Raw genomic sequence first — 288,358 nt, 5'->3', positions numbered from 1 at the left:
TTACTGAATGGCAAGTAGTTTTCATTTAGACTTCAGAGATACAGCGTGGAAGCAGGCCCTTCGGCCCACCAAGTCCATGCCGACCAGCGATCACCCCGTACACTGACACTATCCTGCACACTAGGGACAATTTACAGAAGCCAATTAACCTACAAATCTGCACGTCTTTGGAGTGTGGGTGGAAACCGGAGCACCCGGAGAAAACCCACGCAGGTCACAGGGAGAACGTAGTCAGCACCCACAGTCAGGATCGAATCAGGGTCACGGGCGCAGTAAGGCAGCAACTCTACCGCTGCACCTCTGTGCCCTACAAAGTTGTGACCCCACCACCCCCCGCCCAATGTTCACTCTGTCCTAGCCACAGGCTCACAGCTTCACAACTCCTCTTAGATTCAGTGGAAGGCATCAAGAACATGGAAATATCTGTAGATTTCATGCTCAATGGACAGCAAGCACTGGATAGGAGGGACGTTTAATCTTATGAAATAACTGAACACTTTCTAAAGTCAAACTTTCATTCTTTCTGAAGATTTCATACCCTCATACCGACCATATTTCTTTTTGTACTTGAACATTGTTGACCCTGGTGCGGAGATTAGCAAAGCTGCAGTGTGTTAGGGTTATTTCAAAATTAAATCAAGATGTTGGCTATTGAGGAAAATTCCACAAACCATAGAGGTTTAAAAATAGAGTTTATACACCCTATCGTAATGTCATGCATCTGTTTCATATGTAGAAAATAGATTCTTAAGTTCAATCATCATGAACTTCTACCCATCTGGTTTCTGCATGAACTCCACATCCTTGGACATCAGAGAACAGGACACTGCATTGACTCATTAAAAAGCATTCACTTCATGAGCTGCCAATGTTACCTTCAAGCCCCACCCCAGCTGTTGAGCAATAAGCTACTTTGATGCAATACTAATTGGAAGACTAACATTATCTTGGATGAAATCCTTCAGAGCAAACCACGGCAAATTCCCATTGCTTTCGGAGTAACCCCAAGACATTACTCTAAATGGGTTTGAAAGTAATTCATCTTATCCTCATTCATGAAATCCTGACGTGCACAAAACTTTAATCCGTCTATAGAAACATTTCATAAGTTCAAAAGTTCCAGGAGCAGAATTAGGCCATTACGGCCAATCAAGCCTGCTCCACCATACAATCGTGGCTGATCGATCTTTCCCTCTCAACCGCATTCTCTCGCCTTCCCCCCCAAACAGACACCCTTACTAATACAGAATCTGTCAATCTCTGCCTTAAAAATATCCATTGACTTGGCCTTCACAGCTGGCTGTAGCAATGAATTCCTCAGATTCACCACCCTCTGGCTAAAGACATTCCTTCTCATCTCCTTTCTAAAGCCACGTCCTTTTATTCTGAGGCGATAGCCTCTGGTCCTCGACTCTCCCACTAGTGGAAGCATCCTCTATACATTCATTCTATCCAGGCCAATGTTTGTTGTGTAAAGTATATTGGATGAGAAAAACCCACATTTCCACTTTTTTCATAGGAGCACATGGCTGTCTACCAGATGTTTCTCTTTGGAGAGGCAAAAACATGCTTTGAGGTGGAGCTTATTAAATTGCTAGTCTAAAAAAAGTGAAACCGAACAATAAGCAGAACCATCAACACAACTAATAAGTACCATGTAATAGGTGGATAATAAATACTCATTAATCAGACATACTTGCAACAAATAGATTTTTTCCCAACCTTCAAAAGATTTATTTTAATGTAAGATCTCATAAAATTGGATTGAGAAAAATACAGATGCATGTATTTATTTTAAAACATTCTCTTGCTCTGAATAAAGTCTGCTTTGTTATATCAGCATCTAAAAGCTCTGAGACAGTTGTTGGAATAACATGGTGAAAAGTGAGAGGATGGTTCTGCAAGGGCTGTAGAAATCTGTTTGTACTTAGCACACATCATCAGTTCACTCAGGACGTTGTAAATCCTTTCACATCAAATTAACTAGTCATTACTTGATGAGGTACTGCGTCTGGTTTGAGGCTCATGATGCAGCCATTTTGAATTTGATCTCGATGTTTTATATGCACTGGAACATAAAGAAGAACACCCTTGGCCTCCTCCACATCAGTGTTACGACTCCCGAATGCAGGTACTTCAGAGCCGCGTAACGCAAGTCAAAAACCAGGTTCAAGTTCAAAAATCTTTTAATTAGTCAATGGAACACAAAACCCAAACCTGATTTAAACAACCCAGTCAGGGATATGGATGGACTAACAAACAATTAAACAGTGCTCCAGCCAGCCACGTAATGGACCGTCGAACCAGAGACTCTAAAACCTGCCTAAAGAGATATAACCCTGAAACAAAATACACAAAAACACTAAGGTCAGCCCTTATCCGTCCCAATTCAATATTTGTTAACAAGGAATGGTGAAAGTACACAAAGTTCTATGCCATGTGGCCAGGCCTTCTGCAGCTCACACCAGCAGACTGCTCACAAGTCAGGGTCGACGAAGAAGAGAAAGAATCCTGGGAGACTCTGGTATTTAAGCTTCAGATGAGTCACCCGTCACCTGACGCAGCTTGGCCAATCGGGTACAGGAGCCTTTAACCCCGTGATTCCTGACTCACAGCCACACCTGCACTCAGGAGAAAACAGAAACAGGTGAGTACCCTATAACACCAGCAGAGGGAGCGCATAACAATCAGTGAGACCAAGCGTAGGCAACTGCCTTCTTGAAGACATTGCTTTGTGCTCTAGGGCTGCTGGAGTTCCTGGTTGCCAGCCACTTCCATTCCTCTGCCCATTACCACACCGACCCTTTTGTCCTTGGCTATTTCCACTACCAAGTGAGGGCACATGCAAACTCGAAGAACAGCGTCTCATATTCTGTTTGACTAGCTTACACTTAACAACATGAGCATTGAATTCTCCAAATTCAGATTAAAAATCCCCTCTCAACCATTGAGCAACTCCCATCCTTGACACACGCCTTCCCTTTCATTCCTTCTGGACTCGTCACCCAGTTCCTTTCCCCTTTTCTACATCCTCTATCTGCTCATCACCCACCGCTCCCCACCGTCACCCATTTCTCATCCCCCACCACCTCCCGTCGCCTGCTGTCCACATTTCCCCCTCTAGTTCCACATTTCATTCCCCATCTTCATTTATTTGATTCCACCATTTGGACCCTTTAGACTTCTCTACTTACCATCTCCTGCGTCTCCCTTGATTGCCAAACAAACCCACCTCACCTGGATCCACCCATGATTTGCCCACTCTTGCCATGCGCACTTTCCTTCAACACCTTTGACCAATTTCCTGCCTCTCCTCTATCAGCCTGAAGACACATCTTGATATGAAGCTTCATCCACCATTTGTCCTTCAATGCGGCCTGGCTCCCTAAGCAGTCTGGTTTTTTTTCACTCAAGATTCCAGCATCCAGTCTTACAAATTTACCCGAGCCAATTAACCTACCAACCTATACGTATTGGAGTGTGGAATACCCAGAGCAAAAACCCACATGGTCACAGGGAGAACGTACAAACTCTGTACAGACAGCGCCTGTAATCAGGATCGATCATGGGTCTCTACCGCGGCGCTATGCAGCTGATCAAGCTTCAAGACTAAAATCAGATGGCACTACCCTCGACGTTACTCTCCTCTGCAATGCATTTTCATAATTTCCAAATAAAATGCTGCCAATTATCAGTACCATGAGTATAAACAAAAATCATATATTAATTTTCTTCTTCTGTTTACAATGTGTTGTGGATGAATGCCAGAGGATTCTCACCAACGTTGCAATAACTCTTTATTGGATAAAAATAATGTCAAAGTAATTTACTTGGTCATTATTGTTTGTAGGATCTCCAATGGATGTCCACACTTAAAATGTCCTTCATAGATAGTAAACTAACTGCCTCGGATGTTCTGAGAAATATGTTTTTCCAAATTCTTTCTTTCTTTGACCTTTTGTTAGTCTTAAAAGGCTTAATAAAAACAAGGCAACATCATAGGATCTATCCTTTAATGTTTTCATTCATCCACTGCAAAAGTCACAAACAACTTCAGGCAACAATTTGACTATGCCTGGAATCAAAGTCAGACTCTGTGCCAACATTCACTTCAGTGTTCAACGTCAGAGGATTTTATGCTTCAAATTAAGTTACTTAACATTTTATTTTGCATCTTCAAAATTTTAAATACCTAACTCTCTGCAATCCAACCTTGTTGCGGTTGCTCTGAATAGACAATAGAGCAATTCAGAGCAACCTCAACTGAATTGTTGATTCAGTTCAGGTTGAATCACTGCACCCGATAGGTGCAGGAGTAGGCCATTCAGCCCTTCGAGCCAGCACCGTCATTCACTGTGATCATGGTTGATCATCCACAATCAGTACCCCATTCCTGCCTTCGCCCCATATCCCTTGACTCCATTATCTTTAAGAGCTCTATCTAACTATCTCTTGAAAAAAAAACTTTAGTTTATTGTCACTTGCACCGAGGTACAGTGAAAAGCTTTTGTTGTGTGCTATCCAGTCAGCAGAAAGACAATATATGATACAATCGAGCCATCCAGTGTACGATATCCATACGATAAAGGGAATAACGTTAAGTGCAAGATAAAGTGCAGTAAAGTCCAATTAAAGATAGTCCAAGGGTCTCCAATGAGGTAGATAGCAGCTCACGAGCGCTCTCAAGCTGTTGGTAGGATGGTTCAGTTGCCTGATAACAGCTGGGAAGAAACTATCCCTGAATCTGGAGGTGTGCGTTTTCCAACTTCTATACCTCTTGTCCAATGGAGAAGAGGGAAGAAGAGGGAGTGACTGGGGTGAGACTCATCCTTGATTATGCTGGTAACCTTGCTTAGGTAGCGTGAGGTGTAAATGGAGTCAATGGAAGGGAGGTTGGCTTGTCTGGGATGTGTCCACAATTTGTAGATTGAATTGGTTTTGTACTTGGCTGCACAGTCGTGTGTGTAAACGGAGTTAAGAAGTTGTTAGCTCTTACACTGTTTAGTATTCCTAATGGCTTAATGGCAAAAACCCATCTTGTACTCTTGGCTTGAAAGTTCTCACCTCCATGCAAATGCCTTTCAATGGGAGGATTGGACAGATAATCCTTGAGGAGTTGATGGTAAATTAACATATTTAATAAATTATCCATGTGTATCCTTTCAAGACTGATCTTCCAGGCAAGAGCTTCTCAAGGTATTTTTGGGTCAAACATGCCATACTTGCGATGTGAAAATAAGTATTTAAGCCTGCGTTGTACAATCAGTGCTGTAATATTGTGTTCAATTCATAAAACTAGGCTCCAAAGTTATTCAGTAACAAATATGTTGGCAATGCCAACCTATGATAGAATTATGCAATGAATACAGGGAAAGGGAAAGAAAAAATCCAAGGGGAAGTGAGTCATCTGGACCATTAGGCGAAAGCTTTTGCAAAATTTTAAGAAAGGAAATTAATTAAGGTATAATATAATAGGTAGACACAAAAGGCTGGAGAAACTCAGTGGGTCAGGCAGCATCGCCTGAGAAAATGAATAGGTGATATTTTGGGTCGAGACCCTTCTTCAGAATGAAATAGGCAGTTTTTGCAGAATGTACATTTTATATGATTTGTCACAAATGTTAAGATATAGGGATGTGTTCTCTATTCCTTTTCATTCCAAAGTTGGTTTAAATCTATTAATATTGACCCCCAGCAAGGTTGATTAAAATTACATTAATTGTTCAACTGAATAATGCATAAAATAACTTCAAACAGAAATAGATTTTTATAATAAAATGTAGACACGGTAGATGCTGGAATCTTGAACAAAGTCAAAATGCTGGAGGAATAATGAAGTGTAAAAGAATATTAAAGTGGAGAAATAATAAAACATAATGAAGTGGATGAGCAACATGCCCTCTGGAAACTTTTCCTACATATCTATGTTCAAATAGATCAGTTTTTATGAGCTAGCCATAAGTACAATGTATTTCGGGCCTGCAGAGATATTTGAGGTGCAATGTAAAGCTTGTGAATATATGGACGTGCAATAAATTCTTATTTTCTAATTATGTACATTACAAAATCCCATTAAGATTGGAGTAAATAAGAGATGCGTGAAGCTAACAGCAAGTGGATGCTTTGAAATAACTGAGATGGGTCCCTGGAAAGTAATGCTCGGTGGTGGTGAAGGCAGATATGAAAGTGGCATTTAAGAGGCTTTCAGATATGCACGATGGAGGAATTTGGACCACGTGCAGGTCGAGCAGACTAGTCTAACTTGGCATCATGTTCAGAATGGACAATGTAGGTCAGAGCCATTCCTGTGCTGTACAGTTCGGCCTACCATGGAAAGGATTGAAACACTTCAGTTTCACTAAACAGAATAAGCATTTCCTTATTACAATGCTAAATGAGAGCTTTATCTTCTCACTAAGTGGAACCTGTGAAGACAGAACCCCACATTTCTCTCCAAGATATCTGAACAAGGCAAACATTAAAACATGAGGTGCAAGCACACCTCCAGCCCACCTACCTGGTCTTTAATTTGTTTGTTTTAAAGAGTTTTTTTTCTTTTGCAGTTTTATCTAATTGTTATTCCCGTAAGCAAGTGAGTTTATGTTTAGAAAGGATCTGCAGATGCTGGTTTATACCAAAGATCGACACAAAGTGTTGGAGTAACTCAGCAGGTCAGGCAGCATCTCTGGAGAAAATGGATAGGTGACATTTCAAATCAGGACCCTTCTGAGTACTTGACCCACTGAGTTTCTCTGCTTGGAGTCTTAATTTGACATTGTGTATAGTTTAAACCTAGTAGCATCAGATTTGGTTTAGAAAATGCTTATAATGATTGCTATATTTTCTAGATACATTTAAATTTTTTCTTACATCATTCTATGTATTTTGAGATCAGAATCATGGGCAACATCTTCCCAATGACTACAGTCTCAGTCTGGCGAAGGGTTAAACGTCACCCATCCTTTTTCTCCAGTGACGCTGCCTGACACGCTGAGTTACTCCAGCACTTTGTGTATCTTCAGCAAATGAGCTTAACTTGTTTGAAGTTATTGCTATCAGGATATGCAAACCACTGACCCCTAACTTCAAATGCTTCCTCTGCTTACAAGTAAGAAATTCTCACAGAACTCAAGCACTCATCTCAATTCTTGTAAAATCTTTCCTCACATTAAATTTTCCATCTCTGTGACAGCACAGCCCAGATTGTTTCGCAATATAATGTAAAAACTACATTGTGTCTTCTCACAGGTCTGAGCTAACATTGGGAAGTACAGAAGGAATTCCAATCAGCATTAGAGTGGAACTTGAGGCAGCCAAAATATCTAGAAGCAAATGTTGATGTATTTTAAACTACATTGCACTATTACGTCTGCCAGGGACACACCAACTGTTGTAAACCAGAGTAAACAATATATTTAGCCAGAAATCAAGTTATATTCATCATTCCACCCTAACTGGGGTGGATAATATGATATGCCCCACTTTAAATAGACTCAAAGATACAGAGTAACTCAACTAATCAGGCAGCATCTCGGAAATCTCAGCATCATGGATAGGTGACGTTTCAGGTCGGGGCCCTTCTTCAGACTTGGAAATTAAACAAAAACTTCCAGATTAGTGTATACGGTATAAGCGCTGAAGCTAGCAGACCAAACAGAAAATGTTGGGAATTGTTTTTATATTTGTTTACCAGAATGCTGCCTACATTAGAGGGTGTTAGCAATATGCAGAGGTGGACAAACATGGTTTGAGGTTTAGAGGAGAGCCAACAGAACTATATAAAATTAAAGAGGGGCATGAATAGAAAGTCACATTTTTTCTCCTGGGTGGAAATGGCAAAGACTAGAAGGCACATATTTATGGTCAGAGGGGGAAAGTTTAAAAGGAGATGCGCAAGGCAAAATTTAATGTATAAACAGAGTAATGGGTGCCTCGATCGCACTCTTAGGGTGGTGATAAAAGTAGATACAATAATGGCATTAAGCAGCTTTTAGATAGGCACATGGATATGCAGGGAAAGGAGGGATAGGGATCACATGCAGGCAAAGGAGAATAAGTTGGCATTATGTTCAGCACAAACATTGTGGGCTGGAGGGTGTGTTCGTGCAATACTGTTCTATGTTCACAGTTCAGAGAATAAATGAAATCAAGTGTTGGCACCGTTTTAAAAGAACTGCGGTCTCCTTAGTCAACCCATTTGTTAAAACAAAGCAAGCGGCGATGATCATTTATAAAGCCAGTCTTGGCAAATGAATCATACAAATATGTTTTACTCCTGTAATGATCCATCTGTACCAGTTTCTAATCCACATACTAATGACAAATGATGTTTGTAGTTCTTTTTTTAAACCTTTAATTACATCCCAACAATTCCTCAGGATATTTCCCCAACACGGAATAATAGTGGTAGTACAATAGTCAATTGGAGAAACGTTTAAATCCATATAATGTTTTGTACATTATATAATGTTTTGCCATCTATAAATAACTCCCCTCGATAGGCTCTAATCCACTGAATTACATTTAACTCCATACATATATTCAGATCAAGGTTCATTTGTTGAGAGGGGGAAAGATATTAATTAATAATGGATTTCAGGTTGACCTAACTTTTCATGCACACACTAAACAGATATTACCTCAGTGCCAAAATGTTAACATTCAATTCAACAGTTTTAAGACCATCAATGAGGTGATACTGTTTTCAAGGCTGTCGTGGATTAGCTAAATAAGTAACAGCTCTCAAGTGTTTAAATCCCTCCAAATAATTACTGCAGTCAGTCATTCATGGGTCTGTATCTTCAGTTGGCAATAATGTATCACCATCGACATTGGACATAGCAATAAGCAAAAATAAATTTGGAATTTTCCATGTTAAGTTTGCAGTGTGGAAAATTACGTGATTTTGACTGCTTTGGAATTTTTTAGTGAATCTAACATTTACCAGCTGACACCCCTCCAGGCCGGGGTTTAAGATTTAAGCTCCAAACTTCATGTAATGAACTTGACAAGTGTCTTTCATTTATCCATTTAAATATTTTTTTTTTGTACAAAGTGACAACTTCAGAAACCATTCAACGAAAACGCAGAAGAAAATAAGTGAAAGTTGTATTTAGCAATCATTTCCTTTTAATATCTATTAATGAAGTCCAGGCAGATCTCAAAAGTACAATTTCGCTTGTAGAGTTTCCTTGCTGGATCCAAAGTGTCCTGGCAGCCAGCTTGTTGTCTTACCATATTGGAAAAGGGTCAAATGGTAGGGCAAGATTAGGCTTTATTTGCTGCTGGTTAGATTCTGGGGAGGTTGCACATTTCACATTGATCAGTGCCTGGCTGGTTCATAAAGGTGCAGTGTCTACAGGACCACATAGCCGTGGGAGTAGACTGCTGGGATCCTCCCAATGCATCAAATTCAGAAGCACTGGGCGCTTGTACACCCACTGTACCTGCAAACAGAGAGAAAACCTATTAGCAAGTGGACCACAGAAGAGAAAAAGAACAATGCATATAAAATTGCAGGTACATAGTTCCTTGAAAGTGGTGTCACAGGAAGATAGGGTGGTCAAAAAGGCTTTTGGCACATTGGCCTTCATTATTCGCAGTATTGGGTATTGAAGATAGACACAAAATGTTGGAGTAACTCAGTGGGTCATGCAGCATCTCTGGAGAAAAGGAATAGGTGATGTTTCAGGTTGAGACAACTTCTTCAAACCAGCATCTGCAGTTCCTTCCTACACATATTGAGTATAGAAGTTGGGAGATCATGCTATAGTTAATCAAGACATTGGTAGGCCACATTTAGAGTATTGTGTTCAGTTCTGGTCACCATGTTATAGGAAAGATATTGCCAAGCTGGAAAGGGGGCAGAGAAGATATACGAGGATGTTGCCAGGACTAGAGGATCTGAAATATAGGGAGAGGTTGAGCAGGCAAGGATATTCTTCCTTGGAGCGCAGGAGGATGAGGAGTGATCGTTTCTTGGTGTACAGACTCATGAGAGGCATATATTGGGTAAATGTACAGAGGAATCAAGAACCAGAGGACTTGGTGAGGGGGATGGGGGGGGAAAGGATTTAATATGAACCTGAGGGAATACCTTCCCCCCCCCCCCCCCCACAAAGGGTGGTGGGTGTATGAAACGAGCTGCCGGTGGAGGAAGTTAAGGCAGAATTGTTCAACAGAATTGTTCAACAATTTACGCATTTCTGCAATTACTGTTTAATCTACCCATCCCCCTTATCTGTCTTACTGCAGAGCTGTTCAATAGTAGCCCACTGTTCTGATCTCTTCCAGGTCTGGGCAAGTTCCTCATTCCGTGTTTTCACTGCTTCCAACAGCAAATTGATACTATCCTGTTAAGGATACAAAACAGAGATTATGCAGGCCCAAAAATATTTGATGCATACTTTAGTAAATGCTGTTGGACACACGGTGAAACGGGACATTTATAATACCATCAATTGAATGCAGTTGGTTCATAAATAATTTAAAATAACCATTTGATGGCAAGTTTTACTTCCAAACTGACTTGCATTCAAATCTGCTGCTCTAAATGGTGGATTAAAAAAAACCCCAAAGTAGATGAGACTTTACAATAAACTCAAGTAGGAAATGGTGTGTTGGTGGGGGAGTAGTTGAAATAGTCAAGCTAAAGATGCAGAAGGACAATAAAGCAGAAAATAGCAGCTTTTGTAAGTGCAAATAGATTGTGAGCAATAATTGGTCATCTTTTCAGTGCTCGTCATTCTATAAGAGTTGGATAGATATATTTGGATAGGAAGGATTTAGAGGGTCAAATGCAACCAATCCATTCAGCAACTTGCTCGGCAAGGTCAAGGTGGGCCAAAGGGCCTATTTCTGTGGTGTACAAATCTGTGACTCAATGATGCATAAGTGAATATGCCAATGGCATCCATGGTGTTTTGCTTAACATACCTCACAGAATTCAGCTGCTCAGGATTTCATGAACCATTTAGGATATTTTGGCTCAGGTGGTGTTTTGTGGAATTATGCCAATGGTTTAAAAAAAAAAAAAAAAAAAAAAGGCATGTCACCTGTTGTGCCCCCAAAAGTTAATCCATTGGTTCTAAAGGAGCTAAATCTAAATCTACAACAGATAAGTTTAGAGAAACTTTTGCATAAAGCATGATTTTCTTTCTTCTTGGGATGGATGTTCAATGAGTTTATTACTTCCTTTCAGAAAACTGACTTGTGGCAGGCAGATGTACAGTATCAAATCATTCTGACCAGAGCCCTTGATTATATCAACACATAACTGAAGTCTATTCCACAATGAGCGAGTTTTACTTATTGTTTAAAGAATACACGTGCACTCAGTTATAAAATATCTGGAAATAATACATTTGGAATGTCTAACACCAATGATTACAAAATGTACTTAATCATAACATATTCTTCCACATTGTCTTCTTTCAAACAGAAAACTCACTTCACCTTCAACAAACCATTCGATGTGAAAACTGGCCTGCAAATAGACTTGAACATAATTTTTAATATTTAAAGGGCAGTATTCCAGGGTCATTCTATATAGGAACAGTTTGAATGGCAAATAAATACATGAACACATTATACTTGTGCAGAAATATTCTCTCAGTCTCACATCAATTACTTAATATGCCTTTTCCTTTATCTGGGTAATCTTGGTGGACCAGCACCATTTTACCAGATTTGAATGATTAATGCCCATCATACAAGAAGTGAATCTTAAAAATATCCAAAATCACTGGCATCTTTGCAAAAGCAGTATTACATTAGGTTCAGCAAATTATGACTTAAAATGGTTTAATTCCAAATGATTTTCCAATGAATTTGCTGATCTGATAACCATTTGCAGAGTAGTATTTATGAATATATTAGTACACATAAAAATAAATCAAATACATGTTAACAAGCGTAGATAAGTGGAATAATTATTGTTAATTGTAATGTTTTTAATTAAGCAGAAAGCAAGTGTGACTATTTACTTCAGCCAAATCCACAGCACGGATTTCACTGATGCAGAGCCACCACCTAGGTTCTCTCCCGAAACAAGCCTGATATAGAAAGCTTATCTTGCTGAGGCTGTAAGTGGCAGCGAGGCTGCCAGTGGTAGCAAGGTCTCCAGGAATACAATGGTATAATAAGCAGGCAAGCCAAAAGAAACCCTGTCTTGGGCGTCTTTGATTGATGACAAACCCCCATTCCTAGCTCTGCTGTCTGTGAAAGATTTTCAATGTCCCTGAACATCTGAAGCTCAAAGCATTCAAAAATTATTTATGATCATAGAGTAGAATCTCTGCCTTGAATGCCAGGGAATTTCAGCAAGTTTCATTATTGGTGACACTGCAGAAACCAGTTTCTTTGCTCAGCTAGTATGCTTGGGAACATCCACACACAAAGGGAACGGAGCTTGTACAGAAGAACATTGGCCTTGTCCTGCAGAAAAGCTGTCATGAGCACCAAAACTAATGCACAACACGCAAAAAAAAGCAGTTCAAAATTTGGATGATCCAGATCTCCAGTTGATCACCCAGGCTATCCCACAAACACACATATACTTGCCGCTCTGAATTAAAAAGGTAAGTGCTGGAAAAGATCTGGACACACTTGCTGGGAATATTCCAAGATAGATGACTACTTCGGTCTCTGAATAAACTCTGGGATTGGTGGCTTTCCAACAATATGTTTGCTCTCAATACTCTTTCTATATCGTTTCTCATCCAAGTGCAAACCATTCCAGTAATATAAAATTTAAATATGAACACAAAAAAAAACAACATATGAATGAATTGTTATTTATTGTTATAAAAAGTTATTTGACCGTTACTCGACCCACCCCTAATTATGAAAAATACTGCGTATTTACAATATTTATTTTTGATGTTTACTGGCATCAAATTTGCTTGTGGGTGTCTCTGTAAAATTATGCAAATATTTTATAAAAATCTACCTAATGTACCAGAATAAGCACAAATAATTGTTGTGCCCTTACCTTATCCTAAATATTTTGACATATTTGCTCATTGTTCATTTTCCTTATTAGAGGCCAGTTCCTCACAAAATATTAAAGTGAAAAATCAAAAACAGCAGAAAATCTGAAATAACAACAGAAAATGCTAGGGAAGCTGAATAGTTTTGACGAAGGGTCTGCAGATTAAAACATTAACTCAGTTTCTCTTTACACAGATGCTGCCTGTCTGATGTTTCCAGCATTTTTTGTTATTATTTCAAACTTTAAAAAAATGATTTGGTGTGGCCATTGGTACTCGATGCAAGGAACTTAAACAAATATCTGATGCTTTTAAACAGTGTAATTTTGTTGCTCTTATATCAATGCCTAATACAGCCCTCTTCAACGATACTCACCCTGAGTGGCATAACATCATTGGTAACCAGAAAGAGAAGCAGGTGGAAATCTGAGATGACATCAAGAAAAACAGATGATTGACTCTGTGCCAAGTAGGAGGCCAGGGTGTGAAAATCCTACCGAAAACAAATGAACATTTAGTGCAAGGCAATAAAAAGGATCAGAGAGAAACAGTTGCTGAAACATTCATTTTAACAATTGGAGGGAACATTTACCTGCGTCTCTCCGACAACATCTCTGTTCACAACAGGGAAAGGTTGTGGAGATGAAGCAAAAGTGTAAACAGGATCCTTTGGAAAAGTCGTGGGAATCTATGTTCAAAAGAATGGTTACACAATCAGTTAAAATGGTTTATAAAAGTAAAACATTCTGGAAAACAAACACGGTATTTAAATCATCTGTTAAGAGGAAAGGCATTAATATCTGAAATTATGGCCATTAGTCAGAATATTTTGTTTATTAGTTTCTATAATTGTTCATTCTATCCTTTTTCGTTACTGAATTTGATAGATGAATTATGAATTATATTTTAACATCAGAGTGCAGCACTTATAGTTATATATTTTTCCTTTGAGAACACTTCCGCTTATTAATCATCTTATGTGAACCTTTAAGTGGTTTGGATAAACTATACTTTGTATAAAATGGCGTGAATATAATGTTCATGACATTGAAAAATCTCCCAAGATACTTCAGAAAAACGAGACAACGTAAATATTAAAAAGCAACCAAAAGCCTTGACCAACGTTAGTTTTGAGAATAATTGGAAACATGTTAACGGAAGTGGTTTAGGAAGGAATTCTAGAGTTGTAGAGCAGTTCAGCTGAAGACATGATAGCTAACAATGGATGAAATGGAAGGCTATAGTTATTAAAGCCATCGTTGGCAGTGATGAAGATTTTTGAGAAATGATTACAGTACCAGTACAGTAGAGGAAAACATTAGTTCACTTGCACGAGACAGTTCCCCCAGACTGGTTGAATCAGGCAAAGCTTAGTAGAGGGATTATTTGGTCTTTTGGCAGATTTGGGGTCGGCAGTTAAATTCTTAGTTATGCAAAACAGCAGAATGCAAAGTATGAAATAAAAACAGATACTCAGCAAGTCAAACAGCATGTGCAGAGAAGGAGTTGACTTTTCAGATCCATAACTTTTTTATCAAAACTGTAAAATGTGACAAACTGGGATAGAGGCCTAAGAGAACGATCAGTCGTTCCAATAATTAAATGGAGAAAACTGAAGCTCTTGCACCACTGGATATCAAACAAGCAGTGTGACAACAAAACAATGGAGTGGTTAGGAGAGCAATAGATTTAGCTGCTGGAGGATAACACCAGAAGAGATGATTGAGTGACATTTGTCAGGATGTGATGTGGTATTCATCAAAATTCTGCCCTGAAGTTATTTTTTTCCAGACGACTACATTCTAAGCCATAACATTTCCCCTTTAAAGACACTTTTTAATTTCCCTCTGAGGATCAAGCAGTGGTTCCACCTGTCCCTTTGGAGTCACTTTTATTTAATAATGTTCTGGAGTAGAATCTAGCAATGGTCAAGTTATCATTTTCAGTAATTTGGATGGAGGAACACTTTTATAAATCAAAGTCTGCACTATTGGGGAGCAAGGATGGTGAGATTCGGCGCACACTAAAAAAAATGCACAAAATGGCAATGGCATTTCCTGCTACACACACTAACCAAGAAGTAAAACAATCAATTACTATAATTTAATTTATATAATTAAACATAATTAATGTCCAGTTTTACAACCAAATGTACTTAAAAAGGTGCCATGGTTTTAAAACATGATGCAGGAAATAGAACTATAACATCTATTGGGACAATTGTTGGTTATACAAAATAGCACTTTCTACACCTGAATGGTACACAGTCTTATAACCTAAACATTTCAATGTACTAGCAGATACTGGGCTGCCTCAAGTTTAATTCAGATTTCTATGTAGTTCCTTGCAATGGCTACTGTTTTAAATAACCCTGCTGTCATGCCATAACCCTTTTCATCTGCAACTTCAAGTGAAAGCACATCGACAGGGCACAATTCATGTTTATTGCAAATAAATGTGATAAATGAGCAACACAGGGAAGAGAAGCCTTTAAGAAGAGCGATGGAATGGTTACTACTTTGTAATGCAGCACCCAATATGTTAAATGGGAAATGATAATTTTCAATGAACAACAATGATTACCCACACCCAAACTGTGGCAACCTTTCTAAGGTTCATCTGCTATGACATTACATTTGCTTAACAAACATTATTTGTTAGGTACCAAGCTCAAAATTTATTAGAATGCAGAGTTAAAAACTAGACTAATTTTTCGATAATGGCTGAATAACTGGAGTTGATAAAACAGGATCGAAACAAGTGCTAAATCGAAGATGACAATACCTAGCTCTACCTCACTATGATATAACTTGAGCCTTCCATTATTTATTTACGTGCCCTTCCACCAGCGTCAAATGCACAGAAACCTCCTTCAAAAAAACTTTGGGAAGTTCAAAGCTACTGTCCATGGACCTGCCCTAACGACTTCCCCTAACCTTTCCCACCCTACGACTTCCCCTTGATGTTCAATGGTATTACCATCACCAAGTCCTCTCTTTCTGGAGGTTCACCACTAGCTTCTGCTGGACCAGCCAAATACTCCCCCACCCCTTTTTATTCTTTCCCAGAAGCATTGATGCACTTTTGGAACAAGAACACACAAATGGCAGTTACTCTGCAACCCATCTTTACCTTTTACCGTGGAGACTGTCAGGCTAATCAATCATAGAAAGCTCTTCTGTTAAGCTTAAACATGTCTTGCATTCACATGGCCACTGAAATGGCACCAGGCGTGGGTAAATTGACTAATTTTATTTTCCTTCCCTGATAAAAGTAATCCCAGAAAGCAATGTACATTGCAACAGTCCACCTCCAAAACATATCTAATCAAGCACCACGTGGAATTGAAAGTACTGTTGTCCTAGTCTTACGACTCAGTAACACACTAACTTAATCTCCCTTGTCACTAGGAATGCCAGAGTATATCTGCACTCTGAAACTCATGCCTGATATATTTAGCATTCTTTGAAGGAAAAACATATACCCATTTTTCAAATGGTTTGACAAGAGCATTTCAAAAGAAAAATACACCAGGTCGAATTAAAATAAATTTAGTCTTTTTTAATAATTACATGAACATACTTTCACGTGTGTAAAAAGATTTAGATAGATTACTTCCATGTATTTGGCCTGCATCCAGTTTGTATTGCAGCTACTGACATAAATGATGGGAAGAGGTGGGATGATGTTCAACATCTACACATCTTGTGCCAATTTAACCTTAACCATTACTGTTAAAAGAAATCATGTGTCTTTAATAGAATTAGATATATTTTTGGGACATGACTCATACATATAGGCCCATCAGATTTTAACTACTTTATGCAGTTGCAGTAGTGTAGACTGTAGAGGCAAAATGAACATTAGTAAACGTAAGCCATGTCTCTATATTTCTTGCTGAATCCCAGGCAAACAGATGTACCGCACCAAGCAAATTCAGTTAGAAATGTACCTTAGCTCGCACTTACATCTATGATGAGGTACTCAACTGGCAATGGCCGTGCCAACTGTGTAATTTCATTGCCAAACTTGTCTATGTCCTGTGAGAGAAAAAGAAATTCACCCCGTCAATTCATTTATTAGAACATGCAACAAATTATCGTTTACCTATACATTTACATATTGTTCAAACAATTCAAATCAATGCAGTTATCTGCAAAGTCAATCGTGTATTAATCTGACACGTTTTGCAGCAGCTTTGAGCAGGGCAGTGGTAAAATGGTTAGATATGTGGCAGATTACATTTAATGCAAAGTATGCAATGAGATACTTGGAAGGTATGATAAAGAAGCTTTTAAGTTTACACTTGAAGGAGATCTATGATTTCAGACTTACAAACCAATAATCAGGGTTGGAAAGTCAATAAAACTTTAAAGGAAAGCAAATATCTGGCTTCATCAAAAGAAGCAAAGTGTATGAGCAGAAGATAATGCTAAACATTTTTTTTAAATTACTGATTAGGTCACAGCTCAAGTCTTGCATAGAATTGTGTGACCAGGTTGGTGACGTAGTGACACATCATAGTGTATGTCACCAGAATGTGAAGCTAAGCCACTCAAGGAGACAATGGGACCAATAATGCTTGGACAGAGAAATATGCTTTAAAACATTCCTTAAAACCAAAACAATTGGCAGAGAAGCAAATTAAAGGAACTGCAGATGCTGGAATTTTGAGAAAAAACACAAAAGTCATGGAGGAACTCAGCAAGTCAGGTAGCATCTGTGGAGGGGGGGGAGATGGATAGGCAATGTCTCGAATCGGGACCTTCTTCACTAGACAAACAGAGCTGTTTAGGGAAGAGATTCTAAAGTTGCAGGCTTAGCAGCAGGAATAATTTGTTGTATATCTCTCTACATCACCGTCTATACCTCCTGTTTCCATTTCCCCAGACTCTGGTCTGAAGAAGGGTCTCGACCCGAAACATCACCCATTCCTTCTCTCCAGAGATGCTGTCTGCCCCGCTGAGTTACTCCAATTTATATTCGCTTTAAACCAGCATCTGCAGTTCTTTCCTACACATTACTGTTAAGAGTTCAACTATAGATAGCAGGCAGAAAGATGGGCAATGGATTCAAATATACCAGTAGTTATCAAAAAGGAATTAGATAGGTTCTTGGAGACACAAGAGACTGCAGATGCTGGAATCTTAAGCAAAATAAAGTGCTGGAGGAACACAGTGGGCAAGAACATCTGTGAAGGAAATACACACGACGATATTTCAGGTGGGTTAGTCTGAAGAATCCTAACTAGAAACATCATCTTTCCATTCCCCACTACCAATGCTGTCTGATCCCAGATTCCACAAATGCTTAGTTTTTTTGGATTGTTGGTTGTTTGTCTCCTTCAAGAAATGAATGCTCTCTTCCATAAAACAGATTTCCATATGTTGGTCTGGAAAGCATTGGAATAAATAGTCTAGAGATAATCAAACCAAGGATAAGGGTTTCAGCAGGGGCTGGGTGAACAACGGTGGATAAAGGCAACACTACGGAGGTACAAATATGCTTGAAGGAGAGGATATGTGATTGGTAGCTTATTGTCAACCAGAAAGCCTAAAAAAAAAGTCAAGGATATTTTGAGTGTAAAGTTTACACAGCTACATAGCCAGACAAATGTTTCCCACATTCCCTGAAACAGAACAATGAAATTCTTACTTGCAGAACAGATATGTAACATAGTAAAAACCATAGTAAACAAAAACAAACTATATACCTCTTACATGTATATATATACACACACACACACACACACACGTAAGAGGTAAATACAATAACTATGTCTGTTTAGTTTTATAACAGACAAACAATAATAGCCCCTTCCCAGCTCTCCCTCAGCCCACTGTCTCCAACTCTTCCTTCCTTCTTCTCGCACACCCCACCCTCACATCAGTCTGAAGAAGGGTCTCGACCCGAAACATCGCCTATTTCCTTCGCTCCACAGATGCTGCCTCACCCGCTGAGTTTCTCCAGCATTTTTGTCTACCTTCGATTTTCCAGCATCTGCAGTTCCTTCTTAAACAATAATAGCTAGTGTATTTACCCTGTATTTTATAATGCACAACAGCACAAAGAGTTGGTTAGGTACCTTATAGAAAACATCAGGAACATACTGTTCACTGGAAGACTCCTTTACGTATCCCAGTTCTGGTGCATCTCTACATGGCAGAAAGCAGTCATCACCCACTAAGGCCATACACTGATTGGAGACCTGGTAACCTTCAAAATGAACCTGATTATCTGGGCCACCTAAAGAGATGAAGAACACCAATTTGAAACGTTGAGCAAATGAGTGAAGTAATGATTGTGGAAAGGCAGAGATATTTGATTTGTTTGAAGATGCGCTCCCTTCTTCAAGTTCCACAGCTGACCCAAAATTATCAACTTTGCAAAAACATAGAAACATAGAAATTAGGTGCAGGAGTAGGCCATTCGGCCCTTCGAACCTGCACCGCCATTCAATATGATCATGGCTGATCATCCAACTCAGTATCCCGTACCTGCCTTCTCTCCATACCCTCTGATCCCCTTAGCCACAAGGGCCACATCTAACTCCCTCTTAAATATAGCCAATGAACTGGCCTCGACTACCCTCTGTGGCAGAGAGTTCCAGAGATTCACCACTCTCTGTGTGAAAAATGTTCTTCTCATCTCGGTTTTAAAGGATTTCCCCCTTATCCTTAAGCTGTGACCCCTTGTCCTGGACTTCCCCAACATCGGGAGCAATCTTCCTGCATCTAGCCTGTCCAACCCCTTAAGAATTTTATAAATTTCTATAAGATCCCCTCTCAATCTCCTAAATTCTAGAGAGTATAAACCAAGTCTATCCAGTCTTTCTTCATAAGACAGTCCTGGCATCCCAGGAATCAGTCTGGTGAACCTTCTCTGCACTCCCTCTAGGGCAATAATGTCCTTCCTCAGATTTGGAGACCAAAACTGTACGCAATACTCCAGGTGTGGTCTCACCAAGACCCTGTACAACTGCAGTAGAACCTCCCTGCTCCTATACTCAAATCCTTTTGCTATGAAAGCTAACATACCATTCGCTTTCTTCACTGCCTGTTGCACCTGCATGCCTACTTTCAATGACTGGTGTACCATGACACCCAGGTCTCGCTGCATCTCCCCTTTTCCTAGTCGGCCACCATTTAGATAATAGTCTGCTTTCCTGTTTTTGATAACATTTGATAACATGAGGTTGCCATTTTTACATTTTTTTCCCATCAGGACATATTCAGTCACTGCAGACACAAAGCTTTTGTATAACAACTGATCAGTTTCCACTGAACAGCATAAAAATTGCAGGTGGTTCATTACAGACACAGAAAATACAACTTTATTAGGAATTTCATGGGCGTTGTTTGCTGCGGCAAATTGAGTTTGTGTAAATAGCCCACTAAGTGGTGCAGACTCGATTTCTTATTTTGTAACACTTCACTGAGATCGTGATTAGACCTTGGTCAGAATCAACACATACCTGTTGCCAAGACGGTAACAAACTTGGATCCAAATTGACCATCAGGAGATAGTCGGCAAGCATTGGGGTGTTTGTTCTGGAAATCTCCTGCTGTGATGCACTCCTCTGCACTTAGAAAATGTGCATCCTGACAGAATAATAAAATAAAACAGAAGTATTTGAAATGACTAATTACAGACCACACACAGGTACTGGTCAGGCAGCTTTAAAGAAAAAACAGCCAATGTTTCAGGTCTGGGATCCTTCAACAGGACTAGAAAAGAGATATACAATTTAGTTATCAGTAGGAGGGAAGGTGGGAGAGGATGTGAAGAACACGGGGAATATCTGCAAAAGGCATGCCAAAATGACAATTCTGACATTTACCAGAATATGAAGCTTACAATCATAGAGGAAGCTTTATATAGCAGCATGGAAACAGGCCCCTCGGGGCAACTTGTCCATGCCGACCAAGATGCCCCATCTAAATTAGACCCACATGCCCTGTTTGGCCCATATCCCTCTAAACCTTTCCTATCAATGTACCTATAGAAATGTATTTTAGATGATGTTGCATTACCTGCTTCAACTACCTCCTCTGGCAGCTAGTTTCATTTCCTCACCAGAGTGACTAAGTTGCCGCTTATGTTCCTATTAAATCTTGCCCCTCTGTTCTACACCTTTGTCCTCTGGTTCTGAAGAAAGGTCCCAATCCAAAAAGTCACCTTCCACGATCTCCAGAGATACTACCTGACCCACCGAGTTACTTGTGCTTGGTATCTTTTTTTCGTTAACCAGCATCTGGCAGTTCCTCATGGCTCCTTTGATTCTTGATTCTCCTGCCCTGGGTGAAAGACTCTGCACATTCATCCTGCCTATTCATTTAACTATTTCATACTCCTCTGTAAGATCACCCCTCAGCCTCCTGTGGTCCAAGGAATAAAGTCCTAGCCCAATATTTCCCTGTACCGCAGGCCCTCGAATCCTGGCAACATCCTCATAAATCATCGCTGAACTTTTTCCATCCTAATAACATTCTTGGTCTATGTAATGTGTTGTTAATGGCAACGATGTGAGACCTCACCAGCAGGCCAGAATTATACAAGGACAAGAAAAAGCGAGTTAACATGAACACAATCCCCATCACAGACATTTATTTTGTTCAACACATTAAGTCCCGCATCTTCTCTCCTACTGAGAACCAACTCACATCTCTCTTTCCCAGTTCTGACAAAGGACACAGACCTAAAATGTTGATTGTTTCTCTCTCTTTGTTTTTTTGACATGTTTTGCAGCTTTTTCAGTTTTTATATTCCATTTCTGCAGTTTTTAATGCTGCTTTTCATTAATAGGAAATTGCTGGAATGTATTAGGAAGGAAGTGGTAACATGGCACTTAGAAAGTAACAATAAGATTGGACAGAGCCAAAATGAAAGGAAAAAATGTTTAACAAGTCTGTTGAAATTTATCCGTGACTGTTATTCATATAATGGGACAGGCAAACCACGTGGCACATCTAGACCTCTGGGAGATGCCATGCTGGGAGATTGTTACAGTATTAGGGGTGGGGCAACATACTGGTGTGAACTCAGGACCACTTAATGGATCAAAGCCCTAGAGTAGGAATAAGCAAGTCGTATTTAGGTTGAGAACCTGTGACTAATTGGATGTAGTAGAGATTGGGTCTGGGCACCATTTGTCTATAACCTATATTTAAAGATTTCAGTGAGGTAATCTAATGTAAAATATTCAACTCTGCTGATGATAAATAACATGTGCTGCAAGGAAGAAAGAGGTGCAAGGTACACAAAATTGCTGGGGAAACTCAGCGGGTGCAGCAGCATCTATGGAGCGAAGGAAATAGGCGACGTTTCGGGCCGAAACCCTTCTTCAGACTCCTTCGCTCCATAGATGCTGCTGCACCCGCTGAGTTTCCCCAGCAATTTTGTGTACCTTCGATATTCCAGCATCTGCAGTTCCCTTTTGAACAAGAAAGAGGTGCAACTGGGTTGTGGATGGGATGAAGATGCACATTTCCTTTTATGACTACATGGTTATTATTACAAACATGAAACTAAGATTTTGGAAAAGCAACAATTGTCAATATTGTACGTGGGGATGAAAACACCCAAAGATTACCAATATATCGTGTACAATTAAGGACTGCAATTTAAGGACTGTTTTTGTATATGAAAATAGTGCAAAATTCTTTGAGTAAGAAGAAATAATTCACTGTTTTATGTCATTGTGACCTTCACATTTGCTTTATATTTCATTTTTAATGCTACTGAGAAATTATTTTGGTTTTGTACTTCAAAATCAGGAAGTACCAAAGGTAAGCATGTATGATGAATAGGGAGGCATATATTTAAAAGACACTTGACATGTTAAACAGAGAAATGGTGCTTGCAATTATAGTTTAAGTGACACAATTTTTTTAATTATAGAAAAGAAAACTAAGAAAGAACAATACAAAATAATCTGAGATTAGAAATGATATGCCAACAATATGCACCTTTAACCCAAAGAAAACACAAAATCCCAGTACCAGAAGGAAAAATAAAACACATTAAAGTACAAAAATGAAACAAATGTTCAACATTCCCTAAAGGCAAGAAACATTATTTTAAACTGTGTTGCACCCGATCACGCTGCAGAATATTATGGTTCTAAATACGAATGTTTTCACAACCCCAAAGATCCTTTTCAGAAAGTATGAAGTAGCTTACTTTATTCCTGATGAACTTGACTGTGCCTTTCCTTGTGTCCTCGGATAGAAGGTCTGTGAATATCCAACCAACCTGAAACAAAATGGTGCAGAACGTCAATTGTACCTAAATCATTAGAGTGTTGTGTTTTGTTGTTTCCTTGACAATGCTTTTGGTTGAAGCCCAGGAAAGACTTATTTGAATTGCTTAGCGTTCTCTCCAATCCCCTTTGGTGCTCAGTCAACAGATGTTCTTGTAAACATAGGAAAGCTATTAGTGCCAGCTTTTACTTATTCATCTCCCAATTCCCAAGATCAGCGCTAAAAGCCAAACTGCTCAATCTTACAACAAATATTGCTTCTACGGTTTGCATATCCCGTGAAGACGACCTTTCGGCCTAAACTTCTGAAAATGTCAGAAACTGTTTTTCGTTCAATTTGATTGGCAGTTTCCAGTATTTCTAACCATCAATGAGACAGTATTTAATAATGCGTTGACACACTATGGAGTAATCAGAAATATAGAACCTATAATGAGGGCAAAGAAAATGGTAGCAACACTTTATCCTTTTGGCCTTTCTCCATCCATCTGCCAATCAAACCCCACTCATCTGTATCCACCTATCATTTGTCAAGTTTTGTCCCACCCCCCCTCTCTTCTGGCTCTCTCTTCAACTATAATCAGTCTGAAGGTTTCAGGCCCAAAGTGTCGCCTGTCCAGTGACGCTGCATGAGCTGCTGAGTTACTCTAGCACTGTGTCTTTTTTTGTAATCCAGCATCTACAGTTCTCTGTGACGAGTTGTTTATTAAGCAGCTTCAATATAGTAAAACTTCTCAAGATACTTAATTACAGCATTCAATCATTATTGAGTCACGTAGACCAGAACAGCTAAAGCTTGCCCAAAGTGAACAACAAAAGCAAGAACAGATTTGCCATATGTACCATTCTTTCGGATTGTTTATATTTTCTACTTAATTTTGCTTATTTTAATTGTTCAACCTCCTACTCAATAAGCTCACGCGGTCAACCAGATATTCTCCTTTGTCACATACCACATAAGAGTGTCATGTAACACTCCTATATTATTACACAATCTTATATACAGGTTAATATTTGATGCATCACTGAATGATTATTATTCAGAAATGTTTCTGCTTAAATTCAAGAACACAGCTGTGCCTAAACTTAAAGAGTATTTGTTCTATTCACAAAGGCCTGGAAGTTAAATAAACTTTATTTTCCAGTCATCCAAAAGTCTGACATTGTGCAGTCCAAAACAGCTGTGAAAGATTACTTCAATTTAGTGTAAAGCAGTGCTCCACATCTGCTGTGTGTTAATAAAAGTAAAACAATATAGACTTCAAACACTGGGAAAAAGCCCTCATTTAAAAATACTTCTTCAATGCCGAGGTGACATTTAAAAAAAAAGTGAAATTGTTTTAATTTAAGATCTCAAACCCACTTGTGTAGGCAGATGCTGGTTTAAACCAAAGATAGATACAAAAAGCTGGAGTAACTCAGCGGGCCAGACTGCATCTCTGGAGAAAAATAGGTGATGTTTCGGGTCAAGACCCTTCTTCAGACTGAAGAAACCCACTTGGCAGTTTATTGAATGGTGTAAGAGAAGACCCTTGGTATTATCAAGATATGTTATGCCTTTTTAGGTTAATTTAGACTTGGGGATAAATACATTTAATTTAAAGTTTTCCCTTACACATTTGATGGCCAGATTTGATTGTGGAATTTCTCAGTGAGGTGAGCAGCACGGTGATGCTGGAGGAGCAGCAGCAAAATTCTGAGGGCAACATCCACCCACTAACTCCTACAATTAACTGCTCACAAGTGGAGATCAGATGCCACGATTCGATTTTCTCCTCGCTAACGGCAAGCGATGACAGCTTCATTGGTAGCCCTGTAGCAGAGGTCAGACTTGACTCACCTTCCTCAATCCAAGTTTAGAAGCAATTTCCTCTACAACTTCAGCTTTGGGGTCCTCCAGAAGTTCTAGGCTGTTTGCTGTACCAATCTACATTAAAAAAAAAAAAAGCAAACTAAACTCAGACATAAGCTTGCGAGTTGTGGAAAATGGAAACATTAAACCGAGTTGAAGACAAGTACTTCCAGCACAGACAAAGGGCAGAGTAGCTGCCTTTCTATGATTCTATCAAATATTTATTCAAAAGAAAAATTTTAGCTAATATTCTACAATTTACATCAAAGAGTAAAGGCACAGTTCAAATGTCACTTTCATCTGCTTTCCTTAGTAAGAATGCAGGTCAGTCTAAGATTAGAGAGCCAGGATACCGAATCAACTGCAAACTAGCCTTTAAGAGCAGTAAAATCAAGGTCACCCTGCAGAGGGATGACCCAAAAATCATTGATAAACACCATCCTAAAAATAGAGAAAAGTCTTTTGAATATCAATATGCGGCAGCCAAGTCACGCTGTAAAGATTCTCTTTTAAATTAGAAAACAGATTTCAGGTTCCAGGTGTCAACTTCTCTACATCGGCAAGACCCAGCGCAGGCTTGGCGATCATTTCGCTGAACATCTCCGTTCAGTCTGTCTTAACCTGGCTGATCTCCCGGTTGCTCAGCACTTCAACTCCCGCTCCCATTCCCACACGGACCTTTCTGTCCTGGGCCTCCTCCATTGTCAGAGTGAGGCCCAGCACAAATTGGAGGAACAACACCTCATATTTCGCTTGGGTAGTTTACACCCCAGCGGCATGAACATTGACTTCTCTAACTTCAGATCGCCCTTGCTTTCTCTCTCCATCCCCTCCCTCTTCCCAGTTCTCCCACAGGTCACTGTCTACGCCTACATTCTATCTTTGTCCCGTCCCCTCCCCTGACTGATGAAGGGTCTCGACCCGAAATAGCACCCATTCCTTCTCTCCAGAGATGCTGCCTCACCCACCCACTGAGTTGCTCCAGCATTTTGTGTCTACATTTAATTTAAGCAAATAGATCTAAAACTTTTGAAAACTGCACGCTCCTTTCTGGTCAACTTGTGGCAAGCAAAATTTGTCCTTAACTTTAACACCAAGGTGCAAATTGTGCCGTTTCTACATGGAATAGCACAAGTTATATCCAATTTTTCCTGTTGACATGAGATTTTATCCCTATCCAGGAAGTACAATAGTTTACCCAGATAACCGAGAGGTTTTATTCCTCTTGATCTACAGCTAAACAGCAAGTGTGACACTGATATTATCGGTTGTAAGTGATAGACCGGTGCAAAACAAATATCTATTTTGTTCGAAGATTATATTCACAATCATTTTGTCAATGAATTAAAAAGCAGGTTCAGATTTTCTCGCTTATGTGATACGTTTAGCTCAGAAAAGCTTAATAACATCTTAATAGCATCTCCATAAACAAATATCTTGTTAAAAATAACATCTCACAAAAATATGCATATTAAATGTTCAATTGATTAAATAAACTGAATCAAATAAATAAGTGCACAACTAATAATGTAATTCTAGTGGATTAGAGTGCATAAATTAGCAGTGGGTATATGGAACGAGCTGCTAGTTGAGGCAGGTACTATCGCAACATTTGAAAGCTATTTGGACAGATACATGGATAAGAAAGGTTTAGAGATATGTTTCTGTGCACGCATATGTATATACGTATATAAAAAGAATCGCGTGTACGCTAAAATAGACTGAATTCCACGTGTTATGAACTTGCATGATAAAGTAATATTCAATATACTATCTACTGAGGAATACATTTACTGTTTGACATTAACATAAAAATCTTACAAATCAGAATTCAACAATTAGAAAAGATGATATGGGGCCATCTAGTGGATTTATTGAACAATTGGAAAGAATAATATATATTTTTTTTATTGGTAGCAGTAGTGCCATGAGGAAATTCGATTTTAGTTATGTTACTTAAAATACCAGGCTACAGGTCCGACGCAGTAGTCTGAACCAGATGATGAGAGGAGCAAGATTTGGTGCGAACCCGAGGGGCAACTTTTTCCACACAGAGGGTGGCGGGTATATGGAACGAGCTACCAGAGGCAGGTACTATGACAACACTTAAAAGAGATTTAGATAGGTACATTGTCAGGAAAAGTTTAGAGATCGTTATGGGGCAAAAACACAGACAGATGGAACAAGTGTAGATGGGGCATCTTGGTCAGCATGGGTAAATTGGGTTGAAGGGAACATTTTCATGGTGTATGACTTCATATAGTTGTTTTCAACATAAATTAACATTATAGCATTCTACAAAAAAATACATGCGTTCAAATCTTCTCAAGCTTCCCACCATAAAAGCTGAATGGAACTATACACAAATTAAATAATCAGACATATTATCTGGAAATGTGTGTGAGAAAGAACTGCAGATTCTGGTTTAAATCGAAGGCAGACACAAAATGCTGGAGTAACTCAGCGGGACAGGCAACATCTCTGGAGAAAAGGAATGGGTGGCATCACCTGTTCCTTCTCTCCAGAGATGCTGCCGAGCCTGCTGAGTTACTCCAGCATTTTGTGTCTATCAGGAAATGTGTGCCTGATTCTCAGACTCAGCCTATATAAAGTGGACAATCGACATTCTTATTAATTGATATTTTCCAAATTACAGGAATTTGCCATCTTTTTTCTGCATCCTTAATGATCATTCCACCAGAAAAGAGCATATTTTTTCCATTCCTTGTATGTATTACAACCTAGTGTGAGGGATAGTGCTGGTGCACGGGGATCGCGGGTCGGCATGGACTCCGTGGGCTGAAGGACCTAGTTCCACGCTGTACCTCTCTAAACTAAACTAAAAGTTGGTACAAAAAGTTCCAGCAAAAAGTTCCAAATACGTCACCTCTATTATTAAAGTGCAAAGATATATTTCTGACCTGTGGGGGTTCATAAATGGCAGCAACCTCGGCTCGGATACCTAGAGGAATGTCCGTGTGTTCAGTATATCGACCATAAAGGAATCCAAGCCGCTGGTTCCCTGTCTGACGCCAAAAGTTGAGGAATCGGTCAGCGATGGTATGGTTCTCAAACATGATGTTATCCACATGCCTGTATTTCTGTTCAAAAAAAAAAAAAACATTTTCTAATTGGTTATTAAGACTGTTAGCAATCAAAGTTGATGCTCATTTAAAAATGTACAAATATGCTTTAGAAATTGATAATAATTTGCTTCTATGACCTTCAATCATTTTAATTACAATTTTCCACAACAGCAAAGGTAATTTTTCACAAAAAATATTTTGATTATAGAATTATATTGCTTTGTGTAAGCCAATAGTGATCTGAATGTGGTATCAAAAGATTGAAAAAAGCAAGCTATCTGGGTTGGAAACTGACATGGATCTTAAGAGCAGATTTAGGTCAGGTAGTAATGAAATGAGAAAACACATACAAACTGTGGATGGATGAAACTCAACTCAGCAAAATTTGATCCAGGATCAGTTAAAATTCGAGCAAAGTGATGTTTTTTTAACTTTTGCAGCAAAGGCATTAAAGAACGTTGAGTTGAAAAAGGCGTTGTGTTATAATATCATGACCAAATTGAGTGATTGAGCAGGCTAGGATTTATTTGCCTTTTTCCAGTGCTTATGTTCATTCCAATTACAGCAAGTTTTATAGCAGATCTTCACTAGGGCTGCAATAAGCTAAGGGACCCCGAATGTAACTGGAGGTTACGGGGAGATCTAATTTATATTACTAAAAGTCCGATTTTGACCGCTTTTGGCCCACTGTGCTGCGATTTCCGAGAGAACGCCGTCACCTACGGCCGTCATTTTTGGCCCACTCGCTCAAAGCCCCCCACCGTCTTCCGGGACCAGAGGATTTTTCCCATCGATGAAAAATCAGAGATATATTAATGTTTTAAAAAAAATCCCCATTCTCTCTGCTGCTCCCGCTGGCGGGAGGGGGGAGGGACTATAAAACCCTGAAGTGTCGTGCCTCACTCACTCTCTGCCAGACCCAGGAAGCGAGAGGGTCACGGCTCTCTGAGCTGTGAATAACACTGAACGCACATCTACTCCACGGTGAGTCCCCTCGAAGTGGCTGCTGCCAAATTGTTTGCCTTTTTATTTAAAGTTTGTGTTCACAAAATGAATTTTGGTTGTCAGGTGGCTGCTGCCCAATTATTTGCCTCGCCTTTTTAAAAAGATATTTGTGTTCACAAAATGAATTTTGGTTGTCGGGTGGCTGCAGCTATAAAATTGATTGCCTTGGCTTGGCGTTTTAAATTGTTGCAACAGTTGGCTGCCAGCCCAAGAATCCATTCGGCCCACAGTCCATACTAGCCCTCTGGAAACCAGTACCTTCGGCCCGCAACTCTCATACTAGCGCAACAGAAAGCCCCCCTCCCCCCCCCCCACACTGGCGAGCAATATTGGAATTGGTGGAGAGGCGGAATATTGCGTTGGTGACCAGCCCTCCCGTGTGATGCTGGGACCCAACGGGTCCTGCTTAGTCTAGTAAGTATATAAAATTACAAGAAGCATAGATTGGGTCGTGTCAGAACATTTTTCCCAGGATGGCAAAAAAAAAATCAAATACTAGGGGCATAGCTGTGTTGAGAGGGGCAACGTTTCAAAGGAGATTTGTGGGGCAATTCATTTTACACTTTCCTACACAGAATTTGGTGAGGTGCCTAGATTATGCTATCTGGGTTAGTGATAGTGGCATCCAAGAGGCCTTTGGATACGCATATAGATATGCAGGGAATGGAGTTGTGGATGATGCGCAGGTAGATGAGAGGTGGTCTTGGCATCATGTTCGGCAGGGTCATTGTGGGCCAAAGGGCTTGTTCTTGTGCTGTACTGTTCTATGTAACAGTGCCACAAGGAGAAAAAAAACCCAATAGATATGGGCTCAGCTATGATTCCTCAGCAATAGTTTAATTCACCTCCATATCGATAAAATCATTGCCATATTCATATATTTGCTTTGGCTCCTGGTGGAGTACACTGTATCTTATCCCTATCACCTCCTCTGGCCCCTCAACCATGAAGTCTTGGCCTCCTCCCAATCTGCCTTGATTTTAACCACTGCAATAATGCTTTTATTTTCATAGTGCCCAACCTTTGGAATCTGCCTGTAATCACTGTTTCCATCTCGCGACATCATTTAGGGACATAACTTTACATATATCACTTCAACCAAACTATTTGTCCCAATATCCCCAGACTTTGATGGACTTAGGTTCCATTCACATGTTGAAGTTGGTGCATAATTCCCAGGTGTTATTTAAAGTATCGCAGATATCAAACACAATTTGACAAGCCATAGAACTACCAGATAAGTAATCTGCAATCAGAGATGGGTTTTAATGAGCATTCTGAAAGTGACTACAAGATAAGACAAATAGATGTGGGAGGGAATTCCATAAACTAGGATATAGATAACTGAAGGCAAGCCACCAAAAACAGAGGCCCAAGATAAATCTGCAACAAGAGGATTTGTTATTTTTTCTTGTGAACAAATAGAATGCCTTTAAAAAAAAAAAAAATTTTGAATTATCATTCAAACAAACAAAAGTTTGAACGAAATTTCGCTCAAAAAAAAATATAGTAAAGACTAAAGAGAATCAGAATAGATTGTACTCTTGTTAATTAATTTTAAATACATTTTACAAAAGACACAAAATGCTGGAGTCTCAGCGAGTCAGGAGGCATCCCTGAAGAAAATTTAGCGTCTTTCCTTGGTAAACAAGCATCTGCAGTTCCTTGTTTCTTCAATTAATCTTAGTTTGAAAATGCGAATTATCCAATTGTTTACCCAGTATTTTACTCTAATTGGAAACAGGCAACTGTATATGAAAAGTATTTAGACACTTCCTTTATAAACAAGCCACACAAGTGTTAAGCAGGATGGCAAAAGTCTTGTCGTACTTGGATTAAAATCAGTCAGAAGAATATTCTAAAAGTCTGGTACTTCCTCAGCATCATGCCATTTTAATTTTTAACACATCATTCATTATACACTTAACTATTCAACACACCCAAATCAACATGGTTTCTAAATGCGCTTTCAACCCACTCCAAAATCTATATTACTAAAACTCTGTTCTTGACCGGTTTCAGCTTTCTGTGCTGCGGTTTCCGAGAGTACGTCGCCACCTACGGCCGTCATTTTTGGCCACCTCGCTCAGAGCCCCCCTCCGCCGCGTGTGTGCCGAGGATATTTCCCGTCGATAAAAATTGACAGAGATATTAATGTTTTTACAACATTCCCCATTCTCTCTGCTGCCCCTGCTGGAGGGAGGGGGAGCGACTATAAAACCAGGAAGTGGTGTGCCTCAATCAGTCTCTGCAAGTGGTGTGCCTCAATCAGTCTCTGCAAGTGGTGTGCCTCAATCAGTCTCTGCAAGTGGTGTGCCTCAATCAGAGCTTTGAATGACACTGACAAATGTCTACAGCACTGTGAGTACCCTTAATTTGGTTTGAAAATGAAAATATGGTTAGAGGTAAAAAAGCACTGCCTGCAAATAGTTGCTTGGGTTGAAGTAAAAAGGCACTCTCTCTCTCCCCCCCCCCCCCCACCTCTCCTCCCCCCCCTCCCTCTCCCTCCTCTCCTCCTCCCCCCCCCTCTTCTCCCCCCCTCTCCTCTCCTCTCCTCCTCTCCCCCCCCCCCTCCTCTCACTCTCCCCCCCCCCTCCTCCCCTCCATTAGCTTGAGTGCGGGAGGGGGGGGGGTAGTTAGTGTGTGACGCTGCATGCCGCCCCCCCCCCCCCCCCCCCCCACAACCACACGTTGGGGGAACAGACCCAACGGGTCTGCACTTGGTCTAGTATTCAACATAATTATCAATCCATACTTGCCTGTCTGTTAAGTGTTATGGCACTTGGTTGGCACTTTGTACAAATTCCATCAGGCCATGGAGGATGCCCTTCACAACCAGATTTGATTTTGCAACTTATATTCTCCAAAGCAACAAACTTGCCTCTGGGTAGAAGAAGAAACCAAATTAAACCTTTCAATTTTTTTTGCAAGGCTGGGTAAATCCAGAAATGCAAACCCTGATGGAACATTGAATATTAATTGAAGCAGGACTATTAGCAATGCAAATCATACTTAGCTATGATTAAATATTTTTCTTTTTACATCAATCTTCAGAGGAGAATGATGCAAATACTAAAACAATGAGGCTCATTTCAAATTACAGAAGAAATAGTAATCCCGACCGCAAGGCACAACGTATTAAAGAAACTCAGAGCTAAAAGGTGAACAAATTGGCTTGCACACAAGTGATGCAAAGGAAATGGCTGCAAAGATAAGTGACCCCTTGATTCAATTTTTTCAGGACTTGCAAAATACAGGAACGGTATCAAAACAATTGGAAACCGACCAATGTGACTCAATAGCTCTAAATGGTAGGAAGATGGATGGCAGGATACTACAGGCCAGTTGGTTTAACATCTAATGTTGGCCAGATGCTAGAGTCAACAATCAAATAGGAAATAACTAATTATTTAGGAAAGCAGAATATAATGAAACCTGGTTAGCATGGATTGAATAAAGTTAAATAATGTTTGACAAATTGGCTCCAATCCTCTGAGGATGTAACAGGTAGAATTTATGGAGGGGAACATATTGATGTAGTGATTTAGATTTTCAAAAGGCTTTTGATTAGGTGCCTCATAGATTAATAACCCAGAGATACTGGAGGAATTGTGTAGGCATACATTGAAATTCTTCCCGCTGGATTGCAACCTTGTCGTGGTCAGGAGCTTGTGCGTTTCAGTGACCCCTGGAGCTATGCCAGCAGGAGATTCATCTCCTGTTAGGGTCTCCCATGCTGGACAGGTCGAAGGGTAGAGGCGAGATGAAGAGCGATCCACTGGTCCTCCAGTTTGGAGGTTGAGCACCAACCTCCCTTTTTTCTCAATGATGTTCCAAACAGTTGATTTTGGTAAGCCTAATGTTTGGCTGATATCTCCAACAGTTTTATTCTTGTTTCTCATTCTGATAAAGGTTTCTTAGACTTTCATTGGCACAACTTGGTCCTCATGTTCATAAACAGCAATAAAAGTTTCCAAAGGTGATGGAAAGACTGGAGGAAAGACTAGGTGCTGAGACCTCTCTTATACCTGCATTAAGGAGGCAATTAAACAAACCTGAGCAATTACAAACGCCTGTGTGTCCCAAACATTACGGTGCCCTGAAATGGGGGGGGGGGACTATGTATAAATTGACCTTTAGTAAAATCTGACAATGTGCACTTTAACCACATACGATTTTTTTCTATTACAAATCTTAAATTGTGGAGTACAGAGGTAAATAAAGAAATGATGGGTCTTTGTCCCAAACATTATGGAGGGCACTGTAGTTGTATTGGAAGCACTCCAAAATAGATTCACTGGGATTATTTCTGGAATGAGAGTGTTGTTTTATCAAGAGAGGTAAGGCAGTTTGGGTTTGTGATCATTGGAATTTAGAAGATTGAGGAGCAACTTAATTGAAACGTTTATGATCACAAGGGCGATTGATAGTGTAAACATTGGAAGGTTTCCACGAGTGGGAAAGTCACGAACAAGGGTACAAAATAAGGAGCCTATTATTTAAACCAATAGACAAATAGGTGCAGGAGTAGGCCATTCGAGCCAGCACCGCCATTCAATGTGATCATGTCTGATCATCCACAATCAGAACCCCGTTCCTGCCTTCTCCCCATATCCCCCGAGTCCGCTATCTTTAAGAGCCCTATCAAGCTCTCTCTTGAAAGTATCCAGAGAACTGGCCTCCACCACCCTCTGAGGCAGGGAATTCCACAGACTCACAACTCTCTGTGTGAAAAGTGTTTCCCAGTCTCCGTTCTAAATGGCTTACCCCTTATTCTTAAACTGTGGCCCTGGACTCCATCAGGAACATGTTTCCTGCCTCAAGCGTGTCCAAACCCTTAATAATCTTATATGTTTCAATAAGATACCCTCTCATCCTTCTAAATTCCAGAGTATACAAGCCCAGCCACTCCATTCTCTCAGCATATGACAGTCCCGCCATCCCAGGAATTAACCTTGTGAACCTACGCTGCACTCCCTCAATAGCAAACCAGGGGTGCATAATTTTTTTTTCTGAGGGTTGTGAGTCTTTGGAATTCCAAGGGTGGTGGAGACCAGATCGTCAGATGCATTGAAGGTGGAGATTGATATATATTTGAAAGGAAGATGGAGAATTTGAAGGTTATGGGGAACTGTAGAGGAATTGAAGCCATGATCATATTGAATGACAGGGGAGGCTTGAAAGGCTAGTGGCCTACTCCTACTATTTTCTAGTGTCCTGTGTTAACTCTATGGTGCTGCAAATAAGAAATTATTTTAAAGATTGGATTTTTTTTTAAATTATCTGAATATAAATCTTGTCAAGTCATCAGAAAATCCAATGTAATAAACAAAGAAACATGGGTGGCACAGTGGCACAGCAGTAGAGTTGCTGCCTTACAGAACCTGCAGCGCCAGAGACCTGGGTTTGATCCCGACTAGGCGTGCTGTGTGTATGGAATTTGTACATTCCCCCCATGACCGCATTGGTTTTCTCCTAGATTTTCTGTTTCCTCCCACACTCCAAAGATGTACAGGTTTGTAGGTTGATTGGCTTGGGTTTATATACTTAGTATGTGTAAAAATGTCACGTAGTGTGTGTCGGCTTTTATTAATGTGCGGGGATCGCTAGTCAGTGTGGACTCGGTGGCTGAAGGGTCCGTTTCTGTGCTGTATCTATAAACTAAAAAGTACCTGGTTACTTTAAAAATTGCTACAAATTAATCTTTTAGGACTTGGTTGTCAAGGTGCTTCTGGAGCTAGCACATATGATGGGCAAGCCCATGTATTCATTTTGTTCAGTGGCTTTACTGGGAATGTCTCGTGTTTGAGGATGCAAAGAAATGAAATACACTAAAATAAAATGTAAGTGTAAGATGGGGGTTTAACCAGGCAGCAGCTGATTCACACAAAGCAGTCTGTAGTGGATTTGCTAATCAAAGGGTGCGGTAGAGACACAATAAACTGTCTCAAATGAAACTACATTTTCAGAGGAAGAAAGAAGCAAACAGAAGTAAGTTTTTGGCTAGCGCCACAGTACGATTCAAATGTGAAAATGTGTGATATTACAATTTTAGAATCTTCTTTAAATATACACGGAAATTAGAGAATTTGTACAGTTTTTTACGGTTGCTTAAATGGTCATATAGACTAGAAGCAGAAGGCTACCCAGTTTCTCTTATCTGCTCCACCATTTAATATGACCACCATCTATCTGATCATAACCCAATTTGTACAAAAAGATTACTGTCAATTAATTACAGTATAGTAAGTAACAAAACCTTAACAGGTCCTATGAGGTGGTGCGGACCAAGTAAAATTGATAACTAGTCAGATTTCTAATAGACACTTCTCCAAAGAATACTTACTTATCAGCACCACCAGTCAGTTTCCGGATGTATGCATGAAATGACATGTGTTTAACTGGTGGGTCCAAGTGATTGAGATAGTCTTCATCAAAAGGCTAAAATAATATAAAATTGATAAGCATAACTACAGATTACCAAAATCTTTTGCATTATTTGTGTAAACATAATAAATCAGTACATGAACTCTAATAAAGTGATTAATACGTGGCGTGATGTTGAATGAACAGATTAATTACTAATATTGTTATTAATATTAGTTAACACTATTTCTTGTATTAGGTACTCACTAAATAGTAAGTGTGCAACTATTTACTGCTCATCCAGTAAAATACAACTTTTGGGTTTAATGGAATAATCCGGATTCTTAGCTTTCCAAATTCCCATTGCTTGCTATTTGGCATTTCAAAAGTAACCAATTCAAAGTTAATATAAAGAAAATATCGTAAGATATTCCTTGAATTATAATCCAGACCGATACCCCTCCATTAACCTATATTATTAAACCAAACCAGCAGAGTTGCTCGCTACGCAGATTACCTGGTAAATACAATCACAAACTTCTGGGGATGGCTTGTAAATTGGGAAAGTTGTCCCAAAGACTAGTATGCAACAGCTTGGCAAGATCATGCTCACAATTAAAACTTGCTGTCAATACAACCAACTCCATCAGCAGGATAGACCCACCAGAGATGACACCTCAGTAATACCAAGGCATAAAGCTGCCTCCTGTTACTATCTACCCTCCCACCAAAGCTGATCAATCAGTGCCCCTCCATGCTTGAATAACACCTGGAAGATGCACCGAAAGTAGAAAGGGCAGTGAATGTACATTGGGTGGAGGACTTCAATGTCCATTATCTAAACTGGGTTGGTAACTCCAGATACAAATGCCAGATGGGTGGCGAGTATAGTTAATTGATACGAGAGATAAATCTACTTGGCCTTGTCTTGCCACTCTACCATCTTTGGCACATTCATTTTTCTGAAAGCATTCGAAGTGCCTATTGTACAGTCCTCATGGATATAAAACTACTGCACACCAAGTACACCATCCGTTGTGCTAAGGGCACTACAATTGTACTAAGAAGGATATGGCACATATCAAGCCAAGAAGCACATGGGAAGTTTGCCCTCCACATTACCAAACAGGATTTTGTGCAACAAATTGATAATTGCTGGGTCTAGATCAACGTTTCTCAACCGGGGTTCCCCAGAACGCTAGGGATCCGCGAGAGGTCGCCAGGGGTTCAGAGAGAAATAGTGATAAATAGGCTCATCATATGTAAATGCATTTGAGTAATTTGTGTTTAATTTCATATTCGTAATTTTATTATACACGTAGGGCATATTCTTGGAAAATTCTTGGGTATTTAGCGACGTCTATACGGCGCCAGTGTGAAACGGCCTTTAGTGGTCAGTGGACAGGATCTGTACGTGACGGATGTGTGTATCATCAAGTGACTCACTCAAGTACAGACGCATGCACGGCCTCCATCAGTCCTGTCTGTGCTTCCTGGTGTGCAGGTACAGTCCCACGTTATTTAGTAATTTTTACCCATCATTTAGGGATGTTACATGAATTTTAAGAATTTAAGTATGTTTATGTTTATTTTTTTTGTTAGTTTATCAAAAGTTTATTTATGTATGTTTTTGTTAGTTTAGGAAAAGTTAGTGTGTTGTTTTCTCTCACTCTTTCTCTTTTTCAAGGTAAGTTCTGTTTGCCTTTATTTGTTTCATTTTGAACAAGCAGTTTGATTTCAGGTTTTTTTTGCATTGTCAATAAACTTGAGAAAAACGCAAGTTATTTTTTGCTTAAACCAGTTATCAGAAAAATATATTATGTTTGCCTTATGAACTTTAAGTATATAAAAGAGAAAGAAAGAGATTAATAAAGATATATAATAATTTTTATGTAGGGGTTCCCTGAGACATGAAAATTATTTCAAGGGTTCCGTAAAGGTAAAAAGGTTGAGAAACGATTATGAAACCCACTTCCCAAAAGCATTGAGAGCACCTTCATCAGAAGCTCAGATGTTCAAAGTGGTAGCTCACCAGCACCTACTCAAAGGTAATCAGGGATGCTCACCTTTTCAGCACTGCTCAGATCCAGGAAAAGATCTCCCAAAAAACAGCAGCTTCCTAATGGGGCCAAATCTGAGACATTGTGGAGTTTTTCAACGCCAATAGCATCACGTGGTAGAAACCATACAAGCTCATTCACAGAAAAGCTTTGATAGCCGATATGCCTATGAAAATCTAGTCTTTCTCCCTCAGGGTCAAGAATGATCTAACCACGCAGCTGTAAACAAACACAGCCATTCACATGTGCAGGGGGAACTTAATGGGGACTTTTGCAAAACAGTTACAAGCAATTTGTGCTCAAAACGTTCATCGTTTTTTGTGAACTTGCAATGATCTGCCTCACTTGTTTTACATGCAAAACAATGAATGGGACAGTATGTGACTGCATCAAAAAAAACATTTCATCTCATGACAATTTCAAATCACAATCTTTCAACAACCCCAAGAGAAAAAAAATATTTTCCAAGTTAATCCATCAACATCCTTTATAAATGGAAAACACTCCATTACAATTCCTTTTGGCCTTTCTGCCCCAATGAAAATAAAGAGACGCAGAAACATAACTATATTTCCCCATTGTTGGCAACGTCTTAGCAAATCTTCATGGTACTCTCTTTGGATTTATCTCCCTTCCTACAAATTGGCTAGCAAAGCTGCAAACATGCCCAAATAATTGCTTGTACATCTACTCATTTTAATTATGTCCTTTCCTACCTACCTTTTCAAAGGCATACGATTTGGAACAGCTAGATGCCTCTGCTTATGCACAATGACTACATTTGCAATGAATATATCCTCCCATTCCTTAGTTGCACCAACAAAATGATATTCCACACTGGCTGAAGTATGCCTCTGTTCAAGTTCACAATTGACACCTTCGCCAATTCAAAAAATCGAATTGCATTAGATCGCATGTTTAGTAAAATTTTAAAGTACTCTGTCATAACTATCGCTGACTCTAAAATGTATAAATGTTGATTGTAAATCTAAATATTTCAACGTATAATGCATTTTCTTTTTATTAAAAAATGCGACGTCAGCTTCCACTTCAATTTAAGTGCATGTTTTAATTCATGCTTTAGTCTCTAAAATGTTTACATATGGGATATATATCTCTGGAATAACTGAGCATCAATGGATCAGGTGCTTATGATGGAAGGTTTTTTTTTCCCTTTTCAACCCTGGGCCGACTGTGCTGCCAGTATTTCTTGTTACAACATTCGACACTTAGCATTTATCTTGCAAACCATTAGCCTGAATCTGCCCTCAGAATTCTTGTTTCTATTAAGCATTCTTCTGCCCATCCCATGACTTTTAATTATCTACAAGTTTTTGTATCAGTAGATACTTCTTCATCCATAACTGCCCTCCTCATCTTCTGGTATCTTCCCACAGAGCTTCTTTTGTTAATTTTTGGACTAGATACATTAAAGCCATTATTGAGTTTAGACAATTACATGATTTCTATTCAATTGTATCATTTTCTCATTTTCTTTCCCTTTACAGGGGTCTCTTTTGGTAAATGTCACCCATTTTCCCCTTTTCTGTCCTACTTTATTGTTGAAGCTTTCATTTTCAAAAAGATTGGTAGGGTCCACAGTAAAGATATTTAGAAGCAATTACAAACCATTTTCTGGTCGAAACCAGGCAGCATATTACATGGACTAAAGTTAAAGAATGGGTTAACAACTTATTATACATTGCTCTTATCTGCATTGAAAACAAATGGAAAGCTGAAATGTTACACCAGGAGATGTTAACAATACAAGCGGTAAATGGAATTTTGCTTAAAGTATCTTGGAAACAATGTAAATTGCAAGCTACATCATTGGCAGGCACAGTAGCAAAGACTGCATTAACAGCTTACTGAATTATACATCAAAATCAATTGTTCTCCAAATTCCATTATCACAAACTACAAGACTAATATGATGGCATCAACAACCTTAAGAGAGATTGATTTTTGTTCTAAACTGACAGCATTAGTCTGTCTGCTACTCTCCCAGAAACACAAGAAATCGATTGGAAAAGGAGACAGTTAAGTGTATGCTAACTGAGAACCAAAAGCACAAAACACACACCACTCAAAAGTGTTTTACAGTTGTTTAGCTAGCATAAAAATCACAGGATAAAAGGCAAGTCTGCAGAATAAAACTAATAAAATCCCCACTCTCCTTTCTAAAGGAAAACATAGACCTCAGTTAAATGTTCACCCAGGTCCCAGACAACCCAGGTCATAATATCAATTAATCTTTAAGCCACCACCGAAAATAGCTAAATCAAAATGCTAATTTTATTAGCAGAAAGTGTTCTACAAAATGCCACATTTAAAATGTTATAACTTCTGCTGTGGATTTCAATACCAATTCAGGACTAATTAAACTTCCTGCACAGTTGAAGAAGAATTAGTTAGGTTGTTAAGTAAAGTCTCTCAATGGTATTTATTGGAAAATGCTCAGAGAATGAACATTTAAGCATAATAGGGCAAAATTGAACTGAAAATGTTCAAATTTGTATCGCATAGATTAATTAATGTCCTTTTTGACCAAGAATTATTGAGGTAATCAACTTCAGAGGAATGATGGTCATAGCTTTCATGAGGATATTTCCCTCAATTGTTTGCTTAAAGATTTTTATACAAAAATTGAATTTCACAAACATTATTAGCAGTTAAAAGTACTATATGCAGCCTGAAATGCTCCTGCCGTGTAGCAATTGCAAAAGTCTTGATCAATATTTTAAGATGCTTAAATATTCTGAAAAAGATACACTGCTCCCCAAATAGAATTGCTGATAACTTTTCTTCTTACCTCTAATGGTACACAATGAACACATTTACCCAGTGCACCATGCCGACACCTAAAGAAGCATAAATTAGAAATTTAACAAAACTTATAAGGCACAATTTGATTTGTGCAAGAAACATAACATTACTGCTATCATTTTACAATTTGACTTTAGGATTTTAACAAAAGTACTGGCTTTCTTTCTTTTGCAGAGACTTAATTATCTGGGGTAAAACAGTAAATAAGGCAGATTAATTAAATTGGCTAACTTTTACAGAGTTAATCAATCAAGAAAATCCTTCTATAACTAAACAGGTGCAGGGGATAGAGTAGCAAAGTTCATATTACTGGACTCGCATTCACAGTCTTGGATCAAACAAAATGGTAAAATGTGAAAGATAAATTCAAGCAATTAAATCAGGAAATCATAAGTTAATTGTAATAACCAGACTGTCATTAAAGTCTTTAAAAGGATGCAAACCTGCCACCCTCATCTACTTTGAATATACGACTTCAAACTCAACAGGCTCCTCAATTCAGGAGCAATTATTGCTGGTCAAGAAATACTGACATTGTCTATAACATCCACATTCCATAAACAAATAAGTAAAAAAAGACAAAGATATTCAATTCCTCAAAAATTATAAGCTTTTAAACATGACAGATGCCAACATCCCCCTAATTGAATAAATTAATACCTCAGTCTTCAACTTATTTTGCCTTAGTCAATGGTTAGACGGAAAAAAACGTCTACTAAACCTAAACTAGGTGCTACTAAACCTAGTTTATATTTCATATCACACACCTTTGATGTTTTTCCAACAATGCAATTTAAACAAACCAATCTAATATTTTTTAAAGTTATGGGGTTGCAAGCAGAACATGGTGATCTCACAGAGCTTTCAACACATGTTTACCAAATGGATAGGAAATGATTAGAGGGATAAGGGCCAAATGGGATTAACTTAGATAGGGGATCTTGGTCAGCATGGACAAGTTGGGCCAAAAGTCCTGCTTCCATGCTGTTTGACATTTAACAAAAAACAAGCTTATGCTCTGTTATTGTGCCAAAACATTGAGTACTGATTAGTCAGTGGCAAAGAATAAGAAATGCAGGATGAAGCAAGAAGATTTGTGCAAAATCCTCGTTTCAAGAACGGATTTAAAACACTTGCAGAAGTTACCCAATTCTTCGTAGTGTGAATATTGTTCAAGGAGGAAAGGGAGAGAATAATTTAAAAAGAGAGCACATAAATCCCAGCTGCTTAAGTCTTGGGTACAGAAGCTATTCATTGTTGCTAGAGCACTTCCAGCTTATGAAATTTAAAAAGTTAAAATCAAAATTTATTATATCTTGTTAGCATTTTAAAATTAATGCTATTCAATAGATTGCTGTTCAAAAAATCTTACTGTTGATGGTCCCTGTTTCTATAAATCTTTCCATCTTGCTTGTTTAAATACTGGTCAATTTCATCCTCCACAATATTGATTGTAGATGGGGTTAAAACCCGTTGCCCTCCATGAGCCTGAGACAAAGTCTCCATGACCTGAGTAGAAGTCCCAGCATCATTTGATGGAAAAAGGTACAGCAAGTCACCATGTCTAAGGAAAAAATATTATAATAATTAATGAAATCAGGCACAGATATTCACATTACAACGGCACTTTTAAAAACATTCCTATTGACAAAGAAAAACTTTGATACTTTAGTAAACCCGAACTTCCTTTCAAAGAGAGTCATACAGCATGGAAACAGATTCTTCGGCTCAACTTGCTCAATGCGACCAAGATGCCTCATCTGCACTAGTCTTACCTGCCCGCGTTTGGCCTGTAACCCCCCAAGCCTTTCCTATCCATGTACCTGTCCAAATGTCTTTTAAATGCTGTTATAATATCTGGTTCAATCACCTCCTCTGGCAGCTCGTTCCATGTGAAAAAGTTGACCCACAGATTCCTATTAAATCTTTCCCCTCTCCTCTTAAACCTACATCCTCTGATTCTTGATTCACCTACGAGAGGCCCATGCACAGCATGCAATTTTTTATTTATTAGTAAAAGAAATATGGTTCAGAACACATGAACAAAAAACTTAATCAGGCTTATGCTTTGGGTCTACTTTTATTAGTATGCATAGTTAATTTGAAATGTTTGTGTTCATGTACTTTTAAAATACAGTTGATCAGGGTCACTTCATCTGATCATTATCCAGTGGCCCTCAATGGAATTGTTTATATCGGGGGTCAAACATCAAGCCAGCTTGATGTAATGGCTTCCCAAATGGTAAAGAGTCCTAACTAATGCAACAATGGTTTAAATGACAAATAATTGTTGCATAATGGATAGGAAAGGTTAATAGGGATACGGGCCAAATGGGACTAGGTTAATTGGGGCCTATTGGTCGGCATGGATGTGCTGGGCTGAAGAGCCTACTTCCGTGCTGTATGACTCCATAACCATAATAATTATTCACATGAAGTCAAAATATTTCAACCCTAATGTTCGATTTTCATTTCCCCACAAATGAAATGGATATTGATTTTATTGCATTCTCCCAGAAAATAGCAATAAATTTTGTACTAACTAAATATCAACTGCACTCACTATAAGTAATATAAGTAAATAAGTAGCCTACAATCAATTTCTTCATACTCAATAAAATAGTAGATATTTCCCATACGAGGATAGACATGGAAAAAACTATTCACCTATTCCACTAAGGCAACTTCAGTGAAGGAAAATCTGTGCAAGTGTAGACACAAAATGCTGATGTAACTCAGCGGGTCAGGCAGCATCCCTGGAGAACATGGATAGGTGATAATTTTTGGTTGGAGCCCTTCTTCAGAATTCTTGAATCAAGAATTCAAAATTCTTAATTCTGAAGAAGTGTTGCGACCCAAAACCTCGCCTTTCCATGTTCTCCAGGGATGGTGCCCGAGTTACTCCAGCATTTTAGATCTATCTTTGGTATAAACCAGCATCTGCAGTTCCTTGTTATTACAAACCCATGCAAATGTCTCTTCCCCAATGCCAAAGTAATTTAACTTCCATCAAATCAATAATGCAGGCACTTAAAAAAGAAAAAGAAAAAAAATTGATTTTACTGAAATTATGGAAACAATATACAGAATTATTTCCATTATCTGTAAAATTGCCAACAAATTACTTTTTGGACAATGTTTCCTGAATAAGCAACCCATTTGGAACACTTTCTCAAAATCATGCTTGTAAAGTGTTTGTAAATTGCAATAAATCTAAGGGATAAATTGATCAGGAGTAACATGTCCATTTTAACACTGCTGTATTTTCATCATTAGTAATAAATATGTTTTAAAGTGTCACTTAATCATACATTTCTTTCCATGATCTTGATTGTCTGAAAAGTGCTAGAGGAAAAATGAGCAAAAAACAATACGCACTTGATTTTAAGCAAGGACAGCGATTTATTCATTGTGGGGGAGATTTCTCCCGTTTTATTTCTGTTAAGATATACAGAAAAGCCATTGTTGGAACAGCCAAATTCCTTTGCAACCTGAAAACAAAATAACAAAATTAAATCACAATTCCAAAGCAAAAAATAAATAAATCATATTCTGATTAAATACTCAGCTACTGACCAACATTTATCTTTCTGCCACTTCGATAACAAAATAAGCAAATATCTTCAGCACTCTCTCAACCAATCTCACCCTTTTCTCCCCAGCGGAAACACTCAAACTTCATAGTAAGTAAATGCACACCTAGGCCAAAACTGCCTCCAACTCAGCTGACTAATTACAGCATTAGTAGTTTCCCCCTCCCACTCCCTCTCACCAGGGCCTACAGTTCAGGATTCAAAATATGGCAATTTCCATTATTTTAAAATGTGAAACACAAAACAGGATTGGTGGCAGGAAAGCTGCTATCAGATAGAGTACTTGCATCAAGGACAAAGTCATGGTCAATAAGGACTTGAAGATGATGACAAGTGCTGGAGTAACTTAGCAGGTCAGGCTGCATCTCTAGAAAACATGGATAGGTGACATTTCGGGTCGAGACCCTTCCTTAGAATGATTGTGGAGGGGGCAGGAAAGAGAAGAAAGCTGGAAGAGAGAAGGACAAAGCCTAGCAGGTAATATGATGATACGGGTGAAGAGGGCTTTCTGAAAGACTTTAAATGTTCCTTCTCGCAGTCACTGACTGGCTCTCTCCCTAGTTCATGGTCTGCCCTGGCACTCAAAGCTGAGCATTTTATGGGCTTTAGAAGTGACTATTTACCAGTTGAAGTTTTACTTAAATAAATTGGAGAAGACTGTCGGTTACCATTTTAAGCCTAATAAACTGCTGGTGTTACTCAGCGGGCCAGGTAACATCCAAGGTTACCATTTTTTGTGCAAGGCCAGATCTAGGTTTGATTACTGGTGGCTCCTCTCCCACAGAACTGTGGACATCAAGTAGAAGTTGATTTGCCATATTCCTTCATGCAAAAACTGAAGGTGCTTTTGATGGGAGCCAACATCCACTCTAACAAAAGGTAGATATTTAAGAGAATTCAGGTCACCGTATTAGTTTCGGGAAACTAGATGAGCAGGAAAAAATTCACCTACCTTCCCCCTAACCCACCAAATACAAATTGATTTTAAGTCTCTCTCCGAGATTACAGAGTTTTATGTTGGACAGACTGAAGAAACAGGATTCAGATCGATCGATCATTCATTCAATTGACAACATCAATAAATACTTGCATAAAGCAAATAAAAAACCTAACATTTTCATTAACTGATAATTATGAAAAGGCCAAAACAGCTGATTACCTTCTTCAATAATTGGGCTCCAGTTTCTCGTTTCCCCACATTAATCCGTTTCATGCCATGCGGTGACTGGATACGGACAACCTACAAAAAATAAATTAATACATTATGCATAATACATACAAAAATAACTAGACATTAAGATTTTTACTGGAATGACATGGGATCCTCCATGACATCTGTGATTAAACAGCAATTACAGCCATTCAATACAGAATTACAGATGACTTTATATAAAAATTATTTTCAGTTGAGATTTGATAGCTTAATAAAGGCCTGACAGTTAAAGTAACTACAGCTGAATTGACATCATACTGTTGGGTGTTTCCTATATATGACAACAGCAAGCATAGAGGGCGAAGGGGGGGGGGGTAGAAGAGATACACAGGTTCTTGCCGCAGGAGATTGCTGGTGGCTTCAACCCTTGTGGGCCCAGAAATTAATTTGCCGCAGCGTAGAGTCTAGTTTGCAGTGCTGCAAGATAAGCAGTATAACTACAACCAAAACTGTAGGTTAACTATTAATACCACAGAAACCACAAGCAGATGGATGCCATTTAGCAGAGTCTGTGAAATTCAGTTTTGTTTTAATAAAACGTAGGGCACATGAGCTTTATGACTTGCTGTTGTCTTATTCTTTTTCAGCATACAATTTTTAAAGACAAAGTGTAAAAGATATTCCCCGACTTACTAACTCAAAATCATCATAAAACAGCCACGTGTATTTGTGACACGTGTTTATCCTGCTACCTAATGTTTAAATTATAGGCTCCCTTATATAAAATTAATTATGTTTAAAGTATAGACTTCCTTGTACAAAAGGAAAAGTAGAATTAATGATGTTTAAAGTATAGGCTTCCTGATATAAAAGGAAAAAAAAAAAGAAGAAAAAAAATCACCTTCAATCTTAGGAATTCCAATTTGCTATAAAATCGACAAATATCATGTTGGTTCTTTTTGTTCCCCCGTCTTCAGTTATTCCCATGACAGTAGTAACAGTAGCAGGATCACGCCATGATGATATGTTCAATATTTAATTAGCTGAATTTCTTTGGTTCTACAGAAATTTACTTGGCCCCAGTTGTTTTCTAGTTGGAGCATGCTTACCAATTTGATGAGAAGTGATCGTCAGATTACTCCATAAATGGCGAGGAAAAACATTCACAAGATGCACATTACAGTTTATTTCAGCAGACATTACTTGTTACTTTTCACTCTACAGTTACTGTTCAGTTAATCTACCTCACAAGTATAGCTATGCTGTCACAATATTTTTTTGTTTTAGTTTAGGGTAGAGATACAGCGTAGAAACAGGCTTTTCGGCCCACCACCGACACTAACACTATCCTGCACACACTGGGACCATTTACACTTATACCAAGCCAATTAAGCTACAAACCTGTACATCTTTTGCTTTATTTCATTCTTTAATGGAATGGATCCCACTGATTTTTTGGTGGCAATTCAATTGGACTTTGCACATGCACTTTCAAGCACAGAAGCCTGGGATGCAAAGGCAGATAGCACCATAGTTTTTCATAAGCTTCATCCCCATGTCCAGCGTTATGGGAATTCCTAGGCATTGCACTGGAAATATAGTCTTGCAGATGCAGCACAGTCAGATATGCCAGATCATGAGCCTCAAATTATGTCATCATGTATTTGAGGTCTACAGATATGAAACCTGAAAGAAATGACATTGCTTATTTAAGATTTTTAAAATATGTGTAAAATGATGTGGGATGAGGACAGAATGGATAGTGAGGTGCATTTGGAATATTGTGAACAATCTTGGGCACCATATCTGAGGAAGGATGTGGTGGCTCTGGAGAGGATCCAGAGGAGGTTTACAAGAATGATCCCGGGAATGAGTAGGTTAGCCTATGATGAGCGTTTGTCAGCACTGGGCCTTTACCCGCTGGAATTTAGAAGAATGAGGAGGGACCTCATTGAAACATACAGAATATTGAAAGGCTTGGATAGAGTGGATGTAGAGATGATGTTTCCACTAGTGGGAGAGTCTAGGACAAGAGGGTGTAGCCTCAGAATTAAAGGACATTCTGATAGGAAGGAGATGAGGAGATTTCTTTAGTCAGAGGGTGGTGAATCTGTGGAATTCTTTGCCACAGAAAGCCGTGGCGGCCAAGTCAGTGGATATTTTTAAGGCAAAGATAGATTCTTGATTAGTACAGGCATCAGAGGTTATGGGGAGAAGGCAGGAAAATGGGGTTAGGAGGGAGAGGTAGATCAGCCATGATTGAATGGCAGAGTAGACTATACAAGCCAAATGGCCAAATCTACTCTTATTCCTTATCATCGGCAATCACTCGAAACGAGCATGACTGTCCTCTCCTCTCCATAGCATTGTGCTGATGCCTGTGCGTGACTTTGTTTATCGTGGGGAGACTGGTACAGACAGCCACCACACGGTCCTTGACAGATCTGGGTCAGGATCCAGTGGCATGGCGTCCAAGACGACCGGGGACCATTTTCTGCTGCAGCCTTCATCCGCCTTTCCAGCCGTTGTGACGCTCCACTAAAGTCAGCCATCATCCTCTGCCTGTTCCACCATTGAGGTCTTGGTTGGATTGCTCTTTGTCAGGGACCTCCCCCTCGACCTTACCGCCATGAGTGGCCCTACCAGGAGTAAAGCTCCACACGGCATCGCTCTCAGGATTTCAGGACCACACAAGCTACTCCACCACGACAAGGTGACAATCCATGGAGAATATGACCTCTCTTTGGAGGGGTCAAGGACACAAAGTCACAGGAAAAATAATTAAGAGTGATATTAGAGAAACCATTTAATGCTCCATGGGTTGGAATCTGGAGATGCCGTCTGAACGACTGGATGAAACTCATTTTACACATTTCCATCAAATCTCACAGCAGCCTCATTTCCAGAGTAAGCTGTCCCAGACTCTCTATTCTATTCCTGAAGTTCCTCATGGCAAGAACTATGCTCCAAAATTATTTTGTGAACCCACTCTGAATAATATTTCTACAATATACCAACTAGAATTGCACAAAACACTCCAGTTGACGCAGTACAAATGTTTTACAAAGATTCAGCACAACCTGCTTGTTGTAACACATTTTACCTCTATTGATTAAACTCGGAATAATGTCTGGCTTTTGACTGCGTTCTCAACCTCTTGTGTCACTTGCAACGTTTTATGCAGATATGTTCTCAGGTTCCTGTGTGATTGCACCTCTTTTGGAACAAAAGTCTTTATTCATGCTCCTTATTTTTCAGATCACAGTACAGCAATATATTTATCTGGGTAAGTAGCTGCGTCTTACTTAAGAACTTCATTTTCTAAATATATTTTAAAAAGAAAATAATTGAAATAATTATTACTTATGTTTAAATGCTCTGTATGTCAGAGATATTCGAAAGCTTTTGATGTTGCTTACAGCTTTCACGAATCACGACAGACAACGCTCTGGCCCCAGGTGCGGCAAAGGCAGGACCTATACAACATGTCACCCACAGCCCATCAGTTAGTCAGTCAGGCCCCTGGGCTCCACTGTAAAGATGGTTGGGGAAAAGGGCATTCTGCAACAGATCGAGATGCATGCAAGTGTATACAGGTAGTGGCAAATGTAGGCAGCTGGCTACTCTCTGAACTCAGGAAGCTCATAAAGACACATGAAGACTGTCAAATCAATAGAGGATTGCTTGTTCCATTTTTGAAATGTGGCTGATCCTAACCAGCCGTGTAACCAAGAACAGAAGTAGTAAAGGATAGTTTTGTGCATGAGGGATTGTGTTTCACAAATGTGATTATTTTTTTTAAGAAGCTAGTGTAGGACCACAGATATAATCTACATGGCATTTACCAAGGCCCTCGATAAAGTTCCACACGGTAGACTACTCTAAAGGTTAGATTGCATGTGATCCAAGGAGAGCTAGCTAACTGGATACAGAATTGGCTTAAACAGAGGAAACAGAGGGTGGTTGTGGCAGGCTGTTTCTCAGGCCGGAGGCCTGTGACTAATGGTGGGCCTGAGGGATTGGTGCTGGCCCAGTGCTGTTTGTCATCTAAATCAATTATTTGGTTAAGAATTCACAAGGCATAAATAGTAAGTTTGTAGATGACATTAAAATAGGTGGTATCGTAGACAGGGAATGTATTTATCAAAAACTACAGTGGGATCTTCATCAGCTGGGCAAGTAGGCTGAGGAATACAACATTTAGTTTAACTCAGATAAGTATAGGTGTTGCATTTTGGGAAGTCAAACCAGGGCAGAACCTTCAATGTGAATAGTAGGGCCCTGGCGAGTGTCAAAGAGCTGAGGCATCCATGAGTACTAGTACATAGTTCCCTGAAAGTAGCATTGCTGGGAAATAGGATGATAACGAAGGGCTTTGAACCTGCTGCCTTTCATTAGTCAGGGTATTATAAAAGTTGGGACATTATCATACATTTGTTCATGACATTGGTGAGGCTGCATTGGCAGATTGTGTTCAGTTTTAGTCACTCTGCTATAGGAAAGATGCCATGAAGCTGGAATGAAAGATTTGACAGGGTGCGAGCTACAGGGAGAGGTTGAGCAGCCTGGAGTTTTATTCCTTGCAGTGAAAGTGGCTGAGGCGTGATCTTATGCAGGTGTATAAAAAATAAGGGGAATAATGTGGTGAATGTACAGAATCTGGATAGAGACAACAAAAACTTGAGGGCATTTGGTTTAAAGTGAGAGGGGAAAGATTTAATAGAAACCCAAGGGGCAACTTTTTCCACAGAGGATGCCGTGTATATGGAACAAGCTGCCAAATGAAGTAGTTGAGGCAGGAACATTAACAACATTTAAAAGACATTTAAAGAGGGATATGGGTCAGGCGTGAGTACCTGGGACAAGCTTGGATGAAACACCTTGAATGACATGAACAAGTTGGACAGAAGGGCCTGTTTCTGTCTTGTATGTCGCAGTACTAAAATATATACTAAAACAAAACCCAATATTTTTTTTTTGATTTTTGGCCAACTTAAAGAGTCAATTTTCCCCAATGTCAGAATTTTTAATACTAAATGTCTGACAAAGCAGTTAAGAGCATCAGTGCAATTCAAATCACACATTGCACTATATTTCTATTAAAGGATACAATCTCCTCATCAATATTAAAGTGCAGATACATAGTATTTCTGAGACACTAATGGATGTGGGTGCATGCAAAAGGAAGATCCAAACAGATAAGCACAATCATAGTCATACAGCACGGAGACAGACCCTTCAGTCCAACTCATCCATGCCAACTAAGATGCCGCATCTAAGTTAGTCCCATTTGATCGCCACTCCGCCAAGCCTTTTCTATCCCCATGTACTTGTCCAAGTGTCTTTTAAATGTTGTTGTTATACATGCCTCAACTTCCTCCTCTGGCAACTTATTTAATATACCGACCACCCTCTGAGTAAAAATTTGCCTGTCAGGACCCTATTAAATCTTTCCTCGCAATCCAAAAAACTTTATATTTGGTTCGGAGGATCAGGAGGAAAACATTAGAGAATCGGTACATGCGATACATACAACAAGGAACAGAAAGTTCTATGGTAGTAAATTACAGGCATACTAAAGCAACTTGGTCTGTTGATAAGACCACAATCAAATAAAAATAAACTGTTACAAAGGTAAAACAATACGTGTGGAACTTAATTTTTTCTTAAGTAGGACACATTGGCAAAACGTTTGGAGGGACAGTCTGTTGAAGAATTCAGAAGTTTATAGAATTATCTGGTTAGGGGGTGCTTATTAAAATAAGAAGCAATCTTCGAAATGGAAAAAACATGTTCACAAGTTAACCTGTACAGATATTTTAAGGCTGTTAAAACCATCGGGTGTGGGGCATTCTGATCAATACCATTGAGGAAAATAGATGAATGTTTATGGCGATTTGATTGAAGCCTCCATAATGTGATCAGGGAAGACATTGAATGCCATCTCAGGTATTATCATATCATTAGAGGTCACTCAATGCAGTCAGTCATGTCACTGAATAACCTGTTGTTTGTGTATCCAGGGAGCCATCGCAAAACACTAACAGAAGATACATACTCTAGATGCCTGGGTATCTTCTTTTGTGACGGATAGTTGATAAACAGGTGAAAGAATCAACTAGGGAAGCAAATAATATGTTGGGCTTTATTGTTAGGTCGTGTTGGAAAAGATTAGTATGTAATTTTGAGCCTTGTATCCAAGTAAATTAGACATCCAGTTGTAGCACATCTCAAATAATGGGATGAGGGTTTTGGCCAATGAAGTTCAATAGGTCTATAGATTGGACATCATCTTTTGAAAGGAGATTGGCCAGTTGGTATCACTATGAGGAGAAAAGTAAAGACCTATGTAGTAGAATTATCATAATTCTCTATCTAAAATTGCTACGCATAGTTGCTAACTCAAAAACGACCTCAGATGGAGGAAGCTCAAACCTCCAAGCAAAACCATAAGAAAGTATTTCCACAGATCGGATGAAAGTGCTGGAGTAACTCAGCAGGTCAAGCAGCATCTCATGGATAGGTGATGTTTCAGGTCAGTATTCTTTTTCATGGTAATCTATTTCCACTGATAACTGGGTAAACCCATATCCATTAACAATAGAGAAGTTGGATCAAAACTGGTGTAGTCACTGCAAAGAGTGATCTACATGCAAGTCAGGAAATAATGTGCACTCCAACCTCTGTTGGGCAAATGGACCTGTAGTCCCTGTGGAGCAGTTTTCCACTTGTGCAATAAGGGCCTGCTTCTACATTACTGCCAAGCACAAATGGCTTGACTGATTCTTGTGACAATAGTTTTATTTCTCCCCTAGAGTACCTGACAGTGCAGATTAATGGAAACTACATTTGCTATTATACTAATTATGTCTGTCGTAGAGTTGGAATGCCCCAGTTTTACATTAGCCAGCTTCCCTTCTGAAACCTACAGTCCAATAAACACTTTTCTTTCATTGCTTTCTAAATTTCAGTTTGAACCAAAAAGTATAATTTTAAATAGGGAACCGATTTACATCCCAATGCAGAGTTCACACTTGAAACGTTAAATTTGTCTGTTGGTTTACAGATGTGAACCAATCTACTGAATGTTTACACCATCTCTTTTTTGAAGCCGACTTCCATCTAACTCCCTTGGTCTTACGACATCATCCAACTTCAACTACAAACCAGTTTTACTTAAAAATTTTAATTCCTTAAACCACTTTAACATCTGTTTGTCTTAGCCTGCAAGGATACACCGACAAAGATACAACAGCTTTTATACGCTAGGAGCATATTAGTCGATTTTTGCAAGTTCATATTTGCCCTTTTCTTTAAAAAAAATAATGATTTTTTAAACTTAATCTCTCAGATTAATAATTTATACAAAATTATATTCTTGGCTACAAATATGCTGTGAAGTATTTTATATGCTGGATAATTAATTTTATGTTCAAGTTGGTGAGCACAATTTTCTATACTTCCTCAACTTCTTTTCAGTCTGCGTTCCAAATGCATAGGATGCCATCAGACCATTGTTTCTAACTAAAACCCAGTTATCCTTCCTTTGGTTTACTTGTTCAAACTACAATGGCATATTAAACCTTTGTCCCTGCCCAAAATTACAAACTCATGCTGAATTTGACCCCACAGGAGATACTAGCAACGCCAACTAATTAATTCACACCATTCTTCACACTCACCTCCATTCAAGCTGTGAAAACTTGAATTATAAAAAGGGATCAATGAAAGCAGTTGAATATTATTAAGCCTTTTTAACAAAAAGAGCCTGAAGAATGAATCTGAAAGCTACAGAATTGGTTACAAATGACTAATCTGTGTGGTGGATCTGGAAATAACATCTAGCATACTTCTAGCAGTTTCACTGCATTTTGGGTCAAGTCCCCCAAAGAAATAACGTAGACAGAATGCACACAGACGTCCAATTCTTGCGTATCTCCAGTACTCCTTTCCACAGGAGAGTAAAAATAATGGTCAAAGGGCAGAAACAAAATAACTCGACAAGTAGGGTCCTTAGAGATTGGACTCTGACTAATCGAATGCTATTGGGGGATCTAGGTGATGTTCAGAGGAAGGTTGTGGGGTTTATTAGCAAAGGGTGGAGGTGATTCTCGCATCTTCTGGCCCGCGTCTGCTAGGTGTGTTTCAAGGCCCGTGGTTTATGCCTTTAAAGTGCTGCCTCACTGCTGTGGACGCAGTAGCCGGGCCGGGCCGGGCCTTTCCCCTCAGCCGGGCCCGGGCAGGCAGCCTGACAACCAAGAGTCAGTCAGGAGAGAACACCCTCCCCCAAAGTCGCAGTGTTTACTCACTATATTATCCGCCATGGCGCTTCTCCTCCTGGCCCTTTTCCTTTGGAAAAAAAATTAGCTTCAAATTTCACCGTCACTCCGAGTGTCACCAGAAAAAGCAACCGCCGCCGCGTCCAGTGCGTGGTAAACAGATCCGCCGCTCGTCTGGTCCTCTCCGCACCAGAACGCTGCAACTCATCGCAACGCACAATGCAAGTCGCGCTGAGCTCTCGGCACAGTGCAATGACAAACTACTTACTGCACGTTGCACCTACATAATATTAATGATGTTTATGCAGATTGTCCGGAACACTTCATGTTTATATTTGCATTGATTTACATGATTTAGATATAATTAATATTTGATTTTGATCGTCTCCACAATTCATTCACAGTTCCAAATAACACCAACGAGGAAGCTAACGTTTGACCTCTCTGTTTTCTGTGTGTCATATAGAGTTAGAGTAAACCTAGGGATATTGCAGCAATGAAAATGATAGATTTCTGCGAAATTGATGTGGTCAAAAAGTTATTTTAATCGAAAATATTTGGAGATAGGAATTGAAAAGCATAACAAAGCAGCAGGTCAAATACAGACAGAAAATTCTGGAACACTCCAGGTGATAATTGTTTTTTATCATAATAACAGAATAATAGAAAATAACAGGAAATGCTAGCAATATCCAACAGGCCAGGCAGCATCTGTGGAAAGTGAAACAAATTTCAGGGCGGCACAGTGGCGCCAGAGACCGGGTTCAATAAGCAAGTTTGGTATTCCGACTGTGCATGCCCAGGTCATAGGTCACTTGCTATAAACATTCTCGGCAACTGTGGTGCTGCGTTGTGTGCAGGCTTGCGTTTCGTCTGTGGTTAGAGTCGGGCCCGGGTCTCCGGCACTGCGGGTGCTGTTGAGTTGCTGCTGGGCCATCCCCGTCCCTGTCCCCTCCCAGGTGTCCTGTCCCTGTCCGGGGGTGGCCGGAGGTGTCGGGATGGCCCTGGTGTCCTCAGACTTGCAGCCGGCGCGAAGGGTGGGCGCTGGCTCCGGCTTGGGTCTGCTCTGGGGGGGACGGGGATGGTCTAGTGGCGGTTCGGCACCGCTTGCGGCGCCGGGGACACGGCTTCAATCCTGGCTGCGGATGAGGCGCTGGTCTGTGTGCGCGCAGCTGCCGAGAATATCTCTCTGCTGGTTCAGTCTCTCCCCCTGTCTCCCACTCGCATTTGCCCCCTCTCTCTCATTGTTACACCCTGCTCTCCCACTACCTGGCACCCCTGTTCCTCAGATTAAATATATTTTTACACATAAATCATGAATAAAGATAAAAATTTATACAGCCAGCGCTTTGTTCGCTTTTTTTTTATAACGAGTGACCTTTCACAAATCCCATGATTCCTTGCATTTTTCAGAATACCGAACTCGCATATCCTGACTACAAATGCTGTCTGTATGGAGTTTGCACGTTCTCCCTGTGACCGTATGGGTTTCCTCTGGGTGTTCCTGTGTCCTCCCACATTCGAAAGGTGTGTTGTTTAATTGGCTTTTGTAAATTGTCTCTAGTGTATAGAACAAGTCTACGGGTGATCATTGGTTGGCATGGACTAGCTGGGCCGAAGGGCCTGTTTCCACGCTGTATCTCTAAACTAACTAAACTAAAACCAAACTAAACTAAACAGAGTTAATGTTTCAGGTTGAACAATTTTCATTTTTGCTTCTTTCACCCTCAGCTGCTATTAACAAACATTAATTTCCCTCGCTTAGATGATATCAAAGGCCATTTTCTGAGCAACCTTTGTCTACTCACCGTTCAGACATTTCCTTTCCCTTGCCCTCCCTTTCCCAGCAACTCTAAACCTACTTGTTTTCCAATTTTTCAGTATTAATGAAAGCTCCTCGACTTGAAGCATTACTTCTACACTCTCCACAAATGTTATCCGATCCACTAAATAACCCAGGCACCTTCTCCAAAATAGAAATATCAGATCGAGTCTGAGAATTATCAGTACCTACCATCATTATAATCATTTAGAAATGATTATATGTATTTCTCCATATATAAATATCCAGAGAATTTGGAGTTGGAACACTTGATGATTTCGAAAAGTTCACTGGACCTAGATTTGATGGAGGAATGGACCCACATCTAACATTTGATGTGGTTGAATGTAATAAAAAAGGAACTGCAGATGGTGGTTTATACCTAAGATATTCACAAAATACTGGAGTAACTCAGTGGGTCAGGCAGCATTGCTGGGGAAAATGGGTAGGTGACCTTTCGGGTCAGAAACCTTCTTCAGACTGATTATAGTAAGGAGAGTGGGGGAAAAACTGGAAGTGGAAAAAAAACAGAACAATCGGTACCGGCACAGATGACCTCAGGCAAGGAGGTTCCCTTATAGGTTGTATGTTGGTTAGAGACAGGTGTGAGCCATACAGTACATAGTTGCAAGCTGTGGAACTAGTTAACCAACCTTAGGTGGAGGAATGAGGGAAAGGAGAGGGAAGAGGGGATGAGGGGGAGTTAAGTGTTTGTAGAAGTTACCTAAAATTCATACCACTAGGTTGTAAGCTACCCAAGCTACTCCTCCCATTCGTGTGCGGCCTCACTCTGGCAATCGAGGAAGCCCAGAACAGAAAGGCCAGTTTGGGAATGGGAAGGGGAGTTCGGAACCGAGAGATCCAGTAGAATTTTGATTCATTGTGGTTGAATGTAGTCCCATGTAAATGGTTAGGGCTAACTCCTAATGTGTGTATAACATACATGGTGGTCAACAAATTTAATTGAGACCAACAGATGTTTTTGTCTTTAAAGGTTATAAAGTGCTGAGGAAATTTAGTGACACCTAATAGAATGTTAAACAATGGAATGTTATATATACAAGGATATCAAAAATAACTCCTGAATTATTGGAAGAAGCAATGAATATTAAAGCTGACTCACAAAAATTAATATCATATTTATATAATAGTATTTTAAATATAGACCTACCATCGACAGAGGTACTTAGAGAAGAGTGGGAACGGGAACTAATGATAAAATTACGAAGGTTACATGGGAAAAGTACTTGACATATATTCACAAATGTTCGATTAATGTAAGACATAATCTAATTCAATTTAAAATTTTACATAGATTATATTATTCAAAAACAAATTTTATCCAAATATATCCCCCATTTGTGATAAATGTTTATCCCAAAACACAACTATAACACACTCCTTTGTTTCCTGCATAAAACGTCATAGATTTTGGAGTGATATCTTTGAAATATTTACAAAATTATTCAAGATAAGAATGGAACCTAATACTTAAATGATTATATTTGGAGTAATGGAAGATGGGAATAAATTGAACACATCTCAAAATTTATTTTTTAATTATGGTTTAATAATAGCAAAAACATCTGTACATCTCGAACCCAGTCAGCTCTCTCCCTGTGATTACGAATATTTTAGAACGGTTTGGCGCGTATTCTGGTTATAAACTTAACTACCAAAAGAGTGAGTTATTACCGATTAACTCATTGGCTAAGCAGCTCCCTCGCTCTTTAACCTCATTCAAATGGACAGAGGACGGGTTTCGCTACCTCGGCGTCTTTATCACAACACCCTTATCTGATATGTTCCGCACAAACTTTCTGCCTCTGGTTGAGAAAGCTGAAAGAGATTTTGACCGCTGGTCAGTTTTACAGCTATCCCTCGTGGGCCGGATAAATCTGGTCAAGATGGTCGTCCTACTCAAATTCCTGTATCTTTTCCAGCACGTCCCTATACTTATCACTAAATCTTTTTTTGATAAATTAGATAAACTATTGGGCAGCTAACTTGCAAAAACTCCTGCATTGGATGAATGATGATTGCGACCACCTACCGACCTGGGTACACATGGAAAAGGCGAGTTCACATCTCCCATTGCAGTCTGTCCTATGCTCCCAACTCCCCCTTCCTATAACATCTGTGGGTGCAGGCCCAATTGCGTCCCTCTCGCTCAAGATATGGAGTCAACTCAGGAAAAACTTCGGTTTACAAGGCCCTTCCATCTTGACCCCACTGCTTAAAAACCACATCTTTAAACCTTCAAGTACAGACCACGCATTCAAAACCTGGCATAGCAACGGTATCAGTAGTATCAAAAACCTATACAAGGATGGCATCTTTTCGTCTTTTGCGTAGCTCTCGTCCAACTCCCAAACTCCCACCTTTTTCGTTTTTTCCAGATTAGGGATTTTGTGAAGAAGACATTCCCCCATTTCCCAAATCGCCCCCCTGAAACCCTGACCGATATCATCTTAGCTCTAGATCCCAACCGGAAGAAATGCATCTCTGTTTTGTATAACTTGTTAGGGTCGGTTATATTGAAACCTCATACCTCAATAAAAGCTGCGTGGGAGGGTGAGCTGAATACGAAACTAACAGACCAGCAATGGGACTCTGCCTTGGATTTGATCCATTCTTCCTCCATATGTGCCCGTCATGGCCTAATCCAATGCAAAGTCCTTCACAAAGTCCACTACACAAATGAAAGATTATCTAGAATTTACCCCGCTGTTAGGGACACCTGCAACAGATGTAATCAATCTCCTGCCAACCATAGCCATATGTTTTGGTCTTGCCCTAAGCTAGCAGCCTTTTGGAGGAGTGCTTTCGACTTGATAAGCAGAGCCTACGGCCAGATTATTCCTCCAAACCCACTGTCAGCCATTTTCGGTACCCCTCCCAACACCAACCTCTCTGTTGCGGTGAAACGGGTTCTAGCTTTTACAACCTTGTTAGCCCGGAGACTGATCTTGCTTGAGGCTCACCTGTCCCTCGACACACACACGCTGGATTAAGGAGGTGCTTTACAATTTAAAGCTTGAAAAACTTAGGTTCTCTCTCAAAGGCTCTACCAAGACATTCCTAGATACATGGAACCCTTTCTTGGAACTTGTTAACTCTCTCAACTTGTCCCCGGACTCGGAAGAGGACTGAGTGCTCTCCACCATTGTTCTGCTCTACTGCAGCTGCTCTCCCCCCCCCCTCCCCACACTTATTTATTTAATTACTTACTTATTTACTGTTATTAGTGACCCCCTTTTTTTTAATTTTTTTAAAAAAATTTTTAGTACTTTTTGTTTCGTTTATCTTACCATATTTGTGTGGATGTGTATGTATGTGAGTGTTGTTTGTCCTCGTTTGGTTCCGACCTGATTCGGGTGGGTTGAAGGTGGGTAAGGGTAAGGGCTTTGAGGGTCGCTTACATACTGTTGCACAATTATGCCTTGACTGTCACTGTCTGTTATCATTGTATGCATGCAAATTGCTGTGAAATTCAAATAAAAAGATTTAAATCAATAATAGCAAAAAAATGAATACTTAAATTTTGGAAAAATACATCAATACCAACGATTAAAATGTGGATTGCAAGCATGTTGGACACCGCACATCTTGAGGAAATGCGATTCCACCTAATGGATAAATCAGACCAATTCATAACGAGTTGGTCTCCATTTGTCGTCTTTTTGGAATCATATGGTGCAACACAATTGTAAAAGCTAACTGTTTCAGGACTGGACGAGTGATGGTCAAGATTATAAACAATGATCTTCTTATTTTTTTTTTTTTTCCCTTTATGTCTTATTCTCTTTTTTCTATTTTCTTTTCCTCAACTTTCTGCACTCATTCGTCTTTTTTCTTTTTCTTCACACACTATATATCTCACGTCTTTCTATCCTTTACTATCTAATTTATTTTTCTTATTCTCATCTTTCTTTATTATAACAAAAAAAATAAAAAGCTGTACATAAAATGTATTATGAAAATATATATTAGGCACTTTGGTGCCATATGATTGTACTTACTTCTAATAAAATAAAATATTAAAAAACAAAAAAACAATGGAATGTTTATTCCAAAGATAGACACAAAGTGCTGGAGTAACTCAGCAGCATCCCTGGAGAAAATGGGTAGGTGACGATTCGGGTCTTGAGACCATTTTCCCCCCTATCAAAAGAGATGACACATTGAGGGTCAAGAAGATTTGATGGAATTTGAATCAAGCATAATGCTTGGTGAACCATCCAGACTTCTTACCGTCTTTCATATATATATTTGACATTTCTTTAGTTTGTCCTGGTAAAGGGCATGGTTTGATGTACTCCCATATTTAAGGAAGAATTTAAGAGAATCACCTGAAAAGTTGTGCAGTATACAATTGAAAAATATTTAAGAAAGAAACGTAAAAATAAAATATGCTAAAAAATTAACACCTAGAGCAAAGCAGAAACAGACTACAAATCTGAAAGGAATTAAGAATAACATGGAAAACCTTGCATGGATAAGGGGGAAGTGGTGCTGATGAACTTAGAGAGGGATGATGGCGGATTGCCATATTAAATACTTATGAGGAGCTCAAAGTGAGTTTGCATATTTTCTTGCTTTTCACAGACTATCACTCTGGAAGTTCCAGAAAATATTATTGTAACCCAGAGAGTAGTCACACGGCACAATCCCTAATGAAGTACCAGTCTTAAAGTAGCAATCACTGTTCATATCCACTTATTAGAAATCCAAGTCTAATTTGCGGTGTAACTTACTGGAAATGACATTGTTACTAGTGCAACTGGAACCTTAGTGAAAGACACCCTTCATACAGCAGATCAAGAGGCAACTGCTTGGCTAAAGGACTTTGCATTCGCTAAATAAATGAAAGACAGATTCAAATTATTTTCTTCCTAACTGATCTCATTTACAGATTGAGAAGGTGTGAGATTGCAAACTACATAAATATACCATCCAAACAAAACCAATCGATCCTTTTCTCCAAAGATGCTACCTGACTCTCTGAAGGGCCTGTCCCACTTTCACGACCTAATTCATGACCTCTGCCGAGTTTGCCATTGACTCATACTCACAGCATGGTCGTCGCGAGGTCGTAGGAGGTCGTAGGTAGGCCGTAGCAGGCCGTGATGCTAGTCGTAGGTACTCGTGGTATCAAGTAAGTCGGGGCGTTTTTCTAGCCTGATGAAACATCTCCACGAGTAAAAAAGGTCGTGAATTAGGTCGTGAAAGTGGGACAGGCCCTTGAGTGACTCCAGCACTTGGTAAGCAAGCTATTGGCTTGGCGGTGCCATTTGATAATAGCACTGATAACAATTTTTGATGATTGAGAGCAGAATGATTGGAAGTAATTAACCAAATTAGAATTTAAATCTTTTTTATGAATACTATATTTTAGGACAGTTTTCCAGGTTGCAGTCAGTGTTTAACTGAATTGGAACAGCTTGACCAGAGATGTAAATATTTCTAGAGCTCAGTCTTCAGTGTAGCTAGGATGTTGTCTGATCCCATTGTCTGTCTCAGTATCACTTGGAATAAACTGAATTGGCTAGAAATTGTTTTCTGTGATGACGGGGATCTCAGGATGAACTCAGGAAGAAGCAGAGAGGGGTCAACTATTTGACAATTCTGTCTGAAGCTGGCTGTACATGCACTTACACATGAGTTCTGCCATCCATTGAAAACAAGGATGTTCTTGAAGCCTCCTCCTCCTTTTAGCTGCTTGTTTATCCATAGCCATTTATGAGTGGTTGTGGTAGGACTGCAGAACTTCAGTCTGATCCGTTGCTACCGACATCAAATACATACTGAGACAACTAAACCTCATTATTTAAAGCAGGGGTAACACATCCATGGTATCCATGCTTACTAAGGTTCAAATATATCATCCCTTTTGGCACTTTAGCCATTGGAGTCATTTATTGAATCCTTCCACCACACTTTAAATGCACATATCATATCGCATATCACTCACATCTGGCATCTGCCTCTCAGAAAAGAAAACACCATTACTACCAGTATGACAGTAAACACTGGCATTTTGTGCATTCGGCCCATTATCCACTGTCACTTATCCACCCAATTTCCACAGTTGGTTTACCATCTTTATAATGGCCAATTCCAAAGATTTTGCCTTAAATCCACATAATAGCCTCACATTACATATTATGCCATTAGTCAATTTGTGAGCAAGTCTAGCAATTTCTCAAAAATAACATGGGGGTTGAGGGTGAGTTGCTGAAAATCTAATGTAAATAGAGAAGCAGAATAAACTGTTTAGTTTAGAGATACAGCTTAGAAATAGGCCCTTCAGCCCTCTGGGTCCATACTCCCACAGACACCAATATGGTAGAAAGATAAATGCTGGTTAGGGCAAATACCTCTTTTTTCCATTATGCTTTCTGTACAATTTGCACATTGCTACTGTCATTCATTTTGGCTTGCCAAAAGTGTTCTGGGAAGTCTTGGCTCCACATCTTATTGTCAACAATGAGTTATGAACTACAATATTTCCAGAAAGCTGGAAGGGGAATGAGAGAGGATAAAAATGGCCAAAAATGCTGCAAAGCTCTGGTTGTTGGAGGTCCTGTCAAACCTTACCTTAAACACGTCATGATTGTTTAAAATCATTCATCATAATAACTCCACAAACTTGCTGCACGAGCCCCACAGAGGATTATCCTATCCTAAATGCAGCTAAATCTGGAACAACATTCAAGTGTGGACTGATATGGCATGAAGCTTTCTTGACTTTAGACCTGAGACTTCAGAAATACAGTGTGGAAACAGGCCCTTCTGCCCACCAAGTCCGCGCCGACCAGCGAAAACCCCGTACACTAGCACTATCCTACGCACTAGGGACAATTTACAATTAACGGAAGCCAATTAACCTACGAGCCTGTATGTCTTTGTATTGTGGGAGGAAATCGGAGCACCCAGAGGAAACAGGGAGAACGTACAAACCCCATACAGACAGCAACTGTAATTAGGATTGAACCCGGGTCTCTGGCGCTGTAAGGCAGTACTGCCTCTGCACAACTGTGCTGCCCCTAATGAGAACTGAGAACACAGGCAGTGATGAACATTTCAATCAAGGAATTGCTGAATGCCTACCATTATTGATTCTGAAGAAGGATTCAAAGTGGCGCCTTTCCGTGTCTGCCCAACTGAGTTACTCCAGCTCTTTGTGTTTTTACTCAAGATTCCAGCATCTGCAGTTACTTGAACCTATCACCAATCTTCTGCCATGGAGTGGGAAGCAGGATTGGGAAGTAAGGGGTGGTCACCATTGACTAGGCATAGGTAGACCAACCACGTAAATGTAGTGATTACTAAGTGGGACCCGTTGGGTCCCAGAATCACACAGGAGGGCTGGTCACCAACGCAATATTCCACCTCTCCACCAATTCCAATATTGCTCGCCAGTTGTCTGTTGCGCTAGTATGGGTGTTGCGGGCTGAAGGTACTGGGTTCCAGAGGGCCAGTATAGACATTGTGGGCTGAATGGATTCTTAGGCTGGCATCCAACCGTTGCAATGATTTTAAAAGCCAAGCCAAGGGAAACAATTGGGCTGCAGCCACCTGACAACCAAAATTCATTTTGTGAACACAAACTTGTTAAAAAAGGCGAGGCAAACAATTGGGTTGCAGCCACCTGACACCTAAAATTCATTTTGTGAACACAAACTTTTTAAAAAGGCGAGGCAAACAACTGGGCTGCAGCCACCTGACAACCAAAATTCATTTTGTGAACACAAACTTTTTTAAAAAGCGAGGCAAACAATTGGGCTGCAGCCACCTGATAAACAAAATTCATTTTGTGACGAAAAACTTGTTAAAAAGGCGAGGCAAACAACTGGGCTGCAGCCACCCGACACCCAAAATTCATTTTGTGAACACAAACTTGTTAAAAAGGCGAGGCAAACAATTGGGCTGTAGCCACTTTAGAGCCACATCGAGGGGACTCATCGTGGAGTAGACGTGCATTCAGTGTTATTCGCAGCTCAGAGAGCCATAACCCTCTCGCTTCCTGGGTCTGGCAGAGACTGAGTGAGGCACTACACTTCCTGGTTTTATAGTCCCTCCCCCGTTTGCAAACTGTATAAAACTTAAACATTTCTGGACAGATATTTTTGAAATAACTTCAGAAGTTATTAATACAAAACTGGACCCAGACACAAAATTAATAATACTTGGAATATCAGAACAAAGCTTAACACTCACAACAAACCAAAGAAACTTCCTCAATTACAGTATAATAACCGGAAAAAAATTAATATTAAAATTTTGGAAAGGCCCTACAACCCCCACAATTAAAATGTGGATTACGGAAATGTCGGAGACCCTATACTTAGAAAGAATTAGACTTGTCTTAATGGACAAACAAGATCTTTTCCATAAAATTTGGGCTGCATTCATTAACTATCTGAAGGGATAGATTGGCACAGCACGAGGACCCAGCTGAAACTTGAACTCAGGAACAGATGAAAAACTATACTTTATAACCTACGAACCTATCTCCATTGATGTATTACAGGTAACCCATTCCACCTCCCTTGTTTTTCTGTTGTGTTGTTTTTTGTTTTTTGTTTGCTTTCTTTTTTATTTGTAACTTTCTACCCTCTCTTTTTCTCGCTTTCTATAAAAAATAAAAATACTAGAAGCAGAAGTAATTGATAATGGAAAATTTTAATAATGTATGACTGATGTATATGAAAAGTTTTTTTTTTACTATAATATGTAACTACATTTTATAATATGTCTACTTCCAATAAATAAATAAATAAAATTTTAAAAAAAAGATTCATTTTGTGAACACAAACTTGTTAAAAAGGCGAGGCAAACAATTGGGCTGTAACCACTTTAGAGCCACATCGAGGGGACTCACCGTGGAGTAGACGTGCATTCAGTGTTATTCGCAGCTCAGAGAGCCATAACCCTCTCGCTTCCTGGGTCTGGCAGAGACTGAGTGAGGCACTACACTTCCTGGTTTTATAGTCCCTCCCCTGCCGCCAGCAGGGGCAGCAGAGAGAATGGGGAATTTAAAAAAAACATTAATATCTCTCTGATTTTTCATCGATGGGAAAAATCCTCTGGTCCCGGAAGGCAGAGTGGGGCTCTGAGCGAGGTGGCCAAAAATGACGGCCGTTGGTGGCGGCGTTCTCTCGGAAATCGCAGCACAGTGGGCCAAAAGCGGTCAAGATCAGACTTTTAGTAATATAGATAGATAAGAGCAAGTCAAAGACTTACTATCTTATGGTGGGTAACACCCCAAGGCAACAGTCTGGACATGAAACATGTCCTGTCCACGTTCTCCAGAGATGCTGCCTGACTTGCTGAGTAACTCCAGGACTTTCTGCCCTTTTTTGTATTAACAGCATCTGTAGTTCTTTGTTTCTATAGTCTAACACCCCAAGACAGCTTTTCTTTCTCCTAAACCCCTTTAAACATCCTCAAGACACAAAGCAGGAGTGAGATGGAATACTATCAATTTGGCAAGTGGAGTGCAGCTCTAGTAACATCCAAGAAGTTCAACACCATCAAAAGCAATCCGCTTGATTGGGACTCCATCCATCTCCTTACCAAGACACACAAGGACTACAGTGCAAGCCATCTATAAAATATGCTGTAGCCATCGCCAATCCTTCTTCAATAGCACTTCCCAAGCTCTAAACCATTGCCATCCAGAAGTAAGAGGATAGCAAGTTGATGGGTACGCCACCGACCTTACCCAAGTTCCAAACACCTGATGGCCCTTTTGTCACACTTCATAAATCTGTGCTTGAAAAATTCTAACAGCCACACAGCAACCAGTAAAGAATCAACAATCTTTCAGATAATGACAGGACCAGTCATTTGGAAAAGTCTTCATAAAGTCACTGTTAGTGCACAAATCTATAGCTTCAAAATGAAATATGCAAATTTCTAGTGTCAGGTCTGTTCTCACTCTCAAAGCTTTTCACCGTACCCCGGTACACATAACAATACAATAAACCTAAATCTAAATGTCAAATTGAACTAAAAAAGAGTCAATAAAATCACAAAATGGTGGAAGTAGCTCCTCTCTGACCTGAAATGTCAACTTTCCACAGATCCTTCTTGACCTGTTGATCATTCCCAACATTTTCTGTTTATATTTCAGGTTTCCTGCATCTGCAGTTGTTTTTAATTTTTTTTAATTTACTAAGAAAGGGAACCAAGGTACTTGGGTTCCTAATGTCGAAAAAAATAAATGCAGATGCTGGTTTACACCAAAGATATACACAAAGTGCTGGAATAACTGAGTCAGGCAGCATATCTGGAGATGCCTAGACCTAATGACTGAAGAAAGGTCCAGCCCGAAATGTCACCTATCCTTTTTCTCCAGATTTGCTACCTGATTCACTTAAGGGCCTGTCCCACTTGGACCACCTAATCCACGAGTTTAGAAGACCCTGGACGAGTTGAAAAAAATGTCAAGGTTGTGTTGACGCGCCAAAGTAAAAGACCTCCTGCAACCTCCTATGACTATGTCTACGACCTCCTACGACTATGTCTATGACCTCCTACGACTGTGTCTACGACCTCCTATGATCCCCTCGACCTCAGTCTTCCACACCTAAGACCAACTACGACAAGCCACGAGTGGAAAATGATCACATGATAAAATGATGTCATGTTTGCATTTTTTTTCTCGGGCCAGTTACTGACCTACGACTATCTACGACTATCTACGACTACCATCAAGACCTACTACAACCTACCTACGACCTACCTACAAGTAAAAAGTATCATTTTTTTCCATGCCAAACTTTTTTTTACTCATGGACATTTTTTATCAGGCTGGAAAAAACGCCACGACCTACTTGAGGCCACGAGTACGCGGTGACCACTCACGAGCACGGGGATGAGTTACGAAGACCTCCTACGACCTCCTACAACCTTGTGGCAACCATGCTGCGAGTATGAGTCAAGGGCAAACTCGGCAGAGCTCGCCAATTAGGTCTTGAAAGTGGGACGGGGGCTTAAGTTTCTCCAGCACTTTGTGTTTATGCTTGGAGTTTTAATTTGACTGAGTATAGTTTAAATCTAGTAGTGTTAGATTAGGTTTAGAAAATGCTTAGCGTGACTGTTAGATTTCTTAGATTTTAATTTGTTCTTACCTCATTCTAAATATTTTGAGATTAGAATTCCCAATTACTACAGACATATGACATAGTCTCAGACTAGTAGTTACATTAGTATTACTGCACCATTATATTACTGTTCAGTGTTTATAGTAATAGATAACATCTTATACAAATCATTCTGCTTTTACTTGCAAACTAGAAACACAATCCACTAACTTGTTAGGGGTATTATATCAAATGGATTTTCAATTATTCTCTCAGGAGTTGCTTGAGTGTAGAATTAGTAATGTATATAAACATACAATTTTACATTGACAAAGGAAAGTCACAAATTAGTGATACAAATGATCTGTGCCTTTGATTGGAGAAGCTTGAATACAATTCTGGAAATGTTCACTAGTTCAAGCAAAAACTGGGAAAAGAAACAGAGTTTAAGGTTTCAGGGTGAAGACCATCAGATTTCAGAGAGAGAGGTTATTTTTAAACAGCAGAGATGCTGATGTAGGGAAGGATAAGCAAAATAAAATTACATAGATAGGGTGAAGCAAGGGCTAGTGATGATTTTGCTATTGCCAGTGATATCTAGTTGATAATGTGGGAAGTTGGAGATTGAGTAAACAAACAAAAGGAACATGTACAAGTAAGTGAAATGCAGGTAAGAGCTATGGCTAAGGTGTAAAAATCAAAAGATATTAAAGATTTCCACCATTTTGTTTCTTTGATTTTCGATTATAGAGAAGCTGTTTTTTTCCCCTTGGAGTCAAAGAAGGGAGTTGTGGCAAGGTGTGCAAGGTTATGCCAGGTTTAGATAGAAGTACTATGGTATGCAGATTTAAGTGTTTTAAGCAAGAGGTAGAGGGGATATGAGAAAGGACTTATATAAAAACAATGAATGGCAACAATCTAGAGAGTGTAGGAAGTGATAATGATTTCCAAAATAAATTTTAAAGACACCTGAGACAAATAAACTTGGAGGGCTGTGGGGACATAGTGGGGACATAGTGGGGACATAGTGGGGACATAGTGGGGACATAGTGGGGACATAGTGGGGACATAGTGGGGCAACAGACTTGGTTTCTCCACAGAGAGCTGGCATGAATTATTGGGGCAGTCTGGCCTCCATTTGTGCCGTATATCCATTTATTTACTTGTTTATAGTTTGCAGCATGTGGGGTTGCTGGTTTGATTGAGGCTGATCAACCCATTCCAGAATATTATTACGACCTTTGCACAGAAACAGAGTCAATGTTTCAGGACAGAGATCCTTCATCTGAACTGAAAAGAAGCTGCAGGAGAGAGTGAAGAAGGTGGGTGGGTGTTTCTGATACAATGAATCTGGGGAGATAAGGACTGGGCCTGTACTCGCTGGAGTTTAGAAGGATGAGGGGGCACCTCATTGAAACTTACCGAACAGTGAAAGGCCTGGATGTTTCCACGAGTGGGAGAGTCAGGGACCAGAGGCCATAGCTTCAGAATAAAAGGATGTACCTTTAGAAAGGAGATGGGGAGGAATTTCTTCAGTCAGAAGGTGGTGAATCTATGGAATTCGTTGTCACAGGCTACTGAGGAGTCAATTGATATTTTTAAGGTGGAGATTGACAGATTCTTGACTAGCAAGGCTGTCAGGGGTTATGGGATGAAGGCTGGAGAATGGGGTTGCAAGGGAAAGATAGATCAGCCATCATTGAACGGCAGAGTAGACATGATGGGCCAAATGGCCTAATACTGCTCTAATAACCTATGAAGGTGTAAGCAAGGTTACAGAACTTAGAACATAGCACGTAGAACATAACAGCAGAGGAACAGTCCCTTTGGCCTACAATGTCTTTGCCAAACACAATACCAAGACCAACACTTATATGTAAGTACATGACCCATATCTCTACACAGTAACGTGCCTCTCAAATTGTCTTTTAATGCCACTATCATATCTGCTTCAACCATCACCTCCAGCAGCTTGTTCCAGGCATATAAAACTTGCCCCGCACATCTCCTTTATATGCATCTATTCAATAAGTGAATAGCAGCAGTAAGAGTGGCGAGGACATGGGCAAAAGATTGTGGGAGTTATGAAATGCAGAACAGCAAGATAAGGAGAAACAGTGTTACTGGTTCGGGTTGAAAACCCTTCCTCAGGGTCCAAGACACTATTATCTGAAACATTAATTCTATTTCTCTGTCCACAGATGCTGCCTGATCTCCTGAATGTGTCCAGCATTTTCTGTTCTTATTTCAGATTTAGTTTTAGTTTAGAGATACAGCGTTGAAACAGGCCCTTCAGCCCATCAGTAATCACCCGTACACCAGTTCTATCCTACTCACTTGGGTCACCCATTCCTTCTCTCCAGAGATGCTGCCTGTCCTGCTGAGTTACTCCAGCATTTTGTGTCTACCTACAAATCTGCATGTCTTTGGGGTGTGGGAGGAAACCGGAGCACCCGTGGGAAACCCACGCGATCACAGGGAGAATGTGCAAACTCCACGCAGATAGCACACAAGGTCAGGATTGATCCTAGGTCTTTGGCACTGTGACCTAGCACTGTGCCTTTACAGCATTTGCAGTTTATTGTTATTTGGGTTTTATATGTGACAGGCAATCCACTCTGATAATTTATCATTAAGTCACAAAACAACTTAAGCCCTCATAAACAGGTGACCTCCCTCAAACACTGCCATTGTTTTTTGACCTCCTAAGCATAATTGTGAACATTCCTCAATTCTTCCCATTGAAAAGAGGCAGCACAGTGGCACAGCGGGAGAGTTGCTGCCTTACAGCATCAGAGACGTGGGTTCAATCCTGACTATGGGTGCTGTCTGTATGGAGTTTGCACTTTTCCGCTGTGACCTTGAGGGTTTTCTCTGGGTGCTCTGGTTCCCTTCCACACTTCAAAGGCGTACAGGTTGGCAGGTTAATTGGCTTCGATAAAATTGTAAAATTGTTCCCCAGTGTGTCGGATAATGTAAGTGCACGGGGTGTGCTGACTCAGTGGGACGAAGGGCCTGTGTCTGCACTGTATCTCTAAGGTCTAAAGTCTAAAATTGCATATCTTCCTTTTAATTCACACATCATTATTCTCTTGTAATATACCTTTTCAATCTTTAGTGATAAGATTCATTTTGCATGAGGCCAGATGAAGAAGTTGTAATATTGTTTGCATTTCTTAAATTAGAAAGCAAATGATCTTCCAAACCTTTGAGCCTGTGATGGAAAATTGCAGTTCCCCTTCCTTGCCACTCTGGGTCAGTATAATGCTACCTAAGTTTTGTGGACCAAGTCATTTCTATCTCAACAGCCTTCAGTGAATACTCCGTGCTAGATGCTGGATGCATCTTGAATATTTTTGGTGAAGTATGAATGCGACTGTATATATTCTTAATATTACAGCATATAATGGTAGATGCAATCACTCCTGGGTATATATTATAGTATTTTCCTGCTTGTCCATGTCTTAACATTGACTCTCGTTGTTCTACATTTGCATGAAATACTACCAGTTGAAGAACATAAACAGTTATTCATTAATTATATCTAATGGAATCCCATGGTGATTCAGAAAATCAGCTTTTTTAAAATGTATCACCAGTTTAAAATATCTATTCACAATGTAGAAAAAGTAGAACAGATTTTTTTTCTAAGACACAAGGCATAGCTTTAAGATGAGAGGGGCAAGGTTTAAAGGAGACTAGACCAAGTGCAGACCCATTGGGTCTGTATCCCCAACGGCGTTTGCGGGGGGGGGGGCAGCGGCATCACACTTACATTAACCACCCCCCAAACACACAGGTGGGGGGAGGGGGGGTGAGAAGAGGGGAGTGACGGGAGAGGAGGTGGAGGAAACGGGACAGATTTGGGAGGGAAAGGAGAGCGGGGTAGGGGGTGAGAGAGGGGGATGGGGAGAGAGATGTGGGGGAGGGGGGGATGGGGAGGGAGGGGAGGATGGAGGGAGGGGGAGAGGGGTGGGGGGAGAGAGGGGAAAGAGTGGGGAGGGAGAGTGGAGGGGGAAGGGGGGAGAAGTGGAAGAGTGGGGAGGGAGGAGGAGAGGGGTAGGGGGAGTGATGGAAGAGGGACAGAGGGATTGGGGGAAGGGGGCGGGGAGAGAGGGAAGGGGGTGGGGGAGAGAGGGGTGGGAGAGGGAGAGGGGTGAGGAGAGGGAGAGGGGGAGGAGAGAAGGGGGAGAGAAGTGGAAGAGTGGGGAGGGAGGGAGGGGTAGAGGGGTAGCGGGAGTGGTAGAAGAGGGATGGGGAAGTGGTGGAAGAGGGACAGAGGGGTAGGGGAAGGGGTGGGGGAGAGAGGGGAAGGGAGGGGAAGAGAGAGGGGTGGCGGAGGGAGAGGGGTGGGGTAAGGGGATAGAAGTGGAAGAGTGGGGAGGGAGGGGTAGGGGGAGTGGTGGAAGAGGGACAGAGGGTTGGGGGAAGGGGGTGGTGGTAGAGAGGGAAGGGGGGTGGGGGAGAGAAGGATGGGTGGGAGAGGGAGAGGGGTGAGGAGAGGGAGACATAGAAACATAGAAATTTAGTGCAGGAGTAGGCCATTCGGCCCTTCGAGCCTGCACCACCATTCAATATGATCATGGCTGATCATCCAACCCAGTATCCTGATTTACCCCTTATCCTTAAACTGTGACCCCTTGTTCTGGACTTCCCAAACATCTGGAACAATCTTACTGCATTTAGCCTGTCCAACCCCTTAAGAATTTTGTACGTTTCTATAAGATCCGCCCTCAATCTTCTAAATTCTAGCGTGTACAAGCCGAGTCTATCTATATATGAAAGTCCTGACATCCCAGGAATCAGTCTGGTGAACCTTCTCTGTACTCCCTATATGGCAACAATGTCTTTGAGCATTGGGCATTGTGACATCACACAATGGAACGTTCACCAGGGGCTGGGGCTGTGGCTGCTTCTATGGGTGAGAAGCCAGTTTTTTTTAAATATTGGGGGGGGGGGGGGGGGGGGGAGAAGGATTTGATTAAAAATGTGTACATAAACACGACGAAATGTAATCAGGAGTTTCTATAAGATCCTCCCTCAATCTTCTAAAATCTAGCGAGCACAAGCCGAGTCTATCCAGTCTTTCTTCATATGAAAGTCCTGACATCCCAGGAATCAGTATTGTGAACCTTCTCTGTACTCCCTCTATGGCAACAATGTCTTTGAGCATTGGGCATTGTGACATCACACGATGGAACGTTCACCAGGGGCTGGGGCTCCTGCAAAGGCATATGTAAATGGATCCATTCCGATTGGACATCTGTGAGCATCGGGCATTGTGACATCACACGATGGAACGTTCACCAGGGGCTGGGGCTGGGGCTGGGGCTGGGGCTGCTTCTATGGGTGAGAAGCCAGTTTATTTTTGAAATATTGGGGGGGGGGGGGGGGGGGGGGGGGGAAGGATTTGATGAAAAATGTGTACTTAAAATGACGAAATGTAATGAGGAGCAGATACTTTAAAAGAAAAGTGAAATCCCTACCGAAATGGAAAAGATGTCGGCGATTCTGCGTCTGGTTTCGGCGTAGCAAGGAATCAAAGGAAGAAAGGCAGCCGGCCATGTAAATGGATCCATTCCAATTGGCCATCTGCGAGCATTGGGCATTGTGACATCACACGATGGAACGAATCAAAAGGCAGAAAGGCAGCCGGACGGTTGGCAGGCGGCAGCCACAGACTTGTATATAATAACTAGACCAAATGCAGACCCGTTGGGTCTGTTTCCCCAACGGCGTTTGCGGGGGGGGGGGGGGGCGGGGGATGAGAAGAGGGGAGGGAGGGGAGAGGAGGAGGAGGAGGAGGAGGAAACGGGATAGATTTGGGAGGGAAAGGAAAGCGGGGTAGGGGGTGAGAGATGGGGAGAGAGATGTGGGGGAGGGGGGGGGGATGGGGAGGGAGGGAGGGGGAGAGGGGTGGGGGTAGAGAGGGGAAAGAGTGGGGAGGGAGAGTGGAGGGGGAAGGGGGAGAGGTGGAAGAGTGGGGAGGGAGGAGGAGAGGGGTAGGGGGAGTGATGGAAGAGGGACAGAGGGGTAGGAGGAAGGGGGCGGGTGGAGAGAGGTAAGGGGGTGGGGTAGAGAGGGAAGGGGGGTGGGGGAGAGGGATGGGTGGGAGAGGGAGAGGGGTGAGGATGAGGGAAACATAGAAACATAGAAATTAAGTGCAGGAGTAGGCCATTCGGCCCTTCGAGCCTGCACCACCATTCAATATGATCATGGCTGATCATCCAACTCAATCCTGTACCTGCCTTCTCTCCATACCCCCTGATCCCTTTAGCCACAAGGGCTACATCTAACTCCCTCTTAAATATAGCCAATGAACGGGCCTCAACTACCTTCTGTGGCAGAGAATTCCAGAGATTCTCCACTGTCTGTGTGAAAAATGTTTTTCTCATCTCTGTCCTAAAGGATTTCCCCCTTATCTTTAAACTGTGACCCCTTGTTCTGGACTTCCCCAACATCTGGAACAATCTTCCTGCATCTAGCCTGTCCAACCCCTTAAGAATTTTGTACGTTTCTATAAGATCCGCCCTCAATCTTCTAAATTCTAGCGTGTACAAGCCGAGTCTATCCAGTCTTTCTTCATATGAAAGTCCTGACATCACAGGAATCAGTCTGGTGAACCTTCTCTGTACTCCCTCTATGGCAACAATGTCTTTGAGCATTGGGCATTGTGACATCACACGATGGAACGTTCACCAAGTGCTTGAGCTCCTGCAAAGGCATATGTAAATGAATCCATTCCGATTGGACATATGTGAACATTGGGCATTGTGACATCACACGATGGAACGTTCACCATGGGCTGGGGCTCCTGCAAAGGCAGATGTAAATGATTCCATTCCGATTGGACATCTGTGAGCATCGGGCATTGTGACATCACACGATGGAACGTTCACCAGGGGCTGGGGCTGAGGCTGATTCTATGGGTGAGAAGCCAGTTTATTTTTGAAATATTAGGGGGGGGGGAGAAGGATTTGATTAAAAATGTGTACTTAATCACGACGAAATGTAATGAGGAGCGGATACTTTGAAAGAAAAGTGAAATCTCTACCGAAATGGAAAAGATGTCGGCGATTCTGCGTCTGGTTTCGGCGTAGCAAGGAATCAAAGGAAGAAAGGCGGCCGGCAGCCGTCCATGTAAATGGATCCATTCCGATTGGACATCTGCGAGTATTGGGCATTGTGACATCACACGATGGAACGAATCAAAAGGCAGAAAGGCAGTCGGACGGCAGGCGGCAGCCACAGACTTTTATATATTAACTAGACCAAGTGCAGACCCGTTGGGTCTGTTTCACAAACGGCGTTTGCGGGGGGGGGGGGGGCGGCGGCATTACACTCACATTAACCACCCCCCAAACACACAGGTGGGGGGAGGGGGGGTGAGAAGAGGGGAGGAGGGGAGGAGGAGGAGGAGGAAACGGGACAGATTTGGGAGGGAGAAGCAGAGTGGGGTAGGGGGTGAGAGAGGGGGATGGGAGAGAGATGTGGGGGAGGGGGGATGGGGAGGGGGGGATGGGGAGGGAGGGGAGGGGGAAGGGAGGGGAGAGGGGTGGGGGGAGAGAGGGGAAAGAGTGGGGAGGGAGAGTGGAGGGGGAAGGGCGGAGAGGTGGAAGAGTGGGGAGGGAGGAGGAGAGGGATAGGGGGAGTGATGGAAGAGGGACAGAGGGGTAGGAGGAAGGGTGGAGAGAGGGAAGGGGGTGGCGTAGAGAGGGAAGGGGGGTGGGGGAGAGAGGGATGGGTGGGAGAGGGAGAGGGTTGAGGAGAGGGAAACATAGAAACATAGAAATTAAGTGCAGGAGTAGGCCATTCGGCCCTTCGAGCCTGCTCCACCATTCAATATGATCATGGCTGATCATCCAACTCAGTATCCTGTACCTGCCTTATCTCCATACCCCCTGATCCCTTTAGCCACAAGGGCCACATCTAACGCCCTCTTAAATATAGCCAATGAACTGGCCTCAACTACCTTCTGTGGCAGAGAATTCCAGAGATTCACCAATCTCTGTGTGAAAAATGTTTTTCTCATCTCGGTCCTAAAAGATTTACCCCTTATCCTTAAACTGTGACCGCTTGTTCTGGTCTTCCCCAACATCCGGAACAATCTTCCTGCATCTAGCCTGTCCAACCCCTTAAGAATTTTGTACGTTTCTATAAGATCCGCCCTCAATCTTCTAAATTCTAGCGTGTACAAGCCAAGTCTATCCAGTCTTTCTTCATATGAAAGTCCTGACATCCCAGGAATCAGTCTGGTGAACCTTCTCTGTACTCCCTCTATGGCAACAATGTATTTGAGCATTGGGCATTGTGACATCACACGATGGAACGTTCACCAGGTGCTGGGGCTCCTGCAAAGGCATATGTAAATGAATCCATTCCGATTGGACATCTGTGAACATTGGGCATTGTGACATCACACAATGGAACGTTCACCAAGTGCTTGTGCTCCTGCAAAGGCATATGTAAATGATTCCATTCCGATTGGACATATGTGAACATTGGGCATTGTGACATCACACGATGGAACGTTCACCAGGGGCTGGGGCTGGTGCTGCTTCTATGGGTGAGAAGCCAGTTTATTTTTGAAATATTGGGGGGGGGGGGGGGGGAGAAGGATTTGATTAAAAACGTGTACTTAAACACGACGAAATGTAATCAGGAGCGGATACTTAGAAAGAAAAGTGAAATCTACCGAAATGGAAAAGATGTCGGCGATTCTGCGTCTGGTTTCGGAGTTGCAGGGAATCAAAGGAAAAAAGGCGGCCGGCAGCCGTCCATGTAAATGGATCCATTCCGATTGGACATCTGCGAGTATTGGGCATTGTGACATCACACGATGGAACGAATCAAAAGGCAGAAAGGCAGCCGGACGGCAGGCGGCAGCCACAGACATAGATAGATAGATAGATAGATAGATAGATAGATAGATAGATAGATAGATAGATAGATAGATAGATAGATAGATAGATAGATAGATAGATAGATAGATAGATAGATAGATAGATAGATAGATAGATAGATAGATAGATAGATAGATAGATAGATAGATAGATAGATGTGTGGCGTTTTTTATAGAGAGGGTGGTAAGTGCCTTGACCACGCTGTAGGGGTAGTGGTGGTGGAGGCAGGTACAGTAGTGGCATTTAAGGGGCTTTTAAATAGGCATGTGGATATGAAGGGAATAGAAGGATATGGATCATGTGAAGGCAGGTGAGATTAATTTACCTTGGCATCACATTCATCACACACATTGGGTTTGTTCCAGTACTGTACTGTTCCATGTTCTATATTTTATTTAATGACCCTTTTGTTCAAAGCCACAAGGATCAGTCACCTCAGTTTTATATCTTTGTTTTATTTCCATAATAAGACTGTGGCAAAACCAAAAAAAACAGTTTATACATTTCCTATGTAGTCTTATTTTGGATTAAAATGGAAAGTTGCAATTTCTTTTCCCCAACATCCAGACAGCATATCCCTCCATCCGATCTTGACTCTTGTGCTAAACAGCTTTCTGTTTTATAATGCAAAGTGCTGGGGCAACTTAATGGGTCAGGCAGCATCTGGAGTGGAGACGTGACATTTCGTGTCAGGTCCCGTCTTAAGACTGATCACCAGTTTTCCCTTTGTTATATTTCATGAATGCATAGGGAGCTCTCATCAGCTGATGTTCAATATTTAACGGGAGCATGTTACACTGCCAGCACTGTCTAAACATAATAGTTGACTCCAAATGAATTGAAAACCGTCCATAAAATCCAAAAAGCCCTCTAGGCAACTCTGAAACCATGTTGAAGTTTACTAGCCTTACACTGTTATATCTTGTTATAACTGGCAGAATCCAAATGTGCAGAAAACAGAACTTAAGTTTTTTTTCACAGTTTAGTGTTTAGAGATACAGGGCAGAATCAGGCACTTTGGCCCACCGAATCTGCACCGACCAGCAATCCCCATACACTAGCACTTTCCTACAGAATAGGGACAATTTACAATTTTGACCAAAGCCAAATTAATCTACAAACCTGCAAGTCTTTGGAGTGTGGGAGGAAACCAAAGCACCCGGGGAAAACCCGCGCGGTCACAGGGAGAACATTCAAACTCAGTACAGACAAGCGGCCGTTGTCAGGATCGAACCCGGGTCTCTGGCGCTGTAAGGCCGCAGCTCTACTGCTGCACCACTGTGCCGCTCGAAAAAATGCTTCTGGAAGAATGACAATTTCCAAAAGTACCAAGCAGGAAAATCCACTCTGTGATCTGAACACAACGGCAAGTGTCTTCATCACTCTATCCATCTTTCCTTTCCTATTGAAAGATATTTTTCCTTAATTTTCCACAATTGTGTTCCATTCATTGCTGACCGATGGTTAATTATTTAATTCAGCTTCAGCAAAGCCTGGTGGTTACATGGAATGACTGGTCTTTAACCGCTTAAGTAATGGCTCCATCCTGTTCTGAGTCCAAATCTGGCCACTGACTACATTAGCTATTCAGTGGTTTACAATGAAATCAGGGTAAATCTGTGGGACATGAATGTTGGCCCTAATCCAAATTCTTCTCCTCTGAGAGTTCAGAAAATAAATTTATACGCTACCTTTTTTTTAATAGTTTAAGAAACTCTCAGAACATTCATAGAACAGAGAAAATAGAACATAGTAATTAGAACATATAACAGTACAGCACAAGAACATGATTTTTGGCCCACAATGTTTGTGCTGAATATAATGTCAAGACCATCACCTATCTACCTGCACATAACACATAACCCATATCCCTCCATTCCCTTCATATTCATATGCCTACCCAAAAGGCTTTTTAAATGCCACTAACCACCATTCACGGCAGCACATCCCTACACATACCCACCACACTCTTGCCCCACACATCTTCTTTAAACTTTGCCCCTCTCACGTTAAAACTATGTCCTCCAGCATTTAAATTTTCCATCCTGAGATAACGATTCTGACTATTTATCCTATCTATGCCTCAAACCTAACAGGAAGATGGTGCAAATTTAACTGCAGCTGCAAGAAAACAATAGATGGTTTCATTCCATAAGGATAGTGCTGATGGTGTTAATGGGAAAGGAAACTCTTCATGAGTAACTTGTTGCAGTTTTGTAATGTGAAGGGTTTATTAAATTCATTGCCATAGCAACAATGTCAAAGACTATGCCTTCATGCAATAAAAGAGAAAATGGCATCAGGTGAAGAACTTTTAAGAGAAGCCATGACAAATGTTCTCTTCATTGGTCAGTCTGTAGTACATTGCTTTGGTAAAAGGAACATTTTAGATATATCGGGGAGACCAAACACAGTCTTGATTCGCTGAACACCTCTGCTCTGTCCGCCTAGGCCTATGGGATCTCCCGGTTGCTAAGCACTTTAACTCCCCCTCCCATTCCTATACCGATCTTTCTTTCCTGGGTCTCCTCCACTCTCAGAGTGAGGTCACACACAGATTGGAGGAACAGCACCTCATATTTTGCTTGGGCAGCTTACAAAACAGCGGTATGACTGTTGATTTCTCTAATTTCAAATAACCCTGGCTTTGCCTCTCTCTCTCCATCCCATCCCCACCCCACCCAAATTCTCTGACTAGTTTCAATGTCTTGATAAATGATAAATTTTACTGATTGTATGCCTCGTTGTCACCTTCCCCTCAGCCAACAATGAACCTTTCCACATTTCCTTGATCATGCCCCGTCTGTTTTGTTCTGTTATTTCCACACCTTATCCTTCCATATCTCTAGTCTGGACATGCTTTCAGTCTGAAGAAGGGTCTTGACCCAAAACGTCACCCATTCCTTCTCTCCAGGGATGCTGCCTGTCCTGCTGAGTTACTCCAGCATGTTGTGTCGATCTTCGGTGTAAAGCAGCATCTGCAGTTCCTTCCCACACATTTTTGATAGTGTTGCATTTCATGAATGCATAGATAATGTTGGTTCCATGGCAACTTGCTTTGCTGTTTCACCAGGGACAATGGAATTGGAACTGATGGGATACCTTTGATCCATGTCATAATGACAAAGTGTCAAAATAAATCTTTGCGTTTTTGTACTGCTTTTCAGCACCTCAATTCACCCAGAGCACTGTACAGCCAGCAAAGTAGTCAGCGTTATATTGTTCAAAAAGCAGGAGCTTATTTGTACACCACACACACACACTATAAGCAATGCATTAAAGCCAGACAATCCAATATTATGCTTTAAACTGTGGGATAAATGCTTGGCAGGATGCTGGGAATAAATCACCTGCTCTTTTTCAAGAGAGCACATAGGATCTTTTAGGTTCATCTGAGAGGACAGAAGGGTTTTCTATAACATCTCACCCGAAATACCACACTCCATTTACGTGGTACCTACCCCAGCTTATGTCACCGATAAATGGCAGGAGTAATTGTGTGCAGGAAGGACCTGCAGATGCTGGTTCATACTGAGGATAGACACAAAATGCTGGTGTAACTCAGCGGGTCAGGCAGCATCTCTGGAGAAAAAGAATTGGTGACGTTTTGGGTCGGAACCCTTCTTCAGACTGATAGTAGGTCGGGGCGGGGGAAACTGGAAGCTTGAAAAGGCCAAAATAAATCAGAGCCGGCAACAGATGACCTCAGGAAAGGTGGAGCCCATAATGACCCATTATTGGCCAGGGGAAAGTGTGAGAGGGATACAAGGATGCGAACAGTGGAACTGTTAAGATAATGGTGGGGGGGGGGGGGGGGGGGGGGGGGGGGGAGGAGAGGGAATGCAGGAGTTAGTTGAAAGTAGAGAAATCAACGTTCATACCACTGGGTTGTAAGCTGCCCAAGCGAGATATGATGTTCTGTTCCTCCAATTTGTGCCCTAATTGTGTCCTAATTTTGGAGAGAGAATTTGGGCCCCTTTCTTAGATGAATGGATACTGCTTCAATGTGAAGCTTTCATTTTAAAATGCGGCATGCAAGTATATGTTTGTTCGATGTGCCAGTGAACTGAGGAAGATAATTATCCCCAGCTTGTCTCTGCATCTGACAACAAGAAGCAATAAAACCAGAATGTAGTGGAAACATGCAGCAAGCCAGGGACTTAATGTGAACAGAAACTGACTTCATGTTTCAGGTTAGATTTAGCTCTTCGAGCTAAAGAGCTAAATGGAACCAATGGATATGGGGGAAAAGCAAGATTTTTCGATGTTTCTATGTTTCTATGTCATATATTTAGAATCCTGAAAGATTATTAATCTCCCTCGCCATCGGTGCTGCCTGACATGCTGAATATTTCAATTTCTGTATACTTTAACGCTGTAAATATAAATGTGATGGATGTCTTTCTTTCATCATGCACCAATCTTTGTGCAGCATTTCATGACAATAAGTGTCGAGTTCTACATTTTAATCATGTGAGGGAGTGTAATGTGAAATTAAGAATTTGTATCAGCGATACTTTTAATTCATTGATTCTGCACACCACATAAAAACAAACATAGATTTTCCCATCAATATTATTTAACACAAGGTTAAACCCACTTGTTCATGTGAGTTCATAGTATCGTTGCTATCAGTTAACATTTTGATACCAAGTTCCAAAACATAAATTTAAAATATTCAATATTTAAAAATATTAAAAATATAAAAATTGTCAGCACAGTGGCAGTGTGCTACAGTTGCTGCCTTACAGCGCAGTTCTCCCACATTCCAAAGACATACAGATTTGTAGGTTCATTGGTTTCTATAAATTGTCCCTAGCTTGTAGGATAGAACTAGTGCACTGGTGATCACTGATCGCCGTGGACTCGGTGAGCAGAAGGGCATGTTTCCACATTGTATCTAAAAAAGTGCTGTACATTTTACTATCTGCCTTCCTTCCACACTCTTCCTGTTGTTGAATCAAATTTACAAAATGCTTCTGGAAAAGAAGTATGTTTTTTTGAGAAGCATCTCACTTAGGAAATGAATGTCTTGCTGAGTTGCTAGGACAAGTAGAAAAGTCAGGCATAGGTTTCAGGACAAAAGATTCTTCTATAATCCTTGTGATGACTCTCATGTGATCCAGAAACACGTGGCCAAAGATTGAACTTTCTCTTTCTCTTGTCTGCGGGAGGAAAAATGGAACACTGAATACTCCCGTTGTGAATACTTTCTGCTAACATTCATTTAATTCATAATTTGAGGTCATCTTGGAAGAAGCAGACAATGAAAATGTCGCAATATTTCTCCTTCATCAAGAAAAGGAGAGAAGCAGATGAACTCAGTCCTTTGATATTCAAGGTAAATATTTAAGTTAGAATTACTATGTGAAAAAAATGGCTTTAATAAATGTATTTTTCTTCTGTGTGGTTCCACAGTATTGCTTTACACAAAGTTAATAACAAATTCTCATATAATAACCAGTTAAGTAAAGAGCAAGGACACAAAGCTTTCAGGGATAAAAATTACAGTACCTTATGTTCAAAATATTACCCATTTTTGCTCGGCAAAGGAAATATATGGTGACCAATACTTTTAGGTAAGTGGGACAAAGGAATAATCTCCTGAGGAAAGACATGTTACATTGAACGGACTCAGATAGGTATGCTCTGTTCATCCTTTCAATTGTCTGCGTACAGCTGAGTAGCAGACATCAAGAACTGAGATTAATACCTTGTAGTCTAACTTGACTTTGAATGAGCTGCTTATTAAGTATCAATGAACTAAACCGACCACTGTTCCAAAAATAGTTCTCGCAATGTGTCTTAGATTTTGTAATCAAAATTTGTTCTGGTAGCGGTATTGCCATTTTGTGATTTGAAATAAATATATTAAACATGGCCGATTGCAAAATCCAGTGTTGCTTGTCCATGTATGGTGTGCAGAATTTTTGAATTAATAATTAATGACATCAAGTTTTCAATTTAATATTAAATCTACTATATTTTAAGTATGAAATCTGTTATGAAAACAAAATATTGTAATCCATATAGTATGTTCATCTCGACAGCCACAAGTTGGGCTGCATGGTAGCGCAGTGGTACAGTTGCTGCCTTACAGCGCTTGCAACGCCGGAGACCTGGGTTCGATCCTGACTACAGGTGCTTAAAGTACGGAGTTCGTACGTTCTCCCCGTGACCACTTGGGTTTTCTCCGAGATCTTCGGTTTCCTCCCACACTCCAAAGCCATACAGGATTGTTGGTTAATTGTAAATTGTCCCTAGTGTGTTTAGGATAGTGTTGATAGAAACATAGAAACATAGAAATTAGGTGCAGGAGTAGGCCATTCGGCCCTTCGAGCCTGCACCGCCATTCAATATGATCATGGCTTGATGTGCGGGGATCGCTGGTCGTTGTAGACTCGGTGGGCTGAAGGGCCTGTTTCCGCTCTGTATCTATCAACTAAACTAAACGTAACTGAAAGTACACAAAAAAGCTGGAGAAACTCAGCGGGTGCAGCAGCATCTATGGAGCGAAGGAAATAGGCAACGGTTCGGCCCGAAACGTTGCCTATTTCCTTCGCTCCATAGATGCTGCTGCAACCGCTGAGTTTCTCCAGTTTTTTTTTGTACCTTCGATTTTCCAGCATCTGCAGTTCCTTCTTAAACGTAACTGAAATTGGATTACAATATTTTGCAAAACAACCCTTGTCTCCACACAGCAGTAACCACACAGTTGAAGATTAACTGCACAGAGGTCATTTCAGAACTTAAAATAGTTTTTTCTATAATTACATGAATTGAAGAAGAGGAGAATTTTGTTCAGTATATTTAAATGAAATGCAGATTTGACAAATAAATAGACTCAAGTGAAGTGAAAATATAATCTTAACCTTTTCTTCACCTGCTGTAAGTCAAATGAGTCAAAAGTCAGGGAATTTAAACTCTTTTAAATACTCAAAAACATTCACTGGACTGAGCTGCGGCACATCACAAAGAGAGTTCAATGGTGCAGGTGATAATTAATTCTAACATATGCCTCTGAAAATAGTCGCCATGCTTCAAAGTAATTAATTGACGTGGAAGAGTTTAGTATATTTTTGAGGTTTACAATGAAATTATATTTAAATTGTTTGATTTATTCTTTATGTTTGTAGCTTGTTGTCAATTTTTTTGCCGTATTATATTCAGATTTCAGATTCAGATTCAAATCTGAATATAATATATGAGAGGCATCAATATGGTAGGCCTTTTTGAACCAATATGCACTTAGATTTTATTCAAAATATATTTTATTCATAATATGAAGAGTAAATATATCATCTTTATCTGAGTGTCTAATGGTGAAATCGTAGTTCCTCCATCAAAGAACAGGACAGGGTGGGGGAGTGGGAGGAAAGTGATTGCAATCAGTCTGTGGTAGGGTCGAGACCCAAAATATCGCTTATCCATGTCCACCAGAGGTGCTGCCTGACCTGCTGCGTTACTCTAGCGCTAGGGTGGGAGATTGAAACCTTCACGTGGTCCACCCTGTTTCGACGAATGCAATCAACCTGTCGTGCACAAACAGAAGATCAAACAGAACAGGTTGTCTTACAACTTTAGGCTGTGCACGCCATACACAAGAAGAAGACTCTAGCGCTTTACATTCTATGAATGTTTGGCACAAATGCAAGTAATAGAGTAGATGTCAGACTTTATTCAAGAAAAAGTAAGAAGAGAGGAGTCTTGGAAGTTGCAAAAAACTAGAAAGAGGTGAAGCCATCAGGCAAATAATCAAAAGAAAATATTCAGTTTAGTTAGTTTGTCACCTGTAGCGAGGCACCGTGAAAAGCTTATGTTACATGCTATCCAGTCAGCAGAAAGACAAACATACAATAATATGTGGGATAAATCATACTTATCTACAGCTGCCTTTCCATTGGGAAGAAGAGGGGTTCCAACCTGAAACATCACTCACCTGTGTTCTCCAGGGATGCTGCCTGACCTTCTGAGTTTCTCCAGCACTTTGCGTCTATTTTTTTTGTAAACCAGCATCTGCAGTTTCTTGTTCCTCCCAGCTGTCAGCTCTTTGATGTTCAGGGTGTCTCAGAACTTCATGCATTCACATTGAAGCATTTTAGCCAGAACCATCCCGAAGATCAGATGCCAACAGACTTAATCTTTCTGCTCCATATCTGGACCGACTATTGGGCAAGGGGAGCGGAGGAGCTGGGGATGCATTCTGGATCTTGCCCCTCAGCTTTACACTGGGAGAACTGGCATTGTATCAATGAACCCATTGGTTTGCATAATTTCAGGTAAAACCTTGGCCTATGTAAAGACTGACACAAAGTGCTGTGGGCCAGGCAGCATCTCTGGACGACAAGGATAGATGACATAGATAGGTGGCCTATTTAACTTTCTTTGCATGTTTTTACTTATTTGTTATTATTTTGGAATGATTTAAATGTATTTTCTAAAGATTTTATTTGTTTTGACTTTTGCTATTAATTATCTTTATTTGAGTAAATGGAATCAATTAACTACAGTTCATGGCGGCAACCTCAGGGATTTCCAGGGCGAGCGTTTGTAGTACAAGTGAAACTTACCAAGGGAGGACACTCAGGTTGTCTATTCCAGATTTAGCTTAATTTAGTTTAGAGATATAGCACGGAAACAGGCCTTTCTGCCCACCAAGTCCACGTCGACCAGCGATCCCCACACACTGACGCTATCCTGCACACACAAGGGACAATTTGTGGAGTATGGGAGGCAACCCACACAGGTCACAGGTCTGTATGGAGTACACACTCCATACAGACAACTCCCGTAGTCAGGATCGAACTTGTGTCTCTGGCGCTGTAAGGCAGCAACTTTACCGCTGCGCCACCATGTGGCCCAAATCCAGAACATAAGTCCAGCTTGGAATGTAGGCTGGGTCCAAGATGATTGGGCCCACTAGAGATGAAATGTGACTGATGGAAAAATGTCCCAAGTTTCAATTGCTGATGGTGTTTACCACACACATTCACATCCATCAAGGCCAACATGTCAGAGTTGTTTGAGTACAAGCTGCAGCTGACACTTACAAATGTAATGTAATGCTGGCAACAACAGACAGGTTTTCCATGTTACGATTGGGCCTTGGTGGTAACAGTAGTGTTTTGAATATACCATCCTACAACAGATTTTCAGTTTATCATTATGCAAATGCCATTAAACATGAGAGTACTAAGAGATGCCATGAGATGAGATCCTGTAAATAAAAAGACACCAAGTGTTGAAGGAACTGAGCGTGTCAGGCAGCAATCCTAGAGAATATGAATCGGTGAATCTGGTTGGGACCCTTCTCTTATTTTCAACTGTCAGCACAACATCAACTGCCTTGACCTCTCTACTCTCCTCACCCACTCCAATCTCACACCCTCTGAATGGACAGCCCTCTTTTTTTTCTCCTCTTTTCTACAGATCAGATCATATGTTCTGCCTGCAAGGTATTTCATGGAAATAACTAGCACAGTATTTGTTTAGAACAGACATAACGATTGTACAATGGAACAATACAACACTATTCCATTCATCAACATGATCTAGTTTCAACGTACTACAATATTTGTTTTAAAGATAAATTATCAAAAGTGGAGAGAACTGTCATATGGCAATAGCTTTGCACACTGTCAGTGCAGCAGGGTTGTGTTCTGGGGAGATTCTGCAGTGCATTCTGCTGCACATTCAATCTACATCTTACTCTGACTCAACAATGAACAGGCCAACTGATAAATGCATTTCACATTGAACCTGATCGTGGAGTCTTGGAGTTCGATAGTGAAGAGATGTCAAATATATTCTTTTAAAATCACTTTGTGGAAACTAAATGACCTGCTGTAATAATGAATGTTACTGGCTGCTTTCCCAATGTGACAGTCAAGTAACTGGTTAAAGTGCAACACATGGTGCAAAGATTTCACATCATTGATGGTAAATGAATATGTCAGACTGCAAAATATACAGAATCCGGTAGCAGAGGAGAGATGGCCTAAATGATTAAAGATGAAATTACTTCAATGAAGAGAGAGATAAAATGAAAGTTAGAGAATATGAGATTATTTAAAACTGTTGTGGGAGCTGCCTCCTGATAGGGCATCAAAGTACATAAATACAGAGTGGAATTAATGAAGAATTTAAACTCATTCAAATTGGGAGAAGAAGAACAATCAGGATGAAGGCCCTGCAGCAGCCTGGGGCTTGCCTGGATTGGACGCCACTCCACAAGACCGAGGGCTATTACCGGTCCGGACTTTGAAAATGGTGCGAAAACCTGCCGACTCTTGCATGCGGTCCCAGTGGACTATTTCTATAAACTTTGTACTAATTGTGAATTTTGCTTAGGTATGGCGATACTTTACTGAACTGTATTTAAAAAAACAGTTTCACTGTACGTCTGTACATGTGATAATAGAGAACCATTGACCATTGACGTGTAGAAAGGAACTGCAGAGCGCTGGCTTATACCAAAGATAGACACAGTGCTAAAATAACTCAGCCGATCAGGCAGCATCTCTGGAGAAAAAGTATGGAGTGACATTTTGGGTCAGGACCCTTCTTCAGACTCCAGTCTCCAGTGTGAAGAAGGGTCCCGACCCGAAACGTCACCCATTCTTTTTCTCCAGAGATTGGGTTACTCTAGCACTTGATGTCTATCATCATTGATCATTGACCATTAATTGGATAATCAAACAAACTCATGCTAAAATGTTAACAAAATAAAATGCTAACAAAATTTCCAAGGCCCAATGCTGGGAAGTTCCTCAAAATATTACGACTTTGGGTTAGCAGATTATATATCCTCAGGATATAGGGCAGGTTGATTCGGTGCACTTTAGTGTCTGGTCCTGCCAGAAAGATGGAAGATTGCCATGAGAGGAAGTAACCCTGAAGGCACACACAGTAGCTCAGACAGGCTTGTATTTTTCATTAATAGGGATGGAATGAATCTCATGGAATCAAATTAATCCGTGCATGTCTGAGAATAAGCCAATCGAATATCCTTCCTCCACATTAATTGTTGTCCATCATTTCATTTGTATTGGGTACCATCTAAGCCTGAAGCCATTCATGCAGTCTGGAGACTATTGTCTTGCTTTGATCTTTCATGGAGAAGGCATTTTCAATGTTTCTGCAGCTGTTTTTAGATTTAACCCTTGACAAGGACAACACATAATTTTGAGATGTAGAAACAAGGAACGGCAGATGCTGGTTGATACAGAAAATGGATAGAAAGCGCTAAAGAAACAGCAGGTCAGGCAGCATCTCTGGAGAACATGGATATGTGACGTTTTGGGTCGAGATCAAGAAACGGAAGAAGATCTTGACCTGAAATGTCGACTATCCATGTTTTCCAGAGATGCTGCCTGACCTGCAGAGTTACTCCAGCACTTGTGTCCTTTTTCAGCGTAAGTGTTGAAGTAAACTGAATTGAATAAAGAAGGAAATTGGCAGCTGATGGAATCTGATTTTTGAGCATTTTAGTTGCATTTGAAGAGAAATTAGCAGTTTGAATGGGTTTATAGCGCTAACCTTAATTCCGCGTGGAAGTGATTTAACTTCCATTTGATTAATTGGATATTTTAGCCGAGTGGTATGTTAGTACGTTAAAGAGAATATTATTATTATTTTATCTTCACCCGAGGTGTACATATTTTAAATGTACGTTCTGGGGAGTAGCACCGACCTGCTGCGGTTGACTGACACAACTCATTCAACTTCATTTGGAATCTGTTGAGAGCCCCCAACCAGAACTCTTCAACACGTCGCAGGATGTTTTCCACAATCTAATGCCGGAAGATGAGGTTACCTGCGAGTCATCCATCTATGGAGGACATGGATAGGCGACGTTCCGAGCTTTAGACTCAGCGATAAAATACGAGTTGGCAGATAAACAGAAAGACCGGCAAAAAAGGGACCCACTTGCGTTTTGTTTTCCGGAGAATAAAAGCTCGAGTCCGATCCTTTAAAAAAAAAACAAATTTTCAGATTCAATTAGTCTAATTAGTTGATCTGCAAACCCAGCCCTCTAAGCTTTGAAGAACGCACATTAGACCGAAGTCACACAACGCCTAGTTGAATGTCTTTAATTCACACGGAGTAACTGTTGGAGTGAAATTAAGTTTCTCACTGAGGACGACGTATGATTCACTAGAGCGTGATACTCTGTTGTTCCTTTTCAGTGTGTGGTGGCGAGTATGTCTGTTTTGGATGAAGCCAAATGGAATGTATAACTGTACAAGTGCGTGAAGACAGGAATGTATTGTTGCCAAAGTAAGATTGCGTGCGTAAGCGCGGGACACAAGGAACTGCAAGTGTTGGTTTACCAAAAAAAAAGTCACAGAGTGCATTTTACTTGATTCAATGGGCACAGCAGTGTGGTCCGGCCGCTATCTCTCAAAACCCAGGATTGCTTCCAGATAATCAAATTCTGCAAAGCTTTTTTTAAATTAACTTAGTTTGTTGGATGTGATCAGCGATAGGTTCATCCCAATGATCGCCTGGATTGAATGGCTTTGGGACATTGCTTTCTGACGGCCTCCGACCCGACGACAAAACTAAATCCGAGTGTTGCCTCTTGGTGTGTCTGATCTTTCAATGTCCCACTTTTGACATTCCCCTCCTGTCTTCATTCACTCTTGCAGGAGGGTCGGCGAGACAATGGCGGGATGGAGCCCGCGAGTTGTGGTCGCTGTCCTCCGGCGGACGGTGCTGAAACGGGGAGCGGGTTGGGGACCGAGCGCCAGGAAGAATTGGCTCACCTCTACCATCGACACCATGCGGTCACCAAAGTCAACGTCTACATCAAGTACACAATGATAGTGTTCAACTTCATGTTCACCGTCCTGGGCTCTCTGATACTGGGGATCGGGATCTGGGGACTCATTGACAAGGAATCTCTAGACGTGGACAACATCAACAATCTCAGCACGGACCCCATGCTGGCCTTTGTCGTCGTGGGCCTTCTGGTCGGCAGCATGTCCTTCTCGGGGTGCGTGGGGGCGCTGAGAGAGAACCAATGCTTGCTGAAATTCTTCACTGCCGGGATCCTGATATTGTTGACAGTGCAGGTAGTCGGTGGGATCGCGGTTTATTTCCTGAGAGACCGTTTAGAACAATACGTGGAGAATGGAATGATCCTGGGTGTCAAGAGATATCAGGATGACCTAGACCTTCGTTTTATTATAAACGAAATCCAAAGAGGACTAGAGTGTTGCGGGGTGGAGTCCTACCACGATTGGGAGCTCAACCTGTAAGTGTCTGTTAAATATTCTGATGTACCTGTACATTATAAACCTTAAGCTAGTCTAGGCTTCCTGGTATTTGGATCCCACATCCCCAGTGTAACCTGCCAGAAAAACAATTACTTTGATTACTTTTATTAAGTGTCGAAACAACAAGTGTTGGTCCACCAGTATGTTGTGCCAAGTCTAAAAAAACCAAGAAGGGTCTCGACCTGAAACGTCTCCTATTCCTTCTCTCCAGAGATGCTGCCTGTCCCGCTGAGTTACTCCAGCATTTTTTGTCTACCTTAAAAAAAAACAATAGGTCTATTAAGGAAGAAACAAAGACCTGCAGATGATGGTTTATACCAAAGATAGACACACAGAGCCAGAGTGACTCAGTGGGTCAGGTAGCATCTCTGGAGAAAAAGGTTAGGTGATGTTTCGGGTCTGGACCCTTCTTAAGGTCATAGAGTCATAGTCATACTGCCCGGAAGCAGGTCCTTCGGCCTAACTCGTTCATGCCGACCTTTATAATCTATTCACATTTGCCTGCATTTTGCCCACATCCCTTGAAACCTTTCATATCCGATGGTCGATTGGTAACATAATAGATTTTTTAATGGATATGAGTAGACAGAATCAAAGAACCCCCATTACTATTTACATTATCCACCCTGTTTGGAGATATGCTTCGCTTATTTACTTAATGTTTAACAGTCCATTAACAATATAACTTTTGTATCCTTTTAAGTACATTTCCAAAGACACTTTGTTGTTCCCTTGGCATCAGTCTTAGGGTGGCAGTAACTCCATCAAGAGGTGGATAAGAATTCCCAGTAATTGACCTTATGATATTATGAGTTAGTGGTTAAGGTTCGGGCACTGAGTTTCGTCAATTTCTAATTTTATGCCTACAGCACTGTTGATTTTGAAATATATTTTGAAATTTGAATCCTGCCTCATTCATTGCCACAGAAGGCTGCGGAGGCCAAGTGAATGTATATCTTTAAGGTGGAGATTGATATTTGCTTAGTACTGGTGTCAGGGGTAATGGGGAGAAGGTAGGAGAATGGGGTTGAGAGGGAGAGATAGATCAGCAATGATTGAATGGTGGAGTAGACTTGATGGGCCGAATGACCTAATTCTGCTCCAATAACTTATGAACATATCTCCCTGCCCACTCTCTCACAAGCACACACACACACACACACACACACACACACACACACACACACACACACACACACACACACACACACACACACACACACACACACACACACACACACACACACACACACACACACACACACACACACACACACACACACACACACACACACACACACACACACACACACACACACACACACACACACACACACACCTCCTCCACCAGCACTGCAGATAATAGCAGAACATAAAGAGCTGGTGTAACTCACTAGGTCAGGCAGCATCTTTGGACCTGGTCAGAACATGGTTGAAGAGCAGGAGAACAGCAGGAATCAAAGAAGGGGAGTAGTGAGAGAGGAGTGAGGAGAACCTTTTCAAAGTACTCGTACATTGAGGAAATTTTGCAATGGAGCAGTAAAATGGAGACACAAGGAACTGTGGATGCTGGAATCTTGATTAAAACACACTTCAGTACAAAGTACTGCATTTTGCTCAATATTCCAACATCTGCAGTTCTCAATTTTGTCTGAATTGCGAGGAACTCTGGAGCAAGGGGAAGGAAACCAATAGGTGATAGAAGTGGCATTTGAGCGAGTGGTACAGGCAGACATTAGTCAGGGATCTGTAGCATTGTATTTGTTTCATGATTGTTTCTGGCTTAAATACATAATTATGTATATATAAATACCAGTTTGCAAGTTGATGGAGAGCAAATCCTTACAATACAAAATTAGATACTTATGCTAACTGCCTTCATGAATTTAAAATGAACAGATCAACTTGAAACTGGCAAGTTAAAATACACAATGTAACAATTCAAAAATGATGCATTGACTTAAAGCAGATACGATCACAGTGTTTAAGCAGGTACTATCACAGTGTTTAAGAAACATTTAGACAGGTACAATAGGATAGGTTTAGAGGGATATGTGCCAAACACAGGCTGGTGGGACCAGTGTAGATGGGGCATGGTTGTCAGCAAGGGCAAGTTGGGCCAAAGGGCCTGTTTCCATGATGTATAATTCAATGACTCTTAAAAGAATTTTTTAAGTTTGCAACACGTTGTGACAATACATTTCTCCGAATTCATGGTCATTCGTTTGATTCACTTTGATTGCCTGTTATTCACATCCACAGTGCTCGTGGTAATAGCTTCGACCATTTTCTATATCTGCAAGTCACTGGCATATTTCACAAGAACAGACAGTTCCATTGACGTAGATCGTCTCAAAGCACAGGAGGTTTACTGTTTGTTAATCTACTGCATATCACCATTGACAGCAGCTGCAGAGCAGTCTGACACATTGGGCCCATGTAGTGCTCCTTTGAAAGAGACAGATGGGGACAAATGATCTTTTGTTGAAATTGGAAAGGAATTCCATTTAGTTTAGTTTAGAGATACAGCGCTCTTGGGCCCACCGAATCCACACCAATCAGCAATCCCCGTAGACCAACTACACACTAGAGACAATTAACAATTTTACCGAAGCCAATTAACCTGCAAGCTTGTACGTCTTTGGAATGTGGGAGGAAACCGGAGCACCCGGAGAAAACCCACGGGGAGAACATGCAAACTCCATACAGACAGCACCCATAGTCAAGGTTTCGAACCCGGGTCTCTGGTGCTGCAAGGCAGCAACTCTACTGTTGCGCCACAGTGCCATTTGTTGTTGGATGGAATTAGCCATTTTTAGAAAAGTATTCACTTAAAAAGTGATTTATTAGGTGATACTTAATAAAAGCATTCAAAAGAATTGGGTTTTCTCGCCTGTTACACTGCGGATATGGGATTCAAATACCCAGAAGCCCAGACGTGGTCAGGATCGAACCCGGGCCTCTGGCGCTGTAAGGCAGCAACTCTACCACTGCGCCACTGTGCCTCCGTGACATTTCTTGGTTTAAAAAGACCTTGTAAAGTGTTTCTAAGCCACTGATGTTTTGCTTTGCAGGTATTTTAACTGCAGCTCTCCGGGCATCCATGCTTGTGGAGCTCCCGCCTCATGTTGCATCAATCCACAGGAGAATGGCACGGTGATGAACTCCCAGTGTGGCTTTGGCACATTGCATATGGAGGAAGTGACAGCCCAGAATTACATCTATCTCCGCGGGTGTATGCCTCATCTCACCAGCTGGCTTACTAAACACGCAGGCTCAATTACTGCTTTAGGTGTCATTCTCATGATTGTTCAAGTACTTGGGCTCATTTTTGCAAAAAAGATACTGAGTGACATTGAACTAATCAAAGCACATTGGAAGCGGAGAGATAGAAATGCTATCAGACTGCCAACAACAGAGGGAGAAACCAGATGAGAACATGGCCGACCTCTTCTATCTTTGTTAGCATGCACCGTAGATGGCACTCACATATATACTTGGGATATTATTGCCCTTGGCTGCACCTGTCTCTGAAATCCATTCTATGTTTGCTACGTTTTTGTCTAATTAATGATTGTTGTAAGTGGAATACTAGTGTGTTATGGAGAATTATGCACATTGAAAATTAAGAGAAATTACACATATTGAACATCTTCCCAATTATTATGCTTCTTCTTTGTGTATAAACAATAGTTTTACTCACGTTTTTTAATAAAAAGACCACGTTTCGTTACAAATTTGATTTACACAGCTTATTGTTTAGTTTAGACAGACAAAAAGCTGGAGTAACTCAGCAGGACTGGCAGCATTTCTGGAGAGAAGGAATGGGTGACGTTTCGGGTCAAGACCCTTCTTCAGACTGGTTTGGGATAAGAGAAACGAGAGATATTGACAATGATGTGGAGAGATAAAGCCAGTTTAGTTCAGTTTAGAGATACAGGGAGGAAACAGGATCTTCGGCCAACCGAGTCCGCGCCCATCAGCGATCCCCGTACACTAGCACTATCCTACACACTAGGGACAATTTGCAATTTTTACCAAAACCAATTAACCTACAAACCTGTACGTCTTTGGAGTGTGTGAGGAAACCAGAGCACCCAGGGAAAACCCGTGTGGTCATGGGAGAACGTACAAACTCCATACAGACAGCACCCATAGTCAGGATCGAGCCCGGGTCCCTGGCACTGTAAGGCAGCAACTACCACTGTGTCACCGTGGATGCTGACCAATTGCTTTAGAATAATATTGTGCTGCCCATGTCCAATAATAATGCCTATTAATAGGAGACCATTTTAAGAACAGCTACTGATACATGTGAAATGAAGGGGTGAAATGAACCTACTAATAATTGTAAAAAGTAATTTAAATTCAGTCTATATAAAATTCCACTAATCAGATTAAGACTAACGAACATCTGGTAAGATTTTCTCCAATCAGTCTTAATTAGCTGGTGACGTATATGTTGAAATGCATCAGAGCTAAATACAGTGGCCCTTCAAGCAGACAGAATGATTGTGCTATGTGATTTGTATGCGATCCTTTGTTGCCATTCCCATACCAGGCTGCTATGCTGCTGACAAGTTAGCACAACAACCTCAGCCTCTGGTCAGAGTGAATCATGTTGTTGATTAGCCAGACATAATTTGGAATAGTGTGAGCAGTTTTAGGCCCCATATCCGAGGAAGGATGTGCTGGCATTGGGGAGGATCCAGAGGAGGTTTACGAGAATGATCCCAGGAATGATTAGGTTAATGTGTGATAAGTCTTTGACGACACTGGGCCTGTACTCGTTGGAGTTTAGGACGATGAGGGGGGACCTCATTGAGACTTACTGAAAGGTCTGGATAGAGTGGAATGTGAAGAGGATGTTTCCACTAATGGGAGAGTCTAGGACCAGGGGCTATAGCCACAGAATAAAAGAACATACCTTTAGGAAGGAGATGAGGAATTTCTTTAGTCAGGGGGTGGTGAATCTGTGGCATTCGTTGGCGCAGAAGGCTGAGAAGGCCAAATCAATGGATATTTTTAAGGCAGAGATTGATAGATTTTTGATTAGTACAGATGTCAGGGGTTATGGGGAGAAGACAATAGAGTGGGGTTGGGAGGGAAAGATTTATCAGCCATGATTAAATGGCGGAGTAGACGATTGGCCGAATTCTGCTCTCATAATTTATGAAAATGTATAACAGCTGGCAGCCGCCATTGTTCATGACCAACTCGATTGGAAGGCATGTTTGAATAACTGCCAGCATGAACAAAGTTTGAGATATGAATATTAAATTTCCAGCAGGGGGCGGTATAGTGGCACAGCAGTAGAGTTGCTGCCTCACAGCGCCAGAGACCCGGGTTCCATCCTACAACTTCTTGTCTGGATGGAGTTTGTACGTTCTCCCCTTGATCTGCGTGGGTTTTCTCAGGAATCTCCGGTTTCCTCCCACATTCCAAAGATGTACAGGTTTGTAAGTTAATTGCCTTTGGTAAAATTGTAAATTGTCTTGTGTGTGTGTGTAGGATAATGTTAGTGTGCGGGGATCACTGGTCGGCGTGGACTTGGCGGGCTGAAGGGCCTGTTTTTGTGCTGTATCTCTAAACTAAACTAAACTACATAACAGTTCTTGCAATGTCAAGACATCCCAAAGGCACAATTAATTATTTCAGCGATCGGTATTGGAATCTAGATAATGTAAACAACATGATGGGCAATTTGTTTCTTGTGAGATGCCACAAACACCAGTTTTAGATCAATAACCAGGTAAATTGGAGATAAACATTATCCCGGTTGAAGATTACAGTGAAGCAGAGATTTTTTATATGTTAGATAGTGGTTCCCTGCCTGGCAAGGTGATGAGACCCTCGGGAGTCAGTGCAAATCTGGCTGAACAAGAGCACTGGCTTTTTCCAGTCTGTTTCATTCGGTTTTTGTTGGAGTTTCAGCCAAATCCTGGAGAACATTCAAGGCCTGATAATTTACAGCATCACATTGATTCTTTTTAAGCAATGTTCTCTTTGGACAATGACAACATTACAGTCGGATAGTTAAACTTGGCAGAAAACTCTGACTTTTTAATAAGCTTGTTTATGAGCACACTGAATGAGATGTTTTAAAGCACATCTGGAGCAGCACAGATGTTGTCCTTCTATGAAAGCATTGAACTAAGCAACAGCAACCTCACTGCTGGAATGTGCTGCTTTCAGTCGGAGTTGTCCCAAGTGATGAATTAAAATGTCTGACCAAAGATTTTGTTTGTGAGTAAATGATCAGACATAAGGAGAAATCCCTGATGTACATAAACAATCTTTGGAGTTCTCCCTGGTGCTTTTGACACTATTTATCCCTCAAATAGCATTACTGAGAAACACAGATCGGTCATTAACTCATTGATGTTTATAGGAGTTCACCATGCATAAATCTGTTTTCCATATCTCTGGAATACACTCTAAAAGTACTTAGTTCCTTGTGGTCTGCTTTGGAATGTCTTTAAGGACTGCAAGTCACTGCATAAATGCAAATGTTTGACTCGAGTAGATTTTTTTTTTTTAGTTATATTAGAGAGACAGCTGGGAAACAGGCCCTTTGGCCCATAGAGTCCACACCGACCAGCGATCCCCATATACTAGCACAATCCTACACACTAGGGACAATTTATAATTTTTACCGAAGCCAATTGATCTACAAACCTCTACGTCTCTGGAATGTGGGAGGAAACCGGAGAAAACCCACACAGTCACGGGGTGAACGTGCAAACTCTGTGCAGACAGCACCCATAGTCAGGATCAAACCCGGAGCTCTGGTGCTGTAAGGCAGCAACTCTACCGCTGCGCCAATGTGCAGCCCTTCTGCAATTCAGATGCTGCTGATAGTGTATTTACTCTAGTCATTCATAGGATGTGGATGGCATTTGCAAGTTTTAAACCAAACTGGAGAGTATTGATAATTAGTGATGCTTCATGGCCCTGAAATCAAATGTAAGCAATGGAGCAACTTCATGGTTGACAACAGAATGTCAGTTTTTCTGGTAACACTGATCATGTGCAGTCAGAAAATGAGAATTTTTCAGTGACTGAATCTCTGCCATCTCAAGTCAAGCTGGGATAAGTATAGCTTCAATAACAAAACTGAATGCAGTACAAAGGAAATGCTCGAATCACATCCATTCAATACATTAATTTAGTCTAGTTTAGTTTAGAGATACACTGTGGAAAAAGGCCCTTCGGCCACTGAGTCTGCGCCAACCAGCGATCCCCACAAACTTACACTATCCTACACACTAGGGACGATTTACAATGTTACCAAACCCAATTTACCTACCAACCTGCACGTCTCAATTTCCTCCCTCCCTCCCATTCACCTCTTCTCTCAGCTTCCTACTCACTCAGACCAACTGAGTTATTCCAGCACTTTGTGTCCTTTAGAGGATCATCTTATTTACCTTGGCTTGATTACAGCATGCAAGGCCCAATCAGAAGATCCAAGCCTGGATTAACACATCGGGTGTGTTTCCCAAGGCAGAGAAATAAATTGCTTCCAAATGTTAACAGCTGGCATGTCCACTGGTCAGAGATTTACAGGAGTTACCAGAACTATACTAGTGCATCTACACTAATAACTTTTTTTCAATCAGCTTCATGCAGCAGAACGCATTGTTTAAAATGTTCAGTGGTGTTGGACATCTACAGAACATCTGCAGAACACCTGTTGCTGGACCTGTTTTGTTTGGGCCATTACTTACCACCTGATCCCATCCCTCTACTTTCAGTCTGAAGAAGGGTTCCGATCCGAAGCATCACCGATCCTTTTTCTCCAGGGATGCTGCCTGACCCGCTGAATTACTCCTGCACTTGTGCATATATTTTCAGTATAAACCAGCATCTGCAGTTCTTTCTATACACTGTTATCTTGTTCATAAGTTCATGTTCATAGGTTATAGGAGCAGAATTAGGCCATTCGGCCCATCAAGTCTACGCCACCATTCAATCATGGCTGATATATCTTTCCCTCTCAACCCCATTCTCCTGCCTTCTCCCCATAAACCCTGACACCCTTACTAATCAAGAGTTATGTTAATCTCTGTCTTAAAAATATACATTAACTTAACCTCCACAGCCTTCTGTGGCAATGAATTGCACAGAATCACCAAACTCTGACTAAAGAAATCTCTCCTCAATTCCTTTCTAAAGTACCTCCTTTTATTCTGCGACTTTGGCCTCTGGACCCAGACTCTCCCACTAGTGGAAACATCCTCGTCACATCCACTCTATCCAGGACTTTCATTATTCGGTAAGTTTCAAAGAAGTGTCAGGAGTTAGGGGGAGAAGGCAGGAAAATGGAGTTAGGATGGAGAGATAGATCAACCACGATTGAATGGTGGAGTAGACTTGATGGACCAAATGGCCTAATTCTGCTCCCATCACTTATGAGGTTCTCCTTCATCCTTCTAAATTCCAGTGAATACAGGCCCAGTGCTGTCAAATGCTCATCATATGTTAACCTAATCATTCCTAGGATAATTCTTGTAAAACTCCTCTGGACCCTCTCTAACGCCAGCACATCCTTCCTCAACAGTTTACAAATAGAACTGGGAAATCCATATCTGTACACATTCCATTCGAATGATAAGTATACTTCTCTCCCCAGGGAGCATCCTCTCCAATTAACTCAGCACAGGAAGGTTGACAGTGATTTAGCAAGGCACATCTTGCTAAAGGTCTCGGAAGGAGATTTCTAACTCATTAAAGCAGGCTTACTAACCGGAGATCTCTTTTGCCAGAATTAGGCCATTCGGCCCATCAAGTCTACTCCGAATTTGTTAACATTTAACAACACTTCTAATGACTTTAAAATCAGATATCAAGTTAGCAGTAAACTGATTCAGGCTCATTGATGGTAGATTCACATGAAAGGTTGCAGCAGGAAAAGTGGCCATTCAGCCCATCACACTACTGTTGGTATCTCACAGCCAACACGATGCCAAACTGACAATACCTATCCCTCATAGTTAACTAATAAGCCAGAATATTTACACATGGGAGACTTTGTTGGATAAATAACAGCTCTCTTGTAGGCACATACAGCTTATATTCTGCTTCCGTTGCAGGAAAATAGCAAGTCTGTGAGATAAATTTGGTTTACTTTATTACTGTCAAGTGTACCGAGGTATAGTGAAAAAGATTGAAAATACAGTGCATGCTATCCAGTCAAAGAAAAGACCATACATGAACAGTCAAGTCATCCACAGGTTACAGATAAAGAATAAAGAATACCACATTTTACAGCGCTAGAGACCAGGGTTCGATCCCGCCTACAGGTGCTATCTGAACAGAGTCATGGGGAGAACGTACAAACTCTGTACTGACAGCATCTGTAGCCAGGTTCGAATCCGGGCCTCTTTTGGTCCATCAAGTCTACTCTGCCATTCAATCATGGTTGATCTATCTCTCCCTCCTAACTCCATTCTCCTGTCTTCTCCCCATAACCCCTGACATTTCTTTGAAACTTTCTCAGAGAACTACGGTTTCCTCCCACACTCCAAAGACGTAAATGTTTGTAGGTTAATTGGCTTGGTATGAATGTAAAATGGTCCCTGGTGTGTGTAGGATGGCCTTAATGCACAGGGATCGCTGGTCAGCGTGAACTCAATGGGCCGAAAGGCCTGTTTCCGTGCTGTATCTTTAAACTAAACTAAACATCAAATCAGATCTAGATGAACCACGTCATGAAGCAGGTCATCCCATTTCCTGTCAAGAGGGAGAAATCAAACTGAAGGCAAGACTGGCGGGAGGTTGGCATCACATCCCTTGTGGCCAACTGAACCCTTTGGAAGAAGGTTAGTTTGCCAAACCATCAACAAAGAGAGCTAGCAGTAAATTAAAGGAACAGGCGGCAAAAGCAGATGGCAAAAAGTCGCAACATTTTTGTCACTTCCTATAAACATTACTCAAAATACATTGCGGGTCATTATTGTTGGGAATCGATAGGATTGAGTCTGCAGGTTAAATGCACCTCCATGCACACAGTAAAATGTGTCTCTTCACCTCCCAGTGAACTCAGTCCCTTTTATCCTTAGATGGACATAAAGTGCTGGAGTAACTCAGTGGGTCAGGCAGCATCTCTGGAGAAAAGGATGCTGGGTGTCATTTTGGATTGGAACCCATCTTCAGACCCTTCTTATCCTTACCTGTTTGCAAAAGCTCTCGCAAACCTTCTTTTATTCTCCCTCTCAGCATTCCCAGTGTCTCAGTTACTGTATCTCCCTCTCTTGTAAAGAGGGAAATAAAAGGGTAACAGCTAAAGATGAAGAAAAGAACCATGGCGTATTTTCTATGATTCAGGCTGATCTTCAATGCCCCTACACAGCCAGTTTCAAAAGTAGTTATCAGGGACAAAGAGCAGCCACCCACACATCCTGAGGATAGTTTTGCCGGGTAAAGAATCAAAGCTAAAAAATCTTCAGTGGAAGGATTCTTTTGTTCTTTTTGTTCAGATTGATAAATGTTGCTTCATGCATCCATGTGGTAATTATACTCCTTTAAACCTCCACTACAGTGACTTTTACTCTCAAAGAGTGAATGGGTTTACTTCTTAACATTCTAGCCATGTTTAGTTTAGTTTCACGTTTGGTTTAGTTTAGAGACACAGTGTGGAAATTGGTCCTCCATGCTGACTATCGATCACCCACTCACACTAGATCTATGTTATCCCACATTCACATCCGTTCCCCACGCACTAGGGGTCATTGTTTTCTTTGGAGAGGCCAATTAACCTAAAAATAAAGCATATCTTTGGGCTGTGGGAGGAAACGGGAGCACCTGGAAGAAAGCCCTGCGGTCACAGGTAGAATGAGCAAACTCCACACAGACAGTTCAGGATCAAACCAGGGTTGCTGGGTTCCTGACACGCAGAGTTCCTCCAGCACTTTCTGTTTTGCTCACGACTCCATCTTCATCGGCATTTCTTTTTAATGTTACTGTTTTTCAGTCATCTGAATATTCTTATTTCTTTCCCTCTCTGACCTCCCAATCTGAACTGTGAATTTGCCCTTGCTGGTCCAAACCCCTTCTCTATTCTTGCTCTTTCACTCTCTCTGTCCCTCCTCTCCGAGGAGCTTCACAATTCAATCCTGTCTGGCTGGCCCATATAATCTTTCACTCCTCAGCCCTGCACCCACTGAAGGCTAAGATGACTACTTTGATTATTCTCTGTCTCCATACTCATATCTCCTCCTGCCCTGATGATGAACTACTGAATCGGCTTTAGGTAATTACAACAAAGAAAGTACATTTATGGGAGATTGACAGATTCTTGATTAGTAAGGGTATCAGTGTTGATGAGGAGAAGGCAGGAGAATGGGATTGAAAGGGAAAGATAGATTAGCCATTATTGAATGGCGGAGTAGACGCGATGGGCCGAATGGCCTAATTCTGCTCCGAGTACATCTGACCTTATGAAACCATTTGCACAATGAAATTGGGTAAAATGAAAAACAAGACAATCAGCTTTTTTAAAATTCTGCACCGAGTAACATGAACTTAAACTACAAAAAAGAATGAAGTATTAAAGCAAGTGAGGCTATTAGTTTACATATTCCCTTTACCTATCGAAATCACGGCTGGGGTCATATGGTGCTTTTAAAATCAATTTAATCAGGTCAGTAATCATTTCTGGGTAGAATTGTGCTGATTGTGAAAGTGAACAAGACACTTCCAGTCGGCATCCATCCGAGCGCTGCTGACATCTTGCCAACATAAGATTCTGTAATGATGTAGATATTTGTAGACTGCATGTTTCAACCTGTAACAACATGAGGCAGAGCTTCAAACTCCAGCTTACAAGCCAGCGGTAATAGGGATGTTAATGGAAGGGAGAAATATCATAAGGAGCAGTTAATAGATTGACTTTTGGAGAGTTGAGTTAATCTTTAGACTTTAGAGATACAGCATGGAAACAAGCCCTACGGCCCACTGTATCCACGCCAACCAGCCATCCCCGTACACTAGCGCTATCCTACACACCAGAAACAATTTACAATTTTACCGAAGACAATTAACATACAAACCTGTACGTCTTTGGCGTGTGGGAGGAAACTGGAGCACTTGGAGAAAACCCACGCAGTCGCAGGGAGAATGTGCAAACTCCGTACAGAGAGCATCCGTATTCAGGATCGAACCCGGGTCTCTGGCACTGTGAGGCAGCAACTCTAGCACTGCACCACTGTGCCGCCCAGCTATAAAGTGTGTCACCTAGCTTTCATGGAAAATGTACCTCTAAGGGCCATTGCTTGTTATTTTTGCTCAACAATGTGTGGGCTGCTAGACTGAATAGATTTCAGTTGATATATAGGTGGCATTTTATTCCATCAATGTGCAAAACAACCTCTTGGATTTGACCAGTTTCAACATTTTCTCGGGGCAACTGATCCAGCCCACGTATTAAACACAATGATATTTTACTCCTGCACAATAATAAATCTTTCTGCTCCAAAATATTCAGATACAGGCAGATACAGAGAAATAATGTGTGAGAGACACTCGCATTTGGACATAATGTCAAGGGTAGAGTGGATGGAATGAAATAATGATTTGTATTAAAGGCACTGACATTCAGTCAAGGCACAGGCAACATTGAAGAAGTCCCCACTGACCTACAACAGATGGAAAAAGAATTGAAACACTACAGGTAATGAGGAAATTTGTAGTGCAGGGGGATCTTTTCAATTTACCAAATCATAGCCAAATATCAAAGGCCTCAAGCCTCCTTAACCTGGTTTAAGCAAAACACCATTTTGAACTGAACGTAATGATGCTGCATTGAAATTTATCAAGCTCTTAAAATCGCATTCAACCAAATGAAGAATCCAATACAAAGACCATTGACATCCCTTAAAAAATTGCTTCCCATATCTCGACTGAAACTTTCATTACTTCTTTTGATAATCCATCAATAAAAAGAAAGTTGCCCAAGATTTTGAAAATCAGTGAAGAGTCAAAGCATTACTCCAGGGTTTCGGGAACAAACTTTAAAGAAACATTGAAATTCTTTTCTTCAGAATGAGCGCTTCACTGGCCGTGAATGAGAATATAGAACCAACAATTTTGGAAATACTTTATTTCTGGGCACCGTGTTACAGGAAAGATATTGTCAAGCTGGAGAGGGTACAAAGAGGATTTACGAGGATGTTGCCAGGACTAGAGGGTCTGAGCTTTAGGGAGAGGTTGAGTAGGCTGGGACTCTATTCTTTGTAGTGCAGGAGGATGAGGGGAGGTCATAAAATCATGAGAGGAATAGATCAGGTAGATGCACATAGTCTCTTGCCCAGAGCAGGTGAATCGAGGACCAGAGGACATAGGTTTAAGATGAAGGGGAAAAGATTTAATAGGAATCTGAGGGGTAACTTTTTCACACAAAAGGGTGGTGGGTGTATGGAATAAGCTGCCAGAGGAGGTAGTTGAAGCAGGGACTGTCCCAATGTTTAAGAAACAATTAGACAGATATGCCCCTGTCCCACTTAGGAAACCTGAACGGAAACCTCTGGAGACTTTGCGCCCCACCCAAGGTTTCTGTGCGGTTTCCGGAGGTTTTTGCCAGTCTCCCAACCTGCTTCCACTACCTGCAACCTCTGGCAACCACCTGCAACCTCCGGGAACCGCATGGAAACCTTTGGTGGGGCGCAAAGTCTCCAGAGGTTTCCGTTCAGGTTTCCTAAGTGGGACAGGGGCATACATGATAGGACAGGTTTGGAGGGATATGGGCCAAACGCAGGCAGGTGAGATTAGTGTAGCTGGGACATGTTGGCCGGTTTGGGCAAGTTGGGCCGAAGGGGCAGTTTCCTCACTGTGACTCTATGACCCACCCGGTCAGGCGGCATCAGGGAATATCTGTCCTGATCGCTGATGATTTGCAGCATTTTTCCAATTTTAAAATTCACTTTTAGTTCAACAGAATTGAACCCAAGAACCTTTGTTTTATTTTGGAAAGAGTTAATTGATCAGTGAATCAGTGCTACTTATTCAGGAAATTGGCAATGATGATTCGCTCTGCTCTAGTCAGCTCTGGTACACATCACCCAACACTGATATCATTTAATAACCTAGCAATTAATTTACCTAACTGTCTGACTAAGAATCGTTACACATCGTCTGGCAGATGCCTTATGCTGATATACAAAGGTGAACGCAATGGGTTTCTACTTAGCAGATAATGACTCTCCTTTGAGCTTGATGTTTAGTGTATTTTATTACTGTTACATGTGACAAGATACAGTGAAAAGATTTTTGTTGCATGCTCTCCAGCCAGTGGAAAGACTATACATGATTACAATCAAGCCGCCCTTAGTGAACAAATACAAGATAAAGGGAATAACATTTAGTGCAAGATAAAGTCCAGAAAATTGTGATTAAAGATAGTCTGAGGGTCTCCGATGAGGTAGACGGTAGCTCAGGACTGCTCCCTAGTTGGTGACAGGATGGTTCCGTTGTCTGTTAACAGCTGGGAAAAAAACTGTCTCTGAATCTGGAGGTGTGCGTTTTCACACTTCTGTACCTCTTGCCTGATGGGAGAGGGGAGAAGAGGGAGTGACTGGGTTCATCCTTGGTTATGCTGGAGGACTTGCCGAGGCTGCGTGATGTGTAGACGGAGGTCGGTTCACGTGACTTTCCTGGTCCGAGAACACTAACGCAATTATCAAAAAAGCTCATCAGCGCCTCTGCTTCCTGAGAAGATTACGGAGAGTCGGTTTGTCAAGGAAGACTCTCTCTAACTTCTACAGGTGCACAGTAGAGAGCATGCTGACCGGTTGCATCGTGGCTTGGTTCGGCAATTTGAGCGCCCTGGAGAGGAAAAGACTACAAAAAGTAGTAAACACTGCCCAGTCCATCATCGGCTCTGACCTTCCTTCCATCGAGGGGATTTATTGCAGTCGCTGCCTCAAAAAGGCTGGCAGTATCATCAAAGACCCACACCATCCTGGCCACACACTCATCTCCCTGCTACCTTCAGGTAGAAGGTACAGGAGCCTGAAGACTGCAACAATCAGGTTCAGGAATACTACTTCCCCACAGCCATCAGGTTATTTTACTTCGGAGTCACGTGAGTGACTACGTGAAGAACCCCACCAGGACGCATGCGTGTCATATCGCTACATGCATTGCAACGAGTCACAGCAAGGGGGAACGACGTTCCCTTAGCGGCAAAATTTGGAAGCCGGGAACAGCAGGTAAGAAGACTCTGCGTTCCTTCCACTTACCTTTTAGGTGGTGACATGGACCGGATCCACGAAGGCTGCAGGAAAGCTGGCGGGGGAGAACCGCGGAGTTGCGGGCAGCCGGCAGCAGCAGCCAAAGGCACGCTAATCTCCCGTAATGGGAACAGCTGTGCCCGACTTCGTGGTAAGCAAAAACTAACAGGGTCGTTGACTCCGAGGAGTCCGACTCTGAATAGCCGCGAGCGGCCAGAGCCCGTGCGCATTGGGGCCGGTTGGAGCGGCTTTAGGAGCAGCCGCGAGTGGCCAGTGCCCGTGCGCGTTGGAGCGGCTGGGAGCGGGGAACAAAGCAGCCGCGACGGCCAGTGCCCGAGAGCATTGGAGCCGGTTGGAGCGGCTGCAGGATCAGCAGCAGCCGGGAGTGGCCTATGCCCGAGAGCATAAGAGCCAGTTGGAACGGCTGCTGGAGGAAAAGTAAGCCCACAGCAGTACCTCGTGTAGGGCTGCACAGTGTTTCTCCCTTATCAGAGGAGAACACCGAGGGTCAATCCTGGGCTGACTGCAGGAGCTGCAGCAGGAGCGGCTTCAGGAGCAGCCGCAACGGCCAGTGCCCGTGAGCATTGGAGCCGGGTGGAGTGGCTGCAGGAACTGGAGCAGGAGCGACCTCAGGAGCAGCGGCTTCAGGAGCAGCCGCGACGGCCAGTGACCATGTGCATTGGAACCGGTTGGGTGCCCGAGAGCATAAGAGCCAGTTGGAACGGCTGCTGGAAGAAAAGTAAGCCCACAGCAGTACCTCGTGTAGGGCTGCACAGTGTTTCTCCCTCATCAGAGGAGTGGCTGTTGGAGCAGGTAAGTGGCAGGCTCCGGGAGATGGAGACTAGTCACAGGGGGCAGCTAGTAAGTCCTACAGCAGTACCTCTTGTAGGGCTGCACAGTGTTCTCCCTCATCAGAGGGGAGTATAGGGGGTCAATTCTGGGCTGCACCTGAACAGGGGTGCAGAACATACCCCTAGTGCACATGGGGTGCAGAAAACCTATTGGAAGACACTTACCATCAGGGAACTGCAAAACACTGAATGTTCCCAGTATCAACCAGTGTATTTGAAAACATGGCAGGGCAGGGAATTGAAACGAAAGAAAGTTCTAAAATCCTAACAGCGGGATGGGTTCGCCTGCACAATAAACAAAAAGACATGACACTAGATCACCAGGATGCACTGGCCTTATTTTGCAAACTACCAATACGAGTAACAGCATTAGGAAGAAGTACCATCCAACCGGCTTTAGACCCTAATTTGCAGGCCTATGCAAACCTGGAACCTCCATACCTCCAATGTTAAAATTTGGAGGCATCATATCTTAACAGGTAAAGAACTTGACATAGAGGGAAACCCTGGGGCACATTAAGCAACGTCTAAAAACTACTTCCTGGGGAATGCGCTAACCCTCAACACAGACCCAACTACAGATCCAGACACCGGCACCTCAACGACCACGGAGGATGCCGAAATAGTAACAAACCTACTAATAGTAACCATGGAGGAAGGTGGGTCTGGCTCCTTACGAGGTTGGTGGGAGATTACAGTTCTATCTGGATGCATAGAATATATTACTACCGACACTTATATTTCAGAAGTATAAGGGTATACCATAGAATGATTCAAAACATAATCCTCCAGTTCAGCATGTACCGAACTGAATGTTCATGCTTACAGGCAAAGAAATAATCAAAAGCGCATGCTGAACTACAGTGCCCAAATAAAATAGGAGTAATGGAGGACAACCAACACGAATCACAGGAATTTGTGTTCAAAAATCTTTATCATAATATAGATGGTGGTTGCCACATCATCATAGATTTGACTAATTTGAATACTTTCGTACTTTATATTCATTACTAGATGGGAACCTTTGTTGCTGCAAAGGTATTGATCCTAGGGTACTACATGGCAAGCATCGTATTAAAATATGCTTGCTATACAGTACTCATTGGAGGTGACCACAGATGTATTTAACACAATAGATCATCTGCGGTTCACCCTTAACACAGTTCACATGTCAGTGACTTTGCCGTAAGAAAGGGTACAGCCTTAATGGAGGCTTGCAGTACACTAAACCACCATCAGACTGGTAGTAGAATAATTGGCATTTAGTGGCTGTGTTCCAGCCACATAAATCGGACCTTTACATTATCAAATTACTGAGCGCAATCATGCGTGCACTCAAAAATTATGGGGGTCATTCTGACAGACCTATGAAGCTACCAACAGAGGTCACTATGGTACTAAAATGGTGCAAACATAACATTAGGCATTGTTCCTATCCAAACATTAATAGCTACCCGTCTATGGAACTACATACTGATGGGCACTTGGATTGGGATGCTACTAATTCCATCTCCAGCTGTGGGGGAGATGGAATGCACAGGAGGCATCATTACAAATGCTGGGCATAAATACCTGGGGTAGTGAGTGCATGCCATGGCTTTAAATCATATTGTTCTGGGTTATATCACCAGTATGTTAGACACCACCGTGGTAGCATATGTCAACCATCTGGGTGGAAACATATCGACATCATGTGACTATCTGGCCAACACAATTTGGCAATAGTGTATCAAGATAGATATTTGGATATCAGCTACCAACTTACCAGGTAAACTGAATTTAGTGACAGACAACAGGTCACGCTAAGTCTAGAACACTGTATGGAGGTTGGATAAAAAATGTATTGCTGGAACAGCACGGTATGGAACACCAGATAACGACCTATTCACATCCATGCTCTCACCAGTTATCGAATTATGTTCTTGGGAACCAGAACCTGGGGCAGTGGCTACAGATGCATCTTCGTTGCTTTGGGGGATCATTTATGCATTCCCTCCTTCTGCCTCATCAGTCGGGTATTTAGGAATAAACAGTAGACTCCGCGTCTGGTATTTTGATAGTACCTGATTGGCCTACTCAACCATGGGTCCCGGTGATATCGACATGGTTTTAGAACCATGCATCACCATCCATCATAGACCTAATTTACTGGTTCTTCCCGCTACAAGGGGAGTTACCCATGTCATAATTATATATAAACCTATTAATTTATAGAGTTGAAAGCACCTCTTCTACACCTGGGACTGACGGACCGAATGTGGAATTATTTCAGCGGGCCACAGACAGTCCCCCAAAAAATCAGTACTTGGTGTCATCAAGAAATGGGAAGTACTGTCACAACAATAAACATCACCCACAGATCTATGAACATCCCGTCTGTTCTGGAATTCCTGGTAGACTCCATTACGATGAGAGGCTCAGTCATAGTGCCATCAACTGCGCCAGAAGTGCTCTGTCAACATACCTGTCACAAGGAACAGAGCGGCATTCTGTTGGGACACACCCTGGTAACCAAATTCATGAGGGGCATTTTAATATTAATCCCCAAGAACCAGGTGCTCCCAAATATGGGATGTTAGCATTGTACTGACCATGTTAAGAAACTGGTCTTCAGCTACAGCTCTGTCCCTACAGAAACTGACTATGAAAACAGTCATGCTGATGGCCTTGGTCACGGCACAAAAGGTCCACTTACAACAGAAACAAAGGTTGGACAACATGATTATTCATCTGGAAATTTAACTTTTACATCAATGAAATAGTCAAACAGAACAGACAGGGGTCAGCAGGCCTAAAAACAGAATTCAGGGCCTACCCGACAGATGGTCGTCTCTGTATTGTAACACACTTACTATTATATATGGAGTATACTAAGATCATCAGAGGGAAGATATGTCACTTTAATCAGCTACAAACAGCCACTCAAAACAGTGACAGTCCAAACCATCTCTAGGTGGCTAAAACAGGTCCTAATAATGGCTGGAGTAGACACTAGCATTTTTAACTCTCACTCCACCAGGGCTGCCGCTACATCGGCAGCTATGAAGTTGGACGTTCCTATGGACCAAATCCTCAAGACAGCAGGATGGTCAACGGAGGAATCTTTCCAACGACTTTATAACAAACCAGTCATTGAACCTGGAACATTTGCAGAAACAAATTTAAGTTCTGTAATATCATTTACCCCATAAATAGGGGCAATAATTGGTGTTAATATTTTATCGTTGGGTTCTCAATATCGTATTGATGTCTAATGATGTTAACTCTATTCTCCCCATAATCAAGGCAGATGTGATGCATGGACTCGTTTCCACGGCATGAAATCACAGAGCTTTAAAATCTTCACGTAGTCACTCACGTGACTCCGAAGTAAAATAGTAAGATTAAACGAGAACTTACCAGTTTAAAGTTTGATCGTTATTTTATGAGGAGTAACGTTGAGGGAATACGTGCCCTCCGCTCCCACCCTTGATCATATACTCAACTGGTATCTATTCTCTAATCTTACTATGTTTAGTCATTACAGTTATCTGTGATTTCACACCGCTGCTTTGAAGAATGACACGCATGCGTCCTGGCGGGGTTCTTCACGTATTCCCTCAACGTTACTCCTCATAAAATAACGATCAAACTTCAAACTGGTAAGTTCTCGTTTTAATCTTACTATTAAACCTGCCCCTGACAAAACTCTGATTATTAATAACCACTTTCTGCTATTTGCACTTTATCAGTTTATTTATTCATGTGTGTATATATTTATATCATGGTATATGGACACATTTATCTGTACTGTAGTAAATGCCTACTATTTTTCTGTGTGCTTAAGCAAAGCAAGAATTTCATTGTCCTATACAGGGACACATGACAATAAACTCACTTGAACTTGAACTTGATGGTCAGGGCTACGTCCACAATTTTCTGCAATTTCTTGCAGTCTTGGAGGGAGCTGTTCCCAAACCATGTTGTGATGCATCCCGATAAAATGCATTTTATGGCGTATCTGTAGAAGTCGATGAGAGTTGTTGGGGACGTGCCAAACTTCCTAAGCCTTCTAAGGAAGTAGAGGCGTTGAACTGCCTGCATATGTGACAGGACAGTTGAGCTAGTAAATCAAAACGAGCACACCATGAATTTCAGATGCTGATACCAGGAACCCAACATGCAATGTAAAGACATGCAATGCTAGTTGAAGGTGGTTGCCAGAGGTTGCAGGTAGTGGAAGGTAAGACCATCAACCTCCAGCAATCACCTTCAACTAGCATCGCAACCGGCTTCGACTAAAAAATTACCGATTTTTAAAACGGCAACCTATATTTAGTCGCGGTCGGTTTTGAATTTTTTTAAATAATCGCCGGAACATAGAAGAAGCGGAAACCACTTTCGACCATTAGGGAGACTGACGAAAACCTCCGGGAACCGCACGGAAACCTTGGGTGGGGCACAAAGTCTCCAGAGGTTTCCGTTTCGGTTTCCTAAGTGGGACAGGGGCACAGTAACTATCAACTCTTGTATTGACAGCGTCATTTTCAGTTAGTGTATTTAATGTGAGAAACTGGGTTTCTCTGTAAACTCCCCAAAATGTGTTACTTGGAGGAAGTTGAAAGGCAGAATGCCAGGCCATGGTCACTATTGCTCCTGTATATGAATGCCCCTCTGGGCTTATTTGAGGGGGTTGGTGAATCTGTAACAGAATGATGCTCTTAAATACTAAACATAACTGTCCGAAAAATCAGACTGCATCCATTGGTGAATTGTAGAGACTAACCTATAAATTACCCCATGCCAACAGTAAACTAAATAGATAGTCTCTCAGTTCACGATTATTTTGTAAAATTGTTCATTTCCTGATTTGCACCTCTTATTTATTTTTGGCAGCCACTTCTAAGATGGTATTCTACCAAAAGAAGCAGATCGCAGCGTGTCATATCAGCCTGTATTGTTTCAGCAATTAAACTCAATTCTCATTCACAAAATACACCACAACTCAGATCATTTTGAAATGAAGCCACAATTAGTCCTTTTAGAGCAGAGTATGTTTCCTAGCAAATTTCCATGTCTCGTTAAGATTAAACATTCACCCCAGATTTTAATCGATACTGAAACCAGAAAGGTGAGAGATATCTGGTGCTAGTGGTATTAAACACTATTAAATCTTGTAAAATCTTGTAAAATAACCAGCACCTAACCTTCAGAAACAGCTGCCATATAATCTGCCAAATGCTTGGTTGTGAACAGACTTCTGAGTCACATGTTAACCTACTAAGCATCTAGATGTGAAACTAATTAACACACTTATAATCAGCATATATTTATTCAAGTATGGCTTAATCACAGAAACCTATTAACTGTGGAGGAATATTCAGAACAGAGACTAAAAGTGAATGTTCAGCACATCTGCAGCTGTGCAACATCTTTAGTTGTGACTATTTTGGTTTCTATCCTTAAGCTAAGGTAAATCCGAGATACCCCAAGCTCAACAGGGTGAACTTGGACTCGAGTGTAGTCCAGGAGAAATGGAATAGGTGACATTTCGGGTCGAGACCCTTCTTCAGACTGCAGTTCAACCAGGCTACAGTGTGTAATGACCACCTATTGAGGAAGACAAGATTACGGCCCAAATTGCAATGATATAGCCAGAGATGAAACCTCACAGTAACAAGGAATGATGGATCTGAAGACTCATGGCCAGACATAGGAAATAGGGGCTGTGCCATGGTAGAGTTGCTGCCTTACAACACCAGAGACCCAGATTCAATCTTTACTATGGGTGTTTCCCTCATTCCATAGATGTGCAGGTTTGTAGGTTAATTGGCTTCTGTAAATTGCCCCTAGTGGGCTTGATAGAATGAATGTACTGGTTGGCACAGATTCAGTTACCATGCAGTATCACTAAACTAAGCCAAATCTTGCTGCTGGTGGCTTATAATTCCAAAAGGCAATGCTAGCATTCAGCCATTTAAACTGAAGCAAGTCCTGAATTTATACACAAGCGCTGAAAGTCTGCAACCCACAGACAAATCATGAGGCTGGAAGTGGGTGGCATTATGGCAAAGCGGTAGAGTTGCTGCCTTTGGGCGCCAATGACTCTGATTACTCCTGATTTGATCCTGATTACAGGTGCTGTCTGAACGGAATTTGTACATTCTCCCTGTGACCGCGAAGGTTTTCTCCGGGTGCTCTGATTTCTTCCCACATTCCAAAGACGTGCAGGTTTGTAGGTTGATTAGTTTTGGTAAGATTGTAAATTGTCCCGAGTGTGTGGGATAGTGTTAGTATACAAGATGATCACTGGACTCGGTGAGCCGAAGGCCCTATTTCTGTGTTTTATCCCTAAAGTCTAAGTCTAAAGGCAGGGCCCAGTTTTATAGAAGGCTATAAAAGTTTTATACCAGTCACATTTCATGCAGTATCCAAAACCCCGGTCATTTCAGTGGATTCCAGGTCTGCAGATTAGGATGAAATAAGGAATTGTTTTGATTCAGAGATATTTCCCACTGCTCATTCCTTCTTCTTCTCACTGCCAGGCAGAAGATACGGAAGCGTGAAAGCACGCACCACCAGACTTGGAAACAGCTTCTTTAATTCCATTATAAGGCTTCTGAATGGCTTTTCATAAACTGGAGTATAGCCCGATTCTCCTCTATCTCATTGTGGACATTGTACTCTGTCTCTAGAACTGTTGTGCTATAATGCTGAGAACTATATTCTGCACTCTATTGTTTTCTTTGCTCTACTTATTATATTTGATCTTAGCTTAATTGTATTTATGTATAGTATTATCTCATTGGTTTGGAAATCAAAGAGTTTCACTGAATCACGGTACACGTGTATGATAAACCTAGACACACCAATCCAAGGACAATGCAAGTATCTCAAGCAGTGATGCTGGGCATCGGACGCAATCCAATGCATTTGTAGTCAAAGTAAATGCTCTATGAAGCTTTTGGGCTGCGTCACGGGCGTGGGGAAAAACACAAAGTGCTGGAGTAACAGCTGGTCAGACAGAAGAGGTGACGTTTTGGGTCAAGACCCTTCCTCAGTCTATTTATACATTAATCATTGCTGTATAAAAGAAGGCACAAAAGTGGAGTAAAGTAAAACTACAGATACTGGAACTGCAAAACAGAAACCAAAGCTGCTGACGATACTCAGTAGTGAGGAAAGGTTTTGACAAATGTTGAAAACAAAACAAGCAGCTGGAGAAACTCAGCAGGCAAGGCAGCTAGTTCTGTGGAGTGTAATAGGCAGACAACATTTTGGTTCGGGACTCAGTCTGAAAAAAAATTGTCCGATCCAAAACATCATCTGCCCATTTCCCTCCACAGATGCTGCCTGACCCATTGAGTTTTGATGAAGATTCCAGCATCTGCAGTTAATTATGTTTCCATCTTGACAAAGAGTCATTCATCCAATAGGTTGATTTAGTTTCTCTCTCCCCAGATACTGTCCTCTCTGCTGACACTTTCTGTTTCGGTTTAGTTTAGAAATCCAGCATGGAAACAGGCCCTTTGGCCTGACGAGTCCACACTGATTATCCATCACCTGATCACACTAGTTATATATTATCCCACTTGCTCATCCACTCCCAATGTACAGAGGCCAATTATCCTAAAAACCCGCATATCTTTGGGACGTGGAAGAAAACTGGAGTACCCGGAGGAAATCTATGTGGTCACAGGGAGAACATGCAAACTCCTCACAGGCAGCACTCAAGGTTAGAATCAAACATGGATCACTGGTACCATGAGGCAGCAGCAGAGACCAGCTGTGCCACTGTGCCGCCCTATTCATTCTTTGCAAGCAGAATTGATGTATTTTTATGCTCACTTCCTGAGATGAACTCCTGGACCATCTGTTATTTGTATAGCTGGGAAAATGTGGCTGAAATGCCCTTGGAATTTGAAACTCACAAGATGACGAAAGCAAAATCTTCCATGGGCCTCTGCAAGTATCGTAAATGACTTTTCTTTTCACTTTAGTCTAGTTTAATTTAGTGTTAGAGATACAGCACGGAAACAGGCCCTTCTGCCCACCGAGTCCGCACACTTTCACAGTGATCACAGTGATCCCCGTACACTAGCACTATCCTACACACTAGGGACAATTTACAATCTCTACTGATTTCAATTAACTACAAACCTGTACTTTGCAATGTGGGAGGAAACCGGAGCACCTAGAAAAAACCTATGTGGTCACGGGAGAATGTACGAACTGCGCACCGACAGCACCCATAATCAGGATTGAAACTGGGTCTCTGGTGCTGTTAGGCACTCCTGATTCTCTATTGTAATTAAATAATTGCTCTATTATAGCTCACTATGTCCAGTTTAACAGTGCAGCTAATAATGGCCAAAAATCAAGGTTAAACAACTCATTTTCAGTTGTCCAACTTTGAGTGACCTAATTTATTTTAATATGTCCTTTCAAAATGACATTTAAGTTACACTGAAGAGCTCCAGCGGATATGAAATATTATTGTTATAGAACACGTCTCCCTGTGTTTCTTACACCTAATAAAATGAGTTTAATAAAGACACTGCCTGAACCAACACATTCCATGGTCTTGCAATTTGTGGGTAAGGCTGATATTCGAGTTAATTAAAAAATCACAATTAGATTGCATTTGTGATTTGCAGTACCGACCTTTTGTGTCTTAAATGCCCTGATTGTTTTTTTTAGGATTCTTTGACAATCTAAGCTAATGAAAACAAGAGGAAACAGACGGCTTATTTCCCACCAACTCAGTTCATTCCATCCTGGCTCCAGGGCTCGTAATGATGGAGTGAAGACAGTGAGGAGTGCAATTCAACCGACATCCACACATTAAATTCCTCCATTCCTTTTGCTGGGTGTGTTCTATTAGGCCTCAGCTCACCCCATTGAAAAGAATGTAAAAGTAATTAAATTGTTTAACACTTCTAATTAAGTTTTAATGGAATACTTTAGCGGTGGCAGAGCGGTGCTGCGGTAGAGTTGCTGCCTTACAGTGCTAAAGACCCGGGTTTGATCCTGTCTAAGGGTGCTGTCTGTATGGGGTTTGCACGTTCTCCCTGTGACCGCGTGGGTTTTCTCCAGGAGCTCCGGTTTCCTGCCACACTCCAAAAACGTACAGGTTTGTCGGTTAACTGGCTTTTGTAAAATTGTAAATTGTCCCTAGTGCGTGGGATAGTGCAAGAAAACGGGGATCGGGGATCGGCACGGACATGCTGGCCTTAAGGGCCTGTTTCCATTTTGTGTCTCGAAAGTCTAAAGTCTGAAGTCTTAAGTTAGCTAACGAGTAAATGAATGGAAGAATACAATTTGTATCATTAGTGCCACTGACTAGAGTATTAGAGGATAGCTATCACAAAAGATCTTTTACACAGGATATCTTTTTATGTAATGTGCAGTTATTATCTTGAATGCCTGAAGATATGGTGGATCCAGATTCAATTGTGCCTTTCTAAAGGAATTAGATGAATATTTCATAGGTGAGAAGATTGAGAGTGCTGTCAGTAAGGAACAGGAGGGGATGGAGGATGAAATTGACTGGATTAGTTTACAAGAGGCTTTGATTCTGGATCAAATGTCTTCATCCTGAGCTGGAATAATTCTTAAGGACAAAAACACACATTCTGTGAATGCATCTTTCACTGCTAAGTTTTTCTTTGGAGTGAGACCATATTGAAGCAATGGCCAAGGAATCACACCAATGCCCCTACTTCCTTAGAAGGCCTAGGACCCTCAGCAACTTCTACAGATGTGCTGTAGAAAGTATTTTATTGAGATGCATCACAGCATGGTTTGGGAACAGCTCCAACCAAGACTGCCAGAAATTGCAGAGAATTATGGATGGATTATGGACCATCTCACAAACCAACCTTTCTTTCATTGAAGGTAGACAAAAATGCTGGAGAAACTCAGCGGGTGAGGCAGCATCTATGGAGCGAAGGAATAGGTGACGTTTCAGGTCGAGACCCTTCCTCAGACTGATGATGCAGTCTTTCATTGACTGCATTTGCGCCTCTCACATGATCAAGGATGAGTCACACCACAGCCCCTCCATCTTCTCCCCTCTCCCATCAGGCAAGAGGTACAGTAGCGTGAAAACGCACACCTCCAGATTCAGGGACAGTTTCTTCCCAGCTGTTATCAGGCAACTGAACCATCCAACCAACAACTAGAGAGCCACTATCTACCTCGTGGACTATCTTCGATTGGATTTTACTGGACTATATCTTGCACTAAATGTTATTCACACATTTGTTTTATCATATATATACACTGTGGATGGCTCGATTGTAATCATGTATTGTCTTTCCGCTGACTAGTTAGCATGTAGCAAAAACTTTTCACTGTACAAGTGACAATAAACGAAACTCAAATTCAGAAGCCGCTGAATGCAAAATTGTGTTGCATTGGGCTAATGAGACGCGAGCAACTTTGTGTATTATTTAAAATAAAGAGTGGCAGTGGAAGTATGTGGACAACTCTGAACTATTGAAATCTCCAATTGGGGGTTTTCATAACCTTTGATCCATTAAAGATTGTGTACTGTAATCATCTTGACTTGGAAGGGACGCCCTTTTATTTGGAAATGTTAGGTTATGGGTGTAGCACAGATCCACTAATTAAACCTGGTGCCAATGAGCACATACTGTAAAGTGGGAGACATATATTTTGGGATATAATTACAGACCTGGCAACTGCCACGTTTAACGAAGATGCTCTGTATTTATTTCTTCTTCAGTATACTACAGGTCGTGTTTTCTTACAGTCTCTAACTGAAGACCTCTATTGTACTGAACTCTGCTTCTTTTGCAAATATTTTCATCTTATGCATCATCCTTAGAATTCAACTCATACCCTAGTTTAAGCTTAGTTTGATGACAATATAGCCAACAATGTAGTTAAAGTAAAAAATCAGAACAAAATACTTTTCAAACTAACCTCTGATAATAATATATTTCCCAGAAAATAATTCCTTTAAAAGTTGTACGAGCACAGGCAACCCACTACAGTCAATCTATTTGTAAGATATTGTCTGAAAAAGGGGCCCGACCTGAAATGACATCTATCCTTGTTCTCCAGAGATGCTGCCTGACCTGCTGGGTTACTCCAGTGTCTTTTAGTGCACAATTCTTGCCTTATACCATATACAAACTTCTACTGTAAAATTGAGCCTTTGAGATCTTAACTAGTGGGGCCATAGCTTGCATCAGCATTGGTTACAGGGCCCCACTCTTCCTCAGTCATAAGTTTATGTTCATAAGTGAAAGGAGCAGACTTAGGCCATTCAGCCCATCAAGTCTACTCCGTCATTCAAACATGGCTGATCTATCTTTCAATCCCATTCTCAAGGCTGTGGTAACAGAAGGCATGGCAATTGGTGTGGAGTGAAGTAATCACTTGTGTGATCTCACCAGTATATTTGCCACAGTGCAGGAAGATCGATATACAGAGATACTGAAACGGAGATATATCAATGCTTGATTTAAAACATGACGTTTAATTCTGGCTGAACATAGTCATCCTTGCTTTAATTTTAGAACCACTTAAATTTGATGTAATCAGAAGCTAATGGCTTTGCTCTATGTACAGTACTAGGAGAATAGTGGTAATACATACTGATAAGCTTTAATGCACATAATGCTGTAACACAACCTTGATTTCTAACCTCACAGTATTACTGCAGTGTGGCACTGAGGAGCTGATGCACTATTGAAGCTGATGTGTTTCAGACGAGATAATAAATTAAGGCTCTGTCCGCAATCCCAAATGGATCTAAAAGATATCGAGGTATTAGTCCATAGACGAGCAGTGGAGATATTGCCAGCATCCTCCCTAGCTCAGTATTTGACCTTCTATAATCTGTCACTGATTCCATACATAACTTTGAGGAACAGGACCCTCAGCTTTCATCTGGGCCGGTACAATCTTTGGGACTCATTATTTAACTATTTCAGAAAACCAGCCTTTCCTGTTCATGTCTGGATGGCACGGTGGCGCAGCGATCGAGTTGCTGCCTTACCATGCCAGTGACCCATGTTCAATCCTGACTACGGGTGCTGTCTGTACGGAGTTTGTACCCCGTGGGTTTTCTCCAGGTGTTCTAGTTTGTGCCCACACTTCAAAGACGTACAGGTTTATACAGGGCCGGCCTTAGGAGGTGCGGGGCCCAATTGGGAATACTTTTCGTGAGCCCCAGGTTCCCAGCCAAGGTCTGTAGATTCATAGAAATATAATTAAAGTCTATTATAGACTTTATATCTCTACGGTAGAATGGAAAGTAATCAAAATGTGCGCTTAAAAAGTGCCTGCGACTTAATGGACCAAACAGATCTAAGCTACATTTTAATATAACATTGGATACATGTAAGCCTACAAGTAACAAACAAAATGTGTACATCACCTCTGAAAAGTAAATAGTTACAATACCAATTGTTTTAGTGACTGTGAAAGGAAAAAAAAAAGTAATTTAATTAAACTGATCCTGGAAAACCTATAACCATTGGTGAAAAACCAGCCCAGGCAATAAATATAGGGCGTCAGCCCCATCCTACCCTTTGGGCTTCTACCCCATCCTAACTTGGTTGTATGTGTTGGTTGTCTGTGCGTGATGTGTGTGTGCGTTAGTTGTCTGTGCGTGATATGTGTGTGGGAGGGAAGGAGAGAAGGGAGGAAGGAAGGACAGAGGGGAGGCAGGGAAGAAGAGAAACGTTGCCTATTTCCTTCGCTCCATAGATGCTGCTGCACCCACTGAGTTTCTCCAGCATTTTTGTCTACCTTCGATTTTCCAGCATCTGCAGTTCCTTCTTGAACACCCTTCTTAGGTCTACCCGAGCCGAGAGTAGATTACTCTGGCGCGACGCCCCCTTAATCGCGGGGCCCAATTGGGAGCAATTGGTCCAATCGGTCCAATCGGTTTAACGCCGGCCCTGGGTTTATATGTTAATTGGCTTCAGTAAAATTGTAAATGGCCCCTAGTGTGTAGGATAGTGCTAGTGTACAGGTGATCACTACTAGGTGTGGATTCGGTGGGCCACATGGTCTGCTTCTGCGCTGTATCTCTAAAGTATTGGATTTGAGTATAGGAGCAGGGAGGTTCTACTGCAGTTGTACAGGGTCTTGGTGAGACCACACCTGGAGTATTGCGTACAGTTTTGGTCTCCTAATCTGAGGAAAGACATTCTTTCCATAGAGGGAGTACAGAGAAGGTTCACCAGACTGATTCCTGGGATGTCAGGACTTTCATATGAAGAAAGACTGGATAGACTCGGCTTGTACTTGCTAGAATTTAGAAGATTGAGGGGGGATCTTATAGAAACTTACAAAATTCTTAAGGGGTTGGACAGGCTAGATGCAGGAAGATTGTTCACGATGTTGGGGAAGTCCAGAACAAGGGGTCACAGTTTAAGCATAAGGCATTTAGGACCGAGATGAGAAAAACATTTTTCACACAGAGAGTGGTGAATCTCTGGAATTCTTTGCCACAGAAGGTAGTTGAGGCCAGTTAATTGGCTATATTTAAGAGGGAGTTAGATGTGGCCCTTGTGGCTAAGGGGATCAGGGGGTATGGAGAGAAGGCAGGTACAGGATACTGAGTTGGATGATCAGCCATGATCATATTGAATGGCGGGGCAGGCTCGAAGGGCCGAATGGCCTACTCCTGCACCTATTTTCTATGTTTCTATGTTTCTATGTTTCTATGTTTCTAAGTCTAGAGTCTAAAGTTTTATCTGGCCAGATTTCCTCTCTCCACAAGTGCTGCCTGATTTGCTGGCTATTTCCAGGATTTGTTTGAGATTTTCTGCAATCACATGTGTCCTGCAGTTCGTGCTTCCGACGTGTTCAGTTTTGAGATGCAACGTGGAAGCAGGCCTTCGGATCACCAAGTCTAGGCCGACCAGCAATAACATGTGCTCTAGTTCTATCCTACACACTAGGGACAATTTACAGAAGCCAATTAACCTACAAACCTGCATGTCTTTGGAGTGTGGGAGGAAACCGGAGCACCCAGAGAAAACGCATGCGGTCACGACGGGAACGTACAAACTCTGCACAGACAGCACCCATAGCCGGGATCGAACCAAGGTCTCCAGCACTGAAACGCAGCAACTCTTCCGCTGTGCCACTGTTGTTAATCCTGCCTTGATATACACCTTGATATCTGTTGGATTCATTTGGGATTGCAAACAGAGCCTTAAAGTATTATCTTGTCTGATCTTTCGTGTTTCCTGCCCTTTAAATTTCCTTCCTCATTTATTGAATTGACAACACTGAAAACACTTATGTTGCCTCGACAGGCTTGATCTTCATCCTATCACAGACATTCCTGATGTTCTCTACACTACCCCCCAGCCCACACACCACTCCGCAAGATATGGGAAGAAGGGTTTCGGCCCGAAACGTCGCCTATTTCCTTCGCTCCATAGATGCTGCAGCACCCGCTGAGTTTCCCCAGCAATTTTGTGTACCTTCGATATTCCAGCATCTGCAGTTCCCTTTTGAACACTCCGCAAGATATGCTGGCTTCTCACTTCTCCAACATTGACGAGAGGTTCTGGACATGAAATGCTGCCTTTGTTTCTCTCTCCACAAATGTCTTTCTGTCATTTTTTTTAAATTTGTTTCAGATTTATGCACAGACATTCTAAAGTATTACCCACTCCCTCAGAGGGCAGCACAGTGGCACAGCAGAGGAGTTGCTATCTCACAGTTCCAAAGACCCAGGTTCGATCCTGACAAAGGGTTTTGTCTTAAGGAGCTTGTACGTTCTTCCTGTGACAACGTGGGTTTTCCCCGGGTGCTCCGGTTTCCTCCTACATCCCAAAGATGCACAGGTTGGTATGTTAATGGTTTCTGTAAACTGCCCTAGTGTGTAGGATGCGAAACTGAGATAATACAGACCTAGCATAGGGGTGATTATTGGTTGGCCTGGATGTGGTAGGCCAAAGGGCTTGTTTCCATGTTGTATCTCTAAACCAAACTAAATTTACAGCATCTGCAGGTTTACAGCCTTGAATTTCATTGCTCCTTAACAGAGAAATTATAAAATAATGCCTTATTCAGTCGCATTACAGATTGAGGGATTCACTATATATGAACCAATGGCTGAGCTAGTGTGAATAGGTGATAGGTGGTCATGTGGACTTGGTGGGCCAAGGGGTCTATTTCCATGCTGTAATCCCTAAACTAAACTGATGGCAACACAGATTACAATTTTAAATTACATAATTGGCAGTGTAGTCCATTGGATTATCCTGAGGTTGCGAATGTGTTATGCAAATAGTGGTTCATTATTATTATTATTTTATAACTATATCAGTTACAGCTACTGAAATCCTTTATCTGTCCATAAAGTGATTCTTTAACCCTTCCTCCCTGTTAAAAAATGATATAATTTGGTCTCATGTCAAGAAAGTTGGATGAGAACCAAGCCTAGCTTAAACCAATTGCTTGGCTCTGGTTTGTCCCTGAACTGACAAAGGTGCAAGAAATTGAATGACATTCAGTGCAGAATTCACTTATGGATGATATAATTCATTGAAACATTTTGAATGGACCTTGAGGATGAACTGTGTATGCTGGAAGGAAACAACTCTGAATCATTCAGTAGGTGTCCTTGTACTATTGCTGCAGAGGGAATGCTGCTCATTCTGAACGAGTAATGCTTTAGTGATATCTTTGTGTATTGTGTACAACGAGGGAGCAGAGGGAACATTTCCCCCTAAGTATTGAATCAGAATTCCACCACTTTAGGCACACAGTGAGATTGTCAGTCTCACTAGATAACTAGTTTCAAACATTTGGGTATCACTAATTTAAAAGTTGCCAAATTTGTAGGAATCATTTATGGCCTGTTTAGATTCCATGCTGAGAGCTCTTTAGACTTTAGAGATACAGCACAAAACAAGCCCTTCAGCCCACCAAGTCTGCGCCGACCAGCAATCATTTATACTAGCACTGTCCTACACACTAGGGACAATTTACAATTTTACCAAAGTCAATTAACCTACAAACCTGCCCATCTTTGTAGTGTGGGAGGAAACCAGTGCACTCTGAGAAAACCCATGCAGGTCACAGGGTGAGAGTACAAACTCCATGCAGACAACACCCATCGTCAGGATCGAACATGGGTCTCTGGCGCTGTAAGGCAGCAACTCTACCACTGTGCCACTGCACCCTCTGGGGAAGCGGTTCCTGAACATTCAATTTTTAGATTAGGCACATCACACATATGGACATATTTCATCAGAGCCTATGTGGGGATTGTGAATGTGAGATTATTGCAGTGAATGGAAGCCAGTGCAGTTTAAAATCATCATCCATCTTCATTAAAGTGTTAACATTTGCTGATGTTTTGGTTTTTAACATTCTGTTTTATTTTTGGTTAAGCTTCACCCTTAAAGATGTGAACTTGCAGTGGTACTTGTTTACAAAGAGATCTGCAGATCAATTCTGAAATCACCAAGTGCTGGGGTCTAAAGGCTCAGGTTAGACAAGATCAGCTATAATTTCAACATCTATCCTTGATGGCTACGAGGTTCAGTTTATTCAATGATACTTAAAACCACATGTGAATTCATCCAGAATCTAAATGAAGACGTGAATTCATCCAGAATTTAAACGAATCTCAACAAACTTGTTGCACTGTAAATCCCCAAATTCTCAGTAGTTTAGGTTTGAGTTTAGTTTGAGTGTAGTTTATTGTTACGTGTACCGAGGAACAGTGAAAAGCATTTGTTGCGTGCTAACCAATCAGCAGAAAGACAATACATGATTGCAATCGAGTCATTCACAGCGATAGGGCCTCCCATTTAATGAAGTTGTCACATATTGTGTTTTCTATAACATACCGAGTCCTTCGATATGTTCGAAGGCCTTTTCATTGTACCATAAAATTCAGCAAAAGCAAAAAATAAGCCTTGAATATACACATTGATAAAATGCACTCTGTTTTCCCTCTGTTCTTCTCTTGTGCTCTTTTGAGGCCCAGCTTAACTGTGCTTTCAATGACTGCCTCTGTTCCTTCTCCTATTTTCATACTGCCATTGTCTGCAGCTTTCAAGCACTTGGATCTGGTCAGAAAAACCACGAATAAGAATAAGCATTGAAAATTACAACCTTGCTTTCCGCAAAATAGCTCTACTATTGAATTATAAAAAATTGCAAACCATTTTACTGTAATTGCTGTGATTTTGTATTGACCAAATGTTAAGTGGCAATATGTAGTTGTGGCCTTAATTGTTCAGCCTTGTGGTTGCTATCAGAAAATGTATTATTAATAATTTGCTGTATAGTTTAATGAAAGAACTTTATTGCTGGGTTATTTGAAAACTGCATCTACTCTGATAATATATTCTTTACTGCATTTCTGCAGATTCTGCATAAAGAACAAAACAAATCTTTAGATCAAATAAAGGGATTGTTAATGGAGTGGAACGTCATAAGATGCAGTTGATGGAGTGACTATTTGCGTAGTTGAGTCAATCTTTAGACTTTAGACTTTAGAGATACTGCACGGAAACAGGACCTTCAGTCCACCGAGTCCACGTTGGCCAGCAATCCCCGTACACTAGCACTATCCTATACACTAAGGACAATATGCAATTTTACCAAAGCCAATTAAGCTACAAACCTGTATGTCTTTGGAGCATGGGAGGAAACTGGAGAACCTGGTGAAAACCCATGCAGACACAAGGGAGAACGTACAAAACTCCATACAGACATCGCCTGTAGTCAGGATCGAACACGTGTCTCTGGCGCTGTAAGGCAGCAGCCCTGCTGCTACACTACTGAGCTGTGCTAGAGCATTTCCTGTGCTATGTGCAATCTTTACGGTGAACTTTAATGTTCACAAAGACTGGGAAAAGCAAATTACCAGGAATATCGTGGACAATTAATTCATGGAAGTGTACAAGAGATGGCTTGCTAGGACCCTTTATAACCCAGCAATAAATTGTCTTCAAAACCCCAATGCAGCAATTTATATTATTAATAATGTTTTTTAAGAGAGAAAGTTTGAGGCTGAACAATTATGGCCAACAAGAGAACAAGCTACTTTAGGTCAGGCATGGTGAAAAGTTAAAATGCTAATTGGTGATCTGGCAGTAAAGAGGCTTTTAGAGAAGTGTGATCAGCATATAATGGTATTTGTGATATATAAGTTCATACTGATTCATTCAATTCAATGCTTCAATGATGCAAGATTTTTTATTGTCACACATGCATAGCACAGTAACATTCTTCTGCACAAGCCAGAAATGCACAGTCACCATATTTTGTTGTTGTTTTCAAAGAAAAGGTCCAAAGTCCAGTCCACATGCTGGAAGTACGTGTGCGCCCCTGATCCAGGTAAGCCCAGGTAAGTCCAGGTAAGCCCAAGGAAGCCCAAGGAAGCCCAAGGAAGCCCAGGTAAGCCCAGGTAAGCCCAGGTAAGCCCAGGTAAGCCCAGGTAAGCCCAGGTAAGCTGCAGGCCCACGACCCAACATCCCTCTCCCCACCCGACTGCCTTTGTGTCCAGGAGGCTGCCGATCTTGAAGAGGCTGGAGGTCCCTCTCCTATCGGCCAACTCATCGGTTCTCGGAAGCCAGGTTCTTTACACTTGAATAAGCAGACATTGAAGGCACGAGCTGATGAAAATAGAAACAAAATGGTGATGGTGGAAATCTGAAACAAAAATAGAAAATGTACAATAAAATTGAGCAGATCCGTCAACGTGTGTGCTCAATGAGAAACAGTCATTTTTATGGGTAGGCAATCCTTCATCAGAAGTGAAGTGTGAAGTAACGTTGCAAACGCTAGATTTTATTTTGTGAACATCTGTGATGTCAGCCGAAGACTGCTGGATATGCTAATCATTTTAACTGCCCTTTCTATTTCCATACTTACATTTATTTCCTGTGCCCTTCGAATGCCAGAGTTCGACCAAATTAAAGGAACAGTACCTCGTATGCAGCTTGGGTAGCTTACAACCCAATGCTACGAATATTGGATTTTAGGGGAACTTTTCTTCCCCCCACCCCACCCTCCATCCCTGTACCCTATCTGGGTACGCACCCATTTCTCCCCCTCTCCCAACCACATCCCCTTTCCCCTTCCTCACATATCTCTTCCTCTAGCTTTAGATCTCAATCCTCTTCTCTCCTTATCTTATACCCTTTTGTCTCTTTTTCTAGTTTATCTCTAGTCCACCCATCTGACAAGCAAAAACATCCCTCATTTCTATCCACCTATCACTCACCAGGCTTTGTTCAGTCCCCCACTTCTTTTCTAGCTTTCCCTCCTCCCATTACTAAAATCAATCTGCAGAAGGATTCCAACCCAAAGCAACACCCTTTCCATATCTTCCTGCGGTGCTGTCTGAACGGCAGTTACTCCAGCACTTTGTGATTTTTTCCCCCAAACCGGCATCTGCAGTTCCTTGCATCTACTAAACGTTGTTTCTCTTTCCACAGTTGCTGCTTAGATTTTCTAGCATTTTATTTTATTTGTGTGGGGGTTTTGGTTGTCCACATAGATTGGGGATGACATTAAAACGAATGTCAGTGAAGGAGTAATGGTTAACTTTTTACAGAATTATTACATTATTTTGCAAAAACAAAAGTGCTTCCTTCAGGCAAAAAAAACAAACTCAACAGGTAAGTAGGCCAGCCATGGTTAACAAAATAAATTAAAGGTAACATTAGATCAAAAGGAAAACATGACACAACAAGAAATTAGTAAATCTGAGGAGAGGAGACTTTTATGATACAGCAAAATGAAAACCAAGGCATTAATAAGGAAAAACAGAATACAAAAGGCTAGCGGGGAACATAAAAATAGATTGTAAAAGCTTCTATCTAAATGAGAAAAGGAAAAGACTAGCTAAAATTAAAGTGGCCCTTGCTCAGACTAAGACATGAAAAACTACTCTGGGGAATGAAGAAATGGCAGAGAAATTGAACAAATATTTTGTGTCTGCCGTCATGGACGATAGCACAGAAAACCTCTCAGAAATAATGGAGGACTGCACATCCAGAGTACACAAAGTGCTTAAAATAAATTTACATGAATAAAATATTAACATTGGAGAAATTAATCAGACTGAGAGGTGATAAATCCTCCAGATGTACTTCCTGGTGTTGTGAAGGAGTTGGCTGTTTGTCATCTTCCAAGATTCCATAAATTCCAGAATAGTTCTTACAGATTATAAGTTAGCAAACCTAACTCTACAGTTGTTAAGAGTGAAAGAGAATGCAGGGAGATAGAGGTGAGTTAGCCTAACTGCAGAAGGAGGGAAATTGCTCCAGTCTGAAGTCAAGGAAGTAGTAAAAAATAGTGATTATGTTTGGGAAGTCAACATGAGTTTATGACAGGAAAATCATTTTTAACTGCCAGCCATTGTTTTTTGATGGAGTCATATATACGGCATGGAAACAGGCCCTTCAGCCCAACTTGCCCATTCCAACCAAGATGTCCCATCTACACTAGTCCCATCTGTCCGCATTTAGCCCATATCCCTCTAAACCTTTCCTTCATTCACATACCTGTCCAAATGTCTTTTAAATGTCAAGCCCCTGTCCCACGATGCGAGTTTACCCAAGAGCTCTCCCGAGTTTAAAAAAAAATCAAACTCGTGCTACTTCATCACGAGTATTTTTCTACTCTTGGAAATTTTTCACACTGTTGAAAAAACTTCACGAGTTTCTGCGTTTCCCCGAGTACCTGTCGTTAGCATTACGAGCCGCTATGAGACATCCACGAGCTCCGACGTACCCATTACGTACATTCTACGTACTAAAAGCCCTGTCCCACGGTGCGAGTTCATTCCAAGAGCTTTCCCGAGTTTAAAAAAAATCTAACTCGTGGTAAGCACGGAGAATGAACGTAGCGGGTACGTCGGAGCTCGGGGACGTCTCTTAGCGCTAACGGCAGGTACTCGGGAAGACTCACTAACGGCAGGTAAGATCGGGAAGACTCGTGAAGATTTTTCAACATGATGAAAAATGTCCACGAGAGCCCCGAGTACCGACGAGTGGCCATTACCGTAAATCTCCGAGTTCCAATCAGGGCAAACTCGGGAGAGCTCTTGGAATGAACTCGTACCGTGGGACAGGGCTATTCCCACGAGTTTGATTTTTTTTTAAACTCGGGAGAGCTCTTGGGTAAACTCGCATCGTGGGACAGGGCCTTTATAGTACAGGACAAATGCCAGAAGAATGGAGTTGTGAGGGGAAAAATAGATCAGCCGTGATCGAATGGTGGGGTAGACTCAATGGTCTGAATGGCCTATTTCTACTATGTTTTATGGTCTAGTACCTACAATGTTGTAATTTGCAGCACTGATCAGGGCAAACCAGTCAGTGTGTTGCATTTGAATTTTAAGAAGATGTTCAGTAACGTACTACACCAGAGATTATTAAAATTAAAATTTGAGATTTGTTTGAGGTGGATTCAGTATTAGTTAATGGACATGAAACAGAAAATAGGAATAAATGTATCATCTTAGGTTGGCAGTCTGTGACTAGTGAGGTATTACAGGGACCAGTGCTGGAGTCCCAGTTGTCCATAGTTTACATCAATGATTTGAATGACATGATCAGGTGTAATATATCCAAGTTTGCTGATGATGCAACACTGTTTCGCAGTTTGGGCTTTGAGGAGAATGCTTTAGGGAATTTAGACTAGTTAAGTGAATAGACAAGATCGATGCAAATGGTATATATTGTGGAAAGAAGTGTAGGAAGGAACTGCAGATGCTGGTCTAAACCGAAGATAGACACAAAATGCTGGAGGAACTCGGCGGGACAGGCAGCATCTCTGGAGAGAACAAATGGGTCACATTTCGGGTCAAGACCCTTCTTCAGACTAGTCAGGGAAATGAGAGATATAGACAGTGATGTAGAGAGGTTATAGAACAAATGAATGAAAGAAATGCAAAAAAGTAACAATGATAAAGGAAGCAGGCCATTGTTAGCTACAAGCGAAATATGAGATGCTGTCCCTCCAATTTGCCATTTATCCGGCAATCCGGTTCGGTAAGGAAAATATAGAAAAACAGTCTTTTTTTAAATGGATTCATGGAGTCACGTGGCACAGAAACAGGGTCCTTGGCCCTTCGTATCCACGCAAACCAAGGTCAAGGTGCCTCATCTAAGATAGTCCCATTTACTTGCATTTGGCCCATATTCCCTTTAAACACGTCATACCCATGTACCTGTCCAAGTGCCTTTTAAATGCTATTGTAGTATTTGTCTCAACTATCTCCTCTGGCAGCTCGTTCCATATACGCACAATCCTTTGAGTGAAAAAAAATTGCCTCTCAGGCTTGCTCACCTTAAAGCTATGCCCTCTGTTTCTTGATTCCTTTGCCTTGGGTAAGAGACTGTGCATTCACCCTATCTATTCCCCTCATGATTTTATACACCTCTATAAATCATCCCTCAACCTCTTACGCTCCAAGGAATAAAGTCCTAGCCTGCCCAACCTCTCCTGGCAGTCCAAGCAACATCCTTGTAAATCTTCTCTGCACTTTTTCCAGCTTAATGATGAAAAATTGAAAGGCTTTGGTATTCTCCTTCTTCCATTGCTTGTGTTTCTTTTTCCAATCTAATTTCTTGAAACATGTTTATATACATTTTGTATTTTCTTTCATCCAAATGCATGGACTTATGTTCACATGTTCTGTTGAGAGTTAATGATTGAACATAGAACTCAAACATTGGTATTTTATTTTCGGCATTTTTGTAACAAGATAAAAGGTTTATATGCAGCAATGCAGCCAAAACTGCACACTCACAACCTGTAGAACCGAAAACTGTGGCCAAGGATTTGGAAACAACAATATTTAACCTAGAATGAAAAGGCAGAATAGAGAAAATGCTGTGGGTTTCCTGCACAGACAGAGCACCCTTTTTCTCTGGATGTAGCAATATACACAGCCAGTCCAGGAAAGTTATATGTCATCTTCACAAATCACTTGTCAACCATAAAATTTGAGGACGCTCTTCAATTTGACAGTATTCTTAATAATCCTTCAACCTCATTATTAGCTCTTCAGATATAATTCTCGCAATATGACATTCAATGTTTAATTTAGTTTAGTTTAGAGATTCAGCGCGGAAACAGGCCCTTTGGCCCACCGAGTCCGCGCCGACCAGGAATCTCTACACATTAACACTATCCTACACACACTGTAAACAATTTACAATTTTACCAAAGCCAATTAACCTAGAAACCTGTACATCTTCAGAGTGTAGGAGGAAACCGGAGCACCCGGAGAAAACCCACGCGGGTCATGGGGAGAACATACAAACTCAACACAGTAAGCATCCATAGTCAAGATCGAACCCGTGTCTCCGGCGCTATAAGACAGCAACTCTACCACTGCGCCACTGTGCTGCCGTATTTATTGATTCTGCAATGTAACATAACTTTTATTTTTGGCAATAGGCAGGTCCTTATTATGCTTCAGACTTTTGTCAAGAGTTAGTGCTGAGTTTCCATCACTTTGAGCTGCTTTTCCTGGCTTTGCTACTGCGAGGAACTGTAGGGAATCCAATTGCAACAATTCAAACAACAATCATGAAGTTTTAGAGCTTTAGTACACCTTCACTTGCCATAAGTTATTAGAATATGATGTGGGAGTGAGCTAAAAGCTACATCATGGAAACAAGGCCTGGTTAAAACCAAGCTGTTCTCTGTCTTAGGTCATGCAGCGTGGAAACAGGCCCTTCAGCCCAATTTGCCCATGCCAACCAACACACCCCATCTACGCTAGTCCCACCTGCCTGCTTTTGTCCCATATACCTCTAAACATATCCTATCCATGTACCTGTCTAAATTCGTCTTAAACATTGCGATAGTACCTGCCTCAACTACCTTCTCCGGCAGCTCGTTCCATACATTTGTATAAAAAGTTACCCCTCAGGTTCCTATTTAATTTTTCCCCCCTCACCTTAATCATATGTCCTCGGGTTCTTAATTCCCTACTCTGGGCAAGAGACTCTGTGCATCTACCTAATCTATTCACTCATGATTTTGTACACCTCCATAAGACCACCCATCCTCCTGGATTCCAAGGAATAATGTCCTAACATGCTCAACCTCTCCCTGTAGCTCACTTCCTCAAATCCTGGAATAATCTTGGTAAATCTTCTCTGAACCCTTTCAAGCTTGACAACATCTTTCCTATAACATGGCGACCAAAACTGAACACAATACTCCAAATGTGGTCTCACCAACATCTTATGCAACTGTAACATGTGTTTGCCTACATGTCTATGGGTTCAAGCTGCAATCGTGGGTTCTCATCCACCTGAGGTTTTGATCAAATAAGAACAAAATGACTCAGAGGGATCATGATATCTACATTAAACTTAACATTTGGCATAGCTGAAATGATGATTGGAAATATCATTAGGTGGTGAATTTGGAAATATGGCATTGTGCAATGTCCAAATTGCCATTGGCAATTACTTATTTTCTCCACCTACCTCTGCACATGACTTGAATGCTGCCTTTTATCCAAGGGGCCTGTCACGTACTTGCAGGTGATTTAGGACATAGAACAGTACAGTACAGGTACAGGCCCCAAATATTTGTGCTGGACATGATGCCAAGAAATAGCTAATCTCATGTGCCTGCACATCCTTCCCTACCCTCCATATCCTTATGCATATCAAGAAGCATATTTTAAATGCTGCTTTTGCATCTGTCCACATTGCTATCCCTGGCAGTTTGTTCCTGGCACACACCACCCACTGTGTAAAAAAACTTGCCCTGAGCATCTCCTTTCAACCTTGGCCCTCTCACCTTAAAGCTATGCCCTCCAGTCTTAGATATTTTCACCGTGGGGGAAAAGGTTCAGGTTGTCTACCCTATCTATCGCTCTAATATATTTTTATATGCTTCTATCAGGTTTCCCCTCAACCTCCAGCATTCCAGAGAAAAAATCCAAGTCTGCCCAGCATAGCCAATACCCTCTAACCTAGACATCAGTCTGGTAAACCTATTCTGCACCCTTTCCAAAGTCTCCACACCCTTCCTGTATTGGGGCGACAAGAAGTCCACACAATACTCCAAATGCAACCTCACCAAAGTCCTATAAACCTGCATCATGACCTCCTGACTCGTCTCCTTAATTCTCCGACCTATGAAAGTAAGCATACCGTATGCCTTCGTTACCACTATCGACTTTATTTGATTTGCAACATGCATGTTACCTTTCTCACTTACTCTAGCCATTCCCTGGAGGTAAAGAACCAGTTTGCAAATTCAGCACAAATGCACAATTTCCTCCAGCTGATACCAGTCAGTTAACAGAAAGATCAGTGTTTAAGAAGGAACTGCAGATGCTGGAAAATCGAAGATACACAAAAATGCTGGAGAAACTCAGCGATTTCAGCAGCATCTATGGAGCGAAGGAAATAGGCAACGTTTCGGGCCGAAACCAAGGGTTTCGGCCCGAAACGTTGCCTATTTCCTTCGCTCCATAGATGCTGCTGCACTCGCTGAGTTTCTCCAGCATTTTTGTGTACCAACAGAAAGATCAGCTTGGGTTTCAATGATTTAATGATTCAATGATACTTCATTGTCACACCTACCTAGGTCCAGTGAAATTCCTTGTTTTGGCATACAATCCGGTAAAATCACACAGCAGACTTCACCTAGGCTGTACACAGCGGCATGGTGGCGCAGGAGTAGAGTTGCTGCCTTACAGCGCCAGAGACCCGGGTTCCATCCTGACTACGGGGCAGGATCCACACCAATGGTGTGTGTATGAAGGTGATAGTGTGCGGGGATCGCTGGTCGGCGTGGACTCGGTGGGCCGAAGGGCTTGTTTCCGCGCTGTATCTCGGAACTAAACTAAAGTAACCAAAGAGTCGCCAGGTCACTAGCACCGACAAGATTTCAGGAGTTCTTAGTGCAGTCTTATCTTCTCTCAGCGGTGAACCAGGCCTGTCGCCGCACGTGGCCACAGGGCGGCCCGCCGGGTCCCTCTCCGTTCTCGGCCGCACCCCGCCAGGTCCCTCTCAGACAAATAAAATCAAATCAAAATTAAATCATCGATTCTCCTAAAACATAATACATTACTGCACCCATCGGGCTAAGGACGGCCTGCATGGTGTTTCGCAGAACGTAATTTACATCCATCAGTGAGAGTGATTTTTCAGCATCTCGAGTAGCTCACTTGATTAGTTCTTTGTTGTCACACAGAACATTTTGTAAAAGTCCAATTTAGGTAGATCCTGGAGATGTATTCTGCTTCATCAAGCACGTCTGCTGAAATGCAGGAACATTGATGGAAACTGTCAGTGGTTTCAAAATATTTAAGAGTGGTATTGATTTTAAACTTTTCTGTCTAAACAATGTGAAAAATGCATTAGCCGTGTTGTATTCTGGCCACTGATAAATGCGGCAGCTCGACCTGATGTTTACTATTGATATCTGTAATCTTTTCACAAAGGCATTAAAGCAGAGATGCCCAGAAATTGGACATTTTTGATGTGCTAAATTGGTGCTGTGCTTGGTGTTGATGCCAAAGTCCAAATTCACAGCAAAATATGGGCTTTAAGAGATTGTTATTGTTGCTTGCTCCCCTTCAAGAGCATCAAAGGCCAACCTGCACACATCAGGAAAAGCAGCACTAAAGGGAAATAGCAGTCTTAGAGAGATTTCTGCATGTTAGCTGCAGGCTGCCAGAGAGGTGAGTGAGAACAGAAGTGCAGTGGGATGAAGGGGTGATTGTAGCAAACAAGAAGAAAGGTAGGAGGCATCAGGTGGGAGATGGGATCCAGGGTATCCTGGAGGAAGAGAAAGACGGCTAGGATTCTCACTCCCATATCCCACAACCACCATGCCCAGTGTGACGACCGGTCAGGAATAATCTCTTATAGAAACAGTGAATTCCAGATCAGGTTAACGCACAAAAGGACACAAAATACTGGAGTAACTCAGCGTGTCAGGCAGCATCTCTGGAGGACATGCATAGGTCATGTTTTGACCAGCTACACTAGTCCAGTCTGCCTGTGTTTGGCCCATATCCCTCTAAACCTATCCTATTCATGCAGAATACGTGGAGTGGTCTTGGTATTATTTAAATAAGATTTTATCAGTTTCAAAATGAACACTAAAGTAAGTCGATATCGAGAGGTGGTCATAGAGTCAAACAGCGTGGGAATAGGCCCTTCGGCCCAACTTGCCCACACCGGCCACATTTCCCAGCTACACTAGTCCCACCTGCCCGCGTTTGGTCCATATCCCTCCAAACCTGTCCTATCCATGTACTTGCCTAACTGTTCCTTAAACGTTGGGATAGTCCCTGCCTCAAAACTTCCTCAGACAGCTTGTTCCATACACCCACCACCCTTTGTATGAAAACGTTACCCCTCAGATTCCTATTAAATCTTTTCCCCTTCACCTATGTCCTCTGGTCCTCGATTTACCTACTCTGGCCAGGATTTTCTGTGCATCTACCCAATCTATTCCTCTCATGATCTTATACACCTCTATAAGATCACCCCTCATCCCCCTGTACTCCAAGAAATAGAGTCCCATCGCGCTCAACCTCTCCCCATAACTCAGACCCTCTAGTCCTGGCAACATCCTCGTAAATATTCTCTGAACCCTTTCCAGCTTGACAACATCTTTCCTATAACATGGTGCCCAGAACTGAACGCAATACTCTAAATGCGGCCTCACCAATGTTTGAAACAACTGCAACATGACCCTATTCCTATTGAACTTCTATTATCAATACTCGTCAAGACTGATGAAGGCCTGATGGTGTCATGGATGTTGGTGAGAATTTTGACATTATGACATTTAGACAATTTTTGACATTTTTATCATCCACTTGACATTGTGTATGCCCAGTGTTACCATTATTTATCCTCAAAAAGAATCTCCTTTGCAGAATTTATCTTCTGTTTGGCAATTTGATTCTCATGTTGCGTGTAAAGATTTTCCAGCTTGAACAGTGCGGAAATCAGGTTATTTGTTATGTCCATGGTGAATTACTCCGTAAAAACCATGATGGCATGGCTGAATGCTACATTGAGGGTTACAACTTTCATCCTAAGTTTTCGATCTTGGCCAGCACTGCACGGCATCCTTTACAGGGGTTTTATCACTGAGCTGAAGGTGATGCATGGCCTACCCACTTCCTTTGTGGAGAGATTACCTAATACTCATATGAGCCGCATTTACAGTGATCATTTCTAATTATTGATAGAGCTTCCCACGTGCAATTAAACTACTGCACAAGATAGTCACAAAGTGCTGGAGTAACTCTGCGGGTCAGGCAGCATCTCCAGAGAAAAGGAATAGGTGATGCTTCGGGCCAAGATCCTTCTTTTGTCAATCCAAACGTCACCCACTCCTTTTCCCCAGAGATGCTGCCTGACCTCAGTTGCCTGAGTTACTCCAGCATTTTGTGTCTTTCTTCAGTGTAAACCAGCGTCTGCAGTTCCTTCCTACTGCACAACCCCATTACACAGCTCAAAATGATGTTGAATGTTGTGCTGCACACAATACAGGGCAGACTGAAAATTGTATTGGCATTTTTCGGGGCAGTAATTGTTACATGCAATGTCTATTGCTAATGCCCACGCCTTCCCTGTGTCAAATGGTCTGATATTTTTAATAGCTGAATCATCAGCATTTTAACTTGTATTCTGTGTTATGTTCACTGTGATGAATATATGTAGTCAATGTCTGCAGTTAATCTATTTACCAGCAAAATAGCTCACAGGCTTCCAGAATGGGAAAACCTTGTGTTGGCCTCTAAATTGGCATTGTATATGGCCCCAGAATTCTTGATTACATTTTACAATTGAATGCCTTATAGAAGAGTAAAAATTGATAGATACCCCTTTGTGGAGAGTGACAATTTACACAAACCCCATAATGGATAGGAAGGAACGGCAGATGCTGAAGATAGACCGAAGATAGTCACAAAATGCCGGAGTAACTCAGCGGGTCAGGCAGCATTTTTAGAGAAGGATAGATGACATTTTGGGTTGGGACCCTTCTTCAGGCTGGTTGTGGTGTGGTGGGGTGGGGTGGGGTGGGGGGGGGGGGGGGGGGGGGGTAGAGAGCTGGAAGGGAAGATGGGCAGGACAAAGCCTAGCAAGTGATTGGTGGATACAGGCGAAGGGGGAGGGGTACTTTGATGGTTGGACAAAGACCAGAGACGAAAAGACAAAAACAATTGTAAGATAAGTATAGAAAGGTATAAATTGTGTCTGCCAAGGCCTGATGGATCTCTCAGTTGCTAACCATTTAACCCCCCTTCCCATTCCCGTACTGACCTCTATGTCCTGCGTCTCCTCTATTGCCAGAGTGAGGCCACGCGCAAACTGGAGGAACAGCACCTCATATTCCACATTTCCACAGTCTTACAACCTAACAGTATGAATATTGAATTATCAATATAGGTAACTAACCTATAAACATCCCCTCTTTTTTATATATATAATCACCACCCCCACCTTGTGTCCCACCTGGACTCACACCCATTTCTCCCTTTTCACCCTTCCCTTCCACCTATATTCCTCTAGTTTCACAACTCACACTTCTTCCATTCTTATCTCACACGTTCTGTCTTTCATCCCTGGCCTTTGCTCAACTAACTGTCTATCAAAAACACCCTTCACCCGTATCCACCTATCACTCACTAGGCTTTATCTTGCCCCCCCCCCCCCCCTCCAGTTTCTTCCCCCTCCAGCTTTCTTCCCCTTCCCACCACAATCAGTCTGAAGAAGGGTCCGACTCGAAAAACATCACCTATCCCTGTTCTCCGGAGATGCTGCCTGACCCGCTGAGTTACTCCAACTCTTTGTTTCTTTTTTTACATGACAACTCATCTATTTATAAAGTATATAAATTCATGTTGCAATTGTTCTTACAATCCAGCACAGTGGTGCAGCTGGTAGAGCTGCTGCCTTGCCGTGCCAGAGAGCTGGGATCAATCCTGACCTCGGGTGCTGTCAGTGTGGAGTTTACACGTTCTCCCTGTGACTGCATTTGTTTCCTTCGAGTGCTCCAGTTTCCTCCCACATCCCAAAGATGTGCGAGTTTGTAGGTTAATTGGCCTCTGTAAATTGTCCCAAGTGTGGAGGAAGCAGATGTGAGAGTGGGATAACATAGAATTATTGTGAACAGGTGATCAATGGGCGGTGTGGACTCGGTGGCTCGAGGGGCCTGTTTCCACACTAGATCTATAAACTGAAACTGAAATAAACTGTTGTCCTTCAGCCTAGGTTCCCACACCAAGATCTACATCACACAAAGCCATTTGGCCCATTGTGCCTGTGACAATCCTTTGCAAATGTCTGCTCTGTTCTTTTCCGTAGCAGCCGCCCTGCTCCATCCTTACCTTGCTACAGTAACCTCTTATTCCAATATTTATCCATTCTTGCCTCAACTGCTGCCTGTGAAAGCATATTCTACACAGCTAACACCGACAGCATAAGAGCCGTTACACTGCATCTCTGTGGATGGTGCAAATCTTTAATGTGCATGACTAAGACTGTTTTGCTTAAAATGAGGGGATAAAATTAAAGCTGTCCATTGCAATGATAGGTAATTATTGCAGAAGCACAGACACTGTGATCATAGTATCTATTTTTTCTCTAGCATCAGTCAGGAAAGAAATGTTGTACTTGGCACAGCGAGTTCCTACTTCCGATGTCTTTAAAGCTGAATCTGAATAGCTCCATCCGAGGGCTTAATAGCTCAGTGAAAACTTGACTCGGTTCCAGCAACCCATTTCACTTAAAAACTAAATAAATATTTTGGTGTGCCAAGCTTAGTCTCCATTGCCAGCTCACACTACTGCTCATTCATGGTCAATGAGTGGAAAAGCTAGTTTATTTTTTATTTTTTAGAGATATAGCACAGAAACAAGGTCTTCGGCCCACTGTGTCCACACCGAACAGCGGTCCCCTGTATGCTAGCACGATCCTTCACACAAGGGATAATTTACAATCTTTATCAAAGTCAATCAACCCACAAACCTGTACGTCTTTGGAGTGTGGGAGGAAACCGGAGCACCCGGGGAAAACCCACGCGGCCACGGGGAGAATGTGGGCACGGGGAGAATGTACAAACTCCGTATAATAATAATAATAATGGATGGGATTTATATAGCGCCTTTCTAATACTCAAGGCGCTTTACATCGCATTATTCATTCACTCCTCAGTCACACTCGGTGGTGGTAAGCTACTTCTGTAGCCACAGCTGCCCTGGGGCAGACTGACGGAAGCGTGGCTGCCATTCTGCGCCTACGGCCCCTCCGACCACCACCAATCACTCACACACATTCACACACATTCACACACAGGCAAAGGTGGGTGAAGTGTCTTGCCCAAGGACACAACGACAGTATGCACTCCAAGCGGGATTCGAACCGGCTACCTTCCGGTTGCCAGCCGAACACTTAGCCCATTGTGCCATCTGTCGTCCCGTATAGACAGCACCCATAGTCAGGTGACACTGTAAGGCTGCAACTCTATTGCTGTGCCATCGTGCCACTATTTAAAGATGCGACGGGGAGACCCAGATTAGACCCAAACCCAAAATCCCCAGCTCCCTAGGTTGATGCCTTATCCATTAAGTCACTGGGTCACCACTGCTTTATTGTTCTTACTGCTCACTGGAATCTTATCCCTACTCACACGTATGGCAAGAAAGTGCAGCAATGCTTTATATTATATAAGCAAGGCCAGAACAGTTTAAAAAGGATCAAATAGGGAAAGCAAGTTGTAATGAAATGTATTTGTAGATAATGATGGCAGAATAATTTAATATATGAAGACTGTGTCGGATCCATTTCAAGAATGAACAACTCCAATAAATGTTTACAAGAAAAATGCAGTGCTACTAGAGTTCAGAGTAAACATTCTTGCAAGCTGGTGAGAATCATACACTGCTCCATCTACTGTATATAATTAAAAGTCTCATCTTTACCACTTCCTGTCTGCGCTTTATATTGATTTTTTTTTAAACGCTACCATATATCGCTATGATTTTTGGCCATCTTACTCACAGTCCTCCTCCGCTGAGCAGGCCCCCAGGATTTTTCCCATTGATGAAAAATAAAAAAGTTATGAGTTTTTAAAAAACCTTAAGATCCTCTCGCCTGTCAATCACCGCGATGAAGGTAACACCCTTCCGGGGGGCTGGACTATAAAACCCCGGATGCCTGGACGTGACTCAGTCACTCTGTAAGATCGCAAGGGAGAGGTCACGACTCTCATTCTTAGCTGTGAATCAACTGAACTGTGAGTCTGCAATGTACTTGCAATAAATGATTTGTTAGCCCTTAATGACAATGCCATGAGTTGTTTGGCCTGCAGCCCTGCCTGTGCTTGATACTCCAATGCTTTATTAGGTCCGACTGTGTTTGGAAGGAATAAATGCTTTATTAGGTCCGACTGTGTTTAGTTCAAAAGACCCGCTCATTTTGTGACTTCTGCTTAGTGGGCAGGTCGCGCTGATTGCGTAATTTGTGTGTGTGTGTGAGTGTCTGTGTGTGTTTGTGAGTTTATGTGTGTACATGTTTGTGTGTGTGTATGTGTTTGTGTGTGTATGAGTGTTTGTGAGTGTATGTGTGGGTGTCTGTGTGTGTGTTTGTGAGTGTATGTGTGTGTGAGTGTGTGCATGTGTGTGAGTGCGTGCGTGTTTGTGAGTGTGAGTGTGTGTGTGTATGTGTGAGTGTGACTGTGTGTGTGTGTAAGTGTGTGTGTGAGTGTGTGTGTGTGTGAGTGAGTGCGTGCGTGAGTGTGAGTGTGTGTGCGTGTGTGAGTGAGTGTGAGTGTGTGTTTGTGTGTGCTGTAAGTGTGTGTGTGAGTGTGTGTGTGAGTGTGTGAGTGTGCCCCCCACTGGCCAGCAATATTGGATTTGGTGGAGAGGTGGAATATTGCGTTGGGGGACCAGCCCTCCCGTGTGAAGCTGGGACCCAACGGGTCCCACTTAGTCTAGTATACTTCTAAAAAGAAATTGTGTCTCATTTATTGGACTGAGCTAGGAACTATTCTTCGATTTAAAACTAATATATCCTATAGGGACTTGGGTTCCTAACAATCTAGAATCGAAAAAAAAATCAAACAAGAAACCCGCCTTCAAAAAATCAAACAAGAAACCCAACAAAAAGCTGAAATTAGAAATGTTATTTATAGAATTGAAACTATAGTGTCAGTAACGATCTTGTATTATTATTGTTACATGAACTGAAATACAGTGAAAAACTTCATTATGAATTCATTCACAGGCAGATTATTATTTTCTCATAAGAAATATTAAATATTTTTGCCTGTGAAGTGAAGTTCTTTTCTTTAACTCCCAAGTACTTTGATAAGGATGGTTTAGTAAAATATCAGATGTTAAATCTCAATGGTATTAGAGTTAAAAAGTCATGCAGTAGTGAAACAGGCTCACTGGCCCGCCAAGTCCATGCTTAGCATCAAGTACCTGCCTACACTAATCTCGTTCACCAGCCCTTAGTCTGTAGCCTTTAATGTTTTGATGACTCAGGTGTTTGTCTGGATGTTTCTCAAATGTTACGATACTGCTATCCTTCAACACCCACTCATCAATTCATTACAGTCTATTTTTTTAAATTCTTAGTTTCATTTAGAGATACAGCGTGGAAACGGGCCCTTCGACCCACCGAGTCCACACTGACCAGTGATCCCGGTACACTTGCATTATCCTACACACTAGGGACAATTTACAATTTTTACAATACAATACAATACAATACAATATTTATTCAATGTCATTTGAACCTCAGTGAGGCTCAAACGAAACTCTGTTTCTACAGCCATACACACAAAACAATTCCTACAAGACGCACAAACAATTCAATTCACACAAACATCACACAAGCAATTCACACAAAGCCAATTGACCTAAAACCTGTACATCTTTAGAGTGTGGGAGGAAACCGGAGCACCCGGAGAAAACCCACATGGTCATGGGGAGAATGTACAAACTCCTTACAGAAAGCACCCGTGGTCGAGATCGAACCGGTTCTCTTGCGTTGTAAGGCAGCGACTCTACCTCTGCACCACCATGCCACCGTGCAGTTCAACCACCAGGGTGGAAAAGTACTTCCTCAGATCCCCAGTAAACCTCTGATGTTCAAACTTTAAAAGTCTTCCAGTTTTAAATACCTCTGCCAGGTGGAAAAGTCTCTCACTTTCAGCCCTTTCAATGCTCCTTATAATGTTGTACATCTCAATCAGGTCACCCCTCGGCCTCTTCAACCAAGGAAAGCAAATCTGAACTATCTGGACTCTCCACATAACTCGAAAGCTCCATCCTAGTTCAACAAATAAAGTCATGTTGTAAGTACTCAGAAGTGAGGCACAATTTCACAGAAGGACCAGGTGTTGTTCCTCATGACAAAGACACAAAGCGCTGGGGCATCTCAATGGGTCAGGTAGCAACCCTGGAGAACATGGACAGGGGACTTGTCCATTTGGGATCCTTCTTCACCGAAAGGCCTCGACCCAAAACATCACCTATCCATGTTCTCCAGAGATGCTGCCTGACCTGCTAAAGTTACTCCAGCACTTTGTGTCATTGATTTGTCAACCAGCATCTGCAGTTCCTTGTTTCTACACTTTGTTATTCCTCAAGTCCTCGGTGATGTTTATCCCTCACTCAACGTCAGCAAAGAAAAACAGTTTAAATGGTTATTATCGCATTGTTGTTTGTGAGAGCTTGCTGTGTCTCAAATTGGCTGCGGCATTTCCTGTTGCGTCATTGACTCCACCTTCAGTGGTATTTCATTCGGGATAAGGTACTTTGCGACAACCTGTGATTATGAAGAGCGACCATGTAATTATAAGTCCTCATAGGCATTGGGCCGGAAGTGAAACAGTGCTGGTATTGTTTGCTACACTCCCTGCCATGATCAGACAATTTAAAACAAAATTAAAACTAAATCTGATATTTTCAAGTGTTAAAGGAATTGGATGACAGAGCACATGCAACCTTTGGTCTTACTATCAATCAGCTATCATATTCCCAAAGTTGCTACTATTTCATCTTTCTCCTGACATCATTTAAACACCCCCAGATTATTCTTAGTTAAAAAAGAAAAGCTGGAGAATCTTTGGAACTCTCTGCCACAGAAGGTAGTTGAGGCCAGTTCATTGGCTATATTTAAGAGGGAGTTAGATGTGGCCCTTGTGGCTAAAGGGATCTATGGATATGGAGAGAAGGCAGGTACAGGATACTGAGTTGGATGATCAGCCATGATTATATTGAATGGCGGTGCAGGCTCGAAGGGCCGAATGGCCTACTCCTGCAACAATTTTCTATGTATCTATGTATCTATGAGAACTCAGCGGGTGTGGCAGCATTTATGGAGAGAAGGAATAGGCGATGTTTTGGGTTGAGATCCAGATTATTCTTCATTGATTTTTGATTGATTGAAAGAAAAGGCATGGGAAAAGGCCCTGCGGCCCACCGAGTCCACCCTGACCATCGATCATCCTTTCATACTAGTTCTATGTTATTCCACTTTTGCATCTGCTTCCTAAACACTAGGGGAATTCCTAAACACTAAGGTCAATTAATCTACAAACCTAAAAATAGACACAAAAAGTTGGAACAACTCAGCGGGTCAGACAGCATCTCTGGAGAAAAGGAATAGGTGACGTTTCAGGTTGAGACTTCAGACTGAGAGTTCGGGGAAAGGGAAACGAGAGATATAGAGAGATATAGAATAAATCAATGAAAGATATGCAAAAAAGTAACGATTATAAAGGAAATAGGCCATTGTCAGCTGTTTGATCGGTGAGAATGAGTACAAATATAATGACTCAACAGGACGACTTTGAAGTTGGTACGACGGGTGGGGGAGAGATGGAGAGAGAGGGACCGCAGGAGTTACATGGAGTTAGAGAAATCAATACATACCACTGGTTTGTAAGCAGCCCAAGCGAACTATGAGATGCTGTTCCTTCAATTTGCAAAAACCTGCACGTCTTTGGGATGTAGGAGGAAATCGGAGCACCATGCGGTCCCATGCGGTCACAGGGAGAACATGCGAACTCCACACAGTCAGCAGCCAAGGTCAGGATCAAATCCGGGTCTCTGGCGCCGTGAGGCTGCAGCTCTACCAGCTGCGTCACTGTGCTGCCCACATTTTTGAAATGTATTGATTTCATAATATTGTATAAACATGTTCAGACATTCACAAGGTGCATGAAAGATAACAACAAAATGGCAGAGGTATCAAACCTGGAGGGCTTTAGAGGTTTAAAGGCAAGAGGTTTACGAGGGATCTTTTGTACCAGAGGGTGGGAATCTGGAATTCACTGCCCAAGTGGGTGGTGGAGAGAACAGTTGAGAGATTTCTAGACAAACACTCAAGACATATGGTTCAATGGTGCTTTATTGTCACCTGTAAATTGTACACTGTGAAAATCGTTTTGCATAGATCACACATGCATGAGTTGCCATATCGGATCAGCACATTTGATGCTCTTGAGCAGCTCCGGGTCCAGGTAAGCCCCAGGATGCTGCAGGGCCTCCTCCATCCCCCACGACCGGCTCAGCCCGCAAACTGTCATCAATATCTTAGCCCAGACACTCCTTGTGTCCTGGGGGTGTCTCCTGCAGCTGACCTTGAAGGTGCTGGAGGTAATACCCAGTCCCTCTCCTTGCGTCCGTCTTCACCAGCTGCTCCCTCCTCCTTGGCTCTCCGGTTTTCGGGGCCCAGCTCGGCAACTACCGAGCCTTCCCCCTTGCAGGCCTGGTATGGTAGGTCTATCACACTGGTTCTCAAGAGCCCCAGAGAATGGTGGACTCCGCCCAATCCATTGTGGGCACAATCCCCCCATCATCGAAAGTATCTACATGAGGCGCTGCCACAAGAAGGCAGCATCTGCCATCATGGATCCCCACCGGCTAGGCCATGCCCTCTTCATGCTGTCACCATCATGCAAGAGGTACAGCAGCCTGAGGTCCCACACCATCATTCACGAACAGTTACTTTCCTACAACTATCAGGTTCTTGAATCAACATGTACGATCCAAATCCAATCTCAACAACAGTACTGTCCACCTCTTGCACCAGCAGAGACCAGTTTCCCAATTGAGTTTTTGGCACCAATGTCTTGTTTTTGAACGGTCTATTTTTCTTTTCACTATACTGTAGAATTAATGTGTAATTGAGACACAAGATGCTGGAGTAACTCAGCAGGTCAGGCAGATCTCTGGAGAAAAGGAATAGGTGACATTTCGGGCGAGACCCTTCCTCAGTCTGACAAAGGGTCTTGACGCAAATGTCACCTATTCCTTTTCTCCAGAGATGCTGCCCTACCCGTTGAGTTACTCCAGCATTTTATGTCTATCTTTGGAGTAAACCAGTATCTGCTGTTCCTTCCTATACATAATGTGTCATTTAGGTACATTGATGTTTTTGTGTGTTGTCTGAGTTTATGTACCTGTGATGTTGCTGCAGGCAAGATTTCATTGAATCTGCACCTTACCATATGACAAGAAACTTGTTTTGATTTAACATTGAAAGTAATTTTCTATAATAAACTATTTTATTGGCCTTGAGCGAAGTATACCTGGAGTGAGGTTAAATATTACCAAGAATTTTAATTACATCAGCAGGGCACAATGACATTTCCTCGGGCAAGATGACACAAATCAAACAGAACTGTTCATATTTTGTTCAAAATGTACATGTTTTTTATTGTATTTGTCATAGATTAATGTATAACATGTAAGTTAGATGGCAGAATTGACATAAAGCTAAGGTCACTATTAGTAGAAGTACAGGATTTAATTCATTTATTTTTGCATTATATTTCCCAATTTAAATAATTGTGTAGTTTTTCAGGATTTACTGGGATTTTAGAATGGACCTCAATTTAACATTGTATTTGACCACTATACGGTGACACAGCAGCAGAGTTGTTGTCTTACAGTACCCGGGTTTGAACCTGACTACAAATGCGGTCTGGACGGAGTTTGCTCGTCCTCCCCGTGACCGCGTGGGTTTTACCCAAGGGCTCCGGTTTCCTTCCACACTCCAAAGACATACAGGTTTTGTAGGTTAATTGGCTACGATAAAGATTGGGAATCGTCCCTATTGTGTAAGATAGTGTTATTGTACGGGAATCACTGGTCAGCATGGACTCGGTGGGCTGAAGGGCCTGTTTCCGCACTGTGTCTCTAGAACTAAAAACTAAAACTGATATTACTTTGCTTAATCAAATTATGTTTGAACTACATAAATTTGCTCAAACCAATAAAATAAATGTAGAATGAAGAAAGGTACAGCATGGGTACAGGCCTTTCGGCCCACCGTGTCCATGTCAAATATGATGTTATGTTAAACTAATCTACTCTGTCCGCCTGTGATCCATATCCCTCCATCCCCTGCATGTCCACGTGCCCATCCAAAAGATTCTCAAATTAGTTTAAACTTTAGCCACAGGTAATCAAGATATATATCTCCACTTTCATCACAGACTGTGTGCAATGATTGTACTTTTAGAAACAATTCTGGCTTTGTGATGCTTTGGAAAAAAATGGTCTGTTAAAGTAGAAGAAACCTGAGACTTCACCCAGCAGTTAAAAAGCTAACAATTTAATTGCAGACAGGTCAAATTGTGTTTCCTTGGCCACATAAATGATCTATTGTTTATTTTCCTCTCATATTTTCTTGCATGTTATGGAAAGCTTCCAGCTCCAGTTAAATATTCACTAACAATCCTTAGATGGAGTGTTTCAAAATGCTGTATGTTATGTACTGGTCTCATTACAAATAATATAAAGTTGATTCCATTGTTTCACGTGTGGCCCCATTCATTCAAATTCTTGCAACCAAGGGGCAATGGATATTTAAGTTAAATTCTGTTAGTTCTCACATTTTTCAAAGCTTCAAATTAATTTGTTACTCTGATATTGTATAAATATGCACAGTCACTGATTTTTAATTCTGTCAAGTCATTGAAAAAAAATCTGTTTAAATGTACATTTTTTAAACTTTACAATATTTCTTTCATGAATGCCTTATGATCAATGTAAAGACTGTAGTCATGTCATAGACGTGAATTGTTAACCAACTGTTAATCATGTTTGGCAATTTTTTAATTTGATTCCATTTGTGTCTCTTTTCCAGCAAAAATGTGTATTGGTAAAGTACCCTTAATATAGAAAACATCCCAAAGTGTTTCATGGTACATTCATCAAATGAAATTTGAAAAGAAATCACATGAGATATGAGGGGTTTCGGCGAAGTAGCTTTAAGGGACTTTTGTAAGGGCTTAAGAGTTGGGAAGATTTAAGTGTGGAACTCCTCAACCCAGGTATATCTGCAGGAAACATTGGTGCCAATGACATAGAGAGTAAATGTACAAAGAACCAAAATTAGAAGAGACACAGATAATAGGAAAAGATGCAAAATGCTGGAGTAACTCAGCAGGTCAGGCATCAACTCTGGAGAACATGGATAGGTGGTCCAAACCCTTCTTCATACTGATGGTGGGAGAGTTGGGGGGAGGGGTGGGGAAGGAAGGCTGGTTCACGTACACCTTGTCTAACTTCATCTAGTACAACTGACGTTCCCGATGTGGCCTCCTGTACATCGGTGTAGACTCGGTGACCGTTTCGTCAAACACTTGCACTCACTCCACCAAGGCATGCTGGATATCATGGTTGATAAACATTTCAACTCCTCTTCCCATTCCCATATGGAAATTTCTGTCCCGGGCCTCCTCCTTTGCCAGAAAGAGGCCATCGGAAACTGGAGGTACAACGCCTCATATTCCACTTGGGTAGCTTACAACCCAATGGTATGAACATTGAATTTTCCAACTTTAGGTACCTACATAATCATCCTTCTGCCCCCACGTACTTCCCCTCCCCCACCCCCTATCCCTGTGGATCACCTGAGCTCGCAACTATTTCTCTCCTCTCACTCCCCTTCCATTTATATTCCTTCATCTAGCTTCACAATTCGCAACTCTTCAATCCTTTTGTCTCATGCCTCTGTCTGTTTATCTCCGGCTTTTGCAACCATCTGCCTATAAACCATAGGTACACAAAATTGCTGGGGAAACTCAGCGGGTGCAGCAGCATCTATGGAGCGAAGGAAATAGGCGACGTTTCGGGCCGAAACCCTTCTTCAGACTGATGGGGGGTGGGGGGGGGGGAAAGAAAGAAGGAAAAGGGGAGGAGGAGGAGGAGCCCGAGGGCGGGCGGATGGGAGGGTGGGAGGAGACAGCTAGAGGGTTAAGGAAGGGGAGGAGACAGCAAGGGCTAGCCAAATTGGGAGAATTCAATGTTAATGCCATAAGGACGCAAGGTCCCCAGACGGAATATGAGGTGCTGTTCCTCCAATTTCCGCTGTTGCTCACTCTGGCAATGGAGGAGACCCAGGACAGAGAGGTCGGATTGGGAATGGGAGGGGGAGTTGAAGTGCTGAGCAGCGAAGCCTACATTCATGCCTATAAACCATCTTCGCCTGCATCAACCCGCTGGAGTACTACAGCACTTTGCGTCTTTTTTTGTAAACCATCATCTACAATTCCTCGTTTCTACAGATACCATAAAGATCTATGGAGCTGAAGAAAATTACAGAGATAAGGAGAGCTTAGAAAATTTAGTAATTTGAAAACGTGTTTTTTTTAATACACACACGGATATTATAACTTAAAAATATTATAGTAGCTCTCAAACTTCAACTTCGCAGGAAAGAAGCTAGCAACTCCGAATACCATTTCACACAGGAAAGAGAAAGCCAAAGCATTATGTAAAAATATGGGTAGACAAAAAATGCTGGAGAAACTCAGCAGGTGAGGCAGCATCTATAGAGAGAAGGAATAGGCAACGTTTCGGGTCGAGACCTTCTTCAGACTGTAAAAATGTGCGTGCCTTATTAAAAATGTAAATTTAAACACAGTACCTGAACTCCCAGCTCCTCCATGACCAGGAATCATCCTCGTGGGTTTTATGGTTGGGATTTGGTGCAATATTCACTGTAACCTCCAATCTCTCCTACCGTAGACTCTCGGGGGATTGAGCGAAGCCTACATTCATGCAGGACTCTGTCAGCAGCTAAGTTCAGTGGTGAATAAGCTCGTGTATAGATGCACTTCCAGTTCCTCTAATAAGAATATTAACGTCCTCCCATGTTCTATAAAGCGAGTCACTCATTTGATTACAGTGTTCTGAGTCAAAAAACGTATGTTGATATTCACACTCGGAGCTCCTAGTCATTAAATTTTGATTGGAAGCTTCTTTCCAGGCTGTTTAATCATGTTTTTTCCTTAGGTTGAAAATCTAAGTACAGTATTGGTTGATCATCTCAGAGTGACCCTGTTCATTTTCCTTCATTGTCCTTTTAATAGGTTCACTTGCATCTATATGTTACAGCATGCATGCACGACACACTCTTTCTGCACTATTTCTAGTACCATGTGTCAAATTATAATCGTCTAGGTTATTTTTATCACTTCAGGATGAAAAGGGGTAACATTTGCAGATTATTTTCACAGAAGGTTAGTTGATTATTAATTTGAAGGAAACCATGAGGAAAATAATAATGGTAAAGGCTGCACTGTGCTTTTGTACTGAAAAGTGGGACAGATTGCACACAAAGTGGCATTAAACATCGTAGAATTTCATCCAGATTTAGCTTTAAACTTTAAATGGTTGAATATTTTTGCTCTATTCTACATTGATGAGTAGGTTAACCTATGATGAGCGCTTGTCGGCACTGGAGTTGCACTTGCTGGAGTTTCGAAGACTGAGGGGGGACCTCTTTGAAACATACAGAATAGTGAAAGGCTTGGATAGAGTAATAATGGATGGGATTTATATAGCGCCTTTCTAGAATACTCAAGGCGCTTTACATCACATTATTCATACATTCCTCAGTCACACTCGGTGGTGGTGAGCTACTTCTGTAGCCACAGCTGCCCTGGGGCAGACTGATGGAAGCGTGGCTGCTAAGCTGCGCCTGTTTCGGATCGGCATCCTTAACGGTGCCCTCCGACCACCACCAATCACTCAGACACATTCACACACAGGCAAAGGTGGGTGAAGTGTCTTGCCCAAGGACACAACGACAGTATGCATTCCAAGCGGGATTCGAACCGGCTACCTTCCGGTCGCCAGCCGAACACTTAGCCCATTGTGCCATCTGTCGTCCCTATGAGTAGATGTGGAGAAGATGTTTCCACTAGTGGGAGAGTCTAGGACTAGAGGTCTTTGCCACAGAATTAAAGGATGTTTTTTTCAGGAAGGAAATTAGGAAACTTCTTTAGTCAGAGAGTGGTGAATCTGTGGAATTATTTGCCACAGAAGGCTGTGGAGGCCAAGTCAGTGGATATTTTTTAAGGCAGAGATAGATAGAATCTTGATTAGTAGAAGTGTCAGAGGTTATGTGGAGAAGGCAGGAGAATGTTAGGAGGGAAAGATAGATCAGCCACTCCTATCACTTATGACCTTGATAGGGTAGACAATCAGAACCTCTGTCCCAAGTTTCAAAGACTAGAGGGTATAGCTTTAAGGTGAGATAGGGATAGTTTGAAGATGAGTGGGACAAGTGTCTTACAAAGAGGTGGTGGGTGCCTGGCAAGCGCTGCCAGGGGTGCCAGGGGTAGTGGTGGAGGCAGATATGATAGTGGCATTTAAGAGGCTATTAGAGAGGTACGTATATGCAATGGAGGGGCACGCATCATATGCAGTAGTTTAACTTGGCATCATGCTCAGCACAGACAGTGTGGGCTGAAGGGCCTGTTCCTGCCCTATGTACTATAATCCCCAGTGGAATTGGCCAGAGGTTGCCAAAAACTTATAACATCAGCTTAATGATGATTTCTAAAGAGATTTGGTCAAATACGGGAGGGTGGGACTAGCGCAGATAGCCATCTTGTTCAGCAAGGGCCAGTTGAGCCAAATGGCCTGTTTACATGTTTTGTAACTCCGCAATTGACTTTGTATAACTGTTTAATTTAAATAGTTGGTTATTAATATTTCCCCCAAAATTGGCTCTCTTAGATGTAATATCCAAAATAATATTTGCTTAACCTCTGTCAAAAGTAACCTAAGAAACAAGATTTATTTATTCTTCTCTCCTTTTTTTCCAAAGCCTATTATTCATATTTAAAATCTACTTTGATTGTTAAATGAGATACAGCATGGTAATTTTTCATGTGCTTATTTCCTGTCAGACATTTGCTAGTTCATGTTCATAAATGACAGGAGCAGAATTAGGCCATTCGGCCCATCAAGTCTACTCCACCACTCAATCATGGCTGATCCATCTCTCCCTCCTAAACCCATTCTCCTGCCTTCTCCCCATAAGCCTGAGTCCAACATTTATTCCATGGTAGACAAAAGTGCTGGAGAAACTCAGCGGGTGAGGCAGCATCTATGGAATGAAGGGAATAGGCAACGTTTCAGGCCAAAACCCTTCCCATCTGCTCTGACTTTTACTGTAATAAACTCATAGAGTCATATAACATGGAAACAGGACCTTCAGCCCAACCCATCCATGCCCGACCAAATAACTTGTCCCATTGCCTGCATCTCTCTTAACCTTTCCTATCCATATACCTGTCCAAATGTCCCTTAAAAGTTGTTATTGTACCTACCTCAACTACCTCCTCTGGCAGCTTGTTGCATGTAACCACCACCTGTGTGAATAAGTTGTCACTCAGGTTCTAATTAAATCCTTCAAGAATCAAGTGTGTTTTATTGTCATATGTCCCGAAACAGAACAATTACATTCTCAACACAACAGATATGTAAACATAGCACTCTGTAAAATCCATAATAAACAAAAACTTCAGCAAGTATATAAAGAACACACAAATATCAGTGCAAAGATAATGTCCCCAAGTCTGTACAGTTCAGAGTCAAGTTGGAGGTTGTAATGTTTAATAGCCTGATGGTTGTAGGGAAGAAGCTGCTCCTGAACCTGGACTATAGATTTCAGGCTCCTATATCTTCTTCCCGATGGCAGGAGCGAAACAAGAGCATGGCCAGGGTGGTGTGGGTCTCTGGTGATGCTGGCTGCCCTTTTGAAGCAGCGACTCTTGGAGATCCCTTCGGTGGTGGGGAGGTCAGAACCCGTGATGGACTGGGCAGTGTTCCCACCTTTTGTGGTCAGTGCTCTCACTTGATTCGTACGGGAGTCAGGGGTTATGGGGAGAAGGTGAGAGAATGGGGTAAAGAGGGAAAGATTGAATGGCGGAGTAGACTTGATGGGCCGAATGGCCTAATTCAGCTCCTATCACTTATGAACATGAACTTTTTGCAATCTTCTTCGTTCCTGGGCGTTGGAGTTACCGAACCAGGCCATGATGCAACCAGTCAATATGCTCTCTAATATACACCTGCCCATCAAGTCTACTCCACAATTCAATCATGTTTGGTATATAATTCCCTCTCCACCCCATCCTCACCACTCTCCTACTCCCCATAACCCCTGACACACTTATTAATCAGCCCTACCCTTCTTCCTTTACACTAAACCTCAGAATGAGGGCGGCTGCATGCATTCACGCGTGGAAGGGGATGTGGGCGTGTAAGGTTTTCACAAGGGCAGCGATGCTGTGGTGTCACTTTAAGAAGATTGTGCGGCTCAGCTAGTGGAGCGTGGGTCCTGTTGTGACAGACTCTCTCTCTCTCTCCCTCTCTCGCAAGCACAGCACTCACCGGCTGAGACACAAACCATGTGGAGCAGAAGGAACAGATTGCTGGCTGTCCTGCTCCTTTCGACGGCCTTCACGGTCGACCTGCTCTTCAACATCTTGCCCAAGTTGCAGCAGCAGCAGCAGCAGCGGCGGAGGTTCGCTCCGGGCCAGTGTCCGTGCGATCAGTTGCGGGCTCGAAGCGGAGCCCGGCCGCCAGGCTCGGCCGCGGGCAACGATAGCAGCGCAGCCCGGGCACACTGGCAGCTCAGCTCAACTCTCTCCAAACTCCGACAACTCTTCTCGCACCCCTTCTACCGGGTGCAGTCGCTGACTCGAGGGCTCGGAGACCTCCTGTTGGACAAAGACACCGCCGTCAAATACTACGATCACAAGGCTAAACGGGCGAACAGGTAAAGTCAGCACAAAGTGCTTGGAGCGACTCAGCGGGTCGGGCAGCGTCTGGGGAGGGGAAGAAGGGTGTAGACCCTGAAGGTCACCTATTTCCCTTTCTCCAGAGATGTTCCCTGACCCGCGGTGTTACTATATATTTGAGTGTCGTTCTTCGCTGTAAATCAGCATCTGCAGTTCCTTCCCACACAAATGGGAAACGGGTAAGCGAATGCAACACTCTAGTCTAGTCTAGTGCCAGTCAGTGTAGTTTGGGCGAAACCGTACATGGAAAGAAATTCAGCGGCCACAGTTCATGATGCATGGTTTGATTCAGGCGCTGTTCTTCCATTGAGAATGTAAACTGTCACTATTTAAGTATTTCGTTTTAACATTAAGTGCACACTGGGTCGTTTAATGGAGAAACAAGGAACTGCAGATGTTGGTTTACAATAAAGAACACAGAGTGCTGGAGTAACTCATCGGGTCAGGCACTTATCGCTTGCCAGGGTTGTCCCGTCCCCCATCCACCTTTTTTCCTGTCTGAAGGGTCTCAAACCGAAACGTGACCTGTCCATGTCCCCCAGAGATGCTGCCCGACCCTCTGAGTTACTTCAGCATTTTGTGTCTGGTTGTAAATTGCCATTCAGGGAAATATCCCAGTTCCCATGTGGTAGACGAAAATGCTGGAGAAACTCAGCGGGTGCGGCAGCATCTATGGAGCGAAGGAAATAGGCAACCAGTCAGCGGAAAGACAATACAAGATTACAATCGAGTCATCTTATAGAAACTTACAAAATTCTTAAGGGGTTGGACAGGCTAGATGCAGGAAGATTATTCCCAATGTTGGGGAAGTCCAGAACAAGGGGTCACAGTTTAAGGATAAGAGGGAAGTCTTATAGGACCGAGATGAGAAAATCGTTTTTTACACAGAGTGGTGAATCTATGGAATTCTCTGCCACAGAAGGTAGTTGAGGCCAGTTCATTGGCTATATTTAAGAGGGAGTTAGATGTGGCCCTTGTGGCTAAAGGGATCAGTGGGGTATGGAGAGAAGGCAGGTATGGGATACTGAGTTGGATGATCAGCCATGATCATATTGAATGGCGGTGCAGGCTCGAAGGGCCGAATGGCCTACTCCTGCACCTATTTTCTATGTTTCTATGTCTATGTTTCTATCCACGGCGTAGATACATGATAAAGGGAATAAAGTGAATAACGTTTAGTACAAGGTTCAATAAAGTCTGATCAAAGATAGTCCAAGGATCTCCAATTAGCTAGATAGTAGCTCAGGACTCCTCTCTACTTGTTGGTAGGACGGTTCAGTTCGGAAGAAACTGTCCCTGAATCTGGAGGTGTGTATTTTCACACTTCTGTACCTCTTGCCTGATGGGAGAGGGGAGAAGAGGGAGTGGCAGGGGTGCGACTGGTCCTTGATGATGCTGCTGGCCTTGCAGAGGCAGCGTGAGGTGTAAATGGAGTCAACGAAAGGTTGGTTTGTGTGATGGTCTGGGTTGTCCGACAATTCTCTGCAATTTCTTGCGGTCTTGGATGGAGCTGTTCCCAAGCCATACTGTGATGCATCCCGATAAAATACTCTCTGCGGCGCATCTGTAGAAGTTGGTGAGAGTTGTTGGGGACATGCCGAACTTCCTCAGCCTCCTAAGGAAGTAGAGTCGATGGTGTGCTTTCTTGGCCATTGCTTCCATGTGGGTGGTCCAGATCAAGTTGCCAGTGATATTTACTCCTAGGAATTTGAAACTTTCAACCCTCTCTACTTGGGCACCTTCAATGCAAACCAGGGCATATGTACTGCTTCACTTCTTGATGTCGGTCACTATCTCCTTGTCTAGCTGGCATTAAGAGTTGTTGGCTCGACATCAACTCATTGTGTTGAGCCGGTGAAGGGAGTCATTTTGACTTTGTGGATGTTGGTCTCACAATGAGCTGAAAGGGTGGCGCAGCAGGTAGAGCCTCTGCCTCACAGACCCAATGGAGCTTGTCTCCAATGAGTGAATGAATGGATTTATGGGATAGAATAGGCTCCAGCGGTTAGGTGGAGTGGGAATACAATTAGGGCCAGAGGAGTGTTGGCGTGATTGTTCTGTGAACTATCATTCCTGATGATCGTGCAAACTCCACATAGATGGCGCCCAATGTCAGGATCAAAAACAGGTCTCCATTGCTGTGAGCAAGCAGCACTACCAGTGGCACCACTGTGCCTTCAAGATTTCCCCCAGATATTATAGAATGGATGGACACTCAGAAAATCCAGCCATTGTAGAGGGATATGGGCCAAATGTGGGCAGGTGGGATGAGTGTAGATGGGGCACCTTGGTCAGCATGGACAAGCTGAGCCAAAGAGCCTGACCTATGACTCTATGACTCTATGCCAATGGCTCTGGTCATGTCATGTTCAAATAGTGCCTGCACATTGCACTTTTAGAACTTGCTAAGCCAGTTCCAAGTACAATTATTCTGCAAGTTAGAGGTATTTTGTTATGGGCTAATTTCACTGGAAAATACTGTTTAATTAAGCAGAGTTGACCTCTTAATTTCCCAAAGCTAACTTGCAAATTTATATAAAAATCTATGAACAAAAGGTCTCTGCCATAGTGTGGTACAGAATGTATCCTTTGCAAGACACGCCATGATGCTTCACTGCACTTACACAGAACATAGAACAGTACAGCTCAGGAACAGGCTCTTCGGCCAACAATGTCTGTGCTACCATGAGTTGATGAAATTCACCCTATCTTCCCACATCATCCTAGTTTATATCCGTCCAGCATCTGCCTGTACATGTGCCCATAAGTGCCTCTTAAATATTGTCATTATAACTGGAGTTTAGAAGAATTATCTAATTGAAAGCTACCAAATAACGTAAGGTCCACTACAATGGATGTGGAGAGAATGTTTCCAGTGATGGGAGAGTCTAGAACCAAAGAGCACACCCTCAGAATAAAATAATGTATATTTAGAATGGGGATGTGGATGAGCTTTGTCAGCCAGAGCATGGTGAATCTGTGGAATTCACTGCAACAGGCGGCTGTGGAAGTCATGTCACTGGGTATTTTTAAAGCAGATATTGATAATTTCTTGATTAGTAAGGGCATCAAAGGTTGCGGAGTGAAGGCAAGAGAAAGGGGATGAGAGGGAGAAATAGATCAGCCATGATTGAATGGCGGAGTAGACTCGATGGGCTGCATGGCCTATTTCTGCTTCTATGTTTTACGGTCTTATGTAAAAGATTATAAAGTATCGATAGCATTATATGAATTATATTACAATCATAATGGTCCAAGGGAGGTCTGGGTTCCAGCCCCGTGAGCTGCAATGATGGGAGAGACTTTAACGTATACAATTCAACAAAGACTCAGTATGTCCATCTTGGAGTGTGCTAGCCTTGGGATGTGTTCATGGATAATGGCACAGGGGTAGAGTTGCTGCCTTACAGCGCCAGAATCCAGGTTCGATCCTGACTACGGGTGCTGTCTGTGGAGTGTGGGAGGAAACTCCCCCCCCCACATCAGTCTGAAGGGTCTCGACCCGAAACGTCACCTATTCCTTCGCTCCATTGATGCTGCCTCACCCGCTGAGTTTCTCCAGCATTTTGGTCAGTCCCCCCAACCCACATCAGTCTGAAGAAGGGTCTCGACCCAAAACGTCACCTAATCCTTCGCTCCATAGATGCTGCCTCACCCGCTGAGTTTATCCAGCATTTTTGTCTACCTGTAATGTACAGGGTTATTGCTGGTCAGCGCTGACACAGAGGGCCGAAGGGCCAGTTTCCACGCTGTATCTCTGAAGTCTAAAGTTTACAGTTTATAAACTGGGAAAGACCTATATACTCTTCAGTCAGCTCCATGAGTTAGCTACATCTTTGGCATGCCCAACACCAGACTGCCGAAATGGAAACCCTCCTCTCCACTCAGCAATTACCAGACAGACAAAAAACGATAAGATTTAAAGGTGCGCTCAATGCTTTCCTAAACAGAAGTAACATCCTAATGTCTCCGGGGATAACTAATTAGAGTGGAGTATGGACATTTGGGACAGAGTTTAAGAACATTGCGTCCAGGCCCTGTATGTAAACGAATCCCTGCAAAAAAGGGTACTCTACTGGACCCATGACCCATTCTCCTGTCTCCCTTTGCCTCATCTATGGAAGAGTCTGAGTTCCCAACCACATCAGTGGACTGCTGAAGATAAAGTGTTATAGGATGAAGCAGTACAAATTATTGCAACAAGACTAGACCCAACATTAGGGTGAGATACAACCTCAGTCCAAGGTGACACCTGATGTCTGCATACATACATATCTTGAATCAGTCACACGCAAAGATAGTCTTGGGTCAAGTTCTACATTGAGGACATAATCTCCACTTTTTATCCAGAGACATATATATTGCATCCCTGTAGATTGGTTTGTTTTCAATCTTTAGATAAAGGGGAAGATGTATCAGGTAACAAACTGGTACAGGAGTTGAGTCAGCATACGGTTTCCAAACTTAAAGAGCCTGCCATATTCAATGTGGTGATTTCAAAAGATTGAATAGTCATTACTGTCACGTTTAACTCTGTTTGGGTCTGAGTGAATGGACTAAATCTCCCTACTGCAGGTCAAAGCATGCAGGTACTAGAGTATCAAATCCACGCCTGTGGTCTCAACTTTCACGTGCATGCATACTATGTTGGAATAATAGTAAATGACATGTTAATATCATCCTTGGTAAGGAAATTTGTGGTAAGGAAAGTGTAATTTGTGATATATTAAGAAAATATTGAGCAGGTTATTTCAAGAGTAGAAATTATACAATGAAAGTAGACATCTTTAGCATTTCCTACCACACAATCTCCTGTTGGTGTCAACATTCATCTAATTTGGAAGATTTGACATTGATAATTGGGAATTAATCATCTGTGCAAAAAAAACGCATTCGCTTTTTTGTCATTACTAAGAGAATAATTTAACTGGATGTCTTACAGATATGGGCTGCAGTGAAATTAAGAGCCACATTACATCCATGCAAAATCAAATTTTATTTGTATCATTTTTAAATCATATTCAGGAAAAATAAACAACCCCCCTCCCCACCCTTTCATTAAAAAAATGTAATTTATTTATCGATTGCCAATCTGTGTAACATTTCAACAAGTGAACATTTTTCTATTCTCAGATTCATGATACAATATGAGAGCTAATTTGGTCTTCTTTGCTTTATTCAACCCAACAGTAGATTTTATTTTCTCCAGATTCTCCAGTCATCAAACATTTTAACTCCCCTCCCATATTGACCTTTCTGTCCTGGGCCTTCCTCCACTGTCAGAGTGAGGCCACACGCAAATTGGAGGAACAACACCTCATATTTTGCTTGGGCAGCTCAGAACTGCGGTGTAAATATTAATTTCTCTAATTTCAAGTGCCCATTGCATTCCTTCTCTTTACATCCCTTTCCCACCTTAGTCATCCTGCTAGTTTTACTGTTCACATCCCTTCGTTATCACCTCTTCCTCCACAGCCGACAATGGACTATTGTGGGCTCTTTAGCCATTGGTGCCGGCTCTGGTTCGCTCTTTACCTTTTCATACCTCCAGTTTTCCTCTCCCCTGACTCTCAGTCTGAAGAAAGGTGTCGACCCGAAACGTCACCTATTCCTTTTCTCCAGAGATGCTGCCTGACCCGTATAGTTACTCCAGCATTTTGTGTCTATCTCCATTGAGAAGTCATTGTTTATGACTGGCAGCTGTAAATACCGACTTGAAATATCACTGAGGTCATGAACAGTGTATTTTAAAGTTGAGGGCATTATCACATATATATTTTGTGAGCAATTATAGTTGAAAACAAACTCTAGCCAAAATTCATTTTATTATACCCTTGAGTTGAAGTATTTTTATGACAGGGAACATTTTTACCTTTTCTGCACAAAGCCTATATTTTGTGACGTCAATCATAGCCTTTATTCTTGGTGTCTAATTTAAATCAGAGGAAGCATTTGATCACTTGTGCCCTTCAATTGACTTTTACAGAGGCTTTTCACATCAGCGATATCCTTTCAAACAATAACAATGGATATTTATCAGAAGAAATCATGAGAGGTTCAAATGACCTCATAAATTATCAGACTGAAGTTTAAGAGGAAGCCAATATTTATATAGCACCTTTCCTAGCCTCAGGAGATCTCCGATCAATTCAAAGCCGATTTTTGAACAGCAGTCGCTATTGTAATGTAAGAAGATTTGCAGGCAATTTTCTCACTATTGACAGCCACTACTAAACCCAAAACAAGATGACTGACACCTGAGACAGATCTTCTGGTTATAGATTAATCAGTGACCAGGAATTTCTTGCTTTACTTTGACCATCGTCAGCTGTCTGAAGCCTGAAATGGCATTTACTTTTAAATTAATTTTGTCTTGTTTCGTAAACCAAAGAGGACAGCCAATACAATTGCTTCCTTCGACAGATCTCCCCCATCTCTTCCCCTCTTCACACCAACAAGTGCATGGATCTCATGGTTTTCTTTGTTGCTAAGACTGAAGACATCATGAAGACATCTGGCAAATTCACCTTCTGAACCACCCATCAGATGAAACATCCACCTTGCAACCTTACCTCCGAATTCCCTATCTATCTCTCCTCATTCCCTCCTAAACATCATTATGTCCATGAAAAACACATCCCCAAGATGTTTGTCGCCATAAACTGATGACGACCCAACTTTCCATCCTGATCCCCGCATTTGCTGACGTTATCTCCTTTCACATCTTGTTCCTGAATCTTCACATCTTTAGATTTGCTTTAGAGATACAGTGTGAAAAAAGGCTCTTCGTGTCCATGCCGACCAGCGATCACCCCATACACTTGCACTATCCCATGCACTAGAGACAATTTACAATTGGCAGAAGCCAATTAACCTACAAACCTGCACGTCTTTGGAGTGTGGGAGGAAACCGGAGCGCCTGGGGGAATCCCACATGGTCACCAGGATAACGTAATCCATACAGACAGCACCCATAGTCAGGATCGACCCTGGGTCTCTGGCGCTGCAAGGCAGCAACTCTACCACTGCGCCACTGTGCCACTCCAGTTATCCCAGCATTTTATGTCTATCTTTGATAGAAACCAGCCGCTGCAGTTCCTTTTTATTACATAATATTTAAACCCTACTGACTGTAAATCACACAACTAATCAATTTTCTGTTGTTGAAGGTGTGTGCCAGTTTAGTTTGAATTGTACAATGTACCCGTAGTCAGGATTGAACCTGAATCTCTGGCACTGTAGGGCAGCAATTCTACCGCTGCACCACTGTGCCGCCATCCTGATATCTCCTCAAGTATCTGAGATTGATACTGTGTATCTCTCCTCAAAAACCCAGTCTTCAAGCAAAATATTTTCTTATAATGAGAAATAGCGAGGGATCTCTATTGTTAATGGCTCCACACTGACTGTACACTGATTCTGTTCGAAAATACACATTGTACCTCCTGACAGCACACATGTTGAGGTCTGAAAATAAACATAATGAAAGCTGCAGATTGCAGTTTTGAGTGCAATTAAGGAGCAAGGCTCTGGGAACTACAAGATGAAAAACAGTGGCAACAGTCAACTGAGTAAAGTTACACACCACATGAATGATGCAGATGCTGATTTTGACTTTAAATTAAATCAACACATGTCTCTGGCAATTGTGCACTACAGGCGTGTGAAGGATGACTCAGTCATGATGAACTTGGGTGCCAATAAGGTAGAATAGGCATTTGGAAAAGTTAAGCCAAAGTCTGAGCTGACATTTTTTTCTGATAGCCATGCGCTATGAAGGGAGATCAACGAAATCCTATGGTGCACAGGAAGAAGAGTTCAGATCTTTACAAAAGTGGGGAAATAAACTAAAAGTTTTGCTTTGCTTATTGATATGTGTACTGAGGTACAGTGAAAAGCTTTTGTTGTGGAAAGGCTTTACATGATTACAATCGAGCCATCCACAGTATACAGATACATGATAAAGGGAATAACGTTGTGCAAGATAAAGTCTGGTAAAGTACGATTAAACATAGTCTGAGGGTTTTCAATGAGGTAGATAGTTGCTCTAATTGTTGATAGGACAGTTCAGTTGCCTGATAACAGCTGGGAAGAAACTGTCCCTGAATCTGGAGGTGTGCAAAGTCCCAGTGCAATTGAAGGGGAAGCTGGAGAGGGAACACTGGAGGTAGTAGAAACCCAGGCAGGAGGTCTGGATGAGATGGGTGACAGCCTTACTTCCCTAACCTATTGTGTGAGAGAGAAACCCAATGAATGGCTAGAGATAGAACATAGAACAGTACTGCACAAGAACGCCCTTCGGCACACAATGTCTGTGCCGAACATGATGCAGAGACCAACTCTTATCCGCCTACGCTTAATCCATATCCCTCCATTCCCTGCATACATACACATGTACCTGCTCAAAAGCCGCTTGAATGCCACCGTTGTATTCAGAAGATACTTGAATCTTGTGATTAGGAGGGACTATTACCCAACACCAACTCTGAAAGAAACATATTTGTTTACTTATTGCAATGCAGAAGAACGCCATTCGGCCCAGTGAGTCAATGCCAGCTCTAGCAGAACAATCTCATGGGTGCATTGTTGCATTAATTTTCACTTGTATCCAACAGCGTATTCCTTCACATATGCCCACCATTGCCACTCACCTACTCTGAGGGGTAATTTACAGAATTTACCATCTCACCTTTGGGATATCAAGTGTCAAGAGTGTTTTATTGTCATGTGTCCCAGATAGAACAAGGAAACTGGAGCAACAAAAACTCAAGTTTCAATGAGACCCCCCCCTCCCCCCATCCTTCTCAACTCCAATGAGTACAGGCCCAGAGACATCAAGCTCTGCTCATACATTAACCCAACCACCTCAAGAATCATTCTCATAAACCTCCTCTGAACCCAATGACATGAGATGATAGAAAACAGCAGACAAGCTGGGCTCCAGCCAAATAATAATAATCGCATCACAAAAGTGAAGCTCAACCCCAAACGTTGTCTGTCCTTTTCCATCTACAGTTGTCCGACCCACTGAGTTCCTCCAGCACTTTGTTTTTTACTCAAGATTCCAGCATCTGCATTCTCTTGTGTTAGCAAAAATAAATTATTTGGTTAATGTTTCTGGGATCCCGAGGTGCACATTTCCCAACTCTTAAACAATGATTCTTCAGTGAGTATTTTATTGTCTTAAATGTGCTGTAGAATATCTTGAACTTGCAAATGAATATATTTAATTCCACATGTTGGGGGAATTCCTTCTTATTTTATAATGATAACAGAAGATTCCAGTTTTTCTCTCAAGAAACAAATGTTGCCAATTATTGTTGGATGAATGAAAAATCATTCATCTAAATGTTAGTCTAAACAGGAACTTGCATGTTGACAACCTTCCAGTTAGGAATCAATTAAAATTCTTAAAACTCTTTGGAATCCTTCCTGTAACTAACTGTGACAAATCGTGAAGTCTGTACAGGGGTGATATATAACATACCAAAGCATTGTTGTTTGGCTCATGCTGAGTGTGGTCATTTTCAGACACAAGGAACTGCAGATGCTGGTTTACAAAAAACAAACAAACAAAGTGCTGGAGTAATTCAGCAGGTTTCTGGAGGACACCTCAGGAAGGGTCTTAACACGAAACGTCACCTATTCACGTTCTTCGAGATGCTCCCCGACTCACTGTGTTACTCCAGCACTTTGTGTTTGCTTTTGTGGTAATCTTGTTGCACATTCACTCTCATATTGATGGGCCAAATGGCCTAATTCTACTCCTATTCCTTATGACCTTATATTCCATTTCACAGTAGCTCAGAGACTCGGCAATAATGAAAATCAAATATCTGCAGTTGTTGGGAAACTGAAATACAAACAGAAATGGCTGGAAACACTCAGCAGGTCAGGCAGTTGATGAGTTAAAGATCTTCCACCAGAACTGTGAACACTGTTTCCCTTTCCACAGATTCTGCCTGACCCGCTGAGTGTTTCCAGCATTTTCTGTCCGCATCTCTACAATAACCATAAGGTCATAAGTGATGGGAGTACAATTTGGCCATTCGGCCCATCAAGTCTACTCTGCCATTCAATCATGGCTGACCTATCTCTCCCTCCTAACCCCATTCTCCTGCCTTCTCCCCGTAACCTCTGATATCAATACTAATCAAGAATCTATCACTGCCTTAAAAATGTCCACTGACTTGGCCTCCACAGCCTTCTGTGGCAAAGAATTCCACAGACTCACCACCCTTTGACTCAAGAAATTTCTCCTCATCTCCTTCCTAAAAGAGCGTCCTTCAATTCTGTGGCTATGACCTCTAGTCCTAGACTCTCTCACTGGGGTCATAGAGTCAGAGAGTGATACAGTATGGAAACAGGCCCATCGGCCCAACTTGCCCACATCGGCCAACATGTCCCAGCTACACTAGTCCCACCTGCCAGCATTTCTTAAACGTTGGGATAGTCCCAGCCTCAACTACCTCCTCTGGCAGCTTGTTCCATACACCCACCACCCTTTGTGTGAAAGTGAACACTAGTGGAAACATCCTCTCCACATCCACTCTAGTCAAGCCTTTCACTATTCTGCATGTTTCAATGTGACCCCCCCCCCCCCCCTCCCCTCATTCTTCTAAACTCCTTTTTTCAGCAACATTCAATCAGTTTTCGAGGTATGTGCAGTGATTACAACTTCAGTCTAAAGAACTTCATTTAAATGAAATGGATTTAAATTATTGCACCTCCCCAGCACTAGATTTGATACCACAATATAATCTGAAGCATTTCTTACCTTGATAGGTACTTACAGAAAAGCTGTGTTTGTATGTACATAAATCTGCTATCAGCTTTCATTAATTATTTCTGAGATATAACATGAAGAATTTTAAGTACATTTATCAACTGGCTAATCCAACAATGTATAATAAATGATGTAAAAGAGAACAATGGATTTATTTTCTGGCCAAGGCAACATTTTAATACAAATTAACATTTTATTACAGCCAAGCCAACTTCAACGTACTGTAGAACTGTTATGGAAATCAGCACCCAGAATATATAAGAGGATGTGTTAGCACAATATGTTCCGGAACATCTCAGAAACCAATAGTGCTGAACAGGTGATGACGTGGCAAAAGACACAGGCAGAGATAAAATGAAAAGAATTGCTCTTGCAGGATAGTTAGAGATAATGTAGGTAATTCTGACGCTGTGTACCGTAAAACGGGATCAACAGCCTGTTTAAAATGTCTACAGACATCATCCATTTCTCTGCAACATCAGAGGTTGAGGGGTGACACGATAGAAATATATAAAACGATGAGCGGCATGGGCAGGAAGTTTAGTTTTATTTTAGTTTGTTGTCACATGTACCGAGATACAATGAAAAGCTTTTGTTGCATGCCAACTGGTCAGCGGACAGACAATACATTATTACAATGGAGCCATCCACAGCGTACAGATAGATGATAATCACAATCATAATCATACTTTATTAGCCAAGTATGTTTTGCAACATACGAGGAATTTGATTTGCCAAACAGTCATACCATTAAAAAGCAACAAAACACACAAAATACATTTTAACATGAACATCCACCACAGTGACTCCTCCATATTCCTCACTGTGATGGAAGGCGAAAAAAAAGTGAAATTTCTTCCCTTCTTTGTTCTCTTTGTCTTCTTTGTTGGAGGCCTCGAGCCATCCATTGATGGGGCGATCTTGGCTTCCGTATCCGATGGGGGATGGGCCCTCCGTGTCAGGGCGATCAAGCTCCCGCGTCGGGGGAATCTCAGCTGCCCCGCGCCAGGCGATCGGACCCCCGGTCAGGACTGGTCGAACCTTCAGCGTCGATTCGAGCTTCCCGACATCGGTCTCCACCTGAGACTGTGAGCTCCTCGATGGTTAAATCCGCAGGCCGCAGTTGGAGCGTCGACCCCAGGCAAGGGATCGGCTCCAATGGTAGGTCCACTCCTCCGCGGTGGGGCTCAAAGTCAGTCCCGACCAAAGCCTCCAGCTCCATGATGCTAGGCCGCTGAGCGACCGGAGATACGAACCGGAAGACAATCGCATTTCCGGCAGGGTTACAGATTGAAAAAAGGTTTCCCCCGACCTCCCTTCCCCAACTCCACATACAACAAACCAAAGAACATGAACACAAACTTTTAAAACACACTAAAATAACAACAAAAAAAGACGAAAAGACAGACAGACTGTTGGCGAGGCTGCCATCGTGCAAAGGGAATAATGTGAATAATGTTCAGTGCAAGATAAAGTCCAGTAAAGTCCGATCAAAGATAGTCTGAGTTAGAAGTTAGATACTAAACTAAAACTAAGGGTAAGACAGTCAGAGCCTTTTCCCTCGGGTGGACGTGCCCAACACAGCTTTATGGTGAGAGGGGGAAAGTTCAATGGAGATGTGTGAGGCAAGTATTGTACACAGAGAGTGGTGGGGTCCTGGAACGCATTGGTATGGGAGGAGATACAGGCAAATACGAGAAAGGCATTTAAGAGGCTTTTAGTTAGGCACATGGAAGTGCAAGGAATAGAGGGATATGGATCCTTGCAGGCAGATGAGATCAGTTTAACTTGGCATCTTGTTCAGCACACACACATTGTGGGCTGAAGGGCCCATTCCTGTGCTGTACTGTACTATGTACTATGTTCGATCCACTGGTTTGTCTGACTTCACAAAAGCAAAATTACCCCAAGTCTTTTTGATATGAAAATGGAGCCAATATTTCCATTCCAGAAAAGGGTTTTAAGGGGATAACGGAGAAAAACCGAAGGGCCTGAATTTCTTCACAATCATTATTATACATATCACGTTGCCAATGCACGGAGGCCAAGAGGAAGACCAAAGCTTTGCTTCAAGGGGATGATTAAAAATAGATATGACAACAGTTAACATTGGCACTGACAACTGGGAAGAGGCTGCTGAGGACTGGGGGAGGTGGAGAAAGGACCTCCAGGAGGATATGGAGGTTTAAGACCCCGGAGACCAGGCACCAAAGTCTCAAGTGATCGACGGCAACAGCAACACACGCCCCAATGCAACGGCCAGAGACAACTTCACCTGTGGAAGCTGTGGGAGATCCTGCCTGTCGAGGATATACCTAGTCAGCCGCAGCAGGAAATGTAACCATAGATGAAGCATTCCACTCTCTGAGGAGAGCACAGACACCAATGGACCATTGTGGGCTCCACCTTTCATGGGTCATCGGTGCCGGCTCGTGATTTGTTCTGTGCCTTTTCATACCTCCAGTTTCCCCTCTCCCGTGACTCTCAGTCTGAAGAAGGGTCTTGACCCGAAACGTCGCGTATTCCTTTTCTCCGGAGATGCTGCCTGACCTGCTGCTCAGTTACTCCAGCATTTTGTGTCTATCTTCAGGACAACGTCAAATCCGCGCCATCGTCTTTCGTGGATGGGCGGATACTGAGAACACCAAAAAAAAAAATGTTAAAGCAATTGAGGAAATGAGTGTTGAGGGAGTCATGGTGAGTTGTTTGTTCTTAGCTCACTAATTACACATTTCCATGGTCTCTAGGAATCTTTGATGCTTCTCCCAAGCTTAGTAAGGGCTCATTAACACAGGCACAAAACTCATCCATTGGCTTAATGTCTGTGGATGTTATGTGTGTACATCACCATTACACCTGGAGGAAGTTATGCCCATGTAAGTCGGGCAGCCCCCTGACTCAAACTATGAGCACTTGGAAAAGCCTCCGCACTATGATTGATGATTGTTGCTTACACAGGTGTATTATTGAAAAATATACATTCCTCACATTTTTTACACTCCCTCACGCCCCCCCCCCCCCCCAACCCCTCCTCCCACACACACACACACACACACACTCTACTGCACTTCATGTGAAGAAGGTATGGCTTGTTCCAATTGAAGATCTCCCAGAGGGCGTTAGAATGGCAAATCATTGTGGTGAGTAGGGTCGTGGTCAATATGGTAAAATAGTTGGCAACGAGTTCCAGAACAGCTTTCCTCCAGATGGCTAAGCTAGCTAACCTGAATGGTTAGGAAGAAACTGCAGATGCTGGTTTAAACCGAAGATAGACACAAAAAGCTGGAGTAACTCAGCGGGACAGGCAGCATCTCTGGAAAGAAGGAATGGAGAACGTTTCGGGTCGGGACCCTTTTAGTTTAGTTTAGTTTAGAGACACAGTGCGGAAACAGGCCCTTCGGCCTACCGGGACTGCTCCGGCCAGCAATCCCTGCACAGTAACACTGTCCTACACCCACTAGGGACAATTTTTACATTTACCAAGCCAATTAACCTACAAACACTTTGGAGTGTGGGAGGAAACCGAAGATCTCAGAGAAAACCCACGCAGGTCACGGGGAGAATGTACAAACTCCGTACAGACAGCACCCGTAGTCGGGATAGAACCCGGGTCCCCGCCGCTGCGTTCGCTGTAAGGCAGCAACTCTACCGCTGCGCCACCGTGACTTCAGACTTAGTCTGTAGAAGGGTTACGACCTGAAACATCACCTATTCCCCACTTTCAAGAGATGCTGCCTGTCCCACTGAGTTACTCCGGCTTTTTGTGTCTACACCTGAATGGTTTGCCGTCTCAGTCATCCAGGAATCTTTCACTGCTTCCAGTAAGATTAACAGCTCTTCCTGTGAAAATATTTGCAGCCTCTCTGTGAGAAGGTGCCCTTTACTGATCTGCCTTTGACATGATGTAAAGTTCATGTTAAGGTGGTGAAAATATGTTTGGAGTAATCGAGGGTTAGAAAGATACAGCATGGAACCAGGCCCTTTGGCCCATCAAATCCATGCCAACCATCTCACATTACACTATCTTACTTATACACCACTCCCTACACACAAGGGGCAGTTTACACAGGCAGGTTAGCCTACAAATCTGCACATCTTTGGGCTGTGGGAGGAAACCAGAGCACCCAGAGGAAACCCACACAGTCACAGACCTTTCAATGCAATTTTTTTGTTCTTGCATTATCTGATTTATCTTCAGAAACTTTACATTTAATTTAATTTAGTTTAGAGATACAGCAAGGAAACAGTCCCTTCGGCCCATCCAGTCCATGCTGACCAGTAATCCCCGTGCGCTAGCACTATCCTACATAATAGGGACAATCATGTACAATTTTTATCTAAGCTAATTAACATACAAACCTGTACGTCTTTGGAGTGTGGGAGGAAACCGGAGCAACTGAGGTTGCGTGAGACAGCAACCCACGCTGTCATGGGGAGAACATAGAACATGCAAACACCGTACAGACAGCACCCGTAGTCAGGATTGAACCCGGGTCCCGGCGTTGTAAGGCAGCAACTCCGCTGTTCCACCGTGCCACCCTGAACTTGATATGGTATGAATTTGAGATCAGCCTGGAAAGCCTGGAATTTAACAGGAATGTAACAATGAAGTTAACATAGAAACATAGAAAATAGGTGCAGGAGTAGACGATTCGGCCCTTCAAGCCAGCACCGCCATTCACTATGATCATGGCTGATCATCTAATATCAGTGCCCCGATCCTGCTTTTTCCCCATATCCCTTGATTCCTTTAGCCTTAAGGGCTAAATCTCTTGAAAACATCCAGTGAATTAGCCTCCACTGTCTTCTGTAGCAGAGAGTTCCACAGATTCACAACTCTATGGATGAAAATAGTTATTACTAAATAAGTGGCCCCATGAGCTTATAAAGGGTATTTTTCTGACAAAGCCAATATCAAAGTGTTAGAAAGGCGCTATATAAATCCCATCCATTATTATTATTATTATTATTATTCACAGTCAGATTCTACAATGGTTAAAATGATTAAAATCTTTTCCATTAAATATGCTTTGGGAAATATTTTTGTTTGAGCAAATATGATTATGAGATAATTCTTCAAATGCCTTGTAATATTTCATCTTCGCTCTGTTTATGGCGAAATATATTATATTTGCATAAAACCCAGAATCACAATCAGTGTTAAGATAGTGTTAAAAATGAGGCAGCACTAAAATCTAGCGTTTATAATTCAAAGCTGTTCACCATCCATTCTTGACCAAAACAATTAGACACACTAGTTATAATGAGAAGCACAAACGAAAAATGTGCTAAATGGTGCAGCTAGTAGAGCTGACGCCTCACAGTGACGGAGGTTCAATCCTGACCTCCGGTGCTGTCTGTGTGGAGTTTGCATGTTCTCCCTGTGACTGCGTTGGATTTTTCCAGGTACTTTGGTTTCTTTGCATGTCCAAAAAGTGTGGGGTTGATGGGTTATGGAAATTGTCCTTAATGTGTGGATGAGACAGGATGAGAGAATAACATGGATTAGATCGGATTTGAGTAAAGATGGGTGTTTGATGGTAGGGTGGACTCAGTGGTCTGAAAGGCCTGTGTCCATGCTGTTTATCTCTGTGACACTATCTGTATTAATGAATCAAAATGCAAATGTCAACATGGTTCTGATGAACAATGGATGTAAACTGTGCATCTATCATTAACTGTGACCCATATTGGTAATGACAGCATTAGTTGCCCATTCCATGTTCCCTCTGAAGGCAGTTTAAGATTCAACCAGGGACGGCAGTAAAGCTGCTGCCCAACAGCATCAGAGACCCTGATTCGATCCTGGCTACAGGTGCTGTCTGTGTGGAGTTTGCATGTTCTCCCCGTGACCGCATGGTGCTCTGGTTTCCTCCCGCATTCCAAAGACATGCAGGTTTGTAGTTTAATTGGCTTCTGTCAATTTTTCATAGTCAGTATAGAACTGGTGTGTGGATGATTGATGGTGGGCATGGATTTGGTGGGCCGAAGGGCCGGTTTCCACGCTGTATCTCTAAGCTGCACTGAACTAACACATTGGAGTCATGTATGTGTTGACCAGTAGGTGTGACAAATTCCCTTTCCCAGTGGACAGCAGTGAACCAGATGGGTTTTTAAACATTCCAGTAGTCGCCCGTTTTCTACTACAGAGAGTAACTTTTATTTTACTATTTCGATTTACAGACTCAATGATCACTCATCCCTAAGGATTAATGGTGCAGCAGTCTAAATTAATCACTACAGTTCCATAGCTATAACATCGAAATACCTTGTGAGCATGGCAGTGTTCGATGGCTGCAGGCTTCAACCTAATGCATGCAACAGTGATGAGTGTGCAAAAGTGATTTCTTCCATTTGATAACATTTTATTCATAATCTAATCTTCAGAAAGCAGAAGGAGATGTTTTGTTCCCTCTGGGCTTAGCCTTAACTGAAGAATTACATTTCCCAAAAAAACAGATTTATCATAACATTTCTGTCAGGTAGATCATTACTGAGCAATTTCCTTAGGTATTTGTGGCCTTTTCCCTTCAGCTTGGTTTCAATTACGTTAAATTATGGGAAGAATTTAAAGTATCAGTGGAATAAGGAAAGTGAAGGGTATGAAGTTGTCCAAACTTCAAGAGGAAACACTTTTGATGTTGTTGGCCTTAGAACATTTGAGCATTGCAACATAGGTACCGGCCTTTGACTCACCATGTCTATGCTGACCATGTTACTAATCCACAATAATCCAATCTGCCTGCACTTGGTCCATATCCCTCAACTCCTTGTCTGTTCATGCGTCCGTCTAAATGTCTTTTAAACATTGCTATTGTGTCTGCTTCTCCCACCTCCCCTCGAGTATTTAACATTTCCACCCATATGGGTAAAAAGATTCTGAATGCCTCTCATCATTTTAAATACTTCTATCACGTTGCCCCTCAGCCTCCGATACGCCAGGGGAAAACAATACAAGTTTGTCCAACCTCTCCTCATAGCTAATAGTCTAATCTAGGCAACATCCTGCTGAACTTGTATAGCAACCTCTTCAAAGCCTCCACATCTTTCCCATAGTATGATGAACTGAACTTCACACAATATTCCAAATGTGATCGAACCAAAGTTTCATGCAACTGAAACGTGACTTACCAACATATATACTGATGAAGGCAAGCGTACAATATGCCTACTTTGTCACCTTATCCACCTGTGTTGCCACTTTTAGTTTATGTTAGTTTAGAGATACAGCACGGAAACAGGCCCTTCGGCCCACCAGGGCGCAACCGACCAGCAATCCCCGCACATTAACACTATCCTACACTAGGGACAATTTTTACATTTATACTAAGCCAATTTATCTACAAACCTGTACGTCTTTGGAGTGTGGGAGGAAACCAGAGTTCTCTGAGAAAACCCACCCAGGTCACGGGGAGAACGTACAAACTCCGTACACACAAGGAACCTGGGTCTCTGGTGCTGTAAGTGCTATAACGCAGAGACTCTACCGTCACGCCATCGTGCTGCACTTTCAGGGAACTATGAATTTGTACCTCCAGACATCCTCGGATAGAAGAACCAAAGAATCTCTCGTCATAAAATTCAGCCTTGCTGTTCACTGCTATCACACAAAACATTTCCTTGCTGTTTATTGTTCCTTGTATGACCAAGAATCTAGGTCTAGGATGCAAGAGAGTGCAGGACCAGAGGCCATAGCTTCTGTATAACAGGATTTACCTTTAGAAAGGAGGAATTTATTTTGTTAGAGGGTGGTGAATCTGTGGAATTCATTGCCACAGACGGCTGTGGAGGCTGTCAATGGGCAGTTTTTAAGGTGGAGATTCACAGATTCTTGAGTAGTACCTTGAGGAGTGCACCTTGATAACAAACTGGACTGGTCTGTCAACTCTGACTCCCTCTACAAAAAAGGCCAGAGCAGACTCTTTTTCCTCAGAAGGCTCAAATCCTTCAATGTGTGTAATGATATGCTGCACATGTTTTACAACACTGTGGTTGCAAGTGTTATTTTCTACGCTGTTGTCTGCTGGGGCAACAGCATTAGTGCAAAAAACAACAAGAAGCTGGTCAAACTGGTTAAACGAGCTAGCTCAGTGCTGGAGGGGAGAGTAGACTCTGGGACGGATGTGATTGAGAGGCGTATGAGGCACAAAGTGCAGGCCATCCTGAAAAACCCCGGGCATCCCCTCCATGTAATTCTGGAGAGTCAAAAGAGCACTCGGAACAACAACCGGCTCCTCTCCCTGCCCTGTAGAACGGAGCGGTTCAGGAGATCCTTCACCCCTGCAGCCATTAGATTTTATAATTCGGACCGCTAGGCTGTAGGGGGATGCATTTTGCAATTTTTAATTTTTAATTGTTAATTATTGGTCTTTTTAAGTATTTATTGCTCTCAGGTAGTGTCCACATTGTATTCTATGTATTTTCTGTCTGCGTTCGTTTTGAATCTGTGGGTTTGTTGGTTGGGGGCTTCTGGACATCTGAATTTCCCTGAGGGGATCAATAAAGTATTTATTATTATTATTATTATTATTATTATTATTATTATTATTATTATTATTATTATTATTATTATTATTATTATTATTATTATTATTATTAGTAAAGGTGTAGCAAAAGAGAAGAAGGCAGGAGAATGGGGTTGAGGGAAAGGTAGATCAGCCATGTTTGAACGCTGCAGGCTCAAAGGGCTGAATGGCCTAATTCTGCTCCTGTGACTTATGAATTTAAGAATTTAAATTATTTTTCAGCGAGAAATCTGAACATGCCGCTGGACTGTTTGACTCTTTGCCTTTACATTCTAATCTTCCAAATCCCAATTGCCGATCCCACACGGTCCCAACGTCAAATGTGCAATTAGTGCTTATATTTAAAGTCCATGAGCAGTCAATCAGGAGCCAGTGTTGGAGAAAGCTGGGAAAGAGGTGGGGCAGGACATGTCAGGAAGCTGGCAGGACAGCACAGGAAGAAGGCTCCCAATCCAAAATGTCACCCATCCCTTTTCTCCAGAGATGCTACCTGACCCGCTGAGTTACTCCAACACTTTGTGTCTATCTGGGGCAGGACAAAGCCTGGCAAAGTGATAGGTGGATACAGGTAAGGAGGGGAGGTGTTGAAGTAGGTGGGGGTGCATTGAAGTAGGGGGGGGGGGGGGGGGGAGAAAGCTGTACAGAGCCCAGTAAGTGATAGGTGGATAGCGGGGGGAGTGGGGGGTGGGGGTTAGATAGCAGGAAAACTTTCATCAAGTGGTTTGTTAACTGAATGTTTTCTTTTACACGCTGTACACAAAGGAAAAGAGGACGGTCTGGGATTGGGACGGGTGCGTTTTACAGCTCGCAGGTTTACCTGGCTTCCAACTGGCTAAGGTTCCACTTGGCCATCGATCGCTACGCCTTGTACCCACGATCTGAACCTTCTTTCGATCCCCTGCTCGAAGATTTGGCCGCTCTCGGCATCAGTGAAGTTGGTAAGGACTCTCGGCACTGCGACTGATAGAGAAAGATAGGATCTACGGCTGATTACAGTTGGTGCAAAGAATGAATTGCCCCTCAATACAAGAGTGAATGGCACAGCACCAAATAATGGTTTTGACCCAAAACATCACCTATTCCTAATCTCCAGCGATGCTACCTGACCCGCTGAGTTACTCCAGCACTTTGTGTCTATCTTCAATGTAAACCAGCATCTGCAATTCCTTCCTACACACAATCTCCCTGGTTTATACTCCATGCAAGCCTCTTCCATACCTGTAGTTAATTCAAGTGTTATGTTGCCAGTGTATTACTGGCACAAACAAAGCTTTAGTAAAATCTGGATACATCCTTGGATATAAAAAGGAACTGAAGATGCTGGTTTACACCAAAGATTGACACAAAATGCTGGAGTAACTCAGTGGGTCAGCCAGCATCTCTGGAGAAAAGGAATAGATGACGTTTTGGGTTGGGACGCTTTCTCAGACTGATTGTACAAGGGAGAGTGGGGACAATCAGTCTGAATCAGTCTTTTGTCCACAGATGCTGCCTGACCCACTGAGTTACTCCAGCATTTTGTGTCCATTGTTTGTGTGCTTCTTTTGCTTGTTTATTGAGGTTAAGCCTATTGAGACCTTTCTCATCAACATTGGAGATGCTGCTCCAACTCCCCATGGGTGAGACTAGGAAGATGTAACATCACCCCCCCCCCCCCCCCCCATCCTCACCCTCTCCCCCCCCCCCCCCCCCCCCCCCCCCCCCATCTCAATCCCCCACCCAAGCACATTCTTTCGAGCATTACTCTGACATTCTATTGGGCATTCTGGGCAAGTATGTAGGCACCCCTCACCCCCCTCAATTTAATCAAAAGCGGGCTAATGCCCAGCATCATTGGGCATTTCGGGGTGGGCATGTCTAATCAGCACTGCCGTTATAAAACATCTCGCCAGAGAAAACTGGCAACATAGTGGCGCAGTTGATAGAACTGCTGCCTCACGGCACCGGTAACCCAGATTCGATCCTGGTGCTCTCTGTGTGGAGTTTGCACGTTCACCCAGTGACCACATGGGTTTCCACCAGCTGCTCCGGGTTTCTCCCACATCTCAAAGACGTGCACGTGTGTCGGTTAACTGGCTGCTGTAAAATTAACCCCCCCCCTAGTGTGTAGGAAGTGGATGCAAAAGTGAGATAACATAGAACTACTGTGAATGGGTTATCAATGGTTGATGTGGACTCAGTGGGCCAAAGAGCCTGTTTCTATGCTGTATTTCTAAACTAAAAACATGAAAATGTGACTCTGCTCAATCAGCACCCTCTTAAGAAGGGTCTCAACCCAAAACGTCACCTGTTCCTTTTGTCCAGATACACTGCCTGAACCGTTGAATTACTCCAGCTTTTTGTGTCTATCATCAATGCATAACATTTCAGTGGTGAACCCTGAGTTCCAAGCCTCTTTCCACTCTGAGCATCAGTCGTTAAATTACTTATTCATTGGGTTGTCAGTGTCTGTGCTGCAAGTGGAAAATTCCAACATGTTTATGAATCACAGTCACAGCTGTGTCAGCTGTGAACTCAATAGACTGAGGGAGGATGAGTCAACAGGTTATGAGACCAGCTCATCAATAGGACTTGCCTTTAGGCGTGTGAGGTTTACTGTAAACCATTGCTAACCAGACATTCAGCTAGAAATTAAGCAACAATCAGGTTTTATTACAATTATTACACAACCAGTAACTTCTGACAGGGCATTTCTATCCACTAATAAAGAACACAATTTAACTGGTCATTTAGTTTAGTTTAGTTAAGTTTAGTTTAGTGATGCAGCACGGAAACAGGCCCTTCGGTCACCGAGTTCACGTCCACCTGTTCACATTAGTTCTATCCGACACATTAGGGCCAATTTACAGAAGCCAATTAACCTACAAATCTGCACGTCCTTGGAGTGCGGCAGGAAACCAGTGCACCCGGACATAGAAACCCATGCGGTCACGGGGAGAACATGCACCAGTAATCAGGTCTCATGGCGCTGTAAGGCAGCAACTCTACCGCGGCACCACTGTGCTGCCCCAAATTAGTAGCATAAAATCACGTTACAAATAGCAATAAACATCACTGGAAAAGCTATTCTATGATTTAGTAACAGCTCCATTCTAATTCTTAACATGGTGAGAGTTTTTAGAAATTGAGTCTTGATGATTATATAAACAACAACTGTGATCTTTGGAAATCATTCATCTCCAGACAAGAGCAATTGCTGTTGATTGAATAAAATTGATTGACTGAAATGAACTGGTTTGAGTTGAGTTCAACCAAAACAAATAAACTGATTACTATTCCTGATTCCTGGGATGTCAGGACTTTCATATGAAGAAAGACTGGATAGACTTGGCTTGTACTTGCTAGAATTTAGAAGATTGAGGGAATTCTTAAGGGGTTGGACAGGCTAGATGCAGGAAGATTATTCCCGATGTTGGGGAAGTCCAGAACAAGGGGTCACAGTTTAAGGATAAGGGGTAAATCTTTTAGGACCGAGATGAGAAAAAAAAAGTTTCACACAGAGAGTGGTGAATCTCTGGAATTCACTGCAACAGAAGGTAGCTGAGGCCAGTTCATTGGCTATATTTAAGAGGGAGTTAGACGTGGCCCTTGTGGCTAAGGGGATCAGAGGGTATGGAGAGAAGGCAGGTACGGGATACTGAGTTGGATGATCAGCCATGATCATATTGAATGGCGGTGCAGGCTCGAAGGGCCGAATGGCCTACTCCTGCACCTAATTTCTATGTTTCTATGTTTCTATGTTTCTTTTCCTTATTCAACACTGATGAGAAGTGTACATTTAAAGCCTGTCTCTGTTCTCTGCTTCTACACACTTGGAGGACGTATCCTCACACTTCCAGGATATTGATCAGGTTTTGGCCCATGGGGTTGCACCTTTTCACTGCACAAAGTATGGCGGAGCTAAGTTAGTAATAAATCGTACCAATGAGTTGGTGATAACCTGATTGCTGATGACACTGAGGTCAGTGATCCGTTGTGAACTCTGATGTTGGTGACGCATAAACCCAAATGTTTAATTTTCCTTTTCTGGCTATTGACTTAGAGTCAGAGAGTCAGAGAGCCAGACAGCATGGAAATGGATCATTTGGCTCAACTTGTCCATGCCAGCCAAGTTGGCTAATCATTAGTCCTGTCTGCGTCTGAGCCCTGTCCTTCCAAATCTTTCTTCTCCATGTACCTGTGCAAGAGTCTTTCTAAAAGTCATATTGTACCCATCTATATCATTTTCTCTGACAGCTCGTTCCATACATGCAACGCCTTCTGTGTAAAAAATATGCCACTCAGGTCCCCTTTAAATCTTTCCCCTCTCACCTTAAACCTATACCCTCTAGTTTTAGACTTCTCTCACTTACTCAGAAAAAAAGCTGGCTGTGTCAACTTTTTAACAAGTTTACACTAATTAGAACTTTTTTTTTAATTCTGGACTCTTATGATATCTGTTTGGAAAACGAAAAGGACTTTTTTTGCATTAATTCACCATACACTAAATATACGGTGGCACAGCTGTAGAACTACTGCCTTACAGCGTCAGACACCCGGGGTCGATCCTGACTACGGGTGCTGTCTGTATGTAGTTTGTTCGTTCTTCCTGTGACCACGTGAGTTTTCTCCGAGATCTTCGGTTTCCTCCCACACTCCAAAATCGTACAGGTTTATAGGTTAATTGGCTTGGCATCATTGTAAATTGCCCCTAGTGTGTATAGGATAGTGTTAATATGCAGGGATCGCTGGTCAGTGCGTATTCAGTGGGCCAAACGTCCTGTTTCCATGCTGTTTCTCTAAACTAAAACTAAACTTAAACAAAATCTAAACACCTGAAATTACAATAATGCAGTTACATTACGTTTTTTTTTCCCCCAAAATATATTTTATTCAGAATAAAAAATATATATGCAAAACAAGAACAGTGCAAAAAAACTCTTCCAACATTCTCAGCGGTTATACATTCATCAGCACTGAAGCCATCTGCTACTGTACAGATTAATAGCTGGCAGCACCTTAGCCCACTGCTTGCTGTTGAAGTTAAATCTCGCTCTGGAGAAGGGTGTTCTGCTCAATTGCACTCAAGATGTAGTACATTTTAGGATTCGCAGCTTTCTTAAAAAAAACTTAAATATGTTCCATTCTAGTTAAGAAGGTCAAACTGACGTAATGAGGATCCTGTGGACTGGAATGGCAAGCTGTGTGTAGATAGGCGTGAGTGGTTTGTGTTGCCACCCCCACCCAAGGCACCTTCCAGTGCTTTGGCATTGGAAACAGGCTTGTCTTGTACCATGAATCTGACCTGTCACTTCTGCGGCAGCTTCAAGCTGCAATTTGCCTCAGGAGTATCCAAAATGCAAGTCTTATTGCCCCTGAGATTACAACTTTCATTAATAAATAAATTACTTTTTGCATATTTTGTAGATTATACATATGACGAAAAGGCTTTGAGGGGAAGGTGCAACTGTAAAGAAGGTAGGAGAGCATTTAACTTACTCGACCCTGTTCAGTTTTCTGAAAGAATGTGGCAAACTCGCATCCCCGTTTAATTTCAGGTTTAGAAGAAGATCTAAGATAATTGGTTTTTTTATAATTTTTATTAATGAATATATTCCTTTACTGTCATGGGTGAAGTAAAGTGATTTTGTATTTTGCTTCAAACCTCAGAACCAAGTGAGGTAACTGAGAGAGAGGGTGGTGAATGATGCTTTGGAATGAGGACACTCTCCTTCACCCTTTGCCTTGTGCAATAACTGCAGTGTTTGTGCTGGTTTAAAGTAAACGTTGCTGCTGCTCTGACCGAGGGACGGGCAAACATGAGTCAATATACATGAGAGCAACTTGACTTTGTGTTACTTGTGGTTGGAGTTCTTTGGGACGATTAGTACCGCTGTAAAACTTTTCACATTCAGCTATGGCAAGGAAGCCCGCTGACAATTTGTTCAAACAGATCCTTGTTATGAATGAGTTTTTGTTTAAAACTTTTTTGGCTCTGTAACCCTTGATCGCTCCTCACATTGCAGATTGATTCAAAATCAGCTCAACTGTGCTCTGTAATATGCATGTTTACTATAAATACATTGCAGTACTTTCCACCCACACATGTATGGTTTTCTCCTTGGCAGAAGTGTATAAACACTTTGCATCTGATAAAGTGGTGTTTGTCTCTTTAAGGAATTAGAGAAGTGGTCCTTGTACTCAAATGTGCCCATATTAGATTTATGATTCGACATGGAGCAGAAGGATAAATGTTGGAGCCAAACTGCCTGTGAGGGTCCATGTATAACCTAGTATAGGGTGAATTAAATGGACTATTTGAACTATTCCTTACCTAATATTTAACTAGTTGTAGGCTACCATCATGGCTGAATCTTACAGACCAATAACCTGGAGTAGAGATAGTTACTGTTCTGGGTGAGATGAGATTTCTTGTACTACTTTGGTAGGAAAGAAAAGGAGATGCTGGTTTAAACTGAAGATAGGCACAGAATGCTGGAGTAACTCAGCGGGACAGGCCGCATCTCTGGGTGATGTTTCGGGTCGAGACCCTCCTTCAGACTCGACCCGAAACGCCACCCATTCCTTTTCTCCAGAGATGCTGCCTGTCCCGCTGAGTTACTCCAGCATTTTGTATCTATCTTCTTGTCCTTTTGCCACAACCGAATCTATAACAAAACAGTGTCAGATTGGTTTCTTACGTGGGAAATGGTTTAAACTCAAACTAAAATGTCATCCCATTGGAAGAAGAAGCTTGGAAAATTATTGAAGCCATTTTGCTAAACAGCCATTTAGAAAATATAAGCAATCCTAATAATCTTACGTGAAGCCATGTTTCATTCCTCTAAACTCAAGACCTTATGGTTCAATCTGCTTCATCTTTAATCTAACTAATTTTTCTATAAATTGAATCAAACTAATGATACCGCAAAAGCAACTATTTCCTTCCTTCAATAATTGATTGGTTGATTGATACTTTATTATCACATGTGACGTGTCTCAGGGAAATGCTTTGTTTTGCTCACCATACACAAGGTATGCAAAGAGTCGCCACCAAAAGGGCTTCGACAAAATGACAAAGTGTTCAATGTGATCCCCTATGGTCCCTCTTTGATCTTAGCGCTACCCCTTCTCCCCCCCCCCCCCCCCCCCCCACGCCCCCCCCAACACACCTCCTTTATTCTTGGCTGCCCCTCACGCCATGTCCCACTTATTTCTCGTTGGCTCCTCCACGCCACGTCCCTCTTTGTTCTCGGCGGCACGTCATCAACGAACCTCCGGCACCCACCGTGGGCCCATACAACCTCCAGAACCTACTGTGGGCCGAAGGGCCTGTTTCCATGTTGTATCTCTAAACTAAACTAATCACTATTGACATTCCCTTCGATTTTTATATCTTGAATAAATGTTGATGCAAGACACTCCCTCTCCCTCTATCGAAATACCTTACATTATAGAGCTAACAATGCTCCCTCTGGCATCTAATACGGACCTTTTCTCCTCACTCACTACTTTTCATTAGTTAACTCATTCTCTATGTATGCCATAACATTGCTCTCCATACCGTGAGCCCGTGCCTTTCTAATTGTAGCTATACTTGGAATTCCGAGTACATAGTACATCTGGCATTCGCTGGTTCCCTCAGCCCACAAGTTGCATCCTCGATGAACTTCACTTAATCTTTAAACATGGTTTCCTTTTAATAAAACACAACTGTTAATGTAATTCAGACTGTTCCTGTCAAGACTGACTCTCACATCTGCCAAAAAATAAACAGACCTCTAATTGAAATGTAAGGCCAACTGAGGAGGCTGTTGAATTTGGTTCTCGCAATACTTCAGCACATGATATTTAGCAGACGTTTGTCACAATATCCTCCAACCCCCACCATCCATGCACATTAGACCTCGGTTCTGCCGTGTATTCTAGATCGGGTATTGATGGAAAGGTCATTTTCCAAATTAACTCCTTGCCTTGGAATTCATGTCGGATCAAATGCTGTTCGTGGCCACAAAAGACAGTGGTTTTAAGGCAATAGAAGATTGTGCATTAGGAGCAACGTAGAGAAACATATTGTTTGAGCTTATCCTTGGTTTATCCTTGTAACTGTAAGAAAGCCACACGACTTGGCATACTTTTCATTCTGAGTCTGAGGGCGGCACAGTGGCACAACGGTGGAGTTGCTGCCTCACAGCACCAGAGACCCGGGTTCGATCCTGACTACGGGTGCTGAGTGTAGGGAGTTTGTACATTCTCCCTGTGACTGCATGGGTTTTCTCCAGGTGCTCCGGTTTCCTCCCACATTCCAAAGACGTGCTGGATTGTAGGTTAATTGGCTTCTGTAAATTGTTCCTAGCGTGTAGGATAGAAATAGTGTACAGGTGATCGCTTGTCAGCATGGACATGGTGGTCTGAAGTGCCTGTTTCCATGCTGTATCGACAAACTAAAACATATGCTTTGATGTTGGATAGTGTGTTGCATCTGAAGATGCCACTTCACATGAAACATTTTGTTAGATGGACAGAATTTCATCTGTTATAATTTACCTTATGATTTTCTCCACAAGTTGTGAAGCCAAGTGGAGTCCACCTGAAATTGCTATTAAAATTTCAGAACTTTGGAAAAGCAATCTACAAACCCATGAGGTAAGTTAATTCACCAACACCCATCAGTGAAGAATATGCTCACTTCAATGCTTCAACTGAAAAGCAGCACTTTCATCTGTGGAAGACTCCTGGTGGACTACATTAGTGATGTCCAAGACTATTGTGCTCAAGTCTCTGCATTAGGGCCTGTATCTGTCACTTTTCTCCCAAAGAGATGATATTGCTATCCTGAGCTGATGCAATATAATTTTCCCTTTGGAAGGTATAACTGGGATGACCAAATGTACATTGTAGTTTTATGGAAAGGTAGGGGTTATAAGAGGTGTAATTTATGTCATTCATCTGGGCTTTTGTTCACAGAATTGTTCTGTTGAGCAATTGAACAGAATTGAACTGTTGAACAGAATTCAGTTCTATTGGGAAACCAAATTCTACCTTGAGAACTATAATACCATCCACTATACGGTACTGTATGCTTTCTATGGTACCATACGCTTTCTATATTCTTTTGTAACTGGGATCTTCTATCAGCCTTTCTTTAGTCTCCATACGTATTTGTAGCAGACGTTGCAAAAACTCCCAAGTTTAATATAAAGTCTCCCCTGCCCTTTTACAATGTTGGAATCTATTACACACACTGCCATACTGGCTTGGGATTTAAAAGATGTATACAAACCATGAGGTTACATATAGCACGGAACAACCCCAGCATGTTCCAGCACAATGACACACTGCAGTCATTGCTTATTCTAGATGTGTGACTGATGTTCATGTACTTAAGGATTCAGAACATATAACCATATAACAATTACAGCACGGAAAACAGGCCATCTCGGTCCTTCAAGTCCGTGCAGAACATTACTTATAACATCAGGAATTATTGTATCAGCTCTGGGTATCATTGACATCTCTGAGAGTGACAAAGTTAGAGAATGAAGCCCCATGACAAAGACTTGAGCATAAATATCTTAGTTGACATGTTACCAGGTCTGGAAGCTTTGAGTTACAAGAAGAGGCTGGTTATGTTGGATCATTTCCCCCGGTATGCAGGAGGTTGAGGGGTATATAAAATCATGAGGGTGGTTAATCTGTGAAACTCATTGCCACAGAGGAGGCCAAGTCAGCGAATATTTTTAAGGCAGAGATAGATAAATTCTTGATTAAAACAGGTGTCAAGGGTTATGGGGAGAAGACAGGAAAATGGGATTAGGAGGCAGAGATCAGCCATGATTGAATGGCGGAGTAGACTCGTTGGGCCGAATGGCCTAATTCTACTCCTGTAATTTGTGAACTTGTGACTAGTTTAGTTGAGCAATTTGGTCACCAAGGACAAGTTCAGACAAAGGGCCTGTTTCGGTGCTGTGACAGTGCTCTCTCTCCTCGATGCCACTCTGAACCCTACCAGCAGCTGACCAGCCAGGAGAGGCCGATCTGCAGTATTAATGGTAATAGCTGGGTCCAATGAGCTGATATTGGTTGGCCACCTGAACCTTGTCAGCCTATTCCCTATAATACCCAGGCATTCTAGCCAGAAGTGTAAAGTTGAGAGAATAAGCAGAAGAGGGGATGAAAAGAGAGTGGAAGGGAGTGGAAGTGGGGCACCTCCCTGCTAGCTCTGTTCCCCTGTCACTGGTTCTAGAAATTCTGAGCCACTGGGCCAAATCCAAGACCTCCAGCGCCATCTTGTGGCCAAGACTGGGCTGCTGGGAAGAAGCCCTGGACAACCAGCGCCTCTACTGAGGCCAGGGCAAGCTTGAGATGTCAGTGCCTCTTCATGCCCATTTACAACAAGTGACTGCAGCCACATACACAGGCAAGGACTGAGCAGCCAGGATAACCCAGAGACCGCCAGCACTGCTTCTTCAAGCCCAAAGCTGAGCAGCCAGGATAGACCTTGACACCACCAGTGCCTCCTCTCGAGACAAGGCTGAACCGCAGGGAGAGACCTGGGATTGCCTCGCCTCCTCCTTCGAACACCAGCACTGAGCTGCCGGGGCAACCCGAGGTTGCCATCATTACCCGCACATTCGCCCTGATGACGAGGGACAGCGTCCCATGTGGGCCTGGACTTTCTAAACCATTGTAAATAAAATAAACCTTGTGAGTTCACCCCACTGCGAGTGTCGGGTCAGTGTGGTCACTGCCAAACCTAGTGTCATCTCTGATGCCCCAGTGATGTATAACTATCTGACTCTATAACATTCTAACGTATTGGGGCACGAGCCCTCTGCAGATGGAGGTGCTGGTTTTCAGTTGTCAAGAGACAAGTCAAACATAATTGTCAAACATTACCTAAACAAAACAATGAAATTGATTCTTTCAGCCGCATAACATGTCTGGAAGTAGCATTGAAGATTCAACGACACTCTTTTCAAGGAAAGCAAGGAAGCTTATCTACAATTAACATCACTAAAGTGAACTATATGGATATTATTATGATGTATTTAAGGGTTTGCTGTTTATATATTGGCTGTCACATTAATTATATTGCAACAATGTAACAATAGTCACCTAAATTGATTGAATTATCAATTTAGCTGCTACCGCACATCGCCAGAGACCCTGGTTCGATCCTAACCTCAGGTGCTATCTGTGTGTGCAGTGTGCGCATTCTCCCTGTGACCCTGTGGGTTTCCCACATCTCAAAGTCGTGCGGGTTCATAGGTTAATTGGCCTCTGTAAATTGCCCCTAGTATGTAGAGAATGGATGAAACAATTGGTGTAGCGTAGAACCATTGTGAACAGGTGATGGATGATCAGCATGGACTCGGCGGGGCCTGTTTCCATGCTGTATCTCTAAGCTAGACTAAACTAAATTCATCATGGCAGGAGGTGGAGAGGTGGGCTCTGGGCACAGCAAAGTAATAGTCTGGTAGTTAGTAAACTGAAGAGAAGATACTCTGGATGGGGAGGTGGGCATCTCCTGCAGCTGACCACAGGCTGTATAAAGCCAGGACCAGCCAAGGAAAGTAATGGGAAGGAGCAATTGGAGAGCCAAGGGAAGGGAAGAGGACACCACACCAACTGCAAGATGTCATCCTTTCACTCATTGTACGATGAAAGACCCATACCCACTCAGATGGGTTCTGTTTATTTATCTCAGACAGAACCGAGAAGAGGAAACCCCAGAAGATGTTTTTTACTTTGTTGACATTCAAAGGCATAATGCTGAGATTGCTGCTTTTCACTTGGACAGGTAAGGTCTTGGTTTATCCTGCGTGTGAAATCGATTGTCCTCAAAATTACGGATAAAAACTGGCAATAACTGTAAATTGGCCAAAGGGTGAATTTGGTGCTGAATTTCTATGATTCTGTGTGCTTAAAAAAAGAAGTGATCTACAAAACACATCTACTTTGAAAGATATTGGATGGCAAAGTGATTTTGGTTTTAATTTGCATCTGATTTTGAGAACCACAACTGTGGAAATGAGAAGTTCACGAAAATGCTGCATTCATCTGCCCCATATTATCCATTCACAGGAGCAACTCATTGCCATCTACTTACAGGGCAGTGGAATGAGAGCATCGTGGGCTTTGAATTTATCTCAGAGATTCAGCTTCAGTCACAATAAAGAAAACTCCCAGTGCGTGCAATGGACAGCTTGTTGCGTGTTTTGTGTCTGTGCCAAAAGCACATTTACCACTTCTGCCACACCCACCTCCGATCCACTCAACCCACTGCATCAAAAGGAGGGGACGCAATTTTAAGTTAAGGAGCCAGTCATTTAGTTTAGTTTAGTTTAAAGATACACATGGAAACAGGGCCTTTGGCCCACCGAGTCCACGCCGACCAGCGATCCCCGTACTCTAGCACGCACTGCAGACTAGGGACAAATACAATTTTTACCAAAACTACTTAACCTACAAACTTGTACGTCTTTGGAGTGTGGGAGGAAACCGGAGCTCCCAGAGAAAACCCACGTGGTCATGGGGAGAACGTACAAAATCTGTACAGACAGCACCCGTAGTCAGGATCGTACCCGGGTCCCTGGCGCTGTAAGGCAGCAACTCTGGTTTATACGTACAGGTTTATAGGTTAATTGGCTTGGTAAAATTGTAAATTGTCCTTAGTGTGTGTGTAGGATAGTGTTAGTGTGCGGGGTTGCTGGTCGGTGCGGACTCAGTGGGCCAAAGGGCCTTTGTCCGCACTGTATCTCTAAAACTAAAAAAACTAAAAATTTAAACACACAATCGCATAAACAGCCACAGACATACACATTTACGATCATGCACCTACTACACACATATGCACTCATACACAGGTTTACACACCCACACACACACAAAATAACAGACATGCACACACACATGCAGAAGCAAATACACAATTACATTCTAAACTTGCACCCCCAAAGAATGAGATATTTTTGCTTCAAAGATACATTATTCCGATTGTACTTGTTGATGAATTTGTATTTTCCTTGGAAGGATTCTCGATTTCCGTCGGGTTCCCCCTGTGGCTGGCAGAAGAATTCACCTCAGTAAAGAAGTTCAAGATCTGACCCAAAATGAAGATTTGAAAGGGAGCTTTTTCATCTCGCCAGGTAATGAGGATGACCTCTGCCCTTACGACAGAATATTTATGTACTAGGCGGAAGTTCAATAGCACCTCAGAATGCAAATATCATGTTGCATTGAAGCAATACCTTTTAGTGGGAACATTTAAACCGTTGCACATTTACGCCACAAATGTAGATAATTAGAACCTAGGACAGTACAGCATAGGAACAGGCCCCATAGGTCCACAATGTCCACACCAAACATGATGCAAGGTTAAACCTAATCTCCTCTACCAGCACGTGATCCATATCCCTCCATTCCCTGCAGAATCATGTGCGTATTTAAAAGACGTGTAAACACCACTATCGTATCTGCCTCCACCACTGCCCCTGGCAGCGTGTTCAAGGCACCCACCACCTTGTCCAGCAGAAGTTTGCATGTTCTCCCTGTGTCCACATGGGTTTTCTCCGGGTGCTCCGGCTTCCTTCCACATCCCAAAGGACGTGCAGCTTTGACGGTTAAGTGGCCTCTGTAGTATGTCGGGAGTGGGATAACACAGAGCTAGATGGTTGCATGGACTCAGTGGGCCGACGAGCCTATTTCCATGCTGTGTCTCCAAACTAAACTAAACATCTTCTTTAAACTGTTCCTCTCTCACCTTCAGGGTGAGATCACGTGGCGAACCACATTCAAACACATTTTTAAATAAACAAGAGTGTTATTCTGTTATCATTGTCATGGGTGGTGAACGTTGATCAATGGTGCAGGTCCTCGCTTGCAGAGGACGTCTGTACTGGTTTAGAAGGTCTAGTCAGACTCGTTGATTGGGTATTCTTTAGTCCTCAACCCCACTCCGACCATCCTTTCCCTCAATTAACCCTCATGATCTCTCCCTTCCCCGTAAATGCCACTCTTCTCCTTCCGTTTGGAAATACCAACAACTGTCCAACCACTCCCAACAATTGTCCTCTACCCATTTCTGATCTCTATCAAACTCCCTTTCCTCCTGCCCTGTCCCGTCCCCTATCCTTTCTCTCTTCCCACACTCTTCTCTGATCCCAGAGGAATCACCCCTTCCAATTTTGCTCAGAAAGTCTGACGAGCAGTATGCAGATTCCAATAGTATTCGATCTAACTCATCCCTGTTCTGATTGAAGGTATTTTGAAGCATTACCACAATCGTGCCCAAGTACAGGAGTGCAATGGTTGTAGTGTAAGAAGAATAGATTATACTGGAGCTCCACACAGAAGCTTCCAACGCTATCTTGTATCCTTCAAATATCTATGTTCTAAACTATAGCGTGTCTTATCTTGGCCTTAAGGCCTGTGATCGTGGCGGCGACATTAGGTTGGTGAGTCGATGTTCTCCACTGTCCCTGGCCTCCACAGTTTCCACCAGTGGGAGAATTTAGGACCAGAGGCCATAGCCTCAGAATAAAAGGACATACCTTTAGAAAGATGAGGGGGGAATTTCTTTAGGCAGAGGATGGTGAATCTCATAATCAAAATCATAATTGTAATTTATTAGCCAAGTATGTTTTGCAACATACGAGGAATTTGGTTTGTCATACAGACATACCAAAATAGCAACAGCACACAATTACATAAAGATTTGACATAAACATCCACCACAGCGGCTCCTCCACATTCCCCACTGTGATGTAAGGCAATAAACCTCATCTTCTTTCGTCCCTTCCTCCCACGGGAGTCGAACCATCCGCAGCCATCAACCAAGCTCCCGCATTGGGATGGTCGAAACTCATGCGGCTTGGAGTTCACGAAACCGGTCCCTAGCCAGGGACCGCGAGCTTCACAATGCTAAAGTCCGCAGCTCCCGCAGGTTGGAGCACCAAAGGCCGACCCCTGGCAAAGGGATCGGCAACTCCAAGATGTTAAAGTCCGCAGGCTCCGCGGTTTTAGAGCTCTAGAAGTTGGAGGCCGCCAACTCCACAATGTTAGGCCGCAGTGCAGACGGAGATACGACACGGAAAAAGTCTCATCTCCGTCGAGATTTTTTTTTTAAAGTTTCCCCCACCCACAAACACAAAAACTAAAGATAAGCTAAAACATACATTTTATAACAAACTAAAACACAAAGAAGGGAAAAGACGAAGACAGACCGTTGGCGAGGCAGCCATCGTGCGGCGCCCCCTGGTGGAATTCAATGCCACAGACACCTGTGGAGGCCAAGTCAATGGATATTTCTAAGGCGGAGATTGACAGATTCTTGATTAGTAAGTGTGTCAGAGGTTTTGGAGAGAAGGCAGGAGAATGGGGTTGAGAGTGAAAGATAGATGGGCCACGATTGAAATTACGGAGTAGACTTAATGGGCCGACTGGCCTAATTCTGCTCCTACAAATTAGGAATTTATGAACGGCAGCTGCAGGCTGCATCTGATCCACATGCTCAGCCTCTGTGGGGCCCCCAGTGGCGCCCGATCCACGTGGCCCACCGCCGTAATGATCTCGACGACACCAGATAATGAATAAAAATGGCGTTTCTGTTCTTTTGCCAGAGAACAATGTTTGTTTCTATTCGAAATGTCTGTATTCCTGTAAGACGGAGTACGCAGCGTGTGGGAGACCACAGCAGCTGGAAGGGTCTGTGTCTGCCTTCCTGCCCGACCTCTACATCGCCCAACGAGAGCAGATCAAGAACCCATGGAGCAGGTCCTACACATTTGCAGACAAAGCAGAGTAAGGCCTTTGAGCTACTTTGTGTTTGATTCCTCTTTGGGGAGATACAGCAGAATCTCAGTCTTCACATGTTCGCAGCTGCACTGTAACAGGTTTAGTTAGCGCTGGTAACAGGAGGATTGTAAAAAATGAAGTCAAGCTGGAATTTATGCTCAGCTTTTTTCTTGTCACCTCAGTGCATTGGTTGCAGCTTGCAAGCTTTCTCTTCAATTTGATTAATTACCAATTACTTCAATATGCACATGAAATATTTGACTTGCATTGGGTAATAAGCAAGTTTTATTTCACTCGGGTAAAGATGACATTATCAGAAATATTACTGATCAATAAATAAAAACAATGAGCTGATCAGCAATTACTGTCAGCTGTTTACATCAGCAATTACTGTCAACTGTCTTGGCTGGGCTAACGTCTTTTAGTTTAAAGAGATAGCATGGCAACAGGCTCTTCGGCCCATCGTGCCCATGCCGGCCATTGATCGCCTGTTCGTACTAGTTCTATGTCATTCCCACTTTCTCAACCACCCCCTTCACACCAGGAGCAATTTGCAGAGGCCAATGAACCTATAAACCCGCACGTCTATTTTGTGATGTGGGAAGAAACAGCAGTACCCGGAGCAAACCCACTCGGGTCACAGGGAGACTGCACACAGACACCACGTGCGGGCAGGATCGAACTGGGGTCTCTGGCAATGTGAGGCTACAGCTCTACTAGCTGCATATTCAGGGATAGCAGACATACCCTAAGGACAATATACAGGCCCCTTCACCCCCACATTAAACTACAGCAGACACAAGAGGCCTCGGGAGAGGGAAGGGAGAAATCTGTTTAACATTTTCAGTCATTCCCACTTAAGCTGGTTGGAGGTTTGTTGGCAGTGGTTTGTAGGCCTTTATGTCCTTCATTCAGGAATGATGCAGCCTATCTGCACAGAGTTACTCCACCACTTAGATTCAAATATGTTGTCACTTGTGTGAAAATGCATCCAGCTATGTATCTCTGTGCCAGGGTAAATACTAGTTCCCATTTGTGCATGAAGAGAGGCATAATGGGTCCAATTCCTTGCCCCTAGTTTTGTACGCAGTAACTGGCTCTGATAGGCGATTAATGTTAGTTTTGGGGACAGGTTCAAACACTATCCTAATTGCTTGCTCTTTTTTCCTTTAGGTGGGAAACCAATCCAAACTACTGTCAATTGGTCAAAAGAACTCCTCCATACAATGCAGGCGGTAGATTGTTGGACATCATTGATATGGCCATTTTTGACTTTTTAACAGGTAACTATTTGACAGGAAAAACGTATCTAAGCGATGGGGATAGGTTTCATGCATTGGGGAAAGTGTGGCTGACCTACAAAGGTTATATTTGATGCTGGAACAAGCTGTGCTTAGATTTGCATGTGTAATCACTCCCCCAGAAATGACAACATGGAACTGAGCCCGGAATGTTCTTTGTGTAGATAGACACAAAATGCCAGAGTAACTCAATGGGTCAGACGGCTTCTCTGGAGAAAAGGAATAGGTAATATTTTGGGTTGAGACCCTTCTTCAGACTGAGTCAGGGGAGAGGGAAAGTAGAGGTATGAAAGAATCCTGAACAAATCAGAGCCGGCACTGATGACCAGGGAAAGGTGGAGCCCACAATGATCCATTGTTGGCTGCGGAAGAGGTGATCACGAAGAGATGTATGGGTGTGAACAGTGAAACGAGCAGGACGACTAGGGTGGGGGAGTGATGGAGAGAGTTAAGAGTGTTTTAGTGTCATATGTCCTAAAACAGAACAAAGAAATTCTCACAGCAGCACAACGGATATATGTAAACAAATTACTCTGTAAAACCCATGGTGGTGAATCTGTGGAATTCTTTGCCACAGAAGGCTGTGGAGGCCAAGTCAGTGGATATATTTAAGGCAGAGATAGATAGATCCTTGATTAGTACGGGTGTCAGAGGTTATGGGGAGAAGGCAGTTGAATGGGGATAGGAGGGAGAGATAGATCAGCCATGATTAAATGGCGGAGTAGACGATGGGCCAAATGGCCTAATTCTGCTCTTTTCACTTATGATCTTATCATAATAAACAACAAAAGAAGTTCAGAATACTGTATGTATTTTAATAAACAGACAAATGAATAGACAATTGTATTGCCAACTGCTGCTTCACAGCGCCAGAGATTCGGGTTCGATTCTGACCAAGGGGGCTATCTGTGCGGCGTTTGCACATTCTCCCCGTGATAGTGTGGGTTTTCTCCGGATGCTCCAGTTTCCTCCCACATCCCAAAGACGTGTGAGCTTGTTGGTTAATTGACCTCTGTAAATTGCTTGCGGTAAGTAGTGATCAGATGAGAAAATGGGATAACATAGAACTGGTGTGTATGGGTGGTCGATGATCAGCGTGGACCCGATGGGCCAAAGGGCCTGTTTCTATGCTGTATCTCTAAACTAAACTCACCACATCTCATTCCTGGAGATGTCGTTTTGGCACTGAAACTAGCAAAGGTATACCATCCAATTTCTAGAATATTATTTTTTAATTGTTGTAAGAGAAACTGCCGAAGGATGAAAAGAACAAGGAAAAACACCTTGGGCTGATTTACAGGAGATAGACACAAAAAGCTGGAGTAACTCAGCAGGTCAGGCAGCAATTCTGGAGAAAAGGAACGTTACTCTGGAGAAAAGGAACGTCACCCGGAGTGACCCGTTGAGTCACTCCAGCTTTTTGTGTCTATCTTCAGCTTACACTAGCATCAGCTTCCTACACATTTCGGTTGTTGATATGCAGGTTTAGTTTTAGATTCAGTGATGAATATTTCGAATTAATGATATCCTGTCTTCATCACAAATTGTGTTAAAGTTTGTTAAACTGCTCATCAGGGCTCAAAGTAAATATTTTAAGAAAGGATATCTTAAGGGCTATAAGGACAACTCTGGTGAGCTGCATTACCTTCAGTCAATGTTTCTAAATTTGCTTCCAGGAAATATGGATCGCCATCACTTTGAGGTCTTCACAAAGTTTGGAAAGGATGGCTATATCATTCACTTCGACAATGCCAGAGGGTAAAAACTTTGTTTATTTTTGAGTATAAAATGCAATTAATATAATATAAGTGCCGATTCCATAATAAAATATTTTAACCCTTTTTAGCAATAGTGACATACCCTTGCAATATACCCTTGTGTGCGGAACAAACATTGGCGCAACTTATAGAGCTGCTTCCTTACAGTGCCAGAGACATGGATTTAATCCCTGGCCTTGGGTGCTGTCTATGCAGAGTTTGCACATTCTCCCTGTGACCCTGTGGGTTTTCTCCAGGTGCTCCTGTTTCCTCCTATATCCCAAAGACATACGGATTTGGAGTTTAATTTGTCTCTTTAAATTGCCCCATTGTGCGTATGAAGTGGATGCGAAAGTGGGATAACTTAGAACTAGCGCAAACAGGTGATCATTGGTCGGCGTGGGCTCACTGGGCCTGTTTCACGACTTTACCTCTAAACAAAACTAAGTAAGATAACTGTGCAAGATCACAACCAAGGATTACTATATCACTGATTACTCTCCAGGTTTTGTTGCTCTGATTTGGAGAACATAGGAAGCACAGCATAGAAACAGGCCCTTCGACCCACAATGTCTGTTGTGAATATGATGCCAAGCCAAACTAATCTCATCTGCCTGATCCATACCCCTCACATCCACGTGGCTGCCCAAAAGTCTTGAATGCCACAATCGCAACTTCCTCCACCACCACCACCACCACCACCACCACCCCGGCAACATATGCCAGGCACCTATCACCCACCTATCACCCACCTTGCAAAGAAGCTTAGGTGGAAAACAAATGTTCTTTTTGCTCCCCTGGAACTTCCTGTTTACCTTCAACAAGCAAGAGAACCCCCAGAATTAAAGAAAGACACTGAGTATTAGAGACACAAAGACTTATTTCAAATCTGCACTGCTGCATTTACTTTTGTTGGGTCCAGCCTGTCGCAAAGCTACCTTCCATTTCAAGCCACAACTCTATATTTATCTTGCACCTTCACTGTGGCAAAATGTTTTAAGGCTCTTCCCAGGTGCATCTTCCATCAAGATTTGACACCTGCTCACATATGAAAATATTAGGGCAGATTATAAAAAGGTTCATCAGAGGAAGGTTTTAAGGAAGGGTCTTCAAAGAGAGAGTTTTTGCAAGAATTTTAGATTTCAGGCCTCAACTCAAGGCACCGCTACGAGGCCTAATTAAAATTGGAGGTGCCTCAGAAACCAGAATTGAAGGAGCACGAGTAACTCTAAGGATTGTTAGCGGTTGCAGATCAAGGGGGAGATGAGACCATTAAAAAATTTGAAAAGCAGGATATTCATTTCAAAACCAAGGCACTGGTGGACCAGGAGCCCATATGAGCTACCAAGGACAGGAGTGATGGCTGAAGAGAATGCTACACGTTAAGATGTGGACAGGAGAGTCTTGAATGGTTTAAAACTTGTCCAGAGTGAAGAATGGAAGGCCGGCTAGTTAAGTCAAGAGGGACAAAAACATGGACGAAGCTTGTCACGGCAGATGAGTTTAGGCAGGACAGTATCATATAATTGATTAGCCATGGTTTGATATAGCGTTCATTAAAATGTGTGCTTATTTCAGCACGTCAATCTAATAAAGCTCAGGAACTTGTATTGGAGCTGCCTGTTAATACATGTCCACCACCCATTCTTTGGCAACTGGTGGTCTGGCACCTCCTTTAGTCTGGATAAAATTATGAGAGGGCACTTGAAATCATCCAACCTCCCTCCCCCCCCCCCCCCCCCCCCCCCCCCCCCCGGCGAAGTCGCCCCAAAAATATGGCACCTAGTCCGGTTGAGGCGGCCGATCTCGACCTCATCTGGACTTCCGCTCTGATGGGCGAGTCGAATTTGCCCCCTGCAGCCACGGCTCCGTAACTCCGTAACTCCGGCCTGATCAGAGCCAGCAGATCCATTCCCATAGCCGACTACCATGGCCAACTTCGCATGCCGGTATCTTGGCCCCCCCCCCCCCCCCAGACCATTACCTCTGTTGATCTGGAGAAACGTAAAATTTGGCAAGGATCTGGAACCAAGGGTGCCGGAAAATCGGTGGTGGACCTGTACCAAATCATTTCTGACCACTTCATGTCAGTCAGTACATCTGGATAACATCTGCCAACTTTGGCACGGCAGCCTGTAACACATTTCCTTATTTTTGTTAGGTTTGGGAAACACTCACACGATGACCTCTCCATCCTCGCCCCCCTCATTCAGTGCTGCAGGTAAAACCACATATATTATATAAATGAGGGGAGTTGGGTCAAAATGGTGTGTCTATGCATCAGGTATAATTTGGGTCTGATCTAACAGCGGGTCTGTCTGCATTATATGGGTAGGAAGGCACTGCAGGTGTTGGTTTACACCGAAGATAGACACAAATTGCTGGAGCAACTCAGCGGGTCAGTTGCGGAGTAAAGGAATAGGTGACGTTTCGGATAGATTAAGGGTCTGTAAAGACACGGTGTTATACTGTTAGATATGGTGCTTTGGTCTTATTAAGACAATGAATGGATAAACTCAAACAACATGCCTTTGTGGGCGGTCCAGTGATGCAGTGGGTAGAGCTGCTGTCTCACAGCATGTGCGGACGTGGTGTCAAAGGACGAGAAGCCGAAGCAAAGAAGTCGAAGCCAAATAGCCGAATGGAAACAAAGCCGAAACGCCAAATAACCGAAAAGGCGGGACGCCTAAAAGCAAACTAACCGAATGGCTGCTCTGCCTAAAAGTCAAATAATGGCTTGTGTGGGAAAATAGCCCCCACCCTCCCGTCTCCACCAGCCAGTTATGCGATGGACGCGGGGGTCTGGAACAATCGCTGACAAGTTCCATCCCCCGGCGACGTCATGTCCGTTATTTGACTTTTCGGCGAGCGGCATTCGGTGAGTTTGCTTTTAGGTGACGCAGCCTTTCGGTTAGTTGGCTTTTAGGTGTCTCGCCCTTTCGGTTTGTTGGCGTTTCGGCTTTGTTTCCATTTGGCTTTTTGGCTTCAACTTCTTTGCTTCGGCTTCTCGTTCTTCGACGCCACGTCCGGGTACCGTCTCACAGCGCCAGAAACCCTGGCTCTGAGCTGCGTGGGCTTCCCCCCTCATGCCAAAGGTGTGTGGTTTTGTAGATAAATTGCCCCTAGTGTGTAGTGAGAGGATGGGAAAGTGGGATAACATAGAATTAGTGTGAACAGGTGATTGATGGTCAGCCTGGTCTCGGTGAGCTGAAGGGCCTGTTTCCATGCTGTATCTCTAAACTAAACTAATAGATTAGTCCAGCAGTTAAAACTCATCAAGTGTTTGAATGTCAAATCCTGCACTTTGATACAATGGCTTGTATAGGATTAATGAAATTCAGCCAATAATGTCCAGACTTCTGTATTTAACTGCGCAAGTACAGATGGTGGATATGACTCTCCTACTGTATTTACTTGATAATAGTTTCCATATGTTCATAAATTCAAGGAGCAGAATGACGCCATTCGGCCCATCATGTATACTCCACCATTCAATCATGGCTGATCCATCATTCCCTCTCAACCCAATGCACTTGCCTTCTCCCCATAACCCCTGACACACGTACTACTCAAGAATTTGTCAATCTCCACCTTAAAAATATCCATTGATTTGGCCTCCACAGTCACCCGTGTCAATGAATTCCACAGATTCACCGCCCTCTGGCTAAAACTATTTCTTCCCATCTCCTTTTTTGCTGCAAACCTTACAATTGTTCTCGCCATCAAATCGATGCCTTTATCTTCCAACTGGGGACCCTGATTGTTGAATTGTCTGTTTTACAGAATAAAGAAGTCGACCCTCTTGCGCTTGGAGCTTCTGTCACAGCCGGGGTATCAACTCAGTGATGTAATGCGGGAGTCCCTGCTACTTGACGTTCTCAGCCCGGTGCTGACTGAGCCTCACCTGCTCGCTCTCGACAGACGCCTGCGCTCAATACTGAGGACAGTGTGGGAATGCGTGCAACAGCACGGTGGAGCCGACGTGGTCACAGACGATGTGGGAGATGCGTTTGACGTCATGGACTTCAATAGCAGCGTGCTCTCCAGGTGACAGGCCACCAACGTCAAGGGAAGGGAGTTACGTATAAAAGCAAGAACTGCGACTTGATTGAGGATGGAACGCCCTTGAGAAACAAACTCTCAGTTGATGTCTTAGCATTTGCATTACACCTCGTGCCACTTTAAGCCTATGCTGAAGATATACTAACTGGTGACTGGCCCCGTCCAGTTGCTGAGTCATCTGAATTTCCAGGGTTTTTTCTGCGTTATTTCCTTTCTCGCCTCAACCAGTAGGTGGAGCCCCAGTTCATAGGTTAAATGTTGCGTTCTGCAGCGTCTACGAGTCCCACTGCCAGTCACGCCCAACCAGATGGGGCATGGACCTCCCTGCTAAACTTGGCATATCAGTATCATTGCTAGGGCACCAGCTTTAATTCCATCCCTGAGGCTGTAACACGTGTCCAGTTACAAATCTATAAACTGGAGTTGGGTGAGGAAACATCCTAGAGAGATGTGTATGCTCTGATGTTATGAGGATGTTGCCAGGACTCGAGGGCCGGAGCTATAGGGATAGGTTAAGCAGGCTTGGACTTTATTCCTTGGAGTGCAGGAGATTGAGGGGTGATCTTATAGAAGGTATAAGATCCTGAGAGGAATGTGACTTTAGAGATACAATGTGGAAACAGGCCCTTTGGCCTACCGAGTCAGGGCCGACCAGCAATCACCACTATTGTACACACGAGTGACAAATTACAATTTTACCGAAGCCAATTAACCTACAAACTTGTACATCTTTTGAGTATGGGAGGAAACAGGAGCACCCAGAGAAAACCCACGTGGTCACGGGGAGAACATGCAAACACCGTATGGACAGCACCCGTAGTCGGTAACGAACTGGGGTCTCTGGCGCTGAAGGCAGCAACACTAGGCAAATCTCGGCAAATTCATTTCACTGCACCTTCGGGCTTGACTTTGTCTTCACCACTGCGCCACTGTACCACAAAAACTGTGTCTTATACCCAGAGTATGGGAATCAAGAATCATAGGTTTCAGGTGAGGGAGGAAAGATTTAATAGGAACCTGAGTGGAAACGTTTTTACACCAATGGTGGTAGGTATTTGGAATGAGCTGCCGGGGGAGGTAGTTGAGGCAGGTACTATCACAACGTTTAAGAAACATTTAGACAGGTACATGGATAGGACAGGTTTAGAGGGATATGGGCCAAATGTAGGTAGATGGGACTATTGGAGATGGGCCATGTTGGTCATCATATGCAAGTTGGGCTGAAGGGCCTGTTTTCATGCTCTTTGACTCTATGACCCTATGACTGTGCTTTGGACAAGTTTACAGAAGAAATTTCTCCTCATCAATGTCCAGAATAGGTGATATTTAATTTTGATTTTCTGACTCCTGATACTACATATCTGCTCTGACTGAAAGTGACCAAGCTCTGCTTGGATTCTCAATCCCAGCCAATCTGAACTTCGACCAGAAGTCAAAACAGGGCAGGACATAAACCAAGCACACCACAGTCCTCTCGCTCCCTAATTAGCAGGCCACAGTTTTCCCCGATACACAACTCTTTTTGTCTTTCCGATTGTCAATACCACTCTCGGCTGAATTGTTCCGAGAGGTAGAATATGGTCTTGAAGAATACTCCTCTGTTCCGCAACACCTGCACCACAAGTTGTACCCATGCCTGAGCTCGATATGTAGTTAGCACCTACCCACAGGCCAAGCATCTGTATGCAGCCAGCAGCAGTGGGCCTGGGGATGGGCAGGGCAGTGACTGCGGCTGAATGATTGAATTGATAGGCACCAGTGCAAGTTGGCAATGCATAAACCTTTCTGCTGAATTGCCAACATTGGACCACGGGGAGCTGAAGCAGCAAATTTCATGGACTCCATCTGAAGCATAGAAGCTTGACGTTGTTCACAGAACATTGAACCTTTACACAGAACATAGAAAAGAACAGCACAGGAAATTAAAAACTCTGCACAGAGAGCACCCGTTGTCAGGATCGAACCCGGGTCCCTGGTGCTGTAAGGCAGCAACTCTACTGCTGCACCACTGTGCCGCACCTAAATCCAATTGCTAATATTTTTACCAGATATCCCAAGATTTTGTGGTAGTTTTTACCTATTGGTGAAAAGATATTTCATTTATTTTTTAAATATGTCTACACTAAATGCTTTGGATGTGTATTCATAATGAAGGAGTGGAGTGACTATGGTTGAGAACTCACTGACACTGGTCTGCATCTCATTGTCATGGCAACCAGACTTATTTCAGTGCAGAGTTTATGTAGGTAGATGGGACCAACCTACACACACACAGCCAGGTCATGACCATTGCGACCATAGGGTGAAAGGCAGAGGCACAAGGAACTGCAGATGCTGGAATCGCGAGCAAAAACACAAAGTGCCGGAGGCACTCAGCAGGTCAGGCAGCATCTCGTTTCGGGACCCTTCCTACGGACTGGATAAACAAGTGTTACTTTTCTCCTCATCAGCACCATTTGTCTTCATCAGGTGAAAAACACTGACTATTCACCCTGTAACAGGGAAGCTTGTAAAATATAAGTTATAATTATAATATAAAATAATGATTCAGCATTTTCTGCATTGAAAATGTACTATTTGTTTTTAGTGAAGAAAATGGTCTTTAGTTTGTAGGAAGATATCTATCTCTTATGGGGGAATTAAAAATAATCTTTTATTCACTGATTTTTATTGTCTCCGGGAATCATTTTTGTTGATTTGAATTTCTTTCAATGTCTAATCAGTATCGTTTGAAATCTATCTCATCAATGTTGATGCTACGTCAATTGATCTTTATCCCATTGAAGTACATTTCTGTAGAAACAAGGAACTGCAGATGATAGTTCACACAAAAGTTAGACACAAAGTGCCGGAGTAACGCAGCGGGTCATGCAGCATCTCTGGAGCGAAAGGACGAGTGATGTTTTGGGTCGGGACCCTTCTTCATATTGCTAGTCTTAAGAAGGTTCCAGACCAGAAACGCAACCCGTTCTTTTTCTCCAGAGATGCTGCCTGACCCGCTGAGTTACTCCAGCACTTTGTGTCTATCTGAAGTATATTTCTCCATGGTTAACTGTGTGTAAAAGGAATGCTGAATAAGGTTGGCGCAAATGTTTTCAGTTTCCTGCAGGGTGGAAAAGTTGATGGAAATCCTCATTGCTACCCCAATTAATAGACGTAGGAACACCTGCAAGGGAAATAGAGAGGCAGAGCAGTTTAGGGAGCAAAATCCCCCAAATGTAGGACTTTGGTAGCTGAAGGCACTGCTACTGAAGATAGAGCAATTAAAATGGGAAATGATCGAGGCCAGAATTGGAGAAGCACAGATACCTTAGAGGTTCCCGGTTCAATATTAGCATCTAGGAGAGTGACCTGAATATTTTATCTGTTCATACTCGGGATACCTTCATTATCACTTGCTTTGATTATTCATTCAACAATCACTTAGACTTACTTTGCAGAAATTAAGGCCAGACCAAAACATTTTATTTTTTTTTGCTTTATTATATATCTGTTTGCAGTTATTTTGTTACAGATCTTCAGTGTGAACCGTAAGCCCCTTACCAGCAAAATGAAAGCTTAGAAACTAAACAAAATGTCTCTCTTATCCAGAGTCCCCAGTCTGAGGGTCGCTCCTCTCCGTATATTGTGAGACTGTCGCAAGTTGGGTTGACCGTGGAGAGGTGTAGAAAAGGCAAGGAAGCTCTTGTCCGTTATTGCACATCACATGTGGACCAGGCAGGGCCCAATGTGAGCAAGAATCCATAGCACAAAACATCCCATTCGCCCCAGCTCCACATGGCCTTCATTGGGGATTGGGCTGAAGGGAAGAATGCCTGCATAGTCCAAAAAGAGTGAAAGAGAATACTGCCTCTTTAATGCATGCAATATATTAGTTGTTTCTCATTGACGTGCTTTGTAGTCTTGTGTGCCAGCTCAAAGGTTGCCTCTCAGTTGTCAGTTGATTGTTTGTAATATTTTGAGGGAAACCTGGAGAAGAAACAAAATGTTGAGTTTAAGGGTACAGTGCAGAAGCTGGCCCTTTAGCCCACCGTACACTAACACTATTCCGCATTCAAGAGGGACAATTTATAACCATACTGAGCCGATTAACCTACAAACCTGTACATCTTTGGAGTGTGGGTGGAAACCAAGATCCCGGAGAAAACCGACACAGGACACGGGGAAAACATGCAAACTCCGTACAGACAATCACCCATAGTCAGGATCAATTCTGGGACTCTGGTACTGAAAGGCAGCAACTCTACTGCTGCGCCATCGTAAATTTCTCTAATTTCTTGAATTCTAGCGAATTCTCAACAGATTTCTTGAATACTACAAGATTTCTTTAACTTTAAGTGACCCCTGCATTCCCTCTTTCCCCTTCTCCCGCCTCCGCTACCCTAGTCATCCTACTAGTTCCACAGTTCACATCCTTGTATCCCTTCGTTTATCAACTCTTCCCCAGCCAACAATGGGCCATTATTGTCTCCACCCGCCCTTGGTCATCTGTTGCTGGCCCTGCTTTGTTCCGGCCTTCTCTTACCTCCAATTTCCTCCCCCCTACTTTCAGTCTGAAGAAGGATCCCGAAACAAAACGTCACCCATCCTTTTTCTCTAGAAGATGCTGCCTGACCCGCTGAGTTACTCCAGCACTTTATGTCTATCTTCGATATAAACCACCATCCACACAACATGATTATGGTATTCAGGATTAACTGCTTGATTGCATCTCAACACTTGTTCAAGCACCAAAGCAGCTCAGTGGAATCAAGTGTTGGCCCTTAACCCACGGATTATATCATCCGATAATATGATATTGGGTCTCATTATTGGCCATAATATAACCCAATATCATATTAACCTGCAGCCAAGGTTAATATGATATTCTCTCTGTTGACTGAAACATGATAGGTGGTTCACCAGTCTCAACTATTCCTGGGATGTGTGCATTTTAGGCATAAAACCCAGATATATCCATTCCCATTTCTGAAGGTTAAAGGTTTGACTGATGTGAAATTTAACACAATTCAGTCTATAAGACACTGAAAGCCTTTGTTACAGGTTGAGGCTGCGGTGCTTGCCGATCAAGATTGGGGAACATTCACTCTGCAACCAGACCTGTGTACATAGTGATAGTTGCTGATAGAGGAACCCAGGTGAATTTGACACCTCTCCTGTTGAACAGGGGAAGTTTAAATATTTCATGAGGTCTTTTTTCTAAGATACGTGAGATACAAAATGCGTACTGTACAAGGTATTTTTCTATAGTGATGGCATCTTTTAAATGTCACGTTGTAGTTTAGTTTAGTTTAGTCCAGTTTAAAGATACAGCGTGGAAACAGACCCTTTGGCCATTGAGTCCGTGCCGACTAACGATCACCCGTACACTAGTACTATCCAACATACTCGGGACAATTTACACAAGCCAATTAACCTACAAACCTGCACTTCTTTGGAATGAGGGAGGAAACGGGAGCACCCGGAGAAAACCCACACGGTCCCAGGGAGAAGGTACAAACTCCGTACAGAGAGCACTCATAGTCAGGATTATCTGGTGTGTGTGAGGCAGCAACTCTACCGCTGTGCACCGTATCAGCCCACTGTTCTATAGTGGTGGCATCTTTTAACAGTGCTTTTATTTATTCATTTAGAGGCTATGGGCGTCGTAAACAAGGCCAACATTTCCAACCCATTGTTTGTTTATGTTTGAGAAGGAGATGATGAACTGCTGCTGCAGTCAATCTGATGGAGGAATGGCAACAGTGATCTCGGGAAGTTCAAGATTTACACCAGTGTGATTATAAACCTAGTGAAGATAATAGGCACTTTGGATAATTAGGCACAGACTCAATAACCCAGCTTGGAACAATATGCACGATTTTCCCATGTTTCTAAGAATCTTGAACTATGTTTCCTGTGACCTGTCGATAGTGCAAATAGTTTCTCAAACTGGGAATGTCTTATCTCTGGTCTTTTTGCAAAAATGAAACCCTTAAATGAAGTAGAGAATATTTCACATCCAAACTCTCTATTCCCACAGGCTCCACTACAGCCTCTTGTGGAGGCTATAACCTGTTTCCTGCTTTAAACTGCTGGTCAGAAGCAGAGGACAACTGTATAATGCACACGCTCCCATAATCCAGACTGCAAAAATCAATTATGAACATAGAACATAGAAATGTACAGCACAGGAACAGGCCCTTCGGCCCACAATGTTAATGCTAAACATGATGCCATGTTAAACTGATCTCATCTCCCTATACTTGATCCATATCCTTCTATTCCCTGCACGTCCATGTGCCTATCTAAAAGCCTCCTAAATGCCACTATCGTATCAGCCTCCACCACCACCCCTGGCAATGGGTTCCAGGCCTCCACCACTCTCTGTGTAAAAAAAAGCTCTGCACATCTCCATTAAAAGTTTCCCCTCTCACTTTATAGCTATGCCCTCTAATGTTGAACAATTCCACCGTGGGGATAAAGGTTCTGACTATCTACCTTATCTATGCCACTCGTAATTCTTCTATATAGTCTAATTTATTCATATAAAAAATCTCTCAATTACAGTGACTTTCCTGCCGTTTCCTGCTATATCTTTTGCAACTCTTGAAGCCCTGTTTGTAACTCTTGTAGAAAACATATGAAGTGCATTGATGAGATAATACTCTTTGGATGAAATCAAAAAACCTTGGAGATAAGCAGCAGGTCAGGCAGCATCCGTGAACAGAGAAAGTTAACTTGGAAGTTGATTGGGAATGGGAAAGGCCAAAGGTAAAGAGGACTTAAAATGTTCAATAGTTCAATGGTACTTTATTGTCAGATGCACCAAGGTACGGTGAAACTCTTTTTTGCATATGGTTCGGTAAAAGTATTAGTATAAAGAAGGTAGACACAAAATGCTGGAACGGGACAGGCATCATCTCTGGATAGAAGAATGGGTGACATTCTTCTTCTTTGAAGGGTCTCATCTCGAAACGTCACCCATTCTTCTATCCAGAGATGGTGCCTGTCCCGCTGAGTTACTCCAGCATTTTGTGTCTATCTTCGATATAAACCAGCATCTGCAGTTCCTTCTTACACAAAGTATTAATATGCATAAGAACATCTTAGATTAAACAACCAGTGTTTAGAAATAATACGCTGAGGCAGTGTACAGGAATTGCCATGTTTGGTACCATTTTCAAGTCACAGTAGAGAATGGCAGAGGAGAGGAGGAAAGATAGGGGAAAGTATATACATGATTGTGGGATGACAAATGGTAGCATTATGCAAGTCAAAATGAAATGGTAATTGATCTCTTCCCCACAAAAGTGACAAGAGAAGGTATAGATGGAGGAACGAAGAATGATCCAACATTTGAACCCAGTGTTGAGTGGAGAAGAGTATAATTTACATTTGCTGGTAAATTAAATGCTTTTCTTTCATCTCATAATGAGCTTCACTGGAAAATGTGCAAGTCTAAGGGCACAGAGATCACTGGAGATGTTGAGCAATGAAGTGAAGTGACGGGCAACTGGAAGCTGAGGGTCTCATTTGCATTCTGAACACACAAAATTGCTGGGGAAACTCAGCGGGTGCAGCAGCATCTATGGAGCGAAGGAAATAGGCGACGTTTCGGGCCGAAACCCTTCTTCAGAGGGTTCTGGAGGTGCGTCCTGGAGGTGCATTCTGAACACACTCGTTTCCCGATACATATTTGGCCTCTATGTTGTAAAAGGTTCCACATCGTCCTGGAGTAAGTCAGCGGTCAAGCACTTTTTTACTCCAGCACTTTGTCCTTTCTTTAGTAAACCAGCATTTGCAGTCTACAATGTCCACATTGTTACGTGTGGATTCATTGGAACAAAAGGCTATTCACATTGTTGACGCTAGGTGGAGCACTTCTCCATTCCAAGATCTGAGTGCTGATTGTTATTCGTGTAAGTAGCAAATGTTCCCATACCACGGTCACCAGGTGATATTCAGTTTGGTGCTCTAGTGTGGGAATGGAACAGAGATTATAGAAAGACTGAGTGAGAGGGTAAAGATCTGCCAAGTGGTTTAATAGAACATAAAACTGTACAGCCTTTCCCATCCGTACTACCCCCTCTCCTGGCACTTTCCCTTGCAACCGCAAGAAATGCTACACTTGTCGCATTACCTCCCCCTTTCTTGAAGGGCCTCGATCTGAAATGTCACCCATTCCTTCTATCCATAGATGCTGCTTGTTCCGCTGAGTTACTCCAGCATTTTGTGTCTATCTTGGGTCACATGTATGTTCCGTGAATGGTGTTAAAATAAATCTTTAATGATCATTTCACTGTTCAGTCTATAAAAGTAACAATGTTCACTTTATCTACGGCCTGTTTCCAGGGCTAACGTGAATAAAGACCAATCCATCTGAGTAAATTAAGATTTGTTCCAACTTCACTGTGCTGTCCATACATGCAGGAGAGTTTGTATCCTGGCCAATATTTATTCCCTAATCTATTTCATTAAAGACAAACAATCTGATCATTTATTTCAGTCTGAGAAAGGGTCTCGACCCAAAACATCACCCATTCCTTCTCATCAGAGATGCTGTCTGTCCCACTAAGTTACTCCAGCATTCTGGATTGGAAAATTGTATGAATCTTTTGATATCTGAAGCTGGCTGTATCCAAAACATTGCGACACACCGTGACTTAGAACAAAGACCGTGTGACATCGAGTCAATTAGAAGTAAAATGTGGCCCCTCACCTTGGATGATGTAGCTTTGCGAGCTCTGTACAGTTACAGCTTAGATGCTCTCTGATGCTTACAGTGTGAATGGTGAGTTCTTTCCGACCATATCGATAAGATAACTTGGCAATCTGCAAATTAAGAATAGTACTTAATCGTACTTAATAGTACTCAGTCCAAATTGCTTCTATCAATACTTCCGTGAAGTATCTAGGCAAAGAAACATAAGAAATGGCATCAGCAATGAAATAAAGATTCCTTGATGTTGGCTGCGGGGCACAATAACGGATGGGCGAGGAGAGAAATGTCGGATCCAAGGAAGATGATGGCTTGAGGCCTGCAGCAGTCTGGGACTCGCCCGGATAGGGAACTAGAGCATGGACTGGACTTTGAAAATGGCAGTGGAAAGAATTACCTTTTTTAAACTTCAAATTATGGACTCTGACTTAATTCCCTGCATCTCTGTAAACTATTTCTGCACACTTTGCTAATCGGGGATGTGCTTAGTTAGGGCAATACTATACTGGACCGTTTATAAGAAAATAATTTCACTTCGCGTTTCCACAGGTGACAATAAAAGCAGCATTGAACCCTTGAATAACAGCAGGTACAAGAGTTAAAAAACAAGATTGCATAAATAATATAGTCAAGTTCATGGTTTGCGTAAATTCAAAACGTTAAGACAGGTTAAAGGTTCAGGAGATAACACTTCCGATTCTTGGGTTTTGGGACTGATACAAGCTTGGTTTATTGGCATTAAATAGATCTGAATTCGGAATGAAATCCAAAATGAGACATTCCAACATCTTATGATTAATTTGGGCAACATTTGAAGAAACCTTTCCATAAAACCCCAGTCTGCCCACTCATTAAATAGCATTGCAGGTTATTATTTACTAGTTCTATGTTCTAAAAAAAAATGTAATTCCAGCAAAAGAATGTATTTTTTTGATTCTCGCTGCCTAAATTAGGTTAAATTTGACTTAATGTACATCCAAAGTAAGCACATTCATTACACAAGGATGTGTTTCATTAAGTGCCAGGTTGCTTAAGCTTGGTCAATAGTGAGTAGGTGTTGTCCACAAATGTGGTTGGGGCCAGTTCCTTTTCTTGCATTCTGTCCCAGATCCTGTAGAGCTTACAAACTGAAATATCCAAACACAAAAAGCAAAATAGGGCAGATGTTGAAACTCTGAAATAAAACACATAATACTGGAAGATCTCAGCAAGTCAGATAGTAACTGTGGAGAGAAAACAGATTGATGACTTTCATTTGAACTGGGAAAGTTGTTGTATTTAAACATTAACTCTGTTTCACTCTATACGGATGCTGCTTGATCTGTAGATTATTTCCCCCATTTTCTGCAATTATTACCCAATGCAAATCTACTTTCTAGTGGAAACAATTACCTTCTTTAATCTTCAAATTATGGATTCTGAGTTAATTCCCTGCATCCCTGTTGTCTTCTTTGCCTATCTTTCCACCATAGAGATCCCAGCCACTAACAAGTTGAATTGTAGTTAGTAGTTGACCACAATGTTATACGCACCAGAGTTTTTCACTGTATCTCAGTGCACTTGACAATAATAACTATTGTCAATACCACCCTACGCTCCACCCCAACTCGTGGCTGAAATTTTAGGATATCACATCAGTCACTTTTGTATCTTCGGTGTGTTCAACGTAGCCCAGACCACCACACAAACCAACCTCCCTTCCATTGACTCCATCTACACTTCACACTGCCTCGGCAAGGCCACCAGCATAATCAAGGATGAGTCTCACCCCCATCACTCCCTCTTCTCCCCTCTCCCATCAGGCATGAGGTAGGGAAGTTTCAAAACGCACACCTCCAGATTCCGGGACAGTTTCTTCCCAGCCGTGATCTGGCAACGTAACCATCCTACCAACAACTAGAGTGCAGTCTTGACTTACCATCAACTCCATTAGAGACTCTTGGACTATCTTTAATCAAACTTTACTGAACTTTATCTTGCACTAAACATTATTCCTTTTATCCTGTACCTGTACACTGTGGACAGCTCAACTGTGGTAAATGTATAGTCTTTTCACTGACTAGATAGCATGGAACAAAAAAGCTTTTCAATGTGCCTCGGTAAATGTGACAATAATAAACTAACTTTAAACTTAGCAAATCTTTGTAACTTTCCGAATCAATGTCGGTTATCTCAGTTGGGACAACTCACACTTTGCAACCTTGAAACCAGGACATGATACACCATTACTTGGCTCTACCTTTAAGGAAAATTCTTCAGGAAATTGAAAAATACGTCATGAAAATGTTTGAATGGGGAAATGAGAGTTGGCTTCATTCAGCCAACACTAGCACCACAGATTCTCATTGACCTAATTCAACGTTCGTGGAGTAAAAATGGCTGAAATATTTACCCATGTCTCAATGGTGACCCTTTTCAAATATTGAAATATCTCTCTAGTCCAGAAATGGGCTAAATAAAGAGCTGACACATTTAGCATACAAATATTGGACTTCAAAACAGGTGTGGCTACTGAGTGAGCAGCTTCCTAATTTAGAAGGCATCGATGACAAGAATCAAAAAATAAATTATTTTGCTGGAATGACACTTTTTAATTTAGTTTATTTTAGTTTACCGAAAAGTGAAAAGCTTTTTTGTTGCCTGCTGTCTGGTCAGCGGGAAGACTATACATGATTACAATCAATCCATCCACAGAGTACAGATACGGGATAAAGGGAATAACATTTTGTGCAAGATAAAGTCCAGTAAAGTCTGATTAAAGATAGTCCGAGAGTCTCCAATGAGGTAGATGGTAGCTCAGAACCACTCTAGTTGGTGATAGGATGGTTCAGTTGCCTGATAACAGCTGGGAAAAAGCTGTCCCTGAATCTGAAGGTGTGTGTTTTCACACTTCTGTACCTCTTGCCTGGTGGGAGAGGGGAGAAGAGGGAGTGTCCGGGATGAGACTTATCCTTGATTATGCTGGTGGCCGTGCCATGGCAGAGTGAGGTAAATGGTCAATGGAAGGGAAGGTACACAAAATTTTTGGGGAAACTCAGCGGGTGCAGCAGCAAACTTATGGAAGGGATATTGGTTTGCATTATGGTCTGGGCTGCATCCACAATTCTCTGCAATTTCCTGGATGGAGCTGTTCCCAAACTATGCTGTGATGCATCCCGATAAAATGCTTTCTACGGTGCATCTGTAGAAGTTGATGAGCCTGCAATTCTATTTAACTAGTGGGCAGACTGAGGTTTATGGAAAGTTTTCTTCAAATGTTGCCGAAATTAATCATGAGATGTTGGAATGTCTCATTTTAGCTTTTATTCCAAATATAGCTCCATTGAATGCCCATGAATCCACCTTGTTTCAGCCCCAGTACCCAAGAATCTGAAGTGTTTTTGCCTGAACCTTTAAGGAGTTTGGCTAAACATATTGAATTTGTGTACGCCAGAACTTAACTATATTATCTTTGTGGACAGTATTGACTTACTGAGTGGAGTTACCTTGGGAATTAATTGACAGGATACTGAGCAGACTTTCGAAATCTTATAAAAAGCTGTGGTTACAGAATCTAAACACGTTGCAGTACCTACCTGAAAGGATCTGTAACTTGCATGAGACGGAATGCATTTATAAGTCTTGGTGTTACAACAACCGGAACAGCGCTGTACTTCAACACACGATGGCCACAGGAAGAAGCCCACTGAAGTGGGGTCCACTTTATACCGAGGAACATCGACCGTGACTATTCTTGTTTTGCATCCAGCTGCTTTTGGTCTGCTGTGCACTTTGATTATGAGGAGAGAAAATTGAAAAATTATTGCTTTCAAAGTACATTCTCGCCTATTTTTAGTGGTAGTTTAGTTTAGAGATACAGTGGACCCTTCGACCCACCGAGTCCGCACCGACCAACAATCCCTGCACGTTAACACTACCCTACACACACTATGGACAGTTTTTTACATTTATACCAAACCAATTAACCTACAAACCAGTACGTCTTTGGAGTGTGGGAGGAAACCGAAGTTCTCGGAGAAAACCCACGCAGGTCACGGAGAGAACGTACAAACTCCGTACTGACAAGTCAGGATCGAATCCAGGTCTCTGGCTCTGTAAGCGCTGTAAGGCAACAACTCTACCCCTGTGCCACCGTGTCGCCCATTCTACCTTGAATTCCTAAACTCCCCGCCTGGTTGTGCTGACAACAGAAATAGAATGTTGCATTAGTTGTGACAAGAAATGCTCTTTCCATTTCCTCCAGGGAATGGAAATGCACATTGCATACATCTGCCCCTAACACACCACCTAGCTCCCAGAAAACAAAATATGTGTGCCTGTTATTCTGACTCATAAGTTCATTAGTAATGGGTGCAGAGTTAGGCCATTCGACCCATTCAATCATGGCTGATCTATCTTTCCCACTCAACCCCATTCTCCTGCCTTCTCCCCATAACCCCTGATACCCTTCCTGATCAAGAATCTATAAATCTACACTGTAAAAATATCCATTGACCTGACCTCACAGCCTTCTGTGGCAGTGAATTCCATAGATTTGCTACCCTCTGACTAAATAAATTCCTCCTCATATCCTACCTAAAGGTATGACCTTTTTATTCAGAGGCTATGGCCTCTTGTCCTAGACTGTCCCACTAGTGGAAACATCCTCTCAACATCCACTCTATTCAGGCCTTTCACTATTCGGTATGTTTCAATGAGGTTCTGCTCATTCTTCTAAACTTCAGCGAGTACAGGCCCAGTGCCGACAAACACTCACCATGGACTCATCCAGAGATGGTGTTGTTTGACATAGAAACTTAGAAAATATGTGCAGGAGTAGGCCATTCGACCCTTTGAGCCAGCACCGCCATTCATTATGATCATGGCTGATCATCCAGAATCAGTACCCTGTTCCTGCTTTCTCCCCATATCCCTTGATTCCGTTAGCCCTAAGAGCTATATCTAACTCTATCCTGAATACATGCAGTGAATTGGCCTTCACTGCCTTCTGTGGCAGAGAATTCCACAGAGTCAAAACTCTCTGGGTGAAAATGTTTTCCTCATCCCAGTCCTTCTCTGCCTGTTACAACAAATATCTCCATGACTGACTGATTGGCCTTATGAAAGTGTGAGGCCATATGCAAATTGGAGGAACAGCACCTCTTATTTTGCTTGGGTAGCTTACAACCCAGCGGTATGAACGTTGAATTCTCTAACTTTAGGTAACTTATACAAACACTCCCCTCCCCCTTCCACCATTAAAAGTTCGTGAACCAGTTCCACAGTTCACAACGACGTATTCATCTTGGGATCACACCATCCCTAGCCAACAATCAGCCTATCGGAACCACCCTTCCCGAAGTCATGTTACCAGCCCAAACTGAACTGAACGGAACAAATTTGTCTTGGTCTCTTCCTGCTTCCAGTTCCTCCCTCCTGCAATCAGTCTGAAGAAGGGTTCCGACCCAAAACGTCACCTATCCATTTTTGATCCCGACCATGGGCGCTATCTGTATGGAGATTGTACGTTCTCCCCATGACCACGTGGGTTTTCTCCAAGGTCTTCAGTTTCCACACACACTCCAAATACGTACAGGTTTGTAGGTTAATTGACTTGGTGTATGTGTAAATTGTCCCTAGTGTTTGTAGGATAGTGTTAATGTGCGGAGACTCGGTGGGCCGAAAGACCTGTTTCCGCACTGTATCTCTAAACTAAACTAAACTAAATGTCTCTCAATTACTTTCAAGGATCTGCTTTAAAATAAGTCCAACTCTGCCCTTCTCTATTGAATAAAGTCACTGGAATGGAATTCAATTTGATACGTTACTTATGAAAGTAATTTGCTGACTTTGAATTCTATATGCCTAGTGACACATATCACAAGTTTTCAAGGATCATAGTCATCTAACGTGGAAACAGACCCTCACAGCCACTGTGTCCATGGCAACCATCAACCACCCAATTGCACTATTCTCCTTATTTCACCTCATTCTCCGCAGCTTTTACCACCCACTAATTTAGGGTGACCAATTAACCTACCAACCCAAACGTGTTCGAGAAATAGGGGAAACCGGAGCACCCGGAGGAAACCCATGCTGTTACAGAGAGAACAAACAAATCCCACACTGACAGGACTGGAGGTTAGAATTGAACCAAAGTTTCAAGCGATGTGAGGCTGCAGACCTCGTGTAGGCCAAGAAACTTATTATAGTACAACCTTCTTCCATTTCCATGAAGGTAAAGACACAAAAGTTAAAGTTGACATATTTCAAGAAGAATAACATAGATTGCACTGGAGTTGACAGTAATGTCATTTGTTAACAGAGTATCATCATACCTTCCCAAAGGGAAGGGACTTGAACTTTATTTCGCCTTCCATCACAGTGAGGAATATGTAGGAGTCACTGTGATGGATGTTCATGGTAAAATGTGTTTTGAGTGTTCTGTTGCTTTTTATTTATATGACTGACTTGGCAAATGAAATTCCTCGTATGTTGCGAAACATACTTGGCAAATAAAGTACTATTCTGATTCTGATCAAGCTATTTCCTCAGCATTCGTGTCATCCCCATTCCTTATTCCCCCACAACCCTGCAAGTTGAATCTTCTACCACCACCCTCTCAGACCGTAACTTCCAGATCAAGATCACTTGATTCGTGAAAAATAATTTTCCCAAATCAGCTTTGGCTCTTCCTCCCTTTTCCTCTAAATCTGCATCCTCCAAAAGCTGGCGTTACTGCCAAAGGAAACTTTTTTTGTTTCATTCACTCTGTTTCAGTCCTGGACAATTCCGCACACTTCTTTCACATGACCCCACAACTCTAAGGAGAACAATCATAATTTCTCCAATCTGACCCCTTACATTGTGACGATCCTACCTAATCTTCTCTGCACCCTCTATGGATCTTCCCATACTTGCTTTAGTGCAATGTCCTAAACTGGATCCAGATCTTCATTGTTTTATAACAGGTCAATGTAACCTCAACAGATTTGGCCTTTACACCACCACCTAAAATCACTTTCTGGTGTAGCAGCATCAAATATTTGTGTCAATTTCTGTCCATATGCCTCCTTGCAATTGAGCCCTTTATATTGCTGTCTTTCCTTATTCTTCCTGACTATATGCTTCACTTTGCAGTTTTCTGCCTTTAATTTCAGGGATCAACTGAGTGAATTTCCTCTGAATTGCTTCCTTTCCTGATTGAAAGGTGCAGCAGTAAAACCTTTGGCCCATCGAGTCCGCGCCGACCATCGATCACCCTTTCGCACCAGTTCTATGTTACGCCACTTTCTACTCCCTGCACACCAGGGGCAATTTACTAAAACTATCAACCTACAAACTCAGCACCCAAGGTCAGGATTGAACCTGGGTTCGATCGAACCTGCACGCAGATGATACAAGGAGATGGAAAAACATTGTGAGGAGAATGCAGAGTCTGCAACATGACATAGACAGATTAGATAAGTGGGAAAATATTTGCCACAGGAGTGTAATGTGAGGAAATGCGAGGTTATTTAATTAAACGGAAAGTATGAAAAAACAGAAAAAGTACCATTGAACCATTGTAATGGCTTGCTGTCCCTAGATGACATCCCTATGAGGACAATCACATCTGCAGCCAGCCTGAATGAACCTGTCAGTTGCCACAAGCATGTTGGACATTAAATACCTAATTCTGGGGAAACAAGACTGCAGCACCCTGATTCTGTCACTTTCACTTATTCTAACCTTATTTTCACTCTTTGTTAAAGACATCGCACTCGACTGCATCTAATGATGATCACGTGCTCTGCTTTTACTAGACAGTTTCCCCAAACCTGAAATTATCTTCAGGATTAAGGCAAATGCAACTATATTTGGATCTCTTTTAGATTTTAACTTAAGTGTTTCTCGTCCATTTTATGTGAACAACAGCAATGGTGCTTTTAACAACTGTCAGCATTCTTCTCGAACATCTCCACAGTGCAAATGCCATGACATGGGATGCTACTGAACTACATTGTTTCAGTTTGGAAAATTCTTTCAGCAAGGCAGATTTGCATTTGACTTTAGACTTTAGAGGTACAGCGTGGAAACAGGCCTTTTGGCCCACCGAGTCCACGCCGACCAGCGATCACCCCGTACACTAGCACTGTCCTACACACTAGGGACAATCTACTACTTTGCAAAGCCAATTAACCTACAAACCTGTACGTCTTTGGAGTGTGGGAGGAAACTGGAGCACCCGGAGAAAACCCACGCGGTCACAGGGAGAACATACAAACTCCGTACAGGCAGCACCCGTGGTCACGATCGAACATGGGTCTCTTGCGCTGTAAGGCAGCAACTCTACCGCTGCACCACCGCTCCGCCCCCAGATGTTAAGAAGGAAGCATCTGATTTTACTAACTTTTAAAAAAAATTGGGCAGCATTCATGTGCTTACCCATCAACTGAATTATAGCCATCCAGATTCATTTTCCCTTCTCATTATCCTGCATGTAATTAGTACACTGTTTTTAGTACACTTTGGTACACTTGGCCAAGAGATGATAGAGATCTGAAAACGATTGGTGTCTATTCTGGTAAAAAGCAGATTAGGGCAAGTAATGTTCTCATTCTTGTGTGAAAGTTCCATCGTTGATGTGCAACCTTATCAAGTTCTCTAATCTGCTACACTTTCCCAAATATTGGAATATGGATATGCCTACCTTGGCATCCATATTGTCCACCTCACCAGCTCATAAACATACTCCTTTCATAAGAAAGTCCAAAATGTTACAACTGAAAGAGTGTGAATTGCTGAGGATTCAAAAGCTTGTTCTTGCAATGAAGTAATTTAGTGTTTTTAGTTTAGTTAAGTTTAGAGATACAGCACAGAAACAGGCCCTTCAGCCCACCGAGTCTGCACCGACCCTCAAATTAACACTATCCTACACACACTAGGGCCAATTTACTTTTATACCAAGCCAATGAACCTACAAACCTGTACAACTTTGGAGTGTGGGAGGAAACCTAAGATCTCAGAGAAAATCCACACGGTCACGGGGAGAACGTACAAACTCCATACAGACAGCACCCGCAGTCGGGATTTAACCCGTCTCAGGTGCTGTAAGCACTGTAAGGCAATAACTCTACCGCTGCACCACCATGCCGCCCAAATGTGATGCTGATCCAAGCAGTAACTGACAAGGGAACACTCCTACTTATAATAAGAATAAAGTTGGCTTTCAAATTGTAGCTGAGTGCACAGATGACCTGTTTTGCTAGAAAATTGATTTTTTAAAATCTTATAAGTTAAATTAAAGTCCTCCAAGTTACATTTTAAATGCAGAGATGACTTATTGTAGAGGTGACTTGTTATGACTTAGTGTTCTCCAAATTCTGCTCCAGAACGGTGTTCGCTAGATTTATTCTAATTGAATAGGATCAGAAAAGAGAAAAGTCTCTGGAAATCTGTGGCAACCAGGTGAGAATGACATCAACATAGTTTTGGAATCAGAAATATAAGGTGTTCTTCCAGGAATCAAATGATCATAAGGCCTCGACAAATGGAAAAAATGCAGCTTCGGAATAAAATGGTTAATTGTCCGTTCAGTTCATGGACCAAGACAAAATGTTTTCAATTACAAACACATGTAAGAAGTCAGGAGGAAGACAGAAGAAGGTCACCGCAAGTTGAAGGAAGGTCAGCTTAATCTCATCCAATGGTGCTCCAGGAGCAATAAACAATTTGCTGAAGGTACTCAGCCGGTCAAGCAGCATCTGTGGAGGGAAATGGACCGTCGACGTTGTGGGTCAGAACCCTCCACCTGGGCTGAAAGGGTAGAGGGGAGATAGCCGGTACGAAGTGGTGAGGAGAGAGAAGTTGGGGAAGTGCCAGCAAGCGATATAGGCGGTTGATCGGAAGATGGAGTCAAGTGGATGGGGGAAGGGGAGAGTTGAGATAGTGACAGAGGCCGGAAATGTGATGAGTGAAGGCAGCAAAGTGTCGCGGGTGGTGGATTCGAGGAGAGAGGTGCTCCAAGTTGACGTGCACTTGCTGTTAAGCAGGAAATGGAAGATGAGCATCGACTAGTAGTAATACTAGCAGACCTTCTTTAAATGCTGGTTGCTGGTTCTGTGGCGGAAGCTCTTGTGGTAATACTGGGTGATGCCACGGAGGCGAGTGTTCGTCATTGAGAGCCTGTTGTCGAAGGTAATCGTGAGTACTTTTGTATGAATCCCGCCAACGTGGCACACCTTAAAAAACACAAAGCACAAACAAATCTCACTCAGTTCAACTAGCATGTAATGCCGAGCCCACATCTACCACGAGACATTATGTGGTTGTGCAAAATGCTCAGCTGATGAGATAATAGCCCTGGGCAGGCATTCACAGGGATTGAAGATGCCAGAGATTGTTGAATTTGACGTGACTTGAGTGGTTAACAGCATCAAGGAGCCAATTTTTATGCAGAATTATTGCATAACACTGCAAAAGCATCCAAGTTCGGAGTTCTGGCATCAACATATCAGCCCTCTTTATTCTCTATGCAAAATACGTGGCACAGATTCAGTACTGTTATCGACGGTGGACGCATCCCAGACCATCACACAAACCAACCTCCCCTCCATTGACTCCATTGACACCTCACGCCGCCTCTGCAAGACCCCCAACATAATCAAGGAGGAGTCTCACCCTGGCCACTCCCTCTTCTCCCCTCCCCCATTAGGCAAGAGGTACAGAAGTGTGAAAACGCACACATCCAGATTCAGGGACAGTTTCTTCCCAGCTCTTTCAGACAACTGAACCATCCTACCAACAACTAGAGAGCAGTCCTGAGCTACAATCTACCTCATTGGAGACCCTCGGGCTATCTTTAATCGGACTTTACTGGACTTTACCTTGCACAGTTAACATTATTCACTTTATTCCCTTTATCATGTATCTGTACACAGTGGCTTGTTCAATTGTAATCATGTATTGTCTTTCTGATTGCTGGTTAGCACGCAACAAAAGCTTTTCACTGCACCTATAGTAAGTACACGTGACAATAAACTAAACCAAAGGGACTATTGTTTTACGTGCGCACTTATTGTCATCAGCCCACAAGTGGATTGTTGATTATTAAAGGATTATCAAGAGAGAGTTAGATTTAGCTCTTAGGGCTAAAGGAATCAAGATTAAGAAGGAACTGCATATGCTGGAAAATCGAAGGTAGACAAAAGGGTTTCGAAGGGTTATGGCCCGAAACGTTGCCTATTTCCTTCGCTCCATAGATGCTCCAGCACTTTTGTCCACCAAGGAACAAGGGATATGGGGAAAAAGCAGGAACGGGGTACTGATTTTAGATGATCCGCCATGATAATATTGAATGGCGGTGCTGGCTCAAAGGGCCGAATGGTCTACTCCTGCACCTATTTTTCTATGTTTCTAACAATTGTTGGAGCCTGTGAACTGGAAACTGAGCCTGGGGGACTGTTTTTAGGCACTATCTAAATCATGGGATAAACTTCAAAATATTGCAGCCAAGTTGCAGACAAGACTGACAAGATTGTGGGGAAATAATAATTACCTTCATTAATTCCAGTAATTTGCTAAAGTCAGTGGGCATGCTCATTATTAGGGAGGAAACAGCTTACATTATTTGTATTTAATTTTTAAATCACTTAAATTACCACCATTGAATCACGGATGTCGAGGGTTTTACTATAGTAATTGTGTTTATCAGACACATCCCTTGGTGGCTATCACTCCAGTCGAGGTATGTGGTAGGTTTAGGTTGTGGACACTGCTGCACCTCTGTCTGGATTGTGGGACTGGATGGGCAGGGAGGGGGTCAGGAAGAGGTCTTTATGCCACTAGAGTGCTGATACTGTTTATGTGTTGGAAGGAACTACAGATGCTGGTTTACACCGAAGATAGATAGACACAATATCTGGAGTAACTCAGCGGGTCAGACAGTATCTCTCGAAAAAAGGAATAGGTGGCGTTTTGGTTCGAGGCGTCATCTATTGAGACGTCATTGAGTTATCGAGAGCAGAAATGTCACCTATTCCTTTTCTCCAGTGATGCTGCCTGACCCGATGAGTTACTCCAGCATTTTGTGTCTATCTGATACAGTTTAGTTTAGTTTAGTTTAAAGATATCGCATGGAAACAGGCCCTTCAGCCACTGAGGCTACGAAGACCATCAATCACCCGTTTCACACGTTCTATGTTATCCAACATTCTCATCCGACATATCTTGGGCAATTTACAGAGGCCAATTGACCTCCAAACCCGCACATCTTAGGGATGTGGGAGGAAACCCGAGCACACGGAGGTAGCCCACGTGGTCACAGGGAGAACATGAAGACTCCACACAGACAGCACCCAAGGTCAGGATCAAACCCGGGTCTCTGGCATTGTGAGGCAGCATCTCTACCAGCATCATCACTGTGCTGCCAATTATAAGCTCACGATGTAAGTTGGGCCTCATTTATGTCACTTAACACGAGGGATGGTTGGTGTTAACAGGCTAAGAGCAAGACAAGAATGCCTCCCTGTTTCTGTGACCTAGGCCCTGATCTCGGGGGCCATCTTTATTGAGTGTATATGCTCTACCCTTGACCACGTGGTTTTCTTCTGGGTTATTTGGTTTCCTGCCACGTACCGTGGATGTGCTAGGGTTGCAGGTTAGCCCATTATATAAGTTCCCCTTGTAGTGAAGGTGAATAGCAAGAGAAACAATAGGGAATTGATGGACACAGCGAGAATAGTTTACAGGGAAAGAAGTGACAGGAATGTCTGAGAGCCAGCATCGAGTTAATGGATCAAAGAGCCTCCTTTAGCATTGTGTGAAATATGAAATGACTTGAAGTATGAATAAATATGAAACATGATAACTATGCATTGGGTCACAGATCCTTTAACCCTTATTAAAATTGGAACATTTATGACGTTTCCAAAATTCCTGGAAAGTCAATGGACATCTAAGTGTAAAGTAATATTATGACTATATTATAATATCATATGAAATATTTGGTGAGGCAAGAGCAGTGGTTATTGGGGTTGAAAACCGGGTTTGATCTTGTCCTCGGGTGCTGTCCGTGTGGAGTTTTCACCTTCTCCCTGTGACCACTTGGGATTCCTCCCAAAAGATGTGCGGATTTGTAGGTTAATAGGCCTCTGTAAATGTCCCCAAGCGTGTAGGCAGCGATGCAAAAGTGATAATGACATAGAAGTAAACAGGTGATCAATGGACAGCATGGATCTGGTGGGCCGAAAGGCCTGTTTCCATGCTGTATCATTAAATAAATCAAAACAGAGCCTTGTTATTGTAGAGATATAAGCACACAGACACATTGTGCAGTGTTATTGAATTATTTTATGCTAACATACAGTATGTGTTAACTGTTTATTTTAAATAATTTAATATCTCCCTAAAAATAAAGGAAATCAATATGTCCGCTAAATGATTATCAGCTAATGTCTTCATGTCCTCATCTCAATGGTCAAATGTCAATCACTTTGAAAATGAGTGAAAACTTTTCATTAAAACTTTTCATTGTGCATATGGAATCATAGTACTTTTTTTTTAAAATTAATTACCTAATTCTTTGGAAGATTGTTGAAATGAATCATAATGATAATATAAAGCATTTCCTTTAGAAGCATCTTCAAAGGGGTGAGATAATCAAATACATTGAATTAAACCATGAAAGGAAAATAATTGAAATGGTGGGAAAACACATGTGATGAGTATTGAATGTGGCAGCTTTCAACATCTGCCTTTAGAGAGGATATTACAAATTTGAATTATTTTGAATGTATCATGCATAAAGATTGCATAATTAATAGGTGCGCTCATTTTGGACAAAATAAGATGAGCATCAAGTTGGCACTATAGCAATCCTCATTGCAAACTGTGTAATCTGATCCCTAATTTAGACCAAAGATTGTGATTGGGCCTGACAGGGTAGATGTTGTGATATTTGTACTGGTGGTAGAGTTGCAAACAAGGGAACATAGTTGCAAGGAGCACAAATTTAAAAAAGAGGCACATAAACATTTAAGGTACGTTTAAGAGGGTGACAAATTTCTGGAATCCGACTTAACTAAACTTTACCTTGCACTAAATGTAATGCCCTTTATCCTGTATCTGAACACTGTGGACAGCTTAATTGTAATCATGCATAGTTTATTTTGCTGACTGGATAGTACGCAACAGAAAGCTTTTCCCTGTCTCTCGTGTACACGTTGCAATAATAAATAATCTAAACTAAAATAAACCTTTCCTTTCTATGTATTGTACCTATCCAAATATCTTTTAGATGTTAACAAGATATCGTACTATCTGTACAGTTTCAACTAGGTCCCAGCTGTACTTGAAACATACTTCAGGGTCTCTGAGCATTGGTTTCCTGCCAGTCTGCAGCTCCATCATAAGAGCAGCTAAGCAGAAGGCCCCCGTTAGGGATTAGATGCACATTCCATTAGAGGCAAACAGGAACTCTGCTTAAGTGAATTTAGACAATAGACTATAGGTGCAGGAGTAGGCCATTCGGCCCTTCGAGCCAGCACTGCCATTCAATGTGATCATGGCTGATCATCCCCAATCAGTACCCGTTCCTGTCTTCTCCCCATATCCCCTGACTCCGCTATTTTTAAGAGCCCTAACTAGCTCTCTCTTGAAAGCATTCATAGAACCTGCCTCCACCACCCTCTGAGGCAGAGATCGTGCCCGGGTCTCTGGCGCTGTACGTGCTGTAAGGCAGCAACTCTACTGCTGCGCCACCGTGCAGCCCGGACATCTAATTTTGATTGTTTCAGAGATTCGCCAGCATAGCCAATAATGGTTGGGTATTTTAAATGCCCAGCTGACCGTAAAATAAAATCGGGAGCATCTCCATACGTGACAGTATGATACGGCCTCAGCGGGGATTGTTAAACAGTGAGAGGACAGAATCAATGGATGTTGCCCCAGAACATCCTTAACATTTGACTGAATGCAGTATATAATGATGGAAGACAAATCGTTAACACTATTCCAAAATGTACAAATGTCAGAGCTATTTATAGATTGGCTGCCTTGGCATTGAGAGTTGAAAATATTTGTGCCTGTAAATTAGAAACGGGCCAAGTATATTTAATGCTTCATTTGTTTAACTTTCGCCCCAGTTTTATTTTTCTCAATCAGACGTTTACATAGAGCTTGCTAGAGCTTAGAGCTAACGGGAAGAAGTTTTTTGATTTCCTCTCCTTAGTTTGTTCCTTTACTTGATAACTGGTGCTCCTTTTTTCTTCGTCTTGTTTGCTCCATTCCCCAAGTTAATGCTCTCCTCTGTCCGAACCATTCCCCACTTTACCGGGGTTGTTTCTCATTAGTTTTCTCCTGGTTCTTCGGTGATGCCATGGGGGGGGGGGGGAAGATTGAGCAAGAACGGGTCGAGAGAACAGCCTCCTTCAGGCAAAGGGTCAGGCAAGTTTAGGCAGGAAGGATAAACCCAGCAGGAGAAAAAAAATAACTCAGCAAGACCAGGCAGAAATAGCAGAAGAAAAACAAACCAAAGAGAAAGTCCCAAAAAGTTTTCCGTTAACGCAGGTTAGGTTGCGGGCAAGAGGGTGGAGAATAACACAAACCCAACACCCAAAGAATTTTCACCTCGACCTGGGTGAATTTCGGTTACATTTTGATTCTGAAGAGCAGAAATATACGAAGATTAGGAAATCCGATGCACCCCAGCTGTAAAATAGCTGAAGCAAGAACGTCTCTTAGAAGCTATACATCATCTTGGAATTAGTGTGTCTGGTAAAGAGAGCAGATTGCATACTGTAGATCCTTTTATGAACTGAAATCCTTGCTGCAGCAACTTGTTAAAAGTTTAAGTCGTTCTTTGAGAGCTCAAGAACAAAGTGGCCATTAGCAGCAAAATAGAACAGACCACAAAAGTCCCAGAAGATAAAGATCCATTGAAATGCTCGCAGCAAAAGTACCCAGTAAAACCGTACAGAAATAACAAACATATCAATGTACAGTAGTTCCCAATATCAATTAACTTCAAACACCGACACTGGATGTTTTATGCAGCGACTTTTATCCTGGAATTGACAGCATGTTTTGGTTTACTGAAGACTTTATGAATAATTTTTAATCAATCCACAATCTCTTGGACACAATCAGGAAGCTGCTGACGAAGAGGGGGAGAAAACAAGAAAGAATGCATGACAACGAGGAAGAAGAGATGGTATTGATTGTATATGTAGACACAACATAATCCAGTCAGTGAAACTCAGAAATTTAAACCCAAATCATCTCCAGCACTCTTGAACACTTTCTTTTTTTCATTGTCCAGCTTTGAACCGTGAATCTTCTGAATCTGGAAGTTATCTTGATACTGAAAATAGCAAGCGAGACAACTGGGTAATGCTCACTTATTCAAATGTTTCACACGTGGAATAATATTGTGCTTCTCTCCTGCACACAAAGGATGCCTGGTATTTCACATTTAAACCAATACTGGATACTCATGAATATGAGATTTGCTAAGATTTAAAATTAAAACTCCATAAACCATAGCCAATCCAAACCCAACCAAAGTCTGGGTATTTTTCATGTATTTCATACCCATCCCAATATTTTGTAATAAAGTATAAAAAGACACTTGCTAAAAAAGAATTTCACTATACCTCGGTACAAGTGACAATAAAGAACCATTCTTCTACTGCCAGAGTGAGGTCGAACGCAAATTGGAGGAACAGCACCTCATATTTCACTTGGGCATCTTACAACCCTGCGGTATGAATATTTATTTCGCTAAATTCAAGTAATCCTTGCTTTTCCTCTCTCTGTCCCTCTCCCATCCTAGTTCTCCAACTAGTTTCATTGTCCTCCTGATTAAATTTTACTTTGTTGTCACCTTCTCCTCAGCTAACAATGAACCATTCTACATTTTCCTTGAACATCTTCCCCTTTGATCAGTCGTTTTCAAACCTTACCCTTCCATATCTCTATGTCTCCCTCTCACCTGAGTCTCAGTCTGAAGAAGAGTCTCAACCCGAAATGTCACCCATTCCTTTTCTCCAGAGATGCTGCCTGTCCCACTGAGTTACACCAGCATTTTGTGTCTATCTTCATTGAACTATTAGATCAACACAAAAAGCTGAAGTAGCTCAGCACGACAGGCAGCATCTCTGGAGAGAAGGAATGGGTGACGTTTCAAGACCCTTCTTCAGTTAGGGATAAGGGAAAACAAGACATATGATGCTTCACTGAACTATTGTTCACTGCAGGTAGACAAAAATGCTGGAGAAACTCAGCGGGTGAGGCAGCATCTATGGAGAGAAGGAAATAGGCAACGTTTCGGGTCGAAACTCTTGTTCACTGCATGTTTATTGCTATGGATCAGGAGCAGTAAAATTTACTGCAGGACTAAGCACATCATTCGATGATGATCTGGGTAAAGTATTAAGCTGAGCTCATACAATATGGCCCACCCTGGTCAGACTCTCCATGACTAAAGTCAGTTATAAATAGTTCTGTCCCATCAGCATCAGAGTAGGTAGTGTGGCTCAGTGTTGGGTGTTAAATGGATGACATCTTCGTGGCTGTTGGCGGAGAGATAAATAAGTACGGATGAGAGTAACAGGCAGAAAATGACCAGACTGGGGAGTTAAATGGGGACACAGGGAATCTTGAACAAAGCACAAAGTGCTGGAGAAACTCAGCTGGTCAGGCAGCATCTGGGGAGGGAAGGAACAGGGAGAGGGTCCTGACCCGAGACGTTGCCTACCCATTCCCTTCACAGATGCTGACTGACCCGCTGAGTTTCTCCAGCACTTTGTGTTTGGCTGACCAATTAAACTATTTTGCTCCCACTCACCATAAAATCACCTGGATGTATAAAAAACTGAATTTAAAATGTACCACAATGGTGGAAATATGAAAACTTTATGGCACATTTTAACAGAAAGAGCCTTTGGCTTCACATTTGACTCTTCTTCTCTTATCTGGCACCATTTTATCTCCTGTTTATCTCTAGCCTTTGGCTTCCCATCTGACAATCAAAACCCTTCTCACCTGTATCCACCTATCACTTACCATCCTTTGACCTCTTTTCCAGTGCCCCCCCCCTTCACTACTCAATTCTAAGGGCCCCGACTTATCCTAATCATGTCCAGTGATGCTGCCTGACCCGCTGAGTTACTCCAGCACTTGAACTTTTTTTTGTTGTAAAGCAGCATCTGCAGTTCCTTGCATTAAAAAAAAGTGAATGCTGTTTGTTTAGGTCTGCTGGTCAAGATGGGAATGGATGTAAATGCTTGAAAAATAGCATATTTTGGGAAATCTACGCCACCATTAACTTTCCAGGTCTCCTCGCACAACAGTGAAACCACTTGGAAGACAGGAATTTTCTGCAACGTGTTTAAACCGAACACTTGTCCTCATCCAGTTCAGCTTTTGCACCATAGCCTGAAAGCTGACATTTCTCATTTCACTCACTAGCTGGTCTCATTATATTTTCATTGCACCACTTTACTGAAGGAATAGCAATCATTTATTCCCAATGGAACATTTCCAAACTGATGTAGACTTCAGAGAAACAGAAAGAAACCACATAATTTGGATCAAACATGATTTAGACACAGTTTAACACAACATCAATAGTAAATTGTGCTTAAAACTTTAATATGTAGTCATCGTGTTTTTAGTTTAAAGATAAGTTGTGGAAACAAGCCCTTCGGCCCACCGAGTCCACACCGACCAGCGATCCCCGCACACTAACACACAAGGGACAATTTACAAATTTTCCAAGCCAATTAGCCTACAAACCTGTATGTCTTTGGAGTGTGGGAGGAAACCGGAGCTCCCGAACAAAACCCATGGGGAGAACGTACAAACTCTGTACAGACAGCACCCGCAGTCAGGATTGAAACCGGGTCTCCGGCGCTGCAACTATGCCGCTGTGCCACCGTGCCGCCTGTTTGTTGCATATTGTTTATTACTTATTGACAATAACATAAACCTTACACTCCAGTGTGAAAATGGAAAAATTGGTTTGTGCCTCTCGTGAACCAAATGTCTAGGAAATGCAAGTCTTTCACGAGGTTTCATAAACACTGCTTTCTTGGTCGGTATCACCTGGTTGCTTGAAGAGATTTTTAGCAAAGAGTTATGTTAAAACTATGCTTTTTAGTCAAATCATTGTAGTCTGGTGGTTAGGCTGCTGAATCAACATTTCAGCAGTCGTAGGTTCAACCTTACTACCATGCAAGGTATATAATTGACTTAATTTACCCTGGGGATCTCTACACCAGCCGCTGAAAGTGATCATAAAAGCTGCCAGGATGCTGCTAATATTCAATCCGTTCATTTGTGTCCATTGGGGAAGGAAGCCTGCCAGTACTACTTGCTCTCATCCACATGTGATGTGCCAGAGGAACATCAGGTGCGAAAATAGGAATGATTAATAAATACTGGCAGTAGAATTGAAAGCATATGAGGGATTTAAAAACTTTACTTTATATAAACCAAATACAGTTGGGGATGTGTTGGAAGGAACTGCAGATGCTGGTTTACACCGAAGATAGGCACAAAATGCTAGAATAACTCAGCGGGTCAGGCAGCATCTCTGGGGAAATTAAATAGGTGACGTTTTGGGTCCAGATCCTTCTTCAGTCTGAGAGTCAGGGGAGAGGGAAACTAAAGGTATGAAAAGATATAAATCAAAGCCAGTAACGATCAAGGAAATGTGGAACCCACTAGGGTCTCCAATTTTACACCATCGTCTTTCTCGCAACTTGTGTACAATTAGCTGTATAAGATTATTGTGATGCCGCTCCAGCCCTTTTGATAAGATCTTTAGGCAACAAAACATAGCAGCTATGGCATTGATTTGTCAATTATAATTAACTCCTGAGGTTAGTTTAGTTTAGTCTAGTTTAGTTTAGTCGAGAGACACAGCACAATAACAGGTTCTTCACCGACTGAGTCCACGCCGACCAGTGATCCCCGCACATTAACACTATCCCACACACACAAGGGACAATTTACATTTACACCAAGCTAATTAACCTACAAGACCTGTACCTATTTGGAGTGTGGGAGGAAACCAAAGATCTCGGAGAAAACCCACAAACTCCGTACAGCCAGCACCCATAGTCAGGATCGTACCAGAGTCTCTGGCATTGAAAGGGGCTGTATAGCAGCAACTCTATTGCTGCACCACCGTGCTGCCGTTTAGCTTAGTTTAGTTTAGTTTAGAGATACATCATGGAAACAGGCCCTTCGGCCCATCGAGTCCACACGGACAATCAATCACCCATTCACACTAGTTGCAGATGTAAGATCGGCCTTTCCTGAGAGCAAACCCACTCTCTGCGAGTTTGGTTAAACAAACTCATTAAGTGGATGACCTTACAACTGCAGGAGATACCAACCAAGAGACAAAGATTGCACCACCATCACACTTTCCAGCGCTTTTTTTGACTGTTTCCACATTTTACCCCTGAATGCAGCTTTAAGTCTAAATAGTGTATTGTTCACCTTATTATTTGTTGCATTTAAACACACAAGGCTCTGAACATTAGGCCTACCTGTTCTGGATCTGGGTCTGATGCCAGCAGGATCTGTTGAAAGAATATTAAAAATAATGCAATGTAAATAAATGGTATATTGTTATAAAACATTCATTAAACATATCGTTGAATAGATGTTAATTTTTGGAGATGTAACCTTTCGACATTATGATAACATTTCACTGGGGTGGTGGGATTTCACTTGGTCCACCCTGTTTTGACGAATACAATCAACCTGGCGTGCACAAACAGAAGATCAAACAGAACAAGTTGTCTTACAACTTTAGGCTGTGCACGCCATACGCAAGAAGAAGAAGAAGATGGAATTACACTGCATCTAGGAACATGTGACAATAAAGTATCCTTGAGTCATTGGAACCATTAAGATTATCAGCATTGAAAGTAAATCTATATCCACCTCCTCAAGATGAGCTGGGCAACGACACAATGCTGAGTTTCCATCCTTATAAAAAATCTATACAAAATCTATAAAAGCAAGTGTCAGCATTTTTGAAACCGTACAATGCAAATCTTTATTTCAAGAGGTTTCATACACAACTTTAAGGTTAAAATATTACAGGAATTAAATGAAAGAACTCAAAGCAGTTGTAGAAGGGAAGCTAACAGAGTGAGCCCCTTTGACATAGACTCCATTCTTGCTCCTCTCAGCAGGCTCGGGGTCAGAAAATCCACAGCAAAATAAGCTTCAGCAAGAAGGAAGCATCAGGAAACAAAGCAGAACAGGAGATAAGCAGTACAAATGAGCCTCAACTGCTCAATGGTATTGCATTGATATTGTATGGATGAGAATAGCTCATGACCCATCACTCATTATTAGAATTTCCACATGGGAATGAGGTTTGGGAATGCTAACACAACAACCTCCAATCCCAGACATAAAATCCGCAGAGCTATAAATCAGAACCTTCAGGTAACAATGCTAAATTCAGCGAGCCTCCTGAAATTTGCCGCAGTTTGTGCTTTTTTAATCATAGCAGTTGCAATCTTCTTCCTTCTATGAATGGTCAAATCCAATCAGGAATCTGGGCAACCTTCGAGATTTTAGTTGTCAAGAGTTCCACTCACTAGATCAACATTTGCTCCGCAGGGCATTTTAATTTACTTTAGAGATGCAGTGTGAAAACAGGCCCTTCGACCCATCGAGTCTGCGCCAACCAGCGATCACCCGTACATCAATTCTACCCTACACAGTTTGGAGAATTTCCAGAAGCCAATTAACCTACAAACCTGCACATCTTTGGAATGTGGGTGGAACTCGGAGCATCCAGAGAAAACCCACGTGGTCACAGGGAGAACGTGCAAACTTCATTCAGACAACACCCATAGTCAGGATCAAACCCAGGTCTCTGGAGTTGTAAGGCAGCAACTCTACTCCACCCTTGAATTTTATTCAATCACCGAAAGCACAGCTTTATGTATTCGAACACACCATGACCATTGACTGCATTTGATTAAAGACACTCCTGTTTTCATTTCCCTTGCCTCAGGAATGACTAAAAGACAAGATCAAGTAACTCGGTTGTCCCATTGCGGATGAATCCTTTGTGAGGCAGAGTTCCTCATCAAGTCAGAAATTTAACCTGGATACCAATGGAAAACACAACAACCTCAAAACCCAGACATAAAATCTGCAGAGCTCTGAACCAGAATGTCTAGGTCACAATGCCAAGTTCAGCAGACCTCCTGAAATTTCTACATGAGCAAGTCATTAAAAATATCTCACTTAGAATTTCAGAAAGGCCATCACTCCAGGTTTAATATTATCATTGTCCTATCTGGGACACGTGACAATAAACTCTCTTGACTTGACCTGTCATTAGTTAGTGTGTCATTTGTTAGATGTTGTGCAGAGGAGAAACATGGTTTCAAGATTCTGCAAATGGTGAAAAATGGCTTTACTATTAAATCATCCATAGTTTCACGATTGAATGAATAGTAAGGTTTGGGGTTTGGAGCCTGAATGGTTTGGATCCAAAACAATTGCCACTGTAAACAGTGTCCATGATGAAGTGTTTCAATCATCAACTTTGATACCAAAACTCCAAGAACATTTGCCTTGTAACAAATTTAAAAAGGTGCATATTTCATAGCATTAAAAGGCTATAATAAGTTCTTAGAGCAGAAATAGGCCTTTCAGCCATCGTCTACTCCGCCATTCAATCATGGCTGATCTATCTTTCCCCCCATTCTCCTGCCTTCTCCCCATAACCCCTGACACCCGTACTAATCAAGAATCTGTCAATCTCCACCTTAAAATTTGCCATTGGCTTTCAACTATCACCCATTCATCTGCGTGCCAATGCATGTTTAAAACTTTTTTTAAATGTTTTAATTCATAAAATATAAGTTAGAAAATGCAGTTCAGATGACAAACGTTGAAAGCAGCAAGGATTTCCCATGTAGTTTCCATTTGGACACGTGCAGCCTGATCTCCAGTGCTGTCTGTGTGGAGTTTGCATGTTCTCCCTGTGACGGATTGGGTTTCCTTCAATTGCTCTGGTTTTCACCCACATTCCACAAATATCCAGGCTGCAAAGACAATTGGCCACTGTAAATTGACCTCCAAGTGAGCTGGTGAATTGTAAAATCTGTGGGGAGTTGATGGGAATGTGGAGAGGTTAAAATGGGATCAGTATTAGATTAAAAAAAGGCAATGCTTGTTAGTCCATGAAGATTCAGTGGACTGGAAGGCTTATTTCTGAAAGAAAGTGCACTACATAACTCTATTTATCATTCTGAAGGACAACTGCATTAATTGAATTTAACCCTTAGAACGTAAAATATAAATTATATCATCATAGAATGTGCCCTAAATGTGTGAGTGTGTAATGTCTGGGTATGAGCAGTAAATTGTTCTGGCAGGTATTATAATAAACAGATTCAGCAGCTATTAGGAACTTGGTAGGACTCTGGTGTGGTGAAAGTGGAATGCATCAGAAGAAATGTTTGTATTGGACCATGACGTATTCTTGATATGTTATTGTCTTAAGAGGTCAGTGAAATTATTTGTGGGTGAGGTATAATGTTACTGCAAAGAATGCCGGGTATGTGCCTTCATGTGCCATTGTGACTGTGTGGGTCATGGCAGCTACAGCCTGCTGAAGGAATGTGAACTGAGAAATAATTAACTGGCCTGCCCGTGATTATAACTGTGTGTGGAAGGGATGTGTGCAACTTATTAGGTTAGAGAGCTGAGGTAACTTTTACTCAAATAAAGATGACTTTATCAGAAAAATTACTAATCAGTAAATAAAAACAAAGAGCTGAAATGTCATTAATGTGTGATCCAAAGACTTTACATCTGCAATTACTGTCAACTCCCTCAGCTTTATTAATGTAGTTCAAAGATAGCATGGAAACAGGCCCTTGGCCCATCAAATCTATGCTGACCATCGATCACTAGTTCACACCAGTTCTATGTTATCCCACTTTCCCAACCACTAGGGGCAATTTTACAGAGGCCAATTAACTTACCAATACTGTAACAGTAACAACAGAACAAGAGTTTTTTCAAAATAAAGGAGTCTAGCAAGGTATTGCATGCAAGAGGTGCAGGAATATGTGCATGCGTGTTAAATTTGCACGCGTGTGTCAATGTGTTGATGGTTAAATGTTTTATCTGTGAATATTCATCATTTGGTTTCATTTCTGGTTGATGCCGAAATGTTTGTCATAACTATTTTCATGGAGAATAGCTTTGAGATGAAGGCCGGGGCATGGAATGGTGGTGTAATTCAAGGATAGGCCAGCACGGTGGTTTAGCCAGAGTTGCTGCAAGACAGCTCCACGGTTCTGGGTTCAAATCCAATCTCGGGTGCTGTCTTTGTAGAGTTTGCAAGTTCTCCCTGAGAATGCATGGATTTCATCCCATGTAGTAAGTATGTGTTGGGAGGTTAATTAACTACTGTGTAAATCACCCCTAATGTAGGGAGATAGCAAAGGGAATTGGGAGGGAGCGCTGGTGATAGGATTGGGGGATTATGGAGGGGAGTTGAACTGATGACAACACTCTGAGAGCCAACATGGACCTGATGGGAGGAATGGCTTCTTTCCATACTGTAAATTATATGTGACAAACATATAGAAGCATTGTTTTGTTGTAGGAAGGAACTGCAGATGTTGGTTTAAACCGCAGATAGACATAAAATGCTGGAATAACTCAGCAGGACAGGCAGCATCCCTGAAGTAATGGGTGACGTTTCAGATCGAGACCCTTCTTCACACTTCAGACGGCAAGCATTGTTTGCTGAGAGTAACTAGGTTTATTAGGCTATTTTGGCATGTCTGCAAATTTATGCTCTGTTTCTTACAGTAATTTTTTTTTAGCTCGTTTAGTACAGTAATTCATCTTTTTATTGCTTAACTGCACCTTTCAAAAGGAAATTGGGCTGATTTTTAACTCTCTCTCTCTCTGATATCTCTAACACATGGGGAACTCCCCTATGTGGCTCATAGGGACAGAACACATGCTGTTACTCTGTGCTACCAAGCTGCAAGATCACAAGGCCTAAACCCACTTTAAGTTTAGGTTTAGATTGAGATTTAGCTTTAGGTTTATTATAATCACGTGTACCGAGGTACAAAGTTGTGTTTTGCATTCTGTCCAAACAGATCAGACATACTGTACACAAATCCAACCAAGTCTTACTCAAGTAATTAGAGGCCTTGCCTCTGTTCAGTGGGTTACCCTCATCCACTATTTACCTGCCTGTTCCATTAAAACTCCTCAGAGCAGTGATCACGCTGAATTTCCTGCCTCAGCCGCCTCTCATAGAAATGTCACGGTCTGGGTTTATGATCAGTGTCTGCATTTAATTGTGAAAGTAAGGTGTGTTCAGATTTTTACAGGGAATAGACATTCCTATGTGTTGAGGTCAAAAACTCCCACCACACTTGTGTAATTTTTCCCACAAACAAGAACAAATAGGTACAACTGCTTTGTTTGAGGGGAATTCCCCGTCAATAATACGTTGACTCTGAGGCAAAGGATAATAACCTACTTATGATTAGCTTTTGTTCCTAAGCAACCTATAATTATAAAACAGAAAAAAAAATCAAACAAGAGGCATGTAAGAGTTTACATCATGTCTAGAGTAAGACAGATCTTACATTTTTGCCATGTCGGGGATTTGATAAATTAGCCTGATTGCAATTAATTTGATTTCTTGCTGAGTGGCTTCCAAACAATATCTTTTTGAAAAGTGACTATTGTTTTCTATAAATTATTCACTATTTTTTTTCAGAGAGCTTGCATAAAAAAATACACCTTTATCGTTTCTGGGCGCATGACAAGTGATAGGCGCCACACAGAAACTATTCATCCAATTTCCACTGAAAATTGCAATGGTTTCTCCTTCAAAATTATAATTTTTTTTCCAAACATTTATCAAAATATTTCCCAAAATCTATCTGTGTAACCCCAAATCTTTTAACTATCTCCTCATTTCCCACGGACTCTTTTAAATTGTTGGGACTCCCCAAGATGAGGAAATAAATTCTCCCATTCAAGCGCTTAATCATTTAATGCGCTTCAATTAAAATTCCAATCCCTCCTTTGCTTTAGTGAAAATAAACACAGTGTATAATTTCTCTTCATGATTCTAAAGTTATATCCCTGCAATTAACGGTGCTCAAGGTTTAAACAGCTTGCAAAGCACGAGTAGACCAGACAATATCTGTACATAATGTTGAGTGTACAGATTGCAGTCCAAAATGGTATGTGAAACACTTATTTTGTGCACAGATTAATGATGCCCTTAACAATAGAATGAATCCAGGGTGTTCATTTTGTAAGTGAGCCCTATTTGGATTGAATGGCTAATCCCTTATGGGCCTGCCCCACTTAGGCAACTTTTTAGACGACTGCAGGAGACTATGCAGTCGCCACATGTAGTTGCCGGGCAGTCACCTTCATGGTCACGAGGGGTTCCCGCATTCTGGGAACTAGTCGCGGCCTCATTATGGTCGGCGCACATTTTTCAACATGAATGAAGCCGCCATGGAGAGTAGCGAGAATTCTCGTGCCGTAGGTGGAGCGCCAGGAGTTCCAAGGTTCTCGGAGGTTCTCGTAGGTTGGAGCCGGTGCTGACCGGTGAATTTCATTGGCTCATTGGGAAAAAAAGGTAAGCAGTGATTTTCAGAACCAAGGATAACCGACCGGTAACGTTAAATGTCCGCCGAGCTTCACAGCCGTGTATCTCTGGCTTCTTAAAAGTTGCCTCCGTTCCTTCTCCCCCCTCTTTTAAAGAACTTACCGCACACTGTGCTTTAGTCCTCTTAATTACAGCGCCAACCTTCCTGTTCACCGCAGTGTGTGTCTGTATCACCTTGCAAGCGGGGGCAGCGCTGTCTAAAAAATTCACACGGGCTGGTGAAGAAGTGTGTGTGTGTGTGTGTGTGTGTGTGTGTGTGTGTGTGTGTGTGTGTGTGTGTGTGTGTGTGTGTGTGTGTGTGTGTGTGTGTGTGTGTGTGTGTGTGTGTGTGCGCGCTTGTGTTCCACTCTGACAGTCGCCGTTCCAGTTGCCGGTTTTTCAGGCGACTGCTGGCAGCTTGACAATCGTCGGCAGTCGGCTGAAAAATCGCCCAAGTGGGATAGGCCCATTAACCTACTAAAAGCATCATTGAAAATAACCTGCAGCTTCAAAGTCAGCAGATGTCAAATGGACAACAATGCAGTAAGGAATCAGCAGCAGCAGCCAGTATCAAAGAACGCAGAAAGAAATGAGGAACAGAAAAGCCACTCTTGAAATATAACCCTTCATTTTTCTTTTTTGGTCCTTACTCACAAACAAGAGCATTGAGTCTCTCACCTCAAACCTATCCTTGATTCCCTCATCCTGGGGAAAATACTGTGTGCATTCACCCTATCTATACCCTCATGACTTTATACACCTCTACAAGTTCACCCCTCAGCCTACTGCGCTCCAAGGAATAAAGTCCCAGCCTGCCCAACCTCATGCTATAGCTCTGTCCCTCAAGTCCTGGCAACATCCTCATGGACCTAAGTTCATAAGTTCATGGTCATCGGGTCTGCGTCAACCAGCTATCCCTGTAGACTAGCATTATCCTACACACTAGGGATAATTTGCAGTCTTTACCAAACACAAATTAACCTACAAACCTGTACATCTATGAGTGTGGGAGAAAACCGGAGCACTTGTGGAAATCCCACATGGTCACGGGGAGAACGTACAAACACCGTACAGACAGCACTGGTAGTCAGGATTGAACCCGGGTCACTGGCGCTGTAAAGCAGCAACTCTACCGCTGCGCCACCGTGCCGACCCACTAAGTAGTTTACCGCTTAAACATGCAGTCACCATGGTAGCTACACATCAGTAACATATAGACTGGTGTGATGGAAAGAGCTGCTTGAGACATCATCGTAACAACGTGCATGTTTGTGTCTGCAACCCCAGATTCAATCCCCTCTCCCGACACATCTATTTCCATAGTTGTTCCACCTGTGGGATGATGATTGAGCTGCACATAAGATTACGGTCTCCATTTTATACATTTTCCAAAATGCACGTTTTATTTTGAACACAGACTTTGGAATGAACAGACTTATGAGCAGACATCAATGAGTTAATGGAGCCGCCTTCCTAATATCTGCAGTTTTGCTTTTAATCTCAATTATAACAAGATTAGAAAGTGACGTGCTGCTTGTTCTCTAGGGACTATCCCACAGAAGTTGACGTGTGGAGCTTTGTGGTCCAATTTATCTTGACGTTGTTTGAAGCTTGTACTGCTCGATGACTGACGTCAAATGTGCTAACTAGAGTCATAGAGTCATCCGGCGCAGAACAGGCCCTTCGTCCCAACTTGCCCGCACCAACCAACATGCCCCATCTACACTAGTCCCACTTGCCTGCATTTGTCCCACATCCCTCTAAACATATCCACGTACCTATCTAAATGCTTCTTAAATGTTGCTTTAAACCTGCCTCAACTACCTCCTCCGGCAGGTTCCTATTAAATCTTTCCCCCCGCCCCTAAACCTATGTCCTCTGGTTCTTGATTCCCCTACTCTGGGCATCGCAACAAACCACTCAACACTAGCTGCATAAAGTTTTGAAATGCTTTTCTCAGAACTAAGGTATTAGTTGCAGCGGATTACTCTTCACCGATATCAAAGCCGAGATCCTTACTGCTTTCAAAACAGGATACCCACAGCAGCTGCATCTAAGCTGCTGGAAACCTATAAATCCAGTTGCAGCACCGGATTTCCCAACTACCAACAGACAATCTCCAAGCCGGCAAACGTTGCAAAAGCATCAGTCTCCACGACATGATGTTAATAAGATTTACCTCTATCAGTCAGTCAGCTAAGCTTCCATCACGTATTTTCCATACAACCACATAATGAGCAGGATGAGTGGAACCGAAGGGCCTGTTTCCGTGCTGTAATTTCTGTAAATTGGAGCCATAGAGCCGTGCAGTTATGCAGCATGGAAACTGGCCCAGCAATCTAACCTACCGAGGGTAAAAGGCTCTGTGCATTGTCCCTATCTATTTCCCTCATGATTTTATGCATTTCGGTAAGATCACCCCTCATCCTCCTGCACTCCGAGGCATTAAGTCCAAGCCTGCCCAACCTATCCCCATAGCTCAGGCCCTCGAGTCCTGGCAGCATTCCCGTAATATTGGCAATGTTTCTGTGCCCCACTGACCTTTGGCTTCGACACCCAGGAGATGTTCCAGGTCACCAATACTCCGGATGTCTGCTTGTCCAATTATCTTCAGAACATCATCCGGGAGACCATCCTCTTTGTCAGTGTCCTTTGGCATATCCTGTTCGAGAAAATAACATGGTTACAAATCCAAAGACAAATAAATGTTAAGCATGCACGAGACAATGTTGTATTTAGTAAGCATTGGGTGTCAGTGGTTTAGTGTTTAGAACTCAAAAGTGAGAGATGCAAAGAGAAAGGGAGAACGAGGATGGCCCATGTAACAAATGGCACAAAACAAAATTAACCAGTGAGCAAGAAATTGGAGCATCTACAATTTAATGTAAATCAAAAACCTTTGTGCTGCCAACATGTGATAAATGAAAGGCAATGACTAGATGATCCACCGAGATAAAGACAGAGACTAACAGCATTATAATATCTTGGATCTATAAGTTTATCTGGGTCTCTGATGATCAAGAGATTCACTACAATCTTCTGTAGGAAATGAAATCAACCACATCCAGGAATTTGCCCAGTTCTGAACGTGTGCAGCACCAAGATCCTTCCTTGATAAAAAAAAAAGGCACAAGGTGCTGGAGTAACTCAGCGGGTCAGGCAACTCTGGAGAACAGGGATAGACAACGTTTTATTGTCACCGTGAAACGTCACCTATCCATATTGTGTCTTTCAGCTATTTTGTGATTTTCTTTGGTAAACCAGCATCTGCAGTTGCTTGTTACGACATTTGGACTGTTAGTTTAGTTTAGTTTAGGGATTCAACACGGAAACATGCCCTGTAGCCCACCGAGTCCGCGTCAACCAGTGATCACCATACACTTGCACTATCCTATACACGAGGGACTATTTACAATTTTTACCCAAGCCAATTAACCTTGACTTGTGAACCTCTTTCTTGGAAATAACTAAATATCTGGTACTGTTTTTGATTGTTAATGATCCATTATTTGGTATCTTATGACCAAATGTAAAAATAAAATTGTGGACATGACATTGGACTCAAACACTTCTGTTCTTTTGGTGTTACATGTGTCAAGTTGCTTCCAATTATCCTGTGTCAGTCAAGGGCAAGAATTGCACCCTTTGGTAAATTGAATTGGACAATAGTTTGTCCCTCACTCACACAGGCTGAAGGTGCGCAGAGAAAACAGATCTTTTCAGTTGTGTGATTTTAGTTTGATGCCGACACAAGAGGCTGCAGATGCTAAAATCTCGAGTAAAAAACAGATTGCTGGAGGAATTCAGCTAGTCAGGCAGCATCTGTGCAGGGAAATGGAGTCTAAAGAAGGGTCCAAAACGTATTTCCTTCCACAGATGCTGCCTGGCCCGCTAAGTTCCTCAAGCAGTCTGTTTTTTAACTACTTGTTTGATGTCACAGATTACAAACTGGACTTCAATTAAGATGCAACGAACTGCAGATACTGGAACCTGGAGCACAACACAAAGTGCAGGAGGAACTCAGCGGCTCAGGCAGCATCGGTGGTGGGAATGGACAATTGGCATTTTGGGTCAGGGCCCTTCTTCAGGACTCCAATGATTCCCATTAACATCACTATTGTAAGTAGCAAAATAAGCAACCTACACTAACATCACAATGTACAGGAATTCTCATTGGCTTCCACATCTCTTGGCGATTGATTAGAAAAAAAGAGATGGTTGGAGAGAAGTGTGGTATTTACTATTGTCAGATGTGGTCAAAATTTCTTACGTCTTTGGGGAATGATGTGGTTGCAGTTTAGATTTCTCAAATATTATTTTTAGCCATGTCCTTTTCCTTCCAAACCATTTCCCTGCACGCCCAGCAAGCTTTGGCTATAGAAACTCTTGTCAAAAATCTCAGCAGAAAATTCCGTGTCCAATCACGCCCTCCGACCCTTCTCTCCCTGCTTGGTTGCAAGCTGCTTATGCCTAGAGACTCACCACACGCATATACTACCTCTCAATCCATCCTCTGCAATCCAGAGCCAATATCTGAGTTGGTGGCCATGATTGTCAGATTTATCCCTAACTTATTGCTCAACTTTAGACTTTCAGACTTTAGAGATGAGTTGAGTTTAGTTTATTGTCACATGTACCGAGCTACAGTGAAAAGCTTTTGTTGCGTGCTAACGAGTCAGTGGAAAGACAATACATGATTACAATCATGCCATCCACAGTGTACAGATATATGATAAAGGGGATAACTTGAATAATGTGTAGTGCAAGTTAAGCCAGTAAAGTCCGATCAAGAATAGTCAGAGAGTCTCCAATGACATAGATAGTAGTTCAGGACTGCTCAGATACAGTGCAGAAACAGGCCCTTCGGCCCACCGAGTCCGAGCCAACCAGCGATCACCCCGTACACTAACTTACACACACTAGGGACAATTTTACAACTTACCGAAGCTAATTAACCTACAAACCAGTACGTCTTTGGAGTGTGGGAGGAAAGCGAAGTACCCGGAGAACACCTACGTGGTTACAGGGAGAACGTGCAAACTCCATACAGACAGCACCCGTAGTCAGGATCGAACCCGGGTCTCTGGCGCTGTAAGGCAGCAATTCTACCATTGCGCCACCATGCTGTCACATAGCTACCAGAGCTTAGACTAGTGGGAAGTTATAGGCTACCTGAAAGAAAAGCAAAGGGATGATGTGTGTGCTGAAGGAGGGCTGTACACTCTTACCATCAGTATCTTAACTGGAAACAAATGATGAAGGGCAGGTGGGATATCCTCTCGGAATGAATGCTAACATTGCATTTGCCTTCCTTACTAATGACTCAACCTGCAAATTAAACGTCACCCATTCCTTTTCTCCAGAGATGTTGACTGTCCCGCTGAGTTACTCCAGTCCTATTTGTGTCTACCTTCTGCAAATTAACCTTTTGGGAATCCTGCACTAGCACTCCCGATATGAATCCTCACCCCGTTTAGAAAATGGTCTAATTGTTACCTTTAATGATATCCTCCTTTCTTCTGCATGTAAAATAAATGGTTGTGTAAAAGAAAATAGAATTGCCGACTGCAATTTTAGTTTTATCGTGACCTTAAGTCATTTCACTGGGAAACTAATGATTGCTTAGATATTGCTGCATGATTTAGAATGCCATATAGCCATTGTTTCCATGGGGGCCACTGTGACTTAAACTAAAGTAAGTGATGCATTCCATCTTTGGAAAATTGTTTCAACTCCATGGGAATAATATTCTGAAACCTCAATGACCTGCCTGCGGTCTTTTTCCATCAGCCACCGCATGGGACGGGAATGGTCCAGAATTCCATTTGGAACAATGGCCCTAAAAATTCACATCTGTTCTTACATTAATTTTGTGGTTGGCAACTCTGTCAATGCATGGATGCTTTCATTCCAAGCCTTGATCCATGGTTCATTTGTGAGGGTAGCATCTTTGCTATCCGGTAGAAGCACCCTGCTTTAAAAATCAAGAGGTCTTGTTGTGCAGACTCCGGATAGAATCACCAAAAGATTAGAGTACAGAAGAGATTCTTAAAAACATTTGAAGTTTAGTTTATTGTCACGAGTACAGATACAGTGAAGTTGCTGCCAGTTCTTTAAACTACTGCTCCTGTTCCCAAAAGCAGTGGAATCACAGTCATACAGCACGGAAACAGACCCTGCTTGACCACGCCAACCAAGATGCACATCTAGACTAGTCCCCACCTGCCCATGTTTGACCCCTATCCCTCTAAACCTTTGTACCTGTCCAAATGTCTTTTAAATGTTGTGATGGTACCTGCTTCAACTCCCTTCTCAGTTGAACACTGTGCACCCTTGTTCTGCGTGCTATTGCATCAAATCAGAGGAGACACGAGTACAATCTTCTTGCAGAAGGTGCCGCATTCCAGCGTAATTGTGATTATAATCTACTGGGAACATGAGCTACTTTCATACAGAGGATGGTGGATATATGGAACGAGCTTCCAGAGGAGGTAGTTGCTAGTGCAACTTCCAATTCTCTGAAAAGTCCAAACTTGACCGAAGGAGATATGCAACTTCAATATTCTTAATTTAATGCCCGATATCCTGGTTACTTCCAAGAGGCAATGCGAAAGCAAACTTGTTTCCCTATTTTCCAGTTCTGACAAGGAGTCCCAGGCCTGAAACATTAACTGTTTCTCTTTCCACAGATGCCACTGAACCTGTTGTGTGGTTCCAACATTCTCTGTCTTATTTTCAGATATTCTCTTCGGGTGAATTTTGATTATAAGCGGCTGGGAACATGAGCTACCTTCATACAGAGGATGGTGGATGTATGGAACGAGTTGCCAGAGGAGGTAGTTGAAGCATTTAAATGACATTTGGACAGGTACATGGTGTAGAGGAATATGAGCCAAATGTGGGCAGGTGGGACTAGTATAGATGGGCACCTTGGTCAGCATGGGCAAGTTGGGCCTGTTTCCGTGCTGTATGACTCTATGACTACTGCTTTTGGGAAGAGGGGCAGTAGTTCAAAGAACTGGCGCCAACCTCTTCCATCCCATACACCCTCTATAACTCCCCCCCACACACACACACACACACATACACACTAATCCCCAACACTTTCATCCATTTTTCTGTGCAACAACCAGCAAGTCTTGATGGAACGTCATGACTTGGTGTCAAGGCAACAACCTTTCTCTCAATGTCAGCAAGACAAATGAGAAAGCGATCGACTTCAGGAAGCGAAACAGTACACATATTCCAGTTTGCATTGATGGTGCCGAAGTAGAAATGGTTGAAAGCTTCAAATTCGTAGGAGTAAATATCACCAGCAACTTGTCTTGGACCACCCGTATTGAACCAATGGTCAAGAAAGTACACCAACACCTCGACATCCTTAGGAGGCTGAGGGGTAATGGCATGTCCCCAACATCTCTCACCAACTTCTACAGATGCGCCGTAGAAAGCATTTTATCGGGGTGCATCACAGCAAGGTTTGTGAACAGCTCCATCCAAGACTGCAAGAAAATTTCAGAGCATTGGGGACACAGCCCAGACCATCACACTAACCAACCTCCCTTCCATTGACTTCATTAACACCTCACACTGCTTCGGCAAGGCCACCAGCATAATCAAGGCTGAGTCACTCCCCTCTCCCATCAGGCAAGATATACAGAAGTGTGAAAAAATGCACACTCCGCATTCAGGGACAGTTTCTTCCCATCTGTAATCAGGAAAATGAACCATCTGATCAACAACTAGAGAGAGGCCTTAGCTACTATCTACCTCATTGGAGATCTTCAGACTATCTTTGATCGGCCTTTATCTTGCACTAAACATTATTCACATTATTCCCTTTAGAAACATAGAAACATAGAAAATAGGTGCAGGAGTTGGCCATTCGGCCCTTCGAGCCTGCATCGCCATTCAATATGATCATGGCTGATCATCCAACTCAGTATCCTGTACCTGCCTTCTCTCCATACCCCCTGATACCTTTAGCCACAAGGGCCACATCTAACTCCCTCTTAAATATAGCCAATGAACTGGCCTCAACCTTTATCATGTATCTGTACACTGTGAATGGCTCAATGTAATCATGTAATGTCCTTCCGCTGACTGGTTAGCACGCAACAAACGCTTTTCACTTTACCTCGGTACACATGACAATAAACTAAACTCAAACACGTTTTAGTCTTTATCAGGGATGCATGCATCCAAGCACACCAGAAAACTCTTGACCATAGTGGCATCCATCAACCAGCACCAGTGCACTTTCACCCCAGATCCATGGCTGTCGAAATACTAGCACAACTATTAAGACTCTGGTCTTAATAGTTTCTCAGGCTCACTTCCTTTTGAAAAATTACGATGAGCACATGCAAAAAGCACAGGCTATTAATATCTAGCTTGTATACATGGATCAATCGAACAAATGTACCAACCATCAATTAATGAAAAATGGATGATAAGGCTGTGCAGGTTTTTTACTTCAAGATATCGTTTTACTTGTACTGAAACCCAGGAGTATGTATGAATGAGTCTTACTGTGCAATATCTTCTGCCAGCCAATGTAATGAGAGATATTGTGGTCGCCTTACATATTCTCCGATAATCAATTTACTGTAATGTTTGAATGTTAGACCTAGTCAGGTCTAACCCCAAGCACTGCAGAGAATAAAGACCCTGCTTTCAATCTGTTTATGTAAACAGTTGTTTAACAATTTACACAAGCTGAGGTGTTCAGAAAACGTCAGTTTCCCTTTCAAAGAAATCCTTTTGCTCAGGGAATCCCCCCCACAGGCCGCATCCATCTTAAGAACAAATTTATCAAGGGGCTATGAATAATAACGATTAAAATGTTTCACCATGTTCTCAATTCAGAGCGACCATTTCCTTACACTAGCTCCATGATGCTAATTTGTAAAAATAATAAACTGAAAAGGTTGTGGTTAACTTCTTTAACTGGCACAAACCTATAACTTAGGTTTGGGTCTAATGTCTAATGAATGGTTTAAAATTACATATGGGTCACGCAGTTGCCACTTTTCAATTAAACTGCCAGAAGAACAGTATCTGCATTGATGAACAGAATCTTTAAAATGAGACCCGAGTTATGGACTAAACGTTTCACTCCAGCTGTTTGTGTCATCTGCTGAGTTACTCCAGATTTTTGTTACTCCAGATCTTCGTTTTAAACCAGCATCTGCAGTTCCTTCCTGCTCAGTGGAAGGAAATCCTGTTTTAGAGTGAAGATGCAAGCCATCAGCTTCATTGACAGGTCCCAACAAAGCTTACATACAAAACTTCAGTTGCAACAGAAGGAATAAAGGTTTCATTTCGGAGAGCTAAGAACAATTGCTTCTAGTGATAAGAAGTGGGCTTCAGAATATAAAGTGGGAGCCATTAACCACTTCCGTTCTTGCTGCAGTGACTCTAAACTGCATGTGCGACTGAATACATGATGCATTCTGCACAGAACATACCAACAGATACAATGTACACGGTAATATGTCATTGCAGGGAGAGATGTCATCAGGTTTCACACTGACAAAGGTTCAAAGCGCATCAATGTTGCATATGTTGCTTCACCAAATTGCCTCCCAGTGTACCTCTAATTGATGGGTTTCACCAAAACACCCAGTTAAAAAGCATAACCCCAGGTGATCCAAGACTAAAAGATTGAGATTGCATTAAGGAGGCCTACTTCTTCTTCTTCTTGTGTATGGCGTGCACAGCCTAAAGTTGTAGGACAACTTGTTCTATTTGATCTTATTTGATTGTGCACACCGGGTTGATTGCATTCGTCGAAACAGGGTGGACCACGTGAAGAATGCAATCTTCCACCCCAAGGAGGCCTGCAAGGAAGTATTAGACAATAGACAATAGGTGCAGGAGTAGGCCATTCGGCCCTTCGAGCCAGCAACGCCATTCTCTGTGATCCGATGGCTGATCATCCACGTTCAGTACCCCGTTCCTGCCTTCCCACCATATCCCCTGACTCCGCTATCTTTAAGAGCTCTATCTTACTCTATCTTGAAAGCATCCAGAGAATTGGCCTCCGCTGTCTTACATAGAAACATAGAAACATAGAAATTAGGTGCAGGAGTAGGCCATTCGGCCCTTCGAGCTTGCACCACCATTCAATATGATCATGGCTGATCATCCAACTCAGTATCCCGTACCTGCCTTCTCTCCATACCCTCTGATCCCCTTAGCCACAAGAGCCACATCTAACTCCCTCTTAAATATAGCCAATGAACTGGCCTCGACTACCCTCTGTGGCAGAGAGTTCCAGAGATTCACCACTCTCTGTGTGAAAAAAGTTCTTCTCATCTCGGTTTTAAAGGATTTCCCCCTTATCCTTAAGCTGTGACCCCTTGTCCTGGACTTCCCCAACATCGGGAGCAATCTTCCTGCATCTAGCCTGTCCAACCCCTTAAGAATGTTATAAGTTTCTATAAGATCCCCTCTCAATCTCCTAAATTCTAGAGAGTATAAACCAAGTCTATCCAGTCTTTCTTCATAAGACAGTCCTGACATCCCAGGAATCAGTCTGGTGAACCTTCTCTGCACTCCCTCTATGGCAATAATGTCCTTCCTCAGATTTGGAGACCAAAACTGTACGCAATACTCCAGGTGTGGTCTCACCAAGACCCTGTACAACTGCAGTAGAACCTCCCTGCTCCTATACTCAAATCCTTTTGCTATGAAAGCTAACATACCATTCGCTTTCTTCACTGCCTGCTGCACCTGCATGCCTACTTTCAATGACTGGTGTACCATGACACCCAGGTCTCGCTGCATCTCCCCTTTTCCTAGTCGGCCACCATTTAGATAATAGTCTGCTTTCCTGTTTTTGCCACCAAAATGGATAACCTCACATGTATCCACATTATACTGCATCTGCCAAACATTTGCCCACTCACCCAGCCTATCCAAGTCACCTTGCAGTCTCCTAGCATCCTCCTCACAGCTAACACTGCCCCCCCCAGCTTAGTGTCTTCTGAAGCAACGAATTCCACAGATTCACAACACTCTGGGTGAAAACGTTTTTTCCTCATCTCTGTTTGAAATGGCCTACCCCTTATTCTTAAACTGTGGCCCCTAGTTCTGGACTCCCCCAACATCGGGAACATGTTTCCTGCCTCTAGCGTGTCCAATCCCTTAATAATCTTATGTTTCAATAAGATCGCCTCTCATCCTTCTAAATTCCAGAGTATACCAACCCAGCCACTCCATTCTATCCACATATGACAGTCCCGCCATCCCAGGAATTAACCTCGTGAATTTACGCGGTATTATTACTGAATACATATGTCAAGCAGAATGTCTGCAGAAATAAGGAGTGCAGTGATCACAACACAAGCTAGTTGGTGTCATACTGCAGATTGGTGCAATACTGAGTTCATAAGATCATAACATCAGGCAACTGAAACATCCTACCAACAATTAGAGAGCAGTCTTGAGTTTACTGTCTACCTTATTGGAGACCCTCCGACTATGTTTGAATGGACTTTACTGGACTTTATCTAATATCTAAATATTATTCACGTTATTCCCTTAATCATGTGCCTGTACACCGTGGATGGCTTGATCGTAATCATGTTTTGTCTTTCCGCTGACCAGTTAGCACGCAACAAAAGCTTTTCACTGTACCTCGGTACACGTGACAATAAACTAAACTAAACCAAACTACACCATAAGACATAGGAGCAGAATTAGGCCATTCGCCCTATCGGGTCTGCTCCGCCATACGATCATGGCTGATCTATTTTTCCCTCTCAACCCCATTCTCCTGCCTTCACACCATAACCTTTGAGTTTTAGCCCTTTGTAATCAAGAACCTATAAACGTCCACTTTAAAAATATGTAATGGCTTGGCCTCCACTGCAATCTATGGCAATGAATTCCATAGATACACCACCCTCTGGCTAAATAAATTCCTCCTCATCTTCTGTCATCTGATGAGCATGTTAAGGGATCCAAGGACATTGATAGTAAGGTGGTCAAACTGATAGCACAGGCACTGTGGTGCCTGGAGTTTCTGACTGAGATGCTATTTTTTTTGGTCCGAAGTGATCTACATCCTTCGCATGAATAGAAAAGACAAAAAGAAGTCATTGGGAATCTTGAATAAATAGAGACATCAATACCAACGGCAACAATGTGGGAATGTAATAATGCACAGGACAAGGAGCACATTGAGCCCTGTCTTTGCACAGACCATATGCATCATGTTCAATCTATCTTAACACTACTTCTACATTTAATATTAGTAAGGAAAACCTTGCAATTTTTGGCAAAAAATCTAATTGCATTGATCATTTTAATATCAGTAGCAAGTACGTTAGTCGGAACAATGATAGGCAATTTCCTTCTCCCAGTCTTATTGTCTTTGTATATATCCATTTCTTGACAAAGTACGAGGTGAATGGCTTCTGTGATGGGGGCATAATAATGAGGCAGCTTGGAGGGATTGTATATTGGGCATTTCTAAGTGAATGTTTCTGGATTCAGGGTCAGCAAAGTAACAGTTTCAATGGAACAGACTGAGGCTGGGCAATGCAACACAAGTACAAAGAGAGGTTGAAAAAATTGCAAAGAAATAGGAAAGCTACATGGTGGGCATAGCGTGTTGAAAGCAGCACAGTGGCACAAAGGTAGAGTTGCTGCCTTACAGCGCCAAAGACCTGGGTTCAATCATGACTACAGGTGCTGTCTATACGGGGTTTGTACGTTTCCCCCCATGACCACGTGGGTTTTCCCCAGTGCTCCAGTTTCCTCCCAGGCTCCAAAGACGTACAGGTTTGTAGGTTAATTGGCTTCGGTAATAAATTGTAAATTGTCCCTTGTGTGTAGGATAGTGCTGGTGTACGGGGTGATCGCTGGTCGACGCGGACACTTTGGGCTGAAGGGCCTGTTCCCGCACTGTATCTCTAAAGTAAACTAAACTACAGTCAGCCTTTGCATAGCTCAGCATGGTTAGGGAGTAGCTCCACCCAAGACCGCAAAAAATTGCAGAGATTTGCGGACGCAGCCCAAACCATCACACGAACCAACCTCCCTTCCATTGATTCCATCTACACTTCATGCTGCTTTGGCAAGGCCACCAGCATAAACAAGGAAGAGTCACACCCCAGTCACACCCTCTTCTCGCCTCTCTCATCAGGCAAGAGGTACAGGTGTGAAAACGCATACCTCCAGATTCAAGGATAGTTTCTTCCCAGCTGTTATTAGGCAACTGAATTGTCCTCTCACCAACTAGAGAGCGGTCCTGACCCACCTACCTCATTGGAGACCCTCAGACTATCTTTAATTGGGCTTTACGGGACTTTATCTTGCACTAATTGTTATTCCCTTTATCCTGTACATTGTGGAAGGCTTGATTGTAATCATGTATAGTACTTTCGCTGACTGGATAGCATGCAACAGAAAAGCTTTACATTGTACCTCAGTACACGTGACAATAAACTAAACCAAAACCAAGATTATGACACCTGGTTCAAGGGATAGTGAAGAAGTTTGAGACAGCATTTATTGAGCAATTTCATAATTAATCATGGAACAATTCCATCTGTTTAATAATATTCTTCTGTGGCATAATTTTACATGACCATGTCCTGTAAATGTTTAAAAGATCTTTGTCCTATGGTCACACCCTCTTCTCGCACCCACTATGGCCATCGCAATTATTTAGAATATACTTTATACATAACACTATCCAGAGAAGCTAACATGGCTTGCCTGGGTTGGAACACAAGTCTTTACCATTTTGTCAGCAAAAACCTTTCAGTATTATAGTGTGAAAGCGCAAACCTCCAGATTCAGTGACAGTTTCCTCCCGGTGGTCTATTAGGCAACTGAACCATCCTATCAATAACTAGTGAGCGATCCTGACCAACCATTACTTCATTGGAGACCCTCTGAATATCTTTGGTAGACAAAAATGCTGGAGAAACTCAGCGGGTGAGGCAGCATCTATGGAACGAAGGAATAGGTGATGTTTCGGGTCGAGACCCTTCTTCAGAATATCTTCTCCGAATATCTTTTATCAGACTTGCAATAAATGTTATTCCCTTATCCTGTCTCTGTACACACTAAGATGGCTTGATTGTAATCATGTATAGTCTTTACGCTAACTGGATAGCATGCAACAACAAAGATTTTCGCTCTTACCCGGTACATGTGACAATAATAAACTAAACTAAACTAAACTTCAACTGAATGGGATAGTTATCATCATCTTTAAGGTGATGGAAATGTGGAAGGGTGGAAATGTCCTACTTTAGAGGGCAAGCAATAAGGTCAGAAGGGGCAAGTTTAATCGAGACATGCAGGGTAAGTTTTTTTTGCACAGAGATTGGTGGGGGCCTGGAACACACTGCCAAGGGTGGCGGTAGAGGCAGATTTAAGAGACTTTGGATAGGCACATGGAAGTGCAGGGAATAGAGGGACATGGATCATGTACAGGCAGATGAGATCAGTTTAACTTGACCGTGTTCGGCACAAACATTGTAGGCTGAAGGCCTGTTCCTGTGCTGTACTGTTCTATGTTCTAAGATACCTCAGGTTAATATGGTTCAAATGGACTCTTAAAGATTCCCAAAGTTAGCACACTCACGTTGACACAAGTAAGAGAGAATTTATATTCTGGTTGTAGCATTTCCTTTACACCGCACTTGGTTTTTCCAGACACTACACAACTTGAATAAACAGAGAGATTGCAAAAGGCAAGAATCAGACATTGGCCTCAATCTTCTGTTCAAAAGCCAGCAGCTCTGCTCAGGATTCACTTCACTGGGCAAAAGTTCATGGCTCACGAACACAACTGAAGCTTTCTGCATTGACTGGGAGCTCTGAGCAAGACACCTCACAGAGTCCAAGAAAAGAAGTGTTGACTACCTTCGATCTCTTGGCATTTAGGCCTGGAAACCTACCAACTGAGTCTGTCTCAGTTCACCTGGTGTGGACTCAACCAATCCATTGATTTCAATAGGAAGAAGCAGCTGGAGAAGAGGGGAAGTGGAGGAAAGTGCATGCTAGGTTTCTATTTGAAAACCAAACATTTCCAGATGTTTTCAATAAAGGTAAATTGTGCAGGAAATACACAACAAGGAAGGCAGAATCCATGGAGAGAAAACACAGTTAATGTTTTTGGCAAAAATAAAGACACAAAGTGCTGGAGTTACAGCCCTGTCCCACGGTACAAGTTCATTCCAAGAACTCTCCCGAGTTAAAAAAAAAATCAAACTCGTGGTAAGCATGGAGAATGAACGTAGCGGGTACGTCGGAGCTCGGGGACATCTCTTAGCAGCTCGTAACGTTAACGGCAGGTACTGGGGAAGACTCGCTAGCAGCAGGTAAGCACGGGAAGACTCGTGAAGATTTTTCAACATGTTGAACAATGTCCACGTGCGCCCCCAGTACCGACGAGTGGCCATTACCTCCGAGTAAATCTCCGAGTTTGAATCAGGGCAAACTCGTGAGAGCTCTTGGAATGAACTTGTACCGTGGGACAGGGCTTTTACAATGCCAGAGACCCAGTTTGGTTTCTATCTATGAGTGCTGTCTGTACAGAATTTGTACATTCTCCCTGTGGCCATGTGGATTTTCTCCAAGTGCTCCGGTTTCCTCCCACACTCCAAAGATGTGGAGGTTTGTAGGTTAATTGGCATTAGTAAAATTGTTAATTGTCCCTAGTGTGTAGGATAGTGCTAGTGTATGGGGATCGCTGATTGGTGTGGACTCGGTGGGCTGAAGGGCCTGTTTCTGCACCGTATCTCTCAAGTCTAAAGTTGAAAGTCGAACTCAGTGGATCAGGCAGCATCTCTGGAGAATATGGATAGATGACGTTTTTAGTCGAGGTTGGAGAAAGGGAGAGTGTCAAATGAACAAAGGAGTGACAATGATAAGAAGACCAAGGTTGTCCAGGTGACTATATGCTTTCTGAGCAATCCAGTTCATGGGTGAATTGGGACGGTTAAAAAATGAATAAAGAATGTGTGGGAAGCTGAATAAGCCAATTGCTGGAAATCTGAAACAAAAGATAATGCTGAAAATATATCTAGCAGATCAGTTGGCACCTGTGGAGAGAGAAAACCTGATTGACCTTACATTAACAATTCTTACTCGGACAGGAAAAGTTATTTATCTGAAGTTGCTGAATTGTTCAAAGTCCCATGAGTTGCAACATGCCCAGGTGAGGTGTTGTTCTTTGAGCTTAGGTTTGACTTTGTTGGCAGAGTGTAGGAGGTCAGAATGAGAATGAAATGGAGCATTAAAGTAACAGAAACATGCAAGCTCCAAGGGCACATGTGTCATCTAATCTACATTAGGTTTCAACATGTAGAATAAGCCCCATTGTGAGTACGAAGTGCAATGCATGGATTGGAAGTGAATCGCTGTTTCAGATTGAAGGATTGCTTGGGTCCCTGGACAACAGGAAAGGAAGAGATAAAAGCGTTGGCGTTGTTTCTTCGGCAATTGCAAGGGCAATTGTCAGAAGGGGAATGTTTGGTGGAGATTAATGATCGAAAAAGGGAATCACAAAAGGAATTATCCCCTCAAAATGGTCCCCTGAGGGTGAACCTCATTGAAATATACCGAATAGTGAAAGGCTTGGATAGAGTGGATGTGGAGAGGATGTTTCCACGAATGGGAGAGTCTAGAACTAGAGGTTGTAGCCTCAGAATTAAAGGGTGTTCTTTTAGGAAGATGAGGAGAAATTTCCTTAGTCAGAGGATGGTGAATCTGTGGAATTCTTTGGCACAGAAGGCTGTGGAGGCCAAGTCAGAGGATATTTTTAAGGCAGAGATAGATAGATTGTTGATTAGTACAGGTGTCAGAGGTTATGGGGAGAAGGCAGGAGAATGGGGTTAGGAGGGAGAGATAGACCAGCGGAGTAGACGTGATAGACGTATGGAGCATAATTCTACTCCTATTCCTTATGATCTTAAAGTGGAAGGAAAGGAAAGATGCATCTTCAGGTTCCATGTTGTTGAAAGTAGTGGAAATAACTGAGAATGATCTATTGAATGTGGAGGCTGGGAGATGGTGATAAAGGTACCCAGAATCTTGTTCTAGCTGGAAGGAGAGGAGATGTGAGAGAAATAAAAAAGAGTCACTGTTCAGAGAGTCTTGTCATCTATAGCAGAGAGGACACCATGGTTAAGGATAAAAAACACTGGTGGGAAAAGTCTTATCATCAGAGATGGAGAAATGGAACAGAGTCCTTACCGGAAGCATGGTGGGAGGAGGTGTAGTCAAGATAGTTGTAGGAGTCTGTGGGCTGGTAATGGATATTGATTGTGTGTCTCTCCCCTGAAACGGAGACAGAGAGATCAGGATAGAGAAAGGAAATTCCAGATATAGAGCATGAAGAATTATTTTTGTTTGCCACCTTGACATCTGAAAGTGAGAACAAGGTGACATTTGACACAAACAGTAAAAGCATTTTCTGTGCAAGTGCAAAAAAAAGCAACATTAACTCCATTAATGTAGCGGGAAATATAGTTGCGGGAGAGTTCTTGACTAAAACTAAAATAAAGAACATAGAAATACAGGCATAACATGGACCCACGCCCATGAAATACAAGGGAACTGCAGATGCTGGTGTATACCAAAGATAGACACAAAATACTGGAGTAACTTAATAATAATCTTATTATAATAATAATGGATAAGAAAGGTGTAGAGTGATAAGGGGCTAAATGCAGGTAAATGTGACTAGCTTAGATGGGACATCTTATGATTATTTGTATAATAATAATATAATATATGCTTAATATAATGAACTTGCTCTTTAATCATTTATTTTTGAGAGTGGCTGAGTGTTTTTGAAGGATTGTTGTAATGGCGACTGAACAGCAGGAGAGGGCTTCACCGGTTACCAAGGCAACGCAGGAGATGGAGATAGCCACACATACACTCAGTGAGGTCCACAACTGTTCCAGGTCTCTCCTGACAACTGGGAACCAGAGTCCCAGCAGATGTCTGTGCCAGCTCCAAGGGCAGGCCACCAGCAAGCCGTGGCAGCTTGCCAATTGGTAAAAGATCCTCTGCTTCCCCTTATTGTTTGTATAACAGCAGTTAGAGCCTCCATGTGCTCAGCTTTGTAAGATTTGATCTAATGTTTTTCTTTCTACTCAACATTTCTTCCAAAACTATGTGTTGTGGGAAGGGGCCAAAAAGCTGCAAGCCAAATGATAACATTGTTAAAACGTTTTTTAAAAACGCTGTGTTCTTCTCTGCAAAATTCTTAGTTATTTTGTGTAAAGTCCAAGAGCAATTATGTTTTTTTTGCACTAAAATAACAACTAGCTAAACATTTCAGATAATCAAATAATAGTCAATTATGAATTTCATGTTTAAGATGCTGAATTATCCGATAACTGGAATAATAATAATAATAATAATGGATCGGATTTACATAGCGCCTTTCTAATACTCAAGGCGCTTGTATACAGTTCATATTGAACACTAAAGAGCCTGGCATCATACTCAGAGGCCAGCGGGTTGCTTCTCATGACCCTTAGAATAAACTGCCTATTTAAGCTGGATCCCTTGGGATTTAGTTGTGCAATAAATGTACTGAGCCAGATTTTGCAGTCCAAATAGTGGTGAAATGTCCGGGAACTGCCATTAACTATACACGAATAAGTAAACGGGTAAATTAGGAAGCCTGGTTTCAAAGCTTTATTAGACTTTACTTTAGACTTTAGAGATAGAGCACGGAAACAGGCCCTTCGGCCCACTGAGTTCGCGCCAACCAGTGATCACTCCGTACACTAATACTATCATACACACCAGGGATAATTTATAATTCTACTGAAGCCAATTAACCTACAAACCAGTACTTCTTTGGAGGGGGGGGGGGGGGGGGGGGGGGGGGGGGGGGGGAGGGGAAACCAGAGCACCCGGGGGAAATCCACTCGGTCACAGGAAGAACATATCAGCTCCGTACAGATAGCACCCGTAGTCAGGATTGAACCCAGGTCTCTGGCGCTGTAAAGCAGCAATTCTACTGCTACGCCACCGTGCCACTTTATTATACGCTAGATAATAACAGTATCCATACACTAGATATCAATATTATACCCTAACAGTATAATCAAGCCCTTGAAGAATGTAAAATATGTTTTTTTTTTATATGCCCTCATTAAAATCCTCAGAAAGAAAGCTTATTAAGCCTAGACTCTTTTTTTATATAATGTCACAAATATGACAAAACAACTCCCTGGTACTGAATATTAACTTTAAAAACTGTGGCATCCTATTCCTTCAGAATTAAACTAGTACTGGAGATTTTTATTAAAAAGTGACAATCTGTTCATTCTTTCCATTTTTCTTTTTGTCCTTGATATTGAATTCATTTTTCAAATTAACATTTTCCGATTTGCACACTACATTGGTCAGTTATTCCGTTTCTCGATCAGATTGTTTAAGGGAATATACAGATTGCCTACTTTTTTATAGTTTTAAATATAAATTATTAAACTTAACATGAAACCAACATATAAACAATTGTTGTCTATTTCTTCCTATCTTCACTCTTGGACAAAATCAATAAAACTCATACTCTTATGTCATAAGTCAGAAGTGATAGTAGAATTAGGCCATTCGGCCCATCAATACCCATTCAATCAAGGCTGATCTATCTCTCCCTCCTAATCCCATTTTCCTGCCTTCTCCCCATAACCTCTGATACCTGAACTAATCACATCTATTTATCTCTGCCTTAAAATTATCCACTGACTTGGCCTCCACAGCCTTATGTGGCAAAGAATTCCACAGATTCACCACCCTCTGACTAAAGTTTCCCCTCATCTCCTTCATAAAAGAACGTCCTTTCATTCGGAGGCTATGATCTCTAGTCCTAGACTCTCCCACGAGTGGCAACATCCTCTCCACATCCACTCTATCCAAGCCTTTCACTATTCTGTATGTTACAATGAGGTCCCCTCTCATTCTTCGAAACAGTCCCAGTGCCGACAAACGTTTATATTTTTAGTAAACTATATTTTCAGAAGTTTCATTTCCATCTGTTAGGATATTAACATCATCTTTTACAATTATGAATTTACATTATAACAATGCAAAATGATTTGAGATAACCAAAGATGTACAGTATATAAAAGCAATACACCCCCCTCCCTCCCTTTCTTATTGTGTTGTATTTGTTCACATTTCTGGGTTCTGATGAAAGAAGGTCGACCTGAAACGTTATCCCTGTTTCTCTCTCCACAAATGCTACCTTACCTGCACGGTATTTCTATAAGTATTTCATCCACAATACTGTACATATGAGAATATAAGAAAGTAGTTAATTTGACCCCCCCATTCTAGGGATCAACCTGTGAACCTTTGTTGCTCTCCCTCCAGAGCAAGTATAGATAAAAAGACGAAAATAGTTCACATTTTTCCAGGCGTTTTGTGTTCTCACTCATGATTGATCGCTACTAAAAGCTCAATACACTATGAAGTGAATTAGACTTTATTAACATTAAAACTCCTTTTAACAGATTGAAACAAAGAGAGAAGTTGACACGCGTATTCTCTCTTAGAGTTCGGGATTGAATACATGAACAGAGTTTCACTATTTATCAGATGCTGACCATAAATCAACTCAGCAACATATAAAAGTCAGCATCCATTACTGCTCATCGATTATTTAACATAAACAGCGTGTATACTGAGCAATGTGCATCACAGATACCAACAAAATTCACTGCGAGCGTTCTGTGCAATACAGGTAAACCCATGAGAAAATTATATATAAAAACATTTGTCTACAACTGGACCAACTACAATTCGCACAGCTTGAGATATTGCAAGTAATTTTCTTATATCACAACAGAAGACACTGTACATACAACTATACTTAAAAGTTACACAACAATTAGCAAAGCAGATCAGAAATCCAAAAAGGAGTAGGTGCTCAGACATGCAAGCAAAGATTCCAAGACTTCACATGCTGTTAGGTCTAAAAGCAATATTTATTACCTCAGAGAAGGCAGTCCAGAAACAGAAGAGAGATAGGAAAACAAGGAGCTGGGACTTCATGTTGTTTTCAGTTATTTTCTGCAAAAAATCCATTTACTGCAGCAATGTGGTGATGAACAGAATTATAGTCTAGATAATTACAGGGATTTAGTTCCCTTTTTCTGAGCTGCCCAGCAATGTTTGTAAATGAGATCTCACATACTGCTTCCGCACTAAACCTACGCCCACAAAAAGCCAATGGAATTCATTAGTGAATGCATCCCCTTTTAACTCTTAGGCTGCTGAAGGACAGCACTCATCATACGTTCATAAGTTATAGGAGCAGAATTAGGCCATTCGCCCCATTAAGTCTACTCTGCCATTCAACCATGGCTGATCTATCCTTCCCTCTCAACGCCATTCTACTGCCTTCTCCCCTGAACCCCTGACACCCGTACTAATCAAGAACCTGTCTATCTCTGCCTTAAAATTACCCAATGACGGCTTCTTCAGACTTCTGTGACAATGAATTCCACACATTTACCATCCTCTGACTAAAGAGGACTAGATAAAACAGTCTCCTGATAGTAGTCATTTTTCTTTTGATAAAAGGAAGCATTTTACATATTTTTAAAAGATAGTTGTTTAGTTTTTAAATTAGTTTAGAGATACAGCGCGGAAACAGGTCTTTCGGCCCACCGAGTCCACACCAACCAGCGATCCCCGCACATTAACACTACCCTACACACAAGGAACAATTTACACGTATACCAAGTCAATTAACCTACAAACTTGTAGGTCTTTGGAGTGTGGGAGGAAACCGTAGATCACGGAGAAAACCCACGGTGTCAAGGGAAGAACGTACAAACTCCATACAGACAGCACCTGGACTCAGGATCAAACCTGGCGCGGTAAGGCAGCAATTCTATGGCTGTGCCACCATGCCGCAGTGAGTCTAGTCTCACCCCAAAACATCACCTATTCCTTTTCTCCTGAGATGCTGCCCGAGTTACTCCAGCATTTTGTGTCTATCCCAAGTTTGTCCACTCTTTCCTTGTATCTCATACCCTCTAATCCAGGCAGCATTTTGGTAAACCTTATTTACTGACAGATGTCTACAGAGTGTTTGAGTAAAGTCTCCATGTCCTGGTGTAGCAGGTGCTTGAGCAGTTTAACTTCAAGGCATCTGTGGTACTGTACTTAGTTGAATTCCCAGCATGGATGTATCAGTGTTTTAGTTTGGTTTGGGTGTATCCTGCAACAAATGTGATGCTATGATTTCCCATCACTAATTCCAATTTGGTTATTTGATGGTGAACAAAAGACCTCCAGCAGCTGCAAGTCAGCGAGAGAAGATGCAGGCAGTGATTGATTCTGATAATGACATGACAAGTGACATCAGTCTCACTCCATGCCAACTAGTTTTACACCAACACCCCAAAAATAAAGTTTATAAAAATGATGGTCACAGATGTGCACACAATGTGTCCTGGGGTCATAAAGCACAGGAACAGGCCCTTCAGCCCACCAAGTCCATGCCATCAGATCAGATATATCCGAGGACATTGCGGGGGAACTAGAGAGGAAATTGCAGGAGAGCTGATTGAAATTTACGAGTCGTCCTTAAATACAGGAGGTGCCGGAAGACTGGAGGGTGGCAAATGTTACGCTTCTTTTCGAGAAGGGCTGCAGGGAAAATGCTAGGAACTATAGGCTGGTGATCTTAACATCTGTAGTTGATAAGTTACTAGGGAGTGTTCTGAGGTATAGGTTATACAGGCTTTTGGATGGGCAAGGGCTGATTAGGGATAGTCAACATGGTTTTGTACGTCGGAGGTCACGTCTCACAAATCTGATTGATTTTTTTGAAGACGTGACCAAAAAGGTCGATGAGGGCAGAGCTGTAGATGTTGTGTACATGGATTTCAGTAAGGTATTCGACAAGTTTCCGCATGGTGGGCTGCTTTGGAAGGTTAGATCGCATGGGATCCAAGGAGAGATAGCTGAATGGATAGCAAATTGGCTCCATGGAAGGAAGCAGAGGGTGATGGTGGAAGGTTGCTTCTCGAACTGGAGGCCTGTGACAGGATTTAGTGCTGGGCCCGTTACTGTTTGTCATCCACATCAATGATTTGGATGAGAACATACAGGGCAAGATTAGCAAGTTTGTTGATGGTGCAAAAGTGAGTGGTTTTGTAGATAGTGATGATGGTCTTGAAAGATTACAGCACGATCTGGATCGATTGGTGAGGTGGGCGGAGGAATGGTTGATGGAATTTAATCGAGAGAAGGGTGAGGTATTGCATTTTGGGATGTCGAACAAGGACAAGACCTTCACAGTAAATGGTAGGCCTCTGGGTAGTGTTGTGGAGCAGAGGGATCTAGGAATACAGGTGCATGTTCCAGGGGGCGCTGCACTGGCAGCAGCCTGTCGGCAGCGTGTCCGTTTTTTTCCAACTTTTTTAATTTTTTTAGTATGTTTAAAAGTCTGTTTTTAATGTTTCTTTGTGTGTTATGTGTGGGGGGTGGTGTGGGGGGGTGAGGGGGAAACCGTTTCGGCCGCCTCTTCCATGGAGAGGCGATTTTTTCAGGTCGCCTCCCCCGTGGCCTAACAGCAAGGATCGGCGCGGACTTTCCCGGAGACGCGCCCGGAGCTTCAGCGGCGGGCGCAGCGTGGACTCTCGGCGCGGAGCGGGTGAGACCTCGCTGGAGGGGAGCGCTCCGTTACGCTGGCCCGCGGCAGCCGGCAGCCCGCAGCCTGAAGCCGCAGTCTGCAGAACTCCAGCTGGTGCGGCGTCTACAGCCCGGGATCCCTCGTGGAGGACCCGGGGGGAAGAAGAAGCTTCCACCGACGGCCCGCGGCCGTCTTCTACCGCGGGTGCGGCATGGACTTACCATCTCCCCTAGAGGGGAGCTTCGACCGCCGGCCCTGCAGACTGCGGTGCTTCCGGCTGCGGCACGGCAGGTACTTTAAAACTTTGACCGCCGGCATGCGGCCTACACCAGCCTGAAGCCGCGGTCTCTGGTTGGGAAGAGCCGATCCTGGACTCACCTTGACTTTGACTTTGTCCCTTACCATCTGGACGCCCGCAGCAACGGCTGTGGAGGGTGGTGGTCCCGACCACGGGGGAAAATGGAGGAGGACTGGCCAAGCTCTGTGCCTTCCACCACAGTGATGAATGCTGTGGTGGATGTTTGTGTAAATTTTTTATTGTGGTTGTGTTCTTTATTACTGTACCGCTGCTGGCAACCCAAACTCCACCGACCTTGGTTGTGTGGCAATTAAATTATATCAAATTATATCAATGGTTCCTTGAAAGTCGAGTCGCAGGTAGATAAGGTGATCAAAAATGGCTTTTGCCACTTTGGCCTTCATCAGTCAGAGTATTGAGTATAGAAGTTGGGAGGTCATGTTGCAGTTGTATAAGACGCTGGGGAGACTGCATTTAGAATATTGTGTTCAGTTCTGTGTACCATGTTAGAGGAAAGATATTGTCAAGCCTGAAAGGGTTCAGAAAATATTTAAGAGGATGTTGCCAGGAGTAGAGGGTGTGAGCTGTAGGGAGAGGTTGAGTCTCTATTCCATGCAGTGCAGGGGGATGAAGGGTGATATTATAGAGGTGTACAAAATCAGCAGAGGAATAGATCGGGTACATGCACCGAGTCTCTTGCCCAGAGTAGGGGAATCGAGGACCAGAGGACATAGGTTCAAGGTGAAAGGGAAAACATTTAATAGGAATCCGAGGGGTAATTTTTTTCAGACAAAGAGTGGTAGGTGTATGGAACAAGCTGCCAGTAGAGGTAGTTGAGGCTGGGTCTATCCCATCGTTTAAGGAACAGTTAGACAAGTACATGGATAGGACACATTTGGAGAGATATGGACCAAGCGCAGGCAAGTGGGACTAGTGTAGCTGGTGTGATGTATATGTAATGTAATATGTAATGTAAATGCCAGTGCCCCTTGAGGCCAAAAGCAGAAGCTGGTAAATGTACCTGTGCCTCGTGACTGAGGTCAAGTGACCTTCTTGAAGTTTCAGTTGATTGCAGAATAAACTTTTCCTACAAGATGTCGGACGTGTACTCATTGTGTTAGTCACAACAAGGTCTTACAGAAGACATTACAGCCGGAACATTGTTGGCAGGTGTGGGCAAGTTGGGCTGAAGGACCCATTTCCACACTGTATCACTATGACTCTCTATCAAGTAACCTTCTAGATTCCTGTAACACTCTAGTCCTGGATTTATCATAGAGACTTAGAGTGTCATAGAGAGCCTGCTGAATTACTCCAGCATATTGTGTTTTACTCAAGTACCCCAGATAAGTTGTTTCTGGGTGTTATTCAATGATTGAAGAGGTCAACTTGTTTTAACTTTGTACTCTGAGCCCTGTGAAATCGCAACCTAATCAGAATTTTGTGCTGTGTAGAAACTACTTTTGAAGATTTAAACAACATATTTTGCAACTTAACCCCCTCCCCTCTGCATTTTTTGGCTTTATTTGATCTCCACAGCTGTTAAGTACTGTAGCTTCTTTCAGCTTGATAGCTTGGATTGTTGTTCTACCCCATACGAAAATATTTACGGCTATTTTTACTTTTTAATGGCATGTAGCTCAGGTTTGACCATATCGAACCCCATTTACAACCTCATAAGTTCAGTGGGATAAATGGAAAGATAGGAAGCCTAGTTCAACAGATCTTATATTTATGGATAAGAGTTGCCAGCTGTTTGGATCGTTGCAGTTTATCAAATGTGGTTAAAAACACAGGGCTCCAAGAGCTCTCTTTAGAAAACTCATGCCCACATTACATTGGCAACGTAAGATGTATATTATTTATTTTTTTGTGTGTGTATTCTTCAAACTTGCTGCTTACATGAGGGCCGAATGGCCTACTCCTGCACCTATTTTCTATGTTTCTATGTCTATGAGACCTTTAAATAATCCATAATTTCGTCCCCAGTAACAAACTGTGACCATTTCTGTAGCTTTTGTTCAATACTTAAACCACTGTCAATTTGTGGCAGACTATCTCTTCTTTGTCCATGTCATACACATCTATGTGTGATCCAAATGCATTAGTATGTATAAGCCGACGTGACTAGAACTGCAGAGACTTCATTGATATATTTTGAGTTACTGCTCCACTAATGGTACAGTGGCAAACGGTATAGTTGCTAGCTGAGAGCGCCAGAGACCGGAGTTCGACCCTGACTACGGGAGATGTCGGTACAGAGTTTGTACGTTCTCCCTGTGACCACGTGCGTTTCCTCCAGGTGTTCCAGTTTCCTCCCACATTCTAAAGACGTGCAGCTCTGTAAACCATCTCTGGTGTGCAGGATGCATAACTGGGATAACTAGTGTACAAGGGATCATTGGTTGGCATGGACTCGGTGGGCCAAAGGGCCAGTTTGCACACTGTATCACTAAATCATTCTGGCACTTGGTATCTCATGGCTTTCTTTAATCCATCTTTGGCAGCGCTGGCTTCTGCAGCATTGGTCCTGGATTCAGGAATTCTGTCCTTCACACACTCACTCTCTCCTCTCCTTTATGGCAAACCCAACTCTATAATTTCACCTCATATTGCCTTACGTGGCTCAGAGATTCATTTTGTGCAATAAAGTTCCTGCAAAGAAGGTCCCTTTGGAGCACTTTACCACATTAAAGATGCCATATAAATGCAAGTTGGCGTTGTCAGTGCTGGGATATTTTAAGCCTGGATCTTGAAACAAAAACTGCAAAATTCTTATGACTAAACCTAGTTTCCCACCATCCTACATGTACGGTTTATCGAGGACTTGTGTGAGAAGAGAAAGCTTACAATGAGCTGATAGTGGCAACGCAATGCTGAAAGGGATGACTGGGTGGTTTGTATTGGCATTGCCTTTCTGGAATTTTAGTCTTTGTGATCTGGCCATAGTTGGAATCTCCAATCCCATGGTCTAAGAAACAATTGGGCAGTAGTGGTAATACCATTCCAAACACGAGGGTCAAGTATACATACAATGCCCCAAGAAATATCCAATTTGCAAGAATATCATTGCAATGTATTCCAATCATCCATATCAGAAAATACAAAGACAAAATATATATGGGAGGGTGCATCTCGATTCATACTGTTTCTCCACTACTTTGGAATTTTGTTCACATCTTGCCTTGTGAAAAGCATTTTTGAACTTGTCTTTTTTGTTGTTATAGCACTCTCAGTTAATGTAATTGAAGATTACTCATATTTTCAGCTGCTGCTTGTGATATTCATCTATCCTCGATGGTGATAGAGGCAACAGAATACAAATACATTTAATGGGCCAAATACGTCAAGCCCATGCAGTAATCTAAGGTATGGGCACACAAAGAAATGATTATACTTTCCAACAGGCAATGTTAGAATTCAGACTCTTTCTTGCATGGGACAGCTAACTCACCTACTTGCTATGAACTATTATGCACAATGATTGCATTCACTAGTGTAGGATGCCATGTGAACAATAAATCCTTTATTCAGCAGATTCATTAGAAAAAGCATGATAAGGCTTGCATCTTCCTGGTCTCTCTGATTCATGGAGTATTAACTGATGGGCCAAATATATTAAATTATAAAGTAACGAAATAAAAATTAGACTATGAAGGTGAGACACAACAGTAGCAACTTTATAAGACTGTAAGACGTAGCAGCAGAATTAGGCCATTCTGCCCATCGAGTCTGCTCCGCCATTCGATCATGGCAGCTCTATTTTCCCTTTCAACCCCAATCTCCTGCCTTCTCCCCATTCGATGCCCTTACTAATCATGAGCTTAGTAATCTCTCTCTCTCTCTCTCTCCACACCCCCCCCCACCCTTCTCCCCTCCCCTCCTTCCGTCCTTCGCCCTGCTCTACTCTTCTCCACTCCCCCCCTCACATCCCCCTCTCCCTCCCTTCTCCCATTCTCCAACCTCCCCCCACTTTCCCCGAGGCCCCCCCGTTTGTGGACCCAGCCTGTGACCAGCGATCCCCCGCACACTATCCCACACACGCTGGGGACAATTTATACAAACCTGTGTGCCTTTGGAGTGCAGGAGGAAACCCTAACCCTACTCCAGGTTGATAGGCTCGGTATAAGTATAAATTGTCCCTAGCGTGTGAGGGATACTGTGCGGGGGGTCGCTGTTCGGTGCGGACTAGGTGGGCCGAAGGGCACTGTATCTCTGAACTAAATGTGACACAGGAGCCGCAGGAGTTGGACTCGATCCCCGAATGTTCTGCCTGCTCCTCATAGGAACTAAACTGTTGGCCATGGGTTGTCCCAGGGGCAGATCACTCTTCCAATGGTCTCTCCAAACCCCCAGAGGCAGCGGGCTTTTCAACTGGGTACAGTTGTTCCCAAAGTATGCATTTATCCCATAGTCAATGTTACTAAAACAGATGATATGGCCTTTGTGCAGTGCTATTAGTGGGATCCAGCTGTCACAGGCTGGGTCCACAATGGGGGGGCGGTGGGGAAAGTATTTCAGGCTGTCACCAAAAATGTCGCCCAAGTGGGACAGCCCCTTTACAATCATAAAGGATTTTCATGAGTGTCTCTTCCCTGCTGGAAACAGCAGGAAAAATCTTAAGTGATTAACAAAATAATCATTAAAGGTGAGGAATCAGTGGGTGCAAGAGATTCAATGTAAGATTTGTTAAACTTAAAATTAAATTCCAGGGTTTCAAGAAACAATCGTGAGTCATGTGGATAGCTCCTACAAATAGCCATCCAAACATCCTATATATGATCCTATAAATCAAATCAGGCTTTGGTTTGGTATTAATTAGGCAAGGGGATTAATGGAGTGGACAGCAGAAGGAATCAAATTCCAAAAGAACTAAATGTTTCATTTTAAACTCCAGGTTCCCACCACCATAGTTATATAAAATGGGAGCCCATTTACACATAAAAGTAGGTACTCAGTTGGCCAACAGAGGTGATTCAATTGCCGGCAGGATATACACATTCCTTCTACTTTAAAAAAAATCTAATTTTGTCATGAAATATTAAATATAAATGGACAAGCTATTGCAAATAAAATATTATTAGAATAATTGGAAGTAAGCTTTGCAACAGGCACCTGATATCAGAATCAACTATCAGACAATATTCTGTAATGCTATACATGTAACTGCAGCCAATGCCTAATGTAATCATTCATGTGCAGCAGCATGAGAATTGGATGATAAACCACATCATTATCCAACTCTTTTTAATGCAATGAATTCCTATTCAATATTTCAAAACTGTACCAATCATAAACATGACAAGAGTTGATTGGAGCAAGAGATTCTTTGCTGAACATGCAGCAGGAAGATGCACAGCACCAAATCAGGGATGAGGGCCCCCGGGTAGTAACAGAAACATTTAGAGGCATGTTTAATGTGTAAAAAAAGAAAATGTGAAGAAAAACATTGATAGAAGTGCAAGAAATGTTAAAAAGGAATGGTTTATGCTAAATGAATAAAGATAAGCACATGGAGGATTCTTACCCATCAATATAGCTAAAAATAAAATCTTGAAAAACGCATCACCTTGCTATATGTACTTAGGTGCTACTAGGTGAATAAGATCAAATTATTCTAATGGGGTACTCGCGGCTGCTAAAGTGTTGCCCTGTTTCTTTCAGGGAGTGATTGTCACTGAAGTAGATCAGTGGGCAACTAACAAGATAGAAAGGGGCAGTCTATAAAATGACGAGTGAAATACCATTGAAGGGAACCCATCACACCTGCAAAAAAAATGTTAACTTTATCATAGAATGCCTCTTCAATGCTTTAAAAAAAATCCATCAAATTTGGCACATTTTTGGATTGCTGGTTTAGTTAGCAAATAATGCAAGCATGATTAGACACAAGGAACTGCAGATGTTGCGTTATGAAAAGGGCACTCAGTGAGTCAGGCAGCATGTCTAGAGTATATGGACAGGTGACATTTCGGGTCAGGAACCTCCTTCTGCGTTCACTGTATATAAACAATTCTTCTGAAGGGTTCATATTAGATTAGATTAGATTATTTAATGACCACACAGTCAAGCTGGTGGAATTCAGGTTCAGTACAGGATGTTACAAGGTAGGCTGATTCCCGTCAAACATAACATAAAACACAACATCATACAATATACAGTACATGCATGGGGAGGATATGTGCTGTTATCATAGTGTGTTCAGAATTCGGATTGCGTGTGGGTAAAAACTGTTTTTAAATCGAGATGTCTTGGCGGGCAGAGAGCTGTAGCGCCTTCCTGATGGCAGCAGGTGGAAGATGTGGTGAGCTGGGTGGGAGGGATCAGAGATGATTTTCTCCACCCTTGACACAGACCGTTTGTGATGGAGTGATTCTATTGATGGAAGGGGAGTGCTGATGATTTTGGATGCTTTGTTAACTCCAGAGATCCTGCTTGACCTGCTGGATAACTCCAGCACTTTGTGTCTTTTTATGCCGCCACAAATCATTGGAAAATAGAAATGCTGTGATACAGAGAACCAGTTGCTTTTGCAGCACTCCACTTGATCCCATGCTCCACACCCCCATATTTTAGGAGTTATTTTTCCTGGAGTGCCCATCCAGATCGCTTTTAAAAGACTTTCATAGACAATGAGTTCTGGATAATATAAGCAAAACATGTCAAGCTGTTTCACAGGTACAGTGCCCTCCATAATGTTTGGAGCTTACTAATCACAAAGGGACTGGCAGGCCAAGGAAGATCTCCACAGCAGACAAGAAAATAATTCTCTCTATAATAAAGACAAATCCACAAACACCTGTCTGACAGATCAGAAACACTCTTCAGGAGTCAGGTGTGGATTTGTAAATGGCCACTGTCGCAAAAGACTTCATGAACAGAAATACAGAGGCTGCACTGCAAGGTGCAAACCACTGGTTAGCCGCAAAAATAGGATGTCTGGGTAATAGTTTGCCAAGAAGTACTTAAAAGAGTAACCACAGTTCTGGAAAAAGGTCTTGTGGACAGATGAGACAAAGATTAACTTATATCAGTGATGGCAAGAGCAAAGTATGGAGGAGAGAAGGAACTGTCCAACAGCCAAAGCATACCACCTCATCTGTGAAGCACGGTGGTGGGGGTGTTATGGCCTGGGCATGTATGGCTGCTGAAGGTACTGGCTCACTTATCTTCATCGATGATACAACTGCTGATGGTAGTAGCATGATGAATTCTGAAGTGGAGACACATCATATGCTCAAGTTCAAACAAATGCCTCAAAACTCATTGGCCGGCAGATCATTCTATGGCAAGACAGTGATTCCAATCATACTGCTAAAGCAACAAAGGAGTTTTTCAAGGCTAAAAAATGGTTAATTCTTGAGTGGCCAAGTCAATCACTCGATCTGAACCGAATTGAGCATGCCTTTTATATGCTGAAGAGAAAACTGAAGAGGGCAGTCAAAACAATCATAAACCAAAGATGGCTGCAACACAGGCCTGGATGAGCATCACCAGAGATGACACCGGCAACTGGTGATGTCCATGAATCGCAGACTTCAAGCAGCCATTCCATGCAAAGGATATGCAACAAAATACTAAATATGACTACTTTCATTTACATGACATTGCTGTGTTGCAAACATTATGGTGCCCTGAAATGGGGGGGGGGGGGGACCACGTATAAACACTGCTGTAATTTCTACATGGTGAAATCAAAATATATAAAAATGGTCTTTATTAAAATCTGACAATATGCACTTTAACCACATGTGATTTTTTTCTATTACAAATCTCAAATTGTGGAGTAGAGGCAAATAAATAAATGATGGGTCTTTGTCCCAAACATTATGGAGGGCACAAAATCTGGAACCAAGTTACAAAGCAAGGTATCAGGCCACTCAAAAGCACTCCACTTTCCCCCCACACTCCAAAGACGTGCGGGTTTATAAGTTAATTGGCTTCTGTAAATTCCCCTTATTGTAGGATAGTGCCAGTGTACTGGTGATCGCTGGTCAGCACGGACTTGGTGGGCCGAAAGGCCTGTTTCCACATTGTGTCTCTAAAGTCTAAAGAAGTGATTACGCTTAAGTTAATACCCAATATTGCAGGCATATTACAGCCTGGTAATCGAGCAAATTACCCTAAATTTTGATATCTGATGAGCACATCAATAATGTGGGCATGTGGACGGAAGACAGTGGATACTGCATTCATTGCATTTTTGAATTGAAGATGAGAACATTTCTCCATGGTGTGTTTTTGACAATGTATACTTAAATAATGTTTTATTTAATATTGTTATGACTTAAGTTCAAGAATATTGGCAAGAAACCAGACATTGAGATTTTTGGCCTCCCAAATTAATTTGTAATTAAGTCAAGCTATAAGAAAACGCTTCAATACAATCCACAAGTACATTTGCCAAATTGTGAGTTTGCTCGCCTCACTGATTTTATTGAGGGGTCTTTTTTTAAAGAACAATGTGCAGCTTCAGATTGTAGAAAGCACTTACTGCAATATATTTCACTCAAGAATACTAGTACCATAGATATGCATTTTCTATCAGTTCAGAACAGAGGGAAACAATTTTCTTTTAAAGAATTAATTTTTATTGCTTGACCCGTCATTAGGACACTATAACAAAAGGATTATTTTTAGCACATACAGTAAATCCGGGAACAATACAAAAATGGTCCTTGGATAATCTACATTTTATCACACTATCTTCACTTTGCAAATTTGTTTTTGTAGGTGAGCTAGCTGAGAATGTCTTTAATTCCCATATAAGATAGCTAAGGCAAACTACATCAAACTGTGGTCGTTTGTACATACAGTTCTGATTGCACACAAAAGGTAAAGCTTCAACTGCATCAAATTATTCAATAAACTTATTATCAGCGGCTTTGTAATAAAATCATTTACGTAAATAAAAAATAAGGAAGTGCAACAAGCCAAAACCAATTTGTTAAGTTGTCAGGTTTTCTTCCAAAATATGAGAATGGTCTCATAAATCAACATTTATTACTGGAATACTACATTAATATTTTTTAATGATTTGGGGCTCTGATAAACTGTATTGTGGAATGTTTTTAGAACAATCTGTCCAATTACCAAAAGTACTGGAGTTCATTTATCCATCACACTGATGTATCTGGAGAGGATACTTTCCAGCAGCCACCCTGGTTGATTGTGTCCATCCCAGAAATAAAACTCAAGCTTACTCTCAACAATGGAGTATACATGATGAAGCAGGAATTACCTCTATTTAGAAAAAAGTATACTCCAGTTCAACAGTAAAACAGACATCAAATGCCACAAAAAACAGAAGCCTGCAAACGAAGATTAGATGCAATTTATTACCACAGTGAAAACTGGGCATGGTGCTCCATGATTGCCATTTCATGGTTACTCAAAAGCATTAAACTCCAAATCAAAAACAAGTTTAAAATTAACATCAACCCTTCAATGAAATACAGAATTCCACCTTCAAGTAAAAGGCTTTATGCTTTCAATATAGTTTTTTTCATAGATTTTTGTTAGCACTCTCTTCAATTTACACAGGGAAGTGCGTTGGCATACAGATTTTTAAAAAAAACAAGAGTACCATCAATAAGTTTGTATTGTATGCTACATAGAAAGCAGCTAAAATAGTTCAAGTTTTTGTTTTAATCAGGCAGAGCAATATTTAGTACATGATAAATCTTCACAGAAATATTAGCAGACAATCTATAGACATCCTATGCTCAACCCGACCTCACAAACAATTTTGTTTTGGCTTGCCGTACAATCCAAATAATTCTAGCCCAAAGTCATTCTATATAGAATTATGGATATAATTTCTTCTAATTACAGCTATGTGGAATTAGTAGAGTGTGTGTGTATGTGCTTGTATATATATGTGTGCGTGTGTGTGTGCATGTGCGCGTGTGTATGTATATAATGGATGCATATTTAACACCAAGCTGTGAAATACTGAATTGTCATTAAGACTCAGCAAAGTTTCCACCTTTCTTAAAAGCCTCAAAATAAAATGCACTTCATGCCTTACTAAAAAACTTGAGTACATTTCAGAATGCCAACGTTATTGGCTAGTTGGGATCAATTGTCCAATTTTTGGTTTCTGCCCTTTACTACAGTGTGTCTGGGTTTACATTTGCATAATACTGGCTGAGCTCTGGTGTATGTTAATAATGGAACAGCAGCGCCAGCTACTGAGAGCTATTGAAAAGTGCAACTATGATTAAATGCAAACTGCACCAACTTAAATATAAGCTATTGATCTTCATGTAAATAGCTATCACATGGCATCATTCTAGTCTAATGCAGGACAGTTAGTAAATAGCTATACTTGTCCAATGCTATGAGAGAACCAAGAAACAATGTATATTTTACATTGGGTCAGGACTGCAGCGGATTTGGTGATGTGCTGGGCAAGTACTAGTGCATGAAGTATCAGCATCAGTACTGGTGACAGTGCTGGTTTGTTTCTGAAAGGAATGTTTACTTTTTTTGCCCTTGGAATGAAATTACAAATGGTTCTCAGACACAGTTTTATTTTGCAACCCTTTCTCTAGCTCTGTCTCAGACACAGATCGAAAGCTCATAACATGTGGCGAGGGAATAAATCCACAGATTATCTAATCATACTAAAAGGAACTCCTTCCATCCATGGGGTTATTTTGTTAAAATCCGTACAGCAAAAAGGGATTTGGTCAAAATCACACTGTGTCAAAACATGATCCACTCTTACAAAAGAATACTTTATAATTCCAATGACTTTCACTGATTAACAACTGAAATTGGTATTTCCAATGTGGTCAGCAAACAGTAACAGACATTCAGACTGTTCACCCCACATAAACAAAGGGCACCACTCTAAAATTGATATTTTCACCTTGTCATCAATTTTAAAATTGAGTAAAAAGTATTTGGAACAGAGTTATCATATTTCTCATCTGACCCTTAAACCCTTCCTGTAGCTTTCAACATTCTAGATCTATACTCAATTTAGAAAATAGAATCTTCCATAGCTAATGCCAATATAACTTCACAACTGACCACAAGAAAACACAGGTTTTCTGGCAAGAAAAGCCGTTTTACTATTTGTTGCTATAGATGAAATTGCTGTGTCTCCATGCAGTGCTCTATCAGAATTGGCAACTCATTCAAAACCAAACTCAATGAGCACATTCAGAACTCGTAATTTTCTGGCTACAATTCAAACGCTTCATCCTTAATTAACCAAGGGGGACTAATAGGTCCACTAATTACTAGTTCACAAAATAATATTATGATATGGGGACACAACTTATTTTAAGTATCCATAAGGAAATGACTCTCTGTTTGTGATTTAGATCATGTTTTCACAGGTTTGATCAATTGAGAAACACGCTGACCCTTGAGCTAAACTCCACAAACTAGAGCATCACAGGGACTGATACTCTGCCATTTTGGCTAGCTCGGCTTTGCCAAAGTGTATTACAGCTAGATAGCTATAACTGTTTCCAATGAGACATTGAGCTATATCTCCACGTGGCACTTCCTGGAAGCCACAGTGACTGCAGCCGTAGGCTAACAGAATCTTACAAGAAATGGTTGTTTAGAGCCATGCAGATCTACCATTAAAGAAACTAAAAATGATGATGGGCGACCTCTTAGTTGAAGTCTCTGTTCTCAGATGAGATATTAACTGTGGGAAACAATGCTCCCACTAGGAGTTGCACAAAGGCTCCCTTCCTTTTAAATGTAGGCCTTGTGGTCAAAACTTCTCAGGCATGTACCCTGGGGCACAAACATCCCAGGAGGACATTTTTTTACCTACAAGATCTTTAGCTTCCAGGGTGGCTGTGCATCCTTCACCGACTGGCGATGATGCCAGGGCCAGTGCGGGCGTCGAGGATTTGAATGATTATGGAGAATTTGTTTGATTGGATAGCCCTGGTTGAACATTGCATTTTATTAATACCGGTTTTAGTCTTTTTAATTTGACTTTCTGCATTGCCAACCCCCAGGTAGTCTGACGGTTTGAAGAGTGAGCTTACTATCGTCTCAGGCAAATGATTCCGTTAATTTTAATTCTGCTTGTGATAATGATGGTATTTTAAACTCAGATTTTAGTGTTGATCTTAGGGGGTTTTAATGATGATAATTTTGAGGTTACTATCGGCAGTACTGAGGTTGTTGAGCCTATCAGGGCTAAAGGTGTTTCTGGTTGCCATCATGTCGATATAAGGATTGGAACTAATGATTGCTTGATGAGACAGGTTAATAATATGATGCTGAAATATTTGTATTGTACCCAATATGCATAAATCATAACTGAAGAGTATATTAACTAATCTTTTTCCTGCAAGTATCTGGCTGTCTCATCCCTTACACAAAGATGTCCATTATTTGGTAGACTACTAAATGAGATCAAAATGGACTTAATTTTCTTTTTTTAATGGTCTAAATGTAACCCTGTGTGTGAATGAGAAAATATATATTTGGAAGAATTGCAGGAACTAATAGAAGAGGGACTAAGGAGAGTCTAAAAGCATATAAAACAAATAACTTGAGTTTAAATAATTTTTCAAATTATTTTCAAAAAAATTAAAAGGGTAACATTAATCATGGAACTCATTTGTTACCTACAACATGTCCAAGAGATCTGAACCTATTCCTTTTCCTTCCTCAAATTTGTACCAGGTGCAAACAGAAAATGCTGCTTTCAAAACACATTTTATCAGTCCTAGCCATGTTAGACATGTTTGTAGTAATTTGCACACCAAGGGTTTAAAAAATCATCAATTTTAAAGCTGCTCACCCAAGCCTAAAGATGTTCAACTCGCACACATTCAGCTGATTCAAGACATGAATGCACTGCAACATCTTGAAAACAGAGCAAGCTAAAGGGTTCAAAAATCCTCTGTTCATTACCAAAGCTTATTACCTGGGTATTAATCACACTGTTTAGTTAAAACAGCAGTGTTTTAATTTTGATAGACAAAAAACATTCGGAGTTCTACACCGAGCAACAGAAAAGTACAATGAAGCTGGATTGACTGTTGAAAGCTGGTGCAATGTGAAAAAGATAAAGCAAATGCGGCATTGAATGCTACAAAGGGGAATGCTTTCTCTGATGGACAGGAAGCTGTGGGACTGGTGGTGGTGGTCCGCCACAGGAAGCGGCACTTCAGACAGACATGAGGCAGTTTGCTCTGGCGGATGCTGCAGCAGTGAAAGGGATTTCAGACAGACAATGATACAAAGCTGTTGTACTGCTGGATGTTTCGTTTAAGTATGTCTGAACAAGGACCCAGGACACGTTCAAATCGAGGTCTGTCCAGTTTCACGCACTTCAATGGACCACGTGCCACCACTGTGGCAGCACGAGGACGGTTCATCAGAAGAGCAATTTCACCTGAGAGAGAAAAAGGGGGGGAAAAAATCAAATTAATCCGTACTTATGGGAAATTACAAAAAAAGAATCAAGCTACCAAACTCATGATGTTTTAATACCACACATTACATATTGCAAGCTTTTGAGATTTGATTCCTGCTGTTTGTCCCTGGTTAATTTAAGCTACATACTGTTCTGGAACTGAAGATTAGCATTGTGGTAGTCAATGTTTCCATTGAATTCAGATTTGTAGTCAAAATTCCAATTACTTCAAAAGGGATTTTAATATTAAACCATAAAACAATAAGCAATGACAAACTCACCAAAATAATCTGATGGCCCCAATCTTCCAACTTCTACAAACTCTTCATTCTCTGACCTGCGTTGCAACACAGCTGCTGTACCCTATAAGATATATGAAGCACACGTAAAGTAATGATATGTAAATCCATATATTCTCAACTTTGATACCGTAAACCAGGGTGGGCAACCTTGTTCTGCATAGGGGCCGGGATGCATGTCCGTGAGCGGATACCGGGCCACATCTATCACATGTACACATGGGTCCTGCCCTCATCCCGCCCCGGATGGCAGGCATCAAATCACATGTTCACAGAAGGTAGACAAAAATGCTGAGGAAATTTAACGGGTGAGGCAGCCTCATGCAATCCTTACATGTCTCACCTGCTGAGTTTCTCCAGCATTTTTGTCTAACTTCGAATTTTCCAGCATCTGCAGTTCTTTTTTAAACGTGTTCACAGAAGGCGCACAGCCGTGCCAGCGGCTTTGCGCAGGATGCGGCACAGCCAGAGCTCGGCCGCGCTCTCGGCGGGCCGGATGATTACGGGGGGAAAAATCCGCCTGCGGGCCGGATGATTTTGGGTTACGGGCCGCATTCGGCCTAGGGGCCGTAGTTTGCCGACCCTGCTGTAAACCAATTTGAAATATTGTTCTTAATATATCCAACAAAATACTGCCTGGTAATGGGGTTACTAATAACAAATGACTCATGGACATCCATGAGTGAAATGTATATTGAAAGAAATTCCTGACAGAGCTTAATCACTAAAATTCGATATTTTAGATTAATATTTCAGTTATAACAACTTGGACTAAAACTTTGCATATCATCAAAAAAACTTCACTCACTGAGACCAGAAGTGTGCCTGCGTTACAAATTGGACACCAAAAAAATGACTAAAATGCATTTAGCATTTAGATCTTACAACTATCAAGTTGAAAGAAAAATTTTAATGCAAGCCCAACTCGTGAACCTGATCATCAGGTCATACATTAAGAAACTGATCCAAATTAAGCACCACGAATATTTCAAATCATGATGCAAAATAAATATTGTTGAGAAGTTTTACAAAATTAATCTCCAACTGACTTTGCCTAATTGCCCGGGAAAAAAATGGTGATGCCAGAAGATGGAAGACAGTTCCTCGCTGAAGTCAAAATATCAATGGAAACCCTCAATAGGAAACACCCTGAATTTAAATATGCTGTGGTTTGCAATAGATGCCAAAGATGTACATAGAGTATCAACCTTAAATAGATGCAATGCATATTTTGTCGATTCCAGGAGAGGAAGAATTTGGGAGTTTACAAAGACAGTAAATATTTATGGGTAATTTCTTAATCACACAAATAGCATTCAGCAGGGTGATTCCAGGAAAACTGAACAAAGTCATCTCGAAACAGAACCCAAGAACTTAAGTGTCGAGCGTATGTACTTGAAATAGTTAAGTTTCTGGAAAGAGGTCATACTTTGAGTTGTGATGTTATGAGGTTCTTAGGAAAAAAATTGGATTCCAAGTCTCATTCAAACCACAGCTTCCTTCTGCAGCTTCTTAACCAAGCTTCAATATAGTTATAATATTTGGTGACAATTTCTAGTGCGCTGTTAAATTGGGAATTCTTTGATTTGTACACAAGTTGCAGGTTGAGATATTGGAATTTTAATTATTTCAACATTAAATTTACTGAAAGAATTTAAACAACCTTTGGCAGAAGGCATGTTCGGAATCAACAAAGATTCCTTGTAAAAATGATAAAATGATGAAAAATTACCTTAAAAAAACAATACATCAGCCAAGAAACCTCTTTTGCAGTAGAGCAGATTAAAAATAATAAAGCTTGCCAAGGTAAAACAAGGAATGTCTTCTAACTAAATCTTAAGGGACATATTATGTTCAGGTTTTTAATGCATTACTTTGCCACCAATTTAAACAGTATAAATCAAACATTTCTGGACGAGACAATAATCAGCAAAACATTTTTAACCAACTGCACCCAGTGGCTAATCAGAAATTTGCACACATCCATAAAGACGAGTTTGCTAAATATTTATTCTGTATTCAAATGTTATTTTGTCTTACATTGATTATTCCTACCTCTAAAATAATGAAAAATTCATCGCCAGGCTCTCCTTGCACCACGATCTTCTGTCCGTCTTCAAACTGCACCGGTTCCAATGCATCGGCCACGGTCAACCGCTCCCATTTATCTAGCGATTCTGTTGGGGAGGGTGATGTGATGGAGAAAGTTACATTTACATGTTTAAAAGAATTATATAAATAATCAATCACAACATTTGCATAACGTAACTGGCAAAACACATCAGTAATTGTAACTCTACTTTAATTATGGCATTCGCCTAAGTTAGAACGCAGCCAATTACCCGTAACAAATGTTGCTGTTTATTTTTTGTTCAAGTACTAGGCAACAGAGTTCATTTTTTCAGTTGTAAAAGAAAATCAACAAATAACTGCAGGCCAGATACATGAATTAAACAAAGAAAATGCTGTAAACACTTTGCCCACAAAAAAACCAACAGCAAAAGAGAAACAGGGTTAAAGCTTCAGGTCCAAAACCTTTTGTTTCCAGCATTTTGTTTCATTTCCCAATTTCAGGGATTGGATGGTCCTCAACAGGAGAAAAAAAGTCACAATTTCATGATCATAGTGGGCAGGGCAAATGTTGTAAAATTAAATCTTAAACAGCAAACATCTTGTCTGTTCAAGTAGATGCAAAATATTCCATGGTATTTATAATTCCAAAAAGCAAAATTCATTGTTTGCAAACCATTCAAATGGACCATCACAAGCTTCATTGTGCAAATATGTACATTTGGTCAGAGGTTACATACAAATTGGTTGCTACATTTCTCTAAAACGTAGAAGTGGCCACTCTTCAGAAGACGTATTGGTATGAAACACTTAGGGACTTTAACTATTTTAAAAGTTCCATAACCATACGTCTTAAAATTCCTCAATCAACTGAATAAGAGAAAATTTAAAGAGTTTTCTTCCTACCTAAAATGGAGACCTTACTCAGGAACTCTTCGTACATCTTTCTTTTTCTCAGTGTACTTCCCTACAAAATGAAATATTAATTATTAAATTACAAGAACAGTTCAATTTTAACTTTTCAAAGCATTTTGTACAAAACTTGAATTTTAAATGTTTTACTGACTGAATAACTAATACATTTAAGGTTTAAAGGATCTTTATGGCAAATACCCTGTCCCTTTATACACAAGCTAAGCAATCCCCTATGGTATTGTAGTTTTGAGGTGAATCAAAACCATTTAATTGCATATTTTTGGTTAAAAGTTACAAATGTTCAGCAATTTGAAAATATGGTTAACTGTTGTACAAATGCCAATGTATAAAAGTGAACATTGATGGGCATATACAATTACAAGATTACATTTTTACAGGATGGATTCATTACTAATACGGATATCTTTAATAAATAACATATTACAACAATTCTGTGCTAATTCAACAGCGTTAGCAACAGTTTAATAAAGTCGATTTCTCACAATTGATACACAAGGGGCAGGAAAATATATGTTGGTGGAAGAAAGGCCAAGCAATAGAAACAATCAATTGGGACCTAAAAATGATTGATAACATGATAGTTAAGGGTTTATATGAATTGAGAGAACTTTATTCCTCAAATTGGAAAGTTACTGATTGTGCATCTTCATATCTTAATATTGTAAATATTGCAAGATTGAAAAGATATTCACATCATTTGCTTCCTTGTTCATAGTTTAACGTTAACTCTGACACATTTGGGGATAGTACCCTCTTGAATCATCTTATGAAGTTACATTTACAATGTTGTTAACCTGTAGCTCAGCAGCAATGAAATAATACATGCAATTCCAAGTCAAGGGGATATGCAATTTGGTGTAGAACCTATAGGTGGTGTTATTTTCATATATGTCAATACTGAGGGTTTGGGGAAGTTCTTTTAAATTGCCCAATGTACTTTGCAGCTCTTATAAACTCAGACACTGATGGAGATGGAAGTGAATGTGTTCAAGCTAGTAATTAAGCAGCATGCCAATCAAGCAGATTGCTTTGCTTTGGATGGTGTCCAGCTTCTCCAGAAGCAGAGATGCCCTAACAGCCAAGTTATTCCATGGCAGCCACCAACATTCATGATTAGATATGCAAGACTACAGGTCTACTATCTGATCTGTTGGTTGTGGGATCACTTAGCTATTTGTTGCGTATTAAGCACCTTTGAGGAGCAAGGTCACCTGCATTTAAACCCAAAAGGAAATACAGGATCACAAAGACAGCATAGTTGCATGATTATCTGGATTGTCATGGCCAAGAATGAAACTCAACAACACGATGCTAAAATGAATGCATTGCAAACTACTAAGATTCAATTTTGGATGTTTATCTTTTCTCATCATATAACTGTCAAATTCAAGTGACACGAATATATTGACTAGAATAATCAAAACAAAATTAATTTATAAAACTTAATTTACAGAAAGAAATCCCAGTAGTATCCATTTATTAAATAATTACCCTTACCATTAAGATTCTTCTGTAGCTGTCTCGATCAATACCCCATAATTTCACATTGGTCTTTGCACGAACAGTTGCAGCTCTTGGGGTTCCATATATTAATGCAAGTTCTCCAAAACTGCCACCCTCTCCAATGCTAGTCACCCATTCATTGTTAACGTAAACCTAAGAGTAAAATAAGTAGAATCAAAACAAGTTAATGACAGATACGAGAAGCAAGCAGCAGGCAAGGCAGCATCTGAGGGGAAGGAAGCTGATTCAACATTTCAGGTCAAGGACCCTTCAACAGAACTAGAAAAGTAATTTGGAGTTTAATTACATGGCCACTTGACAAATCAGTTACTTTTATTGGGCTGTAATACAAAGGAAATGCAGATGCTGGTTTATAACAAATAGTAACTCAGCCGGGCAGGCAGCATCTCTGGAGAAAATGGATAGGTGATGTTCTGGGTCGGGATTCTTGGCCAACATTTTAACAGTGCTATGGCAACACCAAAACTGTCAGTGCATCTCCAACAAAAAGTGAACTTCTAAAAAAAGTTTAATTTTTGATACAACTACTTTCTCAGAAATGTTACACAGGATCCCCACTCCCATAAAGTAGGGATAGCTGGCATAAAAAACAACTAGCACCAATGGTGATTTACCAAAACAACAGCAATGTTATATGGAGTTTATTTTAATCCCTATTTTCAATCTTGCAATTTATTTTAAAATATGATCTGCTGACAAGGTGCAATACAAAAATATTTCAAAAAAATTTGTTGCACTGACTTCTCCTGTAACTTGGGAATGACAGTGTGTACATTTAATACATCTCTTGTATTTCTTAGTCAAAAACATGCCTAGTTTACCACGAAGAACTTTGAGGAAATAGGATATTTTGTCAGCCTTTAATATTTAATTGAGTTTTTGATGGGTGTACCACATTAATCTAGTGGTACTTTATGAATATAAGCAAGTGACATTTAGATCTCTGCATTTAAATCAGAGTCAAATTGGAGTATACAATTCAGTAACAATTAGCATTAATTTCCTGGCATATAGATGAAACTACCATTTCTAAAATAGATTATGCACCGTTTCATTAATAGACAAATTACAAGAAATATAATTCAGACATTTTGAAACAAATGCAAAAGTAGTAAATCACAATCCATTGAACAGACTGCAAACTTACATCCATCTCCCCTTGATCAATAACATAAAAATTATCCCCTTCATCACCTAGAAGACAAAAATACATCAAAATCATGGCAGAGTAGAATAAAGCAATATTTTTTTCATTCATACACACCCCACCCCCTTCCCAAGAAAACATATTAACATTTTATCATAATTAAGCTTGCTTCACAGCCATTTCCCTCATTCCCTTGCCACAGACATAAACATCCAACTCTTCAAGTTTTAATCTAGCCTCACCACTTTTACACAAGAAACACACTTCATCCGACCAACTAACACATAGAAGAACACCTGGCCATAATCTCCCGAAGAACCAGTAGGAAAGAACTGCAGATGCTGGTTTAAATCGAAGGTTGACAAAAAATGCTGGAGTAACTCAGCGGGACAGTCAGCATATCTGGAGAGAAGGAATGGGTGACGTTTCGGGTCGAGTCTGAAGAAGGGTCTCGACTCCAGCATTTTGCGTCTACCTCCTGAAGAACCATCTATCCTTGAAATTTCATGGCATTTCCACCTCCAAGTTCCCGCCAAATATTTACTATATTGGGTTGCTATTGACCAGAAACTCAAGTGGACTGACTATGTAAAAGCTGTGGATACAAGAGATGACCAGCAACTGAGTATCCCACAAGTCAAGATGATCAACAATGTCCTGGACAAAGAACCTCACTAGATTGGCATCTCGTTCATAGGCTGAGTATCATACCAGCAATCCATACAATCTGTAAAGTACAATGCACTTCCTTGCCAAGACTCCACAACTTAAGCACCAATAAACCTATGACCACGACTACAAAGAACAGACACCAGCCAACACCTGCCAGTTCACCATTAAGTGGCAGAATACCTTGACTTTGAATTATAAACACTATTCTTTCAATATCACCAAGTCTAAACCCAGTAGTGCCTGAAAGACAGCAGCAGATCAAGTGAAGGGTTCACAACGATCTTCAAGGACAATTAATAAATGTTGGCCTTGCCACTGATGCCCACATCCCAAAAAAAGTGATCAACATCTTAACGTCCCGCTCCCATCACCATCCCCAAATTCCATAATGGTCATGTTTATCTCTCAGAAGCTTTCTACTCCAACTTATTGTCTCTTATAATAATTATGAGCCCCTTCTTCCACCCAACCACACAAGCAGCTTTCTCTCCCAGAGGACTAAATGGCTAGCTGCTCTATCTTCACTTACCCAAAAGATGTCCAGCTACTCCTGACCCATTCATCTTCACTTTCACCCGATTAAACCATTTGAATTTATTTCTATTATCACTATCTTCCCCCATCCAATTCTGCTCATTGACAAATTCAAATGGTGTAGACTATTCAGACATACCATCAGAGGAAATCAAGAATAAATTCCCTGTAATAGATGACATTGAAAAACCACTTCTACAGCACTTTGTGCTTAATATCCTAACAAAACAAATATTTAAAATTTTAATCCCACATAGTGAAATAATAATGTACAAACTATAGGCAACAGGTCAAGACTGGTCCTGGAGCTGCCTCTTTAACCTTTTCATATATGGCTATCAAGCATATCAGATATTATTTTCCATCAAATAGATTATATTTTCCTGATCATACATTATTGTAATTCTTATTTTCTCAGTATATATGGATGTTAACTTCAATATCACATACCAAGGCAACCAATAAAGGTACCAAGTTGCCAGAACTAAAAGCAATACTGAGCTATATTGTACCTCACACCATATAACTTGGTATTTACAGAAAAACAAATCGACAAAAATCCCACTTGCAAATCTACAAGAATTGGTGGCTTGGACAGCAAGCTAAAAAAAAAATAGGATGTCTTCATTTAATGCCACCTAACATCAGTTTAGAACTATGAGAAGTAAAATCATTTTGCTAGTAACCAACATGAAATTCAAACACGGTTTTCTTCCAGCGGTTACCTTGTTGTATGACTGTTTCACCAGCGATATATGTGACTGGGAACATTGCATCAAAAATATCACTGCAAAATAAATAAATGTTAAAAGTGCACTTAGGAAATGTGGAGGTAGACAGTATTTCACAGTTCTAAGAATTACAGATTAACCAAACAACAAAAGAAAAATGATCATGCATTCACCCTTGACATTCATTCCAATCAGGAACAGTATAGCATATTAGCTTATTGCACCAGAGAAATCATGGATCAGTATTTTGCCAATTTCAAAGCGCCACTTTAAATCCAAAGATTAATTTATGGGTGAGATAGAGAGGAGGGAAAACACAAGTGTCCAGAAATGACAAGTGTCCATAAATAAACGACAACCCTTATATAAATAAATTAATCTATTTAAGAAGTTATTTAGTATTGTGGAGTCTTCAAATCAAATTATCTCCCAAATAATCAATTATGAGATATCAACTTAACCCAAAAGGTAAAGTTTAGACTCTAGACACCAAAAGTTCCATTAAACATTTTTCCTCTAGTCAAACCAAAAATCAATTCTCCACAACCAATATTGGTTAAGAAACCAAGGATATCTCAACCTAATTTATAATCAAAAAAATACTTCAGAATTATTGTGTAGGCAATATATATGCAGTTAATTCAATTAACGATAACGTACACAAACAGCCACTAATCTATTGTGAAACGCTGATTGGATGTTTATTAGAATATCAGAACTTCATCTTTTTTTTAAAAAAGATTTCATTGCAGAATTTTGAACATCTAACAGTTTTACATCTTAAGCATTATAATACTCTGCACAATATTCAGTCCTAACTACATGTCAAGGTCTTTATGTTAAACTCAAATGCAGAAATTTGATTAAAAAAACCAAATGCTGCCAAATCATTAAACATTAGATTCAATTCAATTCAATTCAATTCAATTCAATTCAATTCAACTTTAATGTCATTGCACAAATACTGAGTATGGGTACAACGAAATGCAGTTTTGCGTCAGTCCGTAGTAGTGCAATATAGAAAATTTTTTAAAAGAGGATACAGAACAATAGAAAATGCAAAATAATTAAACAATGGGGACGGAGGGACCGGAGGAATCTATCGGCGGGACTCCGAGTTCAGCAATGCGATGGTATGATTGTAGAAGCTGTTCCTCATCCTACTGGTACGAGACCTGAGGCTCCTGTACCGCCTCCCTGATGGGAGGAGGGCAAACAGTCCATGATTGGGGTGGGAGGGGTCTTTAATGATCTTCCCAGCTCGTTTCAGACACCGTTTTCGGTGGAGGGCATCCATGGCAGGGAGCGGGGCGCCGATGATGTGCTGCGCGGTTTTCACCACCCGTTGTAGTGCCTTCCTGTCCGCAACAGTGCAGCTGCTGTACCATACCGTGAAGCAGGCGGTCAGGATGCTCTCGATGGTACACCTGTAGAAGTTGGTCAGGATCTGGGGGGACAGGTGGGCTTTCTTGAGCCTCCTCAGGAAGTAAAGGCGTTGCTGTGCCTTTTTGACCAGCTTGGAGGTGTTGAGGGACCAGGACAAATCCTCCGAGATGTGCACCCCGAGGAATTTGTAGCTGGAGACGCGCTCCACCTCAGTCCCGTTTATGTGGATGGGGGTATGTCTGCCCCCTCTGACCTTCCTGAAGTCGACAATAAGTTCCTTCGTCTTCTTGGAGTTGAGGACGAGGTTATTATTGGCACACCAGGTTGTCAGGTGCTGGACCTCCTCTCGGTAGGCTGACTCATCGTTGTCACTGATCAGTCCTACCACCGTGGTGTCGTCAGCGAACTTAATGATGGCGTTGGATCCGTACTTAGGGATGCAGTCGTGGGTGAAGAGGGAGTAGAGGAGAGGGCTGAGCACACAGCCCTGTGGCACGCCGGTGTTCAGTGTTATAGTGGTGGAGTTGATAAACTATATAGACCAAATACTTTACATTCATTTATATTAGAAATTCCTCACCTTCTTTCATTGTCATCCAAATGCGAGAATAGCACATTCTTTTCAATGGCTTTAGCCAGGGCAGCCATAGTCTTGTAATCCTTAGTAATTACCTAAGTAGTTACAAAGTAAATATGTACTACATTTAATAGGTGATAAAATACAAAACATTCTTGGATAATCTTCCTCTTTGGGTGCTATAGGAGATTGTCAGGTTGTAGATTCCAATAAAATTGATTTGCATCACCAAAAGCATGAAATCTTCAATAATCCACTAATCAAGTAGCATAAATTTATACTGTTTCTTTTCAGTTCATTCCATTGAAGTATATTTACAAGGGGCAAGAACTTTTATGAGCCTCCACCAAAAAGAAACCATAACTATCACTAACAATTACTTAAAAAGTGTACTGAACCATTTAATTTTGACTTTAATGGACACCAGTAAATTGTTGAGTAAATGTCTAGGCAATAAACTGATCTATAACTGAGCCAAATGTACATTTTCAACCACTAAAGACTGAATAAACATGTGGTTGTAGTTAGATCCTTGATCTTGCATCTTGGTGTAGCTGAATATCTAATACACACCGATAGTATGAGATGAGACTCTACCCTAAAGCTTGCAATCAAATAAATTGTGGCTTTGATGTGGTGATTAACTAGCTTCCTATATGGAAACTATGTCCTTCGGAAGTCAACACCGGTGAATTATGTTATATTACATTAAATTTTTCAACATGCTGGCCAAAATATGGACCTACCTTTCTTACATAAGATGCAGCATCTTCCTCTGTATAAACTTCAGCACTAATTGCTCCGCGCCGCCCTCGCTCTTTCATAATTGGATTCATGGGTGGAGGGGGAGAGATTTCATCCTCACGCGAGTCAGAACGAGAACCTGATTTCTGCTGATTGTGCATCTGTTTGGCCTCCTCCTTTTTTATATGAAGAAATGGAAAAAAGTCATTAATGAGATAGGCACCGAGACCCAAATGGCCTTCATCTGCAGATCCTGTATAAAATGAAAAACAACCAATTTGCCATGCTGTTCATAACACAGAACAATTGCAATCTCAATGCAAGAAAAAGCATTTGCAATAGATAATACTGGATAGGAAAGAAGAATCGTTTCATCATTCCCAGTTCTTTGAGGGAACAATCTAACAACCATTTCACACAAGGAAAAATTGCTGATTTGACTGGACATACAATTCAAGGTTCCCTTCACTAATTTAGGTATCCAATGTGCAATAAACCAGTTTCCAGAGGCTGGAGGTGGAGAACCCATCATTGCCAAACCATTTAAATTGACTGGTTTATCTCCTTGGGGCCCAGAGTGCAGTCTTCAATCAAGTAGCTGGTTACAGGAGATAGCAAGGCCTAAGATAAGGGCAGGGCCTCTGAATGCAAGTTTGTGTTTTGCTATCCTGATTTACTGGCTGTTATTCAAATTGAATTGAATAGATATTAAAGCGATTTAAAATAAACCATTCATTTATAAAAATTAAAAGAAAAGCAATGGAATAATCAAATAATTAAGAAAATGGACATTGTTCTTTCCACAACCATTTTTTCCCCCAAACTGAAATCAATGGACCTGCTGGACTTGTGCTAACCCTTTCAGGCACTTCCCCAGCTTAACCACTGTCAGTTGTGTGCCATGAGGGAGACAAGACCTTGGAACTCCTGACCACCCAGCCAATAAAATACGTATACAATTTGAGAAAAATGCATTAGAAACAGCTTTCTTTGAGATGTTTTGTTCTGTAATGGAGAAACAAAGTTGTTGTCATTTGTTCTTGTATGTCTGAAAGTGTCAAAGGTTCCAATTACTTAAAATAGTTAAAATACGTTAAATAGTTGATGATGTTTTTACCCCAAGATGATGCAATTTTATTATTTCAAAAAGGTTGAATTCTATTCTGTATATCAAATGGTCTGTATATCAAATGTTTGGGTAGTAATTTGCGAATTGTGCCATACCCAAATGGCTATAATGTGGGATTGTAGATTTTCTTTCTACAATAACAAATGGAGTCGTGTGCAATGATTGCATAATGTTTAGTTCTGTAACTCTTTAGATAATGCATGTGTCTAGGATTTGAACAGGATTCTAGCTTGGGCTGTCAATACCATTACTTACCATTCACGTGTCAGACAATAAGCATGTCCTCAGGAAGGGCTACTCTCACTCTTTTCAGATTTAGCAGCATGATTATCATTATCCTGCCCCAACATCAACATGAAATTCACCAATGTCCAGATATGCAAGTTAACCAGTTATAAATATGTGGTAATTACTGTTTATCAGAAGCTAATTTTCCCTTTCGTGACACACGCTGAAGGATTTGTTTGGCTCAAACATCGTGGACCAAAGGCTCCGTTCCCGTGCTGTACTGTTTGTTCTATGTTCGAACAAACTTGCCTTTCAATTCCATGCCTTGTCACAATCTACGCAGGACAACACAAATATGACAATGTCAGTGATATTCTAAAGAAACTCTGTAATATTCTGCTTTCTTCATCAGCACCAATCCACCACTTCTCAAAGCAGCTTTGATTCTCCAGCCTACAAGTTGCAACTTTAAGGCTTCTCTGAAGGTGTATCTCAAATCTGGAGTGACAATGTCAGTAGGTGCATGGGAGTACAGGTGCACAACCTTTTATCCGAAAGCCTTGGGACCAGACACTTCTCGGATTTCGGAATTTTTCGGATTTCGAAATGGAAGATTTTTAGCGTAGATTAGGTAGGTAGTGCGGGCGGCTTGAAAAGTCTGGAGCGGCTGCCTCCTCATTGTAAATCATTGCTTAAATGTTAGTCAGTTAGTTTGGAGGGATTTTATGTGGTGGGGGGGTGGTGAAGGGGGAAACTTTAATTCTTAGTCCCCTACCTGGTCGGAGAGGCGGGGAGCGGGCAATGCCTTACCGGGTCGCCGTGCAGTAAGCTCCGGAGCGCTGTGGCCGCCGACTCCCAACATCGCGGAGCTGGGGCTACGGGCGTCCGGCCGCGGGCGGCGCCGGTTGGAGCTCCGACCCCGGCAACTCTACCCCTGGCTGCGCGGCGCTCCAAATCCAGCGCCGCCTGCGGCCGGACGCCCGCAGCCCCAGCTCCGCGATGTTGGGAGCCGGCGGACACAGCACTGGGATACCAGCGGGGAGCGGGCAATGCCTTACCGGGTCGCCGTGCGGTAAGCTCCGGAGCACTGTGGCCGCCGACTACCAATCTCGCGGAGCTGGGGCTGCGGGCGTCCGGCCGCGGGCTGCGCTGGATTTGGAGCGCCGCGCAGCCAGGGGTAGAGTTGCCGGAGTCGGAGCTACAACCGGCGCCGCCCGAGGCCGGACGCCCGCAGCCCCAGCTCCGCGATGTTGGGAGTCGGCGGCCACAGCGCTCCGGAGCTTACTGCACGACGACCCGGTAAGGCATTGCCCGCTCCCTGCCTCTCCGACCAGGTAAGGGACTAAGAATTAAAGTGTCCCCCCCCCCCCCCTTCACATAAAAGCCCTCCAAACTAACTGACTAACATTTAAGCAATGATTTACAGATGTTTAAGTGTCTCCCCGGTCTCCGGGGAGGAGGCAGCCGCTACAGTAGTACAGACCTGGGTTGACCGTGGGTCGTTTCGGGTCAAGTTTGGCGCCAAACGCGAGCTTTGGTGTGCAGACGACATCCTGGAAAAAATGTCCGGTTTCCAGAGCTTTTCAGTTTCCGGAACTCCGGATAAAAGGTTGTGCACCTGTACTACACATACCAACCTGGCTTGGAAATTAAGCACTTCTCTCTTGCTGGAATTCTCTCCTTAACTATACTATAGGAATTCTAGATGAGAGCTCATCATCACCCAAGGATAATTGAAGCAGAGAAATATGTTCATATCCAGTAAAACGATTAATAAGAGGAGGCACAGCCAGTCCCATCACCAATTCTTCTCATAAAAAATTAAAGCAGTTTAAAATGGACCAAAGCATAGGAAACTGAATTGACCTCATGTTCTGCCCCAAATTATGCAATTTTATTCCCAATTAGAAGCAATATTACTAATGGCACAAGGGAAACTGCCACATCTAACACACCTTTAAAGCTTAAGATCAGCCCCTCCAGACTTATCAACTCAGAACTGGGTCTCTGCTAGTTCGTATGTAATTGGATCCTCTACTTCCACATCGGCAGACCACAATCAGTTTGAATTGGCAACTACACTTCCTCCTGATAACCAACAACACAACACCTCAAGCTGTGTTCACAATCTCCTGATCTACTCTCTATATTCATGACTGTGTTGCCAAAGCTCAAAAGCTATCTATAAATTCACCGACGATACCACTGCTATTGGAAGAATAATGGGAAACATGAATCAGAGAACAGGAGGGAGATTGATAATCTGAGTCAATGGTGCCAGAACAATCTTGCTCCCAACATTAGCAACACCGAGGAATTGATTGCTGACTTCAGGAAGGGAAAGTAGGGATCCATGGCGGGTCTTCGCAGGAGATTCAACAGGCTCAAATTTCTGGACGTGCATATTTCTGAAGATTTGTCCTGGGTCCTGAATAATGGTGTAATCACAAAGAAAGCTCATTAATCTCTCTCGTTCCTTAGATGATTGAGGCATGTCACCAAACACTCCATTGAACGTATGCAGGTGTATGGTAGAGCATAATGACTGGTCACATCAAGGTCTGGTTCTGTAACTCCAATGCCCAGCAACAAAGTAGGCCACAGAGACTTGTAGACATTGTTCATTCCAGAGGTACTGGCCTGCCGACTATCGAAGGGATCTAGAGGAAGTACTGCCACAATGAGACAGCCAATATCAAAGATCTACACCACATTGGTCACCATCTCATTTCACTACTACCATCAAGAGGAAGATAGAGGAGCTTGAAAATCATGATGACCAAGTTCAAAAACAGCTTTTTAACCAGGAATTATCAGACTCAAGCACTGTATAACAATAACCCAAAACTACAATCTTCTATGGACTGTGTTTTGGTTGCAATACTGACCTTGGTTTTGCACAACTACAGTTACCTAATATTATTTATATTAATATATTGTATTATTGGTACTCTATGGACCTGTTATGCAAGTAAGAATTTCTTTATCCAACTGCCAGTACACATAACAAATAAACTCTTTTGATTCTTAAGTAACAGTTAACAATTTCAACTTCAATTTCAAACGGCACGCCTACATTTATTGGTCAGGGTGCCGAGTTTCAAAGTCAGGAAGTCCTGCTGCAGCAGTATAAAACTTTGATTAAGCTCCATTTGGATCACTGTGTGCAGTTGTGGTTGTCACATTATAGAAAGGATGTAGAGGTTTTGCAGAGGGTGCAGACGAGGTTCACCAGGATGTTTCTGTATTAGAGAATATTAGCTAATATGGGTTGGACAAACCTGGATTATTTTCTCGGGAAGTCAGAAGCCGAGAGGCATCCTGATAGTAGAAATATATAAAATTATGGGCCGCTTAGAGGGTAGACAGTCAAGAGTCTTTACAGCGAAGAAATGTTTTAAAAAAAATTACTTGACAAACTATATTTTTTAACACAGAGAATGGCAGGTGCCCAGAACACACTGCCAAGTAAGGTGGTGGAAGTAGATATGATAACGTTTAAGCAGCATTTAGACGTTGAAAAAAGGCGTGAAGAGGGGTACAGACCATGTATGGTTTAAATTAGCATCAGTCAGCAGTGACATTGTGGGCCAAAGGGCACGTTCCCTTGCTCTACAAGCAATTCTCAAATGATGGGTTGAATTTTGCTGGAAAATACTAGCAGTTCCACTGTGAATTGCCAATGCAAACGGATAGGTATGCGGAGGTCTCAAAACTTGCTAGATTCCAGTCATCCGGACTTGAACTAAGAATGCTCATGGATCCTGCTCCAGAATCTGCAAGCTCATTCACTTCAATGGGCATTTTATGACACACAGAGAGATTTGTTTTTTTCGATTGCAGCGATTTAAAAAAATTAAAACAATTTTTATTAATTTTGAAAACCTAATTGCAGGGAAAGGTGGTGACGTAATAGCTAAATTATCAACCTAGTAAAAGTTCAGAGATGTAGGTTTAAATCAACAACAGTTGTAAAATATAAATTCTTAATAATTTGAAACAAAAAAAACACCAAAGCATGTAAAAGCCCAGTTGCTTTGGAGAAGGAAAATCTGCTCCCCTTACACAAGTTTGGCTTCTAAACAACATCTGATCAACACCAATGTCATTGACTTTTAGCTGCCTTATGAAATAGGGCATTTGTTTCATAAACATTTCAATATAATACAAGTAGAAAGCCAAATGGTGTTCGGGCTCCATCACAGATCCTTGGTCCCTGCTGGCAGGCAGTACCTCAAGTATACAAGGAGGGGCAGTCCTCGACATTTGACTTCCAATGTCAAAAATGGAAAGGGAAATATTTTCCTTGTTATCACCCATCTTCTTCGTCTATTGATGAATCAGTGTATTAAACTTGGAAGAAACACTGAAATGATACAAAGGCACAGAGTGTTCCCTGAATGAGGAACTTCAGAAACAGTTCCGTGATGACACTACCACGTCTGTCTTGGACTGAAGAATATCACCACCAGACAGGGTCAGTGGCAGATTGCAGACAACTAAAACAAGGGATAAACTTACATTACACCAGCATGTTGAATGCACTATCTAACCCCACCTCCTTCTGAGAGTAAAGGGCCTGTCCCACTTGCATGCGATTGGCGCGACCAACCGGAAGCGGAGGTCGCGCTAAGTACGAGCGTGAGGTCATTTACATCATGCTTACAAATCAGCTGGGCAGGAGGAGGTGACGTCATCACGCAACCTCATGCCGGGCGGTGACGTCATCACGCAACGCCACGCGTTCGGCGTGCGCCATCAAGACGACGCCTACGACCGCAATGCGCCTGCGTGCGTAGGCGGGCCGACAGGCCGTTGGAGTGCGAAGATTTCGGCCACTGCAAGAATTTCGGAGCCCCGCGAGATGTCGGGACCAGCTCCGCACAACTCCGCACTTCTAAGTGGGACCGGCCCCACGCGGCCATACGGTGCATGTACGGCTCAAGCGACCACGAGGTCGCGGAATTTGCGAGCCAAGGTCGCGTAAGTGGGACAAGCTCTTCAGTCTTCATCAGAGAGCCAATTCACACCACGAGCCATCAAGAAACAGCTGCAAGCACTATATACAGAAAACCCGATGGAACCAGACAACATCCTATTTTAGTACCAAAGAGTCCAGAACTGGCTCTGCTTCCAGTAAAGTTTCAAATACAATTAGAACTGTGATATCTACTCACTGTGGAAACTTACCTAGAGGTGACATGAGAGTGACAGCTCTCCGAAAGAGTGTGGCTTCAAGAAGCTCTCATAAAATTAAAATCAAAGAGCAAAGGGAAAACACTCCAGTTTGCCTATACTAGGCAAAAAAAGTTATGCTCGTGCCACAAGGTACCTCTATGGCAGTTCCTCGGGACAGAGCTCTCTATCCAGTCACCTTAAGCTGCATTCTATCATAATGTCCAGAACTGACCCAATCACTGTACACTAATCCAAGTCTTCTCTAACAAATCACAAACTCCACACCCCTGGGTTGACCAAGCCCTCACCCACTTCTCCTTTATTACCCACACTTCTATGCTCATCTCTTCCATTTCCCATTCCTTCTCACCAGAGATGCTGCCTGTCCCACTGAGTTACTCCAGCATTTTGTGTCTACCTTCGATTTAAACCAGCATCTGCAGTTCTTTCCTACACTAGAGGTACAGCACCTTTATTCCATCTGGGTATGCACTAGTTCCACTCTTCCCCTTCCTTTCCTGGATTCCAGAATCTGCAGCCTTTGGTTCTCTATTTGCTCTATCTCCACTTCCCCCTCCCTACATGACTATAGTGCCATTCAACCCTCCTCTCTGGTATTTGACCATCTCTTACCAGCTCTAGCCCCATCTATACGGGCTACATGCTCCCTTACTAGTTCAAATGAAGGCTATCGATCAAAAACATTAACTATTCATTTCCCTCAATAGATGCTGCTCCTCCAACAGCTTTCCTTTTTTCTCTCTCCATAAAACCAAGCAAAACAGAACTTTTCATTGCACCTCAGTACATGGGACAATAATAAACCACTTCCATGCTAATTCATAAGGACAAAAATAATGCACAAGGATTGTACAAAGCCAATCCAAATGTTTCTAAATATCTTAATATTTTAGTGTTGCAATGTCACACTGCATAGATACAAGTCAAACTTAGTTATACTTCCCTCTGAATATTAAAAAAAAGTGAACAAGAACCCTTCACAAGGAAATTCTGATCACCCTCACCAATAGCTAACACATGCTACTTCATTAGCTTGGGTATCTCTGTTCTTGTATACAGGATTGAACGGGAGTTTAAAACATCAAAGATATAGAGTCCAAAAATACATGGTCGCCAATTCCTTCTCTCTATAGATGCTGCCTCACCCGCTGAGTTACTCCAGCATTTTGTGCCTACCTACAAACCTTACCAACATCACAGCATAATGAAGTAATGGTTACATCGGTTATTGCAGTTATACATTCTTAAAATGTCTTACCACTTTAATGGACTGCACTTTATTGGTACTGCTGGCTATCTTTCTTACTAAAAGTCTAAACTTGACCACTTCCTGTTGTTCTGGATATTGATTTTAGAAAAAACGCTGCCATTTACGGCTGTGATTTTTGGACATCTCAGGACAAGAGGATTTTTCCCATCGATAAAAAATAAAAGAGTTATTAGTGTTTAAAGAATGTTGAGATTCCCTCTCTCCTGAAAGCCACGCCCCTTCCGGAGGGACTATAAAACCCGGAAGTCTGGATGTACCTCAGTTCTCTACAAGTTGGGGGTGCGAGAGGTCGCAATTCTCAGTCTGAGCTGTGAATAACACTGAACACATGTCAACTAAACTGAATGGTTTTACTGACCTGTCAGTGCTCTTAATGGCTGGTTTGAAAATGTAGTTTGAAAATGCAAAAGTGTGTTTTGGTTTGAAAGTGCTAACACTGTGTTGCCTTTGGTTTTGAAAGTGCTAAAGCAAGCTGCGTTGCCTAATTAGAGCTACCTTGCCTAATTAGAGCTGCCTTGTCTAATTAGAGCTGCCTTGCCTTCTATATAATTAAAAGTCTAATCTTGACCACTTCCTGTTTGCGCTTTACATTGATTTTAGAAAACACGCTACCACGTATGGCCGTGATCTTTGGCCATCTTACTCAGAGTCCCCCTCCGCTCATCAGGTGCCGAGGATTTTTCCAATCGATGAAAAATAAGAGTAATTAGTGTTTAGAAAATGTTGAGATTCTCTCTCCTGAAGGCCACGCCCCTTCCGGAGGGACTATAAAACCCGGAAGTGTGGAGGTGCCTCAGTTCTCTGCAAGATGGGGGAGCGAGAGGTCGCAATTCTCAGTCTGAGCTGTTAATAACACTGAACACATGTCTACTAAACTGTGAGTGGTTTTACTGACCTGTCAGTGCCCTTAATGTGGTTTGAAAACGTAGTTTGAAAATGCAAAAGTGTTTTGGTTTGAAAGTGCTAAAGCTGTGTTGCCTTTGGTTTTAAAAGTGCTAAAGCTGCCTTACCTTTGGTTTTGAAAGTGCTAAAGCGAGCTGCCTTGCCTTTGGTTTTGAAAGTGCGAAAGTGAGCTGCCTTGCCTTTGGTTTTGAAAGTGCGAAAGCGAGCTGCCTTGACTTTGGTTTTGAAAGTGCTAAAGCGAGCTGCCTTGCCTTTGGTTTTGAAAGTGCTAAAGCGAGCTGCCTTGCCTTTGGGTTTGAAAGTGCTAAAGCGAGCTGCCTTGCCTAATTAGAGCTGCCTTGCCTTCTATATAATTAAAAGTCCCTTCTGGGGGGAGGGACTATAAAACCCGGAAGTGTGGGCGTGGCTCGGTCTCTGTAAAATGGAGGGGGGAGAGGTCACGACCTGATGTCTTTAGTGGCCTTGCACCCTGCTTGAAATGGTATGAAACTGCACTTGAATTTGGTGCCCTTGCACCCTGCTTGAAATGGAATTTCAAGGAATACCCTGAGTCAACTGCGAGCCCACCTGCCGTGAGTGAGCTGCCAGCAAGACAGGCTTGAGTGACTGTGCCGCCAGCGCAAGAATCCATTCGGCCCACAATGTCCATACTAGCTCTCTGAAAACCAGTCCCTTCAGCGCACCACACCCATTCTAGCGCTCCAGAAAGCCCCCCCACTGGCCACCAATACTGGAATTGGTGGAGAGGTGAAATATTGCATTGGGGGACCTGCCCTCCCTTGTGATGCTGGGACCCAAAGGGTCCCACTTAGTCTAGTACCATTATAAAATTAGAGAATTTGTGATATAAACAGTCTATAAAAGCATTTATTCCATGATAATTTCTTTAAATTGTTCCCAATTTATCAATGTTAAATACTTGCGTATAAACACTAAACCAGAGATAACCAGTCCATTGACAAACTTTATGTGCACAGGTCAAGTTTTTAAATATTTATTAGATGTTTCAAAATAATAGCAAGTCTGCTCCAAACATATAATGATGGGAACCAGTATTTCTGCAAACATCCATAACCTGTTAACAACTATCAATATAATCAACTCCTACCTATCAATATAATCAACTCCTACCATCTATCAATTGTTATCTGAAGCAATTCAGACAGAGCAGCTCATCACCAAGCAACAAATGTGTGCCAAAAATGCAAGTTTCAGCGTTGTTACCGAAATCATTGTATTTGCGATACAAGACAAACTTTAAAAAACGAAGAAATACTTAAAAGTCCATGAAATCCTTAAAGTTGCAGCAAAATTTGTTGGAGTATTGTGTGCAGTTTTGGTCCCTAATTTGAGGAAGGACATTCTTGCTATTGAGGGAGTGCAGCGTAGGTTCACCAGGTTAATTCCCGGATTGGTGGGACTGACATATGATGAAAGAATAGATCGACCGGGCTTATATTCACTGGAATTTAGATGGCATTCTTGCTATTGAGGGAGTGCAGCGTAGGTTTATACGGTTAATTCCAAGGATGGCGGGACTGTCATATGCTGAGCGAATGGAGCGGCCAGGCTTGTACACTCTGGAGTTTAGAAGGATGAGGGGGCTCTCCCGAAATATATAAGATTGTTAAGGGTTTGGACATGCTAGAGGCAGGAAACATGTTCCCGATGTTGGGGAGTCCAGAACCAGGGGCCACAGTTTAAGAATAAGGGGTAAGCCATTTAGAATGGAGACGAGGAAACACTTTTTCTCAGAGTTGCGAGTCTGTGGAATTCTCTGCTTCAGAGGGCGGTGGAGACAGGATCTCTGGATGCTTTCAAGAGAGCTAGATAGGGCTCTTAAAGATACTAGAGTCAGGGGATATGGGGAGAAGGGGGTTGATTGGGGATGATCACATTGGCTCGAAGGGCCGAATGGCCTACTCATGCACCTATTGCCTATAAAATCAATGGGATAAAGGGCTCGATTTCCATGTTTATCTTTCCATGGCTCTAAGAAATCTTTAAAAGTGTCAACCTCACCAGAGGCAAGGTAGGGCAATATCAACCATACACAAGGTATTAAAGGAAAATATATATTTTCCTCACAATATTTAACTGGAGGAAATGTTGACTGAAAAAGGATAGTATAATGAACAAAGTACCAGAAAGAAAAGTTCACTACTAGAGGGACACAGCATATCAGGCAACATCCGTGGAAGGAAATGAACAGACATAATTTAGATTGGGACCATTCTTGAGACTTCGGTGCCAACCTGAAACATTGTCCATTTCCTTCCATGGATAGACACAAAATGATGTGAGTAACTCAGCAGGTCAGGCAACATCTAAGGTAGAGATAGATAGATTCTTGATTAGTATGGGTGTCAAGGGTTTTGGGGAGAATGGGGTTTGGAGGAAGACAGACCAGCCATGATTGAATGGTCGAGTAGACTTGATGGGCCGAATGGCCCAATTCTGCTCCTATCACTTATGACCTTATGATCTCTAGGAGAAAAATAATGTCCATGGATGCTGCCTGACTCTTCAGTTTGGCAATTTGCCTATTGTTCAAGATTTCAGTAAGTGTTACCTGAAGATTTAGATTTAGATTCCTTTATTGTCATTCAGACCTTTCGGTCTGAACGAAATTATGTTGCCTGCAGTCATACACAGAAGCAATAAAAACAAAACATACAATAAACACAAATTAAACATCCACAAAAATGTAGAGGCAATGAAAGTTAAGAATATCAAATTAGAACATACTAGTTAAATCTAATATTTAGGTAAAGTCAACAAGGGATAACATACATGTGCATTTGGAGGGAACTAATAACACCTAACAATAGGCAACAGTTCAGAGATGTGTTGGTTGTGATTGGATAAGACTGGAAAGAATGTTTATACAAATGCAGACTGTCAGCATTAAATAATATAAACAATTCACACGTCATTCCTCGACATTTCAAATGAAATGATCTGATATTTTAAAGATCTAACCAGCAGGAAATACAATACAATGTGGACAAGCGATAACACTTTTATATCTAACCACATAGCAGGCTGTTGTTTTTAATTGCCAAGTAACCTTCTTTGTTTCAAACTTATTTATACGTGCCTTCCTGATGTTTTGACTAACATGGTGTTCGTATCCTGCTTTGTCTTTGTCCATTGGCTCAACATAATGTGCAAAAACGTAAACAAGTCCCGTCCCACCCCCATTCCCCTTTAATGACTGTAACATTTAAATTGTATAACACGTTCTCCAACCAACCGCCACGAATTATATACGCAAGACTGTAGGTTAAACTTACGTTTACCACCAAATAGGACCCCATAAAAAAACAAGATCACGTTTGCTCCCCGCGCGAAAAAGAAACGTAAACTACACTCCAAACTCACTTTCTCGAGTTTCTCGAAGTACTCCCTGAGGTAGGCGATGGGTTTCTCGGGCCTGGAGATACAGAGCTGCACAATGCAGTCCTTGAGGACCTGCTGTATGTTGTGTTTGTGAACATATTGCTCGCATTCTCGCAGGCTGCGCTCTTCTTCCCCGCTCCCCGCGGCCGCCATCTTAACCACCCAGCCGACGCTCGCCGCTCACAGCCGATTCGCCAGGCCCTGAGCGACCCGTCGTCGTCGTGTCGTCGTCGTCGCTGCTGCCGCTGCCGCCGCCGCCGCCTCCTCCTCCTCCTCCTCGCCGCCCCTCAAGAAACAAAAACACGGGCCCGACGGTAAAAGGGCGACTTCTTCTTCCTCCGTCCGGGGAGTTTGAGGGGAAAGAGTCGAGGGCCGAGCGGGTATTGCAAGCGGCGGCTGGAGGGCCCGGTTTGTGCAGCGGCGCAGGGCGAGTGCTCCCCGTCACTGTCACCTCGCACCGGAAACCAGCCGCGCCGACTGACGTCAATCCGCCCGCGGGGGGTTGGGGGGAGGCGGGAACACAGGCCGTCAGCGCACGGGCGGGCGCGCGCACGGTGCACCCGCATTCTGCCCTCTTCCCGGTGCACCCGCACGCTGCATGCTCCTTGCTCCCGGTGCACCCGCACGCTGCATGCTCCTTGCTCCCGGTGCACCCGCACGCTGCATACTCCTTGCTCCCGGTGCACCCGCACGCTGCATACTCCTTGCTCCCGGTGCACCCGCACGCTGCATGCTCCTTACTCCCGGTGCTTCAGCACGCTGCATGCTCCTTGCTCCAGGTGCACCCGCGTGCTCTCTGCTTCCCAGCTCGCTGAGCAAGTGGGATAACATCGAACTAATGTGAATGGGTGATTGATGGTCTCTTTTCATGCTGTATCTCTAAACTCAACAAGACTGGGTACACTTCTTTTGGATGGGTGTTGTGAGGCAAATGAATCTTTTCACTACTCGTAATTTACTTAACTTTATTTAAG

General features: G+C 42.0%; 5 protein-coding genes and 1 long non-coding RNA gene across 10 annotated transcripts; 3 read left to right on the top strand and 3 right to left on the bottom strand.

Annotated features, from left to right (window-relative positions):
* Positions 1–9,106: 9,106 nt before the first annotated feature.
* On the bottom strand, positions 9,107–53,666 carry nploc4 (NPL4 homolog, ubiquitin recognition factor). Its single transcript, XM_033044363.1, has 17 exons — positions 53,501–53,666; positions 45,198–45,278; positions 43,824–43,936; positions 41,818–42,009; positions 40,432–40,480; positions 35,540–35,634; positions 31,953–32,076; positions 28,024–28,203; positions 25,091–25,177; positions 23,172–23,243; positions 20,464–20,590; positions 19,075–19,235; positions 16,958–17,029; positions 13,582–13,677; positions 13,366–13,482; positions 10,250–10,352; positions 9,107–9,446 (listed from the first exon to the last, which is right to left on the bottom strand). The coding sequence occupies exons 1-17, from the start codon at positions 53,513–53,515 to the stop codon at positions 9,289–9,291; spliced, it is 1,842 nt and encodes a 613-aa protein (XP_032900254.1). The 5' UTR covers positions 53,516–53,666; the 3' UTR covers positions 9,107–9,288.
* A 26,801-nt stretch (positions 53,667–80,467) lies between these two features.
* tspan10 (tetraspanin 10) lies at positions 80,468–92,269 on the top strand. Its single transcript, XM_033044362.1, has 3 exons — positions 80,468–80,629; positions 87,939–88,546; positions 91,643–92,269. The coding sequence occupies exons 1-3, from the start codon at positions 80,555–80,557 to the stop codon at positions 92,001–92,003; spliced, it is 1,044 nt and encodes a 347-aa protein (XP_032900253.1). The 5' UTR covers positions 80,468–80,554; the 3' UTR covers positions 92,004–92,269.
* A 54,070-nt stretch (positions 92,270–146,339) lies between these two features.
* Positions 146,340–146,851, top strand: LOC116987770. The gene is made up of 3 exons (XR_004415780.1): positions 146,340–146,450; positions 146,689–146,692; positions 146,815–146,851. It is a non-coding gene; the product is annotated as an uncharacterized LOC116987770 (long non-coding RNA).
* A 2,383-nt stretch (positions 146,852–149,234) lies between these two features.
* fam20a (FAM20A golgi associated secretory pathway pseudokinase) lies at positions 149,235–194,600 on the top strand. 2 transcript variants are annotated; one of them, XM_033044360.1, is made up of 11 exons: positions 149,235–149,705; positions 169,801–169,976; positions 174,445–174,495; positions 177,585–177,663; positions 180,728–180,820; positions 182,053–182,168; positions 184,641–184,821; positions 185,989–186,098; positions 187,793–187,874; positions 190,035–190,094; positions 191,657–194,600. In XM_033044360.1, exons 1-11 carry the CDS (start codon positions 149,335–149,337, stop codon positions 191,922–191,924), a joined length of 1,587 nt encoding a protein of 528 aa, XP_032900251.1. In that variant the 5' UTR covers positions 149,235–149,334; the 3' UTR covers positions 191,925–194,600. The 2 variants fall into 2 exon arrangements, with proteins under 2 accessions (XP_032900251.1, XP_032900252.1); XM_033044361.1 differs by lacking the exon at positions 174,445–174,495.
* An 803-nt stretch (positions 194,601–195,403) lies between these two features.
* On the bottom strand, positions 195,404–248,493 carry LOC116987985 (platelet-derived growth factor subunit A-like). Of its 3 annotated transcripts, XM_033044356.1 has the most exons (8): positions 248,278–248,493; positions 244,513–244,596; positions 229,831–229,951; positions 221,156–221,188; positions 210,692–210,838; positions 204,212–204,405; positions 200,637–200,749; positions 195,404–195,904 (listed from the first exon to the last, which is right to left on the bottom strand). In XM_033044356.1, the coding sequence occupies exons 1-8, from the start codon at positions 248,368–248,370 to the stop codon at positions 195,865–195,867; spliced, it is 825 nt and encodes a 274-aa protein (XP_032900247.1). In that variant the 5' UTR covers positions 248,371–248,493; the 3' UTR covers positions 195,404–195,864. The 3 variants fall into 3 exon arrangements, with proteins under 3 accessions (XP_032900247.1, XP_032900250.1, XP_032900248.1); XM_033044359.1 differs by lacking the exon at positions 210,692–210,838; XM_033044357.1 differs by lacking the exon at positions 244,513–244,596.
* Positions 248,494–259,623: 11,130 nt separating this feature from the next.
* Positions 259,624–287,872, bottom strand: LOC116987984 (cAMP-dependent protein kinase type I-alpha regulatory subunit). 2 transcript variants are annotated; one of them, XM_033044355.1, is made up of 10 exons: positions 287,367–287,872; positions 275,265–275,429; positions 274,513–274,604; positions 272,541–272,602; positions 270,610–270,656; positions 269,436–269,594; positions 267,909–267,969; positions 266,988–267,109; positions 264,915–264,996; positions 259,624–264,612 (listed from the first exon to the last, which is right to left on the bottom strand). In XM_033044355.1, the coding sequence occupies exons 1-10, from the start codon at positions 287,535–287,537 to the stop codon at positions 264,440–264,442; spliced, it is 1,134 nt and encodes a 377-aa protein (XP_032900246.1). In that variant the 5' UTR covers positions 287,538–287,872; the 3' UTR covers positions 259,624–264,439. The 2 variants fall into 2 exon arrangements, with proteins under 2 accessions (XP_032900246.1, XP_032900245.1); XM_033044354.1 differs by having other exon boundaries at positions 275,256–275,429; positions 287,367–287,871.
* Positions 287,873–288,358: the final 486 nt, after the last annotated feature.

Source organism: Amblyraja radiata, chromosome 26, assembly GCF_010909765.2.
Source record: "Amblyraja radiata isolate CabotCenter1 chromosome 26, sAmbRad1.1.pri, whole genome shotgun sequence".
NCBI classification, from domain to species: Eukaryota; Metazoa; Chordata; class Chondrichthyes; order Rajiformes; family Rajidae; genus Amblyraja; species Amblyraja radiata.
The sequence above is the reverse complement of the archived record's forward strand: the minus strand, read 5'-3'. Positions and strand labels throughout refer to the sequence as shown.

Bases quoted from the DNA above. Each gene is read 5' to 3' on its own strand.
- nploc4 (XM_033044363.1), bottom strand. The intron at 19,236-20,463 runs GTATGTGTTGAT...TCATCTCTTTAG, and splicing joins TGTTACCGTCTTGGCAACAG to GTGGCCCAGATAATCAGGTT. The intron at 13,678-16,957 runs GTAAGTGCGAGC...TTTTGAACATAG, and splicing joins TTGAGTACCTCATCATAGAT to ATTCCCACGACTTTTCCAAA.
- tspan10 (XM_033044362.1), top strand. From the start codon at position 80,555: ATGAAAATGTCGCAATATTTCTCCTTCATCAAGAAAAGGAGAGAAGCA. The intron at 80,630-87,938 runs GTAAATATTTAA...TCACTCTTGCAG, and splicing joins TCAGTCCTTTGATATTCAAG to GAGGGTCGGCGAGACAATGG. The intron at 88,547-91,642 runs GTAAGTGTCTGT...TTTGCTTTGCAG, and splicing joins CACGATTGGGAGCTCAACCT to GTATTTTAACTGCAGCTCTC.
- fam20a (XM_033044360.1), top strand. From the start codon at position 149,335: ATGTGGAGCAGAAGGAACAGATTGCTGGCTGTCCTGCTCCTTTCGACG. The intron at 149,706-169,800 runs GTAAAGTCAGCA...CTGTACACAAAG, and splicing joins AAGGCTAAACGGGCGAACAG to GAAAAGAGGACGGTCTGGGA. The intron at 182,169-184,640 runs GTAATGAGGATG...TTCTTTTGCCAG, and splicing joins GAGCTTTTTCATCTCGCCAG to AGAACAATGTTTGTTTCTAT.
- LOC116987985 (XM_033044356.1), bottom strand. From the start codon at position 248,370: ATGGATTTTTTGCAGAAAATAACTGAAAACAACATGAAGTCCCAGCTC. The intron at 229,952-244,512 runs GTAAGGACTCTG...TTTCTCGAACAG, and splicing joins CTCCTCCCACCATGCTTCCG to GATATGCCAAAGGACACTGA. The intron at 195,905-200,636 runs GTGAGGGGCCAC...TTTCTTCTCCAG, and splicing joins GCAAAGCTACATCATCCAAG to GTTTCCCTCAAAATATTACA.
- LOC116987984 (XM_033044354.1), bottom strand. From the start codon at position 287,537: ATGGCGGCCGCGGGGAGCGGGGAAGAAGAGCGCAGCCTGCGAGAATGC. The intron at 274,605-275,255 runs GTAGGTCCATAT...GTAACTACTTAG, and splicing joins CTGCATCTTATGTAAGAAAG to GTAATTACTAAGGATTACAA. The intron at 269,595-270,609 runs GTAAGTTTGCAG...TTTTACTCTTAG, and splicing joins TTGATCAAGGGGAGATGGAT to GTTTACGTTAACAATGAATG.